General features: G+C 29.5%; 2 protein-coding genes and 1 long non-coding RNA gene across 5 annotated transcripts; 2 read left to right on the top strand and 1 right to left on the bottom strand.

Annotated features, from left to right (window-relative positions):
- Nucleotides 1-58,669: 58,669 nt before the first annotated feature.
- LOC142328603 (uncharacterized) lies at nucleotides 58,670-200,908 on the bottom strand. 2 transcript variants are annotated; one of them, XR_012757314.1, is made up of 6 exons: nucleotides 200,681-200,908; nucleotides 195,886-195,953; nucleotides 164,216-164,304; nucleotides 159,134-159,218; nucleotides 61,318-61,383; nucleotides 58,670-58,885 (listed from the first exon to the last, which is right to left on the bottom strand). It is a non-coding gene; the product is annotated as an uncharacterized LOC142328603 (long non-coding RNA). The 2 variants fall into 2 exon arrangements; XR_012757315.1 differs by lacking the exons at nucleotides 58,670-58,885; nucleotides 61,318-61,383 and adding an exon at nucleotides 154,067-154,176.
- On the top strand, nucleotides 76,582-175,333 carry LOC142328600 (LON peptidase N-terminal domain and RING finger protein 1). Its single transcript, XM_075372400.1, has 10 exons — nucleotides 76,582-77,174; nucleotides 154,603-154,721; nucleotides 157,059-157,181; nucleotides 162,526-162,645; nucleotides 165,842-165,923; nucleotides 169,218-169,414; nucleotides 170,000-170,289; nucleotides 171,350-171,534; nucleotides 173,197-173,393; nucleotides 174,818-175,333. The coding sequence occupies exons 1-10, from the start codon at nucleotides 76,676-76,678 to the stop codon at nucleotides 174,971-174,973; spliced, it is 1,968 nt and encodes a 655-aa protein (XP_075228515.1). The 5' UTR covers nucleotides 76,582-76,675; the 3' UTR covers nucleotides 174,974-175,333.
- A 481-nt stretch (nucleotides 200,909-201,389) lies between the features above and the next one.
- On the top strand, nucleotides 201,390-249,145 carry LOC142328601 (juvenile hormone epoxide hydrolase 1-like). Of its 2 annotated transcripts, none has more exons than XM_075372401.1 (7): nucleotides 201,390-201,493; nucleotides 218,428-218,614; nucleotides 229,249-229,485; nucleotides 232,231-232,532; nucleotides 234,741-234,940; nucleotides 238,894-239,128; nucleotides 247,942-249,145. In XM_075372401.1, the coding sequence occupies exons 2-7, from the start codon at nucleotides 218,438-218,440 to the stop codon at nucleotides 248,153-248,155; spliced, it is 1,365 nt and encodes a 454-aa protein (XP_075228516.1). In that variant the 5' UTR covers nucleotides 201,390-201,493; nucleotides 218,428-218,437; the 3' UTR covers nucleotides 248,156-249,145. The 2 variants fall into 2 exon arrangements, with proteins under 2 accessions (XP_075228516.1, XP_075228517.1); XM_075372402.1 differs by lacking the exon at nucleotides 201,390-201,493 and adding an exon at nucleotides 207,491-207,626.
- The last annotated feature ends 39,213 nt before the right edge of the window (nucleotides 249,146-288,358 follow it).

The following is a 288,358-nucleotide window of genomic DNA, read 5'->3' as shown; positions in this document are numbered from 1 at the left end:
TAAGGTTTTGTCAGTAAAGCTTTTCAACGATATATAATGAGTAGTACTTATTTTCATTGGTTCCAGAGTTATAGCCAAATAAAACTTTAATTAATGAAATATTTCGATCTTACAAGGGAAGGCACATCGGTTCGAATTAGACTTCATCTCCTTTTTCTTTTTTTTAATGGTTTCTTAATTCATTTTTTTAAATTTTTGTTTATTTAAATATATTTTAATGAATAATAATTATTAACCCGTGGTTGTAAAAAAATATTTACAATAAATAATAAATATTCAATAATAATAAATTGAAAAAAATCAGGAGTTATTGGCGAAATAAAATTTTATGTTCTTTAAAAATGTGTATATGTAATTTAATAGATATTATTACATATGTGTATATGTAATAGATTTGATGAAACATCTGATATTTAATATTAATTAAAAATTAGAATTTAGTATCATATTATTTTGGGATTTTCTAGTTTAATTTGTTTAATTTTATTTAATTATTCAAAAATTTTTGTTTAATTTTATTTACATTAAAATTATCTACAGAGTGACTGAAAACTAGACCCTCACAAGAATAACATATACACTGAGGTATAGATGCCCTATCTTTAATAAATTGTAAAAAATTCTTATCGTTTAGTTCATTATTCCTCTGAGATTATCGGAAAATATTCTCCCTACGTCGGAGTTGATCATCATTTCATTTATTTGTTTTTTGTTGGCAATCATTTAATCGCTCTTTGGTTTGATGTAATTCTTCTGATCTTAATTTGTATACAAGTCTCTTACTTCTCTTAATATTTTTATCCTTTCTTTGGTTTTAACATTTTCTTCCTGTTTGCAATATTTGTTTCCTTTTCATTCTTTCTTCGGTTTTAACATTTTCTGATCTAGTAATACGATTAATAAAGGGGGTTTCTCTCTACTCTAATATTTCATGTAAGATTGTTGAATTAATAATTGTATAAATATTTAATGTTGATAAAAACTAATCTTTCAGCAACTGTGTAACTATCCACTTTATTAAAGAACTGGAAGAACGTATTTTACTTTCAGACGAAATAAGTTTAAATGAAGTGCAGCAAAAAATGTGTATGTGTAATTCAATAGGCGTACAAGGAAGTCACGTGGTGTCCACATCAATTTTTTTTTTATATATATAAATAAATAAGTTTTAAATTGAGAAATTTCCAGGAGGGTTTTTAAAGGGTTTCCAGGGTTTAAAAAAGAAAAATACCAACAACAGCATGTTAGAAGAAATAAAGAAACAGTTTAATGAAAGAATACTGGAGGCATTAAAAAGAAAGGAAATCGCAAAGTTATTTAACAAAATTCTAAGGTGGTCGAAATCGGGAATAGAAGAACAAAATAAAAATAATTTCATTTAATTATTTTTTTGCTATACTGTTTTATTTACAATCAGCTTCCCAAATAACGAAACTGTAATTAAATCGTATAAAGAAATAATGACGTGAAACAGAGGTATCCAATAATATTTCTGAAGACAGTACAATAAAATGAACAAAAAATCTTTTTTTAATTAAGTAATTTACTTATTCTTTTTATTTTCATTTATCCTTTTATTTTACAAATTAAGCCTTTTTATCTTAAAACATTCAATACTATAGACCGGCAGACCTGTAGTATGAAATTCAATTTTAGTGCGGTATAGCTCCTGTTACGACAGCAGTTGCATTAGGATTTATATGAAAGGATTTTTCATATAAGACATCAAAGCAATCGGAAAAAATAAGGAATCTTCTTGTTTTAAATATTTTTTATGAACAGCACTAGTTCTGTTTCATTCTAAATAATAGTAAAGAAACGATGCCAAATTCAATGCATTGTGTTAAAATGGTATTCCTTAAAATATAGTATTTTTTTTTTACTCAGATTCGTCATGAAAATCTTAGTTTTAAAATGTGTTTGAAAACTTTAATAGACAATAAAACTTTATTTAATCAATAAATATTTTCATTTGCCAACCATAAGTACAGAGAACAACTTTTTATAAACTTTTTAATGCTACTACTCCTTCAGTAATTAAATGTTTTTTTTAAATTATAAAAAAATGGTTACAGAAGCTAATAATTGTTAAAGAAAGGCTATTTCTTAATATTATTAACCTAGGAATATCACTAAAATAAAAAAATGTATTTAAAAAAAATATTTTTTTTAGTACAATATTCTTAGCTTCCTTTATTTATCTTTCTTAGCTTCGTCATAATTAAATGACTTGTTGCTTTTCGGATATATTCCATTTTCAAAACTCGCTGTATTTCAAACAAAACTCGTTGGTACAGCAAGTTTTGAAAATGAAATGTATCCAAAATACATATGATTTTATTGTGAGGAAGCTAAGAAAGTTAGATAAATGTACTCAATATAAACATTATGATGATCTTAGCAGAGAAAAATATATATATATTTTAATAGTAATTTTATTTTTAAAAAGTAAAATTTTCCATTTCTTGGTTGATATAAGATCGAATTATTTCCTTGCTGGTAGTGAATTAATCATAAAATATTTCAAAATTGAACTATTATTTAAATTGTAATAAATTTCTTTAGACATTTTATAATCACAGAATTGTATGTAAATGAATCAAATCCTTGAAAAATACAGAAAACAATTATTAGACTAATCTCATGTTCTACAATAGTAAATTGAGGAAGCATTAAAAAAAAAAATAATAATATAAAAAAATAATAAAATGAATTAAACATTTATTAAAGTTTAAAGAATTGAAAAGAAGGTGAAATTGGATGATAGAAAATAGAGTATTATGCAGGTCCAGGTTTATCTGTTCCATATTTATGAATATGAATTTTTGGAAATAATTAAAAACAAGAGATAAATATTAAAAATTAAAAAAAAAGGCTGCCAAAAAAAAAACTTTGCTCAAGAGCGTGCGGGTGACAGTTTTGTATACACTATTTTTATGTAGTATAAGTTTTTTAAATTTATTTTAACAAATATATATATATATATATATTGTAAAAAGACCGGTATAACGGACCTGAGTAACGGATTCCTGCCAATTAAGAAGAAAGTAGTACAAAATATAACAATGGGAGGAATCCAGAAAGGGGCTAAAAGGAACCCTTTTAGTAAAGGTAACAGGTCTTTTTAACAATCGTCTTTTGTAATATAGCTCAATAACACACCTAAACAGATGTTCGTTCCGAGAGAAGAATTACTGGATTAAGGTTAGGAATGAATGGAAACGAAAGGGCTCGGTCTACTAGGAATCTGGTCCGGCAGGTTAAGAAAATATTCTGACCAGTTAAAAATGAGTGCTGCGAAATAATTCTACGGGAAACGTTATGATGAGTTCCGCGAGGAGAGTCTGCGAGATGTGAGTCCGCGAGACGTCAGTCAGCGAGGAGGTCAGTGAAGAAGCGAATTTCTAGTGTGAATTAAGTTCGGCGCGTTTACGGTAACGTTACAAGTAATTCAAGTACATGAAAACAAGAAATGGTTCGGTGAGTTACTGTAAGACTATAAGTAAAAGAGATAATGTACTAAATTTCATTCACAAATTGTTAGGATAGTTTTATTTGGGATAGCAAAGTAATTTTGGGGGCAGCAAAGGTATTTGAAGTGAAAGGACTTTATACTTGTCTTATCTACTGTAATATTGTTTTTAATACAAAACTAGTGGTTGAAAGAGTTAAAACTAGCGGTCATGTAATGTATTTTGTCAATGGGACTGAATTCTGATTTTCATTATTTAACTACCTGTGAATAAATTCTGACGATTACTTTAAATTCTGTTTTGTATGTAATCTCTGTTTATTATTATCATTGGCATTTATGAGATTGTTTGTAATTGAAATTTAATATTATTATGTTTACTATTGGCATTATTGCCATTATTCTAAATATTATTGTGAGTTTTTTTTTGTTGTTGTCTGTTATTATTATTATTATTCTGATTATTATTGTGGTTGTGATTACTATACTTTTTGTGTTATTTGTTACTATTGTCATTATTATTATTATTAATGATTTCCCTTGTTTTATTTATGTTTTTAAACCAATAAAATGTAATTATATAAACATTTTCATTTGTCAATCTCTCAATATCCTGATCGAGCCGCGAACATGCGACAATATATATAGCCTATGATAGTCATGAGTATTCCAATGTCAGTCACATATCTAAATCGGTTCAGACGTTGAGCTGCTACTGTGGAACAAATATACATACACCCTAAATACATTACACTCCTTGGGCAACGAATAAAATAAAAACACTAGTACTACAATAATTTCACAAGTATGAGATACGAGGTTTCCGAATCGTTCAGAATGAAGCGTTGAGGGGCGAGTTATCAAAAAATGACACTGATCTGCTAGATTTTTAAAAATCTATTTAAAAAAATATATATATATTGTTACCACATATATGCCTAATTTAATATCGGCGAGCGATAACGGTAGCAACGATGTGAACAATATACGGACACCCTATACAAGCTTCACTCCCACCCCGCAGTTCTCTCACCATAGCGGCGCTGCAGCCCCACCACTATCAGGCTTCAATAAAAGAGCATGCACAAGAGTAAATTGGAAATTCAACGTCACCCACCACCTGAAGAAGTTGGAAGAGGAAGAAGTCCCCTGGTTAGCTCAACGTGGGATGCTCCGACGGATGCCAACATCTCCGCCGGAGCAGCAGGCCTGGCCGGCCCGCCGAGGGAGCCGCTGGAGGCGGACGCTACATTCCCGCTCCAGCTCCAGCTCGCCGGGCTTCAATCGCCATGGCCGCGGCGGACTCGGCAACAGTAGCCGGGCCAGCGTGGAATCGCTCGGGGAGAACCGCCTCGGCCGCGCCGGCGAAGCATGACCGACGCCGAGCCGACACTGCGGGACTCTGGGGGCCGCCACTGCCACGCTGTAGTGGGGACCCAACTGCCGCTGAGGGAAAGTCCGGCCGGACTTCAATGGACGAGCCGCAACTCCCCGACTTCACTGGAGACCAGATTCCGGACCCAACAGCTCTTCTCAGAGCTAACGCAAAAAACGGCCCTTTTCAGGGCCACCACAAGGTTATGAAATAGGAATCATCGAAGCCATTCGGCAACAATATATATATATATATATATATATATATAGAGAGAGAGAGAGAGAGAGAGAGTCTATGACACTCCCGGTAACGAAAGGTAACACCTTTCCGGTAACACGAGGTCATACTCTAAATCGGTTCAGCCGTTGAGCTGCTACGGTGGAATATACACATAAATATACACATACCCTAAAAATATTACCCTCTTTTTTGGGAAGTCGTGTAATAAGCCGATATTGAGTAGCGAATAAAAATGAGGTGATAATTCTTTCAACATGAATATTAGATTTTTTTTTCTACATAAACGGAAATCTATTTAGACCGTTGGGTACACAATATAAAATCAAAATCAAAAATATTTCATTTACCTTACCAATAAAACGGTGTGATTTATACTAGTCTTTTTTGACAAAAATGGCTTAGGAATTTAACAAAAAGACATTTGTATGTATATGTTACTAAGAAACGTACTACTGAATTTAGATTTTTGTATAATTATACAATTTTTTTTTAAATTTTATTAAAATTAATCAGTTTAATTTATTTCCAATTATTTTAAATGGATTTAGCTTTAAATTATTGGGTTTTAAAATTTAAATTAGATTGATGCGAATTTTTAAAGTAGTTAAAAATTATGATTGTAAAAAAATAATAAATTTTAATTGTTATATTTTTCAGCACAATTTAAAGTAATATAGTATATAGTAATAAATAGTTTTAAACGTTATTATGAATGTAGAGTCCAATTTATTGATTATTCCGAGATTGTAGAACCCTAAAGGTAGAAATAAAAACAAGCAAGCGGGATCGCTATAAAAAATAATAATAACTTACTTTGTTCATAAAAGTACATACTTACTCCTGGCACACGGCCATTACGATTTTTGCAAACAGAACGAAAAATAAAAAAAATAAAATTGCAACAGCTTTTTTATCTGAGATACAGATTTTACTTTTTAATGAAGACCATTTAAAATGAGTTTACTGTACTGAGCAAGAAGTTTTGTGTATCTTAAAATAGGCCAACGGCTTGAAAATGCGATTTTAAATTAAGATAGGTATTATTACGGTAAATTTAATGAGACTAATAATAATATGCAGTTTTAATTCTCGAGGGCATTCATTTTCTGATTAAAATGGACTTTAAGCTTTGACAATTTCAAAGTAAAATAAACGAACGAAACCCTTAAGGAACAAATTAAAAGTAAAAAAAAGAAATCTCTTATGAATGAACTCTCTTTTAATGTTCTTATATTATTTTATTGTTATTATTTACAGTGAATATAAAGTGGATTAATCCCTTTAAGGAAAAAAAGAATTAATCTAAATCTAGTAATGTTTATTAGTTACCTTATAGATTTGAAATCATCTTGCGGGTGAAGGTCACGCCCTCTTTCCCATTCCACTGTCTAAGGTTTCTCCTAATTTCCCCTACACCGCGGTAATAACATAATACTGAATTGTTCCTTTTCTCTTTACAGACCAGCGGTTTGTTAACTAGAAAAAATATTTGTTACATTATTCTTGTGGTATAAGAAACTATCCCACATCTGAAATTTCATTTCCACAATTTTTCCACATGTTCAAAAATTTGTAAATGTTACGACTAAATTTAAATAATAATTGTAATAATTCCATGTGTCTTCACACCTGATAAAGTTGTATTTTCGTGACTCATCTTCTAGTAAGTTCTGTACAATGCGTTGTAAGTGATTGTCCCGCAATCCCCCTTTATGAAAATCTTCTACTTGAAGATTTTCAGCGGGTGTAACGCATTCTTTCCAATCATCTACTGTTAAGCGGTTTGTGGCAACTTCCAATACGTTTTTTATGTTGCTTTTACGTCCAATAATGTTTTTTTTTTTTTTTTGGTTTAGTTGCAATCTTACCTTTTATTTGCGCCCAAATTAGCCAAATTATTATGAGTTATACTGGTAGCGATACGGCAGTAGTCGAACGACTTCATGCCCCATTTCTTTTGCAATGTCGTCAAGCTCATACCGTCTGTATTTTTCTCTGTTTTCATTAACAATAGATAGTAATTCGGGGATTGTGTCGCAAGGATTGTGCAGTATTTTCTTCTCTTCTAACCGTGAAACAATATCCGCCTTTTTGTGTTTTTTTTTTTTTTTGGTTGTCTGTAGGCGTTTTTCGCCCACAGGTAAATTATTGATCGAGAATTATTTGGTCTAATTTCGTGCAGTTTCCTTAAACGTTTTACAATGTCAGACTTCTCTATCTAAAATTTTCTGCCATCATTATACTTACGAAAACGGAACCTAATTGTCTTACAATTTTCCACGTGGAATACGCACTACCGGAAAAAAGGGTTTTTCAAAATGTCTCGTAACTTTACTGCACGTCGGATATTCTCTTTTATCGCAAAAGTTTTGAATGGAACGACGAACAATATCTTTATTAAAATCTTCCAGATCGGTTACCCAGTTTGTATGAGAAATGTTTTTCCGAATCGACTCAAAAGAATTTTCGCATAATTCGTCTTGCGTTTATGCATTTTCATTACCTTCAAGACAAACATTTTTTACAGTACACACTGATACAGCACACATGGTTGCGATCACTTCCTGCATTACATTAAAAACCTCCTTAATATTAGCATTAAGTTGGTTATACATAAGTTCTTTTAAATAATTATATACCCGATAAATTCATCCAAAGATGAGGACTGTTTGCTTGCCGTTTTAACTTACACGATTAAAATAATATAACTTTCACAATTTTTTTTTTTTTTTTTATACCTTGTTAAACATCCCCGGCCTCCGCCGTTAGGCTATGCGCAGGAATGTTGGAGTGTCGTGGCAGTCGACTGCCCCCCTGTCTTGCCTTTTCTGTGGCGTCCCATCGGGGTCCTCTCAGTTTCATCAAGATGCAGTAACCCTCCCTTCTGGACGACCACTACATCCCTCCACTGAGAGGCTACCCTTCCCGTCCCTACACTAGGTTGCCGGCTACGCCTTGCGCGCCGCCGGCAAGCCGCCGCGTCCCCCCTCTCACACCTGAGGGTCCCGAATGCATCATCGGAGCACCCCGACTATCCTTCAATCTTGCATATGAAGGAGCCAAAGCGTCCTCTGCATCCAACATAAGTTCAGCCAAAGTTCTGCACAATTTAAGTTCAGCCAAAGAAACTGCACGTCCGATTGATGGGAAACCATAATCTGAACTGGTCGAAATTGTTTACAAAACAAAAGTTGAGTATGCGGTGATAAACGTGATGTTAGAACCTCTTGAAATTGTAAACATACTCGTAGACTATTTAAAATAACAAACTGAATAATATAAATGATAATTATACCAGTTCTTTATTTAACAAAAGATTTTCATCTATACGTGCTGTTACTCAATAACAATACGAAAAAGAACGAAGTAGTTCTATCGTGAAATATATGTGAAAATAGTTACAATTTTTTTTAAATGAGATAATCTTATTGTGTAGGTAAAATACCTTAAGTGGGGTAACTGAGAAATTTGATTTCAACTTTTATTATTTAGTTATCTTTTGAAAATATTTATACTATATTATTTGTGTGTGAGCTTATTAGATTTCTGATGAGTAGTTAATGATAATTGTGGTAAACTGGATGCATACGCTTCGCGTTACTGAAAAATACAACGATTGGTGGGTGTAGCAAGATGAGAAAGTTGCGCGACCTTCATCCGCAAGATCAGATCTATTATTGTGCATTATTCAAATTTTCAGGTTTTCTTTTTTTATAAATTACTTATTTTCCATTAAGTTGTAATAATTTATTATCAGAAATTTCTTAAGTATGTTACGTAAAGGTTTTTGTTTTTTCTAGTCTTGTTTTCAATGTTTTGTTTTGTAATGTTTTCATTGATAGATTGGGTTTCAATTTCAGCCTTAATCCTTAACTTATATTCTAATTGTACTTCCAATTATCTGATTAATATATTCCAATGTTTATCTTCCTTAATTATTTTTACAAACCTGAAAAAAACTTCTATTTTTGTACTTTTGCTTTTTTTATTCTCTATATTTTACCATTATAAAATACTGTACTCTCCATCTAAATATTTTCCCGAATTTGTTTTATAATTTCTATAACTAGGTTTCTTTCTGCCTTTATTTCGGCTTGTGCAAATCTACTTTTGATATCTCCTTTATCTTTTGTAATTTTGCTACCTAACAAATTTCTGATAAATTGTGTTCTCGTTTCTTGGTATTATCTCTTCATTATCCTACTTTCATGTTGCATTTCATTAAATTTCTTTTACTTTACTTTTCTTTACTTTAAAATTGAATTTTATTCCCAATATTAAAATCATGTTATTCATTACTTCTTCTAATTCATTCCTATTTTTTTATTTTGGAAAAATTGCAATTTTAACGGAAAATCTTAATTTTCTTCATCAAGTTCCAAGAATATAAATTAAAACTATTACTACAAGCTAATTAAAAAAAATTATATTACTTCCATTAAAAATTAAAGAGGAACAAATTTTAACAGATTTGTTCCTTATACAATCAGGGGCTCCTCAAGGAAGCGTTCTCGGACCCACTATGTTTATAGCCGACTTTCCAATTACGGCAGATACCACAGTTGCAACGTTTGCAACGATACTGCAGTTCTTGCTGTCCACAAAAATCCAACTACTGTATCTCATTACATTGACGATTATATCACTCTCCTCGAATCCTAGCTTACAAGTTGGAAAATAAAAATAAACGAAACAAAGTCGAAGCACGTCACGCTCACCTTTCAAAAGGAACAATGTAAAACTGTTTCTATCTTCAATACTCCAATTCCAAGTCCTCAAGATTGTAAATTTATAGGTTTTCATCTTGACCGACGACTTACCTGGGCAAAACATATCAAATCTAAGCGGATATAGTTGGACCTCAAGTTTAAAAACATGTACTAGCTAATAGGACATAGTTCTAGACTTTCAGTAGAAAATAAATTATTGATTTATAAATCCATTCTGAAGCCTATTTAGATTTACGGGCTTGAATTGTGGGGTACAGCAAGCAATTCCAATATTGACATACTTGAACGCTACCAGACAAAAACAATACGAAAAATGCTAAACATACCCTGGTACATAAGCAATAACCTCATATATAATGATTTTAAATTGCGAACCGTTCGACTGGAAATCTCTCTGGTCAGACTACAATATCAAAATCGTTTGGATCGGCATCCAAATTATATGGTAATCAATTTATTGGATAACACAATTTTTCAAGATTGATGAGGAAAAATATTCTTGACTTGGTTTATCGTTTCAATTAGGTGACTTTATAGTCCGGCCTTACAGAGTGCTCTTCTATTTCATTTCTTTTATTCCATTATTATTATTAAGTCACAAACCACTGGATCCGTGGCTACTTAATGTTGGTTCGAATAGATCTTATTTACTTACTGTTCAATTCTCTTACTGAACAGATTGTAAAGTTGTTTTGACGTTACAATAAAAAAAAATAATAAAAAAAAATTAAGGAGGGAAGATTACATCCTTGTTCTTCATTTTTTTTTAGTACAACTTGGAGATCCACTTCCTAGTTTTTTTTATAACTGAACGATATTTGTAAATATTATGTCTATTCTTTGTATAAATTTTTTCGATCTTTCTTTTTTTTCTTTTCTTTTTCCTGTTTAGCCTCCGATAAATACCTTTCAGATAATATTTCAGAGTATGAATGAGGATGATATGTATGAGTGTAAATGTAGTGTAGTCTTGTACATTCTCAGTTCGACCATTCCTGAGATGTGTGGTTAAGTGAAACCCAACCACCAAAGAACACCGGTATCCACGATCTAATATTCAAAACCGTGTAAAAATAACTGACTTTACTAGGACTTGAACGCTGGAACTCTCGACTTCCAAATTAGCTGATTTGGAAAGACGCGTCACCACTAGACCAACCCGGTGGGTGAATTTTTTTGATCTATTTTTCTTAAAATTCACGTTACTTTTTTAGATCTAAAGATAGCATTAGTGTAAAATGTCGTAGGATTGCTTTTCTTTAACAACCTCCGGAAAATTAAACTTAATTTTTTGTTGACACAAATATGCAATCTGTTCTCTGAAAAACAACGAGTAGAATATGTATAATCTAATAGAATATATGTAATATATCGATTATATTACAGCGGATGTCTATAACTGATTTTAAGGAAAGAAAGCCCAGCAGTGATTAACTCCTCTTTATTCTGTTTTATTCTGACTGGCACCTTGTATTCGATGAAAATAAAATAAATTCTTTGCTGCATCTGAAAAAATGCTATGCCTGATCGAAACTCGAACCCAGAATCTCTGGATAAAAGGCAGAGGTTACCACTCCGTCGCAGAAATATGCTTGGCTGAAAAAAAATTTTGTTCAAAACCATGACCGTACTTAAATTAATTCAAAGTATATGAAAAATATTCTTTCAGAGGGTGTTTCGAATATAGTTATGCAACTTAATTTTCAATAGAGTTTATTGTTTTTTAATAGCAATTATTATATAAAGATTAATTAGGTAACTTCCTTTGTGATTTTTGTACAATTTGCATATTATAATGAACATATTTTTATTTGTATCCTGTTTTTATGAAATTATTTATAATAACTTATTCTATTGTAGGGATTGAGAACTACGTGATAGTCTGGAAATCCTAAATTTGTTTTTAAATATTTTAAAAACATTAAGGTTAAAAATTTGTTTATCTTTCATTCATATTTAAATAAAAGAAAAAGAAAAAACAAAAATTTTAATACGGTAAGATTCAAAATCAAGATCTTTTATTAAATCAGATAACGGAAACGAGATACATTTGAAATTTGCAGAAACATAATATTAGTTTAAATAAATATTTCATAACTACCGGTAAAAAAATATATAAATATATATTTACAATAAGTTCTTTGTATGTTTTCAATTCGTATTTCGAAACTAAAAAAGTTTAAACATAAATAAATACGAATAATAAGTAATCGGATTATAGTGACAAAAGGTAGGTCACCTTTCAGTCAATGAATAAAATTACGCTCATATAGCGTGAAAAAAAGTATTTCACATAGTTCAAGTAAGCGTTTTCAAAATGTTTTATGATGTAATATAACAAAATATATTATATAAAATATAAATATCTGTGCGCTTTATCTTGTTTATGTGTAATAAATTATCAGAGTCCATTTGTCACTTTATTAAATATATAAAAATAAAACAAAAAAGTTTATACATACAATCTTCCATGATTTCATTTATTTAAATTTTGTTTTCCTGTTGTCGTTTGTGCCCTACGGTGTATCCGGCGATCTGCATCGTAACAAGGTCTTTTTTTGTATTATGTAATACATAATAAAATGCTGATTTTATCTATTCTTAAATTGATTTTAAAAATTTGCTTTTCCTCCTTTATCAACCTTCATAATCTTCAATGTATAAATATTTTAATTTTACAAAGAAAAAGTCATCATATTTCATTCGCGCTTGCATACAAATGCACACTCACAATTTAAATTACGTAACTGAATATTTTAATTTTTATTTAATACAATAAACAAATGGAAAATTAATTACAAGAACTGTTTTAAGAAACGTTACGTAAATAATATTTACAAACTGAACTATCCGGCGTCTCTCCGGGTATCCGGATACAAGAGACTAGATCTTTTTTTTATTCGAAAATTTAAAAAAAAATCCAATAAAGATTCTTTTAAATTTTATTTTATTTGATTTTTTTTCACCTGATATTTTTAATAAAATTCAGCCATCTTTTTTCTTTTTTTTTTGCTCAATAAGAATTATAATTATAATCGGTTCTCCTGCGGAGCCATAAGTAAGTTTCCTGACAAAAGCACGTGATAAGAAGGTCCTTAAGGAACCCCCAAAATAAATAATACACAATAAATAGTTGCAAGGAAACTTAAAGTCAAATATGAAATTTCAAGCTCAGTCATAAATCACAGAACATTAATTTCAGCTCCATATACTCCACAAAACAAACATTAATAACAAAAAAGAAAAAGAAAGAAAAGTAATAAGAAATTAAATACGACACCACTAAACTTGACGGTGTTAGGTTCCAAACTGTTTCGCAGATCCTAAGTAGAGTGCATGGCTCGTTTCGACCGTAGGACGTCTCTGCTGTTATCAAGTAGATTAATTGCAAAGTGGTTCACATGATTCTCAAGCCTCTTCAGGTATTTGACATTCCGCTGTTGTGCATCTCACGAACCGATGGGAGCTCCAGATAATTCAGCCATCTTGAGGAAAAAAAATTGTCTGCACTAGATGAAGAAAAATATTTGAAAAATTAAAAAATCGGATGTGGACATCACATAACTTCCTTGTACGCCTATTAAGCTACATATTCTCATATTTAACTGCACTTCGTTTAATCTTATTTTTATTGAAATAATATTAAACATTATTAAATATATATATATATAAATTTCACTTTCTTGTGGACACGATAACTGCCGTAATTTTGCACTAATCACTTTCAAATTAATACATAAAATATAACGACCCAAAATCTCAGTAGAGTTCGTTAATGGGCAAAATCGGGCCATGGGAGAGGAAATGGAGGGGGATTTTTCGAAAAAAAAAATATTGCTATAACTTTCTTATTAAATAAAATATCGAATTCGTTTAAAGTTCCTACTCTTCTTTGAATAAGGGATTAAAATTTCAGTAAAATTTTTTGATATCACCAACCACTGGCCCATGGGGTGGAAAAAATGGGGTTTCGAAGACAAAAGAAATCACACCTCCCTTAATAGGCACAGTATTGAATCGGTTTAAAGTGGTCGTTAGTCCTCTAAACATTACCTAAAAAATTGTCAAAAATAGATTTTTATATGACCAACCCTTACGGCAAGGGATAACCAAAATGTTGCTGGAATTGTAAGATGGGGCTTATCGTATGCTAAACATGTGAAATTTTTTCACATGCAATCATTGTCGTATTGAGTAAATTTGAAGTTTTTCTTAATTTTGAGGTGAAAATCTTTTTTATCCCCTACTTATCACCGATGAAATCTGCCTCCGCCTTCCGGCGTGCCGAAGGGATTTTTTAATTATCCTATACTAGTAATTATCCTGTATTAAAGAGCAATATTTTTTTTAACACGGCAGTCGTGTTTTTTAATTTTTAAGATTTATCTCGTGTTTCTAAAATTAGTTCTGGATATATAGATTAAAAAAATGTTTTACCAACAAAAAAAAAGTTTATTTTGTTCTATTACTATTTTTTATTAAGTGGATCGTGAACACTTTATAAAAAATTATAATTTTACAATCCTTATACGAAAAAAGCAGGGCCAAAAATATATTACATCCATAGTAAATATACTGTCTGATAAATATTTCAAAATAAAAAATTGCTGACATAATTAAGGTAGAAATAATTATTGTTAAAATTTTCTTAAAACATAGTTATATCGTTCGTAGGTAATTCCAAATTAAAATAAAAATCAAGATATCGGGCACAAAAAACTGAAATAATTTTAGGATACAGCGAATATGTGTATTGCAGTCAGGAAATAAAATAAAATTGGTACGGATTAAAAGACTTTTTACGTGAAAAAAGGACTGAAATCGGGAAAAAATCTAAGATAACGTTGACCAAATATTTTATATTGAACGTGTATAAAACACAAATATGAAGATTGTAAGTAAAAAAGATGAAAAAAGAATAGAATAGTTTGAAATGTGAACATACTGAAAATAATGGAGAGGATGAATCGGACAGATTAATTGAGAACCGAAGAGATTTGAATGGAGTTGGAGAACAGAGTAAAATAATTATAAATAATAAAGAACAGAAAAAGAATTCGGGTTGGCTATTTGAGTGACTCGAGAAGGCACGGTAAAAGAAAAGAAATCAAAAACTATTGATACTGTTGAAGAAGGGGGAGGTTTCAACTATTTGATATCAAAATGAAAGGGAAGTGAGTACAAATCATCATAAATTAAAAGTACTTATTCTTTAATTTTGTATAAAACGCAAAGATTATAAAAAGAAAACAACGCATCGTAGCAACTACTTTCAGACATACCTTTAATTATGTAATTCCTGTAATAATTTTTAATATTTATTGCATTTATTCACCTTAACATTACTTAATGTATTTGTATTTAAATAATTCATATGGACTTCAAACTCGTCTACAACTCATTACTCATGCGTCTTGTAATTTGTTTTATTATTGTAATTTGTCTTACATTGACACGATCTATATCATAATATATATTTTTATGTAACGATAACAACAAGATTTATTTATTAGTTATACACTATATAGATAAAGTACTTTATAAAAATTACTACATTCTTATCTACTTTCAAAAGCCATAGAACAATAACATTTTCTAAATCCTTGATATTTCTAGAACAATTTTCCTATTTAAAAAAAAAATAATAATAATAATAATATTCGCTTTATTTTCTAAACTTTATTCGCGGGAACGTCTAATCGTGATCTTTTCATATCAGATCTTTAATCGAGATCACGGGATGTAATATCTTCAGCGACGCAAATACTATTTACTATACCTCAGTAAAATACAAAAGCTACAAATGATTAACCTAATCTGTTCACCGTGACGCGAGTGGTAGCGTCTCGGCCTTTCACCCAGAGATCCCGGATTCGAATCCCGATCAGGCATGGTATTTTAACACACGCTACAAGTCATTCACCTCATCCACTGAAGCAATACTTAACTGTGGACCCGGATATTAAAAAAAAAATCTGTTCAACTAAAAATATACAAAAATTTTCGTTTAAAAAAATTCGTTAAAATTCAATAAAATCTTTAGGAAAATAACATTCAGATGGGGGCCCAGCCTTTTCGGGGGGGGGGGGGGTTAAGTCAACACCTATTCAGAGATACATACGCATGTCTATTCTGATAGATTCTTATGTAGTAAAAAATACAGTTGTCTTTATATTTGATCTAAACTACAGTTTGAATTGGCCAAATCAACAGATCTGGATTTAATATTAAGGTTAATCAAGCGAAGTCGAATCATGTGACATTCGCAATGAGAAAAGGAAAATGCCCACGGGTCAACCTCGATGGTTTTTCATACCCATGCTGAAATTGTATGCTCGCTTGATCTTCATTTTAATCGTTGTCTGACGTTGAAGGCCCATATAAGAGAAAAAAGAAAACAATTGAATATTAAGTTTAAGGAAGGGAACTTATTTGCTGAGCAGGAGATTACAACTCTCACTATTTAACGAGCAGTTATTGTACTCGACTACTCTGAAATCGATTTGGACCTATGGAATCCAGCTTTCGGATACTATAAGCAGTAGCAACGTCGACAAAATACAGGGCGCCTTGGTTCGTAAGATACAGTGAAATCTACGAATATATGGGTTTACCGTATATTCGAGAATAAATAAAAAGATTCCGTACAAAATGCGGGTAAATAACCACTTGAATTATTTTACTATTAAACTTTCTAGACAACAGTGAAGACGTTAGAAGGCTAAGAGAACTCCACGTGTTGGACCTTGTTGGCTTTATATGATCTGAGGTAGAACTGAATCAATTTATGTTATCCATCGATTAATCATTTCGTTCAATTTTAGCTGTTATTCTTTCATTATTAACTATTACTTTTAATTTTTTTCTCTTAGAGTTTCATCGTTTCTTTTGTTTATTAATCCTTTGATTGTTTTTTTTTGAACCACCAATGGTGCTGTTCTCTGACTTAACTTTATATGTTTACTTACACTGTATGTTCTGTATAGAAATATTAGTGTGTAATTTTTGAGGGAGCTTCGATGGAAGCCTCTCTGTATGTGATTTCATATGATCATCTCTACTTTTGGTGTCATTTTGAAACCAATTGTAAATTTTATTTTGAGACAAAAAAATTATATTTGATCGCTGACTTATTAGTTCGATCGTTACTAATCGTATAAGATAAATAGATTAATCGTATAGTATAAACGTCAACAGTGTAAGTTTTTTACATACTAAAGAAGTAATAAACATTTTAGTTCATATTTTTGTAAAAAACAAATCCATTTACATCATTTGATAACGTCGTTTAATTTGAATTTTAAAATGCTGTAGTCAAATTTATATAACAGCGAAGAAGGAGGAGGAACCCCCTTGACGTGCACACGGCCCTCGAGGTCATCAGAGGCGTCGAAATGTGTTTTATTTTTGTAGTTGTTAATGTATTTTGTTAGATTAGGATTCATGACTATATTATGTGTCTTTGCCCATGTTGTTGTTGGAATATGCTATGCCGGATATACCAATGGACATGGAGTAGGGTAATATTGTGTGCGGTGCTCTACCGCCGACGCCGAGGGGGACATGGCGCAACAAGTAATGAGGGATCATGAGAAAGCGTGGGGGATCGAGGACAGGTACGAGTCTATCTTGATCCGTGAAGGGGCCAGGGAGGCAGCCTGTATGCCTAGGATATTCGGGCCTACTCACGCGCAAGAGTGGACCCATCCACTATTGCTCGGGGAGCTCCCCGATGATGGCGTGGAGGACCCTCGAGGTGTGCACGGGGATACGTAACTGTAAAGGACAAGCGAAATGCGTGTCTGGATCAGGTAAAACAGGGGCGGGAAGGGTAGCTCTCCTGCGGAAAAACATTCTGATCACCGGAAGAGGTGATTAGTATGTTTTCGATGAAGCATGGGAGATCCCGATGGGATGTCCGAGTTCGGACGGAGCTAGGGCGAGAAAACTGCGCTGCCATGACACCCTGAGGCGACTGTGTTAAGCTTTTTAGCGTGGGCTGATCGTCTTGGGGGAATTTTAAAAAAAAGTCAAATTTACATGTTTCTTTTTCTTTCTTTTTCCTGATTAGCCTCCGGGAATTACCGTTCAGATATTACTTCAGAGGATTAATGAGGATGATATGTATGAGTGTAAATGAAGTGTAGTCTTGTACAGTTTCAGTTCGACCATTTCTGAGATGTGTGGTTAATTAAAACCCAACCACCAAAGAACATCGGTATTCACGATCTAGTATTCAAATCCGTATAATCCGTTTAAATCCGTATCCGTATAACTGACTTTACTAGGACTTGAACGCTGGAACTCTCGACTTCCAAATCAGTTGATTTGGGAAGACGCGTTCACCACTAGACCAACCCGGTGGGTCAAATATAAATATTTAAAGGAATCCAAGGACACAAACAAAGAATAGTCTTTTATATTTTTTAAAAAAAAAAAAGAAAAAAGGTATAATAGATTAATTGATTTAAGATTATAAAAAATAATTAAATAAAAACACCAGCGTAATTTTTAATATCGCCCGATTTTCTTCTTGTATTCATTTACTTTTCCAAAAATCGGTAAAAAACTGTTTAATTTTTGTTTCCCGGTTATAGCTACTCCTTCTAAGTACCAGCTGTAGCTATAAAAGTAATATAGATCGGTCAAAAATTCAATGACGATTTTTTTTCTGAATGTTGACGTTTCACGATGCCTTGAGTACAAAAACGTATAAAAAAACCATAGAAATTTTCGGAAGTTTATTTTTAAATAACCATTTATAAATAAGTTCATGCATGTGTTGGCCTGTAATTTGATTAATACCTCAGGACTGGCTCAATATAGATTTTTCTAAAATTACTCAATATATATGGCATTAAAGTTTGGACAAAATTACAAGAAAAATTACTAGAAATGACAGCCCGTAAAATGGCCCGATAATAGACTTACACATGAGGACAGTAATGGCTTCCATTTAAACATTCTAGTGGCAGCCAGTAGCCAGTTTGTGTGGACATGGTGAGTGCAACATTATCAGAGGATGTGTGAGAATATGGAGGAGGTTGATGAAGAGTAAGAGGAAGTTGTTGATGAGGCTGTAAGAAGATACATGGTACATTGTTTAAGTGAAGAGTTTCAAGAAATATTAACCAAAAATAGGGCGTGCTGGATTAAAGACGAGTCTTTAACCCAGCATCCAGGTGTGACGTAGATATCAACCGGGAGCTTCGTGTACAATATTTCGGGAACTTACCGACGAGGATCCTTTAGTGGTGACAGTTACCAAACTCTAGCAATCATGTTTCGAACCCACCTAACACCATTTCTAGTTTTATGCCAGATGTACTTACAGCAATAACTACAGCATTACAAGAATATATGAAGGTAAGATCTCACAAGTTATCGCTTCCTAACTTGTTAATTTATAATGTAGGGTAGTAGAGAGATCAAGACTGAGCCTGTCTTTTGTATCGTTTAATAAACATTTGTAAAATAGTGGTAAATAAACAAAAAATTATCAATTTTCTTTGTTACAATCTATTATTAAATGTAATGTTAATTATAATGATCTGTAAAGTACACAAAACAAAATTTGTTTCTCAGGTAATGTCATTTCAATGTAAATTTCTGTAAACAAAATCTCCTTCAGCTATAAATTCATTTTTAATACTAACATTGTCATGAGAATCACCGGCGTAGGAAGAGGTTCGAAATAACATCTAAGAAGATGAAGATCGTGGGAATTCCAACAATTTCAATCTCTCTTTTGTTAGCGTAGATTGAATTTTGTCGTGGCAAGTAAATCGGTTCCTTATGGGAAGGTTCCTCAACTGAAATGAAACATATTTTTCCCAAATACGTCAATCTCGTCGCGCTGGACTTTTTTGAAGTTAACGGGTGACTCTCAGTTACTTTTTGTAATTTTTCTATCGCACCCTCAACTTTAGATAACTTGTTTACACAATATTTTTTAGGCAAATTTCATAAGAATTCTACCTATTGTAATGGGTACCATGATTTTACTTCCGGAAAATTTCGATATATCTTCGCGTTTCACATCCGCAAGACCCAAAATCCACTGGCAACTCAAAAGTTTATTTATACATTTATATATATTTCACATTTTTGGGTTCATTTCATATTGTTTGGCGAAGAAGAGGAACTAATGACTCTAAAATAAATTAACACTTGTTTTTGTATAGGATCATTCACACCTCATTTATACATGAACATGTAAAAGTGTCAATGAATTCCTTTGGATGTTCTAAGAAATTAATTAATATAATCGTATATTTTTTTTCATACTTCGATGCTTACAGAATTATTAAATTAATTATTATTATTATTATTATTATTACTGGCATGTTTATTCGTTGAATTCCATTAATAATATACGTTAAAGGAATTTACGGTTCGTTGATGAATTGTAACTGTAATAGTTAGGAAAGAATGTAAAACATCTTCCACTCTTTCTATAGTACCTTCGCATTAGTATGTTTCTAATTATTCGCATTGTGTACCTTAGTTGTTGGTTGACGCTCATTGAAAAATAATCGTACGTGATTACACATTAAAACCCGCTAATTCTAAAATAACATTTACCCTTTTTACGTGTAATAAAACTGATTTCCGTTCTATATAGAACATATAGATTTCAAAAGAAATTAGAACAACTTAAAAAGAACGACTTTCACACGCTACGAAATTTCCATTTCATGTCATCCTCTGAAACAATACCTAAATTTAAAAAAATAAATAAATAAAAGTAAAAATTATAAAACCATAACATTTTGGATAGAGGGGATAACCTGGGTAAGGTGGAGGGCCCTCATTTCAAAATTCACGGTTTTACTTTTGGATATTCGTTATTTAAAAGTTTATATAAAAAGTAAAATGAGCACATATTATTAATTATGTAAACCGATTTTACTATAAAAAATTATCAGTTTTTTAAAAAAATGTTCAAAATCTGTTTCTCATCTACTGAAGAATTTCAATGCTGTCAGTCCCACACAAAGTTTTGTCCAAGATATTGTTAAGTAAAATACAAGGTGGATTTAGATCTGGAATACAGAGCAATTATTTAATCTAAAACAAATTTTATTTTACCAAAAAATTAAAAACCCAAAGTTAAAATTTTTATAAATTTGAAGAAAGCCTACAATCCATCCACTGGGAATTTCTACTTAAAATCTCTGAAGAATTTAAAATAGATTCCAAGACAATAAACATTATAAAAGAAACATTAAAAAACACAAAATCAAAAGTGAAATTCTCAAGTTAACTTTCAGAACCGTTCGAAATTGAAACTGAAATAAGGCAAGGAGATGGACTCTCTCCAATCCTCTTTAATTGTGCCCCTGAAAAAGTTATGAAAGAGTAGGAAAAAGAACTTAAAAATTTAAACATACACGAAAACATAAAAACGGGTACTGAAACTAAATTCATAAATACAAAAATTCTGGCTTTCGCAGACAATATTGCAATTTTCGCAAATACAGACGAGGCTAAAAACATAGACAAACTATTGAACAGAGTACATACCAAGCTGTGCGGCTAAATATCCCCTGACCGCGATGGGAAAAGTAATCACGTAGCGCAGTTAAAGGCGCGACGGGGATGGTAGATTGGAGATCGTAATACATTTTTTCTTCATTTTTATTGGGCTTTTGCTTATCAGTTTATGATCTTTCCGGACATCGCTCGCCTTTCCGGTCTAGCTAGAGGATTATACCTCTTGGACCCCGCTGCGTTTATTAAACTCACGCTTGTGAGAATAGAAATGATAAATAAAAATGAATTTTAAATACTTTGTTCAATTTAAAAAAATATCAGTGTATTGTAATTTCTTAACAGTTGGGTCAGTACCGAACCCGACACTTTGAGTCGTCTAAGAATGTGGGTTTCAAAACATTTGGTCTTCAAATTAAAAATATTAGTTATAACTGGTTACCTGTACGAGTATGAGTTTAGTGTGTACTCCAAACTGTGACACTTAAGGGGGGGGGGGGTCTAAAGTTAGAATTTGTCAGCGTTTACTTAATGATCTACACCACTTTTCCACTTTTATTCCCACAAAATTCAAGGTGTTAATCTACTGCATGAACAATATATATATATATATAACCTTTCAAAACTACGCATCTATTGCCAGAGGTAATTAATATTACCAGAGTTGCGCGATCCTAAACCCAGCAATAAACAAACCATTATGTCTTTTTAGTAGTGTAAGTTGCATTATTCCTTGAAATAAAATATCAAAATGTATTGAATCTTTTTCTTTATTTTCAAGACGCAATAACTGTTACATAAAAACATAATAATCGTATACATATAACCAAAACCTTTCTATAAAAATATTATTCTATCAGAATTGAAAAATTTGATACTTAGTTTACCTTACATTTGATATTTTTTACTTTATTCTTTTGAATTGTAAATTTTATAGAAATACAATTCTTACACTTTCTGTTATATATATACGCTAGTATATATATATATATACTAGCGTACCCCGTCGCGACTTCGCACACAATATAGATTTAGCTCCACTCGCAATGCTTTTTTAATATCAAACTTATTTTTTTATAAATAAAAAATATTTAATCAACAATATTATATTTAGATTTTTATTAAATCCTCATAAAACCGTAAATAAAAAAATTATGAAAAATACTGAAGGAATATACGATAAACAATGAGTTGTTGCCCAAAACATAAATAAAGGAAAACAAAAAAAGGAAGATAAGAAATAGAACAATATTGAACTATTTTAATCATTCATAAAATGGATTAAATATAAAAGTCCGATAAAAATAAACAAAACATTTATTACAATCCCAAATCTAGCATCCCCATCGCGGCTTCGTCCGTGCTCTATGGTTACTTGCGCTTCCCGTCACGATCAGAGGGGTTATGATTCGCTTCGCTCTCCCTTCCCGTTTTCTCCCGTTTCCCTTTCCTTCTCCCATTTCTCTTTCCCTTACTTCCATTTCCCCTTACTTAAGAAAATAATAATAAAATTGCAATTACGAACGAGAATAAGCCCATAGCTTCCGTAAGTCCAGCTCCAGTGAATGCCATTCTTTGTAACTGAACTCTTCTTTTTTTCTCTTTTCCCTTTCCATTTTCTTTTCCCGTTTTCCCCTTCTTCCCTTTTTATCCTCTTTCCTTTTACCTTTTTCGATTTTTTCCCTAATTCCCTTTTCGATTTTTCCCTTTCACCCTTCTTCCCCGTACTAAAATCGTTCCAGTTGTTTTCTAGTCTATAGCGGACACACATATCGGAAATACTGCAATGGAATCGCAAAATATTTAGTATAGCGTATGTTACTTGTACGTCCAACAGATAGCGCTGTTAACACGAAATTTAGTTTATCGATTTGAACCCCTTAAAAGCAAAATTTCGCAAAAATCTTGTCTTAGTGCATGCCTACTTAAAAATACAAAGGTACCCTGAAAATTTCAAGTCTATATCTATAATAGTTTTGGTTGTACGTTGATTATGAGTCAGTGAATCAGGCAGAACATTCTCTTTTATATAAGATATATATATATATATAAAATAATTTTGATGTATATATATATAAATATTAACCATCGGATTTTTGAGGCATTTTCTTTTTGATATCCCAGCTGAAGAATTTCAAATAAATCCTGAAATTCCCCATTTGAAAAATTGTTTAGTTTACACATTTGTATAAATAATTATATAATCAGTTTTATTTGTACAGTTGTGGTAACCTTTTTTTTAATATCTATTTTATTAAAATTGTCCTACATTAAATTTCCTGCAATCTTCTACAGTTATAGGAAATTTACCTTCATGTTTTATTTACAAACACACCTACCACCCAAACACTACTTCTTGCGAACCCGATTAAAAATTAACAAATTTCTAATCTGGTAACCGGAATTTCTAGAAAAATCATAAAATATCACGTAGCTGTATATAATTTCCAATATTTTCATACTTACGTAATCAAATGTTAGAAGAGTGATTTGTAGAGTATACTCTATTATTTTATATTTTAGGGACGATTACCAAATCTACCCCATAAACATTTCAGCTATTACCGTAGTAATGCAGCATCTGGAAATAAAGTATAATCCCTAGGTCGATCTTCAGATAATGGCCATATCCAATATAGATACCCATTCGATAATGGATGCACTGATTCTTCAGGTTCCGGCATCCTCAGCATACATCTCAGTCGTGTCTGATACTACGATAGAATTCAAAATTAGAAAAAAGGGATTAAGAATGTATAATAAAAGAGGATGATGTATCAGAAAACAGTTCCGTGGTACTCGCTAAAAGAAAAGCTCCTTTTTCCCTTTAGACAGCTATCAATTATCCATCCCGTAATTCCTCAGGATACCAAAGTATTTTTATCTAGTATAGAATTATCGCATTACTGATCAATGATTTTTTTTTCTGTCCAGCTTAAATTACGCTAAAAGATTTTTTCCCCTCCAGAAATTAAACTGTAAACTGAGAAAAAATACAGGGTTCGTAAAGGATAAAACTTAACCATCCCAGGAATTGTGTGGACATTTGAAACTGATCTATAAAGTGTTTAAGTTTTGTTGAACGCAAAACTTTTCTATGGTATTTTCATAGATTTTTAGATTTTTTGTTATTAAGTTCATATGTTATAAGTTTATTGAATTTCTCAACCGTATGAATTCACATTTGTCAAAAATATCTTCTATTAAAACTACAATATTTTTTAAAATGATTTTTTATAAATGATTCGTTTAATGATTATTTTAGTACACTTTTTTATAATATAACTTACTGTTTATTAATTATTTATTTGTTTATTGGTTATTATTTGTTTGATTTTGTGGCCTATGAAGTGAGAGCAGATGTATTCTTTAGTAATGAACTTTAAGAATATTGCTTACGGATAACCTTTGTTACTATGAACTGGCTTATTTCGGGAGATCCATAAGTACTCCGTATCAAATGCTTATCATCAAACGAGTTGCTTACGGTTCCATTCAAGGAGCCAATTGTATGTATACTAGTTGCGGAACAAAAAATGAAATATATATATATATGTATTTAAAACATGTATGTTAATATGTATGTTAGCAATTACTGTGCATCCCTATTTGTATATTTAAATAACTGGAATCAGAAGATTCAAAAGGCCGTGAAAGCAACATAATATATCTCTTAATGACAAACAAAAAAGAATACTGAATGTACATAAACAGAAATATATATATATAAATTCTTACATTTGTGAAGCACTCTGTTAAGATTGAATTACGTTTTAAAATATTTTTTTATAGAATAATGTTGTTTTTTCCGGTTTCAATTAATTATTTTTAAGTGTTTTTTTTTGTTTTTTTAATAATTATTCTGCCTTTTCTTTCATTTTCAGGCCAAGTTACTGACAACTCGAATCCCGGTCAGGTCGATTTAACAAGGCCAAAGAGTCGTTTTAACAAATGGATAAACATATATAAAAATTATAACCTGAAAAAAAATTAAACTGCAATAACGGTATTACATTTATTACGTACGTAGTAATGGTAAAAAATAACTGTAGAGAGTTTATATACTAAACAGTGCAATAGAATATCTCTTTAATTTAAAAAAAGAAACATAACAAAATGTAGAAATATAGGTAATTATTTATTTATTTATTTATTTTTTTTTTAATTTTTCGTTAAAGATTCGTCTTGGTTTATTAGTATTTAAACAAATGAATACCAGATTTTTTTTTTTTAAATACTGATATTTGACAGATCATGACATGATAGCATGAGGCGATGAGGGGAACACCAGACGACGTTCCTTTAGGCGAGCTGTCTTGCAGCTGGTTAACATCACATAACTTCTTAGTACTTATTAGCTAGACAGATGTTACACAAGTTTTAAAAAGTTAAATACAGCTTGACAGTCGAATGATTAAGCCTGAAGGCTAAATATTCTTAATAACATATGTTTTGTTTGGTTATGATACATTGATAAAAAAAAAAGAAAAAGAAACAATGTTTAGTACAATAATTTCAATGGAGTTTTTTTGTAGATTTTTAAATTTGCGATTATTAAGTAAACGAAATCACATTTTTTCCAAAAATTTCTTCACCTATTTTATTCACATTTATACTTTCAACCTTTAACAATTCTTTTAAAAAAATGATATCCTCTTTTTAAAAAATAGAACTGAGGTTTAATCACTTACATGCAATATCATCAGCTTTTAAAACAAAGTACTTTTTGTATGTTTTGTGTTAATGTATATTTTAATATCACATCTTAGTATCCTATATCGGTAAATAATAAAAGCTGATAACACAATTGTTTCTGATGAACGGCTTACACACACAACTTAATTTAAAATATTTATCATTTTATTTAATATAATATTTTTCATTTGTTTAATTCAATGATTCTAACTAAAACGCGCTCGCATACCGTATTTAATTCGCACGGGTGTTGCGGTACAACCGGCGACGGTCGGAAGACTGGTGTAGCCGCGAGGCTTAACTCAACAGGTATCGAGTCAACCGGGCGATCGAGTTCGAGACCCGCCCAGACCGAGTTACTTTTTTATGCTTTAAATATTATTCATTTATCTAATTCTACCACTCATCTGTGACGTCACAACATAGCAGACGACTGCAACTGCATTTCTTGGTATGGGGATGCGTATTTGCAAAAATTGTTATTTTTTAATTTTTCACAAATGTGCCTAAGAAAAATATGACCTTAATTAGGGGAAATCTCGAGATACTGAGAGAGACGGTGCTCTACAGCCTCACTCCCTTGACCTTTTAAGTTGAATATTTATTGGCTTCAATACCCAATATATATTAATCTGATCAAGTTTGGTCAAAATAGGTCCAGTAGTTCTGGAGATATAAGATGATTTAGAGGCCAACACCGAACATACGTACATATGAATATTAACATCCAAAAAATCTTCATCCGGTTTTTTTATTTTTTGGGTTTCTTAGATGTCAAAACGTCAAGATCCGGTGAAAACCGCATATACCCAAATTGGACCGATTACAATACTTTTCCTTCTTGAGCTATAGCGCTTTGTAAACAGGAAAAGTAATATATCAAACACAGGACTATTTTGACCAAAGAACCAGTCATTTTTTATGTTCATTAAAAAAATTACACTCCGCTGATTTCTCCGTGGCGGAGTGGTAGCGTTTCGACCTACCATCCGGAGGTACCAGGTCGAATCCCGGTCAGGTACGATATTTTTCATACCCTATACATTTCAATTTGCATATTTCACCCGCAAGCTTCAAGCTTATGTGGCGATCATAAAAAAAAAAATTAAACATAATTTTATTAGTTCTGGTAAAAATTATCATCCCAGTTAAGATAATACTGTAGATAAATAAATATTTGATTCTAATCGGCACATAATAATACATTATATAAATCATTCAAGGTAAAAAATTGATTACAGAAATAAAATTCAAATGAATTACTTACTCTGAAAGAAATTCCATTTGAAAAGAAATAAAAATAAAACAAAACGAATTATAAATAGATATTAATTATTAATATATGTTAGCACAAAATAAAATAAACTGCAAAATTTTGTTGGTAATGTAGAAAATTACAAAAGAATGGCAAAGTAAAAAAATAACAAACCTTCAAAAGGAGAATATTTCAGACAAGGAAAGTTTTTAACCAAAAGGAAATATTGGTGTAAAATTTAGATCAAGGAATTCTTCACAAGTCTTATTTGTATTGTAGCATTTTAAAGGTTAAGAAAAAATAAAATAAAAATAAAAAATAAAAATAAAAGATTAGAAGGTTTAAAACATTAAAAATCAGGTTATTTAACAAAGTATTTAAGAAGCTTTAAAGAAAGAGAAAAGAAAAAAGTAGAGCTTAAGATAAAATAAATTATCCTGGTCGGTACATAAAAATAGATTACATAAAACACGTTACGAACAGTTACGTACGCTACTACACGGATGAAAAAAAAAACTGCCGTAGCATACGACATCGGATGTATCAATGGAAACAAAAGCAAATCTTGAACAGATTATTGTCTCAAAAAAGTACAACTAATCAATAAAACAAAAGTAAAAGTGGTTAAAATCCGTATAAATACATAAAATAATAATAAATCAAGTTTGAGATGTTTGAAAGTACATTTTTGAAAGTACATGTTTGAAGCGTAGCTTTATATGGAAGTGAAAATTAGACGATCGGTGAACCTGAGAAGAAAAGATTGGAAGCTTTTGAAATGCGTTGCTATAGCAGAATGTTAAAAATCAGATGGAAGGATAAAGTGACAAATGAAGAGTTGTTGCGGCAAATTGATAAAGAAAGAAGCATTTGGAAAAACATAGCTAAAAGAAGAGACAAGACGTATAAGGCCACATCTTAAGGCATCCTGGAATAGTCGCTTTGCTATTGAAGGGCAGTTAAGTGGGAAAAATTGTGCAGGCAGGCAACGTTTGGAATATGTAAAACAAATTGTTACGGATGTAGTATGTAGGGTGTGTAGTGAATGAAACGACTGGCACTTGATAGGGAATCTTGAAGAGCTGCATCAAATCAATCAAATGATTGAAGACAAAATAAAACTGTGAGTAATAAAAATGTAGAACTGGGTCGGTGGACCGTTAAATTATGTCGTTCCGGTCTTCTTTACTTGGTAATATAATTTTATGTATTAAAAAATTTAAAACGTAACGAGAGACGAAATATATATAATTACATTTAAATATCATTATAATTCGATTAAATATAATCGAATAAATTTACGACATATTTAAAGTTTTGAAACATAATGACTATAATCATTATGTTTCGTTATTTGATTATCCGTATAATCAAATAACGGATGATTAAGAAAAAGTATAAATAAAAAGAAGAAATAAAATAAAAAAAGAAGAGAAAATCAAAAACGGATTTTAATTTACATAAACGCAATACTATGTTAATTAATGTACACTTAACATACATACATCATATGATTGTCACGGTTAAATTTTCTAGGTTAACTAGAGGCGTAAGGAAGTAAAGCGAATGAACTCGATTAAATAAGCAAGTAGATTATTACGTTCAATTCTGTTAAACGGAGAAAAAAATCCTTCGTATAAAAGTACTATACGAAGATATAGTACTAAGATATACTATATATAGTACTAAGATATACTTATATATAAGATAAGAAAATTAAAAAATAAGAATTTAAAAAAGACCATAAAATGAATTTGCTTTTTCAGTTTAAATTTAATTACACGCTATTAAAACGAGAGAGAAAACTGCACACTTTATGCTATATATCGTATAATATTATCATCCATTATATCTAGTTTAAAGAAAGGTTCTTATTATGAAACACCTGATTTACAGGCTATTAGTTTTTTTTTCTTTTTCTTTTTTTCTATGTATCAAAAATAAAACTAATCAATGATGGGCAACAAATCTAAAGAAAATTGGGCTGTGTACAGGATAATATTTTTTAAATTTATTTATTCAAACTTTTTAAAATGATTATAGATAAACGTTTAGTTGTTTCTTTGTCTAAATGTCAAGTAACATCAATATTATACATGATAACAATAAAAAAAAAAAAAGAAAAGAAAATTTTGAAAAAACTCCGATGTAATGCTAGGGAAATAGTGAGCAACAGCGGAAACATGACTTTTTTATTCTATTCTAACAATCATAGTTTTTCAATCGGACGTTAAAATTTTTACGACTTACCATTATTCAAAAGCTACAAAAAAAAATTATTCGATACAAAACAATGAAAAAAGTGGTTGAAAAATAATTTACAGCTGCTACCAACAAAAACTTTTTCTCTGCTTCGACAGTTTCGAGTTAATAAAAAATTTTCCCTTAATAAAAAAAAAAAATAAATAAAAATAGGTGTATAGCTGTTTAACTAAGAAAAACGAATGTCTTTAAAAAAAATTCTTATTTAATTTGGTTTCCATTGGGAAAAAAAATAACTGCAATTAATAGTACTCAAGGACATAGAAACATAATGAATTCCAGACGGTCGAATTGAACTCGTCTGGTCAGTATATCGCTTAAATTAAAGAATTTTGTCTTTATGATTCTCTTATCGACTGAGGATTTCAATTATGTTTTAATTGAAAACCATTAACAGTCGTTTAAATAAAACACTTGTCAGCAATGAGCATTTTAACTGGAAAATCTTGTTCTAAATTCTAATCTATTATCTTAATTCAGTTTTAAATCACAAGCAGACGTCTAATTTTGTTAAAGTTAATAAAAAATAATTCACTTAGCCTTTTTTTTATCGTTTTATGACCTCCATTAAGCGGTTTTACTAAGGTTTAGAACGAATTATTAATAAAAACAAATTCGTTTTATTAAAGTAATTTCTATCATTAAAATAGAATTTTTATATCTGAAGGTATTTTTAATGACGAATTAATTAAAAAAAAAAAAAACATTATTTTAATGACAGGTGCAAACATCTAATCACTAAGATTTTTAAATTTTATTTTGTTTTTTGACTAATTTATTATTAAACCAAAGTCCTTTCTGAAGAAGCAGAAAGCTCTGCGAAAGCGCTAAATTGGGAAAACAAAAAAATAAAAAGCAGTAAATAAAATTAATTTGTAATTCATTTTAACGAAATTATTATTATATTATGCTGATAGACCCGATTTTTTAAATAATTTTGTTTAATTTGAATGGACGAATTCCTCACTCAACAGATGATAATCTCATTATTTTTGATCAAAAATAAAAAACAAAAACACAGGTCTTTCAATCCTAATAATATTTTAGATTACCATTAAAACTAATGTGTATATTTATATGTAGGGAGAAGTGTGTGTGTGTGTGCACGCACACACACACACACACAGGACGGGGTTAACTATTAAACAATATATAATTAAATTACAATTAAAGCAAATAAAAGGAAAATTGTAACGTTATTAAAACAAAACAAAAAGGATAATAAAAGTATCCCGCTGAGAATAAATCGAACAGAAAATTAGGAAGATTAAAATAATTTCACTACTTATCATACAACATTTTTGTCGATGAGTTTAAAATTTAATAACTTGATTCATAATAACAATAAAGAATCAATTATAGTCGTATTTATCATTAAGTCATTTTTCTGTTAAATTATCAAATTTCATTTTCTTTATGAAAAATTTTAAAAACTAAGGCATTCTTTTTTATTACTTTTAAAAATTTTGTAAAACGTTTATCTGACAATAAATATTTTCTTATTATCCTCGAAAAGTTTGGATGTTTTTTAACCTAACGAGGTTTGGAGTATGTAAAACAAATTTTTATGGATGTAGGATTTAGGGGTATACCGAAATGAAACGACTAGCACTAGATAGGGAATCTTGGAGAGCTGCATCAAACCAGTCAAATGACTGAAAACAAAAAAATGAACTTCTGATAATTGTTTCGTTTATGTAGTATCTTAGTCCATCGGGCCGGTCTAATAGTTAACTTGCCGTCGCAAATCAGTTGTTTAACAGTTAATTTTCTAAGTTCCGGAATCCGCTATAGACTAAAAAACTACTGGACCGATTTACGCGCGGAGAAAAAGGGAAGAAGAGGAAAAAGAAATAAAGAAAAAAGGGGAAACAGAGATGGAAAGGAGGAAAAGAAAAAGGGAAAGGGGGAAAGATAATGAGGGAAAAGGGAAATAAGGGAAAGATAAATGAGGGAGGGAACGGAGGAGGAAATTTAGGAAAGAGAATATGGTAAAAATGAAAATGGGAAAAAGGAAAATGAGGAAAGAGGGAAGAGGAAAAAAAGGAAAAGGGGAAAAAGGGAAAAAGGAAAGGTGAGAAAGGGAAAAGGATAAAAGGAAAAAAAGGAAAGGTTAAATTTTGTGAAGTTCCATAATGTTCATTTTGTTAATGTTTTATCAAATTTCCAATTATGTTCATTTAATCTATTACATATATATATACATATACTGAAATATACTCAGTAATACTGTAATATACATATATACTCAAATAAATATATATATATAATATATATATTCAAAGCTAGTATACAAAATAAGAGAAATATCTTGTTTTACCAAGTACCTTTATTTATATATCGTATTATCTTTTGTAAAAGTAGTTTCAAAACTCAATTGAGGCAAGTACGTCATTCCAGCCACTTCCATTTGAGTCAATACGGTTAATCAAACCCCTAATGAACAAATTACAAGTTAACTTAGGCATTTAAAAATGCATACGTAATTTTAAATCAATCCGTTCGTCTAGTTTTACAACTACGCATAATACTCAGTTTAGTATAGAGCAAATATAGCATATTATTGATCTAGCATAGATGTTATACAACACGCTAATCTGAATCAATCAAGTTGCCGGATAAGCTTTTATATCCAATGAATGTAATGTTCAGAAAAAATACATAAATAAAAAATACGAAGGATTTATTCTTATAACATAAATGATAATTACTTCAGGGGATTTCCCAATTCTTCATCACATGTTTTACGTAATAAGACTAATTCCGCTTAATGGCGTAGAGCTGAATTCAAAACAAGGAATAATTTCTCTTAAATAATAATAAAAACCAGAAAGAAAAATAGAAATATATCAACAGATTACTTATACGGTATGTCAATACATTATAGAAAAATAATTAAAAAATCCATTGAAGTCCTTTAATTAATTAATTAATTAATCTGTGCTTATATAAAAATATATGGAATATACAGACCGCCTGATTTAGTGTTACGTTACTTACATTGTTTAATGGGTTTTAAATTAGATTAGTTATGTAAAATTGATTTAAATTAATGCATATTTGCACTTGTAATGGAATAATTTTTGTATTTAATCAAAAGGTCATTCAAATTTTCGGATAGAAAGCCGTGGTGGGTCAAGAATGAAAAACCTCCGTGACCTTGGCGTATTTTCAGTTCCTCCTTTCTACTACTATAGTATATCTGAACATCCCATTTAATTTTATCTCTACACGGTAGGCGTTTATAAATCACACTAACGGTCAGTGCAAATTATAACTATATCAACTGCAATAACGTAATCTTATATATTTTCGGTTCAGATCGCATTAATTGCAAATCGCATTAATCGCAAATCGCTTATAGGAACTGATAAAATTTTATTATCACGATAAAATTAAAACAAAATCTCATAAGTAAAAGAAACTTATGTCCTTGATATAACTGCTCCATTAGTAACTCATCGCAACTGAATTAATTTATTTAACTTTAAATGAAATAGATAAATTATTCATTTGCATTCGAGCTCATGCCGTTGCAACCTAAAAATCAGAATGTGGAAAAACTTTCATCAAATTTATTTGAAAAGTTTATAGACGAAAACAGTATTTTATTTCCAAATATATGAGTTGTTCTGATAAAAGATATTGACGTACGATGAACGGTCGCACGTTTTGTGTTTTCCTTAATGCGTCCTTTAACTCGATTTATTCTTCTCTGTAATTTTTTTTACAGCAGTTTAAATTCTATTTATAACATCACTGATCTCCAGGACAAAATAGTAACGTCCTTACCTCTCATCTGGAAGACTCTGGTTTCGAACCCTAGTCAAGTTTCACACGCCACAAATTTCATTTTTCATCATCGGTTAGCCTGTACTCATTTTGAAATGGAAATAAATAAATAACGAAGATTATAAGAAATTAAATAAAATAGTTAAAAACATAACTTTAAAAGGAAAAATTGTTATTCTTAAAATCAGTTAAATTCAAAAAAAAAATCTCTGCTTGTAAGTAAAAAAACATATATTCTTGACAATCGTCAACAATATTTAAAGTTATTCAAAATATTAAAACAAACGTTAAAGTTTTTATATTTTATTAAATTATAGTTTCATGTGATTTTTATGTATATTCATTGACAAAACGTATTTGTGTTAATGGAGCGGATGATCAATATGCGTTTAACATAATGTATAAGGTGAGCTATCTCTATTTTTTATATTCTTTCAGTTCAGTTTACAATTTTCCAGTGCAATTTGCTACGCTAAAATGCAGCCAAAGGAATCCGAAACGAAATTCAACTCAATTACTGTACAAAGGGCGCTAAGAAAGTTTTGCAACACGACTTTGTTTTTTATCATTTTTCAAAATAACCATTGTACACCATACATTATAACTACATCATACATTTATACATCCTTCGAAGCCTTCAAAAAAATTCCTGCTACGTTTAGTCAGAAATCTGAGTACACTCATCACCCCAAGCCATTAGAAGGTCATCATCGCTTGTAAACTACCTCCCTTTTAGTCTGTTCTTTCCCTGAGGAAACAGCGCAAACTGAGTGAGTTTAGAACTTACGGAGGGCGCTTTAACAGTTTTATACCAGGGAATGGTACACTGGAACGTTATCTTGGCGAAGAAACAATGTGTTTATCCTTGAGTTTGGGCGCAGTCTCTTGAGGGCTTCGACAACTTTAGGCAGGCATTCCTCGGTATACCATTTCCCTGTAACTGTCCTCTACTGAGTTTCCGATGCAACTCGCCCTAAAACTCCTCTCATTCTAAAAAATACGGCCACCATTTTTTTCTTTACTGATTTTCTTCATAGTCACGGAGCTCTCCTCATCTTTGTTCTGAGCCTTAGTCGGGACGGCATAATATACAGTCATGTTTTGTCAATTGTCAAAATACTGTCCACATAAGAGAATTTCCCATTTTAAAAATGTTTCAACATTACACATCATGAATCATGACGTGTCATCTGATCGTCAGAAAAGTTAGTTGGCACCCCAAAGGTTACAAAGCTTTCTAACTTGAAGGTGATCTCGCAGAGGAGCACAAACTGCTGGTGCATTAATGCCCAAGGACTTTTCTATTTGGTGATAGGCACACGCCTGTCTAAATCATTTTTTACATTGCAGTAATTTTTCCCTCAGTCATAGATAAAAAACGATTAACCTGACCTTGGAGCGTCCTCAAGGCCAAAGATTCCTCTTTTAAACTCCCTAAATACTGATGTACGACGAGGACCATTCTCTCCAATCGCAGGAGTAATTTCCACTAAACGCTGATCAACATTTAACCCGCGTGCAAAATTGTAGCGCAAAATTGTCCGTAATCAGTTCTTAAGCACGACAGAACTACCTCTTTTCAGTAACAGCTAAAAAACCGTATGTGACACTGACAGTGACTAGAAGGGCTACAGTGCAATTTGAGACCTGTCTAAATACGAGTTAACTTGTAATCGCCTGTGATGATCCGTTTTGTCTTACTGGAAAACTTTCCTAGTGCCCTTTGAATACGATGGTATAACTTAAAAACAATGGCTTCTTTGTAGTTGTATAGCTTTAAGAAAAACCGGCCATAATATTGAGAGAGTTATAATTAACATCTAAATACAAATAAAGCTCGCCTCCGTGGCGCAAGTGGTAGTGTCCCAGCCTTTCATCTGGAGGTCCCGGGTTCAAATCCCGGGCAGGCATGGCATTTTCATACGGTACAAAATTGCCATCTCATCTCAAACTCTGAAGCAATACCTAACGGTGGTCCCAAGGTAAAAAAAAGAAAAAAAGAGCTATGCTAAATGAATTTTGCAGTAAATTTGAAAACTATATTACATTCAAAATCCGCTAACAATAATGTTATTTAAAATCTAAAACAAGATGGCTGATCAAATTTCAGTAGTGATCATTCTGATCAATATTAATTAGAATAAAAGTAATTTTTTAATTTAAATTTATTTTATTCATTAATTTCAAGTAACAACTTTTAGGGTTTCCTAACTAGATATTTTGACCGCTCTACAACATGTCATGGCCTAATTGCATATGCAAATTATCATGACCAGAACCCAAAAGGAGATGTTAATTGAAAAAAAAAAATTATTATAATTATGTTTGAAGAAAATAAATGTTTTTATATTTCATGTTTTATAATTTTTTCTTTATATTTAATTACTTTAATCATCATTATTATTATTATTATTATTTTTTTACATGTTTTATTACCATAATTCTACCGTGATTATTTTACGATCATATTATTATTATTGTTGTTATACATTTGAGCTGGATAATACTTGAGAGATTCATTAGCTTTAATATATATATAAACTGTTTGCTTCTACAGACTAAACTTATAATCTACAAGCTTTTTACGCTATAGAGTTTGCAAAACTTAGAAAAAATCATTGATTTTAACGAACGACGATATGATCAGATATATTTTTGTAATGTTCAATTACGTGCGTAAGTGATCGCTTTTCCTGTAAATATGTACACTTACACACATTATTATACCCCAACGGTAGCTACACATTCATATATGTATACATCTTCGGATAAATTTTGTAAAAATAATTCATTAGATAACTAACCCCTGAACCACGGAATCAGTAAGAGAAAAGAGAGGAGAAATATTGTGAGGTAAAAAAGGGACGTTAACTTTGGCAAAAGCAGCAGTCTGTGTTGGTCTAGTGGTGAACGCGTCCTCCCAAATCAGCTGATTTGGAAGTCGAGAGTTCCAGCGTTCAATTTCTGGTAAAGCCAGTTATTTTTACACGGATTTCAATACTAAATCGAGGATATCGGTGTTATTTGGTGGTTGAGTTTTTTTAATTAATCACACATCTCAGGAATGGTCGACCTGAGACTGTATAAGACTACACTTCATTTACACTCATAGATATCATCCTATGAAGTATTATCTGAACGGTTATTACTGGAGGCTAAACAGGAAAAAGAAAAAAGCAGTCTAGTTATAGCATTATCATATCACGTACATAATATTAACTAAGTTTTTCACAGAATATAAAACGATTTTCCGCTCGGTCTACGTGTGCTTCGATCAAGTAACCGTATTTCCTGAAAAAAAAAAAAAACGCTGATAAATTAAAATGAAATATTCATTCCATTGTTGGTTTTTTATTATTATTTACACAAAATGTTTAAAATATAACCGTGAAAAATGTCAAGTTTATTATTCGTTCAAATTTAAACCAAATTTTTAAATCATGAAATCTGATGAAGACTTTTTAAGTAATTATCTTTTCAGTAAAAGAACACTTTGTTATGAAATTTGAAGGCTTAAAAAATCATTACTTGTTTAGAAAGAGCAACTTCACTTTACGTTTACGTAAAGCTTTTCACGTTTACGTAAGCCGAAAGACTAAAACAGTACTTTTTCTATCATGTTTAATTTTTTCTCGAAGCTTGGAGGATTGTTGTGGATGATCGAAGAAAAGTGATAGTAATGGAATTAAGATTTTAAACCTTAACGTAGAATTTTTTTGCGTAGAAATACTATAAATAATTGAATGTGTTATTTTATTTAAATTAGTATAATTACTGTAACTGCAAGAGGAGCGGCGGTTGAATCGATGTAGGGAGCTAGAAGCCGAGGTTATTGCAGTTAGTTTTAAATGTTAGAATGGGTTGAGAAATGTATATTAGATAGTTATGTACATCAGATCTCGTAACCTGTAATATGAATTGACCCAAAAATACCTATATTTTATGCCAGACTTATAAAAGTTTTCTTTTATTCTTCACTCAACTGAATATACTATAAGAAATATATTAATACCAAACTTGCCGTATATAGAAACCATTACTTTTAGAGAAAGTAACTCGTGATTTGTGCCTTTAATATTTCATGTGTGCGTTACAGCCGTTTGAAAGGCTAAATAGGATAGTATGAAGGAATAAATTAATGAAGATCAATGTAGTGTTTATACTTATGGGAAGCGTCCAGAAATTGAATATTTAAAAAAATTGGAAATTTAAAAAAAAAGTTTATTTTAAGCATATTTTGTTAAGTACCCGTCAATCGAATTATAATTTGTAGACAAACCTGAAGTTATGTATTTTTTTTAACAACGTTAAAAAACGTGTTCTGCTTATCTTCAAACATAATACAATAAAATTGAAAAAAATAAAGAAATAAATAATACAAATCTATATAAAAGTCTTATGTAATTTAGTTGGAGTACGGTAACTAATATTGATGCTTACATAAATGCATAGGGGTGAATCTAAAATTAACAAAATTTAACTTACGTAATATATTACATGAGTACAAATTTCGACAAATTATAGAACAGAAATTCAGCACATCGTTCTAGTACACGTAACAATATAATATAATATAATATAACAGTAATATGCAAACTGTATTTTACAACGTCATAAAGAGCAAACGTTAACGTTAATAAATAGGTCTGCTTTTAATAAGAACGCTATAAAAATTTTATAATTTAATTTTCGAAATTTAAGAATTACATTAATTTTTGTCTGTTTTGTCAGTCGATTGTCTTATATAATAATATTAAACTTTGTGTGGAAATTTTGGGAAAATAAATTTTGCTTTAATATCTCTTTATTTGTTATGGTATATTTGACTAGTTATCTAGGTTACATTAAATAAACAAGACTAGAAATTTAGGGCAAATAATAAAAAAAAAAAACAAGGCACATTGCGTGAAATTAAATTACTCGTACATTTATATAACTAACAAAAATTATTAATATTTTGAGTATATTTTATTTTAATCTAGGTCGAACTTGCAAAATAATGAGAATTAGGTTAATTCTACAAGATTTTACGAACATTTTTAGAGTAATATTATAATCTACTAATTTAAGTCATCAACCGAAACGTTTCGCGTAATAATACGATGTTTAATAAATAAAAAATTTGGCGAATTGAGATACTGTTTGCGTTCTCGTAAGGCTTGATGAGGCATAAGTTACGTAAGCTCCGTTATTGGCGAAAGAATTGAGATGACGTCAGCTCTTTAGATAGATCGGAGCGTTTTAAAAAAGGGTGGAAGAGTAGGGGAAACAGGTCACTGGTCTTGTGGCGTCAAGGTCCGCCCCCCTTTCCCCACCACAGCGACTCTGTTTTACTATAATATACTAGACATCTAATCCACGGTTCTGTTTTCTTCTAAATCGAACTGTTTACATAATATCGTGCTGCTAGCTAGCTAGCTACCTTGCATAAGCTCGATTGCTGCTTATATACGTAGTTCTTGTTTTAATTTTATGAGTACAACCTATTCCAATTCGTATAAAAACTTACTGATATTTTCTGTGTTGAAAACAAAAACTGCTCTATATATTTTTTTATCGTAAACTTAATGTAGTTATAAGTCCGTGTAAAACCGATATCTCTGATAAAATATTAATAAAACAGAAGCTACAAACTACGTAAAGATTTTATCGTAAAAACACTTAACCAGAAAATGTAAAATTTATATTATTTATTTACGGAAATAGAGCTGCAAGTAAGAATAGCCAGTTTTAAATTAATTACAACTGCGATTTAAATTATTACAACGCAGCAACTGTTGTTTTAACTGTCTTACAATTATAAGAAATCTGTGGAAAACAGACTATTGCATAGTAAAACTCAAGTAAAAAGCAGTTATTAAGTACAATTAAGAAATGAATAAGGGAAGTATTTTCTCTAAGAATTCAAAATTAGTCTGAGCATGGAAGTTAGATCAATTTAACTGTTCACAACTTCAGTCTATATCACATCCAAAATAACATTCTACAGCTGGTCAAATTAATAAGATTGCCTCAATTAAGAATCGATATTAAACTTCACAGCTCTTTGTATCAAACAATTTTGAGTGATATTTTAACATATTATCGATCATTTTGTATAGAATCTTTACTAATATTGTTCTTTACTATGGAACGAAGAGAAAATAGAATTAAATACAAAGAATAATATCTTGGAAAGTAATTGATTGTAGAAGGTTTAACCAAAAATGTACTTACTATATCATCTTTCTTTTTCCTGTTTAGCCTCCGGTAATTACCTTTCAGATAATACTTTTTATAACATTGTTAGAAATCACGTTTTATCATGTATTACTTTCAGAAAACTGGTTAACCCTGATAATATAAACGAACTAGTTAGCAGTTCTTTTAGATTAAAAGAGGCTTTTGCAGAAGGAGAATTTCTATTTTTTCTATTTTTTTAACTGTTACATTATTATCTTTTTAAACCGGTTTTCATTAAAACAAATTCAGAAGCGAAATTTACTGATGGCACAAAAGAATACATCCGAAAATATAGTTTGGTAAACAGTTTTTTCCTGTTTAGCCTCCGGGAATCACCGTCAGGTATTACTTCAGAGGATGATATGTATGAGTGTAAATGAAGTGTAGTCTTGTACAGTCTCAGTTCGACCATTCCAGATATGTGTGGTTAATTGAAACCCAACCACCAAAAGAACACCGGTATCCACGATCTAGTATTCAAATCCGTGTAAAAATAACTGACTTTATTACGACTTGAACGCTGGAACTCTCGGCTTCCAAATTAGCTGATTTGGGAGGACGCATTCATTACTAGACCAACCCGATGGGTTCGTACTTACTATATCTTATGCACTGCTGCAAGGGATACAGACATCCCTTGTCTGATGATCCCATGACTGATGATTATTACAGGTGATAGTACTTTGCATTTATTAATTTTTTCAGTAAACAAGAAAAACTAGGAGGAAAAGAGAAAAAATAAATTAATCTAATACTAACATAAGATGAAGTATTAACAACTTCCCGAAACAAGCTTGAAACTCTACTGTGGCAGAAGAAATGTCTCGGAGATAAATGTAAATCTTAAAAAAATCCCTTTCGGCACGCCGGAAGGCGGAGGTAGGTTACACCGGTGCTAAGTAGGGGATAAAAAAGATTTCCACTTTAAACTTAAGAAAAACTTCAAATTTACTCAATACAACAACGGTTGCATGTGAAAAAAGTTTCACATATTTAGCATACGACAAGCCCCATCTTCTTATAATTCTAGCAATATTTTGGTCATCCCTTGCCGTAAGGGTGTCATATCAAAAATTGGTTAAGACAAAAATTTTAGGTAATGTTTAGAGGACTAACGATCACTTTAAAACGATTCGATATTGCACCTGTTAAGGGAAGTATGATATTTTTGTCTTCGGACCCCATTTTTCCATCCGCTGGGCCAATGGTTGGTGATATCAAAATACTTTTCTTAGATAGGTTTTATACCCTCATCCAAAAAAATAGTAGGAACTTTAAACGAATTCGATATTTTACTTAATAAGAAAGTTATAGCGATATTTTGTTTTTTCAAAAAAACTGTAAATTTATCGTTTTTATTAAATTATATATTTGCCTTCCTTCTGGTGGAGATCTGACTGAACGGTTCATTGGCCTGTAGTTCAGTTGGAAACTGATGAACTAGTGGTGAACGCGTCTTCGCTGATCAGTTGATTTCGAAGTCAAGAGTTCCAACGTTCAAATCCTAGTAAAGGCAATTACTTTTATACGGATTTGAATACTAGATCCTGGTTGGGTATCAATTAACCACATATCTCAGAGATGGTCGACCTGAGGCTGTACAAGACTACACTTCACTTACACTCATACATATCATCCTATGAAGTAATACCTGACGATGATTCCCGGAGACTAAACAGGAAAAAAAAACTGTTTACAAAACTATATTTTCGGATACATTCTTTTGTGCCATCAGTAAATTTCGCTTCGGAATTTGTTTTAATGAAAACCGGTTTATAAAGATAATAATGTAACAGTTTAGAAAAATAGAAATCCTCCTTCCGCAAAAGCCTCTTTTAATCTAAAAAAAACTGCTAACTAGTTCGTTTATATTATCAGGGTTAACCAGTTTTCTGAAAGTAATACATGATAAAACGTGATTTCTAACAATGTTAGAAAAATTAATCATACATTATAAATTAAAACAACGTATTAATCGGGATTAGTTATTCATTTGCCCGATCTGATGACTTCATTTGCAATAATTAATCTTATAATCTAACAATCATTACGATAGTGCATCATTCAAGTCCTTCAGTAAAATGGAATGTGGAAAAATTATACAAAGCACATCTGCTCAATTTCCATTCCAAATAGGTTTAGAAAATGAATTTTTATATATTTGAAATTTTTAAATTTGAGAGTCTTATTTTTTAAAAGTGTCAAATCTGTTTTTATACATTTGTAATTAATTTAATAATCCAAAAATTTCAGGTACCTTTCTCCAGCCGATCAAAAGAGTAATTTTTTGAATTTGTATTTTTTTGTTAAAAAAACTGTAATATAATGACTGAAAAAATTTGTATTATTTTTAATAAAACATTGTTTTTTTTTATAGATATATGTTGCATTAAATGCTAAAATTTAGTCTATAATAATAATAAACTACCATATCATACAAAAACAAAACTTCATACCTTCATAAAGAAAATAATTATTTAACAATATAAGTAATAAAACAATCATTATTCAGTTTTCTAAACTATTAAAAAAAAAAAAAATCAAATTTTTCAAAGATTATTTGCCTCATAACAATTCGTTATCAGAACAGTAATTAGTAAAATCTTTTTGTGTAGTCTTATATCGACTTTCCCTGAGAAGAATCACCGCTAACTGAATTCCAACGACGATATTTTACCAGTTGGTAAAGAAATATCTTCTTACAATTTCAGCAACATTTTGGTCATTCCTTGCCGTAGGGGTTGGTCATATCAAAAATTGTTTCAGATAAAAATTTTAGGTAATGTTTAATGACCACTTTAAACCGATTCGATACTGTTATATAAGCATAACTCTTAGGATCTGTTGAAGTAAATTCAGTTACATAATCGTCACCTCCTAATTTATCTGTCCATTCGTCAAACATATACCCGGTTTCTATTGTATTTTCACCATCATCAGTATATACCACTGAATCCGTATAGTACACTATCTTCTCACCAATCTATCAAATATTTAATCCATCCAACATTCATCTATCCTACATACAATTCCGTGCTATATATCTGACTTTATCACACGGGTCCTTCAACAGAAGGATAGGGCTGCTAGAGCGAGGGGATGAGGGACAGCTCCCTGCTGAGCTTCTATTCGTTTGTGCATACGGTAGCAGTGATGAGGCACGAAGACTCTCTCGTCCTCTTGTAGAAAAAACCGTAGTCCCGGCGAGAATACTCCTTTGGGTGTTCTCATTTGAGGCAAAAGGCAAAAAAACCGAGTCCCGGCTCCTAGGATGGGGAAACAGGAACGACATAGTCAGGCCTGGTAATCCTACTTTGAGAGTTAGAGGGAGGCATTAATAGATCTAGCCGGCTTATAAAAGGACACTTCCCCGGATTGTGTTATGCTTCACTGTGGAATCCGATTCGGGATAAAAATCTTTCTAACGTATCGTACAATATCAACCTTACATTAGCTGTAGTGAAAGCAGCTACAAACACATTAGTAGTTTTCGGATCTTCTATAAAGTGATCTTTCTAATTGTATGTTATCAGTACTATATTATCAATTAGTCAAGTTCGTTTGGTCTAGTTTATCGTATTGTGCATTACATACATATATGGTTTGTTTGATTCATATTTAATTTTTGTCCAAACTTACCCCATTACCTGTTCAAACAGATCTTTGACACACCGGATTAGGTTCTATTTTATCAATATCTATTTCTCCTCCCAGTTTCGCTTTATATCTGCATCATACTCTTCTTTTGTCTTGTGGTCTTCCTCCAAAGATGAGGTTTCAAGTTTGATCTTCATAAAATCTCTTACGTATCCTTTGAACAACACCTTTGATTTGTTTTTAAATAACACTATCTTGTAATTTTTCTCTAAAGCCTTGTTAATCTCTACAGTCATCCATGTTCATGTGACAACTTTACTGCTACCTGGATGAAAACAACTTGTACTATTATTTTTTATCGTACATTTTCTACATAAAGGAAACAACAATTCTTCTTTAACCGGAAGTACCAGGTGATATAATTTTTTCGGAGGAAGTATTTTACATTTAACAACACCGAAACATTCAGTATCGTAACTCTTAGGATTATAATTCTTCTCTGCATAACCGACCGGATAATAATAATAATAATATTGAACCGTAGGATATAAACTGCATGCCTCTATGTATCTCAATTTTTTACCTATTACTTTCAATTTATTTGCGTTAGTTCTTCCACTGAAGAAATCATCTCTAGGGTCAAGTGATTCTACAATCTTAACATTATCTGTCTGTTTTATTTTCTAGTACTGGAATCCATTAAGGTAAGTAAAAAATCAGCCTGACCTTTGAATTGAACTACCAGTTTTCAACTATTTGAATACACGAACTCTAATTATATTAACAACAGAAATAAAATAAAAATAAGAAGTAGTTAAAATATAAAGTAAGGGTAAAGTTAAGAGAAAGTAGTTGAAAAATAAAAAAGGTAATTGGAAAATGGATAGGGGATGTTATAGAAATGTTTTGTTGTAATAAAGAAACAAGAATAAATAAAAACATTATTTATTGTATAAAATTCCACTTACCAACAACTTTCAAATATATTTCCAAGTACTTTCGAAGTCGCTACTCCATTATCAGGGATTTCTTATAAGATGTTAATTCAAATTCATATCTCATATGTATAATTATTTTTAAATTAACATTGTTACGTTCATAATAGTCGGTGGTCAAAAAATAAAAAAATAATTTATAAGTCAATAAGACTGTAACGTTATGTCCGTAAGATATTTACGACTATTATTTATAATAATTTTGGATTAACATCTTATAAGAAATGCTTGTTGATGAAGTAGCGACTCCGAAAGTGGAACTTTAATTTATACAATTGTATTAATACCAACAGTGCCAAATGCTTAGAAAATTAAATCTAAAAAAAACACATTTATAAAAAAAACGTTCCAACTACTATAGAAAGAATAGTAAAATATTTATTTTGAATTGATTTAAAAAGAGTAACTAATGCTGGAATAATTAACAGACTTTTACAGAAAGTATGGGGCATCTTGTTACAAATATAGCGGATAAAAACTGCTAATTTCCATAAATAGAAAGGATTATAAATATTTATAAAAAAAAGCTCCTTATAATTTATTCCCTACCTCTAAAAAACGCATATTTTATTTGTTTTTGGCTCTACTCTTTTAATTTGTATTATTAAAAAGATTTTTATCATATTCACTTAAAGGGTTATTAAAATTAAAGTAATTTTGGCTCCTGTATTATATTCCGGACCCAAAATGAGAAGTAATTTTTTTTTCATTACTTTCATAAAAGTACATTTACATTGATAAATTATACATGAAATGAAAGAATAACTCAAATAGTTTTTCCTAGAAGTGTTCAATGTGAACAATCGTCACATGGCACACATCCAGCCAGTAGGAGAGCTCATCCAATACTTTAATTAACAAATCTGGAGTAACTGATGCGAAGTAGCTTAAAACCTGTGTCTCAAGTCAGGTTGATCTGCCAGTAATAGTGGCACATACACTTGATCCTTTATAAACCCTCAAAGAAAAAAAAATCGCACGGGGTTAGATCAGGCGAACGCGGAGGCTAAGGGAAACAAGCCCTGTCATCTGGTTTCTGGCGACCGATCCAGCGGTCGGGGAGAATTTCATTCAACCGATCACGTATAGCGTTATGCCAGCGAGGAGGCGCACCATCTTGTTGCCAAAATAAAGTTCTGTGATTCATATTGCAGTTGAGGAAAGAGACGTATTATAGCAGAGTATATCATGATAGTTCAATCCAGGCACACTTGCTTCCGCGTAAAAGAACGGCCCGTAAACTTCCCGTCGAAATATGGGACATAAAACATTCAGTTTTGGGGAGTCTCGTTCACGCTGCAATATTTCGTGAGGATTTTCTGATTCTCAGATACCCACATTATGAGTGTTTTTTTTTTTTTCATTAACGTGAAATGTTGATTCGCCACTGAATACGACACGATAAAGAAAGTCTTCATCGTCACGGTGCATCATTTTATTTTGGGTTGCCATCTTTGCTGCTAGTGCTTTGAAGTGTAAAGTACAGGAAACAATTTATAAGTTTGCATACAGCTAAAACTGTTTGTTGCTCTTTAATTTCATGTATAATTAATCAATGTAAGTGAAACGAGAAATATTACAAAAGTTTAAAACTCCGATAATCATTTTGAAACATACGTTATTTCTTGTCCACATTGTCCCTGGTATTGGACTTTTATAATGTAATAATACTATACGTAGTTTGACTAATCGAAACATATTACACAAAAATTAAACACACAATTGATTGGAACAATTTAAGATAAAAAAAATTAGACATATACCTACATAAGCTCTACCATTTCTCTATATTTCTTCTCATTTTTTATGAGGTCAGTGTTTGTTTCTCAACTTTTAGAATTCTTGCGAACATCTGATTTTTTTCTTATGGACAGCAATTTTGTAATTCTATCCGGACAAAAAAATAATATTCTTTCATTATTGTTTGAATTTTCTTTTGTTTAAATTCTCATCGCCAAATTAAAATAACTATAAAACTAGAAATTAAAAGAATAATTGAGAAGTATTTATTACTCACTGTGCTCTGGCAAATTACCAGCACCGCCTCATGAAAGATAATACTACAGCCTCCCGTCACTGTTAACAACAACAAGCGCTGGGCCCTCAACAATATATCCCTATAGGTTTCTAAATTTCATTCTATCCGTTCAAACAAGTGCGGTATATAGCATAATTTTCTAACGCCCACCCTTATGTAAGATACTCATGGTCCTGAAATTCAGACTCCAATCCGGATTAACCACACGTCAAATACCTAAGAAGGAACTACAGGCCCTCTTCATGACGTACCATAGATGTTCCTTGGATCGAAAATTCTCATTATGGATCACTCAAAGGTACTTTGAATCAGAACACATCGAACTCTACGGTCTGACATCGACACACGGGCCTGCCGCGTCATAGCCCTTCAGTAGCATAATCGTGGTTTTATCCGGGCTGATCGCCATCATATGCTGACGTTCCCACAGCTCGAAGTACCCTATAGGCACAGAACGCTCTCAGCATGACCACATTCTGCGAAAGACCAAGTACCATCACAACTATCTAATAGTAGTATCTTAGATCCCAAGGGGTATTCGATTTATTTACCCTATGAGTAAAATTTTGAGATACTGGAGCCATAAGATTTGTATCCCCTGCCTTATCTGATTATTATTATCTGCCTTATCTGCCTTATTTGTATCCTGCCTTATCTGATTATGACCAAAATTAAACGGCATCAATGCCCCACATACAAAATATACAAAGACTGGAGATCAAACAAAACAGCCCAACATACGTACGTACATTCAATCTTCCGAAAATTTTTCAAAACTAAAAATTGTATTTTTTGGTTATAGAGGATCATGAAAATACCATGGATCTACAAAAACCCCAACATGCAAAATTTGATGTGATTAGCATACTTTCCCTTATATAATAAAATGTTTAGTTATACAGTGTACAATGTAAACAAAAATGGCTACTACATAATTTTTTAAATCATTAACACTTCAGTAATATTAATAATTTTGTAGGTACATTCTGAATAGGATTAGATAAATATTTTCTTTATAACTAAAGTGTAAATAGTACTTTTCGTGTTATGGTTAAAAAATACTGCAGTTCAAGCAAGCTGCTTCATTAGTTTTTGTTTTTTCTAACCTCCGAGACCACCGTTAGGTATTGCTTCAGAGGATGAGATGAATGATTTGTAGCGTGTGTGAAAATGTCATGCCTGACCGGAATTCGAACCCGGGACCTTCAGATGAAAGTCCGAGGTTTAATAGTTATTATTCAAGTGACACATACAGCGTCACACACTGTACTCGTTTATTATTTTATTATTTAAATATCCATAGACTCATTTTTTTTTACAGAACAGGTTTTCACTAACACCTTTTTATAGGCACAAAATATTTTGACGCTTGGGAGTTCTAATGTAAATAATGGCCTAAACTATTACATAACACATCGATTGACCATCCCAGTCAACACTACAACGCAACAAAACGACTATTCCCTCGACCGTTCTTCCCCCTACGGCTTATAATTGTGTTACATACATTATTTTTAAATAACATTTAAAAAAAAAATGTTGCATGTAACTCAATTAATATATTATTAGAATTTTTTTTTAAACACAACAGTACAATTTTTTTTAAAATGAATATGTTAATTAGCGACATAGAATATTCTGTTTCATTACAATTCATTCCACTTAATATATTTACCTATATTTTATTAATAAATCAATGGTATATTATTAATAGCAGTTTTTTAAAGTTTTTTTTTTAATTTAAATCCGTCTCGCAAGTTACTAATAACACTTAAGACACAAAAATCTTAATTTTTTGTATTCCTTACTCTTTAGTATTTCATGAAAACCGAAATTAGCCAAAAATGTTCACCTCTTCTTAGAAAATTACAACTTTATTGCTTGTATATTTTTAACAGTTTTAAAAATTTATTTTTTTAAATCACCACTTAGAGATTATTTTCTCAAACATTAATTTACCCTAATGGTTTTCCATGAGTATGGAAGCTCCCCAAATTAAAAAAAAAAACTTTTTCAAATATTAATTGGATAACTAGACCGGCGTAACCGAGAAAGTCATTATCGGCTTTCATTACAAATATGTCCTTGAAATGATATCCTTTTAAAACTTGATCGATTTAATGATTCTTTTAGCAACGGAATCATTGAAATTATAAGTTAAATATGATTTTATATGTAAATTTATCCAGACAACTACATAATTAAGAAACAATAAAGCTTAAACAGGGAGTGAGTCATACTTCCTCTTAGTAATTTTTTGTGTGGTAATATTTTGAGTTGCCGAAAAAATAACGTTCTGTGATAGATAGCTACAGAGCAAAATATTAAATAAAAATAGGACTAAATTAACATGATTTTAATAATTAATCTATTAAAATATATTAAACTTTCTCGACATATCAACTGTTTAATACAAAATTATGATTCTCGTAAGCAGAAGAGTGATGTATTTTATTTTTAGCCAACGTGTGCACTTGTATACACAGTATCATTAAAACAGAAAACCTTTTTTTATTATATTATTAATTCAACACTGAGTTCAAGGTCGGGATTTGAACCCAGAACCTTAAGAATAGAATACAAATACGCTAACACGCCGGAAAAAAATTACATCTATAAAAAAATTGCTAAGATAGTTTTATTTTCATTTTAGTGTTATTTTAAAAAAGAAATTTAGCTTCAAAGGGTTTTATATTTCAATTTGCTTTGATTTCGATTTCCTGCTTTTAAATTGTTTTACGAGATAATTCATAGAATTATACAACCTATTTTTTGAAGTTTGATGAATGAATTTATTCTACCCAGATATAGTAATTTATACGGTTGAAGTCTTACCGATGTTTATTATTTCTCAATTTGAATTATTTATCCCTCTTGATACAAAATATATTTTTTGTATTTACTTCTTCAAGATGTACATAAAACAAATAAATGAATTATTGCTCAAAAAATGAAACCCGTTCCCTATCTGGTTCTAAAAGATAAAAATGAATGCTAATATATATATAACTTCCACATAAAACTATTAATGATAATAATATTTGTAATTTCAAACAATGATTCTCTTACCATTTTTCAGGCAGTTTTTTTTTATTTGCATGATGTGATTTAATTTCAGTAAAATATTTTAGGGAGACAATTATTTTAATTATTTAAACATTTATTTCCTTTCAATTCAAGCAAAATCATTTTAAAATAATTCTCTTGTTGATTACTTTGTTGCAATTGGATTGAAGTTTTCTCCCGGTAATAATATTCGTGATATGGACGAGAAATATTCGTAATTCAACTTATCATTAAATAAAATAATTAAGAGAAATCTCAAAAATCATTAATATATATAATTCCTAAGTATTGAATTATATGAGGTGTGGCTATTAAATAACGAGACTAATGCTGCTACAGAAAAACTACGCATGCGCCAAATTCGTACGACGTCAGCTGTGTATCGTGAAGCCTTCACTTCGACTGTTGCCACTCCAGTTTTTGTAGACATATTAAATTGGCCGTGGCCTTCGTTTGGATAACATCTGTTTTTTTTTTGTTTTGCCGAAAAAATGATAAGTGTTTCATTAGAGCAAAGAATTGTCGTGAAATTTCATATGAAACTTGGAAAAACCGCTACTGAAACACGTATATGGCAATAAATGTTTATCACCTGCGCTGGTTTTTGAATGGTTTAAGTATTTCCAAAATGGCCGAGAAGACGTTGAAGACGATGATTAAAATCCAAAGCGATCATGATGGTTTTTTCGATATTCATGGGATTGTGTACCTCCACTGGGTTTCTGAAGGTAAAACTATTAATCAACATTACTACATTGATGTCCCTGCTCAACTCCGTGAAAAAATAAGAAAAAACGACCCGAATTTTGGAAGAAAAAGTTATGGGTTCTTCAACAGGACAACGCACCGTCTCACACTGCATTGTCTGTCAAGACGTTTCTAGCCAAGTATAAAATCCCAGTGTTAGACCATCCGCCTTGTTCGTCTGACCTGGCACCATCTGACTTTTATCTCTTCCCCAAGGTCGAATCTGCATTAAAAGGAACAAAATTTCAGACCCAGTTGAAGCTGTGAAAGAAAAAGCGGCAAGCGCCATGAAAGAACTGAAGAAGACTTCCAGCAATGTTTCAAATATAAAATTCGCATAGAGCGTTGTAGGGATAGAGAAGAGGTGTATATTGAAGGGGATAATAGCTAAATATGTATACATTTTAAAATAAAATATTTTCCAGTATTAGACTCATTATTTAACAGCCACACCTCTTGCGTGTGTGTATATATATATATATATATATATATATATATGGTATATGTGATAAAATATTGCATAACTTTCCAGCTATTAATAATAAAAATTAAAAGAGAGTTGGGGCCAAAAAAAAAATTCAGGAAATATAATTTTTAGAGGTTGAGGAATAAATTTTAAGAAAAAACCTTATAAAAATATTTAAATATAGGTTAAACTTAACATATTTGTAAGTAAAGTTTGATTTAAATCTAACAATCTCCCCTTCAATAAATGCTAAAATAAGAAAAAGGAAATTTTCAAAGATCTTTTCTGAATTTTAGGTCCAGGTACTATAATTTAAAAAAAGTTGAACACATTTCTGATAGATCTGTATATGAAGCTTAATAAAAAAAATTAAAAAAAATCAATACAAAAAAAAAAACCGAAATTACTTTCTTGCCGACCCCAATATTTACTGGTAGACATCTGTTTGTATAAAATCTCTCCTTGGTTATGCCAAACTGTTTTTATCTCTACCTTACTTTTACTATATTTTCTAATTTTCCTACTTAAATGGCAATAACTGCCGGTAAATTACATTCATCTATATTAACTACCATTGTTTTACTCTTATTTAATCTCAAACTGAATTTCTGTCCTAGTACGGAATATATGTCATTGAGGAGATTTCTTCTAACTCAATTTTTGTTTCAAAAAATTGTCATAAGTGAATTATAAAAATGTTATTATTCTTATTGGATAGTTATTCCCCCCTAAAATCTTTCTTTCGTTTCCTGAATTGTTTCTTTTACATAAAAAAAAGAAAAATATAAAAAGGATAAATTGTATTTACTTCTTTCTTAATTAGACCAGCCTTTTTTCAGGGACATTTTTCTAAGCCAGGTGTCGCAAGTATCATTATATAACAAGTAATTGCTGTACTCGACGCTCCTGAAACCGATTTGGACCTACGGAATCAAACTTTGAGTTAGGACAAGCGAGAATAACATCGAATTGTACAGCGATTCCATAACAAACTATTGAGAAATATAACAGAAATGCTGTGGTTTGCGAAAAACACTGAAATACACAATTACCTGGGATTGCAACCGTTCGAGAGGAGATATGGTGATTGGGTACAAGATCCGAAATGAGACTGAATAAACATGTGAACTAGCTCGCGGTTAACCTTCTGAATAAAAAAGAGGACGTTAGGCGCCTAAAGCGACTACATGTATTAGATCGGTAAGTTCTCCGAGATTTGAAGTGAATCGGCTACGCTAGTGTGTTTTGCATCGTCAAAACTCTTCATTTTGTTTCTTTGATTACTCTACTTTTGTTGGTTCTTTGATTAGTTATTCTTTGTGTAATCGACAAGATTATTTTTTTGGTTTTTTGTTTGCTTTTTATGTTCTGAACTTGCTTAATGAACTTTGGACTCATATTTGTGTGTGATTATTTATGTTTATTACATTTATGTATGTTGTATAAGAATATAAATATACATAAATGTATTCATTTATGTATGCATATGTAGAGGGATTTTAATGGAAACCTTTCCTGCATATCATTTTTTTTTATTCGAATTTCCTTTATAGTTTTGGTAAGTTGAAACCGATTTTAAACTTAACACTGCGGCAAAATAAGACTTCTTGTAAAGCTTTTATATAAATTTTCTTTTAATAAATTCCAATCTTATTTTCCTTAAAATGTGAAACATTTTATTTTATTCAACATTATTTAACGCCTTTTCAGAATCTATAAGTGCCTATAGTATATAGTTTAGCTTTATTATTTTTGATTCTACCTTCTATTATTAGTCTAAATTTCGCTTATTCCTAATTTTCTTCATGATCGAAGTAAGTGCACTTGGAGAAAATCGTTCTTCATATAATAAACATTCCATTATACATCATATATCTCATTCGCCCGTAAATTATCCTAATTAAGATTTTCTATTCATGAAATATTTGACTGTTGCTTCTCATTTTTAATAATCCTGTTTTCTTATCTGTAATATAAAAAAAAATATGCATATGCTTACATGTATAAACTTTTTTTTGTAGCATTTTTGGACTCGGGTAATTTCAGAATATTGTAAAATACAAAAATCGGATGGGAAAGTATTTTTACCGGATTTTTTCTCTTTCTTTTATAAGCAATAAAAAAAATCTGATGTGGACATCACATGACTTCCTTGTACGCCTATTAAATTGCATATAAACATGTTTTTAAAATGAAAAAAAAAACAAAATTTTATTTCATTAATAACTTCTGATATTTTTTTATTGCTATTATTGAATTATTATTTATTGTAAAAAAATTTTACAATCAGAGGTTAATAATTATTAATAAATCAATATATTTAAATAAAAAAAAAAAGGAGATGAAGTCTGATTCGAACCGATGTGCCTCCCCTTGTAAGATCCAAATGTTTCATTAATTAAAATTTTATTTGGCTAAAACTCTTGAACCAATGAAAATACGTTCCACTAATGATATAAAGTTGAAAAGCTCTCAATGAGTGCTTATTACTGCAGTTAAGAAAAAGTCCAAAATCCATTTTTTTTTTTATTTTGGGCTTTTTTGGACACTTTTGGTTCAGTCGATTGTAATAAAAAGGGATGGTGCACAAGTAAATTTTAAAATCCAAAATTTCAATATTCTACGGTTAAACGTTTTTTAGTTATGCGAGATAACATACGTATGTACGTACACACATAAATACGTACAGACGTCACGCCGAAACTAATCAAAATGTATTCAGGGATGGTCAAAATGGATATTTCCGTTGAAGTCGGAAAACCGAAATTTTTCGCGATCACAAAACTTCCTTTATTCCGTACAAGAAGAAAAAAATGGGGAAAATAAAATAATTTTTCTTCAGAACTGAAAATAAGATAAAAATTTACATTAAATTAACATAGAATAATTTTATTTTATTTATGTATTATTAATAGACATGAACAATATAAAATAATTATTTTGTATTTCATTTTAACAATTTTTTCCATGAATTTCGACCGGGAATATTAGGAATTTTTTTTAATAAGTTATTACTATAGTTTTATTAAATCATAATATTATCTCTGAGTATTATAATTACGTAAGTTAGTTTTCCCGTCCATTCGTCTACAGTATGAATTTTTTCCTTTAAGTAGAATATTACCGTTTCGTTAATTATTTTATTGTGATTATTTTCTTTTAGTAGAATGATATTATTATATATAATTATAACCGGTTAAACTGGATTCTGAGTATTATGGGGTTTAAAATACCCCATTATAAAAATTATATATTTAACAATTTTTCAAAGAATAATATAAAATCCCAGGCCTTTCAAGTTTTTTTACAGGCTATATAAAGTGTTATATTCTTTTTACGACTACATGCCTTTACACTACTACACTACTAATAAATATATTTATTTATTCTGCACTTTATATACGTGTAATGAATAATGTATTATAAATTAATTAAACTGTATTACGGTTAAAATAAAAGTAATTATTCAAATTATGTATAATTTGTAATTTATAGTTGTTAATTACTTTATAATACGTCAATAACATAGGCTGAATATGGAAAAAAAGAATAACAATTAAGTATTTTTCCCTCGGATGTTTAAACGATTGTAATGCCTTTTACACTTGTTATATAACAGTATTAAATTTGATATCAGTTTACTTAGTACATTATCTTTGTTATATAAAACCATAGTTTTGTTTCATGTAATATACACTTTCTCACTCTCTCTCACTCTCTCTCTCTCTCTCTCTCTCTGTATGTGTGTGTATATATATGATTATACATTTTTTAAAATAATATCCTACGTTATGTAATGCGGTAATTCTATCCTTCGATTGAAATTTGTTGTTTTTTTTTTTAGTTATATGTAGATTTATTTTTTTATAGCTCAAATTAAATTAAATAACTGAATTTTATTTTACTTTGAAAAAGTTAACATTAAGTTTGTACTTATCGTTGAAAAATACTAATTTTATATTATCCGCGGCCATAAAATAAGCTAAATTTACAATAGCCAAGATAATAATAAACGATAATAAGAAGGTATGATGTAATATTCTAAAACTAAATACGCGCGCATTACAGCAATTAAGTAATAATAATAAAAATAATGATAATAATAATAATAATAATAATAATAATAATAATAAAGAATTATTATTCATTTAAAATATATTATTATAAATAGCCTACATCTTAATACAAAAATTTTGAATTAAAACTGTTTACTTCCTTGTATAAAGTAAAAAAGTATGATCGCGAAAAATTTCGGTTTTCAGATTTCAACGGAAATATCCATTTTGACCAAACCTGAATCCATTTTAACTAGTTTCGGAGTGACGTCTGTACGTATTTATGTGTGTACGTACGTACGTACGTATGTTATCTCGCATAACTCAAAAACGATTAACGATAAAATATTGAAATTTTGGATTTAGGACTGTTATAACATCTAGTTACAACAGATGTTACAATCTGTTTTTGATTGCAATCGACTGAATCAAAAGTGTCCAAAAAAATCCAATGAAATTTGGATTTTGGACATTTTCTTAACTGCAGTAATAAGCCCTCATTGAGAGCTTTTCAACGATATATCATAACTGGTACTTATTTTCATTGGTTCCAGAGTTATAGCCAAATAAAATTTTAATTAATGAAATATTTGGATATTTGGGAAGACACATCGGTGCGAATCGGAGTTCATCTCCTTTTTTTTAAATTTTTTAAAATTTAATTATATTGATTTATTAATAATTATTTACCTCTGATTGTAAAAATAATGTTACGATAAACAATAGTAACAATAAACGAAAGAAAAATATCAGAAATTAATATTAATGAAATAAAATTTTATATACTTTTCATTTTAAAAAAAATGTGTATATGTAATTTAATAGGCGTACAAGGAAGTCATGTGTTGTTCACATCAGATTTTTTTCTTACTAGGCAACCCTTACCAAAATGGGGTCCAAATAATGTTTTTACCGCTAGTTTAAAAATTCTCTATATTACCTCTTAAATAAAATTCTTACAATGAAACACCAAAAAAATAAAATTCAGATAATGTTTCTACCTCAAAACGATCTATTTTTCAGATACGATATCAGTACTTGGGATTTGTTGGAAGGTTTTGAACTAGCTATGAATTATACTATTAAATATCCGCCGTTTTGATTAAGGTTTTCGTTATCCGTTATGTTTTTTAACGTCAAGATGTTTGCTTCTCAATGTTCTCAAAAATGATCTATCATAATCCTACATTTTCCATTTAAAATGTTTGAGTTGCCCCCCTTTCCTTGGAGTCCCTTTTACTTTTGTAAAAGTTAACATTAAGTTTGAGTCATCCTTATATCTTGAAGTCCAAGGGATATATATTTGGTAGTGGTGGTCCCGTATAAAAAAAAATCATTTTTTTCAAGTTTGAGCATTTATTGAAATACCTTTTTCTCTGTTATCAATTGAAAAGTTTTATAAGGGTTTCTATACTTAACATAGTATATAAAAATAAAACAAATTTAAAAAATAATCTGACAACTCAGTTGTCTTTACGGTCACGCGGCTTTTTTTATGCACGGCTTACATACACATACACAAACAACTTAGTAAAATATTTATAATTATATTTAAATACTACTTTTATTTTTTATTTAGTTCAATAATTTTAACTAAAGCGCGCGCCCATGCCGTATTTCATTTGCGCGGGTGTGGCGGTACTAGCGGCCAATTTACGTACTTTTTTACACTTCAAATATTACTCATTTATTTAATTCTACCGCTCACCTGTGATGTCACAACATAGCAGACGAATACAGCAGTAGTCCGGCCGCTAAATGGGATGTAGAGCGTTTAAGAGATGAAGGCGGTTGGGTTAAGACTCCACTTTGATGAGGAACACATTTATGGATCCAACGGGATGCTAACAGAATAAACTGCAACGTAAAGGACCCACTGTACTGCCTTCTACTACGTTTCAAGATTAATACTATTTTTTGGAGTGGGGATGAACTTTGGCAAAAAAATGTTTACAAAAAAGATTTTTTTTTTTATAATTGTTCCCCCCCAAAAAATGAATTGAAATTCAACCCTTCTACTCTTCTATAACTCTTCGAAATTAAAACCATTTTTAGGGGTGGGGGTGAAAGTTAGTAAAACATCTTTTATACAGAAATTGTTTACTTTTTTTTATTAATATTCACAAAATTATTATTAAAAAATATATATATATTATTATTTTTATTATGCTTTTACGGCCAACATGGGACCACTTAAGTCAATTTTAGTTGGATCTTTTCTGAGAAAAGCGTGTTATTTTACTCTTCCGAGCTGCCCAGTATTTCTTCATCCGTTCAGATCTTGCTTTCTTTTCTTCATCCATAAACACCCTCTTCGTTGTATTTTGTCGTTTGTCTGTCTTTTGTTTAAATCTAATGCTTTTGTCTTTTAGCTTTGTAATTTTTCCAGTTTTATTCTGTAGGTCAGTCAGGGAAATTCCCAATTCTTTCATATCTTCTCTAATTTCTTTGATCCATCCTACTTCTAGCTTTTGGAACTAAACCTTTTCAATGATATTTCTTGACAGTCTTGTTTCCGGTGTCCTTATGAGATGACCAAAGAAAGAGATTCTTTTTTTCCGCATAGTATCAGTAACAGGCTCTATTTGTCGATACACCACCTCATATATATATATATATATATATATATATATATATAAAACCTTAATTATGCAAAATCTGGTGATGATTTCGTTTTCCCCCTCTACTACAAATTTTCCCCATCCTATGATCAATGGTCATATATAGAAGTAATCTGATTAAGTTTGATAAAAATCGGTCATGCAGTTCTGGAGATATAAGGTGATTTACAGGCCAACACCGAAAACCATTTTTAGGGGTGGGCGTGAAATTTAGCAAAAGTTTTTTTTACAAAAGTTAATTAATATTAACAAATTTATCAAGAAATATAATATTATTATAAATATTAATTAATAATATTTTAATTATGCAAAATGCTGTAGACGATTTCGATTTTCCCCTGTATCCCCACTCCCTGACCTTTTAAATTGAAAATTTAATAGCATCCATCCCCCTACTGTAGAAATATTATACCCAAGTTTGGTGAAAATTGGCCATGTAGTTCTGGAGATATAAGGTGATTTTCACGACAAAATACATACATACGTACACACATTTTGTCGGGGAAATATCGATGCTATTTTTCGGTTTTCAGGGGTCCTTAGAGGTCAATTCGTTATTATTCGGTGGAAACGAGATGTGCCCAATTTTGACCGATCACCATACTTTCCCTTCTATACAGCTACAACTGCTATATAAACGGGAAATTAAAAACCTTATATAGATTACTCTATCAGCAATAAAAAATATATAAATATTTATTTTATACACATAAGCAAAACGGAAATAAAAAATAACAAAAATTCCACAATGATCAGTCAAATCGAAAGCAAAAAGTTATAGATAAATATTCCAGCAAATATAGCAAGAATAGTTATATTAAAGGGTTGTTTAATAAAAACCACAGTTAAATAAAAACAAAATTAAGAAAATACAAACTCATTCGTATTATGTATAACCTACAATTTTGTTACTGGCTTGAAATTGTTTTTAAGAAACATAGCTCATCCAGAATTAAAAGTTTTATGTTCTAGTATCATTTAACAGTATTTTTGAATCAACAGATGTCTACAGTGCACAGCTAAAAAAGACTGTAACTCTTGACGCTCTTACCGATAATTTGACAACAGTCACCAAGTATGGTGATCCTGTCAAAAGTTTATTATATGTTTTTCCAAATTTTTACGTTTTAGGGTCCAACTAGTTCATCTAGACAAAAAACTTATGTATGTGAGTGCGTATGTGTGTCGCACTACTTTTGATCTTATATCTCAGGATTTATCAAACCGATATTCTTCAATATTTGTATATATGGGCCATTGATCATATTAATCTTTTCTGAAAATTCATCAAGGGAATGGCGGATATCGCGAAAAAATCAATTTCGACTTTCTTCAAAAGCATTTTAGAGAAAATTTTATGAAAGCAGATTTTTTACCTACATTGAATTTATAAATAATTCTAAAATTTAGAAAAAAATCAACCTGTACCTTTTAAAATTGAAATACATGTTTTTTGTTCCTCTATCTTCCTTTGGTGTAAATATTTTCGAAAACATTTTTGAAAAATTTATATATACAGCTAAAAATAAAATAAAATCACTCCTCCATTAAAATTTTATTTCCATAAATTTAATTAATTAGTAATTAACATTGATTTAATTTTTTACATTATTATTTTCGCTAAATAAGGTGATATCGCCGGCCTCCGTGGCGCGAGTGGTAGCGTCTCAGCCTTTCATTCGGAGGTCCCGGATTCGAATCCCGGTCAGGCATGGCATCTTCACACACGCTACAAATCATTCATCTCATCCTCTCAAGCAATACCTAACGGTAGTCCCGGAGGTTAAACAAAAAAAAAAAAAAAATAAGGTGATATTATGATGGAAACAGGTGCTTTCATTCAATATTAAATGATAAAGAAGCAATATCCCAGCAGCCTGAAGTTGCTATAAATAAAACATGTATTGACTTGATTTAAAAAAAAAAAACTTTTATATAAAGAGGCGTTATTAAGAAATAAGATTAATCGTAAGACGATGAACAAGGGAAATTCACTTAAAAATAGAAGTTCTACGAATTTGTCTAACCCACTAACCAACAGTTTTTTTATATGCGTTCAAACGCTTTCGGAATAAAATTTCATCATCAGGAACTTAAAAATGTATATTACATTCTTAATAAAACTAAAATTTCATTGTCATATGTAAAGTTGTTTATGTAAAGTATGTAAAATATAACAGTGGTCGTTATGTGTATAAAATTGTATCGACTTAACATCCTCTCATTATAGATAACGGTGGAGACATTCATAATGACAGGACGTTAAGTCGACATAATTTTAAACATATGACCACACTGTTATATTTTACGAACTTTACATATGGCAACGAAGTTATTAGTTTTATTAAGAATATAATATACATTTTTAAGTCCCTGATGATGGAATTCTATTCCGAAAGTGCTTAAACGCATATAAAAAAATTTTTTGTAAGAGGCTTTTTCAATTATTAATTATATATTCATACCAACGGGCCATGTTTGATAAAATTGTCTAACTTAGTTTCAAAATACGAAGTTGAAACTTTCTTCTGTCTAAACTATGCATTATCTAATTGAAATGGGTTTCAACTGCAGGATTAAACACAGGATAAAAGTTTTGCCAAAGATATTACATTTGTGAGGATTTTAATTGCTGTAAATTCTCACCATCCGAAGTAACGGAGCATATCGATTTTGGATAACGAATGCTAAGTAGTACTAAACAAAAAAAGGTTAATTTATTTTTTTTTTAAATTAACCTAAAAAAATACCTATGAATAATCAGACCATTCAGAAAATATTGCGCATAAAGGATTTTTACAAAACACACAAAAATTTTCTTTTTAACTTTTTGCAGTGCAAATGCAAAGGCGAATGTAATAAATAACCAAAGGCTATGTAATCACACAATATGTCACTTAGCAGCTGCTATCGTTTAATTAAAATGCATCAGATTAAAACAGTGATAGTTTCTCTGTGGGCTATTTTAATATACACTGTTCAAGTTTTTATTACTTTTAATCCTATCTGAAACCACTGAAATACCGACACCAAAATCTACAGCAACCTTGTGTATTATATTATCATCATCATTAACCTTCTTGCAGCCAACAATTTTTTTTTAGTTGTTAAAACAACTCTTTCAAGTTTAATTAAAATAATTCCAAATATAGTAGTATTCTGGTACAAAAAAAGTCTCTTTCGGCACACTGCAAGGCGGAGGTAGATTTCAATGGTGCTAGGGGATAAAAAATATCTCCACCTTAAAGTAAAGAAAAACTTCAAATCTACTCAATACGTCAATGGCTGCATGTGAAAAAAAGTTTCACATGTCTAGCATACGACAAGCCCCATCTTACAATTCCAGCAAAACTATGGTCATCCCTTGCCGTAAGGGTTGGTCATATCAAAAATTGTTTAACATAAAAGTTTTAGGTAATGTTTAGAGGACTAACGATCACTTTAAACCGATTCAAAACTGTGCCTATTAAGGGAAGTATGATTTTTTTGTCTTCGAAACCCCATTTTTTCCAGCCCCTAGGCCAATGGTTGGTAATATCAAAAAACTTACTTACATAAGATTTAGGCAAAGAATAGTAGGAATCTTAAACGAATTCGATATTTTACTTAATAAAAAGGTTATAGCGATATTTTGTTTTTTCGATAAAGCTCCCCCATTTCCACCCCTATTATCCGATTTTGCCCATTAACGAATTCGACCGAGATTTTGGGTCATTATATTTTATGTATTAATTTGAAAGTGATTGGCGGAAAATTACGGCAGTTATCGCGTTCACAAAAAAGTAAAATATATATACATGTCCATGACAACTAAATGGTAGGTTAGGTTAGAAAGGGCTGGCGCCACTTATCAAGTGGTACCAATCGCCCACGGCTACCAACACAACTTTCAAAATTTCCCGTTTCATTGAATCATTCTGTATATAAATGTATATACTCGTATAAACTTTTGAGCTGCCGGTGGTTTTGGGGTCTGGAGGATGTGAAATGCGAAGATATGTCTAAATTTTCGATATCGAATCCTGGTATGAATTACAATAGGTAGTTTTCTTATGAAATCTACCTAAAAATAAAGTCATAAAGCAAAGTACATATATAATGGATTAAAGAGCGACACAAAATCAATCCGAGTTAAATAGAAACCGATTAAAATATGTAATGTCAATCATTGAAAAAAAATCTATATGTGTACTCACTGTTCATTCTAAGAAGGAGATCGCATAAACACGCTGCAGACGACACAGAGCTGTGGAACAGTATTCCTAAAAATAATACATATTAAACTTAAAATTTTTGTAATTCCTCACAAAATTTTATACTCACTTTACACAATTTATTTAAATATTATTATTATAATTTATTTAATTATATATTTAATTTATACTTAATTTTATAGTAAACTTATAACTTTTTAATTCCTCACAAAATTTTTAATATAATAAAACCTACGAAAAAATAATATCCCAAACAATAACTATCACAATATTAAAAATAATTTAAATAGGTATAATATATAAGCTGAACAAAACTTTACCAGTTCGAAACGTTAAGAAAATTGCTTACTTTAATCTCTGTCAGTGTCCGACAAACTCTGGATTCCCTACGTTATATCCGATTTCATCACTCCCAGAAGTTGGCGTTGACGACGAATCATCTCTAACATTAATTATTAATTCATCAACTACAACATCGAGAAAACTATCAAAGGCCCAAATCTTCTTTTCTTCTTCTGTAACTTGCTTCACGCAGTTTCCACTTACAAGTTGATACCTCTTTCACGCCTTTTTCAAGCAGGATTTTAAGTTCTTTCATTTTATATGTATTATTATTTCGGGTAACAAAGTCTTTTACTTGGCTTCTCGCCTACACAATCGGATTAAGGTTTCAGTGATAAGTTTAACCTTAACACCGTATGACCTTTCGTTTCAGCCAAATTATCGATTAAAAATTTATTAAATTTGTCACGATTGTGTTTTACATGTTCAAGGAGTTCTGCTTTTAAAATGTTTTCTCCAAAATGGGTATTTTTTATTGCAGCCATAAAGAAAATTTCTTGTTTCCTCCATGAACTGTTTGGAATATTTTCCAGTTTTACACTATGAAACGGAGCATTTTCCATTACAACAATACTAATTTTAGGTCAATAACGACAATACTTTTACGAACCATTTCCTAAAAATATCTCTTTTCATGTCATCGTGGTAGTCTCCGAATTTTTTGGATTCAAAAATGGGTTATACCCCTTCTAAAAATCTATTTTCATTGCCAATATGTACCACAATTAATCGCTTTCCTTTATTTTTTGGAGGTTGCAGGCCCCTGCTTAATTATAACACCAGAAATGCTGTTTTTACCGATGTAACTTTCGTATCACACCCAATTCTTGAAGTGGTGTGGCCTTCATTTAACCACGTCTCACCCAGATAAAATATATTTCTATTCGTTTCTCTTTAATTAGCTATATTTTTTAAATAATTACGCCGCCAATTTATGATTCCTTATCGATCAACAATTACACTTTTTTTATTTCTTTTAATAAATTTAAAATCCATCGACAACAGTGTTTTATCTAAACTAGTGCATCCAATCTTTGGTAAACTGTTGTCATAGTTTATCACAGCCAGCAATTTTTTTAAGGTTAGTATTTCATTTTGAAAAAAGAAATTAGTACGTTCAATCTTATTACATTTTTGTCAAATTCATCCCATTTTCCTAGCACAGGTTTTCAACATTTTCTATTTTTAGAAGTTTCTTCTACCTTTCCTTTCCTATTTATTTAAGTCCGCAATCTATTAATACTACTAATTAACCTATACACCAGTTAATTCAGAAGTTTCAGTACTTCCTTTTTAAACAACTTAGGGATTTTTCTCCAGCAGTTGATTGAATACATCCAAAACTATTTTTTTTTTCACCACTTCGCAAATGTTTCACTTTTCTGTGCTTATTAAAATATGTTCCTGAATTATCAGCCATAAATTATTCGAATACACACAAGTACAGGCTAATCACACTATCAAATCTCACAATAATCAGTAATAATCGCACAGTAAATAAATCTCACTATAACCGAATTTACACATCCAGTCACGCGTACCAAAAAAGTAATGAAACAAAACTACAATTAAAAGAAAATTAAAACTATCCAGTATGGAATAAGAGAATTTATGCTGTTATTTTGAAGTCGGTGATAAACAACGATGTTCTGTTTTTAATCATCCGGTAGTTACAACAGCTCGGCGCGTACATAGTGTGCTGTATACACGCACTACCACACTCGCAGTTTGTTTATTTCACATCTAAGAATAATCAGATTATATATATATTCACAGCTGACTTTAATGACTAATTCATTTTGCTAATTAATTATATATATATATATATATATATATATATATATATATATATATATATATATATATATATATATATATATAATTAATATATGTAAGTAGACGGGCATGATACATTTATTTCAATAGCCTACATATAACCGGAACGGACTGAAAAATTAAAATTAGCAGAATGATTTATAATCACTTAACACAGCTGTCATTAAAAAATGAATCATCCCGTTCTCGACGATAATAATATATAATATTATCGGCGATAATATTCCTGTATTCTTTAATAGCAAAGAACATCCTGTTTGCATATATAACCTACAGCGCAGTAAAGTAGAACGTCCTGCAGTAAAAGCCTCTCCAATATCTACGAATTAATCTTTTTTTTTCATAAATTGGCTGTATTTAGTAAGAATATGAATTTGTATCATGCTAATCGTGTGAATTACGTTTATAAGTACGTTTTCTCCTATGTTTAAAGTTGTTAAACTACATTTTCAATAAACCGGGTTTCGTTTAAGCAGGGTTCGGATGATGAGACATCTATTATCCGTCCTTAAATTTTAAATGTTAGGATAGGCTATGATCTCTTCATTTTCCAAGTGGAAACTCAAGCAATTAATTAATTCAAATCGACACACTACCGTATCGTCAAATGAATTTTATTTATCTAACATTCGAAACTTATTCATTCGACGATTTAACATGTCGCCCCGAACGGATAAGTTAAATATTGCATCCAGTTTTTAATTTTTACTTTAATAAAGCTAAGATCGATATATTTCGTTTAACAAAATCCAGTAAAAAATGAGTTCGGAAACCCTTTCTTACGAGAATCATAACGTTCAAATTTTTAATATTTACATTGCAACCTCCAATTTGAAAAGACAAATATCGTGGGACAGGATAATTTCAACCTAATTAGATATTTTGTATTTATATATGTACTTATAAAACAAGTAGTGTCCTGACCGACTCAACGCCCAGCAAAAACTACAGAAGATAAAATTATGAAAATTTGTATAAACGTTCGTCTTACGGTGTAAGTGCACGCTAAGAAAGGATTTAATGAAATTCCGAGTTTAAAGGGTTAAGTGGCGTAATAATTAAATTTATTATTTTTTCCGGGTAACAAGATACTTGATTTTTTTGGCGCGCGCGCGTGTCTGTATGTAATAGTCATGTGAAAATCTAAAAATTAATTCCTAGATTTTCTGAAATTTGACCTTGATGGTAAAGAAAGGTAAAAACCTTTTTCCCCATTTCCGACTATAATAAAGGAGATAATTACTCGAATTGAGCTTGAAAATACTTATCAGATAAATATCTAAAAACCATTTTTAGATTTTTTAAGGGGTGCGACGGCGTACGGTGAGGCGGTTCAATTAACACAGCTACTGCCACTGTTACTGTATGTGCGACGCGACTTGCTGCACCTGCTTCCGGTTACTTGAGTAAAAGACATAGAATTAAAAAAAAAAAAAAATGCGAAACGAATTATGATTTCCTCCTAGTGGGTGTTTGTCGAATTGTAGCTCTGAAGAGATTACAATACGCTGATAGTTCTGAACAGGCTTTAATTAATATTTATCACCTTTATTCTCACAAGCATGAGTTTAATGAACCCAAGCGGGTTCAGGGAGAAGATCCCCACGGCTAGTTAAATATAAAATTCAAAATATACATTTAATGTCAAAACACAGCTAGAACGAGTTTTCAAATTACTATCAGATTATTGGTTGGCTTCCATTAAGTATGAATTATGTAAACTGATAAATTAAAGATTTTAATTTATTCATGCGTTCATATTTATGAATTGAAATCTTTCCTAAAAATAATAATCACCTATTCTCAAACAAGGTAATAATAACAGCATTAACTTCTTTTAAATCAGATAACAGAACTGTTTTCGTTTAACTCAATAAAATATTAGTCTTACGAGAAAGGGTCTTATCCGTTACTATTTTTTATGTATTACCCAACTATTTAAAAGATTTTCTCACCGAGTTATTTAAAAAAATAATAATTAAACGATATTTTCTACAGAAATACTACTACTTTGTCAATAAGTTTTTAAATAATACTAATTAAATATAATTAAACGAATAGAATGTTTTTCTACGTTTCCTTTTAATTTGAACGTAAATATTTACCGTTAATTTACAAATAATGCCTTACGAATGCTATTTATTTAAATAATCTTCACATATTTATTTTAATATTATTTCATGAAAATATAGTCCACAAAAATATAAGTCCACAAATTACGAGTATTTTTGTGGACTTTAATGACATCCATTTTTTATTTAATAATAACTATTTTATTTCGTGATGCTGCTCTGAGGGTTTTATCACTTTTTCCTTTGACAGATCCAGGACAATTTTGACCAGTTCCTTTTGTTATTATTCGTAGTGCGGCATACCTACCCATTTCTGAAATGATTATATAATGTATTGTTATATATATATATATATATATATGATTTATTATATATACCGATCAGAATAAAAAAATTATTTTTTTGTTTTATGTGTATCTCTATTTTTTTTTTGTCTATTATATATCTTGCAGATCAGTGGTTCCCAAATTTTTCCGAGTCACGGCGCCCTTTTTCAATTAAAATGTTTCCTTGGCAACCTACCTTAAGTAAAAGTATGACTACTCGTAAGTAAGAGAGAAAAAGAAATAAAACTCGTGTATCTTCATTATTATTAATTCTTTTTTTGTTTTGCTTTATTAACATTAAATTAATTATTATAAATGTCTTGGTTAAATTAATTATAAAGCTTTTACAATATTTCACGGCCCCTGTGAAGAGGCCGCGGAGCACAATTTGGCAATCACTGCTGTAGATAAATCCTGACGATTATTTTAAATTCTGTTTTGTTTGTAATCACTGATTATTATTATTGCGATTATTATGATTATTATTGTCGTTTATTATTCTTATTGTCATTGTTATTATTGATTTGCTTTATTTTATTTATGTTTTTAAATTAATAAAAAAAAACATTTTCAAACGTCAATCTCTCAATATCCTGATCGAGTCGCGAACACGCAACAATATAATAATCTAATAACATCTTTTTTTTTTACCTCCGGGACCACCGTTAGGTATTGCTTCAGAAGATGAGATGAATGATTTGTAGCGTGTGTGAAAATGCCATGCCTGACCGGGATTCGAACCCGGGACCTCCGGACGAAAGGCCGAGACGCTACCATTCGCGCCACGGAGGACGGCAATAACATAATATTTAATCACATAATAACGGAAGTTATTATGTGATTAACGGAAGTCGATATTGACATAGACAACGATCGACGTAAACGATATCTCTCGATATATACAACGACATTAAATTTAATAAAAGAGGTTTTAGATTAATTATTTATAGGTTTTTTTTGATGATTTATAGACTGGTGAGGTTTGAACTGTGACAAACATTCTGGTAATAGCGAAGAATGGCCAGGTCCGCTAGTTAATAATAAATAAATAAAAACAATGATAATATTATTAATGGAAAATATAAATTACTAGTCGATAATAATGTACATTAAATCTATGAATAAATGGATGTATGGTGCTAAAATATTTAAAAAGTAAGATTTCAAAATAAATTTAAAACTTAGTTTAAACATGTAAAATATTTACAAATCTAAATATTAAAAAATGTGGTAAACAAACTAAAAAAGAAAATCTAGTATTTCTACAATTACGCAATAACTAATTCAGTTACAGACTTCGTTGAGGTCTTAAAACACTCTATATCAGGCCAGATAACCAGTATGCACCGAATACGCTCCCTCAATTATCAGAGGAGTTTTAAGGAAATATAGCTTTTCTGTTGCTCAATGGCATTCAAATCGAGATATCTAGGCAACTAATTAAGATACAGAATTCGTTTGAGTGAAAATTAAGGGTTGACGCACATCTAATGTTGTTCGGAAAGAAATTTTATGGCCTACAAAGAATATTATCAATTAAAATTTAATTTATTTACTGATGCTGCGGAGTAGCAAAGGACCCATAATATAAATACGAGTAAATGCAAAAGAAATGAAGGTTAAAAATATATATTAAACCAAGTGTTTTAAAAATTCACTAATTATGAATTAATTAATTATTACAAAATCGGAATTAATAAGGGTTCTTTTTTCAACTTTAAATATTAAAAAAGACATTTATTTCTCCATGACATTTATTATCTAAGGAACAGTTATAATTTCGTGGAAATATCGTTCATGACCTAGATGAGTATGACAAAAATTTCTTGAGATTATTCACGTTGAGGCTCAAAAATGAACGTTTTTAAAAATGATTTTTTCTTTATAATGATGCTTATCTCATGTTCCAGGCGGATGATTCTATTTACGAATATATATTTATTTTATCATCAAATGACAAATAAGCAAAACATTACTGATGAAATATTTGGAAATTATGCATTAATGATGGGTTATTTATGTTTTCCTTGAAATATGTTTGGTCTCGTAAGTTATACATACAATCGAATTGTAATTTATTTTTACTTGTATTATAGGTTAATTGTCGGCGGCCAAAAACCAATTTGAACGATTATGAATAACAAAAGTATAACAGCCCTTTCAAAAAATTACACCAACTTATTCGTTGTGGAAATAATTGAAATTACGTTTTCAAATTGGAAAAATAATGCCGAATTTCCGGAACGATTAGTATTCGATGGAATCTGTAAATAGACAATAATCCTTGTAATGAAGTAATTCAACAATATTAATCACCATTTGTATCAATATTTAGCGAAGTATCAATGACGAGAGAATTTCACAGATGACCCTTTTTACTTCCTATGAAGTAAAGGAAGTATTATGATCGCAAAAAATTTCGTTTTTCATATCCATTTTGACCATCCCTGAATCCATTTTATCTATTTTCGGCGTGACATATGTACGTATCTCGCATAATTCAAAAACAATTAGCCGTAGGATATTGAAATTCTGGATTTAAGACTGTTGTCCTGTTGTAACTAGTTATGTTCTTGATTGCAATCGATTGATCCAAAAGTGTCCAAAAAAGCCCAAAATCCCCAAAAAAGTTGCATTTTGGAATTTTTTCTTAACTACAATAATAAGCCCTCATTGAGAGCTTTTCAACGATATATCACATAAGTGGTACTTATTTTCATTAGTACCAGAGTTATAGCCAAATAAAAATTTAATTAATGAAATATTTGGATCTTAGAAGGGAAGATACATCGGTTCGAATCGGACTTCATCTCCTTTTTCTTTTTTTTTTAATTTTAATATATCGATTTATTAATAATTATTAACCCGTGATTGTAAAAAATTACAATAAATAATAATTATTGAACAATAATAAAAAAACAAAAAAATATTTTTAAAAAATCAGAAGTTATTAGTGCAATAAAATTTTATGTACTTTTAAAAAATGTATATGTAATTTAATAAGCATTGGTACATATGCGTATATGTAACAGATTTGGTGAAACATCTGATTATTTAATATTAATTGAAAATTATAATTTAGAATCGATTATTTTTGGATTTTCAAGTTTAATTTTATTTAATTATTCTAGAATTTCTGTTTAATTTTATCTACATTAAAGCTAGCTACAGAGAGACTGAAAAATAGACCCTCACAAGAACATATACACTGAGGTATACATGCCCGTTCTTTAATAAATTGCAAAAAATTCCTATCTTTTAGTACATTACTCCTCTGATATTATCGGACAATTTCTCCGTAAATCGGAGTGGATAATTTTGATTATTTATTTTTTATTGCCAATCACTTAATCGCTCGTTGGTTTGATATAATTCTTCTGATCATAATTTGTATACAGGTTCTTTAGTTTTCAAATTTTCTCTCTCTCTCTTTATATTCATCCCTCTCTTCACCCTCTCTTAATCTTTTTATTATTTCCTTGGTCTTAACGTTTTCTTCCTCTTTGTATTTATAATCTTCTCTTAATTTTTTAGTTCTTCCCTTGTTCTTAACATTTTTTCTTCTTCATATTCATCTTCTTGTTTTTTAAATATATTTCTTCATGTTATCTTCTTTTTTCCTGTGTGATAGTTTCTTTTCCATTTTTAATTATTCACCAAATAATCCAATAATAAAAACTGGATATTTTAGACCGTAAGGTTGAAATTAACATTTGTAACTAGTGTACAGGAGTTCACTAATCGGAATATAATAACTATTATTAACTTTTATTTATACGACACTCAAGAAATCTGAAGCTGTTGTTAATCAGTAACACACGAAGATACGAATAGTACTGATCTAGTAATACGAGTAATAAAGGGACTTTTACTCTATCCTAATATTTCATGTAAGATTGTTGGATTAATAACTTTATAAATATTTATTGTTAAAAAAAAAATATATTTCAGCAATTGTGTAACCGTCCACTTTATTAAAGAATGGAGGATCGTATCTCACTTTCAGATAAAATAAGTTAAAATGAAGTGCAGCAAAAAACGTGTATATGTAATTTAATAGGCGTAAAAATAAGTCATGTGGTGTCCACATCAGATTTTTTAGACCTCCAACGTATTTTATTAATATCTTCTGGTCATAATAAATTTATGAATTACGTAAATAAATTTCATTGAATAATCCTGCAGTACATTTAAAGAAAAATTAATATGGGTTTCCGTTAATTTATACTTTCCAAATATAAATGGGTTTTAGAAAATACATAAACTGCTGAAAAAAAGTTAGTTATTTTAAATAAGGTATATTTTCCTAAAAATAATAATAATGATAATAGATAAAAGTATTCTAAAAAAATATGATGTGGACATCACATGACTTCCTTGTACGCCTATTAAATTACATATACACATTTAAAAAAATAAAAAGTATCTAAAATTTTATTTCATTAATAACTTTTGACATTTTTTCATATTTATTTTTTACTGTTATTATTGAATTATTATTTATTGTCAAACTTTTTTTTACAATCACAGGTTAATTAATAAATAAATATATCTAAATTAAAAAAAAAGTTAAAAAAAAGAAGATATAGTTAGATTAAAACCGATGTGCCCTCTCCTTGTAAGATCTAAATATTTCATTAATTAAAATTTTATTGGGCTATAACTCTGGAACCAATGAAAATAAGTAGCATTATGATATATTGTTGAAAAGTTCTCAATGAGGGCTTATTACAACAGTTAAGAAAAAGTCCAAAATGCAAATTTGTTTGGATTTGGGCTTTTTTGAACATTTTTGGTTCAATCGATTGCAATCAAAAGGGGAGGTGCACAACTGGATGTTACAACAGTCCTAAATCCAAACTTTCAACATCCTACAGCTAATTGTTTTTGAGTTATGCGAGATACTTAGGTACAGATGTCACGCCGAAACTAGTCGAAATGGATTCAGGAATGATTAAAATGGATATTTCCGTTGAAATCTGAAAACCGAAATTTTTCGCAATCACAATACAGTGTATTCCCGCTACAACGCGGTTATCGGGTGACTTACGTGACACCCGATTCATAGGTTAATCGCGTTATTTCGAGAAGTAAATTTTAAATCACAAAGGGGATTAATTAAAAATTAGGCAAAAAATCAATAATGGCTTAATAGAAAAAGCCAATACAATATAATGTGTATTTACTTCGAAACAAGTTAAGTGAGGAAAATAGGAGACCCTATCCTATATCAACATTTATTTTGATTCTTTGGACACCCAGAAGTATATATATTAATCCTGCAAGGATTCGGATTAATCTCACACGGATGTATTTATTTATTTTTTTACTGGATAAATCCAGTTTATTTTTTCTTCGAAAGTAAATTATTTTTTAAAATAAGAAATTGTTTTTCGTTTCGCGGTTGTATGTTTCTTCTTTATAATATATGACTTTACACTTTGTTAATGCAATAAATGACGATCATCACTATCACTTTGGAGCTCCATCCTGTTATTACACTATATATATTTTCCAGAACGTCTTTTAGTCAGGGTGTAGACCTCTCCGTAACAGCGACTTCTGCAACACCTTCCCTTTTCTTCCTCCCATAAATTATTGTTAGGTTGTAGAAGGGAATTTACAATTTCTTCGTCGGTCATGTAATGGGCCACGGGTGTGATTGTCTTCTTGAATCCCCTCACTCAGATCACCTACAGACAATTTTTGCCGGGTTGAATTTAACAATTCCAGTGCGTGTTCGTCAGTAAAAATATGAACATTTCCTGTTTCAATGACTTTTGTATTATTCTGTGACAATACCGACCAAAAATTTTTAATTTTAATAGAATTAACGTTACTCCATGGTGTTCCAGCACTGTATACAACACTTTTTAATGACACAGTTTTAAAAAATTCTGTTACTTGTAATTCTGAGTTAACGATAGCGGTCAGTAGCTCTCGTCGGTAATAAGCTTTAAATGCCAGAATAACTTCTCGGTCTAATGATTGGATCAAAGATTTGGTGTTCTTGGGTAAAAACATTGCGATTATTTTTCCATCTTTAGATTTCAGCAAGTCAGTAGGCAGATGAGCAGGACAATTGTCAAGAAGTAATAAAACATTTTCTTCCGATTTTCGAACTCGTAAATAATTTTTAACATAAGGGACAAATTCTTCGTTAAACCACGTCAAAATAATATACACGTCATCCAAGCATTTTTACTATTTTTAAAAATAACCGGTAATGAATTTATATTGACGTGTTTGAAGGCAATCATGCCTTCAAACATTACGTGGGTTGGCATACTTCCCAATGAACAACGGCTTCAATTTATGATTTCCTGACTTATTGGCACACAAAAGAAAAGTTACTCTTCCTTTGTTCATTTTCATACCAGACATATTTGGTGCCCGCTTCGCATCTAATGGTTTTTTTGGTAATAGTTTGTAATACAAAGCAGTTTCATCACAATTATACAACTGTTCGTCACTGAAGTTATTCATTTCTATAACTGACTGTAATATTATTTGTGAAAAATGTTCGGCTGCCGTCGCATCTGCTGAACGAGATTCTCCTTCGATATTTACTTGGTCTATGCCATGACGGATTTTTCATCTCGATAACAAACCGCTAGAAGCACTGAATTCTTCTCCATTGTTAATTTGTACATGAGAATTTAGTGCCCGAGCTTGAAGTATTGGCCCTGATAGTGGCACTCCTTCGCTCCGTTTTTGTAAAAACCAAAGGTACATACACTCACCTACAACAGTAACATCAACCTTTTTGCGATCAAGTCCGACTGTTTCATCATACCGAATCAATAAAAAAAATGCAATCTATCTTCTTCTTTCACCAAAACACGTATAGTAGTACCTTCAGTCACACCGAATTCCCGGGATAAACTTTCGAACAACCTGCCTTAACCTTTTCAATAATTTATCATTTTTCCGTTACAAAATACGTTTTTCGTTTAGACGACATGTTAGGCAAATACGAACGAAAAAATACTATAAAATCTAATAAATTAACCTTCTTTTTCCTGTTTAGCCTCCGGTAATTACCTTTCAGATAATACTTCAGGGGATATGTATGAGTGTAAATGAACTGTAGTATTGTACAGTCTCAGTTCAACCATTCCTGAGATTTGTGGTTAATTGAAACCCAACTACCAAAGAACAAACCGGTATCCACGATCTGGTATTCAAATTCGTGTTAAAAGGAACGCTGGAATTCTCGACTTCCAAATCAGCATCAACAATAATATCTTCACTTATGTACGCGGTACCTGTCTGGCATCAGGCGATAGACATTGGACGTAACAAGGAGAAACTTGTCAGAATACACAGGAGGATACTACTTGGTGTGGTGGCCGCTTATAGAACGGTATCCTACCAGGCACTTTGTGTGCTTGCAGGGGTGCCACCGATCGATCTTACCGCGAAATACAGGGTAAAGAGATCTAAAGGAAAAACAGAACAAGAGGCCAAAGAGGAAATCTATACTTTGTGGCAAGGAAAATGGAATAATGATGGTGTGGGTCGATGGACGAGGCGGCTCATCCCTGAAAAGTGGGTTAGAAGAGGATGCGGTGAGATGGATCATTACTTGACACAATTTTTCAGCGGATACGGAGTATTTAATTATTATTTAAATAAAATAGGCAGGAGGGATGAAGCAACCTGTATGTATTGTGACCAACTTGACGATGTGGAACACACTTTTTTCATGTGTAACAGGTGGAAGGTTTTGAGATATAACCAGAACATCAACGGATTAACACCTGATAATATAGTGCAATTTATGACTAGCAGTGAACATAACTGGAACACAGTAGCAGGATATGTTAGGCAGATTCTGGCACAGAAATATGTTGATGAGAGAAGTCAAGGATATTAGTATAGACAGCCCCAGCGAGGAGGGCCGGCATGGCGAGGTGTGTCGGTTCCAATGAGCCGCTGGGGACTCCGGGGGCTCTTAGATAGGAACACTGGAAAAGGATGATCAGTGAAAAGACCCGATACCACGTCACGGCTAATCAGGTATGGCGTGGTGTCAGAATTGGGCAACTAAAATAAGGACTTCTCAAAAAGAGCTGAACCGGTGGGCCGAACTGCCATGTCGGACGTACAGCCGGTAGGCGGGGAGGCCCATTAGAGTCTAAAGACACTCCCCTGGGCGGCGTTATACCAGCAAGTCGGTCCGGCCCAGGGGAGATGAGAGGGGGGAAAAAAGGCAACACATTGATAACTCACCGGGTTGGTCTAGTGTTGAACGCGTCTTCCCAAATCATCTGATTTGTAAGTCGAGAGTTCCAGCGTTCAAGTCCTAGTAAAGCGAGTTATTTTTACACGGATTTGAATACTAGATCGAGGATACCGGTGTGCTTTGGTGGATGGGTTTACAATTAACCACACATCTCAGGAATTGTTGAACTGAGAATGTACAAGACTACACTTCATCTACACTCCTATATATCATCCTCATTCATCCTGTGAAAAATTATCTTAACGGTAGTTACCGAAGGCTAAACAGGAAAAAGAAAAGAAAGAAGAAAGGGAACACATTGATGATCTTATCGCTGTTAGAGGAAATGAGTCATGTGCAGTATATCGTAAGAATTTCTCCTATTACTGTATTAGAATCATAGTTTAGTTTTATTGAATCATGTTTTTGGAAATTCCAAGTCTTTAAAATTGGTCGTGACTAATTGACAGATGTTATATTAGAAGCTTATTGTTAACAATTTCAAAGGATTTACGGTGGATTTTACACCGATATCGAACACAGTGGAAGGCTGACTAGCATTTCTTCATAATATTTTATTTTTTCAGATATTTTTTGGGAGATAGGTTATAATCCGCGTTATATCCGTATCCGTCGTATATCGAGCCGCGTTATAGCAAGGCTGTACTGTACTTCCTTTTCTTCGTACGAAGAAGTAATAAGACCAAATAATCGCGGTTCTTAATCGGGTTAAATTGATTTTAAAAATTTGCTTTAAGTATACCTGATTATTTCTTTAAAAACAAAGAAAAATATATTTAAAATTTTAAAAACTGATTGATTAGTTTCTTTTATATAAATGTATACAAACCATTTTTTTTTTATTCTTTATATATTTATAATTATTTATATGTTTTTATACGACTACCTAAAAATGGAGTGTAAGGTATTTAGGATGTATTTATGTACATTTGTTCCACCATAACAGCTCAATGGCTGATTTATATATATGACCTCGCATTGGAATCCTTGCGTTACTGGGAGTGTCATAGGCTATATAAATATTAGCTAATCATATAATATATTTTTTCAGCAACTCCACAAAGTACAGAATTAAAAAAGATTCTTACCTTTACTTTTTTTACTCATTATAGCGCTTTCAGGCATAAGCCTATTTTCAGTAATTTTTTCTTATTTTTACATTTACACATTAAAATAAAATATAATACGTTAAAATCTATAGAACAAATATTTGCTCAGTCAATAATTTTTTTTCTAATTTAAAACGTTGTTTATATATATATATATATGCCGGCCTCCGTGGCGCGAGTGGTTGCGTCTCGACCTTTCATCCAGAGGTCCCGGGTTCGAATCCCGGTCAGGCATGGCATTTTCACACACGCTACAAATCATTCATCTCATTCTCTGAAGCAATACCTAACAGTGGACCCGAAGGTTAAACAAACAAAAAAAGAAAAAAAAAACAGCAAATATATATATATATATATATATATATATATATATATATATATATATATACGAGATATGTATAAAAATTCGAATCTATAAAAACTAGTATATGTTTTAAAATTTGAAAACTGTACTATACCGTTATGTAAGTACTATATACAAAATTGTCAGATAATTACTAAAGATAAGATGAGTCATGTATGAGTAGTGGGAATCTATTACAACAAGGGTGGGGATAAAATATTGTTATCTAGGATGGATAGACCAGTTAATTTCTTAATATGTAAGAGAATTTTCTATGATGTGTGTATAAATGTGTATTGTCACCTGAGGAAATTATAATTCTATCCAATCAAGAGGAAAATAAACTTAAATAAATTACATTTAAGTTAATATTCATATATATATATATATATATATATATATATATATATAAATTTAATGTTGAGAAAATAAAATTGTAAACCGTTACTTCTTAATTACTTTTAAAAGAGAAATGTAAAATAACAAAATTAAATGATACTGTACAATCATTTAAATTATTATTTTTTAAATTGTCAGTAAAGTACGTAAATATTCTAACGATTAAAAAAAGGATAAAAAATAATAATGTTGAGGGTGGAACAATTTTAACGGTATACTTATCTATTAGTATTAATTACATGCATTTCAAGGTCAGAGGGAAGTCTCCCTAGCATTGTCTAGGGTTGCACATAACTTGTTGCGTGCAAAGACTCGTTTTGAATAAAGAATTAAGGATAATCAATCCCCTACAAGTAACACATACAAACACGGGAGTCGATCCGGTTGTAGCGTTATCTAACCGTAACTATTAGCTGCGATATCGTTTACGTATACGTACTAAGTTACCGCGTAAAATGCCACTTTGCGTTTCTATTTCTAGGTATTAGAGTACGAGTTGTAGTGGGGATAAAAGCAAGATCGGTGGTGGGGATATGAGCGCATGTGGAGCCGGTAGTTCTCCTACCAGGCAGCCGTAACGCGTGACCTTTATGTAAGCGTCGGCGCTGGTTCAGTCGAGATGTTGTTGTGCTCTTAGTTGGATGTACTTTATTATTAGTCGTTAAATGGAGACAGCAGAAGACAACAGGCCTCGTGGCGGCCGCGTATTTATGTGCGAGATGTGGACGTTTTGCGGTTCAGGAAGAACATCGTCTTTAGATGTTATCGGCGATCGATCGAGTTGTTTGAAAACACTGACCCGAGCTTTCTTGGATATCGTTCAAAATACCGGTGGGCCCATACTGGATACGGCTACACCCCATTTTCACGAATCAAACGATCTCAAATGTACTATTTGCTATTGTGTATTTTATCAACCCGTTACATTACCTTGTGGACATTCATTTTGTAGGAAATGTATAATTAGAGAATCTAACAGATTATGTAAAAAATGTGGATCTAAATTACCTTCACGTTTGGAAACTAATGTATTAATTAAGACACTGGTTGAAAAGTGGTGGCCAAATGAAGTGTACGCCGCTAGATTGTGCGATGAAGCGAATCAATTGTTACAGGATAATCCGGAATCGGCCTTAGAAAAATTCGATGCTGCTATTGTTGCCGGTAAGTTGACAAATTTTGTTAAAAGGAAAAACGTCTAAAATTATACAAACGCACAAACATGGCCAAAATTCACTTTAATCAAATTTTAAGCTTTTGTTAAACTTGATTATATATATATATATTTTAAATATTTAATTTGTCATGTTGCGTTAAAATTCATAAAATTACAAGAATGACAATATATATAAATAAAATAATATTTAAGTATGGAGTTATTAAAAATGTTCATAGATTTAAATGTTAAGATGCTAAAATTAATTAAAATTAAGGTACTTCACACCTAACTTCTCTGGGTATTGATATTTTTTTACCCCCACTATTTTTTAAATACTTATGATATATTACATTTTAAATGACATCTAAAACTACAAGAAGATTAAACTGGTATATTTTTAAAAAAACTAAGAGTTGTATTCAACTCAAAATCTATAGACGATACCAAAATCAAAATTTAAGAGACTATAAGAGAGATAAAAATTTTGTTCTAACTTAAATCGAATTATATGATTGAATAATAATTAACCGATTTAATTTTTTAAAACATGATTTTACTTTGACAGTTTGACCGCTTGTTTAATATGTTCTTTAAATTAAATTGTATTATTATGATTAAACATAGTCATGTTACGAATGACTAAAATTTTATTTCTAAATGTCAGATTTATTTGATTGTAATTATATAAGATATAATTTCTATGTTATTAGATCTATATTTCTTATATAAGAACTTTCTTAGAATATTATAATAGGAAACTTAAACTACTAAATAATTTTTTTCATAGTATTTAAATTTATTCTTTTGCCTATTTAAAAGGATACATTATTTAATATTTTAAATATAATTTGCTATCATTTTTAAATTTAGAAATTCATTATAAAATGAAGGGAGGGGGAATCAGCCTCATCCCTTTTTTTTAACTTAACAATAATCTTTTTATTTATTCAGTATTAACTGGTTTTAACCGATAATTTAATTTTTTAACAATTATAAATTCGTAATGGATATTTTAATAATTAGATTTATATGCTTGATACGCTTTCGTGGGAATGTTGCGACTGTTAAGAATAAAAAAATGAGCATCATTGTTACGTAATGCTGAGGGTCCTGGTTGAAAACCACGTTCAGAGAGTAATGACATTTATTGTAATAGTTTTAGTAAAATTACAAATAAATAGTAAATTTACTTCAATTTTTAAGAAATTACATAGATAGGCAGTGGAATTCAGTAGTTAGTGGTTTACTTTTTGTGATATTTTTGTTTTAATTAAAAAATTTTTTTTTGTATCATTATCCGTTATAGATAATTTATACAATTTTACCCCGAAAATAGTATAGATAAATAATAAAGTGAAATTTTCTTTTTGCTTTTATTTATGATAAAAATTATTTATGACTATTGGGAATTCTCAAAAAGACAATTATGTTGGTTTTTCCGTTATGTAAGCATTTAATTTATAAGGCCGATTTAAATAATATCATGTAATAGTTTTCCTTATTCTAGTAATAAGGCTTTGTTTTTTTTAATTACTAGACTTTCTTTTGTATTTCACCCAGTTATTAAGGAAGGTGTAAAAAATTGCAATTTCATTTTAATTGTAAATCGTTTGACCTAATCAGTACAATTTATAAATAAATATTACCTTGGGATTTTTAATGTCTTATCATAAAGCACAACAAAAAAGAGAAGGGTAACTGACAAAGAAAAGGTAATTTGACATAAGCCTATAATTATCATAAGGAAAATAAGTAAATAATTAAGAAAATAAAGAATTTGTCAATTCAAATAAGGAATTTTTTGTAATTTGTCAACATGGCATATATTTTAATATTGGTTACGTAATGAAAAATAAAATTTATCTATCCTTTGTTATCATATTATTAATTTTCTATAAAATTTAAGTAAATTATTTCGAGTGTAATCTACATCTCAATTTTTCTTTAACTGTCGATTATTTCCCTGGATTTGGTAATTAAATATTATTAATCTCGCATACAGTAATCAAAATCAAAACTATAATCTTTATCATTAATGGGTATAAAGCGTGGATAAACTTGGGATTACTATTTTGGTTTTGTTACATTTTAGAAGCTACGAAAAAAATTACGCTTATAGATTTAAAATTAATTACAACATAAAAAAAATGTAAAAAAGGGTCGAATAATCTAATTCATATAAAATAGTATATTTCATGTTACAGATAACGGAGAAATACAAAAATAATAATTTAGACAAAATAAAAACACAAAAAATGATGCTGTATTTAATAAACATTCATAAAATTCTGTATGCAATTATGTTGATTATAAATTGTTTATAAGTCTATTAATAATTTATTTATACGTGTTTGTTATTAACCTATTGTTGCAACTCATTTGAAGTAATAGAAATTCATTATAATTTTCATTTTTAAGATATAAAAAAAATATTTTACAACATTTAACAAAAAAATTTGAATTCAAAATTGGAAGTAAGGTACAGTTATTTTATGATTACCAGTATCGTTAAAGTACAGTACCTATCTATTATCATATTATTTAAAGAATTTATTTTATTGTTGTAATTAAATAGAATTTAAAAAAAAAAATTATTAAACTAATTTAATTTTATTACTTAAGTTTTTTTCTTTGTGTCTCCGTTCTTGGGTACTTTTCGCCGAGATCTCGGTTACTTTAAATTAGATTTTAAAAAACATATATATATATATAATATGGAGAGAGAGAGAGAGAGGAACGCCGGCTTGACCTTTCACAATCCAAATAATCAGAAATCCGGATAATTGAAAAATAAAAAAAATTTTAACATAGATACTGATCATATCATTCTAATGCTTAATGACTATCACACTTAATAAAAATACGAAAACATAATAGAATAAATTTATTTCAGTAAAATTAAAAAGATACTCAAAATATGTGAAGGAAAAATAACAGATACAGTAAGACGTCACAAAAAAATCGATGAGTAGAAATTTGCTAGTGAAAGAATAAGGATTTACAAAAATTTTTTGAAATAAATTAAAATTGGCTATTCTACTGTTGTATAAAAAATGTAATTTAAAAAACGTATTGAAGAGAAATTGAGTTATACTGTGTTAAAAAACTATTTCCTAAAAATTACAACAAAAGAAATTAAAAACAAATTACATTAAATTTAATAGAAAAAACTGTCAGTCAGTAATTAAAACATATCTTTAAATATAATATTTCTTTAAAAAAAACCTGTAATCCATACTTGCTTTAATGTTGATCTTCGTTTATGAACTGCAAGATCACGTAATCGTTTTAGACAAAGAACCTGTGTCGAATCGCATTCTTTCTGTCGCTTCAACCAGTTCACAGCGATAGACAAACATTCATGAGCTGTTACGTGTGACAACTCATGATGCAAGTCATAGTGTTCTTGCTTGACCGATTAATGTGTTTCCATCAATCTTTTCAAAACTTAATTTTATAATTAGTAACATAGGCTTAAATTTACCTATGTTTTGTGCTATACGAATTTGCTAAAAAAAGTCTAGTAATAACAATGCGATCGATAAAAATACATTTCCTGGTGAAGAAAAGCTGTAATTGAATATTATTTCAGATATTTTAAATAGTGTATTAATTTTCTTAAATTGCCTATTGCGTATATAAGCAGTTGGACATCCAAAAAGTTGGCGTTCCAACTATATATATATATAAAAGATTTAAAAAAAATTAAATCTAATTCTACAATTGTGAAATCTAATTATCCTTTTTATTTATTTGTTGTAAAACAAAAAAAAAATTCTTATGATTGAGAGATTATGGGCGCAAGCACTCATTCGAAACAACGAAGAAAATAAAAACATGATTTTTTAAAATAAATTTAAATAATTTAATATATATTCTGCTGCTAGGATGCAACTTGTTGAACTATTTATTAATTTGTATAAATTATTTTATTAAGGAATTTGAATTAAAATGATTGCATCCAATTCTTTTTCTTTTTTTTTTGTAATTAAAAGTAGACCGATATTAAATAATTATTGTTTAATAGGCGATTCACGTTCTGCCGAATTACAAATTCTAGTGAGGTTAAATTATTCAGAAGAAAAGAAAAAGGATAAAAAGAAAAGGATGAATTATTTAAAATTTATTTGGCCCTACCGCAGCTTCAAGATTTATTATTACTCATTTTTGCCCGAGTGTTTCTGTGAATGTCAGCTTATATTAGTTTATTTGTATTAATGAATTAATTAAACACAAGCGAAACGTCATATTTTGCATCATTTAATATTCAAGGCGGCGAAGATCGATAGATTATTCTTCGCCAATATGTTTCTTAAATTTTTTTTCATAATGTATTTATTTGTATATAATCAGTATAAATGTAAGTTCAACGATTTTTGGCCATCCTTTGATACAACTGTTTTACGTAGCAAAGAAGTGCTTTGAATCATTTTCTGTGAAAGAATAATTAATAAAAACCTATCAAAAATCTATATATTTTGTCTTTTTTTTTTTATGTAATTGTGAAGCCAGTAAACATACGCGATCTATTCTACGACAGAAAATGTCTTAAAAAATTTTGAATTATGTTTCCATAAATAACTTACTAATTTTTTAACGTATTTTATACATTGAATTCAATTAATGTAATAAATACAATAAGATATATTTTCTGAAGATCTTTTACAGATAGATTGTTGAGGAACTGTTTTATTTATTTTAATTTTTTTTATAAAATTAAAAAACTATGAAAAAAGATAACGAAAATAAATTTTTCCCCATCACATTTTTTCAACTTTTTGAGGTGAAATTAAAAATAAAAAACTTACTAACTTTTAAATCTTAGAATTTTATATTTATTGTCAAAAAAAAACCAGCTGTACCGTGTTTGAAATAAAATTCATAAGAAAGCCCACTGGACTGGTCTAGTGGTTAACTGGTCATCGCAAAACAGCTGATTTTTTAAGTCGGAGATTCTGAGGTTTAAATCTTAGTAAAAATTAGTTGCTTTATACGGTTTTGAATACTAGACAGCGAATACCGATATACTTCAGCGGTTGGAATTCAATTAACCACACGTCTCAGAAATAGTTGGCTCGAGTTTCATCATATTAAGTCGTGGGGTGGTTGCTTCTTGTTTACTAAACAGATTGCAACATACACATTAGGAAAATAGTTCATTAGAAACTTGATTCTTGATAAATATAAAAAAAATTAATGCGATACTAAAATCATGTAAAAAGTTTTTATTATTTAACATAACCTAAACAAAGCTGTTTCAAATGTGGAAATATGTTAAGTCTAATTTTTTTCTACACAGCTAACAGATTTAATTAAAATTATTTTGAGTACTTATAATTTTTTTTTTTTTTTTTAATTAAATTTCAAGTTAAAGAATTTAAAAAAAAATTATAACCAAATTTTTTTCATGTTTCACGTAAAATATATGATCAAGCCAACAGGATACTAAGTCGTTAAATAATAAAAATCTTTCATTATAAGCAATGATGGAGGGAAAAAATTTTTTAATCGTCTACCTTATTGTAATAGAGGTCTACCCGATTCAAATAATTTTTTTTTTAGGTTTCACAGAAATTAGATTTTATAATTTAAATAAATATGATATAAAAAAACATAAACCCTTTTCTTTCGAGGTAAAAAAAAATCTATCTAATGATCAAAGATGGATTTCTATACGTGTAGAATTAAAAAATATTACGAATTGTTTATTTAATAACATTATTTTTTTAAATAATTCAAAACTAGGATTTTTTTTCAAACTGCTTGATAAATATATCATTCAAATTCTTTAATGTAAAATACTGATAAAAGTGGTTACACTCATCATGCAGCTTTTGTTTTATTATTTAAGTAAATAATTAATTTTTTTAAATTTACATATTTTTTAAAATTTTAATATTACATTAGTAAAATCTAAACTCATAAATAATAAAAATTATGATTTTTTATCTTATTATATCATTTTGTTTAAATATAGGCCAATTTTTATCAAATAAATAATAATATTTTTCAACAAAAATAAATAATTGTCATAACAACAAAGAAAGTTAAAAAAAATTGGTTTTTTAACTGATTTTGTAATTTTTATTACAAAACCACTGTACTACAACGTAAAGTAGGCCTCACTTACAGCACTATGTAATGGCAACCGAGGGCGTTTCATAATCAGCAATGAATACAGCATAATACGTACAGTACATAACTACGTACAGTTTATTTATACAGTCAAGCAGCTTATTAGTCAGCGAACAGATGTAAATTTCTCGTTGTTATGCAAATATATTTTTAATATTATTAAAATGTTCATAAATTGTGTGACATATTATTAGTAGGCTTGTAATAAGAAACAGAACTTTTTATAATTATGTATTATTATATTTATACATTTACTTACACGAATAGATACGTGGGTTGCGCGCGCACAAGTCCATAAAAAATATTTATGTAACGAGAATAAATAATACAATGCCGTACATAAAGATAATAAAATTAAAAACAAAAAAAAAACATGCTTAAAAATAAAATACCGTCATTTTATATTAGAAAATTTCACCTCCTCTTTTAGGTGCGCAGTTGTAAATAAAAAGTAATAAATCATTTTTTACACACGCGCGCGTGTGCGTATTTAAAATAAGATAAATTGTTTAAGCTAGTTTCGTGCATTCATGTATGTGCATATATATTTAACGAATTCAAGATATGTAAATTCAGTATAGTTGTATACAAACGATGTTGAATAATTCCATTATGATATTGCATTAATCAAATTTCAGTTTCCTATTCGTAGATAGAAATGTACGTGAAGTATACATTTAATTATACATAAATTATACTCTAATGCTTACGACTATATGTTAACGTGTTTAAAATGCTACGTTACTATTAAAGAAAATGCAGTTTTAAATCTAACTTGCACCTACTCGTGATATAAATGATTAATTGTTTTCCGAATCGTTTAAAAATTCTTTATTTTATTAAATAAAAAGGTTCCAAAATTTTATTTTCATTGTCATATTTATACATAAAACTGTAAATTATTTGTTGCGAGATGAAAATAAATTTAATACAATCTACTACGTATAAAAGCGACAATATTTGAAGCCACTTCAAGAATTTTTAATTCTTGTAAAATATTTTCGATACAAGTAGTAGTAGTTACATAATTAAAAATCCTTGTATTGACTTCATATTTTATCGTATTAGCCTATTAGTGATTTTCAACAAAAAAAACTAATTTTCAGAAACGAGAAAACTTGCTTTAATTAAATTTGTCAAATCTACGACTAACGGGTTTATTTGTTAGTTAGCCGGGTTAATTGTCTGCAATAACTGGACGATTGTTTGTCGACGGGTTTTTACAAATGAGGTTTCATTTTGTTAAAAAAAAAATGCTTAATTAATTTTCTGAAAGTAAAGAGATTTGATAAAACAAATAATTACAAAGGTATTATAGATTAAAAAAATAAGATAGCCGCCATAAAAAAATTTTTGAGGGTGATGTTCTAAAATATTTTTATTCTCTGTACAAGAAACTAGGCTTAGATTTGACAAACTAGTATTTGATTAAAGTAGGTTTACCCGTTCCTGAGTAGTTTTTTTTGTTGAAAATTACAAAATGGCGTCCAGTAGGAAAACAAAGCAAAATAGGACTTATGTCGATATTAACATTTTTGCTCATTTTGGTGTCCTAAATCAATTCCTGAAGTTTGGATAATACGTCCCGAAACAGTTCGTATACGTGTATAATATAAATTTTTCAATTTTTATCTTCTATACATTGAAAATTTTCTTTGTTATCACATTTTCAATTAATAAATAAATAATATTATTTACATTTAAAATTAATTTCCAATACATAAAACGGTTATTTTCCTATTATAAACATTTTTTTATCCAGCTTATCAAAACGAATTTAGACAGTTTTAATTTTAACTTTTTTAAATATTTTCATTCCCGTTTTAAGTTATTTTTTCCTAGTAAATGAACTTCAAAGATAACTGTTGATCCAAAAACGTTCGAATTGTGCTAGGATAATAGGAAAATATTTGTTTTTTAACCAAATACATCAATTTTTAAAAAATGTGCATTTCACATGGATTTAAAGGTTAAAAATAATTTACTTTGTTTTGTTTTCCCTCAGTTAAGAAAATGATTCAGTAATTAAATAATAAAATTAGTCAATAAATTCACCCCCACTAAATTTTTTTTAATGTTATGAAACATTATGGTTTTTTTTATTGTTATGAAATTATTTTTTCTTTAGTGAATTCTTTGTTTACATTTATTTAATTAATTGATTATAAATCTTAAAACATAAAATTTATCGCAAATTATAAAAAAAAAATGCAAATAATATAAACTAATGGAATTCTATACGTAAGATTAATAATAATAAACAACCTAATGTTCTTCAATTAATAATTGCGTCATCACAATCGAGATTGGAATTTTTACGTAAAAATTGAAAATAAAAAAACACTAGTTACGTAATATATAACGCCGGATACATTCGCCTTATTAATTACTTTCAGTTGACCTGTTAAAAAGTCGAAACGTTATAATATGGTATGTTTGAAAGTCAAAGATATAGATTCTATTAGCGAATTATTTTCCAAAAAGAAGAAGGGATTACAGAGGATTAGTTAATTAAGTAGTCCCATTCCGCCCTTATACGATAGTTATGCAACACATATATTGGTTTTATTTATTTCAAGTAGTATCGTTATATAACTAAATAGGATGAATTATTAATTCTTTCAACGAAAAAAAAATACACCGTACTTTTAAATGTCAACAAGATAGAATTCTTATAAATATATTGTAAGGTAACAATAAAGAGTCATGAGAAAAATTTTAGTTATATAATTAATACAATTTTACACTCTTATAAAATTATTATTTAATGTCTATAATTAATTTGAAAACTGTAAACAGTATTATGTTTGTTTATTGTCAGCAATCTTAAGCATTTTAATTTGCCTTATGGACGCTCAAAAGAAAAACAGATTAGGATGATTATTTAACATTTTTTTAAATATAAAAGTATATTTCATTGCTGAAATTAGTTTTGAAATAATTTTGTTTAAAAACAAGAAATTTCTTAAAGATTAATGATACTGTATTTAATATACGGAAACAAAACAACGAGAAAAAAATACTCAAAGAAATTATTATTTTTTTTTTAAATCGGAAGATTCTATCTCTCCTTAATCATATTTTATGGGATACGAACAAAACAGAAATTCCTAACAGTTTAGAAATACTCTTAAAAAACTGGAATTTATAGGATTTCCATAACGTAATAAATAATGAAGTGCAAAATTAAAGCTGATTTATTAAGGTTCATTTATTTCTGATATCCTTTATTAAATTTATAATCTAGCTTAATTACAGTAAAACTGTTATTAAGATCACACGGCTGAAGTGAAAATTTATATGGCGATCATAATCGTTTTAAAGAAATATATATTATAGTAATGATTTTTATAACATACTTAATACTAGCATATTTTAATTCCGGCTATTATACTGTACCTTAAAATTTTCTGCTGAACGCAGGCAATGACTGGATAACTTTTCAATAATATTTTTCAATATTACAACGATGATGATGCAGTAACGTAAAATATTGAAAGATAGATGTACTAGTTACACGAATAATTACACGTATACCGAACAGCAATTATAAATGAACTCGATGTAAAACGAAACACAGCCGAGCATAGAAGCCTTGTACAACTGACTACCTCTCTCGCTCGAACAAACTCGGCTCTCCCGACTTTATCCGAACGATCGTTTCAACAGATAATACTCATTTAATACCCAGTTTACTGTTTCTCCTCGCTTGACTAAACTCGGCTCGCCCGAATTTACACAAATGAGCGTTTCGCTTAAGAGGTTGACGTATCAACTTTTTCAATGACCATCCAAAAATACGGGGCGTGCCTAAAAAAAATTTCAGTTCAAAAATAGACGTAAAAACTTAGAAGAAAAAAAAAGTTTAATTAGTTCATATAAAATTTAAATATTAAAACGGTGAACACAATTTATTATAGTTGCTAAATTTTATTATTTATAATTTTATCAAACATTGCCTGTTGGTATTTATACAATAAATAATTAAAATATAAAACCCACTTACCAACAATCTTGTAATGTGTCCTAACACTTTCGGAAATGAATTCAATCTTCAGGAACTTAAAAAAAATTTTATTAACTAAAACTTTGTCGCCATGAGTAAAATTGTTATTTAAACTGTGTAAAATGTAAAAAGGTGGTCCTCATGTGTTAAAATTGCGTCAACTTAACGTCCTGTCATAATGAAAATGTCTCCACCGTTATGTTTGATAACGGTAAAGATGTTCATTATGTTATATATATTAAGACAGACATCTTACTTTATTTATGAGAGAGATGTGAAGGTGGTAAAAACTATAAAAAAAAGACAACGATGGGAATCTATGAAATAAAAAATTGAGGATTTGGGATATAGTAATTATTCGGAGATTAAAAAAGCTAGTATGTAACAATAGAGTATGAAGAATAACATCAAACTCGTCAATTACTTAAAAAAGGAAAATATATGTATATTTTTTTCTATATATGAAATCGGATATCTAAATAAATTTTGTTACCAAATTAACAGTTTATTTATAATTATAAATATACTATTTTTCACTTTATCATCTAAGAACAAACATTCCGTTAATTCAATACAAAACAATGGTTCTTAATTAAACAAATAAAAAACCATTAAACACAATCGTTCGAGTATTACAATTTTTTTTATCATAATAAATTATTAAGGTTTCACCTTTTATTAGAAATATATAAAAAAAAAGTTGTATACGTTTTATTGTTCTCTTTTTTAACAGTAAAAATACTATTAAATCATTTAGAGTCACGGAGATACGGTTGTAAAACAAAAAATTAAAATAAAAAAAACAGAGAAAACAAAAACCGTCCACCATTTTTGTTTGCGTTGACCTTGGGTAGAAATTGAATTAAAGACGCAATTGGTCGGTCGTTAATCGAAGCTATAACCCTATCATTTTAGTCTTTGTTACATAAATATAGTATCAGTTATATAATTGCAAAAGTTATAAATACTATCATATTTTGCATTCGCATTGAAAGTACGGTTTTTCTCCGATTAATCATTCTTAAAACCTAACAATTACAAAGGATTCGTTTTAAAATTCAAAAATTTCTTTTTTAACCATTTTTTATTAGCGGTGTCTATTTTGTTCTGAATCTAATTTTGCAATTTGATTTAATTGGCAGATTTAATATGGCATGGTTGCAACGCAGTCTTTTTTTACAATATTTTATAGATCAAAAATTCCTTTTATATTGTAATAACAATTATACCAATGAGTACATATAATAGTATAAATGTATATATACTCTGTAGTTGACTTTTATAACAGATAAAAAATTAAAAAAAAACTTCTTTATTTATTTTTCTTTGCTTAGAAAGGAAACTATTACAAGAAAAAATGCTACAAAAAATAAATTAATAACTGATTTGATTGTTGTTTTCTGCCTTCCTAGCGTTATCACTCTAGCGTTTTTAACTAAACATTAACGCGTCTGGCGTAGTACTTCCATTCTCAAAACTACTTTTAACACTAATTTTTTTTATTTTGTCGCTGGTGTATTGTTTTCATTATAATTTCTGCTATTAATTGTTTTACGTTTTCTTGTTCTTCTTCAATAATGTAAGTGCCTTTTCGATATCTATTATATTTTGTTCTATATCCTTCCCAATTTTTCTATTCCGTATATTATGTTTTAATTTTGTACTTAATAACATTTGTTTCTTTTCTCCAATATACATTTTTGTTAAGTAGTTTTGAGAATGGAGGTACTCCGAAACGCGTCAACTACTAATATTAGAGTGATAATGCTAGGTAGGGTAGAAAATAACACTCAAATCAATTATGATAATCCTAGTAGAAATATGAAAATTATAAATTTTATAGTTTTGAAAGTTCTGATGGGAACAAAAGACGGAGGGAGATTTCACCGGTGCTAAGTAGGGGATAAAAATTCCAACTTAAAGTTAAGAAAAATTTCAGATTTATTCAATACGACAATGGTTGCATGTGAAAATAAGTTTCCCACGTTTTCCATACGACAAGCCCCATCTTTTTACAATTTCAGCAACATTTTGGTCATCCCTTGCCGTAGGGGTTGGTCATATCAAAAATTGTTTCAGACAACGGTTTTAGGTAATGTTTAGAGGACTAACGTCCCCTTTAAACCGATTCGATGCTGTGCCTATTAAGGAGGTATGATTTTTTTGTCTTCGAAACCCCATTTTTCCACTCCGTGGGTCAATGATTGTGATATCAAAAACGTTTACTGAAATAAGTTTTAGGCCCTTATCCAAAGAATAGTAAAAACTTTAAACAATTTCGATATTTTACTTAATAAGAAAGTTATAGTGATATTTTGTTTTTTCGAAAAAGCCCTCCCATTTCCACGCCCATGGTCCGATTTTTCCCATTAACAAACTCGACCGAGATCGATTTTGGGTCGTTATATTTTATGTATTAATTTGAAAGTGATTGGCAAAAAATTACGGCAGTTATCGTGTCCACAAATAAGTGAAATATATATATATATATATATATATTATTATTTATTATTATTATTATTATTATTATTATTATTATTATGCTTTTACGGCCAACATGGGACCACTTAAGTCGATCTTAGTTAGATTTTTCTGAGAAAAGCGTGTTATTTTACTCTTCCGAGCTGCCCAGTATTTCTTCATCCGTTCAGATCTTGCTTTCTTTTCTTCACCTGTAAACATCCTCTTCGTTATATTTTGTCTGTCTTTTGTTTAAATTTAAAGTTTTTGTCTTTTAGCTTTGTAATTTATCCAATTTTATTCTGTAGGTCTGTCAGGGAAATTCCCAATTCTTTCATATCTTCTCTAATTTCTTTGATCCATCCTACTTCTAGTTTTTGGAACCAGAGATTTTCAATGATATTTCTTGACAGTCTTGTTTCCGGTGTCCTTATCTCATAAGGACACCGGACCAAAGAAAGAGATTCTTTTTTTCGCATAGTATCAGTAACAGGCTCTATTTCCCGATACACCACCTCATTTGGTACAATCCACCATTGGCCTTCTTTTTGGTGTTATATATATATATATATTTTTTTTTTCAGTCGATAATGGAAAAATAATAATTACGTAAATTTTTTTATATGTGTATTTACGAATAAAGGCTCTGCATAAAAAATTAATTAAAAGGAATACTTTAAAAAACTTATGTCCTTGAGTTAAATGAATACTTTTAAGGTTTATCTATCTCGTAAGTCATTAAAATGATAGGTTACGTGAAAAATAATACGTAACATTGTTAAAAATATTTTTTAATAAATATTCTTTGTATATAGAAGTATAATCTAAATTAAATTGTTTGGTTATTAATTTAATTAATTACCTGCTTTAAAATACGATTAAAACAAAAAACAAAATAAATAAATAAAACAATTTTTTAATTTTAATTTTTATTAATATTCACAGATGTTTTGTTAAGTAACTATTGAATAAATTATATAATTTCTATTACTGCTGGTTGATAGTAATTTTATTACGTATGTATTTTTTACTTACATGATTACACTGAAATTGTTAAATAAAAAATTTATATAACAAATCGTTATTATTTTTTAATATCTTGTTTCTTATATAATTACATTGTAACGTAATAAAATTTTGTATAATATGTTCTACTAAGCAAATGACGGTAGAATGTTTACAATATATAATATGTCGTATGAAATAATATTAAAAAAAAAAAATCAAGTAATGTAACAACATTTTATATAACAATATAACAAGTTTTGCTTCTTGCATCTGCTCCTAACTATACTTCTTAAATAGAATTTATGTATAAAATCATGATTTTATATATTGTATATTAAAATACTTTTCCACATATTTTTACCTTTTTTTATTCCATTATATTTTATAGTTATTGAAAATAGATTTATAAAACCAAATACGGTCAAAGTCTAGCTTTTCTAATGTTGCTTGTTGTTATCTATTTATAAATTAACTATTATATTTGTATTTTATAAAACAGTCCTCTTATAATTTATCCAGCGCATAAAAATCTACTACACATAATTAAAAATAAATTACGTTTAACTATAAAAATAACGAGGTTAGTCAAATCTAGAATGGATATGATAACAATCTTTATAACTGTTAGTTTAGTTTATAACTGTTTAGTTTGCTTTTTAAGTTATTTCGAGTTAATACGTTTATTAATCGGCAACTTTTTTTCACGTTATTCTTAACGGATATACTTTTTGCCGTAAGGTGAAATAGCGAACCGTGCATATTATCAAGGTGTTTTACGACAGTTACGTGAAAAAATCCGCAAAAAGAGGCCAGAGTTGTGGCGAGACAACTCATGGTCAGTTTGCTTTGTCAAAGCTTGCGAGCTTTATCAATTCGTCAGTTTTGTATCAAAAATCAGATGACTGTCTTCCGTCAGCCTCCCTATTCGCCAGACCTGGCTCCTTGCTATTTTTTCTTATTTCCAAAATTAAAATCGGTGATGAAAGGACGCCGTTTTGAGACTGTTGATGACATTAAAGCAATTCGTCACGGATCTTAAAGGACATTTCAAATGAAGCTATCCAGGACTGCTTCGCGAGGTGGAAATGTCGCTGGGAAAAGTATGTAAATAGGGGAGGGAGGTACTTTGAAGGGGACAAGGACCAATAATCTGTAAAATTATTAATTAAGATTAAAAAAATAAAGTTCGGTTATTTTCTGAACAGACCTCGTAAGTAATAAAATTAAAGACTATTGAAGGTAATCTCTTCAATTGTATAAAAATTATTGTTTTTTTTGTTTCAATTTTTATTTTCAATCTGTTACATTTTTATAGGAACCTTAAGTAAATTATATCACATACATATACATACATTAAAAAGGAATCCTCACTGAAATTTCCCAAAATTATATATTTGTACTATATAGAACTTCTAAGGGTAGAATGTACAACTTACACGACGTAATTTTGAAGAACTGTACTATGGATAGTATAGGAGAAAACAATAACAAGAATCGGTAATCAATAACAAGAATTTATATGTAAATAGCAGATTGATGAAACATTTAGAAAAGAAAAAAATTAAAAATGTAAGTGAAAACAGAAACGGAGAAGAAAGGAATGAAGAATGATTTATGCACAACATTCAGCTGTTTTAATTACATTATAGAGTGCCTAAGGTCCAGCACGTACAGCCGCTTGTCTTCTAACATCCTCACTGTTATCTAGAAGGTTAACGTGGTCATTTAACCGAAGTTCATATTTCAAACACAAATACAAGAAAATTATAAAAAAAGAAAGCCCCAAAAAATATTTCAATATGACTGAAACAATGATGAAATAAGAATTGAAGAATAACAAAACAGATTTAAGTAAAATATATTCCTAAAAGAAAATGTAACGAAAAATAAAAATTATCGACATTTGTCTTAAAAAACATGGGTTTTCAGCTTTTATAGGACGTTACGAAAACGCTGCTTAATATAAAACATTTTACTATGTATTGACATACCTTTACGAATTTTAGAGATATTATAGACAGATAATATTAAGTAATCGGATGTTTCACCAAATCTAGTATTTTTATTTTATTTTACTTCTAATTTTATTTCACTAATAATTTTTTCATTTTTTTATCATTTACTGTAAAACGTTTTTTTACAATCACGGGTTAATAATTATTAAATCAATATAATTTAATTAAAAAAAAAAAACAAACAAACGGATATGAAGTCTGATTCGAATCGATGTGCCTTCCCTTTAAGATCCAAATATTTCATTAATTAAAATTTTAATTTCGATTGAAATCAAAAAAGGGGGTGCACAACTACATGTTACAACAGTGCCAAATCCAAATTCCAAAATCTTACGGATAATCATTTTTCAGTTATTCGAGATACACACGCACATACATACGTACAGGTGTCACGCCGAAACTAGTCAAAATGGATTCAGAGATGGTAAGAATGGATATATTGTTGTAATATGAAAGCCGAAATGTTTCGCGATCACAATACTTCCTTTACTTCTTACAATGAAGTAAAAAAACGTTTAAAAAAAGGCGTGAAATCTGAAAAACAAAATTTTTCGTGATCACAATACTTCCTTTACTTTGTACAAGGAAGTAAAAAATATGAAATCTATTGCTTGTATTTAATTTTTATGTTTTTTCCCAATAAATTTTCACTTTTTTCTTTAAATTATTGGATCTTTAAATTTAATAAAGAAATAATTTAACCTAAATTTTTGTTAAAAAAGAATACAAAATAAAATTTAAAACGGTTTCAAATGTAGCGTTAATCGTAATACTCCATTTAATCCCCAGTTTATTTGTATGACTTTTATTATAAAATAACCGGTCCACTCTTCGTTCATAAAATAAATTTAAAAAAAAAAAGATTTGAGGTATAATCTAATAACGGTCAATGAAAGTTGTTTTATTTTAAATTAAAATAAACATGTTGCGAATCTGAATACTTGTTTTAAAGTGGGAAATTAATTCATGAATGCTGAAAATCTCGTTTTTTTTTCTTTTTGCTTCGTTTAATTAGAAACAAAACTTCATTTTGCTCAAACATATAAACGATAAAAAAATATTGTTTTTTTTCTTACATGATTCCTAATAAAGTAATTTTTCAAGCTGTTAAAATTTAATATTCGCGCCATTGTTTCTTAATGTAAATCCTATTGGCTTTTTATTTAATATAACAATTATTTTTTTATATTCCTCACCAACCCAATTCCTGTATTAATCGCTATTATAATCAAAAGCGTGAATTTTTTAAATGAATACATTGAGTGTGTGGTTCTAAATTTTATATATTTCAATTTTTTTGGAAATTCTTAGGAAATCGAATCTCCACTATATAAGTGAAGAACTATATAAGTGACTCACGAGAAATCTCTCTTTTCCATAATTAAATATGTAAAATAAATTTTTCATTAATGCATAAAAATTAAAATCGTCATAACAAGCCATGATATGATTATAACATTTAAAAAAAACAAAAAAATTGAAATAAAAACTTTCTTGGCCACGCCGGTCAAGTCACACAATACATTTTTCTGCATTTTAGGTCCGGAATTTATCATTTAAAAAAATTGTAGGATGTTTTGAAAACAATTTCTTTTATTTATAAACGCATCGTAGGTGACAGATTTGCTTTAATGAATTTTTTTCTAAAGAAAATCAAAATTGGTTTTTTCGCAATATTTCCCCAGCCCTTACCGAATTTGAAAAAAAATTAATATGATCATTGCTCCACATATATAAATATTTTTAAAAAATCGGTTTGTTCAATCCTGAGATATAAGGCCAAAATCAGTGCGACACACCGACGTACATACATCTCTTTTTGGTTTAGACGAATTAGTTGGACCGTAAAACGTAAAGATTTACAAAAATCCCAATAACCCATTTTTGACACCATCATCATACTTTATCGTTTAATATTGCTATTCTAGCTATAATATTCCTCGAGAGTAAAAATATGTCGAATTTTTCTCATAAAAAAGGATAGTGCGTGAATTTGTTTCTTTATTGTATGTGCTCACATTTTTATTTTAGCTGCTATTGGCGCAGAGAGGACCAATGGTGTTGTACCAGGCGGCTGCACGCAGCGCACAAACGATTTATACTTCTTGATACGAAAGATTTATCTAAAATTATATTTGTGTCTTTGGAATAAAAAAGGAAAACATTGGGATTAGAGCTGTGTTAAAAAACACAACTCAAGAAACAGCTAAAATTTTCAAGATTTTGAAGCTTCTCGTTGTATACTAAATTCATGAACGTTATTTTGTAAAAATTTACAAAAACATTTAACAAAATCATATGTAATGAAACATAAACCGTGTAACATTTTTCTGGCGAGCCGTAGCCCCCTTTTTTCCTAGTTTAATATAAAGAAATAGGAAACTTCCTATCCGCAAAACAAGAAATAAAAATGAACTTAAAAATAAAACTAAATCACTACAAAAAACATCAAACCTCATAACATAAGAACAACAAAACCAAAACACAGGAAAGACCAGGCGGAACCCTCCTCGGCAATCCGTTCTCTTGCCAGGTAACCGATGAAATTTTCAACGATCACCCATTCGGCCTGGTGTCTACAATTCTCACGGAGATCTACTGTCGAGCCGACAAATAGTCTCCGTGCTCAAAAGTACGTATTTTGCGCATTCTTAAATTACATGGTATGTGTCATCTAATTGTTCACAATCTGGACACACACCTGAATCCACCAGGCCAAATCGCTGGAGTCTGTCTCGGAAGCGCCATGACCAGAAAGAAATTGCGTCACATACTTGTTAGGGTGAACCCAAGGGGCGCCCCGCAAACCAACATCTCAATTCCACCCCCAAGGTAGAAGAATACCTGCCTTGTGACATTGCCGGTTGCCACATAACCCCCTCCGTTCCTAGTCATCTTGGCTTAATCAGAGGACATCTTCTAGCCTTCGAACTGATAACATTCACAGTTATCAGCCGGCCTCGGTGAGATGCCATTGATGCGAATTCCTCGAAAGACATTCCCATCGGTAAATTCTGCCCTGTCTTAGTGTTCTCCGTAGGGATCGGACTACCACGTAGCCCTAAAGAACTACTTTACTCTACCAAACTCGCGGCAGCACGAAGACCCCGCGCTTAACTTTGCTAACACCTAAACTTGCTGCCACTTAAATATGCCACTACAGACCCAGTTATTCGGTAAACGCGAATTGTTACGATATCAATAATAAATTGTGAGATTGGAGTGCAAAAAAACCAAAACATAATCCCAGAGTTCCTCACGTCTGGTCCTTCTGGGAGCTGAGTATAACCTCTAGTCTCCTACTACAGCTCCAATTTTCAAATTTTTTCAGCCCGCTTGGATAAACTAAAAAGTTGATCGCAACTATGGTTCGTTAATTGCTCCTTAATATGAACTCCAATTCAACCAAAAACTGCTATGCTAAAATCAGTAAACCGTACCCGGGAGAGTGAAAACACTCCTGAGCACGACCCCCATTGAAACTTTATCTAACGAGGGTACGGTGCCAATCACGCCTACCACCGGCCAGTCAGCTACCCGGGCGGAACCCTAGCCACCCGGGATACTAACACTAAAATGAACCCTCAGTCATCACCCCCAAACCAACAGTACGTATAGTCTGTTACAAATCAGCCTTGTTTTTCAGTTATGCCTAAATAATTTGGTTTTGCCCTTATTGTATGAACAGAAATCGCCAAATCCGCATACGGAGGTCGGAGGAGTGGTAGCGTCTCTGACTTCAATCCTAAAGGTTCTGATTTGTATCCCGTTCAGTTTTGGCATTTTTAATACATGTTACAGAGGGACGGTGCCTTGGACACCCGCACAGTTCACTTATGTCGTCATTCCCGTCTTACCCACAGGGCTCCGCCCCTTGAACGCCCGCATGGTTCGTTATCTTCTTGATTATGAGAATAGTACTGATAAATAACAATTAAAGTATTTAGGCTTTATAGAAACCTGAAAAAGAAACTAGATTACAAATGCAGAATAACAGTAGCTATGGTAACTAAAGTACACACACCTTTGACGACGAAAAATTCATAAATTATTCTTTGTATAGAAGCAGAAGTATAATAATTAAATAAAGGATTAATCTTTTTTTTCTTAATGAATATTTTTAATTTACTTCTTCCTCCTTGGGAGTGAAGAAATAATGAATATTTTAAATATTTTAACCTTCAGTGGGAAGATACATGTCTGTAGCTTAAAAAAACTTTCCATGGTATATTATGAATGTATCCTGAAAATTTGAAACCAATCGATCGGTTGGTTCTTTGAGATTTTTCGAGATGCAATGTGTCTAAAAAAACCTTCTCAGTTATGCCAAGAAATATGGGTAAAGATTTGGTTTCGATTGATCGAGTAGTTATTTTGTTTATCCCGAACAAACAAAAACCCTCTTCTTTATATAGTAGTGTATATATATATATATATATATATATATATATGTATGTATGTATATTTGAGAAAATTAATTAGTATTAGAAGTAAATTTATGACGTAATTCTTGAAAATTAATTAATATAAGTTGGGCTAATACCTTATTTTGTACTTTCGTTGCGATTGTATAGTTTTTTTGGTTTTTTTTTAATATACTTCATTTGTAAAAGTATAGAAGTATTAAAGTTTCATTTTTATTTACGTGTTGACATTGACTTTGGTTTGAGACCAGTTCTTTTATGTTAATTGCCATTATAATTCTTTATTGTTAACAGCTGGGAGATTCGAATAGAACTAGTTATAAAATGATGACGTTATTTATTAAAAAAAAACAATAGTTTATCTACTTTTCTTCATACACATTTTCTCTTTTTCTTATCCGTTTAAATATACAATCTCTTATAATTATTATACATAGTTTTGTTTTAGGTATTAATTTAAATGAATTGTAATTTAAAAGTGTTATTATAAATTTAAAACAATATGTAACAAATTTAAATTATAGAGTTTAAAAAAAAAATATTGGTAACCTAAGGATTAAATAATTTTACAAATTATACATCGCATTTGATTTAAAATTAAAAAAAAAAAAAATCGAAAAAAATAAGCATATTAAAGCACGCAAACAAACAAAATGATCCCGCACAAATATTTTCTGCGTTCAATTGAAATACTTACTGCATGTTGTAAATACATAGTTGAGGTATAGTATATGACGCCATCTCGAATATTTTAGACCATTATCTGATAATGTTGAATAAGAAAATAAAATCATGTTAAAAATGAAAAATATAATTATATATATTGCTAAAGTAAACAATTTTTTTTAACAGAACGTAAAGTAATTGCGGTGAATCGTCCAATACTTTTTTATACGCGACTAAATTCTTACTTTTATCTTCATGTAAAAACTGTGTCGTCATGAAATGTGTTTTTTAATTTATTTATCGAACATTGGAAAATTAGTAAGAGCATGCGCATCGCGTACAGTGTCCTTAAGTTACCATTTCATTTTATAGTCAAATTCATTTTATATTGTTTATAGTATAAACAACTTGTAGTCGTTTATTTTGCGTTAATAGAAATTAATCGTTTTCAATATGATTAGGTTATACCTCCATAAGTTCAATTAGTTTGCACGAGGATGAAATTAAAAAAAAATAAAGTATATTATGACAATCCTCTTATTATTGCTCATTATTATAATAAAGGAAGCGTATTAAGCTGAATGTAATGTAAAAATTACATTACCATCTCGGTAACAATCCGTTATTTTATGTATTGCCTTGAAAACTTAATTTTGTAGAAGCCTAAAAATGATGATCTACTTTAAAACAGTAATTATGTATGTATAAGGTGTAGATACGGTTAATTTGATACCCCTCCTCCACCGACCGGTCGTTTGCGGGTCTATCAATTTTAAGTTGTAGAATTCGGATAAAATTATAATACAATGAATGATTAACCGAGTGAATTGATTTTAATGATTGTATTTAACCTGCCGGCGTTTCGGATCTACGTTTATCTCATGATTGTACGTATACGAAAAAAAAATGAAATTCAAATCCAGTATTTAAAATAACAACCGGTTATTTTATAAAAAATAGTTTTAAAAACAAATTAAAATCCTCTTTTGATTAGTTATGTTACTGTAAATTTGTGTATAGGAGCACAAACACGGATGTACGTGTAAAAAACAAATTATAATTGTTTGCCTAATTGTATAGGGCATGCTATTAATTCAATCTGAACTGGTCGGGCAGTTTAATTCATAATTATGTATAATTTTTGCTTATTTTTATAAATGCTACTAAGGACTTTTTTATGTAGTAAGATATTAACATTTTTTTATCACCTTCTACAAAAATTAAAGTATTTTTAAATTCTTGTTTATTAATTTTGAAAAAAAATCTTTAGACTTTTTGGCGTATTCAATATTTTTTTATGGTTTAAATATAGTTTATAGTTTAAAAAAATACTAATAAAGAACGTATTAATGTCAATTATAAGATAATACTTTATTCTTGTTTTGTGTAAATCAAATGGAAGAATTAGACCAAGGGCTAAAATATTCTCTCCTAATAACGTGGGAATTTACATAATTCGTTAAATTATACAACAGTAGAAAATTAGTTTTTTCTAGTTTCTCACACTTACTTTAATGGGTTATATAAAATCACTAGAGCTATTATGTAGACTGATATTTAAAATAATAAGGAGGGTATTAAATTTTAATTATTTATGGCCAGAAAAATTTAAGTTACCCTTCATTATCTTGCCAATTTTGATTTTATCCAACGTAATTATAATTTTTATTTTTCTGTTTAATTGAACGGTATTGTATAAAAACCCAGATATTTTAATTAATTTTAAATAATTTTATACGTTTTTAGTTTCTTTTTTTTATTTCAATAATCTAAAGTGGTAACTAGTCATCGAAAACCCAAACCAATTTGTGTGTCGATATTAAAATTATTAACCAGAATTGTACAAAATGATTGTTCTTGTAAAAATATTAAAAAAAAAAATAAAGTCCTTTAGATAAACATCCGATAACCTTCATTTCCATTTTAAGATTAATTCTGTAAGAAATAAATTAATATATCTGTAAATATTAATTATGTCAAATTATTAATTATTAGGTAAAAACCTTTAGGATTTTATTGTGAAAAAAAATGACCCCACATTTTTACAAATAGATTATCGAACTGATTTATAGTGAAAAAAACTACGGTTAAGCAGGATTATTAAATAATAAGGAAATAAAAAGTTGCTATCAGCGACCATGGTTTAAAAATTACACCTTCAATATCTTTTTAATTTTTAATAATATATCATTTTATTACTGTAATTTTTATTATTATTTAAGCTTCCAGCAGGAATATGTACAACGCTTGCCCCAAACATGTATTAAGACAACGTACCTACCAAAACATCTGATTTAACTTAATTCCTAAATTTCGAAAAATCCAATAATTTTGGAATATATACAATTCCACATCCGATATGGAATCAAATATTTCAACTGAATGCTATAGTAAAAAGCTGACAACACAGTTGTATAACTTTCCCGTCACGCGGCTTTTTTTGGAAGTTGGAAGCACGGCTTACACACACAGAACTTAATTTAAAATATTTATCATTTTTATAAATGTAAATATTTTTTATTTAATTCGATTCTAACTAAAGCGCACGCGCATACCGGATTTCCACGCATACGCGCATGTGTGGCGGTACTAGCGGCCCCTTTAAATACTTTTTTACACTTTAAATATTATTCATTTATTTAATTCTACCGCTCACCTCTGACGTTACAATATAGCTGATGCCGGAGAAACAGAAAAAGAAAGACGAATACAGCAGCTGTACGTCAGTGCTACACTAGCGCACCTTGTGGTCAGAGAAGGAACTAACAACACACTGCACCCACTTAGCCGCTAATTTATTTAGAGCATTTTATGGGGGTGGGGGTGCGATTTTGCAAAAAACGTTTTTGAAATATTTTTTAATTATTAACATGCGCCTAAGAAAAATAACTAGGCGAAAACTCGAGATACTGAGGGTGACCTTGCTGTACATCATCACCTCCTTGACTTTTTAAGTTGAAAATTTAATAGCTTCAATGTCCCATATGTAGAAGTAATCTGACCAAGTTTGGTCAAAATCGATGGAGTAGTTCTAGAGATAAGGTGATTTAGAGGTACGAAGATCCAGAAAATTTCCTATCCGGTTTTTTGGGTATCTTAGGTGTCAAAACGTAAAGATCGGGTGAAAACCGCATGAGCCCAAACTGGATCGATTACTATACTTTACCTTCTATAGCTACAGCAATAGGGCAGGAGTGTAAAAATATGTATATGTTGTGTACATTTCTTATTAACATAAAATTATTTCTTGAAATGTTTCCTATAAATTTAGTTATTTGAAGTCATATTAAAGCAAATATTTTTTGTTCAATAACCATTATATTTTCAATCGACTCTTTAAGAGGAACCATAAGTAAATCGTTTGATAAGAAGCACATGATAAGGGGTTCATAAGGAACTCCCATAATAAGTAATTCATAATAATAGTTATCAGTAATCTTAAAGTCCATTAGAAAAATATTTCTCCCAACACTTCAAATTCCATAAAAACAAAATATTAATAAAAAAATGCAATAAACAAATAGTCAAATCAAAGAAAAATAATAGTCAAACAACAATAATATCACTAGATTTGGCGTTGTCATTTATTCAACTGTCATGCAGTAGCCCCTAACTCAAACACATGGAGACATTTCAACCCTCGGACGTCCCTGCTGTTATTAAGCAGATTGATTGCTTAGTGGTTGACGTGATTTTCAAGTCGTTGCTGGTACTTAACACTGCGCTGTCTCACAACCTCACGAACCCCCGGAAGCTCTAGATATACTCGTGAATTTCATCATTCCGTGTGAATCATGGTGCCTCTGCAATTGTTCTCGTTACTTTGTTTTGGAAGTATTGTATGATATATATATATTACTATTACTTGTTCCCCACAACTCCACGCCATAAGTCCACGTTCTTCGTAAGTTAACCTTGTAAATCGAATTTGACAACGTGAGGAGTGAGTTCGTAGCAGCAATGCAGTTCCCTATACTTCGCGTTTAGTTTGTTTTCTTTTCATCGTTACGTGACACTTCCAGGTCAAACTTCAATCTAGGTGAAGTTCTAGATAGCGCACAATCACCGTTTGTGGAATCAAGACACTGTCCATGTACACACTGGGACAGTCACCTTTCGCATGGTAAAACAAACATGGTGTAATTTTTTACAGTAAAATTCATGAAAGGAAATAATTAAACGGCTGAAGATTAAACATTTTTAGATATAAATGCGTATTCGTAAATTATGACAGTAAAATATTTTGTATAAAATTTCATTACTTAATTAATCTTCTTTTGTAAATATTAATTGCTACGAAAATAAAATATTAATAAACACGCAGACAGAAACGTAAGGTATTTACGGCCATTTGTTATTTGAATCCTTTTTTTTGGTAGATTTCATAAGAAAGGTACCTATTGTAATGGGTACCATTATTCGACTTCCGTGAAATTTCGAGATATCTTCGCGTTTTACATCCCCCAGACCACAACCACCGTCAGCTCAAAAGTTTATTTATACATTTATATATATATATTTTTTTATTTTATTTATTTGTTTTCCACTTTCTTGTGATTACGATAACTGCCGTAATTTTGCGCCAATCACTTTCAAATTGTTCCTTAAAAATAACTCGTCCCAAAATCTCGGTCGAGTTCGTTAATAGCCAAAATCGGATCATGGGAGTGGAAATGGAGGGGCTTTTTCGAAAAAAAAAATGCTATAACTTTCTTATTAAGTAAAACATCGAATTCGTTTGAAGTTTCTACTATTCTTTGGATAAGGGCCTAAAACTTATTTCAGTAAATTTTTGATATCACCAACCATTGGCCCATGGGAGGTTGGAAAAATGGGGGTTTAGAAGACAAAAAGAATCATACCTCCCTTAATAGGCACTATATCGAATCGATTTAAAGTGGTCGTTAATCCTCTAAACATTACCTAAAATTTTTGTCTGAAAAAACGTTTGATATGACCAACCCTTAGGGCAAGGGATGACCAAAATATTATCGGAATTGTATGAAGATGGGGGTTGTATGCTAAACATGTGAAACTTTTTTCACATGCAACCATTGTCGTATTGAATAAATTTGAAGTTTTTCTTAACTTTAAGTTGGAAATATTTTTTATCCTTTACTTAGCACCAGTAAAATATACCTCCGCCTTCCGGCGTTCCGAAAGGGATTTTTTTATTTTTATATGGATAATCATTCTGTTGAATATCACTACAATGTTTTGTACATAAAGTTTATATATAACATCATCATTATTTTTATTAATATATGGTAACAAATTTATTAAATTGTTATTTTTCTTGTATTATTACCTGTATGTCGTATTAAAAAAAAAAAGAAAAATGTTATAAAAAGATTAATGTTTCTAAATTATTTCCTCGTATTTCTTATTTTTTTATTTACAGCATGTAACATACTAAGAAAAACAATCTTTTAACTTCTTATAGAAGTTATTAATTTTTTTCTTGCATAAAATTTAAACGTAATTTAAAGCAGAAAAAAACAAAAATCATTACACCATCAATATCTTAGTTAAAAGAAAAAAGTGTATATAACACTTTTATTTTATGCGCGCGCGCCCACACACACACACACACACACGCGCGCGCGCGCGCGCACACACACATACACATAGCATCAGGCATAGTCTACACGAACGTAACCCTGTATAATAATAATAATCATTATAAAAAATTACAATTTTCCAAGGTCATCATCATATTTGTAGACCTAGCAGAATTATTTAGTTCAACTCCCACTTGTTATTTAAGTCGTAATACATATTTAAATCGTAATAGACAAAAGAATTATAGAATAATATTATTAGTAAAATAATAATTATCTTAGGCGTTGTGGTTATAATGTTTTTTTTTTGTTTTTTTATAAAATCGCCATTATGAATGATCACTTACAGAAAGACCATAATTTATAGAACCGATCCATTTGATTATACTTCACATATTTATTTAATTTCATGGTTTTAAAGTAATTAATTTAATTTTAATAAGAAAAGTAAAATTAGATTAATAAAAACTGTTATTTTATTAATAGTTTTTTTTTCTTAATGTATATAGTACGTATTTAAATTCAATCATTTATCATTACAATAAAAATACAATTCAGTTTATATTTTTTTTATTGATAATTCTCGTTTTACATAAATTGAAAAAATGATTAGTTAAAGAATTATTAAATAATTTAAACATTAAATTGATTACTAGAAAATATATGAAACTTTAATTAATTTGTAAATTTCAGATAAATAATTTTAAAACAATATCACAGTGCATAATTTTTTCTTAAAATTTTAATTTTTCATACTTTTTATTTTAATATAATGCAACAGTTAAACATAATTTTTTATTCTAAATATAAGAAAAATAACTTAATATTGCATTAAATAAATAAATAACTGAAATATATTCAAAAGACGTATCAATCTTATTTATTATTCGATTAAACCATACTCATAAATAATGTAATAATAAAGTTTAAGAAGGGTATTTATGTTGGATTATCGAATTTTATATCGGTTTATCAATGTAATTAACAGATAAAATTTTTATTTTACATAGATAAAACCTTATTCTGATGTAATTAACGGTGAGATAGATGCGAACGGTTAATTAAAAAAAAAATTGGTTTTTTGATTACCCGAATTTATGAATGTTCATATTCGTTTTGTCTCATCAAGAGTTTGTTTTAGGAATTTTTAATTCACGAAATTTTATGTTGAAGTTGTAGTGAATCATAATTAGGGTGTATATAATTTGAGTTGAATCAATATACATTATATAATGCAAAATTTCACTATAGAAAATGGTAGATTTTCCGATTTACCCTGTATGAACCGGTTTTTCTTACTGATATAATACATATAAAGCACTAGAGTTACAAAATGCACCGAGTGAGAGTTCTATGAAAGATTTCACCATAGAGTCGAGCCCATTGGTAAAGAAGATGATATCACTTGTGACGATTAATATTTCCACGAGCTTTGTTTGTTAATACATTACCTTACGAGTATTTGACACATTGAAAAAGAAAAAAGGGAAACCGATTTACTTTTCTTTTTTTTTTATAAGCTTGATATGAGCTGTTTTTTATTCTTGAGAACAGCTAAATAAGACCACCGTCTTAGTGGTCTAGTGGTGAACTCGTCAAATTAGCTGATATTGAAGTCGAGAATTTTAAGGTTCAGATCCTAGTAAAAGCAGTTACTTTTATACGGATTTAAATACTAGATCGCGGATGCCGGTGTTCTTTGGTGCTTGGGTTTCAATTAACCACAGATGTCAGGAATGGTCGACTTGAGACTGTACAAGACTACACTTCATTTACATTCATACACATCATCCTCATTCATCATCTGAAATGATACCTTTCGGTGGTTTCGGAGGCTAAACAGAAAAAGAAAGAAGTACAACTGTATAATTTTTTTAGCAGAGTTCATATCAAACCGAGTCGCTTTTACAACCTACTGAAAAAAAAAATTGGATTTGGAAGTTGAAATATCTTAATATAATTTCCTAATCATATTTTAGGAGAGGTTTGAATTTTAAATATTTAATTTAAAATAAAACGATGTTATCGAAAATTAATTCCGTTGAAACGATTTAAAAAATATATATATTACAACTCCAAATAGCTGAATGAAATTTTTTAAAAACTTTTAAACTGTTAACATTTGACTTAAAAAATTTATTTTTATCTAAATTAAAGCGTTTTCAATTTGATAACTGTTTCTAACTCTACTAATGGATGAATCAAATATCTTTACAAAGTACCTTTTTTATTTCGAAACGGGCTACACCGATATTATTTCTTTTTTAATTTTGATCCTTCATTTTCTCAGAGTGTTTTTCTTCTTCTGTTCCATTTTCTACTGATGCTCATGCTTCCTCCATTCACAAAAACCTTTGAATTATAAATTATTTCTTTAAATTTCATTTAACCAAAAAAATACTACCCTTTTATTCTTTGATTTTTAAGTTCCTCTTTCATCTGGTTTATATATCCTATTTGGCTTTTTAATTTCCAAAGTTTTTTCGAAAATTTTTTTGGTTTCAGTGTGTAAAAACCATTGGTTTTTTGGGGGAGTATCATAAGTTCTTCTTAGGATTTTCCCTTCGATTTTTAGAAGATTTTTTAAGCCAGTCGTCACATTTGCTACTTCAGTTTCGTATAAGATTACTGGTTTCACAATAATATTGGAATATCTTAATTTAATACTTTATTGTTTAAATAACCGCAAATGTTGTTTATATTAGAAAAGCGGAATTAAATTTAAGCTAATTATAAAGTTAATTTTTTTAAAAATTACTAATCTAAAAGAAATTGCGGTTACATATTAAGAAAATTCGATCTACTTTGGGATGTTAAAAAAATATAAATATTACCATAAATGTATACAGTTGAAGTTAGGGATTTTGTTTCATCTTTATTTTATCTTATTTATAGATACATAAATTATCATAAAAATTATGAATAGCTTTTTTTTTTAAAAAAAATCATATACCTTCTTCCTTAATTCAACAAATCCTATTTAGTATCCTTTTAATATTAGAATAATTTTTTTATTTATTAAACGATATGTGAAGTATATTTCGATATTTACCATAAACAATCAGGATTAAACAATTATTAAATCATAATTTGTCTCCTATTATTATGACATTCCGGCCTTCATGGAGTTACTGCTTTCATTCGAAAGGTTCTGGGTTCTAATCCCGGTCAGGTTTGGCATTTTTTCATAGGTAATAAAAATCTGTTGAGACTAATTTCTTATTATATTTATAAATAAATAATTTACATAAATAAACAAATTATTTTATTTACATAAATATATTTAATAAATAATTTAGTTTGGGGTAGCTTCATCTATTTGCTTAGCGAGGAAATCCTTTAATAATAATTTGTAAATATAATTAGTAAATAAATAAAGTATATATTCTTTTCGTTTACGAAATTTTTCATTACATAAGTCTTCAGTTTTTTTTTTTTAGTACGAATTTTATTTCAATAAATTTACAATTAATTAATCTACATTTTATAACTTTTGATGTGTTCTTTTTTTAATCGAGTTAATATTATTTATTATTTTTTTTATCGCTATTTATTATTTTTTAATAACTATGTTTTTTTAATTTATTTTTAATGTAAAAAGTATTATACCTCTTATTTATATAAATTATTAAAAAATAATTATCTTACAGTTTTACATTTACCACTTTTTAATAGCCACATATATTTATTTTAATTTCTTTTTTTCTTTTTTTTTTTTTTTAATATTACTGCGGTCGTATTCTCTGTTATTAAGGCTACATCAGATTGCACTGCAATTCTTCATCTTTCGTGGTTGACTTAGCTTATTACTTTTAACCCTAATATCATTTTAATTGTAACGATATTCCTAACGTGTTATAATATTTTATTTCTTATAATAACACTATTTGTTAAATCTGTTGTTTATGACGTAATGATTAAAGAATTATCCAAACATTTTATTTTTATTTATTTAAAAAAAAAAATGACTGGTTTTAATCTGTATTGTATTGTATTGATATATTATACAGATATATTTATATGAATACGTAAAATCTTTTGCATTCTCATAAATTAAATCTCCTTCCATCATATTATACTCTTCCCTCCACGAATCATTAATATCGTAACTTATACCTTTTCTACTTCTTCTTATTATTATTTCTATTCCTTTTTCTTTAATGAATAGCCGTGTAATAATTAAACAAAGGAAATACCTCGTAGAACGAATAGAGGGGGAAACGTATTTGTCAACAAGAGTTCTGACTGTTAGACTAGTGGTTCACCTTGAGTAAGCAGGCATAACTACACACAGACGGATAAATTCCATCTTTATAATATTGACAAAATTCTGACCTCATATTGCTTTACTACCTACATACTTCTTGTTTATTTAAAAAAGAAAAAAAAACAGAGGAATTTTTTTTATTAATTTTAAAAATTACCATATTTAAAGATATGAAGTAAGCGTTTAATTAATATTTAGAAATGGATATTGTATACGTAATTAAAAAAAATAACAATGAAACTAGTATTTGCGCAAGACTTTTCCTTGTAGCCAAAAGTTGTCTGTAATAACTTCTTAAATACTTTTTGGGAACTTTAAATAAGAATCAATAGAATAAGAAAGAAAATTATTAAAAAACAAAAAAAAACAATTTTTATCATTTATTTTACCTGATTTGAAATAATATACCGGTACATGATGCATCTTTTTCACTATAAAATTATGTAAATTTACGCGATCTTTCCCATTAATTTTTACATACACTTTCCTTGAAAGTAATGTTGTTTACTATATTTAGTAAATAGATATATCTAGTAAATATTTGGGTTTTCATCTTGACCGACGACTTGGGCGAAACATATCAAATCTAAGTGGAACCAGTTGGATCTCAATTTTAAAAACATGTACTGGCTGATAGGACATAGATCTCGGCTTTCAGTAGAAGTAAATTATTAATTTATAAATTAGTTTTGAAGCCTGTTTGGATTTACGGGCTTGAATTGTGGCGTACAGCATGAATCTAGTATTGACATACTTGAACGCTACCAGACAAAAACATTGCAAAAAATGCTGAACATATCCTGGTACATAAGCAATAAATAGCCTTATATATAATGATCTTAAGTTGCAAACCGTTCGGCAGGAAATCTCTATGGTTAGTCTACGGTATCAAAATCGTTTGGATCGGCATCCGAATTATTTGGCGGTCAATTTATTGGATAACACGATCAATGAATTTTCAAGATTGCTAAGGAACAATATTCTCGATTTGCCTTATCGTTTCAGTTTGCTGACCTTTTGGTCTGGCTGTACGGAGTGCTCTTTTCATTTCATTTCGTTGTTACAAGCCGCTGTCTGTGACTACTTAATGTTAGTTCGTATATAGATATTTTTTTACCTATTGTTCAATTATCTTGTTGAATAGATTGTAAAGTTGTCGTTAAAAATAAAAAAAATACAAAACTATCTAGACTCTGTAATGATCTGCTGAAATCAGCTGATTTCGAAGTCAAGAGTTACGGATTTGAATGCTAGATCGTGGATACACACACGCTACAAATCATTCATCTCATCCTCTGAAGTAATGCTTAACTGTGGACTCGGAGGTTAAAAAGATCGTGGATACCGGTATTCTTTGGTGGTTGGGTTTCAATTAACCACACATCTCAGCAGTTATCGATCTGAGACTGTACAAGACTACACTTCATTTACATTCATACATATCATTCTCCGAAGTAATAACTTACGGTGGTACCGGAGGCTAAACAGATAAAGAAAGATTGACCATCGTAAAGATGTAACTTGTAAAATTGGATAAAAAAGATTTTAGCCGTAGTTGTGTCCGATACTTGGCGATTCCAATTCCTTGGAATTTTCCTGGCAGGTTTTACAGTTGGTTTGCCATTGCCTTCTCAATGTGGTGTTAATTGAAATCCAACTACCAAAGAACATCAGTTTTCATATTTTAGTATTCAAATTGGATATTACCTATATTTTTATGCCGATTTATAATACAGTATTCGAATCTGTGAAAAATATTCCTAGTTTTCCTTAATAAAATTGATACAGGTTATTTGTTTATCCTTGGAAACCGTTATTCCGTTTACGGATCTGACTTCTAAGGAATTATTGGGGCGCTTATACGACTGTAACAGTTGCGATTTGATTGTCCTTTTATATGCCGTTAATTTTAATATAAACCAAAAAAAGTACGGTTTATGAAAGCTTACTTCTCCGATTTAATGTTAAAGCGATTAAATTGCAGATTTACTTAAAGGGTTTACTTATCTATATTCTTCCATCCTCTTTGGAGATGAAAAAAAGTGTACTTTTCCTATGGTTTTTATTAAAAAAAAAAATACCAAAATAAGTTTTTTCTTTTGATTATTCTGCGAAAACAATGTTGATGACAACTTGCTTTGTAAAAGTCGTGAAGATTTTTAATTTATTATTCATAACACAGATTATATCACCTTCTTGAATTTCGTTTCTATTAATGAAGTATTAATCTGTTTACATCGATTATAACAATTATTTACCACTTAACAGTTTTAATCTTCTAACTTTGGAGACATTTATTTTTGAAATAAATTTGAAAATTGATTTGTGTTATTTTTAACATAATATTGATTGTTTTTTATATTAGAATTAGCATCTTTGGTTTTACAATTGTTCTATTCTTAAATTGTGCTGTTGGAAAAACAACAGTTTAATCGATTGTAATAATCGATACTTCGATCACTAAAAATTAAAAAAAATTAATATATTATTTAAAAAATTAAAATACAATTGTTCAAATAAACCTTTGCTTCAACAGAAAATTATCTTTAATGATCTTTGTTTTTACTGGGTTTTTAATTGACTTTTTTTGCAATTCGTATAGCATAAAACATATGTAAATTTAGGCCTTTATTAAACTAATTATAAAATAAAAACTATATTTATTTTACCTTATAGATAAAACAAAAAGAAAAACAAACTGCACTAATAGTGTAAAAAAATTATACGTTTGAATGAAAATATTCTTTTTCCGCTATTTCCATGTTTCAGTTAGAAAAACATTGGAATGGTTTAACTTAAATATATGTTAATAGATACAATTAAAGGAAGACTATTGCTTGTCCAGTTTATTAACATTACCATAATGAGTTTAGAAAAGCAATTATCTGTCTAACCTTGCTTCTAAAACAGCTATTGTTAAATAGAATAGATTAAAATGAAGCAATTGAAAAATTTGTTGAACTAATTGTTATGTTAAACAAGAACATGTAAAACATCTTAATATAAAAATACCTTAATATATATATATATCTCTAAATATACCTTAATACATAAATCTTCATTTTTTAAATTACAAAAAAAAAGTTGTTTACGCAACAAAAAGTTGTTTTCCTTTGTTACACATAAAATCGTTTTATTCTTACATTTCATTTCCTGGGTAATTTCACTTTTTTTTTAATTTTTACTATACAACCACATCATACATCTATTCCAAAGATATTACGAGAAATATAATTTTATGTTAAAAAATGTCAAAATTTTGCCCGGAGTAGTTTATTATTATAAATTTTATTACAGGCTATTAACATGTTTGCAATTAGGCTATTCCAGATTCAAATCTTATCATATTTATAAATATTGCCGTTATTTAAAAACAGACGAGACCATATTTTTATCTAGAACTGTGTATCTGTTCTAAAGCGTTAAACAACATTTTTTCTTCTTTTTTTTGGATAGATATCATAAGAGAGCAAATATCGTAATGAATACCATGATTCGACTTCCGGAAACTTTCGACATATCTTCACGTTTCACATCCCTTAGACCCCAAAACCACTGTCATTCCAAAAGTTTATATATATATTTCACTTTCTTGTGGACACGATAACTGCCGTAATTTTGCGCCAATCACTTAATAATTGTGATTCATAAAATATAACGACAAAAAATCTCGGTCGAGTTTGTTAATGGGCAAAATCGGACCATGGAAATGGGGGACTTTCTTGAAAAAAAACACAAAATATCGCTATAACTTTCTTATTAAGTAAAATATCGAATTGATTTAAGTTCCTACTATTCTTTGCATAAGGGCCTAAATCTTATTAAAGTAAAGTTTTTTGATATCACCACACCAACCATCGGCCCAGGGGGTAGAAAAAAATCGGCTTTCGAAGACAAAAATTTACCTTCCTTAATAGGCACATTATCGAATCGGTTTAAAGTGGTCGTTAGTCCTCTAAACATTACCTAAAACTTCTGTCTGAAATAATTTTTGATAGGACTAACCCTTACGGCATGGGATGACAAAAAAAATATTGTTATAACTTTCTTACGTAAAATATCGAATACGTTTGAAGTTCCTATTAGTCTTTGGATAAGGACTAAGGGGTGAAAAAAGTGGGGTTTCAAGGACAAAAAAAAATCATAGTTTCCTTAATAAGCACAAGAATCATAAGAAAGTCTTCATAAATTAATTAATAGCTTGTTGTCTCATGAGAAAACGTAGTGTCCGTAAAACATGGAAAGCAATATTTGATACTAGCTCGTATAATCCGAGTTCACCTACCCTTATTTTGCCCCGGTGAAACCTATCTCCGCCTTCTGGCATGCCAAAAGGAATATTTTTTAAATTTAGATATCTTTTTAGTCACCGATTTATGAATGAGAATTCTCTAAGAGAGAAATCAATAGTATCAATGGCAATCCTTTCGACTAGTAAGTAATCTTTTACATTTATCTGAAAACATAATATACAGTACTTAGTTTACCTAAATATTATTTTATTCATTTGATTTAATATAACATAAATGTTTATTTTTTATATTTGAGATCGCTGGTACACCTGTACTATCATATGAGACTCCCTAGAAATTAACATAAATTTTTGTTTTATAATTTGCACAATTTTTTTAATTTTGAGCAGATATGTTATTCTAATAAACTAATACCGTCGTATCTTAATGAAAAAGCTATTACTTTTACATGGATATAACGGCCATTATTTTGAATATTTTCAAATCTGAATTCCTCAAAAACCATTTGTACGATTAAAAAAATAATAATATTTTTTTTTATAGAATACTACATTATTGCCCTTATTTTAAGCATCTGTCGTAGGAAGTTTTCAATTAAAAAAATCTTTCACACATTAAAAAAAAGCAACAAAAACTTGAAAATTAATTTTTTTCTGCCACAAAATTATTAAAACAAGTTATTTGAGTTTAAAGTGCTTTATATTACTACCTACCATTTATAAAAAAAAAGGTTGGAGAGTTTTTTTTTTTAGTGTTTCTCCTTTTATGTACTTTTATCTTATAAATTCATTTAAAAACAAAACTTATTAAAATTGGTTTTTAAAGGATTGTTACTAGAATGGGATACAAGTTACAGTCAGCACTACTTCACACGGGACACTAGTGGGATTCAAATGACCGGAAACTGCTTCTTTTTTTAAAAATTAAAATTGAGATTTTGTAGACAGTTTTTTTGTTGAGCAAACTATAATACGACACTTTACTTACTTGCAGGCAATGGCTGTGTCTTAATTCGATTTTATTACACCATTGAATACCCGTAATTAAATTCCTGATTATAAACTACACATCCACATTAATACACCGGGTTCTATTTATTTAAACTCCCGTTAAACAACATCGTTAAAGTTAAATTAATTCACGGGTAACATTTCTTTTATGTAATACCTTTTACTATGTATACAGCTGTGTACACTTTTTCACTGGAAAAAAGAAAGGAACTGACCGTTAACCTATTAATATTTTATTCGCTTTAAATATTCATGTCTAAGCATCGTATAACAGATAAAGATAGCGTTGGGGAAGGTCAAATAATCCGTTTGGCTGATTAATTACATGTACATTATAATTGTGATTATTATTGTAACTGGAAGGAGGAAGTCTTAACCAAATTTTGTTAAATTATTTACTGTTATTACTTCCTGTCTTCTACATGTATTTTAAGACCTTATATATTATTTCAACCTTCAATTATAGAAAGTTTTTTCTCAAATCAAATAATTACAGCTATCGAAGGTAAAAGACATTAAATTAACCTCGATTTAAGGTTGTTAGTTTTACTGTAACTTATACAAATACTTGAATAATGTTGTTCATTAAATTAAAAAAAAAATGTATTACTAAAACAAATATATACCAGACGGGTTTATATTTCCGTCTTATGAAGGAAATGAAATTGATACAACAGAAAGCTTTTTCAATGATAAGGTCACTTGCACCTCATTAAAGGACATTTTAACGACTGTGAAGAAGAAAGGTAAAGGTTGTTCTAGTTGGCTAATATGATTCTGTCTCTGTTCCGATGGTTCGTTTGGAAACAAAGATGTAGAACCAATTTTTTTTTAACAAAGTTAATCACAAAGATCAGACCTGTTAGGTATTACAATTTTTCTCCTAAACATAATCATTTTACTTCCTTGTACGAAGTAAAGAAAGTATTGTGATCGTAAAAAATCTCGGTTCTCAGATTTCAACGAAAATATCCATTTTGACCATCCCTGAATCCATTTTGACTAGTTTCAGCGTGACGTCTGTACGTAAGTATATATGTGCGTATATATCTCGTATAACTCAAAAACGATTAGCCGTAGGATGTTGAAATTTTGGATTTAGGACTGTTGTAACAGCTAGTTGTGCACCTCCCCTATTAACTGCAATCTTCTTTACCAAAAATGACTTTTTCTTAACTGCAGTAATAAGCCCTCATTGAGAGCTTTTCAACGATATATCACATAAGTGGTACTTATTTTCATTGGTTCCAGAGTTATAGCCAAATAAAATTTTAATTAGTAAAATATTTTGATCTTACAAGCGGAAGGTACATCGGTGATTGTAAAAAAAATTTTACAATAAATAATTAAAAAAAAAAAAAAAAAATTAAAAAATCAGACGTTATTAGTGAAATAAAATTTTATGTACTTTTAAAAATGGGTATATGTAATTTAATAGCCGTAAAAGGAAGTCATGTGGTGTCCACATCAGATTTTTTCTAACAATTTAACAATCGTACTCCTTTAAAAAATATGTGTTAGGAGTAAGAAATTTATGAAATTTTATTTATTCTATGATTTAAATAAATAATTTTTTTTAACTGATTTTTAAAACACTTTTGTCACCAATTCTTAATTTTTTCAGCCTTCAAAACATTTCAACGTTTAGAAAGAATTTTAAAAAGTTTATTATTTTTTTCTGATTTATGTTATAATTTCCTCTGGGTTCGGCGATGATATTAATTTGAAATTAACATTTTTTTGTGATTTTTCACATTTACACTACAAATCTTTTTTGATAGCATTCTCTATTTATATCAAACCTAATAATCGCCAGCAGTATCATCAGTTAATCCACCGGGTTGGTCTGTTGATGAACTCGTCATCACAAATCAGCTGATTTCGAAGACTGTAGTTATCAGATTCAAATACCAGTAAAGTTACTACTATACGGATTTGTAAATTAGATCGTGGATACCGGTGTTCTTTGGTGGTTGGATTTCAATTAACCTCACACGTCAGGTATGGTCGACCTGAGACTGTACAATACCACTTCATTTACATTCATACACGTCATCATCATTCATCCTCTGAAGTAATAGTTTACCGTTGTTCCGGAGGCTAACAGATAAAAGAAATAAAAATAGGCATCATCAGTTGATAACTTGTGAGAAAAAAAAACAGTACCGACTGTACAGTTGCTAAGACGTTTGAAAACATTTTTAAGTAAGTTTTAATTTTTATTAAACAATCTTATCGACTGTATTCTTACAAAAGGTAAAATTTCAAATTTATTTCATTTTTTTAATATTAATTTTATTTAATATATGGATAAGTCTACAAGAAAGCACTATCAACTGGAAAAAATATCGTTCAGAAGAAATGCAAAGAGCAAGAAGCATTGCATTTACTCGTAGATAAAAAAACAAAATTAGGAAAGGAATGCTGAGAAACTACGTAAAGAGAATGTAAGAATCCTTGGAATGTAGAGTATTATTTTTACACTATGTTTTTGAACTAATTTTCATGAATTTACGAATGATGATTTCTTTAAATATCATCATAATTGCAGTACATGTTGCTAAACGTTTTCTTTTTCCTGTTTAGCCTCCGGTAATTACCTTTTAGATAATACTTCAGAGGATGAATGAAGATTATATGTATGAGTGCAAATGAAGTGTAGTCTTGTACAATTTCAGTTTGACCATTCCTGAGATCTGTGATTAATTGAAACCATGATCCATGATCTGGTATTCAAATCTGGGTAAAAATAACTGACTTTACTAGAACGCTGGAACTCTCGACTTCCAAATCAGCTGATTTGGGAAAACGCGTTCACCACTAGACCAACCCGGTGGGTAACATGTTGCTAAACTATAATAATTTATTACTAAGCAATCATGAAAAAAAACCTAATTTTCTTTGCGGACAGTGTAGCTTTTCGTTAATTAAATGAGGAAAACGCCCTCAACAGAATAAAAAATCATTAAAATCCATCGAATTGAAAAATAAACCTTAATATAACATTAGACAAAAAAAAAAAAAAAAAAATAGGTACGGGTTGATTTGAGGATCTCCCCTTTCTTGAAGTTGGAATAAAGAATTTTAGTTTAAAAAGAAAACGCAATATTCATTCTGCAGCTAATTTTTTCCTTTTATTAACATTTTTGAATAGTCTCTTTTGAATTGAGCTACTAAATCAAAAATTTTCGCTACACTCCCCTAAACTATGCATAATTATTTAATTACTTTTGAGATACCTATTTTAATTTTTTTTTTAATTAACTATTGTTTTTTTATATATTTTTTTCTTTTTAAAAATAAAAAAAAAATATTCACTTAAGCATTAAACAGACATTTTTTCCGGTAATAACATACAGGAGTTGCAACCATTAATTTATTTATATGAAGAGTTATCTTGAAAAATAATTTCATTAAAATTATTTTTTTTCTAAAATTCAAATAAACTTTTTAAAATTTGGCAAAGGCATTTTTATTCTTGTTTTACGGAATATAAAATTTTCCTTTGTTTAAAAACAAATAATATTTTTTTGTAATAAAATAAATAATTTTTATTTATAATAAATAATTTTTAGTGTAATCAAATACAACACATGTTAGTTACATATATAAATCTTACGCTTAAACCTTGTTCTATTTTTTATCTACTACTTAGTATGTACTTAAATAATCTACGTTTAAATTATTTATACATACACTGTACGTGTTAATTACTATTATGTAGTTGATTTATCATTTAAACTGACAATTTTGTTCTGTTACATAGAAGGAAAAAACAACAGGTTAGGTTTCTGACCTAAATAAAAACTATGTTATTTATATCCTAATCATTTAATACCTCATAAATATTTATGAAATTTATTTATAATTATAAATAAAAAAAATAATGAGTGAAAGGTAATTTGTTAAGTAAGAACTAATTTACTGTATTTAGCATTTTTATTTATCTAGATTCTGCCTGACAACAAGCCGTAATCTCAGATACATTTTGACAGTTTGCCTTGTTCAATATAGAATCGACAATTCCTTATTATCGAGCTTTATTAATTGATACATAACTACCAAAATATACCGGTTACTCGGACTTTTAAATTCAATTCAAGTTATTTAGAATGCATTTAAACTGGATTTAATCAGGGCTTTAGAACAGTAAAGAAAAACTGACCATCGACAATACAATTCTATTGCAGTATGTTAATATAATTAATTAGGTGAGACAATTTTATCGTGCGTCATGATAAATAAAGACCGGATTTGCAAATATGCATTTGCATATTTCCATATTAAGCCCATTCTCATCGGTTATTGCATATTTTCCTTAAAATCTAGTGACGATGCATATTTTTGCTATGTTTACAATATTTTTCGGTAGGGTACCTTGTTAATAAATGAAATCTTACGTTGTAGCCGGCCAAACCTTTCTTTCTTTTTCCTGTTTAGCTTACGGTAATTACTGTTCAGATAATACTTCAGAGGATGATATGTATGAGTTTAAATGAAGTGTAGTCTTGTATAGTCTAAGTTCGACCATTCCTGAGGTGTGTGGTTAATTGAAGCCCAACCAACAAAGAACACCGGTATCCACTATCTAGTATTCAAATCCGTGTAAAAATAACTGACTTTACTAGGACTTGAACGCTGGAACTCTCGACTTCCAAATTAAGTCAGTTATTTTTACATAGATTTGAATACTAGATCGTGGATACCGGGTTCTTTGGTGGTTGGGTTTCAATTAACCACACATCTCAGGAATGGTCGAACTGAGACTGTACAAGACTACACTTCATTTACACTCATACATATCCTCTGAAGTATTATCTGAACGGTAATTACCGGAGGCTAAACAGGAAAAAGAAATATGAATGATATAAAAGAAGAAGAATAATTATACATGAAATTGCAACACAATAACAATAAATGGAGATATAACCTAACAGTTTTGTAAATGTATCTCATATATTCAGTGATTTACTGGGTCACTCTGTTAGTATAAAATATCCATACTGCATTGACCCAAATATACACACACGTACATACACGAGATGAGATAAAGAATAATACGACTATGTCGCTGTTGAACCATGTGATCTTCATTGCGAATTACCTCCATTGGATTATAGCTAAATTGATCTATTTAAAAGTATTGAATTATTTATATTATTTAAATAAAATTTTATTCATCATTCCGATGTGTTATTCAAATATCTTTTAAACCGTAATAATGATTTGAGAGTTACTGTTCAAGATGTTAAGTGATTATTCGTCGCGTGGCGCGAGTGGTAGCGTCTTGGCCTTTCATTCGGAGATCTCGGGTTCGAATCCCGGTCAAGAAATCTCATTTTCACACGCTACTTGTCATTCATCTCATCCTCTAAAGTATTTTTACTGAATTTAATTACCTTTAGAAACAAGATTTACCGATTTTAAATATATTCTAACCTCGATTGAAATAATTCGTAAAACATAATTTTAATTATTTATTTATAAAAGGTTCATCCCTCACCCGCCGTATTTATGATTTTATGTTTAATAAATCGCTACAGATCACTTAATAAAATAATATTTTATATATACACATACATACATACATACATATATATATATATATATATATATAAAAATTTTTTAATTAATTATAAAATTTATTTTAGGTTTTATTTTTTGATGTAATATATGGAAGACTAGGAAAAGCCTTTCCCGTAAGAATAAGAATCCTTCTATTGTGCTTGGCAGAACGCCGAAGATTCTTCTTATGCACAGGTTGCTGTAGCTCCTGCCGCTTCCTTTAAATCAGAGGACGTGCTCTCAGAATTGGCACCAGCATCGGCTAAGATGGTCGCATGTAACATCAATGACAAATTGAAGATTGACCGTCCAGGAAAAGCAGCCCAGAACCGACACTGAAGTAACCAGTTATTTCTTAAGAAAAATGTTCTGAACAACCTAGCGATGAGCCTTCAACCAGTCGGAAAAGAACGAAAATGAGGTTGAAACATAAAGTCCAAACTGAAAGCAGCGCATGCTGAAGTGAAAATTAAGAAAATTCAGGGAACTGGGAAGCCATAAATTAAGTTACTATATAAAGGAAGACTTTAAATCGCAACAGTGCAGCCTCCGAACGCACGGAGGCCTTTAAATGAAAAGGTTTCATCCGTCCCACACGCTTTAACAGGGAGTTCATCGAGTCTCGAGTATGACGCAATGCTCACCGCACGCACCATCTGCACAGATACAGTCTGATAGCGGCAGCAAAATATCCTTCCGTAATTTACTGTGGAGGTTCAGAAGTTTACATTTCTGGGCCTCAGACACCTTGGAATTCGACATCGAGGCCTTCAGGAAGATGGAAAAAAGAAGAAAGGTGGATGACCTAAAGGTAAACCTTTTTTTTCAGTATATTTTCTAGAACCACTGTAAGGTATTACTTCAGAGGATGTTATATATGAATTAAGTGTACTCTTGTACAGTCTCAGGTCGACCATTCCTGAGATGTGTAGTTAATTGAAACCCAAACATTAAAGAACACCGGTATCCGCGATCTGTGTAAAAAAGCACCTATTCAAATCCGTGTAAAGGTTTTTAATTGGATTTGAACTTTACAACTCTCGACTTCGAAATCAACTGATTTGCGATGACGAGTTCATCACTAGACCAACCCAGTGTGTTTAAGGGTAAACCTAGGCGATAGGAAATAATAATGTATATAATGTTTTACTAGCTTTTGATGATTAAATTAAAGAATTAGTTTTTTAATAATTGTATGACTATACATATTTTGATAGATCTGACATCTTTTTAGAAATTGATTGTGTGTTTTTTAAGTAGCAAGGGTCTTTACATCTTGTGTTTTCTTTTATGGGCTTTTAATACCTTGAGAAGTTTATTACTGGATGATCTGCCTGACAAGTCTAATCTTCTATCTATGTCGCTAGTGTCTTCATCAAGGAGAGGAAAACATTTTTTTCTTTTTTTTTTGTGGAAATAGGCTAATGATAGAAGTAGTAGTTGATGCCCTTAACCTTCAATTAGAAAAAAAGACTCTCCTTCTTGATAAAAATGAGAAAAGGAATGCATTCAAACTTCGTGAAGACATAGTACTAAGCGTGAGCTAAGACTGGAATACTGCAATACGTATATTTTTAACCTTAGTTTTTTCAATTAATTTCTGTGCAAAAATATTTTAAAAGCTATGTCACAAATGAAAACGTTACACTATTTTAGTAGTAACATTTCAAAATAAATTAATTATAAAAAAATTTTCAATAACAATAAGTAAATCTGATATAGATATAACAGTGTAATAAGAATATATTTAATTTCTTGTTTTGTTTTTGTTTTTGCTAATATTTTATCTACTCGTACTACACGGTATAATTTTCAGTTCTCATGATTAATTTTTTACTTTTCAACTTGACCTAGTTTTTTTTAAATTTATTTATATAGCTTTGGTCCACTTAAATACTAGTAACTGCATTCATTTCCGTTTCTATATCATCCTTTTTGTTTGTTGTTGTTATTCTTTTACTTCTACTTATCTGTTCATTGACCGAGAGAAAGCGCAAATTTCACTAAAGAAAAAAAAAGATGTTGGAGAAAATGTTTTCTACTTAATCTCGTTTTCTAATTTATTTTCTAAAATAATAATTATTACTATTATTTCGTTTAATTTCTTAAATATTGTATTTTAAAATGTATATAATAAAAGTAAAAGTTTTTTAACGTAATTTTGTAATATTTACATTTTATTAGGTTGAAATGAATTATATCTTTAATTTAATACCTAAAATTGTTAAAAATATGTATATAGCCCTATATTAATATTAAATGTCAGGGTTATTGTACTTAATAATAACTATATTAAAAAGATATACTTCATTATTTAAAAAAAAAATTAATATTTAAGTTTATTGACCTTATAAAAAAATTTACGATTTTTATTATGCTTAATATTAAACCACAATTTTTTTTGTAAGAGATATATTATTTTATTGTTTTGCATCAAGTACAAATTAGAAAGTATGTCAATGACACTTTAACGTGTATCCTCGTAGTTTTACTATACATAGATTTCTATTGTATTCATTTTTGAAACGTCTAACTTATAAATTTATAATAAATATTTTTATGTTTATAATGAAGAATATTAATATTTTTTGACTGAATTAATGACATGAAATAGAAAAGTGAATAAAATATTTTAGATTATTATTATTTAAAAATATTATTTATATAATCTGTAAAATTATGATCTGGACACCATATGACTTCCTTTTACACCTATTAAATTACATATACAAATTTAAAAAAAAATGAAAAGTACATAAAATTTTATTTCATTAAGAACTTCTGATATTTATTCATAATTTTTTTTTGTATTATTATTATTATTGAATTATTATTTATCGTAAAAGATTTTTTACAATCGGAGGTTAATAATTATTAATAAATCAATGTATTTAAATAAAAATGAAAAAAACGTTAAAAAAGTAGACGAAGTCTGATTTGAGCCAATGTGCCTTCCTTCCCCTTATAAGATCCAAAGAATTCATTAATTAAAATTTCATTTTGCTCTAAATCTGGAACCAGTGAAAGTAAGTACCACTTATGATATATCGTTAAAAACTCTCAATGAAGGCTTATTACTGCAGTCCAAAATCTGATTCAAGTCAAGAAAAAGTTCAAAATCCAAATTTTTTAGATTTTGGACACTTTTGGTCCAGCGATTGCAATCAAAAGGGGAGGTACACAACTAGATGTTACAACAGTTGTAAATATAAAATTTCAACATCCTATGGTTTTTGGGTTATGCGAGATATATCCGTCACGCTGAAACTAGTCGAAATGGATTCAAGGATGGTCAAAATGGATATTTCCGTTGAAATCTGAAAACGGAAATTTTTCTCGATCACAATATTTCCTTTACTTCGTACGAGGAAGTAAAAACGAAAATGAGTCTTATCTGTTAAGAAATTACTCCTGAACGGCTCTTATCAAATTGAAAAACTGTCTAATTATTATTGAATCAAAAATAATAAAATTAATTCTATTTACTTTGTTATTTAATTTATTAAGGTTTCGTAGATTAGAAACCATAAATAAATTTCACCACAATAATCAAGTTATAAAGGAGTTTCCCTTTAAACACATTTAAACACCTTTAAATACATTCAAGAGATCCGCAGTAAATTAAAGAGATCCGCGATTAAAGGTAGCATAAGAATTGATAAAGTCCAGCCAGTAATGAACTAGAAATCATAATGTCCAGTACTACGAATAAAATTATAACGTAAAAAGAAAAGATAGGAACAAATAACATTAGAAGATAAATGATCATAAACATAGATACTTCGCTGATGCACAACTTAAGATGACTGACCCCGTCCTGAGTATCACTATTTGGCTCCTAGGTCCAATAGCCGCTTTAATCGCCTTATATCTTCCCCATTATCTAGGAGTTTAACAGCTAGTTTACTTGGTCGTTAAGTTTCATTTTGTACCTAGTTGCATGCACATCGATCGACTTCCTCTCGAACATACGGTAACCCTAAATACTCGTGAAATTCACTGTTCCGTACGATTAAAAAATCAAAAACTTTTTTCAGAATTTAAAAAAAGAATGAAACGACTATATATATATATTAAAATTAAACATTTTTTTTTGTGTTTTACATAAGGATACACACACGTGTCGCCGTTAAATTTCGGTTAAGTGGAGAGAGTATTTCTAAGATATCATTCGTTGTTGGTTAAACTATATTAAAAGTATAAGAAATAAAAATTTTTATTTTTTATTTTGTTATTAATTTATTTCATATTTATAAGAAAAAATTAGAGAAATTTTTTTACTGTCAGTCAATTAAAAAAAAAAATATAAAAAAATTTGATAATTTTAAAATTGTTACCTAATTTAACGTAATGTGAAGTTTATGGGGAAACACGAATGATTTAATAAATAATTGCAATTAAACAACATGAAATGTAACTAAGAAAAATAATAACGAGAAAATCTATCATGTGACGCAAACTATAATGACGATGATCTTAACTTTTTTTATCTTTAAAAAATATGCAAAATAGAAGGTGTATCCACTTTAATGAAGAAATACAAGTTAGTTGGATGGAATATTACGTAACTTGTGCTTCTTAAATAGCCGCAACCTTGTATGTATACAGCTTTTATTTACATGTATTAAAAAAAAAAAATTATCACGGATTATCTTAACATTGTTATTGAAAAAAAATTATTATTGTTTTATGATTTCTCTCACAGAATATTTTATTTATATAATACAGATATGTAGATTATTATTAAGTAACTTAATACTAATGTTATACATTTTACAATGAATTTTTTTTTTCTTATTGGTCGGTCGCTGTTATGTAACTGAAAAACTTATTCATTTTATTTTTTAATTACATTATTATTAATTTTTTATATATGTTAATTTTATACTTACGATTACATATATATATATATATATATGAGGCACATAAAAACTGCCCTTGATCAACTTTTTAACTTAATTGTGTTGGTTATATTGGGCGATTAAAAAATACATGACAATACTCCATGAGCTGATGTGGATCAGTAATATAAATAAAAACGTCCAAAATGAAGATTAAACTATATAAAGTCATTAAATTTGGATCTCAAGATTTAATATTTAAAATATTTCGTCCTAATTTCTGGTTCAAGGTTCAAAACGGAAAAAAGCTGACAGCACAGTTGTGAGACTTTCCCGTCCTGTCATCTTCTTAAGGCATAAACCTAAAACTATCTCGGGGTGAATTTACCGCATTTATCTCAGCGCGGCCTGAACTGAACGCTGTGGTATGTGATCGGTCTGAGGGCGAGAAGATGTCCTCCGTTAAAGCCACTACTGGCAAGGAACGGAGGAGGTGGTGTAGCGATCGGACACGCTACATTGGCGGGATCTTCTCCCCTCGGGGGGGGGGGGGGGAATCGAGATGTAACTAAAGCGCGCGCGCATACCGTATTTAATTCGCGTGAGTGTGGCGATACTAGCGGCGACGGTCGGCATTAACTAAACTAATGTAATTTCACAACTTACGTAGGACAAATTTTGTTTGTACGGTTGACAACTAGTGTAGCCTGAGGGCTTAACGAACCAGGTACCGAATCAAGCGGGGGATCGAGTTCGAGACCCAGCCAGACCGAGTTGGTTTCTTACACGTATAATATTATTCATTTATTTAATTATACCGCTCACCTATGACGTCACAACATAGATGATTACAGCAGCTGTACGTGCTACCAACCTTTGAAATATTAACTAAAATAAATAATTAATATGTAAAGCGTAAAAAATAATTTGATTGGCAACCCTGTGGAATTCAAATTTCCCGGTTCAAGAGGATGTGTGAAAAGGGAATTTTCCACAGGGGAAAAGGGAAATTCCATGATGGCGGACTGCGACACTAGCGTCCCTTGTGGCGAAAGGGGAATGTTATTGACACAGTCTGCTTACTTAGCCACTAGTTGAACATTTTTTTTTGCTGTGGGTTGTGATTTTGCAAAAATATTTTTTTTCAAATATTGTTATTTTTTAATTGTTAACAAATGTGCCTAAAAATATATGATCTTAATTAGGTGAAATCTTGAGATACTAAGGGTGATATTGCTCTAGAACCTCACCCCTTGATCTTTTAAGTTAAACATTTAATGCCCCAATATATAATATCAATATTTAATATCAATGCCCCATATATAGATGTAATCTGACCGACCAAGTTGATCAAAATCGGTCCAGTAGTTCTGGAGATATAAGGTGATTTAAAGGCCAACACCGAACACACACGTACATACGAACATTAAAATTTGAAGCTACGGTGATATGAAAGATTACCAGCAGTAATCTTTCATATCACCAGCAAAACATGTTGTAAAATCCATTCTGAGATACCGTCCTAAAATTATTTTTTACCTTTTCGTGTGTTGAATTTAAGAGTGATTTTTAAAAAAGTTTTACATATTTTTTATTATTAATGAAAACGTTACTATTACACATTATTTTTATCTTAATATCAGCTTTGTTTAATTTAAAATAAATCCAAGATTATTCTCTTTCATTCACAGTAAAAGTTATCTATTTCATTTATTAAAAAAAAAAATTATTATTATTATTATTATGCGTAGTTCAGATTTAACCCATAAAAAATTATATCGATAGTGTAATAATAATTTACACTAATGAATTTTAATATACAACAAGTTATGCTAATTATAAGTTACGTTAGTTTTATATATATATATATATATATATATATATATATATATATATATACATATACATATACATACATATGTCTGTAACAATTGATATTTAACACTCTATCATTAATATATAGCAGAATTAGGTATAAGTAGATTAGAGTTAATACAAATTTAATTTAATATGCGACCGTTCTAATGAATTTTAATATGTATAACCAACCAGTTATGTTAATATATATATATATACACACACACAACAATTATTATGTATTATTTTAATATAATTTTACCATGTATATATTTGTGTAAACAACATGTATATTTTAATATGTGAATTTATACGTGTATTAAAAACATGAATGGTTTTATAATACTAAAACATATTACATAAATGGAGTTTTATATACCATTGATTGATATACATTACCCTTCTTCATACATGTATATTTCATGGAAAAAGTTCATACGAGAAAATAATATTTTACGCGATTTGTTTTGCGCATGTTATATGAATGTATATATAAGAGAATAACTATTTAATTTACATTATTTTATGTTAGTTTTGAATGTACCGATTTATTACTTACATATATGCATGCATATATTTAAAGTGATTGAAATGTTGTAACTTGTTTCGTGAAGAAACGTGTAGCAGGTTCTCCGTTTTGATAAATTATATAATTAAAGTTCAAGGCTGTTAAATGAAAATTCACTTGAAAAAAAAAAGTGTATATATATATATATATATATATATATAATGAAAACACATAATTTCCTGGATTTAAACCTAAAACTTCTTAATGCAATTTGATTTTATAACGTATTTAAAGAACTACTGAACTGATATAAAAATTTTTGCGCTGTCTTTTGCTTGAAAACGGTGCAAGAATTTTCATATAGGTTATCAAATAGGAAACGCTGGTCTACTAGACGGATGAAACAGGTACAATCTTTTAGTGATGCAACTACAGTATCACTTTTGAATAAACATTTTTTTGTAGGTTATATTAATTTTTTTGGTTTGTATTGACATCCGATTGTAAATAAAGACATGAATGTCAATCGAAATAAAGCGACGTTTAACTTTTACAGCATCGTTTGCAAAAATGAGTTCTTAAACCTACGTTATTTTTAATTTCCAAATTAAAAGGGTAATTATTAGTATGTAATTTATGAACATTTGCCACAAACATTTTCGAATGCTGTTATCGATCGTAGTATAATCTTCTTAGCATTTATAACTTATTATAAAGTAACATAATTCACTCTATAATAAAAAACAAAAAAAAAAAAAACAGTGTTGTCAAATATAGAATAAGTAAGTAAATCATCAAAAAATTTCTAAATTTAATCGTTTGAGGACTAGACCTTTTTTTGGAGATGGTTAAAAAAAATCTCATGCTTATATTATTTGTAAAAATGTACAGTAACTTGTGGTAACTGTAAGGTTGTACCAAAAATTATAAAACTTTTTATTACCAATATTTTTTTGCTGTTTTTAAGGTGTAAGAAAACCAATCGACTAGAAATGATTTTTGTGGTCATGTCTTATTCGAAAGTCTTTCTAAAGATTAAAGAACCAAAAAAAGAAATAAAAAAACCCCAAAAAATGAGTTTAAAGTCACTTAACTGAAAATTAAGAAACAGTTTTACTTTGGGAATAATGATTTTTTTTTTAGCATTGTTGTCCTGTTTTGTGTAAAACATTAATATTTCACGATTTTTGGCAAGAAATTCATAAATTTAGTCAAATTTGTAAAATTAGTTTATTTGAACTATCCGTACACAAATCAGGTTGAACATTCCTAAATTGCCGATCAATTTTACTCGGTATTCGAAATACACCGCTCATTTTGCGTATTATAGAGACTCGCTAATAAATATTGCCAGAAAAACGAAAACAATACACTTCGATGAAATAAGAATGATATAACGATCTGAAGGTCACAAAACTAAAACCAATGATAAACGTACAATGTTCTCGGCTCATCTACGTACACACCAATAACTACAGAATTCTAAAAATAAATAAATTAAATAAAGCATTCCTTTTCTTTCTGAACGATGATTTCACGGCCATCTCGAAACAATAATAAACGAACGAGATTTAAGTATTAAATCGTAACGAATACGATTAAATGTTCACTAAAAATAAAAACATAAACAGTAGTCAAGTTAAAAAACATTCCCCGGGACTACGGTCTTATTTATTCCCCACTCGTGGCGGGATAAATAAGACCGTAGTTCCGCAGGGAGATCCCTTCGGGGATTCCCCATTAGTGGTAAGGCGGGGGGGGGGATGTAAGACCGTAGTCCCGGTGGGGGATCCTTCTGGGGTTTTCTCATTAAAGGCGAGGCGTAAAGACCGGAGTCCTGGTGGGGGGATCCCTTCGGGGTTCCCTCATTTGAGGCATGGCGAGTAATCGAAAGACCAGGTGGGACCTTGAGTTCTGCCGAGGTAGTTTGAGGTGATGGCACCTCCCGGAGCTGTATTTATACTCAATTGCGGGTTCGGCTCTGGGTGACGGAGTAAACAGAGTAAAAAAAAAAAGTTTAAAAAATAAATATTTTTGTTTACCAACCGAATATTAATTGCGATGAACGTGTCATGACAACCAAACGTGATCAGTACAAGTGTCATTTTGACACGGACGAAATTTCGCTAAATCGTCTTTCTCACATAAAATGAAATTTACGAAAAATCGCCAGTTGGTCTTTTTATCTTCAAAATGTACCTGAAGAAAAATCGTCAGGTGGTCTTCAAAGGGTTAAAACGTAGTGTTATTATTATTGCTTAGAAATACACGCAAAAGATTGTTTCGACCTTCGTAACGGAGTGGTTGGTAACATTTCTGCCTTTCATCCGGAAGATTCTGCGTTCGAATCCCGGTCAGGCTTGGCAATTATAGAATTCGTGTATTATTAAGCGTCTAATAATTAGGCGTAAACTTTATGTTGCTTTTAGGATAAATAAATAACAGCCACACAGTAATAATATATTAGATTTTTATTGCATGATGTATGCTAGAAATGTTTGTACGTTGTATTACTTGTACATTAATATATAGTTTTTATTATTTTTTAATATTTAGAACTTTTTTTATAGAACATAGTAGATCGGAAGGGTCATGCGGGTGTTTAGTAACAACTACGCCCGCTTTGACTTGCGTTCTTAGCAATTCAATCGACCTGAAATCAATCGTTTGTTTGTATGTATAGACGGTAGGGAAGGAATGACAAAAAAAAACAATTTTTTAGTTTTAAGTTTGCTGTACAATTTTGGTCAGAGATAATAAATAAATGTCAGTTTTAATTTTAAAGTCTTATACAACATTCAATCTAAGATTATCAGATTTTTACATTCCATTTTTGAAAGTAGTTTTATTAATTTAAAAAAAAACTTTTTAAAAAACTTCAAACCTTTTAAATTAAGTTCTGTTTTTGGTAATCATTCATTTCATTTTTGTTTTCTAACATTATATTATTAAAAAAATAAATAAATATAAACGGCATGACTGTTGCAAATATGATAATTAATTGACTTTTACCAAAAAAAAAAAAACAAAAAAACAAACGCAGTAGTACCTTATTTGTGAAGTTATTTATACACGTGATGTAATTATCTTGAATTAGTAAGAAGAAAAAAAGATCTTTTAACATAGCATAATTTAAGACAATCGTTATGTAAAATTTTATTTTTATTACCATTTTTTTATATACAGTAAAGCCTTGCACATAAATTCACTAATTACAAACAATAGAATGATATTAAAACAGTATTATACCACAATCTATAAATCAATCATTTATTGTTATTATTATTGTATTATATAATTTATTTTTTGGCATCCATAATATTTAAAAAATAAAAAGTGTTTCTTATTAATTAATTAATTAGTGTTTCATATGAAGATATGATAATAAAAATAAGTTAATTATGTAAACACGATGAGAGAATTTAATTTTTGATTTATTACATTTATACTATGACAGCTCGGATAATTAGTTTGATAGGATGGACTAAGTACGCTTATTACTAAAAAGAAATTAGTAATATAATTTTTTTTATAATGAATTTATCATATACATTGGAAGCTTGTGCTTAGGAATATGACACGGAAATTTTGAAGCGTATGAAAAATATCATGCCTACCGGGATTCGAACCCGGGACCTCAAGATGAAAGGCGAGAAGCTACCACTCTTAGTGGTTTTTATTATTTTATTGCAAATTATAATTAAAAAGAACTTTTAAAGTTTAAAATATGTTAAATAAGAAAACAATAAACATATGTATAATATATTTTAATTATAATAAAAATGAAACAAAATTGCTATTTTTTTTTTTTTTTACTTTTGAGGCCACATTAGACCACTTTAGTCATCCTTATTTCAGTTCCTCTTGAATTTCTATTTTAGTTTGGCCTTTTGATTTTCCAAGTATTTCTTCATTCTATCGGATCGTTGCTTCCTGACTTGACCCCCACTTTGTTATGCCTTTCTAATTTTTTAACGTTGAATCTATTGTTTTGAAGTGCTTAGATAATTTTCATTTTATCACAGGCGTCCTCAACCCTCAAACCAATTTCTCGAAGTTCTCTTTGGATTTCTCCAACATATTTTCAACAGGTTTTTATTTGTTAATATTCCTTGTGACCAGTTGTTTTAGAATTCGGTTCTCAGGCGTTCTTAATACGTGTAAAAAAAATGGGAAATCCTTCGTCTTTTTATTAAAGTGTGAATCTGGTCGACTTTTTTGTAGACTGTTTCATTTGTGGCAATTCTCCATACTCCATACTTTTTATAACTTTTATTTAAACAAGTTCTGTTAATTCGCCTTTCTGTTTAAAGTAATTGGTCCCTTTTACTTTCATTCTTAATCTGAAAGATAGTCTCTTTAAAATACTAATCTAAAAATAAATATATAAAAAAATCTATAACATCGTTAAAAAATTAATTTGAAAGGGTCATTCGATTTCCTGTATAAAAAAATATGATTTTCTTTTTTGACGAAAATTGAAAGGTAGGATATTTAATATTTTATGAAGAAGGAAATGTGATAGCATTTTAAAATGTTTTTGTTAGTTACAGTATATAATATTTGTAAAATATGCTTAAAATTACAATTATATACACTTTTTTTATATCTTCTTTGATATAAACCAGGAAAGGTCGACTAAAAATCCATAAATTATTATTATTATTTACGTTATATAACATATAAAAACAATAGAATTATGAGATAAATAAGTAAATTCAGTTCCAATAAGTTTGTAACTTAATTACTCGCTTCATAATAATAAAAAAATAAACATTGTTATTATTATATTTTATAATTATTTTTATATTAATCCAGGTAATTACGTTTAATACAAAAAAAAAAAATAATCTTAAAAAAACTAAAGAATAACTATTCAGAATTGCCATTTTTGAGCTTTATAAAAAATATTTTAGCGGTGGATAACTAAATAATCATTTTTTATTCTCATCGAAAAAAAAGATTTTTATCGGTTAGTTTTTTACTAAACTATTTCAGTCAAGAAAATTTATTAAAAAGTCGTTTTTCTAAGCCGAATGATAAAGTTCAGCTTTATTTTGGATACCTAGAAAGAACGAGGTATTTTACAAAGAAGAACTTAATAATGTTATGGTAGAACGGAAAATAATTTTATTTAAATTTTTAATTATTTTTCGAACTTTATAAGACTTTAAATATCAGATGATTTTTATTTTTTTTTGATTCTGCGATATTTCTTAAAGAAAGAGAAAAAGAGAGTATATTATTCATTTGCACTTTACCTATCTTAGAATTTCTTACGATTGGGATTATTTAAAATATTTGATATATAAGTGACATCACTAATTTTTTTTTTCTTTGGGAGATATGAACTTCATTGTACGACCAGTCCTTGTGAACAGAGAAAAATTGTCACTTTAAGAGTAAAACATCATTAGAAATTCGATGGATTGGCGTGTTAACATGCAACAATTATTTAGCTCAGGGAATAAAACAGAGAGGTATTCTTACTTTCCTTAGTAATCATGGCACGGTACGCTTATTCTTTAGAATGGTTATGCCATTTAAGAGAGTGATGATTTCGTATCAGATCGTTCATAATGTCTTGTTTGTTTCTTTATATTAATAATTAAACAATGCTTTGTTATAAAAATTAATTTAATTTTTACATCAAGCTTCAAGAAAATTTTATATAAAATTTAATATGAATGTAACATACAGAGTGTTTCTAAAATGGTGGGCTGGCTATACTTTTTCGGATTCTACTTGTAAAACTAAACAAAAAATATCTTTAAGAAAAATGGTAATTTCTCCTTCGTTCTCCAACTGTCCGCCATTTTGTTATTTTTATATAAAAATTTATATCTTAAGTTCGGATAGACGAATCACATTAATATGTGGTAAGCGTCTTGGTAATAAAGTTTTAAAATTAGCAAAAAACAGAGCTTAAATACCTTCGCAAATTACAAAATGGCAGCCATGTTTATTTTTCAATCCGTTATATTTCTATAAATATTAGTTTTATCAATTTTTTTTTATTTGCTAATATATTAAGCCTTTTATTTTGAACAAAATGACAATTTATTTTTGAAAATCGGTTTAACAAATAGCCGAGTTATGGCAGAAAATTGATGTTTTAATTGTGTCTGTTTTCACGTCCTCCACATTACGTTCAGTTCTATTAAATACTAATTGTTTTTATTTGTTTTTAATTCTATTATTGTAAATTAGTGTATCAGATTAAGTAATATTTTTCTAACAATAATAGACTTAATAATTATGACACAAAATTACAACATCGAGTTTCTCCCATAACTCGACTATTGTTAACCGATTTAAAAAAAATAAAATGTCATTTTGTTCAAAATAAAAGGCTTAATAATTTATCAAATAACATAAATTTTGATAAAACTAATGTTTATGGAGATATACAGGATTGAAAAATAAACATGGCCGCCATTTTGTAATTTGTGAGGTATTTAAGTTCTAATTTTTTGCTAATTTTAAAAATTTATTTTCAAGACGCTTACCACATATTAATGTGATTCGTATATCCGAACTTGAGATACAAATTATTATATAAAAATAACAAAATGCGGACAGAGGGAGACCGAAGGAGAAACGCCATTTTTCTTAAGGATATTTTTTGTTTAATTTTACAAGTATAATTCGAAAATTTATATCCAACCCACCATTTTAGAAATACCTGTATAAATGTTTTCAATAATAAACAGTACACTTGCTAACATGGAATTATCGCCCCCTCCTCCCGATCGTATAAATCTTTATATGAGATATGACCTCTCAAATAAAAGAAATTATATGCTCTCAACATTTCCTCTCCAGTAGGTATAATTCAGCTCATGTAGCGTTTAACTGCATATTCTTTACAGAACGCACAAGCACGTCTTTTAATAATTTGATAAAAAGGCTAGCTGAATACCTTCGGAATGTAATAAAGAACTTTACTAGGCTGTGGAATCTCGGTCGTGGAAGATTATTATGTTCGGGAACCTCCTTGATAAAGTCAATACAGTAATAAAATTAAAAAATGCACAATTGCAATAGTTGGTCAGAATTTTTATCGTATTTAATAGATTAATTAAAACTAAAAAAACTTCGGTATCTATTTCACACGAATCTCTGAACAGGTTACTTGATACGGAATAAATACGTGATGTACCGTATATCCGTGAACAATTAACGCATGAAAAGTTATTGTTGAGATAAAAGAAGTTGTAAAACAAATCCCATAGAAAAAAATGTTTATTTAAAAAAGGAATTAAGACACCGTTACATCCGTTAATATCAGTTGACATTATTATTATTATTTTTTTTTTTTTAATTAAATGAAAAAACGGTATTTTTATTGAATGTACAATTATAATTGAAATACTAAGAGATCATATATATATAAAACCATTCACAGGAAACAATGTGTCAGTTCACTAATGTTCTTTCAACCAGTAAGAAACCGGTTTGTTTAGAAAACAGTTCTTATTTTGCGTACAGCTACTTGTTTTAGTTCGTGTCTTGTTTTGTAATTACATAAATTTTGAAGCATATATTAATAACAAAATTGCACCTATAAAAAAAAAAATTATAATAAGTAAGAAAAAGTACAGGAACACCCGAATTAATCAATGTTGTACCCTAAACATCACATATTGTATGGAAAGTTAACTTTATTGTGGTCAAATTATTATTTAAAAAAAAAAAAAAAAAAAAAAAAAAAAAGGAAAAAACTACCTAGTAAGTGGCCTTCACAAATGTCAATATTAATTACTATTCATTATTTAAAATTATTATAAAATGTAGATATTGAAAATTAAATCTGATTACAAAATAGCAACAGCGTAGTATTATAATTTATATTTTATTTTCATAAAACGTTTCAATGGATTTCTAATTAATTAATCATGATTTTTGTTTGCAAAATTGTATTAAGTACGTATATAAAAAAAAAATTAATCAATACTTATCTATTAAAAAATTCATCTTTCACAATTAAATATTTATTTTATTTACATTATGATTAAATATCCTTACAATATTAACTTATATTAAGGATATTAAAAAAAAAAAAAATTCAGTAATTTGGTATACGAGTATGTTTCAGTTCGGTCAGGTTGCATACCCAACCCACCGGGTTAATCTAGTGGTGAACGCGTCTTCCCAAATCAGTGATTTGGAAGTCGAGAGTTCCAGCGTTCAAGTCCTAGTAAAGTCAGTTATTTTTACTCGGATTTGAATACTAGATCGTGGATACCGGTGTTCTTTGATGGATGGGTTTCAATTAACCACACATCTCAGGAATGGTCAAACTGAGACTGTACATGACTACACTTCACTTACATTCATACATATCAACCTCATTCATCCTCTGAAGTAATATTTAACGGTGATTCCCGGAGGTTAAACAGGAGAGAAAAAAAAGGTTGCATAACCAGACCGTAGAAATAATAGTTGGAAAAAACATGAAGCAAATTTGTTTCGAGTTCTTATGAAAATACATACTTCTATTGATTGTTTGATAATATGCCCCGGTTATATAAAGTTATATCACATTTAATACGGAGAATTCAAAAAATGTAAAAATGAAGGTCCTGCTTGCTATAATTTTTAGTATTTATTTTTATTTAAATTATACTAGAAATCCGTAATGAAATTTAAGTAAATTAATTTTTATAAAAGAAAAATTAATATTTATTTGAAAAAAAATATATTTATAGAACTTTCCTAAAAATTTCGATGTGCCAAAAACGTAATTTAATTTCACAATGCTATTAGCAAGTTGTAATTTGAAAACTATACAAATACATTGGATTTTTATAATATTATTTGGCCAGCAGTCTTAAGTTCTACTTTAGATCGACGGAATAATCTTATTTTTTTTTTTTTTTACTAAAGATAAAAATAGATATCTGTGTTGAAAATCTGTTTTTATCCGGCAACAATAAATGTAACGTAAGTTGACGTAAACGGTAATAATGTTGCCAAAAATAATACAGCATAAGTGATATCAGTTGCAAAAAACATACGAGAACACAAGAAAATTTAATGAATTATACTAATTTCATTATTCATCCGAAATTTTTTAATATTTTTAATAATCTAAATTTTAAATAAATTGAAAGAAGAAGCTGAAATGAATAAAAAAAAGCTGACAACACAGTTGTAGGATATTCCCGTCACGCGGCTTTTTTCTGATGTACGGCTTACACACACAACTTAATTTAAAATATTTATCATTTTATTTAAGTATAATATTTTTTGTTAATTTAAAGCGCGCGGGCATACCGAATCTCATGGACGCGGTGTGGCGGTACTAGCGGCCACTTTAAATATTATTTTACACTTTAAATATTATTCATTTATTTAATTCTACCGCTCACCTGTGATGTTACAACATAGCAGACGACTACAGTAACCACCGGGTCGGTCTAGTGGTGAACTCGTTATGGCAAATCAGCTAATTTCAAAGTCGAGAGTTCTAAAGTTCAAATCATAGTAAAGGCAGTTGCTTTTATTCGAATTTGAATACTAGTTCCTGGACACCGGTGTTCTTTGATGGTTTGGTTTTCCATTTAACACACATCTCAAGAACGGTCGACCTCAGACTGTACAAGACTATACTTCATTCATATATAGCATCCTCATTCATCCTCTCAAGTAATACCTTACGGTGATTCCGGAGGCTAAACAGAAAAAGAGAGAGATAGAATATTACAGCAGCTTTACATCAGTGCTACATTAGCGCTCCTTGTGGTGAGAAGGAGTAGTAATGACGCAGTATACCCACTTAGCCACTAGTTTTGAACTTTTTTGAAGTGGGGATGCGATTTTGCAAAACTTTTTTTGGGAATATTATTATTTTTAATCGTTAACAAATGTACCTAAGAAAAATATGATCTTAATTAGGGGAAATCTCGAGATACTTAGGGTAACCTTACTCTACAGCCTTACCCTTTGATCTTTTAAGTTGAAAATTTAATGGCATCAAAGTCGGTCGAGTAGTTCTGGAGATCAGCTGTGAAACAGAACACACACGTACATGCGAACATTTCCATCAGGTCTTTGTGTTTTTTGGGTTCCTTAGGTGTCAAAACATAAATATCAGGTGAAAAACGTATATGCCCAGATTGGACCGATTACAATACTTTCTTTTCTAAAGCTATAGCGTTAGGCGGGAAAGTAAAACTATCTTACGTAGATTATTAAATCCTTTATTACATAATGTTTGCAAAGATTTTCGTTTTTCTATATTTTCAGATTTGTAGTGATTACAAAATTAAAATATCTATTATTAAGTTAAAAGCTGACGATCTTTTAAAGTAAATTTCGAATTAGAAATCTAGGAAAATCGAAATCTAAGTAATTAATAATTTTTTATTATTGTATAGTAAATTTTACAATTTATTTCGGATTTGGTTTATATACTCTTACCTGTTTTAAAGAAAAACTCTGATTATACGAGAAACCAAATCTTTACTGCTTGAATTATTTAAAACTTATTTATTCAGAGTTGTGTAGCTGACCTCATTTTATCGTAGAATTTGATATTAATTAAATCGATTCGCTTATTATTGGTGGGATTTAATAAATTATTTACATAATAAATTCCCACACCCAGATTATATCCAATTAGTAATCTTAATAATCGATAGCATAATCATCAATGTTGTATAACCGGTTATATTTTATCACGTTATGCATTTTATAATTACGCAGATTGCAGTTATTTTATATGATAATGCGACCAGAAAAAAAAAAATTTATTCAAAACCTGAAATATTCATATTCATTCATTCATTCATTCATAAAAAAATATGAAATTTCGTTCAAAACTGTTTTTAGTGTTTCATTTAAATTAGTTTGATAATTTAAAAATTATTCGAAAAGGTCAGGAAAATACTAAAATAAAACTAGCTCTTTAAAATACGTAGAAACCTGTTGATTGTATTAACGTTTTTAATTAGTGACTCGACCGGTTTTTTTTTAGATTCACCATTATATGCGCGTGGGTATATGGAATTATTTTTTTTACTTAAGTTAATAATAAATTCGCCCAATAAATTCGACGCGTGGAAGTATATAAAATGGTAAAACTAGGATTCGGCCCCGGGAATTTGCGAATGTTACTAAATATTTTTATCTTAATTTTACCTATAATAGTATCTTTTGTGATTTATATTTTGTTTGATCAGGAAGATAAAATATTGTTTATACAGTATCAAACTTTTAAACATATTTTTTTTTATTCAAACGGGATAACAGGGTGGGGAAGACAATAAATATACGAAAAAATATCCAGACGGGAACATGAGGCCTCCCGCCCGAATAAGTTTTTAATAGTAGTCTAATCTAGAAACTTAAAACAAAAATTTTAGATAGATTGTAATTCAATCAAATTTTGAAAATTTTAATGTTTTTTTTTTTTTTTTAATTTGGGTTGGATACATAATATTATGAAATAATTTATTAGAAAAAAAAAAGTTTTGATAGATATGGTAGATAATTTCCAATTTTATTTATTATTTTAACAAAGGGGTTTCTTTGTTACTACAATTTTTATAGCGGATAAAATCAAGTTTATTCACTTTTTTGTTTATTATTTTAAAATATTTAAGATCTCAATGTATTAATAAAATATTTCATATGTAGGTACGTTGACATTATATGTCAAGTGTTTTATATATAAAATATACGTAGTTTTTGAGATCAGCGCTCTAAATGTTGCGTAACAGAACAGTGCGCATCCCAGGTTATGTAACAACGTCCGTTCTACTCCTCTACTTGCCTGCCTTCTACTTCAACTTCTATACGACCATACTAACATCCCATCCACCCTTCTTCGCCTCATCTATACGAGAACACGGCTTGCAGCTGTTGCCAGAAGCTCTCTGCATTTTCATCCCAAACTTGGCCTCTTGATTCCCTTTCCTTTTTATGTACGTACGGATATATCTCACTGTACGTTTGTTTACTAGGTTCATTATTAATTTATACATAGTTTGTAGGTAAATATATTATTTATTTTTATTTTTTTTTGTAAGTGAAACAAATAGTAAATTTCTTTTTTTACATAAAAATTTGTTAACCTATTTTATTATATATATATGTATTACATCCTAAAAATCGAAAGCGAGTAGTCGGAATCTATTTCTGTATACATATATTTGCCAGTATATCGATGCGTCTTGCAAGAACAACTATACTGAATTTATAAAACTTGTCACATAAATTTACTGTATGTAATCTTCACCACAATCTCATTTGTGTCTTAATTTAAATATTCTCAAATATTCTTTCTTGTTCTTTTTTTTTCTTAAAATAAACATAATCATCAAATAATTGTTATTATTACAGATAGTTGTATTTTTTTCGATAAAATAATTTAAATATGTTGAATTTTTCTATCATTTCTTTTGTAACTAATTTATTTGTAATATTAAAATAAAATTAAAATTAAAAATTATAATTTATATTATTGTGTAATTAACTTTTAATTATTCATTATAAGCATACGGATTGAACATCTTTATAGAAGTGAATAACTTAATTATAACAGACATTTTTAAGATAGGAAATTAACATATTTTTAAGAGAAATTTTAAAAGAGATAAATTTATGAGGTTAAATCCTTAAATAAGATTATTGGAAGATTTAGGAATCTAGGATTAATTTTTTTTTTTAGAAAATCAAATCTTATACGTAAAAACTTGTAAAAGATGACAAATATTGAAAACTGCAATGTATATTGACGAAAAAGTATAACAAATGAATATAAGCCGTTTTTTCATCGATTGCGGGAAAATCTTTTTTTATTAAGTTTTATGAAATTCTACTAGAAAAATACAGGAAAAACGAGTATTTGAATATTTTTTTTAGTGAAAAATTATTTATTTATTATATACAACATATTGTAAGCATATATGACTTGTTATGGCTACTTTTTAACATAGAAACAAAAACGACAGTAAAACATTGTTTTAAAAAACCCCGTTTTATTGTTATATATTATACTATTATTTAAATGTATAATAATAATGAGAAAATAAATTATAAAGAAAAATTTTATTTATTAAATTTACCGAGGTATAATTTACGATTATCTCAAAATGATATAATTTCCCCTTCACTGCTTTCAAACTGATTAACTGACAATGAATGAATCATCCCTATTTATTTATTTCTGTCGTATTTAATTATACAATTATACAATGTTTAGATGTTAGAGCATTTCTTTGAATATAAAACTGAACTGTGTTTGTTCTTTGTTTGTATAAATAAAAGATGTAAATAAAAAAATATTTTTTTAATAAATTCAGGTAAACAGGTGCAATGGACGTGCGTATATTGCATGTGCTTAATGTTTGCAGATTACACCTACAATAAATAATATATAAAGCTATTGAATGTACACCGCTATTGTGTGGATGGTAACACTAAAACTAACCGGTAGGAATGCGATGTAAAAGGTATGAAGGTTTAAAATGAATAAATAGTGACTGTACAGGATAATAGTCTAGATTTTGTTTTCGGTAACGCTAAAGTAGTATTTGCTATGCTATAGTGAACGAGGTTGAGGCTCACGTGGCCAGCTGGTTCAGGGTAACTGACCTTTACGTAATATCACCTTTTATGTTACTGACGTTAACATCTCGGAGTCTCAATTATTAGATGAGCGACGATCAGACCGACTCGTTTGCCAATAAGGAAAAATAAGAGAAAAGAAAATTTAACTAGCGTGACCGACCGTACCTTTTCTTTCTTAATATTTTTATTCACTTTTATGAAAACTCTCGTGACAGTCTCGTAAATAATATAGTTTTGACGTACTAATTCCTCAAATATTTATCACCGTCTAATACATTTTATTATTACGTCACGACGGACGAATTTATAAATATTCAAGGTTAAATTATATTTTCTTATTTTTTATAGATATTATTTTGGTAAAGTTAACTAGTTTCAATCAAGTAGAATTACGTTAACAGATTCTTAACTTCGTCATCATTAATTTTAACGTCATCGTCAGTACTTGCGTCAGCTAAATATCCAAAATATTTTTCTTGAGAAATCTCCGTATGTTTTCCTTAATAGTCTTTTTGTAATGCGTCTCTCTTATCCAAATCTCTTTTTTCAGTATGTTGCGAATACATTCGTTTATCTTTGATAAGATTTTCTTTAATTTTCTATCATCATTTTGTTTTGATCATTGTTCTTTACTCGCATTTCGTCTTAAATGTTTAACTTTTACGAAAGTTAAACTGTTACGAAAGTTAACTGTTTAACGAAATATTTTTACATAGCAGCTATCAAGCTGCTATGTAAAAATATTTCGTTCGTTCTATACCTTCGATGGAAATACAGGATGGGACAAGGAAACGGGAAATTTTGAAGTAATTCTCACAAAAGTAAAAAAAATGAATTTACAAGTTTTATTGTTGAAAACAAACAGTATATTTCATGCCATTAAGTATCCCAACACAAAAAAAATTTAATTTCTAAAAACAGTATTCGTAAGATGATTGTCATTTAATCGTATGCATTCCTGGAACCAAATGCTGATATTTTGCATGGCACTTTGAAACACTTCCATGGGAATTGCAACGATTTCTTCTCGAATCCTCGTTTTCAACTCGGCGATTGTCGTCGGGGAAACGGTCTATACTTTATTTTTGAGGTGGTCCTACAAGAAAAAAATCGTACACCGACAAATTTAGTCTTGGGGACAAATGAATGTCGCCCAACCGTGAAATTATGTGAAGAGCTGTCGAACGGGTGCATTGACGCAGTGTGGCAGTGTGGGCCGTGGCTTCATCTTATTGAAATCAAGGATTATGAAGATCAGAAAACTTTTGAAGTTGTTCTGCTACAGAATTTACGAGCACATCAACATATCGTTCAGACGTTACTGTCGTTGCATTCTCTCTCTCATCCACAAAGAATTAAGGCCCAATCACATCTCGCATTGATACGGTACAACAAATAACCTTTTGGCTGTGTAATGGTCGTTCGTGCAATCGATGAGGGTTTTCACCGGCCCAATATTTGCAATTCTGCGTGTTTGCTTACCCGCTGATATGGTAATGAGTCTCATCCAATGTGAAAAGATTGTCAACAAAATTGGGGGTCGTCCTTAATCTTTTCAATCATTTTATCACAGAATTGTCGCACCGTTAGACAATGGCATGGTTGATCTTGTCTAATGTGGGTGCTGTTAATTAAACCCTACAAACAAATTTATATAGAAAACGCGGAAATTCAGAACCAAAGAAAAATATTCAAAAGTTACTCGGATATGAACCTAATTAATAATAATAATTTCTTCTTATTATTATTTATATTTTAATTATATTTTCAGGAGCATTCTTATAGAAGATGAATTTTGGTTTTACGAATTTCTATTAGCATATTTTCATTGTATGGAAAAGTTCTGGTCGCATCCTAAACTCTCTACCATATTAAGCCTTCAGGTCGTAACTTGGAATACTTTATCCCATACATTTCCTAGGACTGTAAACAACGCTGAAATTTACTGCCGTAAGGTAGAAAGAACAGGAATGAATCCAGTATAAATTCAACGAAATTTCCAAGCGTGTACATGAATGAATACAAACTAAGACAGCCTATCGATTACTTCCGCATAATTATATTACCTCCAGGGTCCCATTTTAACCAGATATTCTACGTAAGCGAAAATAATTTTGCAAATGACAAATATTATGCTAGACTATTTAAAAATATATGCCGGTAGCTTCTACCAAATATACTGACATTAGTTATTATAACTGTAACTATTAGTTATTATAACTGACTAGATTAGTTATTATAACTGTACGGTATTAAGATTCCAGTCACGGATTTAGAAATAACATAACCGTTAAAAAAATAATAAGTTTCCTTCAAAAGGAAAACTTACGAAAGTGAAGAGTGAAATGTCAATTTTTTTTATGTATGTATCAAAGAAAGAAAACTTCTTTTATCTCAGATGCTTTCTTATATAAATTTTAGACTTAACAAATTCTGAGATAATGTAAAATAATACGTTAATATATAAATTTTCTATAAGAAATTAATATATTACGTAAAGATTGTCTCCGGTTAGTAGAAAAACGTATAATATTATCACCAAATTTATTATTCTGGGAAAAAGATTAGTGATTGAGTAATCAATTATAAAATAGTTTTGTTTATGAATAATATTATTAAAATGTATTTTTAATTTATTCTAAGAAAATAAAAATGAATAAAAACAAAATTGAAAAGAAAATTATAATATCTTTTAATTAATTTATAAAATTTACAAAGTAAGCTTTCATTAGATTTTTTATTCCATATGAAATAATTTTTAGCGATTTTTTTTTTTAGTATAGAATATATTACATTTATATTGTATGTGATAAGTAAATCGCATTACGTAATTTTTATTATTGACAGTTATAGATTATAAAAAGAAATTTAAAGAATAAAAATTTACTAATCGTATTTATTACAAATACAATAAATATATTCAAGAAAAAAATTGTAAATTTTTTTAATAACATAATTAAAATACATATAAAACGAATGAGAAAATACAGTAAGACCATTAAAAACGAAGAATTACGAAAGAGGATTTATTGTTACCCGAATTAAATTTTTAAAATTAATATTTTACGTAGTCAACGCCAAACATGCATAAGCGGTTGCAGCCGTAGACATTACCAGAATAATAATAACATGCTAAATATTCATTACGCAAACAAATACGATATTTAGAGTGTGTACTTGAAAGTTTAGTATCTTATTTCATTATATAACTAATTTTTTGCCTTCTTGTTATCATTAAAACCAGTTTTAATGATATAATAACGCTAGCATAAACAATGTGTATAATGATTTTTTTTTAGCGCATACGTAAGTGTGTTATGTATTAACTAGAGATAAAGAAAAAGAATTTAACAACAGCTAAAACAAAAAGTTATCGTAATAAGCTATATGGAAAATAAATATGTATATTTTTTTAATTTATAAAAAGGATGACGTAATTATTTAAATCAAAATATCTTAATATTTTGAATTTTATTTGTTTCTATTAGAAAAAAGAACTTTGTAATCTAATTTTTATTCTGAAGTGTGCTTTTTATTTGTTAAATTTATTGCGATGACGGAATAAAACTAATTTATATTAATAATCGCATTAATTGTAAAATATATTTTATTTACTTTTTGTTTTATTATAAATATTTTTGTATATTACTTGTACATATAAATCTATTATAAAAAAATGTTACGTGGACACCACATGACTTCCTTGTACACCTGTTACATATACACGTTTTTTTTTTAAATGAAAATACATAAAATTTTATTTCATTAAAAACTTCTGATATTTTTTTGTTGTTATAATTGAATTATTTATTGTAAAAGTTTTTTTTTTACAAGGTGAGGTTAATAATTATTAATAAATTAATATATTTAAATTAAAAAAAAGGAGATGAAGTCCAGTTCGAACCTATGTGTCTTCCCCTTCCGCTATCCCTTCTTTAAAATTTTATTTGGCTGTAACTCTGGAACCAGTGAAAATAAGTACCACTTATTATATATTGTTGAAAAGCTCTCAATGAGGGCTTATTACTACATTTAAGAAAAAGTCCAAAATCCAATTTTTTTGGATATTGGGCGTTTTTTTTTGGAGACTTTTGGTCCAGTCGATTGCAGTCAAAAGGGGAGGTGCACAACTACATATACAACAGTCGTAAATCCAAAATTGCAACATCCTACTGCTAATCCTTTTTGAGTTATGCGAGATACATACGTACGTACAGAAACTACTCACGCCGAAACTAGTCAAAATGGATTCAGGGATGGTCAAAATGAATGTATTTCAGTTGAAATCTAAAAACCGAAATTTTTCGCGATCACAATACTTCCTAAAAAGTAGGTAGTAAAAAGGACCGTGAAATAAAAACAAAAAATCATCTGGAGTATTTACTTCCAAGGCCCCTCCAAGTAACAGCTGTCCGTTTCGACCGCAATACTCGAGAAATCAAGGTACCTTTACCCAGGATGAATCAACATAAAATGATATGAAGTCATTCTGTGACTTATCTGTAATTATTGATCGACAATATTGTTTCGATCGGTTTAGTTACATATTGTAGAAAATTGATTTCTCTCAAAATACTAAAATATATTTAAGAATATGCCCAACCTTTTCTAAAGAAAACTTTCATTTGTCCTCATAATAATGACGATGGAAATATCCAACCGAACTGTAAATCGTTCCGCCAGATCGTGTATGTTCAGTGTATGATAAACTATGAACGATTTATTATAAAGGTTGGATGATGCCACTATTAGGGTTGTAGTTCCGGAAACAGATTCACTGGTGGCATTTCTTAGGTGTATTAAGCCTCTGTGCTGAATATAAATAATATATATTTTTGTTTTGTTTTTAGTACGCTTAAGTATACTAGTTATCAGTATTTATATATATAAATATACGTCTTTGAATAGAAAACGTTTGAAAAACTCGTGCGCATGGTGCGTACGGGAGACGAAAAATCACTGGATTTTTACCATCCTTCTTGAAATACTTTTTTTCATCCTTCTGCCCCCTAGGAAGGCTCCGCATCCAAGCAACTATTACTCAATCCCAGGGGGCTGTCCCTCCGATTTTACCGGATCTCCCCGCTTACCAGCATGACAGTCGGCCAGCCGGTTCCGGATCTTTTCTCCCGGTGATTGAACTGAACCCAGCTATGCTGTTCCTAGGAACCATCATCAGGAGCCAGGACTATCTTTTGGGGTTTTTTCCATATTTCTTTTTTATGGTATTTAACTTCCGCCGCTGTAATAGCTCCCTCTTATCTAGCCGTTGGTAGGGGGAGCCCGGCTCGGCTATGCCGTTCCTGGGATTCCTACTTCGGACCAGAGCGATTGTCACTTTCTATTCTACATTGCAGGCATCTGTATACATTTGGTCGTCGTGTCTTTCCGCTCCTCACGTTCTCAGTCAGGTATTCCCTAACGCCTCTGCGGACCAGAGCCTATAATCCTCCTCCTTTGTCGCAATGATGTGGATGACTAGGCCTTAAACTTGTCTCCACTGTTGGGGGTCAGCTACTTCCATATACGCGACTATATTCTCCGATGATGGGAATACTTACTCGCGCGTGGTTGAGCGTATTCGTAAACTTCCTACTTGTTCTTGCTGGCAATTTATGTTAATTAATTTTCTATTTTTTTAATTAGATAAAAATAATTTATCCCTTCGTTTTAAGAAAAAAGAAAGATCTAAGTTTTGTAGATTTTATTTATAAAAAGTCTTTTTTAAATTTACGTGCAATAAATTCTCAATTTATTTCGTACATCAGTAACTGATTTAAAATTTTTTCATTTTATTTTTGTATCGGTTAGATTAATTTATAATTTATTTTCATCTCATTTCATCTATCGTCTGATTTAATTACGATCTGAAAATTAGTTTTTACGTCAGTTCCTCTGAACATTTAAAAATAGATCTGACAAACAAGTAAAATAACTATATTATTTATGTTTTAAACACATAATAAAATAATAGATTGTATCATCCTGACCCCGAAGGGAAGACACTCTCCATGGTAAGGTCGTTGTACTCCACCCCCTCCGTACCTAGCCCTTAGGGGCTTTACTGGAGGTCATCTTCAGTACTTCAGCAATAAACATCTCCCTGTCTATTTTAACGTTTTTTTTGTTTTTTTTTTAAGAATAATAATAAAATTAAAAATATTTATGTAACGTCCATTTTATTATAAGTGATATAAATAATCGCCAAAAAAAGTATTAATTTAAAATGAAATTATAGTATCAATAATTATAAAATAGAACATAATTTCATAAATCAATGTTAACTGAAACACAAATAATTCTTGCAATAAATCTATCCTTTTTCAGATTTGTTGAAAGTTCACGCAAATTTAAAAATCCACCAAAAAAAGCCGATTCAATGTAATTACGAATGAACTGCATAGTAACAAAAAATAAATGTTTCTGTTGTGCTAACATACGATATTCAATAACAGTAAAATGCTGACCCCCACCAGTACAGATAGAAAAGGCGCTGTACAACTATGCGTATGTGCGTGATCAGCAGGTTGATTGAATGCATAGACCACGCGCCTGCATTTGCTCGGCCCTGAATCTGTTAATGCCAGTTTACTGCATTATTAATTTAAAACAAAAAAAGGTTTATTTTTTTTATTTTATATAATAGCCGTAAACAGAGATGTGTCTTTGCAACAGAGAAACGGTAATGAAGTTCAGAGAACTTGAAAGAAATTGTTGTGACACGAAGAGATACTATTCATAAAAAACATCTGGCGCAGAAATGATTAGATATTTATTTAATTCCGTTATTCATTTTATTTCTTGTTTTAAATTATTGGATGTTACATAAGGATTTTCTTTCAAGAAATATTGAAAATTATGAATTCATTTGGAGCGTAAATTAATTGAAAGATGCACAGCTTTAAAAAATTCGATGTAAATAGTTTACCTTTTGGTACACTTTTCTCAAAACGTTTCACATATTTAATGAGAATAAACTGCCTTTAAAATTTATACACAAAATATTACGCCGCCAAAGTAATAACAAAAAAAAAAAAAAAAATTAATTAAATTAGAATATTTTATTAACTTCCGGAGCCGCAAGGACAGTGACGTTAATACACGTAAAGTACGAGTAGCTTATCTCTCTATATCTATCTAAGCAACAATTTTTTTCGTTTTATGCGCAGAATATAAAAAAGTTCGAACATGAACACGAATGCATCTGTATAGCCTATCGTGAATACATAAACATCGGTTTGTTGTTCCTCATCTTTAGAATAAGCCGAATTTCGGCTTGGTGCCGGAAAAAGAAACCACTGCATTTTGTATATTTCATTGTGTTGCTTGATATAAATCTCTTATTTTTTTTTTTACTAGTTTACAATTATGGGAATATTAAAAGAACGATGCTAAGCTGTAGAATACAAAGTAGTTTTTACCTAATATTTTATCTGATTCAGCAACGTGTGAATCCCGTAAGTTTAACTTATCTCTGATAGTTGAATCGCCGCATAATGAATGATTAATGATGTTACGTTACTTGGATAACAATTTATAAGTAATTAATACGGTCCAGAATCTGATTAGTAACTTAAGCACGTACTTTTATCTTTTATTAAAATTGGCAGTATTGTAAGAGTGCATTTTGTACCTGTACATTTTGCGTAATAAATGTCATTTTAGTTTTAACAAAAAATGGTTTCGTTGCGTAATTTATAAATAATATTTTTTTAATATTATTTTCGTTCGTTGAATAACTTTCATGACTATTTATTCATAATTACAACAACGGGCTAATCGTCCAGTCGCAGTAGCTGTTTTTTTTTTGTGATGAGAAACCCTTTTTGTAGCGTATGAGAGAATGTCAAACCCAATCGGGATGCGAACTCAGAACCTTCCCGATGAAGAGATATTATAAAACAAATAATGCAATATGTAATAAAAACGTATGTTAAGTATACAATAAATTAATGAAATCATCAAGAAGTAATTCCTAATTAAAAATAAAAATTTCTATATTAAAACGTACTGAAATTATTTTTTATTATGAGCACGCAAACGAAAATATTGTTTTGTGTAACGTCACACAATAAAAATATATTAAGTTTTTTATTCTATAATTTATGTAAGTCGAGGTTTCTTTACGATACAGTGTTATAGTTTTTATATTTTAAAAGATTTAATAATATAAATTACATATATTTAATACAATTAATGTACTTGTTTCTAAAAATAACAATAAATATCATTAACAAATAATTAAACTAGATATAACTGAAAAACTACGGTATAAAAAAATTCCTATTAATGTCTATTTGACACGAGAAGATAACGTACTAGTAATATCAGATTCATACAAAAAAAAATTTTTCCAAACAATCGTTTTGTCAATTAGCTTTTTAAGTACTTTTATCTTTATACTACGAGTAACCATTATAACTTTTTTGTGAATATTTTTTCATAGTTTAAAACTATCATTTTATTTTATAATTATGCAACAATGCATTGATAAATTTATAGAGGGTGATTGTTGCTAGGCCTAGTAATATTATAAAGTGGCATATTTCTTCTCTATTCGTAATCTATAATGGTGAAATAATCCGGTGAAACGTGACGGTAAACACGTATTTATATATTTTATTGTTATAACTAAATTAAGAATATTTTAGTTCAGTGATTTTTGAACAATATATTATAAACTATTAAGTACGTTGAACTTTAGCCTTAAATATTTGTAATAGGATGGTTAATCGTAAAATATTGTTTGTTTAAATTTTTATCTATTACCTAACATAAATGATTTTATTTAAATACCTTTTTTTATACTGATAAATACAAAGTTGTTATATATTTCACGTTAATGTACGATAGCATAATTGTAATTAATTACGACAGAGCTTTGTATAAATGGTCATTTACAATTTTAACTAGACCATTACATTAACTTGCCTATAATCACCAGCGGGCGTTGCTCCGGCCGTCCCATGATAAATATTACGGGCGACGTGTGGCATAATAATAAATAATCTATTCTATCTGATTTTTACGATTAAATATAAATTGTATACGTGATTTAATTCCTATATATATATATATATATATATATATATATATATATATTTTTTTTTAATGTTATTCGTTAGTATTTTATTTATGTATGATGATTCGTAAGTGTTCATTGAATTCAAGAGACAAACAGTAATATATCTGTTTACGGTAAAATCCTGTTTTAACTCGACCTTTTTGTCTATTGTAACGCAGTTACAAGTGAAGGGAAAACATTTCTAATTGTATCAACAATACGATGTATTAGAATTACACTACAAAAAAATTAAATGTTTTCCGATTTTTACAAATCTTTTAGTAAGATATTTTATAATTAAGTGTAATGATAAACGTGTAGGATTTTTTTTTAATTTTCTATTTCGAAATAGCGGTTCAAGAAATAGAATGGAGGGAAAGTTTTCAATACGAACATTTTCACATGGATCGCCAATTCATTGATATGTGATCTTTCCGTTTCTAAAATCATCCATAATTTTCAAGTATGTTTTCAATGGTTACGCGTTAGATACTTAATTTTTCACATTTTAATCCATCTGAGATATATACATACGTAAAGACGTCACGCCGAAACTAGTCAAAATGGATTCAGGGATGGTCAAAATAGATATTTCCGTTGAAATCTGAAAACCGAAATTTTTGCGATTACAAGTACTTCCTTGTACTTTGTACAAAGAAGTAAAAATACTTTTCATTCAAAATCGTTTTAATATATGATCAGTAAATATAATTAATACACGTAAATTAACAGCAGTTTTAATTTTAATTTCATCTTAACTTATCGATTTAATTGTATATTTTATTTATTCAGTTAATCTGTTCATTCAAAAAATTAATAGTACCTTAGTTTCATTAGGTAATGTTCATTCAAAAAATTAATAGTACTTTAGATTCATCAGGTAAGTCCATTTCTACGGCCGTTGATATGATAGATTCCACAATAAACCTACCGATCAGCATTAATTTTTTTTTACATTTTTAAAAAAATTTTATTTTCATCGAATTCGAAGATTAACCGAATTTATATAGAACATAAATTTATATACTTTATTTCCCTGTAGCTTATTTTTACTTTATTTTCTCGATAATCCATACTTTTTTTTTATGTACTAATAATTCGAGACCGGTTTATGTGAGATCTTGTTTTCTTCACATTAAAATATTATTTATTTATGTTTTATAAACCTTGTAATTTTGTGTAATTAAAATATAATTATTTAACATTTTATCTCGACATTTATGATTAGATTATAAAATAGATATCAGTTTTTTTGGTTTTTTAAATGAATTATAACTCTGGGATATAAGTTGAGATTTTTAGGCGGAACCGGATTACAGAAATCGCATGTAGATACATTGTATCAAGTAAGTAGTAGAAAACTGATATTGCATAGTCTTTATTTTTACGAGTTACGCAAGATATTTTTTTTTTATTAATGCAAATATACTAACATATTTTTATACAGTAATTAATATGTTTATGTTTAACGATTATAAACGAAATAATATTAATAAGAAAACGTGATCTTAGAAATAGGTTATACATTTTTATATTGTTTTCGTAAGCAAAGCCGAATTAATTTATTATACGTAGTATTAAATCTTAATAGAAATGTTTGTGAAATTTTATTTTGCAATACAGTTTACATAACAATTACCGGCGTACTCCCTATTCATTTCACCATCGGTTTTTTTAAAAATAGTATATATTTGTGTTAGGCTACAAAACTTTACTTATCATAATTTTATTTTTAACACGTTCATCATATTTAGTTAATTGCAGAGCCATATATAAATATATATATCTGTTTGATATCATTAAAAAGAAATTATTATTATATAAAATTTTCTAATAACATTACGTGTGACCTTTTACTGTCCTTGAAAGTATTCAAGTTTATGTAATGCATACTGCTTATAAAATGTAATAATAATAAAATATATCGATTAGCCTACTCGATTCTGTGTTACCTATTAATGTTTATACACAGATCTATACAGTTTATATAATTGAGCCTGTGATTATTTCGCATCTCATCAACCAACGCACATCGTATAAGTTGTTCGACAGAGCATGAAGCCTTACTTTTATATTTTTTAAATAACATTGTCATATTATCTTAAATAACATATAACGAGTTTTCTAACCGTGTTTTTTTTATCCGTTAGTACGTAGAATGACCACCGGGTTGGTCTTTCTTTTTCCTGTTTAGCCTCCGGTAAAATTACCTTTCAAATAATACTTCAGAGGATGAATGAGGATGATATGTATGAGTGTAAGTGAAGTGTAATCTTGTACTGTCTCAATTCAACCATTCCTGAGATGTGTGGTTAATTGAAACCCAACCATCAAAGAACACCGGTATCCACGATCTAGTATTCAAATCCGAGTAAAAATAACTGACTTTACTAGGACTTGAACGCTGGAACTCTCGACTTCCAAATCAACGGATTTGGGAAGACGCGTTCATCACTAGATCAACCCGGTGGGTCATCCGACATATTATTGCATTAACACAATCGCACCACCGCAGTACATCAAACAATCGCCATGGCAGCACGCTGAACACAGTATAATCACGGATTTCCTTGATATGCTATCAAAAAGGTTATAACGTTTAGTTCAAATTAAAAAAAATTAAATGATTTTAAAATAATAGCAACAAACAGATGTTTTTCTAACATTATTAAATTATGATATGTTTTTCATATTACGTTACAAAAATATTGCATCCAGTGCAATAATGTATAAGCAGTAAATAAGTATTTTTTTTCTTCCTAATGTATACGCTGGAATCTGTTCAATTAGTGAACACTAAACAACCCCCTCTACGGCCCGATGAGATAAGGATGATATATGAGGCTCGGCTGATAAAATTTGGACACTAGCGTGCTACAGGGAGACAAAAGGTACTATTGAGTTGATTGTGGCAGCATACGATAGCTAAAATTCCCCTCTACAAACCTGCGATAATGGGTTGAAATCCGTTAACCGGTTTGTTTTCAGTAGCAGTTAAAATGGAATCGATTACGGCCAATATGTCAACACCGTTAAAACAACGCGCAGTGATAGAATTTTTAACAGCAGAAATTTTGAATCCTACGAATATTTTTCATCGTTTAAAAGCGATTTACGGTAGTGAAACTGTTGTACTCCTGTGAATAGGGTGAGCGTTGAAATTTCGCGAATGTGAAGTAGATAAAGCGACAATTGAGGACGCATCTCGCAGCGGGCGACCAGTTTCTGTGACTGACGAGAAACATTGAAAGGAGGTGGATGATTTGCTTCAAAGTGACCGGCGAATCAATCAGCAACGCATCGCTATTCAGTTAGGAATTTCTAAAGAACGAGTAGGATATATTATCAAGCAATTGGATTACTACAAAATCTGTGCACGATGGGTATCGCACAAACTCTTTGATGGCTGAAGTTTGAGCCTATTCCGCATACGCCATTCTTGCCGAATTTGGCTCCGTACGAATTCCACTTCTTCCCTTATCTCAAGAGGATCTCAAAGGTTACCATTACAACATCGACGATGAGGTGAAAGAAACTGTGGCTGCTTGGATCCGAGAAAGACCGCCCGAAGTTTTCAGTGACGGAATACAAAAACTTGTCACACGTTGGAAAAAGTGTATCAGTGTAAACGGGAATTACATTGAAAAATAAATACTGCATTTTGTAGCTAAGGTATTGATTTTTTATTTCATTCCAATATCTCTTTTCATTCCCATGCTACGCATATATGTGCAAAATTTATCAGCCGATCCTCGTGTGTGACATGTAAATCAGGTGTTATCTTGTACAAATTCAAGTTGTCTATTCCAGAGATGTGTGGTTAATTGAATCCCAATCACCAAAGTACACCGGTATCCACTGTCTAGTATTCAAATCCATATAAAAGCAACTAACTTTTACTAGGATTTGAACTACTAAGCTGATTTCGAAGTCAAGAGTTCTAAGGTTTAAATCCTAGTAAAGGCAGTTATTTTTATACGAATTTGAATAATAGATAGTGGATATCGATCTTCTTTGGTGGTTGGGTTTAAATTAACCACACATCTCTGGAATGGTCGACCTGAGACTGTACAAGTTTACACTTCATTTACATTCACTCATATATCATTCTCTGAAGTAATACCAGAGGCTAAATGGAAAAAGAAAGAAGTACAGCTATATAACTTTTTTAAGAGTGTGACATCGAGTTAACCATTTGACCAGCCCAGTGGGCTTAAAAAAAATTGTAATGAGGTAAAAGGTGGAAGAAGCTACTTCTATTTTAAAAAGAAATAATAAATAGTATAAAGTAAGGATAGAACATGTTTTAGGTGTGTTTGATTGAAATCAAATATTAAAAAAAAATTATTAACGAATTTTTAGAACTTTCTTTAACTTTTGTACATTAATTTTAAGTCTTTTATTAATGAATAAAACATATAGTTCCAAATAAAAAATAAATTGGTTGTTTTTTAAATGATTACTTTTGTAATTATAGATTTCATATGTTACTAAAAATGTTTAACAATATATTTAATGATACTCTTTTGTCATGTAATTAATGACATTATATAACATAACATGATAATTGCATAATTTTTTTTTAATAAGAAATTAAATCTTTGCACTACATTTATTATATTTATTTAGATAACATACTTTTATATCGAGTTACTTATGTAAGTAAACCGAAGCGATTCAGTAATTAGTCAGTTATAATTGTATTTGTTAATTGCAATGTTCACTGTTTTATCTTTAAAACTAGTATAGTTAATTAAATTTTGAAGATTATGTTTGTATATTTTTACTTCTAAAACTAGAAAATGGAGCTTTCAAAATAAGTTTTTTACTGACCAAACTAGTTTGTTATGTACACCATTATCAATTAATATATTTTATTTAGCATTTTGTATTTTGTATCAAGTTTTAGAGTTTCAATTTTAATCAAGTTTGTCATTTTTTTTCACAAGCTGTAAAATTAAGTTTTTATCACAAAAAAAATTGAGTAACTGTAATCGACATATAGGGCCTATAGTTATGTAGAAAAAAAATTGTATTATTATTTTGAGTTTAATAATACATTTTTTTATAAGTTATTTAGGATACATTAAAATACAGTAAAACCTTCAATATTAGTAACAAATGAACTTTGGAATTTCTCCTTAAAATTTTATTATATTTATATAAATTAGATTTAATCAGAAAATCAATGTCATTAAAAAACAAAAGAATATTAAAATGGTAAAACCAGTGGACTATATGTCAACCTAAACAATATTTTTTTACGAAATTAAATTATTAAAATAGTACACTCCCGCAATTTCATCTTCTTTATTTTAATTAATTTATTAATGCTTGCAAACATGCTGACATCCAATTGCACTTGTTCTTTTCTTTGATAAGAAATGAATTTTTATTGTGTAAAAACCTGACCAGGATTCAAATTCAGAACTTTCTGGATAAAATTCAGAAATTCTACTACTTTGCTACAGAGATCAGCAGAGTTGTCAACATTTCTCATTTTTCTTTTATTATTTTGCTGAATATTCACTTCTCAGATAATAATCTCTATGCAATAATTACATGTATATTTTGAGTAATTTTTCCTGAACTATAATCATAAAATTTGTTGATGTCTCATCTAAATTCATATATTTAAGTTCGGGAAATTTGTTTAGATTTTTTCAAATGATGAATATTTAAAATAAAAATTAAACCCTAACTAAAATTCCAGTATATCATGTTCACAATTTCTTTTTTTAAATAAATTTTAAAAAAGTCAGCATTAATTTTTATAACTCGTGATATACCTGTGAAATAAACAAAAAAATATATAAAATATGACCGTATCTAATTTGTAAGCTATGTGAACAAATTATGCTGCTTCTATATATATTTAGTGCTTTCTATTTAATTTTTTTAAATGTAAAATGAAGGCCATATTTTCAAGATTTAAACTTCATCTTATTTATTTATTACAGAACAACTCCCTTTTTTTAAGTTTTTTTGACAACTTATATCTGCATTAAAAAAAATAATAAATTGCATAAACTGGGTAGCTGTAACATTTTTTACTTATAAGGAAAGTTAAATTTTAAAATATTCAATATTTTTAAAATTAAATTTTATTTTTTTATAATGTATGAATATGTTTCTTTTGAAAATTGTAATATTTATTTTATATTATTTGTGTGTCAAACTGAAAATTATTGCTAAATTTTTTCTTTTTTTTACAGCACCCGACAATGCCAATCTTTTATGTAGTCGTTCACAAGCACTGTACCAACTGGACAGGTTGCAAGAGTCCTTAACAGATGCTGATAACGCTATACGACTTAGACCGCATTGGAGTAAAGTAAGTTTAAATTATTTACTATACAGATCATAATACTGAATATCTGTATTAATTTTGTGTCAGTATCGTCTTTCTTGTATGTTAAAGAAATATTTTTAATTAAAAGCAACTTATATAAAAGAAAACGGGATGTATTACAAGTTAAGAAACTTTATTTTTTTATAGTTAAAGGTGTGCAACCGCTTTCTTGATCTAATGATGATGAAAGGCTTCATTATTCTGTTAAATTTATGTGATGAAAACGAACATACATTCACGATTAAAACAGTTTAACATGAGCTTACATGTGTACTTTAAATATTATCAATTATTACTTTCCAAATTTTTATTTTATTGTTACCATTTTTTTTAAATTTATTATTAACATCTCTCTTTTATTCATTAATTTTATACTTGTATACCGGTCTGATCAAATCATCATCCTTCCAGGCAATTTGCTGGAGCAGGTTTTTTATTTTTATTATGAAATAGAATACATATAACGAATGTGTAATTATGTTCTGAATAAACATTTTATTTGGTAAAAATAATTGATCTAACAGGTGAAATAAAGTAGAGTTGCATATCTCATCCAGATGCGAAAGCAATACTAGTTTTAGTTATTTCTGTTATGTAGTCATAGCTTTTTAAAAAGTGGTACAGTGTTTTTTATTGTTATTTTTTGTAAGGTTATGTTTTAATCATTATGTACCACAAACTAATAACATGATGAAACATGGCTGCTGTAAATGAACTCTATTAGTCATGTGAAACTGATTTGTGTTATACTTTCCTGATGTATTACTTTTTATTTCATAATAATAACAGATAGTGCGTTATGTTATATAAATGTGTGATTTTAAAACAATAGAGTAATAAAAGTGTCAAATGTCTTTCAGAAATAGAAATCCAATTATATGATTATGTGTGTGGTATTTCTATAAAATAATAATAAATATTGCATAATATTATAATGCTTATTTATGCATAATATTTATTATTAATGAAATTATAAATTATGAATGGTATTGTTAGTTATCACATATAAAAAAATAGCATAGCAGTCTTTTTGTCAGTTAAAGATATGTGTCGTAACATTTTTATTAGCCAAAAACTTTTGTTGTTAATTTAGTTCACCAAACAGCTAGTTTGCTGATTGATCAATGCACTTACATCCAGTTAGGGTATCAGACATTATCTAAAAGTGTATGTTTCTAGAGGGGGTAAAAGAACATATACTGAGTTGGTTGTCACATCCCATAACTGTAGGTCTTGTACATCTTTCCTGTAACTTTTGATAGCATTGCGATATTAAGAATCAGACTGACCTTTAAATAGATAACTTGTACTCACTTTAACAATAGTATAATTTAATATAAAATAATTTCAAGATAAATTATAGCACATAACTTGCATAAATTATTTTAAATTTATTGTACACACACACACACACAATATTTTAATTTCTTCCTTTTAATTTTTCTATTGACTGGGTTTTAATTAACTAGAAGGTCAATTTCATTCATCGTAGTAGAATTTAATTACCAAGTCAATACTTACAAGTTCTTCTTATCTCTATTTGAAAATGTAGTCTACTTTATTTAATGTTTGTTTACTGGATACACAAAAGGGTTTTGTTCAGTTGCAAAGCTGAACATCAGTTGCTTATACTTTTTTTAATTATCATAAAGTATTCCATTAAAGATTTAAAAAAAAAAAAAAAAAAAAACAGAAGAAATTAAAGTATAAAAGTGCTTCATTTTAGTAATTGCTTGAGAATTGGAAGTACTAAATGAATCATTTAAAATTCTTCTGAAATTACAAATTAAGAATATGTGTTACGGTTAAAACTTTTTAAGAATTTTGACTTTCTACTGAATAACATGGCCTCAAAAATTTGAAGTTACATTTAAAATGGTGAATTGGTTTTACTTGTTAAACTAAAATTGAAAGATTTTTCTTCTAAATACTGTCGCATTGTTTTAATTTGGTCACATCAGTTTGTTTATCTAGCATGATTTACAATGAAATTTAGTTCAAAATTATGTTTTTGTTAGATACAAAGTTTCAAGATACTAGTCGAATGGAAATCAATATTTTCAATTTGGATCGTGCATCATATGCATATGATCATGCATATGCTTAGATCTTGCATTTGTTTGAGCAGGTTCGAGTAGGTTAGAATATCTTGAATGCTATTGTTACAAATATGAATAATAAAATAGGCTGGAATTCTTTGTAAAATGAAATAATTCCTATTGCTATTACAATAATATAACAATAATTTCACTTAATACTTTCTTATTTTTTTTTTTTTAATGTTTAAATATTAAAAGTAATTTTTATTTTTGTTTTTAGGGATATTATAGAAAAGCCTTAGTATTGTCAGCACTTAGTCATTATGAAGAGGCATTAATAGCATTTGGCATTTGCATTGCCTTGGATAAGAATATACAGCTTGTTAAACCTGAAGTTACTAGAGTGAGTATTTATTCTTTTTGAACATATATATGTATATATACTTTCTTTATGTCATTATTTATTGGTTCATAAAAAACATATTAACTAAAAATAAAATAATGTTCCTTATAACTTCACCTGGAACCTTTTTCTTAAATTTTTTTATTTGTAATAATTTTTACAAATTGTTAAACTATGATAAACAAAAATTGGAATAAACTGGAAAAGAATGAAATAATTGGGATAAACTGAAAAATACTTTAAAAAATATTTATGTATTGTCTAAAACTAGATTGCCATTTTGATTGTTAAACAGTTGTAATCTAACCTAAAATTCACCTCAAAATAGAATAAAAATATTTTTGATACAAAAAAAAAACAGAAAATATATTTTATTTAATTATTAAAATTATTAATTCTGTACTGATAATTATGAAATATTATGCTAACCTTAAATCTAAAAATTTAAGACATCACTAATTACAAGTGCATCACTATGCATTTGTAATGTTTGCATCAAGTTTTAAAGCATGAAATGAATAGAATTAACCACATTAAAATTGAAAAATGTTTCCTGTTGACTTCATGTTTTATTATATAATGATTACTAACGATACTAGGAAATAAACTGTATGAAAATACAATTAGTATGACTGTAGTTAACTAAGTATGACTATACTTAAATTCATGATATTTACGCTCTCATACGTCTTATTATTTTTAAATGTAATAAACAAATTTGAAAACTTTTTTTTAATGAAAAAACAGTGAGATAATCTAATATTGAACATTATCAGAGTTTACTAATGCTAACAGATTTTTATTTTGGTTAAAATATTCATGTAAAATAGTTAAGTTATTAATTGGTAGTGTGAAAGTTTTCAGTTTAAAATGAGATTGATTTTGTAATAGTGTTTTTGTTATGGAATTGATCACTGACATATATCATCTTAAGGGTTTAAATAAAAATACTTATAATAACTGTTGGACATTTTCGTACGCCAAACCAACTTATCATTCCTTACATGATTCTGAAATTTATTTTACTGACTTCAGATAAATTATTATTAAAATTTCTGTTATAGGCAATACAGTAAACTTCATCCTTTACTACCTAATGATTCTACAACTACCTTAATTATTTTAGGGAAAGGTATATTCGTTAAAGGATGTGAAGTAGTAAGGATAAAGTGAAAAATTTGATCAAACGTTTAATAAACTGGTTCCCACAGATTGCTAAATCACTGAGGATAGTTGTATGTAAGCAAAACGTAAATGCTTTGGCATTTAATACAACAAATTAATTCAAAAGGCTAGTTCAATCTAACAAAATGACTTGAGCTTTAAAAGAGCAATCTAGCATGGTGAAAAGAATCTCAGGGAATTGAATTTTTACCCTAGAATGTTTACAGTAAAGCCTAAATAAATAAATGATCATAATTCTGTACTGCAATAACTAATAAATATTTGTCTGTTTTAGTCACTACCAAAATAAAATGTATATTTTTTAAAATAATTTATAATTATTATAAATTAAAACAGCTGATAATGTAGGTCTTCATTTTATATTTAACATTATTATTTTTATACTAAATTTTTTAGAAGAGCTTACAAATAAAATAATCGTATAAGTATTTTTTCTTTTAAATTTAACTTTATTTATTATTATTCTGGAATACTGATAATTATTTAAAAAGCTGCCAATATTTCAAAATTTTAAAATATTGAAAAAATATTTCATGATTTTAGTTTATTTTATTGAGAACAAATTGATTTCTAGTCTTTTATAAATTTTACAGGATGTGAAGAATTTTATATATATGCAGGCTTTACAAAAGTTAATGCATTACAAACAAAATCCACTCAAACATTACAAATTTTTTTAATATTTACATAACTAGAATTCATACTGAGAAATATAAGTGCAAAAAGTTTAATAAAGAAAGTATAAATGTGTATTTGCTTATACATACCTGTTTTTTCCAGTTTCTGCAATTTTTTTTTTGTTGGTTAGGATATGAGATAACTAATTTTGTCAGAATAGTATTAAAATCATGTCTGTAATAAAAAAAAAAGAATAACAGTCACAAATAATTCGGCCAAACATATTAGAATCGACTGTGTTATATTTAATTATCTACTATCATACTTCAGATGTATTAATATTTCAGAAAGATATTTACAGTCGGATTGATGAGTAATTGCATAACTGCCTAGTCTTGCTGTAAATCAGTAAAATAATCTTTAAAGCTACTAAACAGTGTTTATAATAGCAGACCATGTTGTCAAGAAAATATGATTAAGAAAACTTGTGGAATGAGTTGCCATTAAATTAATAAATTGTTTACAAGATAATACATAAATTTTTTTCTTAATAATGTTGCTTTTTGATAACATTTAAAGAATATCCTTGAAATTTCTTCATATTTGTTTTGTTAATTCTCTTGTAATTACTAATCTTTTTTATTTGATGTAAGTAAACTTTTTTTTCTCAATAAAAATAATGATTGCAGAAGTTGTTTCCTACAGAACATTTCTTAGAAAAATCTTAATTATGTTACTGATACTACATTAATAAGTTATAATTGTTTATCAGATTTTAAAATATGTATTGTCATTTTGTAACACAGTTAAAGATATCCTGTTTTATTATTGTTGATATTTTAATAATTTGATGGGTTGTCATATTATTATTTATAATAATATAAAATATATTTTTAATAATATATGTATATATATTTTTAATGATACAAAATATTTGTATTATCTCAGATAAGGTTTTATCTCAATTTAAATCCAGAAATGTCCAGATATATTATTTCACCCACTGCCAACAGACTATTACTTCACCATAGAGTTGGTTCTATTTAACAAAAAAAAATTAATTAAAAAAAAATGCACTTTAACTTAATTACAACCATTAGTTATATATGTTCAGGTTCTTATAGATTTTCCAGAAAAGAAAAGGAATTGAACCCAGAGCATTCAATGTAAAGCAGGTAAATTAGGCTACCATCAAAGTGGTATTTTATTCTATTGCTTATCCTCATATAGATAAAGAAAATTCCTATTAATTGCAACTTTCATCAAAGTCCATTCTAGTAGAACATGAAAATTAAAAGTTATGTGTTACTAATAAAATACAGATTTTAGTGATTAGTTAAACAAATAATATCAAAACTTTTAATAAAATAAAAATAAAATATATTATTAAAAAATGTTAAAAGTAATAAAAATAGAACCATTAAAATACAATCGTTTTGCTCTGCTGTATTAAGCAAACACAATTCTGTTCATTATGTAACTTAATCAGTTTTTTCATGACTTAGTAGTAATCATCAGTTACATAACATAAAATTAAATTACTTATAACTAACACAATGATAAAATTACTGTTCTATTAATATTGAAGTATTATATCCCCACAATTTTTACCTTTTTAAATAATAAAATTAAGGCAACTATTCTATTTATTAGTTATTATAAATTATATAATATATTTATTTTTTATTATTTACTTTAAATATTATAAATTTTTAAATATTAATAATTATATTTAATTTAATTAATTCCAAATAATAATAAAGTGTAAATAATACATAATATTGTTACATTTTGTAACAAATGTTACATAAAATAAATGTTTTAAAGAGTATATATAATATTTAGCAATCATTTTTATATAACAGAAGTATGAAATTCTGTTTTATTCATATAATATATATATATATATATATATATATACACACAGTTATATAATAATAATTATAGTATATGGCATGTTACTGAATTAAAATAAACATGTTTTATATCTAATTTTATCTGATATAATATTGCATATGTACATATGTTTATATTAAAAATAATTTATTTATCATATTGTATAATATTTACTGTTTTATATAAATTTGCATTTTTCCTTTTTATTTATTACAAAATAACTTGTGTAAGCCAATTTTTTTTTTCTTTTCAAAACGATTATGATTCTTGAATTAGATATTTCTGCTAAGGTTTTATGTTTTTTTTCTTTCAAACTTCCTGTTATAATAATTATAGAGTACAGGTATAGACCGAGTCTAATGTCAAATCCTTAATGTTAATATTACGGTACGGTCAATGTTAAAGTGACTTTGGCTTGTGTATGCAATCAGCTGAGGGAATGTTCAGCCAATCCAGCTTAGAGTAGTTGCATCAGTGTTAAGAGTTTAACAGAATTTGTTCAGCGCCTTTGAATCGATGTTTATGTTCTTACTGCTCATTTTTGTATTGGTTACATTCCGATTTTATTGTTAAAAGTTAATAACATTTTTATTAACTGGAGGTTTTTGATTCTATACAATTAGATGCATATATTTATTGAAATACCTACTGTTAGAGGAAGTATAGTATATGCAAAACAATGATTGTAGGTAAAACAACCTACAGAAAAGAAACATTCAATTTTCACTGTAAATTATTTTCTCTGGTCATGGTCTAGCTACAGTGCATGCAAAGTACATGAGGTAAAAATAGTGTTAATTGAATTTTCTTTCTTTGAGAGTAATGATGTTCATTATACAGTCAGTTCCTGTGCTGATTAGAGTGAACAAGTTCCTTGTCGGACTGAATTTTGATGGGCTTAATATGCTCAGATGCAACATTATAATCGGTTCAATGAAGAAGAAGACAGTGGAAAACCATTTCATTCCTCAATTTCTGTAGTAAATCTGATATGTTATGTTGGTTATTTTTGAGAATGTTTTTTCATCATTTTTGAAAGTTTCTAATATCTCAGATTAGGCATGTAAAACTGTTACGCATTTTACAGACATATACAAATTGAAACTCCATTCCTTTCAGTAATGTTTATTGTTGAATTTATGTTATTTAGGTTGTGCAATATGTTAAGGAAGTTCTTGAGTATTTTGTAAAACTTTCCTAATGGTTACACTGCAGACTGCTGAATTCATATTAACATTGACCTGCTAGATTTGTTATTGATTTCTTCCAGTAACAGCCAGCCGATACCCAGTTAACAGTTTCTTATGATAAATGAATTTTGTACCATAAGGAAAAGTATGCCAAGCCTGACTATGATTCAATCCAGATCCTTTTAGATTATTGGCAGAAACACTTTCATTTCACAAGAGGGTGATGGAATGGCACTGAGGTCATTTTACACAAAAACAGGAACGTTAGCATCTTAATCTTGTCTTTCACTTACAGATCCTAAGTTTGAACCCCATTCAGGCAAAGAATTTTTCATACATTAAAAAATTTCAATTTTCATATTCCTACACACAAGCTTTGGGCTTTGGTGAATTAATTTAACAAGCTAAAAAAATTTTGAATTGTCTTTAAATCATCTTCATATCTTTTTTTACAGCTTTTGCAGAGATTGTTCCATCCTAGTTCAATTGGTAAAGGTCTTCGATGTAGTTTTTCTTACCTCTATAATACTAGCGATTGTGAAGAAAATTCAAGTGGTGAAGACGATTTTCTTCAGGTAAATAGAAAATATTTGTTTTTACCGTTTTTGTCTGTGATAATTAGCAGTAAAAACTATTTAATTTTTAAATGACAAACTATATCAATTTTTAATAAATGTATTGTTTTTGAGACCACACACAATATTGCAATCTCATCCTTATTGCAATCTCGGAGATGATCATCACAAGAGTAACTGAAAATGTTATAATATTACATTTTTTTTAAGCAAATTTATTAAATATGGTTTGGTTTGTCATTGAAAAAGTTGTTTATTCTAAATAAAATTTATTCCTCCTTTATATTAGATATATTTACAGTATCGTGGAAATTAATCCGAACACAGGGAAGTTTTTGTTTATTTATATGCTGTGGCTACATCACTTGATCACACCTATCCTTTAAGTTGTTTGTCTAATGTGAGGTTATTATTCTTTGGTTATTTAGCAATTTTCATGTTATTTATAGTATTTTATAAAAGTTTATTTCATTTTTTATTACAAAATCATATTTTCATATTTTTTGTTCTGTGTATCTTGAATATACAATAATGGACATAATTCCAAGTAAACTTTTGAAAATTATTCTTCTTTCTGAGTACACCAGTATGTCACAATGACAAATAGCTTCTGAGTGTGGTGTTGGACTAGGGACAGTGAATGCTATTTTAACACAATTTAAAGAAACTTTTCACCTTAAAGTAAAGGCAAATGTGGCTGTAAAAGAAAAACTACTCCAACACAGGGTTAGTTATTAATGAGAAAAAGTAAACCTGATCCAGAGTTATCTGCTGCAGACTTAAATCGAGAATTAACAGATTTACACAAGACAACAATTTCTTGCAGCTGCATAGAAAGCTCTTCGACCAGCTGCAAATGGCTTTTAAGACCAGTAATGTGCAAAAAAATACTCTTGTGGGCCAAAGTACATACTAACTGGATTAAAGAAGACTGGAAAATTCCTGTGTTTTCCAACAAGTCACATTTTTATGTTCTGGAACAAATAGTTCCATTTTTTAGAAAAGCATGAGATGAAAATACATTACCTTGAACATTTTTATACCATACCGGTCTCTTTTTTTTAAAGACTAATAAGACTGAATATAGGTAACCAAGAAATGGTACAATAGATTCATCAATACACACATCTTTCTCAGGAATGTACTATTTCTGGATGTTTTCAACAAATCTACAAGACCTTGTATTTTGTGTAACTTGCCTCCTTCCTGAATACTTTCATTATTACCGCAATGAAACGGGGACAGTATTTTTTCAAATCGATTTCGAGTTACTGTTGATGCAATTTTGGTTCTAATATATTTGTCTTTAAGCCAACAGTGGTCTTATTGTTGGCATCTGAAGAATTCCCATGAACAATAAAATTCCAAAAACAGATTTCATTTCATTATGATCATTATCAACCAAATTTTTTGATAGAAATTTACGCAACTCTTTTGAATGCTGTTTAGCTGCATATAAATTGGTTTGTTCTACTAAAAAATTTTAAATTTCATTATCACCCATAAAATTATAAAAATCATATCGTTCACAATTGGCTAAAAAATTAGATAAATATGGATTAATTCTTACTTGTAAGTTACCAGTATTATATATTGCATACGTCAACAACCATGTCATCATCGTTATCCGCAGATTTATTGTCTTGGGCTATTACTTTTCTGCAATGAAAACAAAAGCAAAAAACACCATCAGACTAATTATAATGTTAGCAGAACTAGCTTCAAGTATAGATTATGATACCCAACTTGTCAGTGGTTCATAACAGATCTGTACTTAAATGATCTGACAAAGTATTTTAAGACCCATACATGCAGAAATGTTCTACAAACTCTTCTCTATTGACTAATTATATGTATATAGAAACAGGGTACCAATGAGTGTCAAAGTAGTTTTTAAGGCAATTGCATGTGTGGTACCAATCACATTTTCCACCTGACTCGTTCTCATGTAACATTTATAAGTCCCTCATAGTCGTCAACCTGTTAAAGAAATAATATCAGTATGATTTCATGATGAAGAAAAAAAATGTGTATACACTTGTTGAACTGATGTCAAATCATGTACAAGAAGTGATTAAGAAAAAGGAGTACATTTTAATTACTAGATATTCACAAATTGTACAAGTATGTTATTTTTTTTATAAAGTTACTTTTTATTAAATAAAAAGTGTTCGGATTAATTTATATGCTACTGTAAATATATATTTTTTACATATGCTGTTGTATGATCTTTTACCTGGCTGCAACTACAAGGAGAATAGTGTTTTTGGATGATGTGTTCATTTAGGCCCTTGTAACTTCAGAATGGTTTTTCTTTACCTTATTGCATGTAGTAAACTACATTTTCTTTTTTCTCATGGTTCACGTTTCAGGAAAGTAAGTCCATATAAAAAATTTAAAAAGTAGTTTTCTCAATTCTACATTGATGTTCTTATATGTTAAAATTTTCCATTATTTTTAGAATGCTAATTTTCATGCAATTATAATTAATTTTCATTGCGTTATATCATGCTTTTTCTTTTATTTGTGTTATTGCTTTTTCCATAGTTTCAAAATTGTTAACATATTTAATCAATTTTATTTTCTCTCTTTCTATAGAAGTAAGTCTTTCTATAAAAATTATTAAAAAATACCATGAACAAAGACCTACTGTTTAACTCCTCCAGTAAATTTTTATAGTTTTTAGCTCTGATGACCAGCTTTATATAACTATTTGGCAATTTGCCTGAGGCTTTTTTCTTTGTCAAGTGTTTACTATAACAATCTAATTTATCAGTAAATCTTAATTGCATTGTATAACAAGAGACATTATTGTACCAGATTTATTATGTTAATAATAATTAATAATTCAAGTAATGCAGTTGAAATGTCTAAATGGTCACATCAGACAAAGATAAACTAATGAAAACCATTTAAGATCTTAGGCGGTGATGATCGTTTTGGAGAGTACGGTTTTTATCAGTCTTGATTGTAGAAATGAACTTGTCATATTAATAAAAATAATATAATCTTCAGTAATGTTGAATAACTATACTTAAAAATAAGCATCATTATGAATTACTTAAAGATTCCATTATATTGTAATATCATTGGTAGTTATGTAATGTTTGAATGACATAATTAAATTTAAACCATCATAAATTTAATTAACAGAGATACAACGTCAGTTAATTATGTTTTTTCTTTTTGTTATTAGAATTTAAAGCAGCCATCATTATCAAGTTTACCTATACGAATCTTACTAGAAAGGATATTTCATGAAGTTGAAAAAATAAAACGTAAGAATTATATTAATAAAAAAAATTGGATAAGAAAATTTATAACTATAATATGTTTTATTTAATAAATAAACTGATAAGTTGTATTATTATTTATCACAAAAAATGATAAGTAGTAATTAGTTTACCACTTTCTTTATCATAAAATAATAATATTATTTATTTACTAAGTAAATATATTTATTTACTAATATATATATACATGTATATATTTTTTTGTTCACCTTCATTTACCTTGCCCCTTGGAGCCGGAACAAGCATCTAAGTATAACTCAGATCTGGGGGATGCCTTCACCTCAAACTACCTTAGCAGAACACAAGGTCTTGCCCAGGTAGCTGGGACTCAGTCTTGCAGTATATGCCACGCCTCTAATGAGAGGACCCCACTCACCAGGACTCTGGTCTTAATGCTCTGCCTCTAATGGGAACTCCCAAGGGGATTCCTCACCAGGACTATAATCTTACATTCCCTCCCCCAGAGGTGCTGCGAAGAAGTCCCGTCCAATCACTGATGGTGGGATGCCAAAGCCTCCCACCGCTCCTGGATGGGGCTGTCCCCCACAAACACACATCAGCACTGAGCAGGTGCCATGACTTCATGTTGTAGGTGAAGCCTTGCATCCCCTACCGCCAGGTACATGTCCATGCAACCAACAGGAAGGACACTGAGCCTCTCGCCAACAGTCCTTCTGTAAATGACCAGCCTCACCACAGGTGAAACAGTGGCGACTACGGTCTGGCCCGGTACACGAATTGGCCCTGTGACCTTGCTTCCAGCAGCGAAAATAAAGGTTGTCAAATGAATGTATCATAACCGTATAACCCACCCAGCCAATATGGATATGTCCATCAGCCAATAATTTATCCGCAAGGATGGGCGGCACAGCCACAGGACCACCTGCACCATAGGCCGGTTGCATGGACATAACTTTGACACTGTCAATCCCGTGATTTTTCATAACTCCATAATGAACTCATCCTGAGTCGTGAGTACATCCAAATCCTTAATAAGCACGTGGACCCTCCTACCATCCCTCCTTGACAGAGCCGTAGTGGTGTCCTTGACCTTTGCAGAAATATCCTTGCTTATCCATTCAGCAGCACCACTATCAGCCCGCACCCAGATGTGGAGGTTCTAACCTGACCCTTATGCGTGGATAAATATATATATTTGTTTATTAATATAAATAATATTTATACTTGTTTACTAAATATGTTTATATAGTTTACAATCATAACTAGTTTCCATTAATTTTCTTTTTATTTAGGTAACTTAAATTAATAAATTTATTAATATTTTTAAAATTAAATATTTTAGGCAAATGAAAAAAAAAATGGGATATATTTTAGCTGTAAAATTGTATAAAGTTACATAATGAATTAGATAAGACACCTAAAATACATGAAATAGCTCTTGACTTTATATATGTATTTATATTAAGTTGCACGATTATGTAATTCATTTTGAATTATGTAAGATATATCAGAAGATCAAAGAAAAGTTTTTATTTATTTACTTATTTTTTGTGAAGATGGATTTTTTCATGTAATAAATATTAAAAGATGATAAATTTTATTTTATTATAATTATAGCCACATGTTGGTTTGAATAGTTTTTTTTATGCTGATCCAACATGATTGGAATTAGCAAAATTCTCAATTATTTATTACCAAAAAATATATTTAGGAAAAATAAATCAATTTTTTTTAAAAATATCATTTAAAATATTGCTATAAATGTTGGAGGTTACTGTCTATAAATCCTCAAATCAATTTAATATTTAACTGTTGAAATAAATCTTAGATTTAAATATTATTATATACTTGCTATGACTTGTTATTAGGTTTACAACCTATTTAATAATAAAGGATATAGATTGGGAGGGTTCCAAATTTAATTTGTTTATTCGCACTGACAACCGCATGGGCTGGTACAGTATGAGTTACTGTACCTTTTTATTGTTTACAAATAAATTTTGTAACGTGTAAAATACTACAGCTAATGGGAAATTGAACTTAAAAACCTTAGAAATCAATGGCAGACATCAAATTTCTACAACACAAAAATGGTGGAGTAGTAAATTTTACAGTAGTTTTACTATAACTACTGCAGTAAGTAAAACTTACTGTGTGTATTAATCAAATAAATTATTACAATATCTGATATTGTAATATTATTACAATATCAGATTTGATATTGTACATCAATTTTTATTTATTTATTGTTAATTCATCACCACACTAAGTGGATGTTAGCTCGATTTAATTAATTTAAATGTTAATAAGAATAAAATCTGTGTAAGAAATGAATATTTTTATAAATATCAGTTTTCATAATGGAAACTGAGGTACTGTTTTTGCAAATACAGATAACAACTACGAACAAGACTTTCTAACCACAGAATAAAATTTGAAGGACATAATGAATCAGTTTAATGTAAGATTACAATTTTTTAGACCTCTTCATTTTGAAGATGGAGGAGTTTTACCAGGGGGAGGGGAACAAGGCAGGCAGCTGCAAAATCTCATGAGTGGCAGCAGTGAAAGGATCAGTCAAAATAGGTATATGGATGTATAGACTGTTCCTGGACTTCCTCCAGAGTTGGCTGGACCACAAACATAGATAACTGAAGTATGAGTTGACCCAGTTCCTTATCAGTCATGGTTGTTTTAAAGCATTCCTATAGTGTCCTCATCCCCTGATGAGAACACTGTAAAACAGATGTTGTTCGGGTAAAATTAATCTTTTTCTATTGGAAAGTTTAGATTTTTCATTCTTTCTAATCAGTAAATTAAAGATTCAGTTTTATTTATTAATTAAGTATGTGTGTACATATGCAAGTGTAAGTTGTAGTAGCCACAGTATCACAATAAACTCGCCCAAACCTCATTTGAAGAAATGTTAGTGATATATCACTAGTGTCTGCGTAGCTGATCTATTTTTTCAAAATTGATCTTACTGTAAGGTTGAATTTAATATTAATACAACTTCAGAAAAATTTCTGTTTTCTGAACTTCATATGACATTTGCTGATTATCTAGACTAACATTCATCAGGACCATGTTTGGTCCCACCTCATCTAGATGAATGGATTACGCTGTAGTAAAAGTATGGACATTGAAGTTAATTACAAATAAATCAGTGGAACTAAAGCATTTATTAATCAAATAACTTTTATTTTTAGATAAAATTTTTATGTATTTCTTATCCCAATGTTGTACCATTTTTATTTTATTTTGTTTTAATAAACCGTTAATTAAAAATTAATTATATATGCATATATTTTTTTCCAGGAACTGAAATGAAATCATTACCGTTAACACTAGATTCGCATCGTGTAGAACCATCGGATTTTGATTGTATACTTTGTTGTCGAACACTATGGCGTCCAGTAACAACTCCATGTGGGCATACCTATTGTTCTATGTGCCTTGATCGCTGTCTAGATTATAGTTCAGCATGTCCTCTTTGTATGACTTCTCTTGCTGATGTAAGTGCAAATTTTTTTATAATTTAGATTGCTGTATACATTAAAACTATTTTGCATATCTTAAAATTTGAATATGTTAAGAAAATGTTTTAATTAAAAATAAATCATAATTTGCTACAAGCAACTAGATTACAGATATTAAACAAAATAAACAAATACTAAGCAATATGAAAAAGATTTTTAGAAGGGTTGTATTTAACTTAAATCTGAATTAATCTTCAAAGAATTAACTGCATGTAATTGTATACTAAACTGTATTTTATTACACATGCATCATTTTGTAAATACAAATTAAAGTAAATTTTATTTTTATTTTCCTGGCATCATAGCCCTAGAGCTATGATGCATTTAATTAAATGCATCTAATGCATTTAATGCATTAATTTATGATAATCTTATAATAAAATTTTATCATAAATTACTGCTACCATAAAAAAGAAAACTTGGGTAACTTTTTTTTGTATCTTTATCTTTCCACTATATGAAAATAAATAACCAATGCCAGGGGAACTTTGTTTTCAAAATTTTTATTTTCTGTATTGATTTGCAAAATATGTCTAATTTTGTTTTTTTCCTTTTTTACAGTATCTAGTAATAAATCAAAAACAAGTTACAGAATTTGTTGAAACAGCATTAATAAGAGCATTACCTGGTGTATATGCAGCACGTATGTTATTACATAGGCAAGAAGTAATAGCATTAGAAACTGCACCAGATATTCCTGTATTTGTTTGTACAACAGCATTTCCTACAATACCTTGCCCATTATTCGTATTTGAACCGAGGTATCGATTAATGGTTAGGAGATGTGTAGAAGGTGGAACTCGTCAATTTGCGATGGCTGCTTGTGTTAATCAGCCTGCAGGACTTAAACGGTAAGCTGAGTACATTAATAAATATTTTATAGACTTTAATAATTCTAGAAAGAACATGTGACTATAAACAACAGAGTATTAGCTATAATGGTGTATATGTACAGATAGTGACCATTAGAATCTACTGAAAAACTTAAGTACTTCAGTTGTTTTTTGTAAATGAAAATATAAACTGCATACTCCAAATTTGATTATAATAGAACCAAATAGAGCAGGATTTATAAAAATTAAAAGTGTTCTTTGACATTAGAGACTTTAATTTTAAGATTAAGAATGACATTAGTAAAAAAATACCTTTTTTTGTTGTATTTCTGTGTGGGATAGAAGGATGGTGGATGGTCTTTGAAGCACTGATGAGGCGATTTGAGATGTGGGTCTATAGAAAGTTGAGAATCAGCTGGGTAGATCATGTAAAGAATAAGTGTTGCCATCAGCATAAATGCTTATATTCATATTTTGAAAACATGTATTCATTTTAGGCTTTTTCTTTAAATTATTACAAGTTTATGAAATCAGAATGACTGGTACAGATGTTATTAATTTCTCAAGATGTAAATGCTATTTTTAATAAAAAATTACAGCTGTTTTTTTGAAGATATTGATAGAAACTGTCCATGGATTTCCATACATATTTCCATTATATTTGTTGACTGAATGATTAGTTTATTTTATAAATTAATATAAGCTTGTAAAAAACAATATTTATAACGTTTTAAGCATTTAACAAAAAAAAAAAAATAAATAAATAAATAAATAAATAAATAAAAGAAAAATATGATCTTGACAGAATAATTATACTTAATTAATTTTACAATATGAAAAATTGTAGTATTTAAAAATTAATGCAAAATAATAACAGAATGTAAAAGTTATCAAACAAATTATATTACAACAAATTTTTCAATTTTTTTTCTAAATTCAGTACTAATGATGAAAATTTATTTTTGGTTAATTTTTATACAAGTTAATAGAAGTATACCACTTGACATTTTATTATTATCAATACAATTTCTCATTATTTATGCCATAATTCTAACTTTTTCTTGTAATTTTGTTACAGTTATGCAGAGTTTGGTACAATGTTAGAAATTAAGGACTGGGTATTGTTAGGTGACGGTTGTAGTATTTTATCAACGGTCGGTGTTAGAAGATTTCAAGTGATCTCAAGAGCTGAGCGTGATGGTTATGATACAGCTCAAGTACAATTTCTCAAAGATACACCGATCTCTTCAGATAATCTTCAAGGTATGTACATTAATTAATGTATATGCTGACAACAGACAAATAACTTAATACTACCTCACATGTTCTTAACGAATATTTACTTATTTAATATTAAATAATCACTCATGATTTAAAGAATTTTGTCTTATAATTTAATTTAATACTTAAATCAATAGTTCCTGTTGAACTGTCCTGACAATTTGTGATATTACCTTTCTAGATGTGCATTAAACCTGTTATTGTATTATGCACCTTTAGTTGAACAAAAATTATATTCGAATAGAAATTTATTCATAAGGTGTTACAATTAAATAGTTATTTAATTAATTTACTTCTACTTTGCGTGTTTTTTCTCTTTGCAAATAAAAGTTTTACTAATAGGAACTTATTTATAATCAATATTTTAATTCTCTTCACAAAGTCATATTAAGAAATTCTGTTTCTTATTGTAAAATTTTCTTTCTTTATGTATGCCAGCATATTAATTTAAAATTGTTCAAATCAATGAATTTTGATAATGAAATTTCTGTATAATTTATTTTCAAGTTACCACAATTTCTTAAACAATATTTAATTAAAATCTCTTATAAACTGTATATTTCTAATGACAATTTATTTAATACTACTACCTTATTTCATATTTTGAATATAAAAATTTAAAAAGTAACCTTTTTTAAATTTTTTAAATTTTTTACAATGATAATTTTTATATAATTTATACAAAAGATTGCATTTTCAAGTAATACCAGCTGTCCTATTAATGTATCATCTTTAATCGACTGTGCTAAGAGAAGAATAAGTAAGACTGACATATTCATTGATACTTAATAACAGGAGTTATTGTAAAAGATTATAATACAACAATTAAAATCTGTCAAAATATAATTCATGAAAAATGGCTATGAAAATTTATAAAAATAAATATAACATGCAGTGTGTGAGAATAAGCATTAAAATATTATCAAAAATTGGATCATTTTACAAAGTAATTACAAAGTAACTTTCTTTAGAAACAGTTAAAACTGTTACTGAAAAAGTTTGAATTTTATAAATTAGATTCAATTTGATTTCAAACTTAAAAAACTTTGAATTATTATGAATAACATAGACTGTTGTTCATCAAACATTTTGTGTGAATGTCACACAAAAATACTACTGGTAAATACTAATTAAACTTCTTTTCACATTAAAAGAAATGTTTATATTAAACTAATATAGGGTATACAACTGTGCCTGTCAAAAATCATGTATCAATTTGATACATGATTTCCTTCCTTAACTTTAAAAATAAAAAAAATATTTAGAATAAAATTTTCTGATATATTCATATATTGATTTTTTTTTCATGAAAAAAACTACAAGTAATGTAAGTCCTTTTTTTTTGTTAATTTTAACTTCTAGTAAAAGTAACAAAAAGAAATCTCTTATTATCATAATAAACTACTAATTGTTATTTAGTTACTTGATCTATTAGTTATTTTTGGCAACTTGATTGTTGAATTTCTTGTGTCATCATTACTTTATCTACTGTTCAGATATTACATAAGGACTTGTCAACCTGAGACTGAACACGCTTGCTTGCAAACAAGAAATTAGGCTTATAAGCTTTTATGAGACACCATAATCCTAACATAAAAAAAAAGAAATACAAGTGTTTACTTATTTATCATTCTGTAATTTCAGAGGTGTGTGAACTTCATGACTGGGTTTTAAAAAAGGGTCAAAAATGGTTCAACGACTTATCTCTTCCATTAAGAACAGAAATTTTACGCACATTTGGAGATATGCCACCGCCAGAACCAGACTGGACTACATTAAATGATGGGCCATCTTGGACATGGTGGTTACTAGCAATCCTACCTCTTGGTCCTCAGCTTCAGGTAAAAAATAGATAATTTTTTAAAGTCGATTATATATTCCTGAATATCTAATCCGGAACATTTTTAAAATCATAGAATATTTTGGTTCAAGGCTTCTGCATTTAATAATTATACATTACAGTAAGCATTTCATAGCAGAGATTTAAAGATTAATGTACTAGGAATATTTTTATATGATCTTACATGGCTAGCAGTTCATTCTTTATGAGCAGTCAAAGAACATTAGTTAAAAAATGGGCTATTAAACTTCAACTAGTCAGTTTCAATAACTGAATTTCTAAAAATGTTATTTAAAACTATAAACAACAGACCAGACAAATTTCTATGAATAAAACATTTTAATAACTACTATAACTTAAAAATATTTTCAGTCTCTATTGCAACAATCTTTTGTGTTACGTTCTTACTTTGGCATCAGCTGATGTTTTTAAAACATTGGCATTAAGATTTTTTTAAATAGCTTAATTTTAGCGTTCTATCATATTGATTTTATAGAGTAATGAATTTATAGGAAAAAATCTATTAATATTGTACTACAAATATTTCTTGTACATAAATTTGTACAAAAAATGTACATAAATCTATGTTTCTGTACATAAATTCCAAAAAACAAGACGTAATATAAGCTTCGCAATCACTTTTATCATAAAATTCAAGGCCTTGTATATTTAATGTAGTCAAGAAATGTATCTTTAAACGTAAATAGATATTTGTGTAACCATTCTTCAATAGTAATAATTTCATTAAAAACATATCCTGAAACGTCTAGAAAAGCTACATGAAGTGAAATGCCAGTTTTCACGAGTGAGAACTGATTATTGATCCAATTTTGCTCAATAAGTAACCAATAACAAATTGGTATCCATATAACAGTTCACCATCACAAATGTTCTTCCAGGATTAGATAACTAATATCTTAGCAGAGATTTCTATGATTCACTGTACTTTAAGAAGTTATGAATGGATTTTGGCTGCGAGAATGGTTTTACTATTGGAAAAATTTATTACTGAATGCATCTCAGAATGTGAGAATAGCGATTGAAATGGACTTTATAAAAATCAACTGGTACACTTGATGATCTATTCGGCACTAGAAGTGTGCTTTATTATACAATCTTAAGCCAAGGTCGCATACCTTTATAGGACAATAAGATGTAAATGTAAATGTAAATCTTTCTTAAATAAACTTTCATAATTTTGCAAATACTAGTAGGTATTATATTTATTTTGAGAGGTTGTTGCTATTTGTCCATTTAATGGGATATCAAAAATATATACATTTTAGTCTTTATATGCAATTTTTAATTGTACTTATGTTTTCTACCACACATTTTAATACACTAATATAATTAAAAATTAACAATTTTATATCTTTTTTAATTGTTTACACCATGCAAAAAATTATTTATGTTTTTGTTTTACAGGTTAGCATATTACGAACTACATGTTTAGCCAAACGATTACGAGTAATATCAAAAACACTCGATCATATAGGGCAATATCAACAGTATCCAGGTCTTCCACGTCATTCGACTATTAAAAGAGGAGATGTACCTGTAGGTCATGAACGTTCTACATGATAAATGTTAATATTATTGTAATTATTATTATAATTAAAACTATTTAAATTATAAATTATTCTGACTGATTGTAATGAATGGATTACAAGTATACGTTCTAGTTTTTCCAAAGAAAATTAATCAATTTATATTATTATATTTTATTTTGTGTGGATCTGAATAGACAGTCATTATAAATTATTTAATTAATTTAATTTAAAAATATTATAATATCATGTAATTAATTTTTCATTCTTATTTAAATATTTGCCATATAATATAATTTAATTTAACATTTTATTTTGTAATTTAATATTATGTGTTACTGTCATTATTCTAATTATTATTCATTGTAATTATTTATAATACATTTCTATTTAATTATTATAATTTTTTTGTTTTATTCTTATCATTTGTTTATTATGTGATTGTCACAACTTTTCAACATGAGATCTGTTATGTTCCTTTCCTAATTGTTAGTGAATAATAATAGTGCTTCTTATTCAAAAACATTTAACAGATATACTTTAAATCACTAATAATATCACTGTTTAAACATAAATCGTTAGTTAGAAAAGCTGACATCACAGTTGTAGGACTTTTCTGTCATGTGGTTACACACACAATTTAGCACATCAATGCTACAATAGTGCTCCTTGTGGTTGACAGGGGGTACTATTGGCACAGTATACCCACTTAGTTTGACCCACTTAGTCAACATCTCAACTGGAATTTCCGCAATTGCTTCTCGGATCTTTGCCTTCAGTTCTTCCGTTGTAGCAGGTCTACTGTGGAACACTTTGCTTTTAAGGTGACCCCACAAAAAGTAATCGCAAGCTGAGAGATCAGGCGATCTGGGACGCCATCTAATGTCACCATTTCGTGAAATGACACGTTGTCCAAACTATCGGCGTACAGCTGCCATCGATATTCCTGCAGTATGTGACGTTGCTCCGTCTTGTTGAAACCAGGCTGTGTTAAGAATTGGTGGAAATCTCTTTTGTCGTTCCACAACAAAGGTTTCAAGCACGGCTACATAACGAGCCGACGTCAATATAATCGCAAGACTGTTGTCATCCTCAAAAAAATAAGAACCTATAACACCGTAAGATGACATAGCACACCACACGGTCACTTTCTGGCTGTGCAACGGATGCTGGTGTAGCTGCGTAGGATTTTCTTGTGTCCAGTATCTGAAATTTTGCTTTTTAACAAATCCACTGAGGTGGAAATGCGCTTCGTCTGACATCCACAGTTCGTGAACAAGCTCTTCATTATCATTTATCTTCTGAAGCATTACATTACAGAATTGTGCTCGCACAACTGCATCGTTTGGTTTCAGTTCCTGGACGATCTGCAACTTGTATGGATGGTATTGCAAGTCCTTCACTAACATTCTTCGAACACTTGAACTATGCAATTGTAAAGATGCTGAGAGACGACGGATTGACCGATGTGGACTTCGTGTCCACATCAACAAGCTTTACAAGATGCAGTAAAGCATCTTGTAAAGCTTGTCAAGCAAAGCTTGAACATTCTGTGGTGTACAGACGGTTCGCTCATGGCCTGGAGGTTTCTTTTTCATTGCCAAACCAGTTTCCTCAAAATCCATGTTTTAATTGCATGTGCTGATGGAACACGGTCATGCCATCCGAGATTAAAATGACGGAAAAATTCTCTACGCACTCCCTCCACACTGTCATTGTTTTTGTAAAACGCTTTTATAGCAAATGCACGTTGCGCACCACTCCGAGGATCCATGACAACTAAATGGCAGGTTAGGTTAGAGAGGATGGCGTCACTTATCAAGTGGTACCAATTGCCCACGGCTACCAACACAACTTTCAAAAATTCCCGTTTCTTTGAATGATTCTGTATATCTGACCAAGTTTGGTCAAAATCGGTTAAGTAGTTCTGAAGATATAATATGAGGGTGGGAAACCGAACACACACACACTCACACATATGATAGGGTTTCTTAGGTGTCAAAACATCAACGATTCAGTGAAAACCGCATATACCCAAATTGGACCGATTACAATGCTTTCCCTTATACAGCCATAGCGCTAGACAGGGAAGTAAATAAGTTGGTAAAGTGAATAGTAAATATGTGTTTGTATATCTATCCACATATTTTTAGATTTATGCTGGAAAAAACTGGTTACAACCATTTTTACTAATGTTACACAAAATCTATGTTTTCATTAATTAATAATTCCATTCATCAGATTACTTCTGAGAAAACTGTAATTGTGGTTACACATCCTACATTTGTAATGGTATACAAAGCTAGAAAACATTTAACAATTATCCTTAAGCCAAAAGTAATGGGGAAAAGGCCAGTTTCTTTGATCATCTTTCTATATTATTTGATGAAAATTACACACTGTTAAAGCTACATATACTTTGGCTGTATATGTTGGTTTATGTACTAACAGGAACAATCATGTTTGGTAGTTAACTGTCAATCTAGTTAACCTGTCAATCAACTAGTATAACAGAGAATTTAGAAATTATGTAGAGTATAACAGAGTGTAACAAAACTGCATGTATCTAAATTTTGCAAAACATGTATATTTGATTATTGTACAGTTAGTTGTAAATAAAAATTAATATAAACTTATGAACACAAGAAAATATACAACTTACCAGTTTTTATAAAAAAATATTTTTTGAATATACAATGGGGATTCATAATCAGTTATAAAATACAATCATGTCACATTACCATCATTATTTGTAAAATCTAATAATTATCATAACAAAATAAAATTATTAATTATTGCACTATTTAAGTAGTTTATAAAATTCAAAATTTATTATTTATTTATAACTATGTTAAATGTTTACATTTGTAACCGAATGTATTTTACAAATGAGTGCTTATTATAAACGTAAAAAATCATAATTAATTTTTCTTGACTAAATTTCACTTGAATATACACTAATTGTAATCAGTTAATTTTGTGAATGACCCTTCATATGTTTCTTAAATGAAATATATATTACGATATACATTATGATGCGACATAAATAACTCTCATTAACAATTTAACTAAAATTTATACTGATACAACATTCTCACTAACAAAAATTAATAAATGACATCCTACAGATATCTAAAAAACTGTAACAAAAAATCAGCTTTGTTATTGACTTCATCGATATATCAAAATGAAAAAGTAGAGTTTCAGTATTAAACTATCAAAAAACTATACTTATTAACACGAGTAAAATGAATAGTGTGCGATAGCTTTATTTTTTATAAGTTACAAAAAAAATTATGCAATTCAAAACTTCTTTCTTAAAAATTAGTTCAACCTAGACAATACTCTAAGGCAGAGTTTCTCAACTTTGGGGTCGTGATGATATGAAAGGGAAGTAGTCTACAACTTTACACATAAAATATAATGGAATCATTTTATGTGAAAAAAATTATTTATTATAAATAATTTACTTACATTTCTTTTCTATACACATGTAAATAAAAAAAATCTATGAGATGGTTACATTTGTTTTTTATTTAAAAGTTTCTCCATATGTGAATCTATGTTAGAGACACACAAAAGCAAATTGTTTTCAAGTGATAAAAAAAGATTCCTATATTTAGTTTTTTGTGCAACCAGAGACAACCCATTTCATAGAGGCAAGATGTGGTAATGGGGATTGATATTTTTAATGCTTCTGTGACTAAAGTTCCATATTCCCTTCAACGAGCAAGCCAAATTGTATCTAAATCTTCAGTTATGTATTGCAGTTGTAATGTTTTATGGCAGACATTTCGATGAGCTGGTCATGAATCTCAACAGGTAACTTACCAACTGCAAAAATATTTTTACTAAATGGATTCAGTGCCAATCTGTTCAAGAAATGATTTTTATCTTCCAGTTAATACTCCACCAACTGAATTTTTAGCTCATGCAAATGCATTTTCATGATATCCAAACTGTGTTGATTACTCTTATCTTCTCAATATAATTCTTCTTTTCTTTTTTATATAATCGAACGTGAGTGGAAACACATCAAAATTTTTACTTTGAAGGAGAATAAATCAGATATCAAAATTCTTAATGAAAGTATGAACTTTGTCCTTAATAAAATGTTTTTATCATGTCATATTAAATTTACATTCAAGTCTTTTAAATATGAAAATACATCATCTACGTAAGCTAACAGCAACATACACTCATTATTCTAGAAAAATATTGAGCATGGCATTTGTTTGTCCTGGAAAAATATTATTAATTCATCTCTCAATTTCAATAACCAGCTTAATACTTTCCCCCATGATAACGATAACCATCTGACTTATGTATGGAAATGAAGAAATGTTTTTCTTTCTGCCCATTTCATAGCAAGTAGCCTATTCTGTATTGGTCGAATTTTAATAAAATTAACCATTTTTACAGCTTTACAAAGAATCCGTTTGAGATTTTCCAGCATATTTTTTGTGGCAAGAGCATATCTGTGAAGGAAGCAGTGCATCCATTCCACCCTTTGTATAACAGAATCTTTTAATTTTTTCAGAAATCCCCTGATATTTCCTGTTATCACCTTTGCACCATCACTATAAACAGCAATATATTTTGTCCAATCAATGTTATAGTCTTTAGTAGCTTCATAAAAAAACATCAAAAAGACATTGTCCTGTTGCATGACCAGGTATTGATTTGTGAAAAAACATATTTTCTTTAACTGATCTGGCCCTACTGCATTCATATCTCACAAAACATAATAACTGAGAAATTTGTAGCACATTTGTTGATTCATCAGCTGAATACTAAAAAATTCACTTGCAGAATTATCTTATCACAAATATCGGCAGCCATGTCATCGATTCATTTTGATTACTGTGTTGTTAGAAAGCGGAATCTTTTTCAATTTTTTTGCTTCTTCTACACATATTAAAATACTGGCCATAGGCAGCCATGTCATCGATTCATTTTGATTACTGTGTTGTTAGAAAGCGGAATCTTTTTCAATTTTTTTGCTTCTTCTACACATATTAAAATACTGGCCATATAAATTGTAGCAGGCAATATGAGGTTTTCTGCAATTGTACGGGTTTGGACATCTTAGCTACTCTCAAAGCTGAGTTAAGATGTTTCAAATCTACTTCAATATGTATGGCTTGATTTGGAAATAGAAGCTTGTTGATTTTTCAAAGTATGTAATTTTTTTAAAAATTCCAATATTTTGCTTTTATTAAATGACTGTCCAAAAAGGACTAACGTATTTACGGTGTATGTATGTATGCATGTTTGTTCTACTGTAGCAGCTCAACGGCTGTACAGATTTAGATGTATGACGCCGTGTTGTATTCCTTATGTTACTGCCAGTGTCATAGGCTATAAAAATATGTGTATATATATATACACACTTTTTAAATGTATTAACAAAAATGTATATATATATATATATATATATATATATATATATATATATATATATATATATATATACAGTCATTCATGGGACCCGGATGTTTTTGAAGTGGGTTGTACTCGGGCGTTCGTGGTGGGAGGGGCACGTGGCTGGTGTCTGACGTTTCCTTTGTTCATAGCATTTACATTTTAGTCGTTGAGATGGAGCCGTGGACGCTAGACCAACGCCTGTATGCGTATGACAGTTTTGTGCGAAATGACATATCCGTAACTGCTGTTCAGCGAGATTTCCGCCGTCAGTTTAATATCCATCGTAATGCAAGTGTGCCTTCTCGTAACACAATATTGCGATGGGTAAATAATCTTAGAACAAGTGGTTCAATATTGAAAAAAAAACCACCGGGTCCCCGACGAACTGCTAGCACTCCGGAGAACATCGAACGAGTAAGGGAAGCCATTGTCAGAAGCCCACGCCGCTCTATTCAGAGGCATTTAGTAGCGCTTCAAATGAGCACTAGTACGGTAAGATGAATTCTGCATACAGACCTGCATTTCCATCCTTACAAGATAGCCGTCGTGCAGGAGTTAAACGAGCAAGATTTCACGCAGCGATTACAAACGCTTACCATTTTTGAAGAAAATTAAAATTTGTTATTGTTAATGAGTGATGAAGCCCATCTTCATCTGAATGGCTTCGTCAACAAACAGAATTGCCGGTATTGGGCAGAAAGAAACCCACATCAGCTTCACGAGACCACTTCATAGCCCAAAGGTGAGTGTCTGGTGTGCAATAGGAAAGGTCGGTGTTATTGACCATATTTTTTTAAAGAAAATGACGCTGCCGTAACTGTAACAGCTGATCGTTACATTGCGATGTTGAATACGTTTTTCATCCCTGAGTTACGAAACCGGGGAATCGATTTTCAAAATGTGTTATTCCAGCAGGATGGAGCTACAGCGCATACAGCGAGGGCAACGATGGCTGTTCTCCGTAACTTGTTTCCGGGACGGATCGTTTCCAGATTCGGCGACATTCCTTGGCCCCCTCGGTCCCCCGACTTGAGTAGTTGTGATTTTTTTCTGTGGGGGTTTCTGAAATCGCGTGTGTACGGCAATAAACCGCGTACATTGGAGGACCTAAAGATCGCAATTCGTCATCACGTCATCCAGATTGATGTAGACATGAATTGAGGCCAGTTACCGTGAAAGGCTACAAAAATGTATTGCCCAAAATGGACATCACTTGCCGGACTTAATTTTTCGTTCATGAGTAAGTAACAAATGCTTTGATTTAACAAGTGTTTCAGTACCAATAAAACTTTTTTAAAGTAAATATTCAATTTTTTATGATTATTTTAAAAGCATCCGGTTCCCGTGAATAACCCTGTATATATACTAGCATCCCCGTCGCGGCTTCGCTCGCTAAATATGTTTCCCTGCCTTTCCCGTCGGCAGTCAATTGTTTTTTTATTTTATGTTTTTTAGTTAAGTAACCCAGAGGTTGCTGCAGCCAGTCGTGTCACATATATAGTAATAATGGCAGGGACTGTGTTGGTAGAGTCATTGTCGCATTTCTTAAAAAATTAAAACCCAGTAAAACACGGTTTTTAGATAATTTGTCGCAGACTTTCATCATGCTGTTCTCAAAATTCTTGTCTACGAATTTCTGCTGTTCTGATTCGTTGAACTGGGTTTCTTGCTGCAATTTGTTCTTTCGATTTATGAGCTCTCTTAACACGCATGCGTCGTACATCTTTGCTACACGCATTGTTAAGGTTAGATTTTTCCGCGGCATTATACTGAACTTTAAAAAAAATTGATTATATTTATTATTTAAATAAATAAATTAGATCAAAATTAATGAATAAATGAATTAACAATTAACAGATTAAAAAATCAAAATAAAATACAAAAAATAAAAAGCAAGCAAGAAATACTTACACGTTTTTGAGGTGGTATGAAGATTAATAGACAAAAAAGTTATCTATAAGTTTTATGTTATTATTTTTCTGTTAAAAATTATAATAATATCCAAACGATACACTGGACAATTATAACACAATACAAAGTATAATTATAAAAGTCATTCGCAATAATCAAAATAGTACGGTTATGTCGTGAACATAAACAAATATGACGGAATAGAATGTATTAGCTAGAAATCGAAACAATGCCATCTACCTGATGTCTAGCAACCTAGATGTTAGAGAGTTATATCGATGAATTAACTTACACCGCCATCTATTAGGAATTCATAGAACTAACGAATAAATACACACTATAGTCGTATAATAAACATTTAATTTGCAATAACAAATACTGAGGTCAATAATTGAGGTAAAAACTCAACTACCTTTTAAGTTAGACCAAATTACAGATAGTTACAAAATTTGATCAAAATCGGTTCAGTAGTTTCGGAGTTTATTCCGAACATACATCGTGACACGAGATTTATATATATATAATGTTAATACATTTTAAAAAAAATTATATACAAAATTGTAACCCACATTTTCTTTAATTACTCTATATTAAAGAGCAATGTTTTTTTTAAATATTTATCTCTTGAGATCCAGATATCTAGTTTCCAAGCATCTAATTAAATTTGATGTCTTCATGCTTTCATCAAAGAGGGCTTGAGAGCAAACAATGCATTATGGCTTTCCGACCAATGAGGTAAAAGCAAAATTTAAATAGTTGTCATAGTAAATCATGTCTTTTTACCAATCGATTGATTCACGATGTAGATGGCTCACTTCATTTTGCACAAATTTATAAAAAAATACAGTTTGACCACACACTAAAAAATCAAAATCTCAATTTTTACACAACTACCCAAAAAAGAGTGTAATGAATTTAGGGTGTATGTATGTTTGTTCCACCGTAATAACTGAACTGATTTAGATGTATGACCCTGCATTGGAATCCTTACATTACCACAGACTTTAGTGAACTGTGAGCTTCTATCACTGTGTGAGCTGGGTTTGAAATAATGATTCAAATCAATCGAATAAATAATATTACAAAAATAATACAATTAAATTTATTTTAAGTAAAATAGTAGTAAATACATTTAAAAAATTTCCGTTTAATAATACTGAACCTTCTGTGTGGACTGCATATCACACTGGGGTGGTGAGGTGATGTGAGCACCTCGTGTAATGCTAGATCGATCACTATCAACTGGTAACAAATAAGATGCCCCTGGAGTGCTGTTTTGGGAAGTGCAAAGGGGCGCTCTTATATGTCTGCAAACAATCATCTGATTTTCAAAATTCAAACTGGGTATTTGTTAGTGGTAAGTTGAAGGCTAACTTTTGCATGCATCAGGTACACTATTGATCTAACAGATCACGGTTATTCAGAAATGTTATATCTTTGCAACCAATCTTCTGATTCTCAAAATTCAAACAATCGAACCAAACCAGAACAAAAGTTAACCGATATACTCAGAAATGGACCATATTTCATGACTGCCCAAAATGGAGTGTAATGTATTTAGTGTGTGTATGTATTTTCCACTGTAGCAGCTCAACAGCTGAACTGATTTATATGTATGACCCGACAGTGGAATCATTACGTTACTAGGAGTGTCACACATTATATATGTATATAAATAAATTTTAAAAAAATTACACTAATAAAAATACTATATACAAAATTGTCTCCCTCTTTAATTATCCTATATTAAAGGTCAATGCTTTTCTTTTTTGGCAGCCATGTTTTTCAATATTTATCTCTTATTATTTTCAATGAAATTACGCTTTTAAAGATTTAAACTAAGGCACCAGACACACGCTTTGCATCAACACTAAACTGACATTCTACAATCCCTTACTTTTACATTCTTTTATAATGTTGAGAATATGACATGTTCAAACATACCATATGCATGTTCGAACCAAGATGATCTCACAACGAATATTATGCAAGCAGACCAAATTACAAGGAGCACATCCATATCAAGTTGGAACCTGTAAATTGCTCAAGTTTATACTCTTCATACATGCATGTTCATACCTGTCATTATCAACACAGCTAAATAGTTTTAACTAGGTTTCATCGGGTTGTGGTTGGGGGATCGTGAAATATTCATTATTTTTTTTTTACTTTTTGGGGGTCATGGAGCTAAAAAGGTTGAGAATTACTGCTCTAAGTAAACATAATGTTAGACAAGTTATCCTGCCTTTCTGGTTAAAAAATACAGAAATTTGAAGGAAATGCGCACAAAAAATAAAAATATTATGAGGCCCACATCCAAAATAAATGTTACAGTACTCCACAAATCAGACAAAGTGTGATGGGAATATTTCACAATTTTTTATAAAAGGAAAAAATGAATAATAATTTAAATTAAAAAAAAAATATTACTTGTATCTATGGTGGAACTACATCCGAATTAAATTTGATGAAATAACAATATATATTAAAAAAAAAATATCTTAAATTATTTGGATTTTACACTGTGATGTCTATTACCAGTTTTAATAAATAAATATCCAATTTAAATAAATTGAATTTATAATTCATAATAAGGAAAATAAATTAATCGGGGACAAATCTTAAAAACAACTAGTATATTTAATTTACCCACCGGGTTGGTCTAGTGGTGAATGCGTCTTCCCAAATCAGCTGATTTGGAAGTCGAGAGTTCCAGCGTTCAAGTCCTAGTAAAAGCAAGTTATTTTTACACGGATTTGAATACTAGATCGTGGATACCAGTGTCTTTGGTGGTTGGGTTTCAATTAACCACACATCTCAGGAATGGTCGAACTGAAACTGTACAAGACTACACTTCATTTACACTCATACATATCATCCTCATTCATCCTCTGAAGTATTATCTAAACGGTAGTTACCAGAGGCTAAACAGGAAAAAGAAAGAAGTATATTTAACTTACAGGTAGAGATTATTTAAATGTGGCCTTGACCATTGGTGTATCTTTATTTCACATCATTCAATTTTCAGAATGCTACTTCCTGAAAGGCATCAGATTGTACAGGAAGCAATTTGCCAAAATATCCAGTGAAAGTGTAAATATACAATTATGATGATGCGCGTAATAATTCCACAGAGAAATATTTTAACGAAAATCCAATATGAAAGGTCCAAGTTAACATAAGCATCTCCTAAGTGAACATGGAATGCAAATATCCTTAAAAATGTGAAAAATAAATAATGTTAAAGCACTTTCTGGAAGGGATACAATGGTCTGAAAAAGACTTTATGGTATTGTCTCATAAAAAGAAAAATGTGACGTTTTTTAAATGAAATTAATATATTATTTACTAAATAAAACAGAACAGAGTAAAATATATAAAAACATATTAAATTCATTAGTGAATAGCATACAGTATGAAAAGCATACTTCCCTTTCAATGATTAGCAAGAATTATGCTAATAGTTAATCAATTAGTACCTATCACAGTCGCTCATCTACTAGAAATGTGAAAGTCCTACTAGACCATAGTAGAACTATGGTGGGGTCAATAACATCTGAAGTTTAGAGTAATGAGGGAGGAAACTAATTTATTGGCAAAATTATTAGTACACTATTTATTGGACAGTTTAAATTGTTGATAAAGTTTAGATAACACTAGCCAAAAACTAAATAGTTTTAAAGCAAGTAATTAAACAATGTAGCTTTTCACCCTTTCACCTAAACTATATATACAGTCATAATATTAAAAAGGTAATCACTCTCCTAAGTACAATATAAAAAAGTTTAAAAACAGATAATTTTTTAACAAAAATCCAGTATGAGCATTATGCTAACAATCTGATGAAAATGCTAAGCATTTACTTCTGCATTGCTCTAAAACTAAAGAAAAGTAACTTTCTTTTACCCTTTCTGTAAGTTCTGATTGTACACCGGGTCATACACGTTACAAGAACATGCAGTTAAAAATGGTATATCATCAGATCAGAAAATTTCAAAAAGACTTCCATGTCGAGATGTGCATGGTTCAACCAAATTCTCTAAAGAGCTAATCCACCTCTTAACTGTTTTAAATAAACTTGTTTAAATAGTAATCAACAGTACATAAAGTGACGGTTATTTCCATTCAGTGGTTAGCAAACTGCAATAGTTTTTCTAATAATCTGCAATAGGTTCACCATTACAATCATTTGGAGGAATTTAACTTGTGTATGACAAACACACCAACAGTGCAACTATATGGAAGTGCACAGTGACATCATATTTAACAAAATATAAATAATAATACAAGTTTCAAACTGAAAAGTTTAAACAGTGAAATGTTTATGGAAGGGTTACTTATGTGAAAATAGTGTAAAGGAAATAGGAATCTTATGATCCCTATTCCCATCAAGAAAATGTACAATTTAGAGAAAAATAATTTCAACTGCAAGAATATTATCTCCTTATCCAATTTTTTTAAAAAATTTAACAGAATTAATTCCTTAAATACAAGCTAACGTATGAAACTTCATAAGTAAAATTAAACTGTTCCTGAAATGTAACAAAGTATGTTATTGCTCACTTATGTTCTATCAGTAGGAGCAGTATTTACAATTATAGTAAGAATCATTCACTGATTTCCATTAATAACAAGAACAATAAACAAAAAATGACAAAACAGTTTTTTAACTTATATCTTTCTTTATATTTATTAGTCTATTTTATTTATAGGCCACAATATATAAATACATCAAATTTTTTTATTAAGTATAAATTTTATTAATTAATTTAATTTACTCTCATATTCAGTTATTATATATTCCTGTAAATCATTTGAAACAAAAACAGATAATAACTTCATTCTTTTTTTTTTTTTTAATAACAAACTGTTTTGTTTCACCTTGTCTTCGAATCACCTGAAAGTTACATCATACACCTTTTTTACACATCTCATTCTAGTAAAATAATTAATAATTTTATGAAATTTTTATTTGTGTCATTAGTACAAGATTTCTTTTTCTAAATTAAATTTACAGTCTACTCATCTTTGAGCTGAATCACCTAAATGGTGGTTCAAGTTCCATGACTGAATTGATGCTGGAAATTTTTTAATTATTCTTTTCACTGGAAGCTCAGCCCAATATAGCATATTTGTAAAAAAAAGGGGTAACTACCCATACCAATCTTTTTATTTATTTATTCTTTCAATATAAAATTATAAAAGTAAATATACTAATTTTTGAAGTTAAAAGTGTACAGCACTTGATTTCATTGGATTTTAAGTTCTTTAAAAATCTTATGGTATCTACGTACCTGATTTTACTTCCTTCACTAATTGAATTAAAAATAATTTTGATTATAAGTAATAATAGAACAGTAATAAAATTGTCAGACTGCATAGTTTTTACAATCCAGTTTAACAATTTCAAACACATTTCAACTGTTTAAAAATTGATTTGAACAAATGAGCTGCAATTTTGTTCATAATAAAACCCTTAAAATTTTATTTAATAAAAATAATTCTATTAAACTAATATTTAAGGAGCTTAAAACTTTAAATGGCTGCCATTTCATAACTTTCAAACTTATTTACTCAGGTAGATAGATGTACACCAAATTTCATTAAAACTTAATGATATAAATTTTTACTGAAAAAAAATGGTGGACAGAGATAAAATGAAGCAAGGTGGGTTATTTGTCCATTATGAACTTTTCTATTTATTTTGATGCCCTGAATCAGTCTAAGTTTTGCCAACACCCTATATATAAATACTCGTACATTTGCTCTTATAAAATGTTTTGCATTTTTTTTATGTTTCTGGATAAAAACAGCCAAGAAAATAAAACTATTTAAATGAAAACACTTTACAACTTAAAACATTCCAAAACTTTACTATATTTTAGCCTAATAAAGGTGTAAAAAGATAATGTTTAATACAAAATCATTCACTAAAAATAGCTCAGAATTCCTAATGCTTAAAGCTGAGGCTAATAAAAATGGATATTAACATCAAAGTCAAGGTTAACTAGTACAAAGACAACTGTATATGCATTATCTAATGTCGGTGAATACAATGGTGAATTATTAAATTCATTGAAGGCTATATTCTTTTCAAACTATATATACTCAGTTTGCTCTATCAGTGATTTAGTGAGTAGTTCAGTTTCATAATAATTTTAATTTACAGTTGAAGCTCACTGAAAGAGATTGTACTAGTTCTAATACGCACTTGTTTAGATTAACAAAATATTAAACATTTTTATTTTATTTATAAAAATAATAATTAAAAAAAAAATTATGTATAGGCAGAAACACAATGAGTGTGTATATATATATATATATATATATATATATATATATATACACACACACACACTCTATAGGTATATATATATTAATAATACTACATTTAATTAATCCCAGATTTTATACATAAGTTTAAACACTACATTTGCATTTAAATTTAAAGTAACTGCTTTTAACAAAAATGTTTAAACCAGGACTGTTTGGAATATGAGACAATTTTCCTAAAGCCAGCAGTAACATGGATGGTGGTCACTTCAGCCAGTAAAGCTTCACAGATAAAGCTAGTACATGCAACATCATTAACGAGCAAAATTATTTATTTTGAAACAAAATAAGTAATTTTGTTTTACTACAGAAGAATGTTTTTGTCTAGAATAAACAAAATACAAATTAATTACAGTTAAATTTATTATCAGATGTTACAAACACAATGCTGGGTGGTTTTAATATATATCTGGCGGTAATTAAAATACATTAGTGTAAAATTTCTGGGGATCTCATAATGTAAATCGTCTCTTGTAGGACAACCAAACTGATTTAATTTGCAACAAAATCAAACCATATTGTTGTGCAAGTGTAGCATGTGCCTATCTAAAATATAGTATTATCAATTGGAGTCTATTCAGAAAGTTAAAACAGCTTTTCAAGATATTATTACATTTATTTATAAATGGGCTGTCTTGACAAAAAAAAAGTCATTTCATCCTGAAAATTCATGTATTCATCTCTATCAAACTATGCAACAAAATTTTTTCACATAAATCAGCAAAATTCTTCAGCGTACAAGATAACTTCCCACCAAATTAAATGCAATAGAGTAATTAATGCAGAGAGTGAGAGAGAGTGAGGGGGGAAGGTGGGGGAGAGAGTGGAAGAGAGAGAGAGATTTAATATATTTTTAATAGATTTAATATATATTTGAAAGTATTTTATTAACATTCAACTTACTGCTTTTCTTATATGCTCATGAGCCTCATAACAACTGCTACTTCACCTAATGTGTATACATTTATTAAATTAAAATAAAATTAATCCAATACTTAATATCCAATAATTTAAATCAATTATATTTACTGCTAGTTAGTATTAAAGGATAATGAATTGTAAGGTTACAATTCAATATTAAATTAAACCAGTAACCAGTATAGAGCTGTTCAAAATACATTATAGTATCAGCATTGCATCTTCTCTTCTCTGCCGGATCACATTTTCAGTCGTGTAAGAAATTATACATTATCAACTAAACAGAAACTGTGCTTTGCATTGCAGGGTACATATTTTCTCCCTTAAAGGAAATTATACAATGTCCAGCTAATGACCAAAGCTCCATCCCACTTCAAAAAAAGGTTCAATAATTCACATTCTCATGAATCAAAAAATGTTCAAAATTTTACATTCTTCTATAATTTCAAATCCAAAAATTATTGCCTAGGCTTTCCTTTCGGCCATCCTTTCTTGCGTTTTTCCATTCTGCGAACGGCCTCAACTTCCGATGACAGTGTGTCTGAGGCCTCGAACATGGCATTGTCTTCTCTTTCTGATGCCAATGAAAGCTTCATTGGTGCTGTTAGCATCGTTGCTATGGAATCTAAACTAGCAAGCGATGCACTTTCGATGGCTGATGAGCTGGATTCAATCTCTAATGCAGTGCTGGGTCCAGCTGAAGTAGATGCTCTGGCTGAAGCTGTTCTTTGAGCTTTTGGAGACCCCATTGTTGCAGTTTGTATATCGTCTGCGTCTGGTGCTTTCTCAATAATGACTTGCACCTCCATTTCGGTAGACTCGGATTTTCTTATCATAATTTCCTTAGGCTTGTGACTAGACGACGGAGTGATCTTGTCCTCTTTTTCAGACAAATCAAGATTTTTATTTACTACTTCAAGTGATGGTGTTATGATTGCAGGTTTAGCTAGTTTTTTATGCTGCGCTGGTACGTTTCTTTTATCAACGCTGTCAATCCGGGATTGAGCCTTCTCATGTTTAGATGGTTCTGTGCGATGAGTCGACTCTATCTTTGCATCAATGATTTTTTCTATCATTGTTACAAGGCTTGGTGCCATCGTATTAAGCAACTGCTCCACGTTAATTTTTGATGAAGGAGGGGCAGCAGCTGCTTCAGCATAAGTGGTCGATTGTCGAGGTGTTCGCTGACTAACAATTTTCTTCGCTTCAGGATAACTAACCTTCTGAAGCATTTTAACTTCCTGAATGACAGTTTCAGATTTATAAACTGGGCAATTCCTGAATCGGCAGTTATGGTGCCCTTTACAATTAATACAGATTGGAGGGTCTTTACATGGTTCACCCTCATGTATCTTCATTCCACATATGCAGATTTCCTGCGCTTCACATCTAGCTGCAGTTTGCCTGAAACGGTGACACTTGAAACATCGCATAGGATGCAGAATAAACGCACATACATCAAGCCGATGTATGCCAGCACACACCTTTTTAGGAAGGGTAGGCCTGTTAAATGTCAATACATGGGAGGCCAAAGGAAGAACTTCACCATTTCTTCTCATTGTTAGTCTGCGACATTGAATCACTCCTTGACTCGACATTTCCTGTACTATTTCCTCTTCTGTACAGTTTAGAAGATCACGGCAAACAACAACTCTTCTGGATGTATTAAGGGTGCTATGCAGTTGCACTGATACTGCAAATTCACCGATCTTCTTCAATGCCTGGACTTATTGGCTTTGACTATCGTTGATAGTTTCAACGTGCAATCTGTTAAAAGTTTTACGAATTTCCTTAACAGGACCACCAGCACAATTACTTATCTCTCTTGCGATCAAGAATGGACTAACTTTTTGAAAATTTCCATTCTCCTTGGTAATAATTAAAAATCTTGATTTGGGAGCAATGTTTCCAAACAACGACTTTCTCAATTTCTTACTGATTTTGTCAGTAAGTATTTTCTCTCTTGATTTTATCTGACTCCTTGCTCTTTTTCCTCTTCGCTTGTGGCGAATCGGAGGTTTCCAAACGAGGGTGTTTACATGCACCCTCTGCCACGTTTGTTTGTTCAAGTATTTTCATTGTGTTAATACCTTCTGTAGCAAGGCTAGCTGCTGGGGTACACCCCCACTCCAGGGCTACTAACCTTGGAGGTCCGATCCGGTACTCCGGTGGTATCGGCATATGTCCTGGCAGAAAGCGGATGCGCAATCTCTGCACTGACTCCAGGCTGCTACTCACCGAAGCTTTCAGAGCTCCCATGCACCGACATACATGGGCACCATTGCTACATGCTTGCCATCGCAGGGGGCATGTGGACAATGGAAGGGTCTCTGTTACACCTGCAATAACATTGACCCTGGCCGCCACATCGCCAGCTCTAAAAGTGGTACGAGTCCATTTCCAAAATCGTTTATTATTCCATATCCTGCAGGTAGCCGAAAAATCCAGTCTGTTTAGTGACCTGAAGTGGGAAACAGGTCAGAAGTAAAAGAAAGCATAACCAAGAAATTTACTCGGAACCCCGTTAGCCAGCTATGTGTATTGTTAAGTACAGCTGTTGCCGCCCTGGACGTGGAACGTAGATGTTGTGTTCCTGACGTGGGAATTACCTACCTCAGGGCATTATTATTATTATTATATAATAGTCAGGATAATAGTAGTAAACGATAATTACATGACATAAAACAAACATAATCAAAACGGTAAGCACAACATAAAAACAGAGAAAAATACATAACATAATCAACAAAGAATAACAATCAAAATATTATACATCAAATAGTGATAGATAGTAAACAGTAGATAATAAATACAGATTACACATAAGAGTAAGTTCAAAATAAATAATCGTTCAGAATTTATTCCAAGTATATAAACAGAAAACTAGTATTCAGACCCATTAACAAATGAAACTGCTAGTCTTAACCTTTTTCAACCACTAGGTCTTCCAAATACCTTTGCTATCTATCCTAACAGTTTATTGGAATATTTCTTTCATTTATACACTTATACTTTTACTGTAACTCACCGATAGTATTTCTTGGTTACTGGAATTACTCATGGCATCATCTTAATCATATTGAACTGAATACTCTCCTTGCTGGATTGACGTCTTGCAGACACATCTGTGACTCTCCGCGCCGAACCCGTCATTGTATATCTTGCTAAACTGGTTCGCAGAACTCTGCTGAACTCCATCCTACTCGCAGCCTCTCCTCACTGAACTTCCCTTGTGGGACTGAAGCTGTAACGTCTCACAGACTGGTTTTAATAGAACTCTTTTTTAGCTGGTCTTACTGGGCTATTTAAACTGTTAGTCTCTTACCTATAGGATTGGACCCAAGTCAAAGGTGAGAACAGATGACCGAGGTTTTTGTTCTCATGAATTCCAAACCTGGTCTCTTCTCACCATACAACAGGTGTTCATTGTATGTTAGCAGACAGTACAACAAAAGACAATTGTAAAATGGATCTATTCTTTGTCCCTTTCTGGATTCTTCCAATTATTATATTAATTATTACTTTCATAATAATTGGCAGGAATCCATTACTCAGGCCCGCTATACCGGTCTTGTTACAATATCTTTAAAACTTTAAACAGGAAAAGGTATTGCAAAATTAAAATTTCTGTCTACTAATTGACATGACAATTCAAACCCATTTTTGAGAAAATTATTGTAAAAAAATGATTTTGTTTTCTATAAGCAAATCAGTGTATGTTTTGAAAATCCCTCTCCAGATTTGAATGCCATATTTCTGAGTCAAAGTTTCTTAAAAAATAAAACATTCTTATACTTCGAGATATTTTTTCCAATATAGATTTTGTCTAATGTTAAACCCAAACATTTGAAATTATTAACCTGTTCTATAGTTAAGCAGCTGCAGGTATTATAAATACACAAATTTTATTAAATATTAATGCGCTTTCAATTTGTGGCCATAAAGACCAAAGTTTACACATTTAGTTTTGCATATTACCACTTTGTTTGTCACATCATTTTTTAAAGATATTATATTCCATATTATTCCAAGTAACATTACTGTATAAAAAACAGATTTCACATGCAAAAGCTGTTACTCGACCGATATATACATAGCTTTTGTTTTTATATATCATTTATAAAAATAGTGAGAATTTATAGATAATATTGTAGAAATCCCTTTTGATTAACTATAGATAATATAAATGGTTTTTAATTATTATTACATATATTTTCTTAATAATTGATAATATTTTTAGGATAAGCTACAAAAACAAGAATGAGTACATAAACATCCTTCACAAGACATGTAAAGGTAAAAAGACACTAACATAAATCTATAGACAGTATTTAGTAACCAAGATTTTAACATTTTTATGCTCAGGGAATTATCACCTTCAAAATATCAAAAAACATAAAAATCCACAATGTCATTTTTTTACAGAGAGGATATTAGTTCAATCATTTCATGCAGATTTTACACAACTGAACTTATAAATAATAGTCATTTTTTCTAAAATAACAAAATTTACCAAAGTCAAACTAAACATAACTATTTTTGAAAAAAAAAAAAATTACTTTGATAAATCAGTTAGCTTTTATTGCGATATTTAATAAATATTCTCACAAAATTACGCAAAACAAAATAAACACTGATCTCAAGGTGAAGTGAAAAAAAGTCTCAGTCTTTCATCCTTAGGTCTTTGGTTCAAATCCTAATCAAGCATTTTTCATTAGCTCCAAAATTTCAATTTCATATTCCCGTGGCAAAAAAGGTTCTTCTAACTTACATGAAGAATTAATCATTAATTTTTTTTTCTGGACGAAAGGCGCTTCAAAACTAGATTATTAATTTCTTAAATAATTTATAGTATATTTTATGATGATATCCTTATTAATGTTGTAACATTTTGCTAATTTTTGGGATGTGTTAACATAAACTGTTGATAGTAACTTCTTTTAGTGAAATAATTTCTCTTATTAAAAGGCAAGCTCTACCACAAAGTCAGCTGAAATTCGAGGAGGCAAACAATTAAGATGTATTAAAGAAAAAAAAGAAAAAATACAGATTTAAAAGTAATTATAACATGAGATTATTGTTGAGATTATGTTTGAAATTTAATTATTGCTTTTTAGTTTTATTAATAAAAATAATATACTTTACAAACATACATTTTGGTTTATGAATTTGTAATTAAGCATTACAGTAGTAAAATAGCAAACTATTATCAACAATAATAAAAATTATAACATTAATGGCTTGTAATCTTTTTGTTTTTACAATAAATCAGGTGTAACAGATAAACTGTGATAGTGATAATTGTAAAATCTTTATACAAACAAGTATGACCAGCAGAGCATTTGAAAACACATTTAAAAAACATTTACAGACTTTTAAGTATGGTCATCAAAAAACTAATTATGCAGACCATATAAAAAATAATAAGCATAAATTCATTAACTTATAAGACATGGGAAAATATTAGAAATAAATATTAATAAACTTAAATGTTATTTCTTGAAAAAATCCACATAATGAAAAATAATAATAATATTATTATAAACAAATAATTAAATTCTGAAGATAATGAATGGTTTAAAGAAATGATAAAATTGATTTAATATAGATTATCTAATGATAATAATAGCAGTATGAAATTATTATTAATAATTTTTCATTATTTCATTTAAAATTACCATTCATTTATTGACGTAGAAGATGAAACATCTTTCTTTTCTATTTTAATATTTTAACATAAAAAGGTGTTTTGATAAATCTGATGAAGAAGTGATCACTAAGGCAGTGTTTACACAGACAAAAAAATTACAACTACTTTTATAATTTTTATTATTGTTGATAATATATTCTGGGTTTGATGTTGAAAACTCCCGTTGCTCTTCTATATTTATCTCTGGTTTAAGATGGGTAACATCAATTTTATTTTTTATAAAAATGGCCTTAACTTTTTTTACTTCACATGGAATATATATATTATAACTACCAGAATATTTGTGGGAAACAAATACAACAATGCTATAAGTACCTGTATCAAAGTTTATGATTTAATTTTTGCTGCTAATAAAACAATTGAAATAAATAAAACGAGCCAAAATTTGGTCCACGGATTAAATACTAAACTAAATTAAACAGCAAAACAAAGTCCAACTTATCATTCATTCCTGCTGTTTCTTTTAGCATCTGAAAAGGCAACTAGATTTGATAAAATCAATAAATATATATATATATATATACACAAATATTTTACAGAAATTAATCTTTCTAAGATTCATATTATTTCTTTGTATTGATAAATTACATTTAAATTCTATTAAATAAACCACCTAGTACAGAATATTGAGATACGACATATCTTACCTTAATTTTTCATGAAAGCACTTTTGCGGAATCCTGCATCCTCAGTCATGATTGAAATAATTCTGTTACTGCAAAATAAAAATTATGTGATTATAGTAAACTCTCCTTTCAGATAACAATAGTAAGTAAGTGATTTCACATCACTTACATACTTAAAAAATTTTAGTCTTTAATCACTATTAATCTGAATTTCACTTTACTGTAATTATGGCTTCAGCCAATATAAACAAGTGCTGTGAAACAGCAAAAAAGCAAACCCGTAGTGCATATAAAACGTTAACATATTCAGAGTTGACTTACGCAAAAATAATCCTTACCAATAATTAAAAATATAAAATAATTACACTTCAATATATAAATATACAATATGATAAAATAAAATCTACAATGTAGGCTGAATTTACCCTAAAAATATGTTAAAATTGTTGAATAATGTATTATATCTTTTTATAATATTATATGTAGATAAAACATTACACGTATTACACTTCCTTATATCTACCATATTAAATATAATGTATCTTGTATGGATAAACTAAATATCACATTTGGCTGATTCTATTTCAACTGACAAGATATTACAAAAAATGAATGGTGTCCTCAAGAGATAAGGGCTTTCAGAAGTTAAATTACCAAGTTGTTACATCATTTAAATAGTGAGTATCAAGATATTGGGTGAAGTGAATAAAATTCAGTAATAACTGAGAAATAATTACTGGTCTAGTATAATAATTAATGATTAAGTAAAAATGAATACTGACATTTGTGTTAATAACCTTTTACTATTACTGATCAGTAATAACTGAAAGGAATCAGTACTGACATGTAATGTACTAAAGTATGTATTTACTTATGAATAATTCACTCCCATGGACCTGTCTCAACACGTTTATCACTACGCTGCTCTGACATCACCCTAATCCCTAAAGTCATGCTCAGTCATCCCATTCTTTTAGTTGTACACCAACTAAAACACATTCATTTGTATATACTTTTTTATTCATTTCATATAGCAAAGAATGTCTAGTGATAGTGAAACACAATTTTATGTTTCATTAACAAAAAGCTGAATGCAATAGAGCAGCATTTGTTAATGCGCTTAAGAAGAATTCAATTGTTTTGTACAGATCATTAGCCTCTAAAATAGTTGCCCCAAAAGAAAAGGCTTGGAAAGATATAAAAAATAATTATGAGAAAAGTATTAGTGAAACCTTAGAAAAAATGAAGAGAGTCTTAAATAACGTAAAAACCGAAATGAAAAAATCGACAAAAAAGTTACTAGTAATAACAGTATAATTATTAAAGTGTGGGAGAAAGATTTTATTGACTTACTGGAAAAATATGATAACCCAACTATAAATGAAGTACTTGGCGCACTTAGTGTTAGGATTGTCAGTAAAGAAAAACGATGTGAATCAAGGATTGAACGTAAACAACGGTCACCATCAACAAGCGCATTGACTGAAAGTATGAGCCAACTTGCAGAAACCAGAAACACAATTTAGAAAAGACAAAAAATAGCTTCAAGACAGACAAATTGGTAGCTTTATCAACTACTGACTTGCAGACTTGTTCTTGTCGAATAATTGGAGTTGATAAGAACACAAAAGAAAGAAGCAGACTTAAAATTGCAAAAGTTACAAAATGGAGTTAAAAATCAGAAAGGACCTCAAGTCGAATATGAAGAGGGTAATTTTTCTTTATCAGATTATTTGGTGCTGCCTTAATTTAATACAAATTGATGTTTTCTGTTAATAATAAAATAAATAAAGAAAAACTTATATCCTACCTTACCTTTCCTTTAAAATAAAAAATTAAATAAAAAACATCTATTATACCAAAACGGGCTCATACACGTGAAGGCATCTGCTGAGAAGCATTTAATGAGGTACACAGAACTGCATTGCGTATACTTAAGTAACAAACACTTTTGCCTTCAGATTTACATAGTGCTTAATGTTTAACGCAGCATTAAATACATTAATAAGCGCTTGTGCAATTCTGTGTAAATCACTAGTGATGTGCATTAGCAAACACCCTGAAGTCCAGTGTTTACTGGCCTTTATAGCAACGTCTAGTTAAGAGACCAGTTGATTCAACTGCAGGTAATCCATAAGAGGATTAACAACAATTGGTCGACCGACTTAACCAGATTGTTATTCTCATCTCTACATCAGTTAAATATATTTTTTTTATTTATTTAACTTTTTTGTTTATTAGGTTTCGGCAAAACAAATTACAAAAAAAAAATTAACCAAAAAAATGAAAATAACAAATTAAAAATGAAATTAATTAAAGAAATTTTTATACATTTTTTGCAAAACAGTCATCATTTCATTTCGCTTTGCTTGACCTCTTTGCCAGAGTTCTGTAATTTCTATATCTACTTCCTGAACTTGAATTTCATCATCCTCTTCATACACATGTTCTGCATGGTCGTCCTCATCTGGATTATATTCATCATGAAGGATTTTCTCTACATTGTGCAACATGGTGCGAGCAACAACAATCTTAGGAACATTTTCCAATTTCACCCTTATTAGATTGCCTAATATGGGGAATCATCTTTTTATTTGACTGAACACTCTCTCTCCATGGTTACTCTTTCTTCAGCATGTAGTTTGTTAAAAATCCTTTGTTCTCTGGTCTCTATTGGACTAAATGGTGTCAGCAGCCAAGGGGCTATACCATAGTCACCATCTGCCAAATAGTGCCATTTAACGCTGATATTTTTTTATAAATATTGCTTTGCTCCAAATGTGGCTGTCATGGGTGCTGCCAGGTCATTCAGCTTCAATGCTTGTTATTTTTTCCTCGACATTGCATGTGACCTGAATGTTTAGGCTTGTGTAACCCTTCCTGTTGATATAGGAATCACCAAAAGCTTTTGGTTTTTGCAATTTCGACATTGAGTGCAGTCAACTCTTCCAATTACACTTGGCATTTTGAACTTATTACACCATTTTTCTTTAGCATCATTAACTTCATCTGCGATCTGAAAAAAATGAATCCAATTTTTAGCTTTAGAAGTAATTTTCCCCAGAACATGATTAAATATTTTATTAACTGTAGTTCTGTGCATACCGAAATCTTCAGCCACACCATTTTGAAACCCCGGATCAGATAAGTATCTCAGAAAAATAGAGGAATGTAAAGGGCTTATGGCACCACCTCTTGTTTCATTAGATTCTTGTAAAAACAAAGTACTTAAATATTCCATTGATCCTTTGTCAAAGGAACAAGTTCCTTGTATCTATCATTACTTATAAATTTATGTTCTTTATACTTTTTAGATTTCCATATTTTCTTGAAAACAGCCGTCTCTCCTTCAGTAGAAGCTTTCAGTGTGGGTCTTAGTATACTGAGAAAGTCTTCAGTAATCACTTATAACTTTAAGTAACTGGAACCTTTTAATCACATAGTTTTCCATATGTCCTGAAAGCAATTAGTAATTGCATGTAGTTTCAGTAAGTACTGATTAAGTACAAGAAATACTAATGGGAGTTAATAAGTTACATATTTACTACTCCTTATTCACTTATACTTCAGTATTTACTGAAAAAAGGTCAGTATAAGTAATTTTTATTCACTTCACTCACTGATAGCTCTCCAATTTTACCTAACCCTTACAGGTTCTACGATTTAACATTTCTTATCTGCATCAATCACCAAACATTATCCAGACATCTGTCAATGGGTCTACCTGATTACTTTGGTGTCCCACATCTATTTAAGAATTAAGGCATAAACTTGATTATTTTTCTTTTAACTGTCAAAGCCAGATAGATCTATTTTATCAATACTTTTTCCAAAAATCACTGGGTTATTCAAAACCCATTATTCTGTACCAAAAATCTCAATAAGGGTCATATAATTTACTGTCTCCATAAATCTTGTCAAATTCCCTCATTTATTCTATTTAATGAAATAAATTAAAGATGTTCTAGAGATCAACCTAATTTATCATACCCAAGCATGACAGAAATGATGCCTCCTTACAACATTCTTTCATCATTAGTACAACTGATCTCTGTCTGGTTATATGGCTGAACTGAATTGAAAACTCGTCCCATCATCAAAGTTAAAGTGGAGAGGTTAGGAGAACTCACTCAATAATTCCTTATATTAATGTTGATATTTTGAACCGAGTCATCTTCATCATGGATCATTTGCCAGAGCCAAATTTTCTTGACCAGGCTGGCAAATTAAAACTACACCAAAATTTCTATTGATTCGGTGGATTTTGAAAAAGATATACCAGTGATTAGAATTTAAATATCAACTTATATAGGCTACACAAAACAGTACATTGGAGATGAATTAAACAATAAAATTAATTTTACTTTCTAAAACAAAACAAAATTGTGTTGCTTTGGCATTTAAAGATTTTAACATATAAGAAATATCCTTACAACATTTTTATTTAATCAGTAAACACATTTACTGATAATTAACATTTTAATATAATTAATAACGTGGTCATAAAATTAACACATTAAAAACAATAGATAACAGATAGGTAATCTATTAATTTTTTACATCTCAATTCAAGACGTTTTTGTTTCATTATCTTAAATGGAAGTCTTAAAATTATGTTAATTTTTCCAAGTTTTAATTTTATCTCGAATAACAATAAGTTAGTTAAATATAATTCAGTATAAACTAATTCATTTTTAAAACTTAAACAACTCTCCACTTCAAAAAAGGTACTAAATCTAAGCTTTCATATTTAAATTTCAAGAACTGCTAAATCATGAGTTATATGATAGAGTTCTAAATGTAACTTTAACTTCACCTTAAAATACCTTTCACGTAACTACTATAAACTTGAAAGAGTAGAAATTTTAATTTGATGTGAACTTTTTTTTAATAAATACTTCTAAACAGCAGAATTTGGCTCAAAAACAAACAAAAAATTAATATTTTCTTTTCGTCTTTTATGATTTAACTGTAATATCAAATCTATTTTTAGTATTTTACACCTACCGCCGTAAGAATAAGGTTAGGAATTTAGGTTAAAACGATAAAAATTTGTTCACTAATACCAACCGCGCATGCGTAGTGACTAAACAATTATTTAATTAAAAGGTTAAATATTAACGGTAAACAAGCAGAACCACCAAAAGTTTGAATATTTTAATATGTAATTTGAAGAGTAAAATATCGATTCTCGTAATTAAGTAATGAATGTATGTTACAGATTGAAGCAGTTTTAAATAACTCTTCTAAAACCAAGAAAGGTTTAGGGGCTTGGCAATTTTTTCAAAGTTCTTCAAATATCAAATTGCATTAAAAAAAATGTCTAAATGGTTTTTATATTTAACGAAATATGCATTTAAACATTCTTATCTTTAATCTTCTTTTTATTTTAACAAGAATAGAAAATATATCACTAACAAACAGTAAATGCATTTCTTAAACTTCTATTTATTTTTTATTAAAAATGAACTTTGTAAACAATCACAGCAAACAAATAAATAATCATAATGCGACGTCTTACAACGTCCTCTATAAAAGTTGACCTTCAACTGATGAACCTAAACCAACGAGCGCATGGTGTTAGACAAACTAAACTTAAGCTATCAGTCACTACCCTGACAGCTGAATGGTAAGTCATTATAACCTGTAGTTATATGTACACATAAACAAGCACACCGTATTATTCATATTAAAGTATATTTTTCAGTTCTAAATTTAAACGCTACTCATTAATGAAACTATTGTTTATAGCTTTTCAAGCATAAAAACGAAATTGTTCAATTTAGTTAATAGTTTACAGTAATTTCGAATTTAATTTATGTATAATGCATTTGTAACACTTTTTCAACATTTGTAACAGAGAGTAAGTACTATCTATAAAAGATAGGTCACTATATATTTTTTTAATTCCCGAAGTTTTAAAGTTCCTGACACAAAAATACAATAATTTTTTATATACGTGCGAGTGTACGGCCCGAGTGGCTTTGTTCTCCAGAAAAAGTTAAATGTAGATCTTTGAATTTGGTGTGGTTACGTATTGATTAGAGATTATTTATTAACTTTTTTTAATTGCATGTGGGATTGGTACCTTAGGGTTGGATGAAAAGTTGTTTTAAGTAAAATATAAAAAATATGAATGATTAAATTTTTTTCAAAACAAAATTCAGAAAAGCATCCCCACGATTCAAAATTGATTAAAAAAATGTTTTTAACTTTTATTTAAACAAAGCATTATTATAAAATAGGATAATCAATTTTGGTCGATAATATACGCTGTGTGCATGTTGGTTCCTTATTCTAAGAATTGTTGGTGATCTGACCAGACAAAACTCAATCATAAAACCAGAACAACTATTTTCGAGAGTAACCAGGACTTATGCCAGGCTTCAAGTGCAAAGTGAAATGATTTTCCATTGCTATTTCACTAAACTAAATAAATATACGCGTTTCGTATTAGCATGTCAAGCCTCACTCTTAATGGTACTTGCACTGTTACAATTGTGAGAAAGACTAGACAGATATTGTAAACCAAAGAAATTAACTATTTCTTCTTTATGTGAGTAACCTGTATACATCTGGAGGGAAAATACCGTATAACTCCAGTATTAAAAAATATGTTTTTATTAAAAAAATTTTACAAGTATTTTTTTTTTATTACGTTTTTATTAAATTAACAAAAGACGAAAATAAATAAGTTAAGGAATATTTCTTTTCAACTTCTCCGCTGAGTGAAGGATTAATTTTATGCACCTACTTAATAAATAAATCTAAGTCACAAACTTTTTTAATATTATATTTTACGCAGTATTAAATGATATAGTCCACACATTAAATGTTACGCAATAAGTTTTCCTGAGTCGGACTTTCATATGAAGAGTCCTGGATTTTTAAACACTCTAGCTAAACTTTAGTATAAATAACGGCAGTTAAAAAGAAAAAAATGGGATCTCTGTCCCAGTAGGTGATAAAAAATATATTCTTCAGTCAAATTTAAACGAATGTGAAGAACATTTGCCCCTTTTATTAAATTAATTGAATCTTTGTTGTATAGATATCTCTGATAGCTTTAAAAATTTAAAGCTCTAATTTAATCTAGAATAGATTAAATTACTCGTAATTTAATCTATTCTTCAATTTTTCTTTATATTATTATGGATTAATAGTATGCGCGATAAGTTGCGTACGCATATCGACCCTTATATTGCCATTGATGATTGGTGAATAGTATTCGTAGAAGAAAAAGTATGCCAATCAACAACAATTTCCTTTATCTGACAGGTTTTGTTGAACTGATTACTATTCGTGCGTTTATTTTCACCGTATGCAAAAAAAAACCTCACAAAATTATAAACAAATCTACTTAGTACCGTTTTAGACAAAAAAAAAAAAATTTCCAAGATCTACAGATCCAACCCGTCATTTGTTTAATTGGATTGAATTTTATTATTATTGTGTTAAAACTTATTTAGTCTAAAAAGACTATTAACATTTTTTTTAACCAGGTACGAATTTGAAGGCATAAATGTAAAATAAAATAAACAATTTGTGTATCTTCAACTATTTTCTATAAACATTTTGTTTGAAATTACCTTTGTCTGAATGTTATTTCTTAATAATTTTATTTATTTTCAATTAGTGAATTAGACATCAACTAATAAGTTTTCTCGTTCAAGAAATTTAATTAAACTGAATTCTGAAATAGGGAAGAATACTTGTATATTTATTTACTTTAGCAAAGTAATATCTGATTATGGTCACATGAAAAATTTGTCAAGCATGACTTTGGATCAAACAAAATTCCACAGATTAAAACCAGGAACAATGGCGTAATCACAGTGACAAACAATGGCATCTCAGCCGTAATGTTTGAGTCATTCTCAACTGATGAGCACGGCTCTAACATTACAGCTGTTCTGGCTTGTAGATCCAAGGACTAGTACTGCACAGTACATTTTAATTGGATATGAATACCTGATCAGTTGTAACATGGGTTAGCTTTGGTTTTCTGAGATCAGTTCAAACTCTGTGTTGATCGCCTAAGTCTAGAAAAGATTGATTCAAAAATTATGATTAACCTTATAATCTTTATAAATATTAAATATATCTGTATCTTTATTAAATTATTGCAGTGTAAATTTAACTTGAAAAAAAAAACAAAACAAATCAAGTACATTGTATTTATATTTGTGTGAAAAGTAATTTATAGTAATCATTGTTTAAACCATTCTGGTGATGATGTAATGGGTATAACTTGCCTCCGGCAAATTATTCACTTTATGGAAAGTGAAGAGAGTTGATATTCAATACATAAATGTTTTATTGTAAGCTGGTTATACAACAATGAACATATGGGTTAGCTAATTTAAATATTTTATGCAGCAGTAGGCCAGTCTTAAAATTGATAAATCTATTAAACCTTTATAGCAAGATGCATTTTACTTCTCTATGAAAATCATATTTTATTTTATTAAAAAATAATTCTTCACGTACTGTTTTTTATTTGTTGCTTATATTAAGTGCTTTCACAGAGATCTTTACGTTAAAAGTTTTTTGTTAACGTATTTTAAACATTAAAATTATAATGTTACATTTTAACTGTTTCAGTTACTGAAGTAAAGAAATAGATGAAGTGCATTGGTTTTTCTGTGTTTTTTTTTTTAAATATATATTTTTAATCACTTTTGCTAAAAAAAAAACCTTCTGATAACATAAAATTTACAAATCTAATACAATATATTTTGTTTCAGTTACCTAGTTAATAAACATTTTTATTTATATTTCTTATGATTTTTCATTTAAAACAAGGGATACCTCTGCTTTTAAAATTTTTTCTTTGTAAAATAAGGTTCTCTGTAGATCTCTGAGAAACCATTCAAAGGTCTCTATGGCAGTTACTATTAATTGAGATAAAAAATAAAACGTATTAAGTAAAAAAAAAAATTAATTTATAATAGAATAATTAATATAAACAACTTTGTGATTATCAGAATGGATTTAGAAAAAGGAAGGTCCTGTTCAGAACAAATCTTCAATATAAAGTCCCTAATCAGGCACCAAAATATATTGGCAAAACATACTGTAGTATCATTTATTGATTTTAAGAAAGCATATGATTCTGTAGACAAAGAAACCCTAATAAATATATTGAAAAAATTTGAAATATACACAAAACTGAAAAACTTAAATAATCACAGATACATTTTGAAAGTTAAAATTTTTGGGTGTAATATTGGAACCTTTTGAAATCAAAACTGGACTCAGACAGGAGAATGACCTTTCACCAGTACTCTTTAATCGTATCTCAGAAAAAACAGTTAGAATGTGGAATATAGAACTAGAAAATCAGAATACAAACCAATAATCTTAGAAGGAAAAATGGAGTTAAAAATCAGTTATTTAGCTTTCATAGATAATCTTGTAAACCTCTTAGAAGATCTGGATATGGCAAGAGCAAAAATCAAAATTTTAGATACAGTAGCTAACAAAACAGGATTAGAAATATCAGTTGAAAAGACAAGAATAATGATAAACATTAAAAAACACAAAAATGTATACAAACTGGAACAGGAAAAATAGAAATAGTCAAAAATTCAGATATCTAGGCGAAATTAAACAGAAAAGTAAATTAGAAAAATTGGCAGCACAAGATAGAGTTTCAAAAGTAGAAAATCTTTTCTGTTTTAAGGATGAACTGCTTTATATCATGAAAACAAGACATATTCAGGACTGTTGTTCAGAGTGAGGCTCAACCATGTTATTTATCATACTATTCAACAAATTCCCTGAGAAAGCACTAATAAAATGTTTTGTTTACCGCAAGAGATGAAGGACATGAATAATAATAATAAAATATGTAAGAAAGTATTAAAAATGTACTATATCAGTCCTATTCTGTGAAGGAGTTTGTTGACCAAAGCTGTGATTCCTTTAAAATTAAGTCCTTGACCAATGGTATTACGTTATTCTTTCCTATAATAATTACTGTATTTAAAATTAAGTTTTATGTAATTTTTTTGTTAAATAATGACTGTTTTGTTTTTTATTCTGATTAATATACTGCATCTATCCTTTTTCTCTGTCTTTTTTATGTATATTAATGTAATATATATTTTTTGTTTTGGTTACATTTATTTTTGTTTTTAGTTTATTTTATACTAAAGTAAATCATTGATTTATACATTTTGTTTACATGAGTAAATCAGTGTTGTATTAAAAAAATAATTGCTTTATATACATATTTCAGTTTGAAATTAAATTAATAGTTTTATATAAATTTTATAAACCATTATGGACAAAAACATTACAAAAGCGAGTCATAGTTTTTTCAAGTTTAATCAGATTTCGTTATGCTGATCAATGGATTTATGTCTAGTGCAATGTAGGTAACTAAATTCAATATCTATAATGGAAGAAACTATGCACACTGTGCCCCCATAGTTTTACTACTATTCCATATTTATTTGACTTATTTTTTACTTGTACAAAGATCATTTCTCTGTTAAGTTAATGTCAGTTATAATATGTGAATTTCTTGAAACTAAATAAATCTTTCTATAGAAAAACTAAAAAACCCACAAAATATAAATTTATAAGAACTTATAGATAAATAATAAAAAAAGACTGATAAAAATAATACTGTTTACAATAAATTATCCTTGCTAGTTATATTCCTGAAACAGATATTTCTTAATGCAATTTATGTGGTACTGGGTTTGTACTCTATGAATTTTATTAATTAAATGTATTATTTCCTACACTGAATACCAAATGTACATAATTTACTATTTCTCAGAGAAAGAGGTACTTTATAAGAACTACATCTTTCAGTATTTCTTATGCCTTTGATGGATGTAAAATTCTGAGAAAAGTGGCATCAATCAAAGTTGCTTTCTATAAGATCAATATGAACAATATAAAGCCAGGTGTAAGGTGTTCCTTGTAGAACAGAGTAATATCATTTTGGAGGTCCTACTATACTTGTATGAAATTTGGCTTATTAAAAAAGATGATGGAGGAAACCATTTCCTCCTATCTACCTTCCACAAGTAAGCCTGGCATGGAGTAATTGTTATTTTTGGGAATGATATTCCATTTTTTGAGAGGTTTGTGTGTCTTTTTAACCTCAGCTGTAACCATTAGATTATCGATACCCAATGTGTAGATTCAACATTAAGTGAAATATTTCTTTAAGCAATATTTTACTAATTCTATTTAATAATAATGTAGTCATTCATAAACAATATTAAAAGTTCATCCTTTACTCCAAAAAAATAGTTCTGATGAAGACAATTTATAATCATCATCATTTAATTATTAAAGGCAGTTCAAGAAATGGAAAAGATTTATGAACAGTGATTACTCATTTATGCTGTATTTGTCAACTGTTATCAATAAAAATATAATAAAGTAAATAACCTTACTTAGTAATTCAAGTACTGATATAATTCTAGTAGCAACTCATTATCATTTTACCTTAAAATACACGCACATACACATGCATGCTTGCAAGCACATATATTATGTGAATATGTGTTCAAGTGTGACTAATTCACTTTTAAGTTGTCTTTGGTTTTAAAAAACTTATATCAGACAGATAGTTAAATTTACTAGAGTTCATTGATTTAATGTTCGGTGTAAAAATGGAACTATTTTTAACACTGCAATACTGTTATTGTTGGCAATAACACAAGAATTAATGTTCTATTGCCAATATTTGTTCTTTGTAGACAGCTCATGAAAAAATTCTTTTAATACAAATTAATGTGAGTAATTTATTTTAAAATCTTATTCACATACAAAATTCTCTAAACAAAATAAGTTTACAAACAATTCTAGTAATGTTTGCTGCAGTTAAATAAAATAGTACTTTTATTTTCAAGTAATTATTTTACTTAATTTTCTTTTTATAAGAAATGTAATATTGTTTTCTTTAATTAGTTTTATAACTTATTATTCTTTGTGCATGAAAAAACAGGATTTGCAGTGATATTAATTACTATTCTAGTTATTTTTTCTTTTTATTAGTCAACATTTTAACAATATTAATATTTTGTTGATGAGTTTTTCACCTATAATTTTTACCTTTTTACTTCTTAATTGCTGTTTATATTTAGTACTGATGAAGGATTTTTCTTGTGACAATATTTGTTGTTTTTATACTTTTATAAAATGTAGTAAATATTTATTAACAATAAATATTGTATAACTTTTATATTACATATTTAATAACAGTAAATATATGCTCTTACGTAAGACATCAAGGTCATAGAAAAGAGCTAGTAACGTTATTCTTGAAACTTCCTAAGATTTACAAAGGGATTAAGATTTAATCATTGCAATGATAAATTTTTTAATTATTATTTACTTTTGCCTCTTCCTTATTTTCTTATGATGTACTAACTTACTTAATTGATGAAAATTAATTTTATAAAACTAATTAATTTGTTGTAAGTACCGGTAGTTACAAACATTTTTTAAAATTATTCTTTCTCTTCCCAGTATAAAAGATTCTAAAGTAAATTGTAATAATGTACACTACTTTGTTCAGATTCTTTTATATTACAAAATAGCCTGCATATAATTTATATTCTAGTAAAAGTTTGGTCATCGATGCTAAAAACAGCTGTTACAAAAAACTCAGGGAAGTAGTGAGTAGAATAGTTACGTATCAAGTTATAAAATTGGAAAACCATTTTTTCTTCCTCAGGAATATGTACTACCAGATAATTGGTAACTATGGACTTATCAAAAAATATTGTTTTTATAATAAAATAAGTGTGCCTTCATGAATATCATTGTTTTTTTTTTTTTTTGTAATTTTAATGACATTATCTGCTGTGGTCATTAATAATAAATTCTAAAATCGTGTAAAAATCACATCTAGCATTGTTTAAATTCAGTGATCATCATGAATTGGTTTAAATTTTCATGGTATGTTCAAATGTTATTATTTTTCCATTCATTTCTTAAAATTCTACTTTGAGATTTCAGATATTACAGAATCATCAGGTGGTTAGAAATCCAGTTTACTATCTTATCCAGGATTTACCATTTTTTGTTATTATTATTGTTATAAATTATCAAACTGATTTTTGTATTTGCATGTTTTCTACAAGTAGATATTTACTTTTCATCATCAGCACTTTATGTATTAAGCCTCTGGGCTGTTATAATAACATTCATAATATCATGATATAATAAGTTTTAGTATAGAGCATCTATGGGATGTGGTGATATTAACAATCTTTAATAAATCATTTACAGTAATAATCTGAACTGCAGGCTTTTTTCAACTTGGACCTTCCCCTACTGTCTATGAATGACAATTCTGTGCAGCAGTTATCATATTTAGGTGCTCTTGATTATCTTAATTTTCCCTTCAACTGCGCTAGTAGTACTACAGACTGATTTTAAATAGTGCAACTTTGCACATTGAATTCGTTTCTTATCTTTCTTCTTCATCTTTAAAATTTCATTTCCATATGTCAAGGATGACATTACCATTGCATTATAAAATTTCATTATAGTACCATTTCTTACTGTGCTTATTATTAACCTTATTAGATACATCATTATTCCGAAGATAGCTTGCATTATATTTCGGTAGGTACACAAAACTTTACATTTTACATATACTGCTTAGGATGATTTTTAAGTGCACTTTTGTTTTATAGATTTTCTCAGACTAGTTTTCATATATCTTATTAAGTTTAAATATTGAATGCTATAAATTGTCTTCTGAATTATATACTTTATAACTTAATACTTTATAACTTTATACTTTATAACTTATACAAAAAAAATTATAATAAATAATAAAACTTAAAAGTTTAATATAATTTTAAAATTATGTTATACTTCATACACTTTTATATTATCTGCTTGTCACCAAATAAAAGTTTAATATCAGTCGAAAAAAGTCAGTTTTGCCAATAAATAAAATAATTTTTTTTATTTTTACACGTTAAATACACATCAGAGAAAGTGGTCCCAAATACACATCCCAGGGTGGTGCCAAAACAGCGAAGTTCTCTACCGAAGCTTCCTTGAGATGGGCGATCAAGAGATGGCAGACGAGCTTCTCCATAGCCTAGTTGCTGCAAGACAACAGAAATGGTGGGAAGGCTGAACTTTCAGACCTCAAGTCGTCATGCATGCACTCTGCTAAGAAAATTAGGAAGCAAAGCTCCCATTCAAAGACAAAAATCAAATGTCTCCCCACACCGTAGCGTTCCACATAGTGGTAATGTCCAGAGCACCAAGAGACAGGGTGCACACAATTGAGATAAAATGCGAACTAAGAAACTTGAGGAAACAGGCAGGAGTGGCTGAGTACGCTCACCATTTTACAATTGAAGAAATTGAGTCGGTGCTCAAAGATGTCGCCCTAGGAAAAGCACCAGGATTTGATGACATCAATCTGGTATTTTTATTAAACTGCGGAAGATATGCAAAACTTTGGCTTGCCAGATTCTTCATTGACATAATGCAGACTGGTACCGAACCCAGAGAGTTCAAGCAATCGAAGGTAGTAGCCATTTTAAAACCAGGGAAACCAGCAAACTTACCTAAGAGCTACATGCCTATAGCAATACCTAGGCTACAGGCCTATGTGTTATAGCCTATAGTATATACAATAATTAATTACTGAAGATGCAATCTTTAAGTTTTTACAAGTCCACAATATACTTCTTGTTGAATATAATGAACAAATAGTTACACTATGATACCATATTAAACTAATTTTTTTAATGTGATTAAAAAAATACAGCCTAAAATAGCATTCAACTGGTTTAGGTTATTTGAGAACTGTCAACATAACTGTTTTCTGTTTTAACAGTGTGGCTTTGTTTCCAACATCACTGAGCAGAACAGTTAACTATTTATTGTGGCTGTGGTAATTAACTCAGTATATCAGAAAAAATATCAAAGGTCTGGAATAATTTGAGATTATATAATCTCAAATCTCAGTAATTATAAATAATTATTGTATGTTTTTAAAATATTTCCTTGGGGAAAAAATAATAATGATGTATGAGTACCAACAATTAGTTAACATATAATTTGTAGGATACACGTCATGCAAGCCTTCTTCATAAGATATAGTTCTGGCCTTCTACTGGTGGCTATCATCAGTAGAGGTAAGCAAATGATTAGCCTTTTATAATTGTATGGTCAGTAAATTATACATGAGTGCAATTTTTATTTTTATTTTTTCTCTGATCAACATTATAAAAAAATATTAATATTATTTTTGTTTATGTTTCTTTTGTCTGTATAAAATAATCTGATGTAGACAACACATGACTTGTATTAAATTAAAAAAAAATGATAAGTACATAAAATTTTATTTCATTAAAAACTTCCGATATTTTTTCAAATTATTTTTTTGTTATTAAGTTATTATTCACGGTAAATTTTATTTTACAATGAGAGGTTAATAATTATTAATAAATCAATATATGTAAATTAAAAAAAAGGAGATGAAGTGTGATTCAAACAGATGTGCTTTCCCCTAAGATCCAAATATTTCATTAATTAAAATGTTATTTGGCTATAACTCTGGAACCAATAAAAGTAAGTACCACTTATGATATATCATTGAAAAGCTCTCAATGAGGGCATATTACTGCAGTTAAAAAAGTCCAAAATCCAAATTGCTTTTGGATTTTGGGCTTTTTTGGACACTTTTCGTTAAGTTGATTGCAATCAAAAGGGAAGGTGCACAACTAGATGTTACAGCAGTCCTAAATCCAACATTTCAACATCCTACGGCTAATCCTTTTTGAGTTATGTAAGATACATATGTACAGACGTTATGCCAAAACTAGTCAGAATGGATTCAGGGATGGTCAAAATGGGTATTTTTGTTGAAATTTGGAAACCAAAATTTTTTGTGATCACAATTCTTCCTGTACTTTGTACAAAGTAAAAATTATGCATAATATTTAATGTTTAAGATTATTCAAAAAAATAAATCTGTAAAGTTACCTTAATTATAAAAAAAATTAATTTATTAAATAAAGAATTTTATAAAAAAATATGATATTGCTATAGTTCACACATTTAAAAAAATCCTTTTTCTTACACTATTTCACAACAGTTGTTCAGAATATGGCCACCACTCATGGGACACTGACATCAATTGAACAGTAATGATCAATGTACACCAGTAGGGTAGAAAATTAAATTGTAAATATTTTACTGATTTTTAACAAAGGTCCTGCAGAATTATTCAACAATTTTAATAATATCTACAGTAATGCTATCCTCTCATGAAACTGATAACTTAATGGTGCAACATCAATACTGGTTAAAAACCAATTACAGATATGATGTAAATAGAGTTTTTATTATGATTTAAAATACGAGTATTAAAAGGGAACAATTCAGTTGAAGATATGTATGATTTTAATTAAATTTACAATAACTGTATGAAATTAAATTATTTTTTTGTAATTTTTGTCTGAGTTTATTCTTATCATACTATTTTAATTAATTATACTTATGTTTAAAAGATTTTTATTGAGAAAATATATTGCAATGAACTTCGAAAGATACTGAAATTTTCAATAACCAGTTAATCTAAAACACTCCATGATATGTAAGTTATCTTTATTTGACTGACCTTTTATTGGACCAGTTGTAGATAACTACAACATTATTAGAAATTAATAACTTATAAGCTTAAAGTAGTATATTTTTACAAGGTGGATAAAAACTTGTTATAATAAACAGTTGGGAACTGAATATGAGAGTGCAATAACGAAACACATGCTCTATCAAAGAAGATGATAAAACTAAATAATCATAATAAATAAATTACAAAATATATATCTTTTTATAAACTATTCCTGGCTCAAATCAATTACTAAACATGCACACACACACACACACACACACACACACAAACAATAAGTGTATCAATTGTTATATATACGAGATAAATTTTTATCTACTTATAGATAACAATTTTGATACTCTTATAAAACAGACATAATTACTTTAACTTATGACTTTAACATTACAAAATGACGATCAATTGTTATGTATTTAATTTTATTATTTGAATTTTACATTTTTTATATATTTTTATTATAAATTCCTCCTGAAGATAGCAGAATAGCCAAAAGTGCTTGTGGAAGTCAAATGGAATTTTGGTATGCTGTTCTGAAAATTGTGTATAATAGTTATTTTACCAACAGTATTATATTTGAAAAATAACAAAGTGCCCTATTGTATACTAAGGTGGGTTCCTAACCATTTTAAGGCAGGGACCTGTTAATTATGTAAAAAAGGTATTTTTTTATCCCTACTCGCCTGCGCTGGATCTGCATTTAAGCATGACTCAGCCCAGGTGAGTGTCCTTCTAACTAAAATGAGCCTTCCTACCACCGACATAATATCTAGTACGGCAGGTCGGTTTGCCAGTTGGATCTTTTACTTAATTTATTTCTGTTCCCCATTTGCCTGCCTCTAATCGCCAGAGGGGTTAGCCAGGCCTGACTATGTTGTTCCTGGGCCCCCTCCAGGGACCGGGACTCGGTCTGTCCATTCTGATTTAAAACCCCATTTTGCCTGCCCCAAATGGCCAGCGGAGGGTGAGCCGGATCTGACTATGTTGTTCCTGGGCCCTCCCCAGCTACCGGGACTCGGTCTTTTTTTTCTTCAAGACCCCATGTCGCTAGCCCACTCTTTTTCTTTTTCTGTTAGAATGCCCCTTGCCAGTTTTTCAATCGCCTTCCATTCCTCTGAGCCTCGGAACACGAACGATACAATAGTATCAGGGGTGACATCCCTCAGGCGTGTCCTCTCTCTGGTTTTCTACCATCTTGGACATTTTAAGAAAGTATGCTGAGCGGAGTTCAAAAGCCCACAATAACACACAGTTGGGTAACTGTTTTTTTCGTAATTTACTTAAATAGTCACCAAACCCTCCGTGACCAGAGAGGAGCTGGGAAGAATAATATTCCACATCCCCATGGCTCCAGTTTGGGTATCAAGTGGCACATCCAGGCGCCTGTCTGCGCAGTCCCATATTTCTTGTCATTCTCGTATTAAAAGTTTGGCAGTCCCTTCTTTGTCCATTCCTTCATAAATATGCTTTCGTTAGAGGGCCAGTAGCTGGTTTGGTGGGACCCCCGCTAGGACTCCCACCGCTGCGGTGGAGACCATCCGATATGCTGTAGTGATTTTCAGGTTGGATCTTCTTTGGAGTGCGTTTAACTTCCTCACATGTTTCTACTGAAAGCGGCAAACTAAGCGGAGACTGCATAAAGAACCACCCGAGGTCGCCGTAGACAACAAAACCCTCAGTTTCGCTGCCCGTTACCCCATGTGCTACCCATCAGCCGTCCCAGGGATTTCATTACTTTCTCTGCCTTATCCGAATTTTGCTGAGGGTGCTATTGGTATAATCCCGACTTCTGAAACCACACACTTAAGTATTTTACAAGTGGCATCATTTCTACTTGGTGACCGTCTACCAAAATGTTGATCCGTTGAATTCTGTGCCGTCCTACTACTGCGAGCACCTGGGTCTTTTTCGGCTCAAGGTACAGTCATCGTGACCTTAACCATATACTAAACGATTTATAGCTCTATTAGCCGACCTCTCCACATCATCTTCTGATCGTCCTGACTAACATCGCCAGATCGTCAGCATAGGCTATTAATTTAACTTCTTCAGCGAATTCCATCGAAGGTAAGGTTCCAAAGGAGAGGGCTAAGAACAGATCCTTGCAACATGCTCCCCTTCATCTAGAACCTGACTTCACCCTCCTCTGTCATCACGATTAGTTCTCTGTCAGAGAGGAAATCTCTTATAGTCGCTCTCAGATATGAACTGATGTTTCTGTTGTGCAATTCTTTCATCACCACCTCCCAAGCGATGCTATTAAAAGCATTGCAGACATCCAGGAGGACCATCAAGGGAATCTTTCTGGTCCTCCTGGGGCACGCCCTGCCTCTTCTCTATCCAGTTCATCACTATATGAAGGGCATCCACAGTAGATCTGCCCTTTATGAACCCATATTGGACTGGCGAAAGACCCCCTGTCTCATTTAATTCAGTCCAGATTCTCTCAGCCAATAACCTCTCGTATAGTTTGCCCAAAGTAGACAGAAGACAGATCACCCGATAAGTCAGTTTTGATTTAGGAATGAGCAGTAGTCTGCCCTCTTTTGCGTTCTGGTGAAAAATGTTATTTAAATTCCACTAATTTGAAAACAAGTCATTTATAATTTGTTGTTTACTTTAATAATTTTGAAGTAAAACCCTCTTTTTATATGATTTAAATAAATAAACATCATTAATCACATTATAAATTATTGAATAGAAATTTTGTAATTTGCTGTCTGAAATAAGATATTTTTGTTAATAATAATGAAGAAATCATTACAGAATTGATCCTATTAATTACAGACACACAAACAACAACATTTAGTTTAGTTTTGCGATGTAATTAATTTCATGAATATGTAAATGGTTGTTGAGATTACATAACATTAAACAATAAATTATACAACAATAATATGCTATGAAAATGAGTAATCCTAGATGATAACTAATAGTAATAATAATTAGTGATACTCAACTAATCATACTACTATTATATCCACTTAATTGCAGTATATTGTTTCCTGCATATATTATTGTCATTAGAAATGACATTATGACCTTGTTTGGTTTCTAATAACTTGTAAGATAAGATTACCAGGTTTAAATATACTAAAATATAGTTTTAAAATATAAATTACCTTTATTTGTTCATGAATAATTAATAATTGATTGCAATGTATTTATATAATTTTTGGCTTATACTTTCATTAATATTAAAATTATATAAAAAATGTCATCCCTAAAAACATTTGTTAAATATTGCAATATTATAACTATGTAATTCCTAAATAATAATTTGCTGAAAATATAAAACATTTATTATAATTTTGTGTACAATATCCTTAGGGTATCATTTACAATACCCTAAAAATATAAGAATTTTTAGAATGCAAAACAGTTAGTCAGATCAGTGTCTGGAATCAATATATATAAATCACATTTACTAATACTAAGTATTTGTGTTTATAAAAGTGCTACTAAATTTATAAAAAGAACTTCAGCTTTTTAAATAATGCAACAGAATTCTTTGGTGTTGTACATCATAATGCTTCAGTCTATAAGAAAAGATTTATTATGTTTCCACTAACATGTTTAATTAATTATGTAATCATCTGAAACCTTCTACCTAAAATCTATTTCAAATTAAATAAAAATATTTCCTATTAAAAAAACAATATAATTTTGTTTATGAGTTTTTAAGTAATATTAATTTAATAAACATGAATTTTCTGCATTTTAATTTATATTTCTAAAAATATTTTTTTACTTAATGCTTTCAAAATACCTTCAGAAGTACACTATGTATCGGTTGATTTTGTTGGAATTATAACCTTCTCTTTATCAGATAGGAATTACATCACTTTTCTTATAAATTTTCCCTTATTAGATTATAAATTATATTATTCTTTATAATTCAAGCAATTGAAATAGGATAAAATAAAAGCAATAATATGAAAAAAAATAGCTTGTAAAACAGATAATAAAGATTAAAAAACCTGTCATTACATATAAAGCAGATACATACAAAATAAAGATTAGGAAAGGATTGCAAAAATATTTTAACTGATATAACAGGCAAAAATTTTAAAATAAATTTGTATGAACCCATTACAAGCTTAAAATACAATGAACAAAAGTGTAACCATACGATTTATTTATTTATTTTTTAATAAACACATCCCTTTTCAAAAGAAGACACATAAATTTTACAAATTAATATCTCACACACATCCAAACAGTTAAATATATAATCTTCTATATAAATAAAAATGTAAATGTTCATTTGTTCAAAATCTTAAATCTCCAAAAGTTCTTCACTGATTGCTCTGAAAGTTTGACACAACATTACATTTGAATACACGTGTTTTTATGTACTTACTATTGATATACCTAAGATGTCACACCTGTGACAGGTAAAAACATTTTTTTTTTTAAAAACAGTGCTGTCTGTTGGACACAAAAATAGCAATATACGCTATACTAAATATAATATAATTCCATTTCATTGTTTGTGATATGTGTTCGCCGCTATAGATTAAAAAACTACTGGACCGATTTATGCGCGGGGAAAAAGGAAAAAGGGGGAAGTGGAATGGGAAAGGAGGAAAGGGACATAAGGGGAAAATAAAGTGGGAATGAGGAAAGGGAAAGAGAGAAATGGGAGAACATGAGAGGGAGTATGGTAAAAATTATATGGAGTAAAAGGGAAAGGTTAAATTTTATGAAGTTCCATAATGTTCATTTTGATAAAGTCTCATCAAACTTTCAATTTTGTTCATTTATATATATATATATATATATATTCAAATCTAGCAATAGTGAAGCATTGCTGGGTCTGCTAGTAAAAAATAATAATTAATTAATATACAATTAAAATTTGATTATGGTAATTCACTCAGAGAAATTAAACATTTAATTATCATAAATATTGGTTTGTATACATTAATTAAATGCACGGGTAGCAGATTAAGAAGTAAACAGAAAGCATTTCTTTTCTTTCTCCATCTTAATAAACCATTTACATTTTATAAAAATCATGTATTGTTATTGCTGATCAAGTAGTATACATTACTCAAATATTTTAAGAAAATATAATTAAAATTATAAGTCTGAGAATTATAAGATTAATTAAACAGTGTATTAAACAATATATTGATAGTTTAAAGAGTAAATCTCATTCCAATGTACTGAATTGAACAATATTTTATAACTAATGATAAAAACATGGATCCAAAAAAAATTTTTATATAAATTAATTTTATATTAAGCTTCCTTTTTTGGTCTTTCTTAGGAAGTAAATAACATTTTTTAAAGTAAATTCATTACAAGTAAAATCAGTCCTTTAGATTATAAATATAAAACCTGAATAAAATAACCCAGTGATTTGCATTCACATATGTTATACAAATAGGTGTGAATGATTTTTTATGTTTACTTCTACATGCAATTCTATAAAGGCTGGCAAATATTTTCCTCATACAAGTTTGATCTTACTCTCATATTTTTGTCTTTTTGTTTTTGGAAGGAAAGTAATATGTTGCAATGTTTATTGAATAGTTACCAGAAAAATTATTCGTGAATAACGTGCTATTTCTAACCTTCAATTGTTACCACAATCCCCATTTATGTTGAGGATTTTAATGAGATTACCCCTGCCATAAAGAATCTATAAAAGAGCTTGTGTTTAAGCAGCAGGTCATCTTTTATCATTTCTCTCTTTTCTCTTTTTTTTATGTTTACTTGCTCTCTCGCTACTCATTTTTTCTTATTCTGTATTTTCTTCTTTAGATGAGGAAAACTGTTTGTTCATCCACCTTGTGAGTAAATTTAAACAATCATTAGGTTTACTTCGTAGACTACATTGTATTTAAAATCAATATAATAGACTACAATTTATATTTAAAATTTAAGGTTATTTATTTATCTTTTTTTTCTTTTTACAGAACTGTCATCATGCTGATGCGAGCGATTGGAATTTTTGTGAGTGGTGTAGCATTATTGATAAGTTATCAAATATACAATTTAGCAGTGCCACCAACAATCCCACCAATTGATATGGTTTACCGAAAGGATATTATTAAAGAAAAGAAGGTGAATGTACAACCGTTCACCATAAATATATCAGATCAGGTAAGCACAAAATAGTGCAACTACATTTAAAAAATTATGGTAAAAATTCATGTCTGTAAATAAAAACATAAATAATTAACAAATCTCTTAATCTAGTAACGTGGGGGGGGAAAAGTAGATAAACATAATAATAATAATGCTTCAAACTACTCAATTTCCTTAAATAAGCACTCAGTTTAAAAATAAATAAATAAAAACCATAATAACATTAAATTCAAGGTATGGTGTACAGTTGTATAAAATGAATTCCAAATCATCTGGCCACATATTAATCAAGATCTAACTACATTTTGATTTTTGATCACCTTATTCATGATTATAGCATTTCAACTTGCTGTAGACCTAGTTGCAGTTTATTGTTAGTGGCAATCTATTTTAAAAAGTTTCAAGTCAACTCGCCCTGAAATGAAACTTTGCTATTCAGTATCAACCAAGAGTATTAAGATAAATTGGGGGAGGGGGTGAAGAATTTGAAAATAATATTGGTAGGTTTAAGATAAATTTAGGGATTGGTAAAAAATTAAAAATATGATTATAATTATTAATTTGTTAAATATATACAACAAAAACCTTTAATACCATTTTTTGTTTGTTAACCACTAACTAAAATTTTAAAGGCAAAAAATTTTTAATATTACTTATTTTAAAATATTACATATACAAATCATTATTTATAACTGAAATATGTTATTAATTTTCAGTAATTATTCAATATCATAATAATTAATGTTAATAAGTATTATTATTATTAAGTATAAATTCTTTTAAAAAAGCTTATGTAATTTTTATATCTCATTAATCAGCACCATATGAGTATATAGGATTGATAAATATTACATATGCATTTCTTGAAAATGTTCATAAATCAAAACTTTTATTACTCATTTTTAAAAAAAGATAATTTATTTTTTGAATAATTGATTAAAAATATTTATACTACAATAAATTTTATTAACATTGATGTAATAATAATAACAATTTGAAATTTCAAACTTTCAAACATATTGATCTAGATTATATAATAAAATGTTTTTTAAAAACTTTCCTCAAAATTTTCATTCATTCTTATAACCATCCTCAGTGACGGTGCTGCTTTTTTCATGTATAAACAGATGTACTATTGGCAGATTTTTTTCTTGATTTAAAAAACATTTTAAGAATGTGCTTGAAGAATACATCATGAATTATGGTTGCCCATTTAGTATATCTTTGTGTGTTTTTGTATGTTTATATATTTCTATCATTTTCAAGTGTGTTAAGGTGTAATCCTTTGTTTGTACAAGGGTAAGTCAATTATTATCCGCAATTTAGTTATATTTTTGTTTATTTTGGAAGTACTGTCGTGTTGCATAGATGACGCATGCGTGGTTTAATTGTAGTTATATCTGTGCAGCTTTGATGCTGCTAGGTTAGTTCCAGTATCGCTGCCCTGTCGTTAACCGTGGCTGCTCCACTTTCCGTTTGCACCAAAGAAGAGCAACATTCAGTGATCTGTTCTTTGTGGTAAGTAGGTGTATCAGAGGCCAAAATTCATCTAAGACTTTCGGTACAGCACGAGAACAATGTGTTGCTGCAACAGAGTGTCTACGAATGGATTGAAAAATTCAGAAATGGTCACACAAGTGTTACGCACAAGGAAGGAGCCGGACGACCATTTACCACCACAAATGAGGAAAACATTGAGCATGCACGTGGCATGGTTTTCTTAGACAGACGAATAACTATCGATGAAGTGGCACATCGTCTGCAAATTAGTCACGGTTCTACCTATGAAAACATCCACAACAGACTTTGATTTCATAAAGTCTGTGTAAGGTGGGTCCCAAAACAACTCACGCAGTTGCATAAACAAACACGCTTGGACATCTGCCAAAAACATTTGGATCGCTATTGTAACGAACGGAACATCTTAGACAGAATCTCACTGGTGAAGAAACATGGATCCATCATTAGGAGCCAGAGAGTAAATGGCAGAGTATGGAATGGATACATCCAAATTCATCCCGCAAAAAAAAGTTCAAGACCCAACCATCCGCAGAAAAACTGATGCTTATGGTTTTTTGGGACTCACAAGGCTAAGTACTGGAACATTATGAGGAAACGGCACTACAATAAACAGCGCGTTACAGTGAGATGCTTACTGCCAAGCTGAAGCCTGCAATTCGAAGCAAACTCCGAGGACTGCTGTCGAAAGGTGTTGTGTTGATGCACGACAATGCCCATCCACATACTGCTGCCCACACTGCTGAAACGCTCCAGAAACTCAACTTTGAAGTACTGGCTCATCCTCTGTGGTTGCATGACGGGCAACCGTCGTATGTACGTCGCATAACTCATAAATGATTAGCCATAGAATGTTGAAATTTTGGATTTAGGACTGCTGTAACATCTAGTTGTGCACCTCCCCTTTTGCAATTAGTAGTGCAATTGACTGAACCAGAAGTATCCAAAAAAGCATTCAAAAGTATCCAAAAAAGTATTCAAAAAAATTGAATTTTGGTTATTTTCTTAACTGCAGTAATAAGCCCTCATTGTGAGCTTTTAAATTATATATAAGAAGTATTATTAATTTCATTGTTTCCGGAGTTATAGCCAAATAAAATTTTAATTAATGAAATATTTGGATCTTAGGGGGAAGGCACATTGGTTCAAATCAGACTTCATCTCCTTATTTTTTAAAATTTAAATATATTTATTTATTAATAATAATTGACCTCTCACTGTAAAAAAAATTTGCGATGAATAATATAATTCAATAACAAAAAGAAAGTGAAAAATATTACAAGTTTTTAATGAAATAAAATTTTATGTACGTTTCATTTTTTTTTTTAAATGTGTAAATGTAATAATTTAATAGGTGTACAAGGAAGTCATGTGTTATTCATATCAGATTTTTTTTTTTTAATTACGCATTTCACTGTTTCTAAATTATATAATATTTACATCAATACATAAATATCGGTATTAAAATATACTGCAATAATAATTATTAATAATTGTAAATTAGCAATATATTATCAAGTACTTTTTTCTTCTTTTGACCAGCTAAAGTACAACTTTCATTTAGATATCTTTTTTCTCACGTTTTTTGTTCTTTTTGAATTTTTTCTTGTGCCCATATTACTCCTCTGTTTTGGGAGGGGATTTGATGTGGAATCATTTCAATTTTTTATCATTTTTCTAATTTAATATCATCTGTGGTTATTTGTTGTTGTTTTCAATTCTTTAAGTTTACTTCTTTGTCAATGGTAAATCTTCTACAATGTAATTAAAAATTGTGTAGTATTTGTAATAAATGAATCATTGTAAAATCTATAATAGAAATTCCATTTGAAATTTGATAGCAGTAATTAATTTTTTTTTTTTTGCTTATTCAGTTGAATATAAAAGTCTGTATGAACATTGATCATTTTATGATAAAATGCAACTGAATAAATATACGGTATACTTTATAATTATGCCCTATTCTTATTTATCTCACAGAAAAACTCTTAGTGAATAGAATTTATAAGACAAAAGATCAAATGGTTTTTAAAAATTCCGTAAATTCAAAACGAAAGCTATTCAGGTTTATCTATAAATAAAATAAAATCTGCTATTTTTTTTGGTAGCAGTTCTTTTTTGTATTGGAATGATAGAAAATATTATTTTTAAAAATTGGATAGGATTATTCAGCTATATAGCAAACATTCAATGAGTCGTCACATTTGCCAAAAGGGGTAATGAAATTGGAAAAAATGATGAACTATGGAATTCATAGATATTAGTTACAAAATGCTTGAAAATTCCCAGAAGTTAAATAATATTTCAAACATGAAGAGATGGAATATCCCATCATATTATATTCTTATTCAATAAAAAGTATTTATATGTATGAAACATTCCAAATATTTTTTGTCTCTGTTCATCAGGAAACTGGACAGTTATAATCGCTAGACAAGAGTATTGGAATAAAAGAGATTCACTTGCCACTCAAATGTAACATAAGGAAAGATTCCAGTTGGGTTTGGGAATAGCACTTCGTATTCGCTTTGTTATAATTGACTTTTTAAAGTGAAAATAGCATTAATATTAACATTTTTATGTAGTTTTATTTTTATTACTGTTTATTTAAGAATTTATATTTCCATGCATGATAATCTTTAACCAAATAATAGGTCAATAGTGTCCAGTCATATCATCTGCGTCTAAAATAGCTTGTGTAAGTTCTAATATAACTAATCAATGAATTAAATAATTCAATCAAGCCATTACTTTAAATTTGCATAATATTAGTTAATAAGATATAAAATTATATATAATTTACCATGCATATTTATGTACTACTTATAAAGTTCACTCTAGTTAAATTAAAATTTTTCTTATTAAATATTGGTGTAAGAAAAAGATTACTTAAAAAATTTAATTGAAAATTTGATTAAAAACCTAGGTATTGTTATGTTTATAGTTCTTATACAAATTTAAAATAAAATTAAATGATTATAAATCATTTAATTTTGATTTATTATGTATCTGTCTTGTATATGTCATGAGTTTCAGAAAGGAGAAACGGAAAATTATTGGGTTGAGTCCCCTCCTCCCAACCCACTTATCACCACTAATATTATCCTAAAGATTTGATTCTCTTCTCTCTTTTCTCTGATACAATTACTTTTCCTTTAACTTATCAGTACTTCTTTTTTATTATATTTTTGTCACGTTTTTAATTTGTGTTCTTTTTAAAAATTGTCTTTAAAGAAGTTGGTTTCTATTTTTATTGTAGCATGAAATTTAACTTTTAAATTTTCTTTGTTTTTCTTGATCCAAATTCTAGCACTTTAATGTTTTATACTGTGGTTTTCTGTATTTTTAGAATAGTATCCTTTTATTTGTTACTCTTTGTTTTTAAGGTTTCTTTGTGTCCATCTTTTACCTTTTATTGAATTTTGGTTTTAAATTTTCTCTTTCCAGGGGGTTTTAAATCTGTATTTTATTGAAAAATGCCTTTTCTTTGTTTTTGTTATTAATTAATCAGTTTTTAAAAATAATTTTCTTTTTACTTCCTTGTACGAAGTAAAGGAAGGATTGTGATCGTTAAAATTTTCAGATTTCATCAGAAATATCCATTTTGGCTATCCCTGAATTCATTTTGACTAGTTTGAGAGTGACATCTGTACATACGTATGTTACTCGCATAACAAAAAAACAATTATTTGTAGGATGTTGAAATTTTGGATTTGGACTGTTGTAACATCTAGTTGTGCCTCTCCTTTTGATTTTATCAACTGAACCAAAAAAGCCCAAAATCCTAAAAGATTTGAATTTTTGGCTTTTTCTTAGCTGCAGTAATAAGCCCTCATTGAGAGCTTTTCAATAATATTTCATAAGTGTTACTTATTTTCATTGATTCCAGAGTTATAGCCAAATATAATTTTAATTAATGGAATATCTTACAAGGATGAAAAAGTCATTTAAATAATTTTCTTTTTAATTTATTTTATTAAAAAAAGAAATATTATGCCTAGTTTTATATTATTTACAATTATAAGTTATTACTTTTTGTTGTTTATGAGATTTTTTTAATTTTGGTTATAAAATTATAAAAGTCTAACTCATTAGACTTGGGGGATAGATATTTTTAAAAGAATTAAATTTTGTTGTATTTTTTGTAGTCTCTTGAAATTAAACTATTATTTGTTTTGAACTTTTATTTACCTAATTTTTGTATATAACAAATTTTATGTTTGTTGGTCTTTTAATAAAATATTTTTTTTTGTTGGATCACAATAAATAGTATTCAATTTCCTCCTGCCTTTCCTGTTGGAATCATTAAGAAAGAATGATTAAATATTTTTAACCATTCTTTCTTCTTTCTAGTTTCCATGGTAGGCTTTTTTAATATGTTCTTTTTCTCTGGAAATTTATTAATGTTTATTTAATAATATTTATAGATTTTTGATCGAATTTGAATTCCTGGAGAACTTGGAAAAGTGATTCTCTGTGAATTGTATCATAGGTTTTTTGAAAATCAACAAAAATTGCTACTAAATTTTGGTTTTTAATTTTATGGTACTGCAGAATTGTTTTAAAACTGAAAATTTGTTCAGCTTTTTTTTTTTGTTCTTCTTCCTGGTCGAAAACTGTTCTGATACTTCCCTAATTAATTTTTAAGGAATGGTTGAATTCTATTTAATAGAACTTTGCTTAGAATTTTGTATGGTATTGACAGAAGGGAGATCCTTCTATAGTTATTAAAATCTGCCTTATTACCCTCTTTATGAAGTGGATGTATCACCACTTTCTTCCAGTTCTGGATTTATCGCTGCATTCATCTATTTTCTCTGTAACCCAGATTTCTTTAAATGCAGTTTCTAGTTTTCCATCTAAAGTATCAGGAGCAAATTTAAGAATTTCTGCAACAGTGTTATCTGCTTTGCTTGCTTTGTTGTTTTTGAGGATTTTTATTACTTCTTTTATTTCTTTTTTGTCAGGTGGTTTCAAAAAGTGTGCTTTGTTCTCATTTATTTTGAATTTAAATTTTTCTGATGGATCCAGACAGTTGAGTAGGTTTTCAAAGTATTTTGTTATAGCTTTAAGATTTAATTCTGGGTTCATTATTAGTTCAAATTTTTCATTTTTAAAATTGTTACAAAATAGTTGATATCTATTTATTTTAGATTTGAACATATAGTAGAAATCATGAGAGTTCTTTTGAAAATTTGCCTGTAATGTTTTTAATTGTTCATGATCATATTTTTTCTCATTTCGAATTATTTTAGAAATTCTTTTTTAATTTTGTTCCACCTTTCCATGTTAATTTTGTTAGCCTTCGAGTTGTATTCTTTCCATATTCTTTATCTTTCTTTTAACATTTCTTCACAGGTTTCATTTCATCAAGAAAATTTATTTCTTTCGCTTTAGAAAGTGTCTCTGCAGATACTCGTAAAATTTTGTTTTTTAAAATGTCCATTTGTTTTATTTTATAGAAGCAATTTTGTCCTGAAATTCATTTAGAATGTTTTAATTGATCTTCAGTTGTTCTATTTTATATTTTCTTATATATTATTTTACTGTTTTTTTGAGTTGAGGTTTTGGCTTCAATTTGAATTTAATTTTCATTAGATCTGAATCAAAATCCTAATTTTCTGACTTACATTGATAATTTTTCAGATGTTATATGAAATTGCCATATGGTCTACTTGAAACTTCCCTAACAAATTGTAGAGTGATCTCCATGCTTTTAATTTTCTTGGATGTTTTTGTAAACAAGTAGACATTAATTTTAATTAAAAAAATTTATCGAAATTTGTTAATCTTTTTCCATTTGTATTTGTCTTTTTATGAGCTGGATATTTCCTCTTAATTTTAACATCTTTTTCTTTTCCAGTTTGTGCATTAAAGACACCCAGGAGGATTTTAATATGTTTAGGATTTAATGTAGAGATTTCATCTTGTAACTGATGCCAAAACTTTTCCTTGTTTTTAATATTATCGTGTTTTATTGGTGCGTGGCAGTTAATAAAATCGTAGGATTTATTTTTGCATTTAATTATCAGGATTGAGATTCTATTCGTGGGAAATTTAAATCCTATAATGTTATTTCCGTAAGATTTTTCCTCTAGAAAAGCTGTGCCAAATACAAGAAGGTTAGTGATAGATTTAATTATTTCTGCAGATTTTCTTTTTAAGATTTTGAAATTTTCATAAACAGAATTATTTTCATCATTAAATCTAGTTTCCTGTATAGTGAAATTTATTTAGAAGTTTTATTAGCTCCATTTATTTTCCTGTTTTTAAAAGAGAATTAACATTTAGGGTGCGAAGAAAATATCTGTGTTTGAATTTGAGTTTTGAAGTTAAGCATCCAGAACACTCCTATTTGTTCTTCTCTTTCAAATCTTGCATCGCAAAATCTGAGATGACAGGTTGTACAGTTTTAGAGGGTCGGTGGATTTTTACTACTTGCGTATCTTTTCTTTGAAAAAGATTCTCCATTGTATATTATTGAAGTTAATTTGTGATGACTTCCATGTAAGAATTTATCATCATTAAAACTAGAATTATAGGTTCTAGAATTTTCAAATAGACGCTGATCAAAATGTTGCCCACTACAGGAACAGATGTCTTTGGGTTTTGACTTCTATTTTGATCTACGGGTGGTATTTTATTTCCCATCTACCCTACATATTTATAGAGCCTTTCCCAATCCGCCATCAGGGGATGCACCTGGTAGAGGAACAGAAAATCCCTCTCAGGCAATAAAATTTCTTTTGTTTATGAATTGAATATGTTTTAAGTAGTCTTAAGCTTTTTTTTTTATTATCAAGGTTTTTCTTAATTTATGCCTTTTAATTATTTCTTTTCTTGTCAATCAACGTTTTTCCCAATGTATTTACTAGTTAGTAAATTGGAAAAATTAATAAATAAATTAAATAGTAAATTTTACATTGGGAAAATTGTTAAACAGTTTCTACATTAAGTACTATTTACCTTTCCTAGCTTCATTCTTTTATCGCATGTTGACACATTTTGGAACCAGTACATTGTCAAAGCTTACTGCACTGGTACTTTTAAATTTCTGTTAATCTTTATATAGCATTTAGTCAACGCCCCTCCCTTTATCTAGTATCATGCCCTATCTGGTCTTTTTCTTGTTTATTTGTAATTAATGGTTATGCTTATCTTTTCGTTTTACTTATTTATCTACTGTTTCCAATTAATTGAGGTTCTTGAAAATCATATCTGCTTGATTGTTTATCTGTTCATTTATGATTGTTTTATTGTTACTTTTTAATTTAAAGATTTCTAGATTTTCTAAAATGTTCATTCTTCTTTCTTTAACACATTTGTGAATTCATTTCATTGACTCCTCTATTTTCATTGGGGTATGTCCTTTTATTAAATGCGTTGCATAATTAGAAGCTTGTTTTTGATTTTTATAAGATCTCATGTGTTTGTTATTTCTAATTTTAATTGTCTTCCCGTTTGCCCAATGTATGTTGTGTTACGTTGCATTTACAATTTATTTTGAACATACCATTATTGTTTTATATATCTTTTTCTTCTATGTTACTATTAAAGTCTTTTTTTAGTTTATTATTCGTACTTGTAGCCATTTCAAATTTGAGTAAATTTCTTTACCAGTAAATGTTAATTTACTCCATTTAAAAGTTTCTTTATCGTTGTTTTAACTTCATTTAATTTATTCCTATTTTTATTCATTGTTCTGATCATTTCTGTTTTATACCACTTATTTTTTGCTATTTGAAATAGTGTTTAACTCTTTTTTATATGCTGGTTTCTTAAATGGTAATTTATGTAGTCTTCTATCATATATCTAAAAGCCGCTAATTTATGCTCTATTACTAATAATCTATGATGTTATCTGTATAGGTTTCCTTTTTGTATAATTCAGAATCTAGATTATTATTTCTTTTTATTGTTAGGTCTAAAAATTTAATAGTTTCATCTTTGTCTTTTTCCATCGTATATTTAATGATGTGGTGGAATTTGTTCATTTCTTCCAGAATCTTTTCTTCATTATTATTTCTTTCTGTGTAAGAATACTTCACTTATGTATCACTAATTGTGAGTTACCCATTCTTAATCCATCCTTTGTTTTATATATTTTATTATTAAATTTAAATTTGTTTTGTTGAAGAATTGCTTCAAAAATTTTTATAATTTCTACTTTCAAGTTAATCTTTTTCTCATTTAGTTTCTTTTAATGGTATAGATGGATATAAATTTTCTATCTCAAATGATAGAATTCTGCAGTATTCTGTTATTCTTATATTTTTAATTTTTCTACTATTTCAATTGAATTTTTTTCTATGTTGGTTTTTCAATATTCCCATGTCTTAATATATTTGCTAAATATTTTGCTAATTTATATTCTGGTGTGTTTGTATAATTTATTATAGGTCTTATCGGTAAATTCTCTTTGTGGATTTTTACCTGTGTCCTCATAATTGGTGAACTTGGATCCATGTAAATAAACTTGTAATCATTTTCTTTAATTAGATTTTTTATAATTTTTTTTTTAATTTCTTTCTGATATATTTCAGTTTTGTATTTTATTTATAAAATTTTCTCTTTTCTTTATATAATATTTTTTAATAACTAATGCACTATAATTAGTGCTTTATTTTCATTTAGTTTATTTTTTATACTATTTTTTTTTTTTTTTGTCTTTTTTTACTTATTTTTTATTTTTGTTGGTTACTTTTTTAATTGATTTTTTAGTTAATTCTGCTGCTAAATGTCTTGCATACATTTTTTATATTATGTTTTAGTTCTGTATTTAGCAATTAATATTTATCTTAATTTAAATTTATACTAGCTATGTTAACAATTCTTTGGTGGAATTTAATTTTTGTATTTATTGCAGTTTCATTTCTTTCATTATGGTTGGTTGGCTAATCCAATTTTTTCTTGAACCATGTGTATTTTTCTTTGATTTCTTTCTTTATAATAATTTTTATCTCTTGTATTATATTATTTTAGCCAACACAGAAAATAATATAACAAAGTATGTAAAGGATCATATTGAAAAATATCATAATCATTTTGGTCATATTTATGCTACCTCTGTGTCAGGCTAAGAATTTTTCATACGACTCTAGCATAACTACTTATTCTTATTTTTCTTACAGGTTCTAGATGATCTCAGTAAAAGACTATCAATGGCAAGAGATTTTGTACCACCATTAAAAGATGTTGCATTTCAATATGGATTTAATACAGATTATTTGAAGAAAGTTATAAATTTTTGGCAAACAAAATATAAATGGCGTGCTCAAGAAAAATATTTAAATTCACTGCCTCAATTTAAAATAGAAATTGGTAATTTAAATATCCATTTTATACATGTTAAACCACCACAAACTAAGGTATATTTTACAAAAATTTTTATCGGTTAAAATCATTGTAATAATATAATCTCATAGACTAATGATTTAAGTAATCTTAGCACAGTTAAAATATTGTTAAAATTGATTGATTGTATTTCTGGCTATTATAAGAATATCCTAGATTTGATTGGTGGTATTGGTAAAATGTTTTCATAATAAAGAATCATGAATCATGATACAGTAGTGACTTTCTGAGTTTAAAGTCATAGCTTACAAGTACTTTATAAAACTATTTAAATTACAAAGAATAATAACTAGTTATGGGCAATCAATCAAATATCACTATTATGTTTAGAAAATAATACATTTTTAATGAGGAGAAAACAATGAATACTTTTATTTTCTTAAAAATTTAAATAGAATTTTTTTTTCTCTATCTTTCATTGTAATTTTTTTTATAATTGAATCTAATAAGTTGCTTTGCACAGAGTTTAACTTTGTTCAAACTTTTAGTAACTTCATTAAATAAATAAATTTGAGAGATTCATCATAATTCATTATGAATCTGATGGCCGATTTGAAGTTATAATTTGTACTGTTTATGAACACAGGAATACTGGGCAACGTATTCTTTGAAATTTGATTTACATTCGGGCATCTTTAGTTTCATTTATCAAAGTGAGCGATTAACTTTTTCAGTCTATAATGAAAAGAAGGCACAAAACTTATAAAATTATTAGGTTAATGTAATATTTACAGAAAAATAGAAACTTCTCATTGACAGATTGAACCACATTTTGTAATAAATTCTTTTAAAAACCTACTTCATAATGTCATTGAAGATGGTCTCAAGGATAATGGTATACATTCAATTTAAGTTTTTTAAATTTTTTTTATAAAACTTGGTTTGGTCATCGTAAAGTTTTATATTTTTTCAATTAATATCATCTCCAAACATTAGGATGAAAAAAAATTAAGTTATATTCTGTTATAGTTTTAAATGCCGTAGCTGACAGTAACAGAAAAATCCATATCCTTTGCTGGAACTGTAGTATAATTACAATACTCATTACCAATGAAGATTACTGCATGTTATTAAAAATATGCAAACCTTAACAAAGAATTCAGCTTAGAACTAGCAATATAATATCTGGCATCTTTAATACCGAGTTATAGATGCCAAATTGTAACAGACATTATTTGAATTTTCTGATAATAATAATTAAGTATGCTTTCTTACTTTGTTAATAATAAAGCTTTTTATTAAAAAGATATTCTAAAGGATATTATATGTATATATATATATATATATATATGTATATATAAAATATAGTTTTAATTGGTTCAGAAGTATACACAATTCATTCATCAATTCATCAGTGATCTCATGATATTAATAAATTTGTGGTTAATTTTGTAACTAAATAAATTTCTGTTACATTTGCATGCACTTCTATTATTATTTCATTCTCAATGAATTAATAAAGAACTTATCCTTAACTGCAGTTTGAGAAACAATCATAATTAAATTAATAAATTATTGAATAGAAGAAAAAGTCTCGCTTTATAAATATTTGTAAACTTGTTTTTGGAGCTTTTATGCAACATCTTCATTAGTGATATTGCAAATAATGTTTTTGAGTAATGGTTAGAAATAGTATATGATTGAACTGCATTTTGATATATGTTGTATTTCTTTTAACGTGTTGTTCGACAAATTTAGTAAACAATTTAATGAATTTCATGGTTTTTCAAGCTTGTTGAGTTTATGTTTTTTTTTTTAAATACACTCAAACTTAACAGCTAACTACTGAATTGAACAATGAACAAGTATTGCTTTCTTGAATAACATAGAAAGTAACTCTACTTCCTCGCCCTCACCCTATTCAGAGTAGATTACAAAAAGATTTTCAGATTGAATATTTAGAAAATCTATCTAGACACTCAACACTTTTATACACAAAACATAAAATTATTTACACAGCATAAACATACAGCTTTATTACACAACTGAAAAAATGTAACCTCTACCATTTTTTCCATACCATACAAAAAAAAACATATTAATCTTAGGTAATAATATATATGATTGCAAGTGATATGTTTTAGTTTCCAATAAAACATAAATTATTAATTTTGTGTTTTTATTAAAATATAGGATACTCTTTTCCTCCAAAATTCTGAAATCTAAAATAATGTCCACTATTAATTTTTTGTGATTTCTTTTTTGTATGTAGGAATATGGAAATGAAATTTTGTAGCATGAAAAATGCAATGTCTGACTGGGATTTGAATCTGGGACCCCCATATAAAGGCCAAGACGATAAAACTGTGGCATTTTATTTAAATTGATAAAAAATTAAATCAGATAGCCCATTAAAACATTACAGTGAAGAAAGCTATTAAGCATTTTTTAGGACAAACTATCTTTATATCTAGAATACTGATGTTTTATTAAGAAGTCAATCTAGATTAAGAAATTAATTCTTCATTGGCCTCTTAAATAAAATATATGTTTTTGTAAGACCATCTACAGCAATTTTTTTCATGATGTTCAATTTCCTGAATTAATTTTTATGAATCAGATGTATTGTTGCCACCTAATAAGAACACACTTGTGTTTAAAGAAACATTTGCATACATAGAGTTCTTCTGTACAAGAAAAACTGCAGTTTAACTATTAATCAGTTCAGCAAAAACTTCTGAGCTAAATACATAAATATGTTATGAATAAGACACCAGTAAGTAATATATCCGTTCTTTGTTGTTGTTTTTTTTTTTTAGTTGAAAGTAATACCAATACTACTGCTTCATGGATGGCCTGGTTCTGTTCGTGAATTTTATGAATTAATACCATTACTTACAACACCACGACCTAACAGTAATTTTGTCTTTGAGGTTGTTGCACCATCATTACCTGGTTATGGTTTTTCAGATATACCAAAGGAAAAAGGTTATAATACTGCTGTAATGGGTACAATGATGTTAGAATTAATGTCAAAATTAGGAATTCATAGATTTTATGTCCAAGGAGGAGATTGGGGTGCAGTAATTGGATCAGTTATGGCTACATTATATCCATCAGCGTAAGTTTATCCATTAGCGTTAGTAAAGTAGGATTTTAATACAACAGGAAATGTAAATCACTCAAAGGAAACAAATGTGGCATGAAAGTATATTTTGTTTGCTTTAAAAATTTATATTTAGTTTTCTACATAGTCACCATTACAGCTACACATTTCTCTCAATGGTGAAAATTAATAATTTTGACAGGGCTTTCCTTGATCCATGGCTTCATCCTTCAGTTCATCATCAGTGGTGAAATTAATATCGCTCTTTAATTGCGAAAAAAAAAATCATAGGGTGCCAAATTTGGTGATTGTGGAAAGTGTGGAGTAGATTCAAATCTTAATTTCACAAAAGCCTAAGTGGTTGCATTCAATATGTGTGGTTGAGCATTATCATGTTGTAGAATTACTTTAAATTGTCGAACAAGACACATACACATCTTCTAAGGTGTTTTAATGTCTCTATGTATTGCACAGAATTTAGGCAACCCAGCTTCTGGGTAGTTGGTCATGTACATGTGTTTCAGATCCCAAACATTGTCAAGGTAATTTTTTTATTATTTTTCCAATTAAATAATGCTCTGCCGGTTTTTTTTTGGGGGGTCATAATGTTGCACCCAATTTTCACTCCGATTACTGTATTAGTAAGAAAATCTCTTCCCAATCAAGATAAAAATTCAGTCATTGCATGTTGTTTTAGATTCGTTGATAGAGCAGGGGTAATGCACAACAATGGTGAGCGACAGAAAATGAGAGGGTTCAACAAGTTTTGGAATGTTAGTAGTAGGAGAATGAAGTTTCATTCTTGTAGCTACAAGGTGACACCACTTGTTCTTTGTGCGACATTTTTTCTTCTGTTATGTGCTAGTGTGCATTACATTACACTTGCGCTGCATATTTTTACATGAAAACCATTTTTACAAATTAACAAGTTCAGTTTTCATAACAATTTTATGGGTTTTAATTTCTATCATTTTTATTATGTTTAAAAGTTGTAAATGACTATAAATTGTATATTTTCATTCGTGTGTATTTAATTTTGTATCTAGTATACAGTTCATAGGATGCTTATTGGTATTTATTTTTAGTCCAGTTAATCGATCATTTTACTAGACTGACCTGGATAAGATGTTTTATAATATCCATCTGGTTTGTAAATTTCATCTGCTGCAATTTAAAAATATAAATAATTACAATCTTTCTTAAGACATCAGATATTGAGTGTCAGAATATAGTTAAGCTAAACATTAATATTTATATTAAATATTTAGATGTAGGCATATCTTTATACATCTCAACTATTTTATATATGTAGTAATTTAAGTTAGTTTCAGATGAAAAAACGGCCATCTGATAATTTTTTAATGCTAATAATTTAAGGATAAGAATGCTTATCACTAAAGCAATAAAATTTTGTAAACAAGCAATTTAATAACTCTTTATTTTTAAATTAATCTACCAAGTGTTTGAGCAAGTTGTACACAGTTAGTTAAAATGAAATAAATATGAAGACTTGTAATACTAGCCTTCATAGTCTTTTATAGTAATAATAGTAAGACTAGCAACAAGTTAATATAGCTTTTGTATGCATTTGTTTAAAATTAATCTATTACGAAACGGAAGTAGATTGTGCATTTAAGTGTAATTAGTTAAAGCTAACAAAAGAGGTTTGTTCCTGATGAAAGCAAATACTAGCAGTTAATGATGCTAAAAAACAATTTAGATTCGGAGTAACAGTACAAGGTGAAAAGATAAAGATGCTACGATTTGCTGACGATAAATATAGCTAAATGAAGAGACAGACTTATAGGCCACATATTAAGGCATCCTGGAATAGTCGTCTTAATATTGGAAGGACAGATACAAGGAAAAATTGTGTAGGCAGGCCATGTTTGGAATATGTAAAACAAATTGTTAGGGATGTAGGATGTAGGGGGTATACCGAAATGAAACGTTTAGCACTAGATAGGGAATCTTGGAGAGCTGCATCAAACCATCGTCCAAATTTCACTACACAATATTAATACAGCTTAAAACATTGTGGATACATCTTACCTAATTGAAATAATAGATTAAAAAAGATTCCAATACTTAAATTACGTAGAGACAAAGCATTCAAAAATTATAGTATTATTATTTAACGTATTTAGATATTTCATAATTACATCTCTCATTATGTCTAAATAAAAATATATAACTTATTTATTTTATTTTTTTTTTTTTTAGAATTTTAGGTTTACACTCAAATTTGTGTTTTGTTAATACTTTCAATTCAAATTTGAAATACATACTTGGAAGTTTTTGGCCTAGCCTAATAGCAAGTGAAAATGAGGTTAACAAAATGTACCCATTACAAAAACATTATGGTTTTCTTTTAGAAGAAAGTGGTTATTTTCACATACAAGCTACCAAACCAGACACAGTTGGTAAGAATATTATTTAATACTTTTAACTTACGTTATATATTTCAAAATTTTATTTTTGTAGTTATATTTTATATTAAATAATATTTAATTTAATAACAGTTTATTTTTTATAGCTTTTTCTCAGTAATTTTTTTTATTATACATGTACAATAGTTACGGGATCTCAGGAAAGAAATTAAATTGCAACTTTTTCTGACATGTTCCTCAATATGTTTACATGTGAATAATCTCATTAAGCATCATTTTGAAAATACAAAGGAAAGACAAAAAATAAAGAAAATTTTTCCTAGAAAATAGAAGACTGGCTCATACAGTATTTATATACTTAAAATAATAGTTCAGACTCTCTCTAAACAGCTAAACAGACTAACTCTCTGTTTAGCTTTCTGTTACTGCCATAAAATGTTAATTTGTAAGTGCTTTGCTATCTGTTTATTCCAAGGAAGAGATGTGAACAGTGATTCTTTAATCAGGGGTTGTAAAACTAGCAGAGATTATTCACTGGATGCAGCAGTTCTAATTTTAAATCAAAGCAAGATCTTTGAAAGGACATATCATTTTTAGCACAGTCAAATTTCTTTCTATAATGAACAACAGGTGGATCATAACTGATGACTAAATACATTGAATTTAAATCAAATCTCTGTAGTTTCAATCTCAAAGAGTGATTAAATATGTTTAAGTCTGTGCTTGATAGCTTGCACATGATCTGAAAAGCAGGCACCAGCAGAATTGTTTAAAAATTGCATAAAAGTATTTGAAATGTTATAAAAAAATCAAGATTATCCATTTCTTAGAAGAATAACTGTTTAAAAGACATGAATTTCTCTTTATTTAGAATAAATAAAGTAAAATATGAAAATACTCATTATATCTTATAAAAAAATCCTTATTACATTAAAGTTGATCATAGATGTACTCTAGAGTATGGAAAGCCTATTATTAGTTCATTTCATAGCTAAGGATGAAACAGTATACTGTTTTGAGAATAGAAGCCACATAATACAAGGCATGGTAAACTTTAAAAAACTGAAATTTTGCTTCAAGGCTGATTCATTAAAAAATATTCACATAGCTAACAGATAATCCTGTTGATGTCAAGATCTTGGTCTTAAACTGATCTTGATCTAAGCTATTTCACCGTTTTGTTATATCGAAAGAAGAGTTGGGCAAATGAATCCTTATGTTTGATGAAAGGATCACTGACGAAATAAAATAACAAGTTCACACTACATCAAAAATCTTTTTCCTGATTGGAATTCAAAAATATTAAGAAATGGAAAAAGTGGATCCAAGAAGAAGAGAATTAAGAAGAAAAACAGCCAACATTTTACTACTATAAATGTTTTATTTTATATGAAATATAGATATTTTAAATGTCTCTTTACTGTTTGACTTTCTTCTTTAAAAGGAAGTGAAGTGAAAAGGTAACATTCAAAGCCATGTTTAATCATTCATTTCTTGAATAATACGGTTCACCATACACAATGTATTTTCCTCTGAGTTAATGCTATCGATATATAAGGCTCATCATAATGCGGAAATATTTTTTACTCATTAATGTAACTATAATTATTCCAGCTGTATTGTTTAAGACTTCATGGAAAGGTTAAAAAAAGTAACAGTTATCCAGTTTCTGGATATGAATAATACAAAAATGTTCAGTTATCATTTGAAACAAATGCCCAATAAACAAAAGAGAAGCATGCTTTTAGAAAATGGAACCATTTGAAGCATATTAATGAAATCACACCTATATCCTAACAATATGGTAATTACTGTTTATAGTATAATTGATGCAACATAAAACAATTTATACAGACATATGTAGCATGGTGATAGCACATTTGCTTTTTATGTACAAGATTTTGGCTTTGAATTGTAGTCAGGTTTGTAAAGTTTTCATATTTTTAAAAATTTATTTCTCACTTTCAACATGAAAATAAGCAAAAAATTAATCTTGTAATACAGAGGTATGATTAGAAGACAGACTGATCTGCTTTGCTGGCTGGTATGGTATGTAACAGTCATTATTTCAATAAGTTAAAAGACTAACCCCCTGAAATACTTCAATATTTTATTAATATATTTTATTAAATTAAAACTTTATTAAAAAAGTTTGTAATTATGTATTTAGTCTGGTTCCCATTTTTCTTTACATCTCAGCTAAAGTTTAACCTAAAATCATGAAATTTGTTATGGAAGATAAGTTAGGAATTAGATTCTATTCTATTTTTAAAAAATCAGATGAAGGTTGAAAAGAAGTTGGGAGTGCATTACATCAAAAAGGGAGTGGACTTAATGATAATCTTCATTTTTTTTGTATAAAAAAATAATACTGAAACACATTAGATACATTTTTAAAAAAAAATTGTTATAATACATTCCTAATCCCAAAAATTTAAATATCATCACACACAAGATATCTATGATAAAAATAAATTCAGTCATAATCTAGCACAAAGAAAAATGACAAAAACAGGTAGGTAATAATGCTGACATATGGCACCGTATTTATGTGGTAAAACTCCATTTTTTTCTAAATTTCTACTGTTTTAACCCATTTACTTGAAATTGTTTTTATTTTTTATTTATTTATTTTAACAAGGTATTATCAGGATAAGATTATCTTTATCGCTGGAGGAAGGTGTAAATTTTTGTTGAAACACTTCAAAATATTACATTTCAGGTATCGTAACAACATTTTTTTCTCTACTGACTGGAGAAAATTTGTATAAAAGCCTGTTGCCTTGTACATAAACTAGGCAATTTTTATAAACTAGGCCTTTTATAAAAGAGGCAACAGTCTCTTATATAAACTGACTTCACTTATAAACAGCTTCCTCTTATATAAACCTCCATTTATGAATTGTCTTCTTATATATAAACAGCCTCTTACATAAATTGGGAACACAAATATTACATAAACTTTTTTTCTTTTTTGATGATTTTTAAATCCCTTCTTTTTCCTTGTAAGCAAACATAAGCAAATGCAAGATTTCCTTGCTTGTGTAAGATTACCTTTTCTTTATTTTTCCTGTTTAGTCTCTGGTAATTACCGTTCAGGTAATACTTCAGAGGATGAATGAGGATAATGTCTATAAGTATAAATGAAGTGCAGTCTCAGTTAAACCATTCCTGAGATGTATGATTAATTGAAACCCAGTCACCAAAGAACACTGGTATCCTCAATCTAGTATTCAAATCCATGTAAAAATAACTGACTTTACTAGGATTTGAATACTGGAACTCTCAACTTCCAAATCAGCTGATTTGGGAAGACGCATTCACCACTAGTCCAACCCGGTGGGTTATGTAAGATTACCTAGATTTAATTATTATTATTTATTTATTTTATATATCAGTTTGCTCTGCATTTGAAAACTCACTTTTTAATAGCAAATACAAATAAATATATTCTGATGTACAGTTAAGAATCTATCCTAGATTCCAGACTAGAAAAATATTTCTTACTTAAAAAAATATTGGACTGATTTGAATTTGAATAATTATTAAGTGAAATTTGAGTTCTGATTAAAATATAAAACAGTTCTTTATTTGTTTATAAATGGATACTTGTTTAATTGAATGCTGGAGTTTAAATTATGGTTCAGCAGAATATGGATCTAGACATCCATTTAATTCACCCAAATGAAAAACAAATGGTTAAATCTAATATCTATCAATCAGTCATTAGTACTGCCATCTGTTGCCATTCCAGATAATTATCAGATGCCCTTTGTACTCTAAAAATGAAATTTCAAGATTAGTATCCTAGTGAAGTATTAAAATTACACAAGAGCTGAATTATGCTTTAGGTCACCCCAACTATCATTACAGAGGATTAAGGGTACATTTTATTTTTCTTACAGTTATGTATATTTAAAGAATAAACTTAAGTTAAACAAATTTTTTACTTAATTATTAAAAAGAAATTTAATGACTTTTTGTAGGTGTTGCACTTAATGATTCACCAATCGGTCTAGCTGCATACATATTAGAAAAATTCTCTACATGGACAAACAGAAAAAACAGAGAACATTTTGAGGGAAATTTAGGAGAAAAATTTTCCCTTACTTCTCTGTTAGATAACATTATGATATATTGGGTAACAGGAACTATTACTTCATCTATGAGACTTTATTCTGAACACTTCTGTGCATCAAGTCCAAGTCATATAATAGAAAGGTGGGAAAATTTTACATTATTACGTAATTATTTATTATACATTAATTATTTTTAAATTTGCATTACATTACAACAGTAAAAAGAAACTTATAAGATTAAATTATCGCAATAAAAAGTTATAAATCTGAAGGTCTTTAAGAGTTGAAGACGTGTGTGATGCCAGTCATCCGTGACATAGCACTGAAGATTACACAAAACTATTATTATATTTATAGACAAGCTTAACAAATTTACTTTAAACTAGCACGTTTCAAATTCTGATCATAAAGCTTTCAACTTTCTTCAGTGAACTAGCTCTACCTAGTTAGCTTTTGGTATAGTTTCAGCTGATCTTGATCAACGTTTACTCTTTCATAATGAATGAGCAAACTAAGAGTAAACATTTATGTTAAACTAAATCCAAACTATCCCTACAAATCATGCCAATCTAGGCTTTTTTATAAAAACTAACCTATTAAATTTTATGAAATAATCTTTCAACCCAGACTGAGGGAAATTATTTAATATAATTGATACACAAATACATCATCCAAGACAAAAATAAAGCATAATGAAAACCACCTTCAGCTGGAAACAATAACAATTTTGATTTTATAATCTACTAATATAAAACTTAGAAGTTCATTAGTTAACATTAAAAAAAATTTATATCATTGTTTTATAATTTCATATATTTTAAAAATATAATTTGTACATAAATTATAAATAAAAAGAGTGGAGAAAACGATTATAACCATTAAAAAACTATTACATTATATTTCTCTTGAAATATATGGTAAAAGAAAAATTTATTAGCTTTTACAATATTTGATTTTTATGCTATTTATTGATGAGATATTTAGTTTAGAGTTGTTATTTTCAGTTAATTATGTTAATGTCATTAATGATGTTTTATCAGAATTAATTTAAATATATTTAAAATAGTACATGTTATTAATAATAAAATGTAACATTTTTAATACTATGTCTTTAAAAAAAGATAATTATAGGTAAAATATAATCATAGTATTGGCAATAAATATAAGAAAAATAAAAAACTTAACTGTTAATAGTATAATTGACTTTTTTTATAAACGATTTGAATATATATTAATACTATAAAAATTTATTTTTAATTAAGTTTGGTTAAAATTCTGCTACTGGCACGTATTTTGAAGTTGGTATGTTCAAATAACATTTGACATACTTTTCACCATAGTGACAGATATAACATTACGAATCACAAACTGTTTGTTATTCTTAAGTCCATTAAATGTTATATGGCTTATCTCAGGTAATGCTGTCATGAAGTTGATTATACCAATCTTAGACAATGCTATTAGGTGATCTTTCAACTAAGTTGAAATTAGCTCTTCCTGATTTGGCCATAAACTTGATACTGAGTATAGTAATGCATTTATAATTTTAATATAATTTATATAAGCATGTAAGTGATTTAAATAAACAGGGATTTCTTTTTATAAAATACTAGCATCCCTGTCACGGCTATCCCCACACTGGCAAAGTTTGTTGAAAATCTTTGGCAAATACAAAAGTTATACATCCCATCAACTCTCTGAGAGTACGGTCAATCGCTTCAACATGAGCATGATGAATCACGGTGCATTCATCCCATACAATAAGTTTTGCATCTTGAAAAATTTACCAAGAGGACCATTTTTACATATAGAGCAAACTGACTCTTGTCCACATGATATATTTGACAGCATTTTAAAAGCTGAATGAACAATTCAACCACCAACGGGGCAGCAGTGCAGCAATGCCTGACTATGCTACACTGAGAGCCAAGCTACCTTTCAATCAAACATATGCAAGAAGTAGATTAATAAAAAAGGTTTTCCCAGTATCTCCAGGAATATCCAAAAATATATATATATTTTTTTTCTGTCACTATGGATATTGTAAGTGATGGAATCATATGATTGGCACTGATCTGATACTAAGTTAGAAAGGTTTAATATTACTTGATATTAAAAGACATTGTATCATAGGGGTTTTCATTATTTTCATCACAAATTAGTGTTGATAAAACAAAATAACATAATTCTTTTCACCAAGCCTTACAACCTTGTCTTCAATTTTAATAAGACCTTTTATTTAAAAATATCTTGGGAGCAGCTTGCTGTAAGAAATGAGCATGAGAATTTAGCAACTCGCCAACTAGCGGCCCAAATGAAAGTGCAGCACCATAATGGATTATTTATTTACACACTTTAACATGTAATTTTTTATCTAAAAGTGTAGCCTGTGACACTCCGAATTACATAATGAAGCTGCTGTTAAAATTTGATAGCAATTAGTTTAGTGGTTCTTGAAATTTTTGCTAACATACAAATAAACGTTTCCTTTTTATCCATATAATAGAGAGATTATTAATTATTGTAACACTGAACTTTTAATTTAATACTAATTTATCTATGTATGTTATTCTTGTATAAAGTGGTTATTAAAAAATAGATTAGGTTTGGTAAATTTATTTTTTCTGATTTTTACTCGGTCCTGAAAAAAAAAGTAATAATTGACTGTTATACTTTTTAATTAAAAAATACCATATCTTACATTCTGACATGAATTATTATTAGGCATAAGTACAGTGAGTACAAACATCCACATGCATGATATAATACACATACACACAAACAGATATAACTGAAGCATGGAAGGCTTCCAAGTTTTATACGCGTTAACCTTTTATAGTTATAACTATTCATGAAATGCTTGTGTGAGAGTGTCAAATAACATAACATAATATAATAACATTAATAAGAACATCGGTTAAAGAATCAGTTTACTCAGTCTAGTGGTTCTTGTGTTTTAAGCAGATATCTTTCTGTACAGATGTACTTAACAGACTTACATCAGAAACTCAGAGAAATCTGAGTTAATATAATTAACACAGGCAGATAATATTGGTGATTAAAAAAAAAAATGTATTAAAATTATAAATAATTATAAAAAATTACATATTAAAATTATAAATTTTGTAATAATAAACTATTTTATTATCCAAGAACAGAAATGATTTAATAGTAACACACAAAAATGTACTGTCATATCTGGCTCAGTGTACTGTAGTTAAATTTTTTATCTTCAAGCATATTTTTTTGTAGCCTTTAATTTCCATTCAAAAATCAGCAAGTTTTAATCAATTTCAATATATAGTTAGCATGACCGATGCAAAGTTAAAAATTTTCCAATTACGTTAAATGTCATAACATTAATGTCTTCGACATTTTAGTAATTTCATAATTCAGCTTTGCAAAAACCATTGTAGTTTCAGTTATCTATTACAACCTGTAATATGTATGGAAATTTAGGAAGTATCAATTGTATTTTACACGTTTATTGTCCAAAAACTTTAGGCAATTTCGTTTTATGATCCTCAGAAACTTGTTGGTGTAAGGGCTTTTTTAAATTTTTGTCATTTCCCTGAAATAAAAGTTCATAGCTACAGGAGGTCAAGGATAAAGCAGGTTATCATTATCAAATGTTGTTGCACCTCTCCTTTTCAGCCTCTATGTTGCAGACATGCCAGAGACAAGATCTAATCTTATGTTTTTATGACAATTGTAATAAACAACTTGTCACCAAATAAAGAGAAAACTTGTTTAAATTACAATTTATTAAAAGTGTGTAATTATAGTATAATAAAAATTCATATGTTGTAAATAAAAAATGTCAAGTTGTCACTAGTGTCATTTTATTAGTGGTTATGTGTAAAGAGAAATCACTGACACGATTTTTACTGTAGCATCAGTATTTTAAATGTTTAATAGTGTTATTGATGTTTATTATTTATTGTTTCTTAACAGTAAAAACATTTTATGAATTTGCATAATTTTGGTAATCAGTAATCTGTTGATTATTGTCTTCACTGGTTCCTTCTTCCTTTTAACATATTAGGATTTCTTTTAATTATTGTTTAAAAGAAAAGGCGGCAATTTTTACATTTAAATCCAAAATTAAAACACGAGTATAAGTATTTTATTAGAGTATGTTGATTTTTTAATTTTTTTTTTTTTTTTTTGGTTGTTTGTGGGCGAAAAACGCTTGGGCGTTATCATCGCCCGGTAGTTTATTAAAAGTGCAATATAACTCCGAAACAATAAACTATACAAGGTGTAAATGTAATATTAATCATATAATAAAAATTTACTAAAACAAGAGAAGAAGGCAAAATAAAACCCAAAACTAATATCACAGATCACAGACAAAGTTGATAAAACATTAAAGATAAAATAATAGAATAAAGAAAGTATAAAAACTTACCTAACTCTGATGGGTTGTGCAAAACTCCCCACCCTGGATAGTAAAATTAAACTAAAAAATCAAATCGAAAATAAAGGTTAAAATTATTAAAAAACTCTCCTTACAGAAAAACATATATAAGTATATTAAATCCTTTGCAGTAACCCAGTACTATGAAAAAAAAAAAACATTCGCTCCAAAACCCTGCCATCATTGCCCAAGACATCACAAATGCTGCTGGGTATATTAAACTGACAATGCAATGCCGCATAACATACACAGTCCACGAGAATGTGGTGCACAGTCATGCGGCAGTTGCATCATGTGCACAGGGGTGGGTCTCCTCCTGACATTAGATATTCGTGTGTGATCCTCGCATGCCCCAACCGTAACCGGCAGAGGACCACTTCCTCACAACAAGAGGAGTCCCACGGCAACACTGAGTCTTTAATCCGTCGAAGTTTACTATCGACGACAGCCGTCCAGCCACTTTGCCACCTTGCTCACAGTGATTGTTTTATATGATTAATAAAATCAAAGGTAGTAACTTGGGTGGTGAAAGGAGGCTGAATACACGCATCTTTCGCAGCAGAATCCGCCCTCTCATTACCAAGAATCCCAATGTGGCTAGGGATCCAGCAAAAACCTACCCCCTTGTTTCGTTTTTCTAACTCAGTGATTTTATCATAAATGCCAACGACGACAGGATGTCCAGAATAAAGGTTTTCCAACGCCTGGAGAGCACTGTACGAGTCACTGCAAATAAGAATGTTCCTATACTTAGGGCCAACGATACAGAGCCCTATCCACAGCGAGTAGTTCCACGGTGAACACACTCGTAACACCGGGTAGTCCAAACATATAAGTCTGTTCATTGAAAACAAAAGCACAACCAACGTTACCGTCATGCTTCGACCCATCAGTCTATACCACCACGTCTGGGTTCGACTTGGTGAGGAGAAACTGGAACACCTGCTGGTAAACAATAGGTGGGATTGATTGTTTATCATACGTTGTAAGGTCAAACGTAAAACTTACATGGTGTGTTCTCCACGGGGGATTCGAGCACGGACATGATGGAAAGAACGAGGGAGTGCCAACATTCATACGCTGCAGCAGACGTTGTGTACGGACACCCACAGGCACAGTACAACATGGACGGTCCTCATACTTCCTCAAATTAGGATTCTTAAGAACTTGGTCATAAGCTGGGTGATTCGGCTGTCCGCTGAGACGGGCAAAATAAGATAACAAAAGCTGGTCTCGTCTATCCCAAAGTGATGGCTCACCACTGTCTACAAGTAAGCTTGCGATAGGGCTTGATCTAAACGCACCCGTGGCAAGCCGAAGAAAAGAATGATGCACACCACTTAGCATCTTAAGTACGGTTTGACGAGCTGAGGAATAGGCGACACAACCATAATCCAAACGGGATCGAACAAGGGAGTAGTAAAAACGTAACATACACGACCGATCGGCCCCCCAGTTTGTGTTACTTAGGACCCGCATCATATCCAAAAGTTTGGAACACTTTGTCCTCAAATCCCTCATATGTGTGACCCAAGTAAGACGGCTATCAAAAAGCAAACCCAGAAACCTGACGTAAGTAGAGACATAAGTAAGACACACGTAAGTAGAGATTTTTTAATGTACGTTGAAAGGTAATTAATATTAAATCTCATTTTGAAAACTGATCTTCAGATATGAGTACATTAGTTTATTTCTTATAGTATTTGACAAATTTTTTCTTATGGTTATGATCCTTGTAAATAATCTAAGATACAAAGTCAACGGGAGTTGCTTTCTTTGAGAGTAATTATTTAGCATTGTGCAATATGTACCAGTGAGAAACAGATTAAATTTTAATAATTATTCATTGTATTCAGATTGAAAAAAATTAATAAGTATTAAAAATTATAAGTTTAATATAATTTTAAAATTATGTTTTACTTTATATACTTTTATATTATCTGCTTATCACCAAATAAAAGTGTTAATATCAGTCGAACTAAAAGCCAGTTTTCCCAATAAATAAAATAAATTTTTTTTATGGCAGACGACCTTCTCCATAGCCTCGATGCTGCAAGACAATAGAAATGTTGGGAAACCTGAACTTTCAGATCTCAAGTCGTCATGCATGGACTGCTAAGAAAATTAGGAAGCAAAGCTCCTATTCAGAGTCAAAAAGCAAATGTCTCCCCAAACACTGTAGCGTTCCACATAGTGGCAATGTCCAGAGCACCAAGAGACAGGATGCACACAATTGACATAAAATGCGAACTAAGAAACTTGAGGAGAGAGGCGGAAGAGGCTGAATACACTCACCCTTTTACACCTGAAGAAATTGAGTCAGTGCTCAAAGATGTCGCTCTAGGAAAAGCACCAGGATTTGATGACATCAATCTGGAATTTTGATTAAACTTCGGAAGATACGCAAAACTTTGGCTGGCCAGATTCTTCATTGACATAATGCAGACCGGTAGCGTACCCAGAGAGTTCAAGCAATCAAAGGTAGTAGCCATTTTAAAAACAGGGAAACCAGCAAACTTACCTAAGAGCTACAGGCCTATAGCATTGCTATCAGTGACATATAAATTACTAGAAAGGCTTATTTACAACAGAATCTGCCAGAGAATATTTGATATTATATCGATTGAACAAGCAGGCTTTTGGCCAAAACGAAGTTGCACCGACCAAGTTCTCTCAATCTCAATGTACATTGAAGCAGGGTTCCAAAGAAATTTTAAAACCTCTACTGCATTCATTGATTTATCAGCTGCTTACGACACTGTCTGGAGAGAAGGCATGATTTGTAAGGTCCTCCGTGTAATCCCATGCAAACTAACAGCTTTATTACAATTTATTGCAAATTTATTACAATTTTGATTCTCTTTTACGTAAGTCTGACCCATCTGAGGCTATGTTTACAAACAAAATTCATTGTAACCTTCCATGAATGATTATCTGGTCAAGGTTTATACAATGAAGTGCCATGCTACATAAGGCTCTGTACTTACTGAATTTTTTTAACAAAGATTTTAACAAGGAATTTTATTAAGTCATATAATTTTTGGAAGTAATTCTTTATAACTAAAGAAGATCATTCAGAAGTAACTTAGTTGTATCTCTTACTCACTCACAAGACTAGTACTCTGCAATATTAAATAAATATAATGTTTTACTTCCAACTAGGATGTAAAAAACAGTTTTTATAATAAATGAAGTAAGAAGGTACCTTAACAAAAAATACATTTTGAAAATAAATCCTGGAATTCAGGTTTAGATTACCTACTACTACTAGGCGAGTGTAGTAGTAGCGAGTGTAATAGTAGCGAGTGTATTCATCGCCTCCATCACTCCAGACATCCACTACTCTGGAGGTTGTACATATTTCCTCCTCTCTCCTGGAGTCCATTCCAACAACCTCCTAGGCCGTCTATACTCTTCCATTCTCCGAACATACCGTAACTTTTTTAATTTGACCAGCTTTTTATAATTGGCTTATTCCATCCATTGTATCTAAAATTTTAGACAATAGTTTGAATTTTTGCAGTTTTGTCATATTACAAACAAACAATTAGATATTGGGAATACTAGGGAATTAATAGATGACATGAAAAATGTATCTGTTAAACTAGTCAGCCCCAGCACTGAAACAAAGAGTACATGTAGAGTAAATATAAGATGGCTGATGGTCAAACGAAACAAAACTTATGTGTCGCAAAAAAAAAAATTAAGTGAAGAGGATTCTGTAAAACAAGACTTGAAAAAGTTACATAAAAATGTGATGAAAAAGATTTGTAAAAATGTCTCCTTAATGCACAGATAGACCTTTTTTTTTTTTTTTTACCATTCTATATGCTTTCCTGTTATTGATGTATATATATATATATCACTATAGTTGTGAAAGTAAAAATACATGAACGGAAAACAATGAAGGAGTTCTTAATGTTAGCAAAGAAAATGAAAAGAGAATAATTCCATTAGAGGTTTGGTATAGTCTGTTGTCACATTTTTTAGTTTGGCACAGGCACATTTGTAGCTTACCATTCTCAAGTAACTCAAGTAATTTATATTCTTTTCATGACATACATCACTATCATGATTCAGACAATATTAAATATTCTTCAGAAAATAATATTTCAATGTACTCCCATACAGGTTTTTCTCAGCTAGTCTACTGGAAAAGTTATTCAGCATGATTTTTGTAAAGAATTTATTAGTTTCTACTCTATGTATTCAATTTAGATTGATTTTTTAATAGTTATCGGCAAACTTCTAGAAGAAACATACTCAGATAAAAAGTATAGGTTAAATGGTATGGTAATACCAATACCATTATATAATATGTTTTTTTATTGTTTTACTTGCAACAAATCATGAGATAATTTTTTTTATTTCCACCATCTCAATAATCTATCCTTTAAATCAACACAATACACAATAAAGTTTTTCTAGATCTATGAATTTCATATAATTTTAAGAAATAAATTTAACTAACTAGATGGTAAGTTTTACAAAAAAGTAATTTAAATTAAAATATATAAATCTATATTTTTTTCTAGACATCCAGTTACAGTACCATCAGCCTGTGCTCGATTTCCGGAAGAAATTGCGTATCAACCAGAAATACTATTACAAGAAAAATTCATTAACTTAACAAGAGTGTCAGATCCACCAAGAGGTGGTCATTTTGCTGCATTTGAAGTACCAGAATTAATGGCAGATGACATTTATGAATCTGTGAAGATTATTGAGCAACGTTATTATAGCAACTGAATTCAAAAAATATATATTAATTTGAATGAATGTGTTCATATATAAATAAATACATTAGTGTATGTATTTATGAATGTATGTTCTTAAGTGTGCGGTTTGCTCTTTCCAGTTTAGACCATTTGTAAATTCAATATTTTATTTTTTTTTTAATGTTAGCCTGTATATAGAAGAAATTTTCTAAGTGGAGACAATGTATATGATGCATTATTTCCCACCAAAAGGGAGTAGATTAATTGATTGTTTTATACTATCCATTTAAATTTTTCTTAAAGCTTTTGAGGTACAAGTGGTACTAGTCAAGTTTCTTTATCTGAAAGTAAATAGGAAACTACTCCACTTTCCTTAGAAAGCCTGACATGGAAATTATTCCTGTAAATGGTTATGCAAATCCACGTCAATGGCCTACAACTGTAGGCCATTACAGTTTGCCATAACTGTTTGGCCATAACTGTAGGCCATTACAGTTATTGTTATAACTGTAATGGCCTACAACCATTATAGTTATAACAATTAGCATAAATATTAAGGAAAAATATTAATTCATTAAAGATTAATGTAATGAGCATAATTTTTAAGTTTCACAAGCATATAACAATTAAAGTAATTGAGTATTAATCAGTTATATAAATAACTGTATTAAATGTTTATCAGTTCTTTAAGTAAAAAAATATAAACTGCTACCTGGTTCAGGAAATGTTATGCTTATTAATATTAATAAGAAATAAAAGCAGCAACAATATGTTATCATATAACTAAAATGTCAAATAAGATCTAAGCTATAAACTTATCTAGTTTAAATAAGATCTAGTAATAAACTGACGTTGTTTGAGTTTGCAATAATCAAATTTAAAAGTTTCAAGATGGTCTTAATTAGACAAAGTACTGTAAACTTAAGAGTGTTTTGTAAAATAAAAAAAAACGGGTTGGTAATAATATATATATATAATAGATTTTGTAATATATTTTTCTAAATAAATTATTTTTTCAAAATGTGTTATGCTTTCTAATATACCTATAATTACATCAGATTTCATTATTGCAATTTATGTTCATGAGTTCTTAAGAAAAAAAAAACACTAAATGAAAAGACAAAATTCGAATTCAAAATACCTTTCAACCACATTCTAATATGTTATGTCTACCTAATTAACAATAGCTGCCAGCAGTTGTACACTTCATTTACAATCATACATGCCATCCTCTGAAGTAATACCTTATGGTGGTTCCAGAGGCTAAACAGAAAAAAGAGAGAGTAACATCAGCTGACACCAATGTGATGACAGCAGGAACAGTCAGTGAAGATAGTTGCAAATGTGACTGAAAATGTTTTGAAGTAAGATTAAAAAAAATATATATATATATATATATATATATATATATATGATGTCTGTAAATATAAGACTAGTTTTATTGGCAGCCAAAGTGGCAACACTGTAAAGTTACTAGTAGATATATGGTTTCTGAAATCCACAAATTTCTTGAAGGTGGATTCCAAAATGGTGTCCTTTGAGGTGTTTTTTTAAAGTCGGGAACAGGAAAAAGTCGCAGGGACTCAAGTCAGGTGAATAAGGTGGTTGAGGAACTACAGGAATGTTTTTCTTTGCCAAAAACTCATTAATTGAGAATGCAGTGTGATAAGGTGCATTGTCATGATGCAGCACCCAGTTGTCTTTGATGGCTGGTCTCACGCGGGCAACTCTTTTCTACAGTCTTTCAAGAATTTCTCAGTAAATATATTGATTTGCAGTCTGTCCTGTAGGTAAAAGCTACTTATGGACAATGCCATTACTATCGAAGAAACAATTGGTTCTTCGAACATTTGGTTCGAAGAAACAAATTAGCATGGTTTTGATTTGCTCATTTTTGCTTTTTTGGGATGTGGTGAGTTTGAAGTGTGCCACTTTTTGCTCTGACATTTTGTTTCTGAAGTGTACTCAAATATCCAAGATTCATCACCAGTAATAACATTTTTTTAGAAAATCAGGATCAGTTTTAATTCTCCCTAGAAGATCGCGGCATACATCCACCCTGTTGTTTTTCTGTTCAAAAGTGAGGTTTTTGTGACCAATTTTGCACAAACTTTTTTAATGTCCAATTCGTTTGTCAAAATTTGGTGGACTGTGGTCTGGTTCAAATTCAATTGTTCTGCAATCATTCTGACAGTTAATCACCGGTTGTACCGAATCAAGTCTCTGATTCACTCAACATTGTCATCACTTTTTGATGTTAACAATTTTCCAAGGCGTGGATCGTCCACAACTGATTCCCGCCCATCTGAAAATGCTTTAAACCACCTAAAACCTTGGGCTTGTGATAGAGCGTCATCTTCATTTGCCCTTTTTAACACAAAACTTGATTGCACAACATTGCTTATAATTAGTATCACTCATTTTTGTAATGCACAACAGAAGCTCGTTTCATGAAAGTTTGTTTACATCTCACATGGTAACAATAGACTAAAAATATTAATACCTAATATAAATCAGCTGTTCATATAATCATATGTTTACTAGTAACATTACAATGTTGTCACTTTGGCTGCCAAAAAAACTAATCTCGTTACTTTATTTACAGAACTTGTATTCTAGGAAAAAATATGATCGTGCTATGGAATATGTTGTTGCTTTTAAGGCCATGCATCTGTATTCGATTATTTAAAAATTATTTAAATATGTTTTCTGTTTTAATGTATTATGTTTGTTCCATGCGATGATAATGTGAAAGCGTTTTTCCCACTCAAAAAAAAAAGATACACACAGCATAATTCTTTAGCATATGGAAAAGGAATTATACTTCAGCTTCTATTTTTAATAAATTACCAAAGGATTTAAAAGATATTTCAATCAATTTATTTTAAATAAAATTAAGAGATTTCCTTTTACAAAAATTATGTTACTTTTTTTGTTTTTATTTTATTTTGCTAATGTGTACATCGCAATCTGTTCAACTAGTGAACAATAAGCATCTCCCATGCCCCAATAAGATGAGGATAATATGTATAACATGTAAATGATGTGTAATCTTGTACAGACTCAGACCAATCATTCCTGAGATGTGTGGTTAATTAACCTCAGCCACGAAAGTACACTGGTATCCATTGTTTAGTATTCAAATCCATATAAAGAAAATTCATTTTTACTAGGATTGAACCTCAGAGCCTTTGAGTTTGAAAATCAGCTGTTAAACAACTGATTTGCAACAATGCATTAACCACTAGTGGGCTACTCTTTCATTACATTTTTAAATAATAGGTACTAATTAAATAATTTTTTTGCATACTTATTTTAACATAAACTGACATATCGAGCCGTATGACTGTAAAAATTATTTCATTGTATATAGATTATTAATTTATTATCGTTGCACAGATGTAACTCTGTTATTTCACAAAATAATTATTTTTAAGTATTAATATGAAATACAACCACTTCTTTTTTAATCTATTAATTTGTACTTAGTAATGTTCTGATCAATGCTTTCCAAAGATTTACCATAATAATTCCAAGGAAATTCTAAAAAGAAACAGTTCCTTTTTGTAATTCAGAAAATAATAGCAACCTACCATACTTGATGAGATCTATACAAAAATAATTTACAATGAGGAACAAAATTAAACTTTTTTTGGCACAAGGAACAAAATATGTGATCTTAATAGAACTTTTCACAATGAATTTAAATATGTAAATAAATTTTCTCCACTTGTCCTGTTTTTTCTGATATGTAGATAATGTTTGAAAGAAATCTAAGAATTTACATGCATGCAGTGCACTATTCAACTTTCCTAAAATGTGATAGTTGTTTTCTTTCTATGTTTGTCATTCTGGAGATCCCTCTTTAGCACCAAACAATAATCTCTGAGCATTATACTACTCCACTGTTGGTGGTACCTATTTTCCATGACTGAGACTGGCTGGTGAAACATTTTCCTTGGTTATCACTGAGCATCAAAATTGTCTGGAAAGAAATTCAGATTGAATTCGAGAAATGAATTTTTTGGGGCATATTACACCTCATACATTTTGTATGACTGGAATAATTCATCCATAATGTTATGGAAGTTGGGGATTAATGATTTTCTAAAAGGTTTTGCATAACACTTTTAAATGACCTCCAAACTGACTTTTTGACTTGGTTTAATAGTTCTTTGAATTGTCAGTTCTTATTTGGGAACTAACTAAAATTCCTTCCTTGATTTTAATAGGAAACTTTAAGGGGAAATTTTTATCATCACTTTAACAAAGTTTTTGAAAAGCCCTTATTTTATATAGAATGAGGTAGAAGAATCATTTCCATGTTAAGTGGAGGATACACAACATTTTTCTGTGTAGCCATTGGCATTTACAAACTCTTTGGCCATTTCTTCCTGCTATAATGTTTTGTCTTGTCCCTACTGTCCCATTTGCACAAAACGCTACCAAATTTCATTAGCTGAACTGGAAACCCATTAATGATGCAATAACTTTTAAATCACTACATACTGTCCAATGGTACTTGTACTGAATCTTGTCTGACAGAATTTTCATATTGTTATTTGTTTCTTTCATGTTAGTTGGTTAAGCTAATGGTACAGAAGGAAATTTGTTGCTATTAGTATTAACTACTTTTTATTGACAGTTTGACTTCAAGGAGCATAAACCTGATAATCAAAAAAAAGACTCGGCCTTCGTGTTGTGAAAATTCATCACTACAATGCTCCAGGCCATGCATCACAACTTATCCAGAGATTCTTATCAAAACATAGAACTGAATAACGTCAGCGGCTCCTTACTCACCAGCCATGGTTCCCTGTGATTTTTGGTTCTTCCCTAAGCTTAAAATTCTGCTTAAAGGAAAGAAATTTGAAGACAAAGAAGAATCAAAAGAAGTAGGATTTAATTAAGAAGTAGGAGATCAAGAAGAGGACTTGCGGTGCTAAATAAAAATGACTTAGAAAAATGCTTCTAACAATGGAAAAATCTCTAGGATAAGTGTGTTACACAGAAATGGCCTTCTTTGAAGCGGATAAGTCATTGAACTAAATAGGTTAGATATTTATGTTTTTATGAGCCAAGTCGAATACCTTTTGCTGATTTTCATGAGAGAAGTACAATTTTTTTTGTTATACTATCTACATGTGCAAACGTGTAGATAGTATAGTAGCTTCTTGTAGCTGGGATGTCAGCTTCTGAGGTACAAGAAACACAAAACAGAATTACTGCTCTGAGAGGCTGATGTTTATTATACCTATGGTGGAATATGTTGTCATTGTAAGGCCAAATTTTAGTGAGCATTGCATACTGATATGCAACAGTACATTAAGTGGTGTGAAGAATCACAGAATTATGAAAACTTTCACTCTTCATTTATCTATCTGCCTGGTGTAGAGGTTTTGTTGATTTAAGAATGACTATCATTGACAAATTTTCAGTTTCCTTGTTACCATTTTTTAAGGTACCTAAATGTATATTTGTTAGATGTCATAAACATAATAGTTGTAGATAAATTGATGCAAGTCAAATTCATTCCTAAAAATAGCATAGCCATCTCCAAAAATAACAAGCATCTCATGTAAAGCTTACTAAGAAGTTGAGGATTGGAATAGCTTTTCATTGCCTTCTATATCAAACCAAATATACTGTTGTACAACAGCATACTGAATATAACCGAAATACAGGTGATATTCAGCTGTTCAAGTGACTGATACCTTGCTACTCATCACAAATGAACATGAATGATTGAATAATAAGTGTTATTTCTCTTTGAGAATGTAATTCTGACTAGTGTCACTTGTACCTCATACCGTTCTAAATGTGTTACAGTCATAAAGAAGATTATGATAATAGTGAAGTTTTAAATATTTCCGTAGGAATTTTCTTTCATCAGAAAACGTGCATTTTACACACTCTCTTCATGTAGTAGAACAAAGTTTCTAAGTGAAAAGCCCCAAAAGTTGCTAGCTGATTTATCGAGAGGCCGATTTACTGAGTATGAATTGCAGTTGTTTTAACACGATGCTAATCTATCACTATATGAATCATACAAGATCACATAATTATGTTCAGGACGATGTAAATGTAAATTATGAGGGGTTGAAGGGAAAAGTGTGCTGGGCTGTAACAGATAGCAATGACTCATTCAGCCGTCCCCTAACTGTCGGAAATGAGAACGAAAAAGAATAATAATATTTATATCGTCATAGATACGGTGTCTGAAACAAAATTTGGCAACGGCAGATACCTCGTGAATGAAAGTTATCACCATGGCAGCGTATCAACAAAGTATCTCCGAATAATGTCAGTTTTTAATCGATAACAATGTGCTAGTATACTATAATACAACAAGTGACCCGTCGGCACCGGAAGGGGCGCGCTATGGTATAAAGGTGGTATAAGCTTTGAAATTAATCGATCGATATATATCGGTAGGTCGTAACTCGACTAGTTGTCTACTACTAATACGACTAACCTAACAAGAGAAACAACAAAATTCTCTTTAGTTGCGCGAGAAATCGCAGACTTATAACAGTGAGTTTTAGCGCGTTCGATGCCCTCCTTATTGTTAAAAGATCGTTTATTCACTCATACGTTCCTTGGTAAGCGGTATTTATAAATCTCTATTATTAAAAGAAGAAAAAACATTTATACATTAATTTAAAGAAAAAAAGGCATATTTAATTATATTTAAAAAATAATTTTTACATAATTAACTACTTCACAGTTAATCAATTAGAATTATTAAAACGGATATCGTGACAAAACAAAACTTCGTTATGTTGTACTAATAAACCATCGCCTGTTTAACTTATTTGTATTAAAAATATAAATGCTATTTTAAGTAATATACACCTCATTAAGATGATTAATACAAAAATGACAATTGTCATCATATATTAAATTTTATTAAGTGAAAAAAGTTTGGTGGACTTTTATTTTTAAATTTCTTAAAGTATTATCACATTTTAAAGTTATATAATAAAAAGTAAATAATTATAAAAATTATTTACACGTTATAAAATATAATGTAAATGTGATTTTACACCCTTTCTTCGTAAAATATTAATATTTAAATTTACATCATTAATGACTGTTATTTTCCCACGATAGAAGTAAAATACATCTAACATAAAATGTTTTATCAGCAGCGATTATTTCATTAGTAACTTCAGCAATGTGATTTATTTTATGGATGAAAAACCGGCATCTTGTTCCTACTTTTTTTTGATAATAACCGAATACTGTAAAAAGTATTGTGACGCAAAAGAACCCCTTTATATGAAAAGAATTTCATTTCGGTGATTATAAAAACAATAAGAATGTATAGTTTTTTTTTTAAGAAAAAAAAAGATATGACCAAAAAATATTAACAAAAATGCTTTTTAAACGGTCTCAGATCAAATTAAGTCAATAAATAAGTAAAAATATACAAAACATGAATTAATTTAAAATTTAAAAAAATAAAACTTCAAAAAAAATAAGAGTGATGTCCAAACTTTTTTTGACCGACAAAATAATTTACTGAATGCCCACAATATCGCGACACACTTATTTGCTTTCGGTTAATAATCATGTTGATAACCGGTAATAATAGTACATGTGATAATTTATTACCGTGCATAATTATTATACATGTATTTATTATTACCATGTAATCATAACAATAATAATATGTAGTATCTAATTCTAAGCATCAGACATTCATTGTACGTAGACCAATGATAATTCGCAAGCAGGCGCATTCTTCTACATACAACCAGCATGACCAGCATCAGAATAAAACAAAAATAAGTGCCTTCAATACCGACGTATCTATACCGAAAGTCCAGTTAAAAAAATATATATATATTTTTTTTTAAACTCAGCTCTAAAATTAATATGAAGCGTGCATCAGGGGTATTCCACAGAATTTGACAACATACGGCCTTATGGTTAACAGGCCAACATGCAAATCAGTTCAAGATATACCAGTCTATTCCTCTGTTTAAATTTCACTATTTTCATTTAGAGAATACTGATCGCATAAGTATCTAATTGAAAACGGTAGCAAAACTTTTATCTCAAAATAAATTTTACCGTATCAAAGGGTTCATGTAAGTTTAAATTACGTTGTATAGAGGCTTTCTGGACGGCATAAAGTTTACTTTAAAATTTTAAGATTTCGCGACACTCCACAGGACTGAGTGACACACCAGCGTGTCGCGACACATAGGTTGGAAACCACTAGTTAAAAGGATTCCACTATAGCAACTTTGTGGAGAAATAAAGAGGATTAAATTCCTGTCTTTTCTAGATAATTTTTCCGTACTATACATTCTGCCTGAAAAAATCCGTCGGGTAAAAATCACAAAAATTGGTTCCTCTTCCACAATGACAACCGCTTTTATTATAACCGATTGCAATACGTATTTTTTATCTTACAAGTTAAGTTTTTTGTTTTTATGTAGCATCATGCTTTAAAATATAATCTAATTCTGTTATTCCGATTAATTTTACATTTCCAGTTTTTAAATTACTAAAATGATATATCCAACTTTAAAACAAAAAATATTTCCAAAGAAAAAAAGATTTATTTTTTATGCATATATATTAGGTTTTATAAAACAGTAAATACAATCTTAATTTAATAAGAAACAAGTCGACAAGTCGAGTAAAATTAAAAAAAAAATTATTTTAATTATAAAAATATAAATTACTTAATTAAATTATTATTGCCGATCTCCGTGGCGGAGTTATAGCGTCTCGGCCTTTAATCCGGAGGTCTCGGATTCGAATCTCGGTCAGAGATAGCGTTTTTCATACGCTAAAAAATCCATTTCCATATTCCACGTATAAGCTTTAAGGTTAATGTGACGATTTCATTAAGCAAACAAACAAACAACGATCAAAGAAATTCCCTTTTATTAACAAAATTTAAGGGAGGGAATAATCGCTTAAATGATTTTACTATAGAAAGAATTCGTAAGAAAATGTTTGATAAATTAAAATTCTAAAAGGCTATTAAACATTGTTATAAGGATTTTTAATAATGAAGTTCAATAGTCTAAATGTAGTAATGTTTTTTTGTGGACGGTCATCAAGCAATTTGTTGTTTTCCATTTTATCTCGTAGCTTTTTCTTTGTTTCTTTTAAATAAAGGTGTTTTTTTTAGTTAGAAATTTAATTAATTTAAATTTTCTTTTTTTTGTAATAGAATTGTTTGGTCAGGATTTTAAATTTAAAGTTTATATTTAAAAAACAAATTTATTTTTCTTAGTTATACAATCAAGCAAACAAACTGAATATAAAATCAAAATATTGCGTGTCGTTTAGAAATATTTTACAAAATTTTATAGAGAAAAATGCATCAGCAGTCAAATATGTAAGCTACATGTCTTTTTCAAATAAAAATATCTGATGAATGATAGAATACTGTACGATAATATTTTATATCATTGTTTCAGTTCTTTATTTACTTAGCATAGTCTATGCATTTTCACTGTCTACAATACATGCACTTTTTACATAAATAATAATGAAAACTTGTATTTTAAAACAACGTAGAACAACTAAATATTAGAAAAGTTTCCATAAATCAGACACTGAAACTTTTTATATAACCTTACCTATTTTTTTTTTTTATAATTTAAACAATTATTTTCGTTTAATGCAGATATTCTTATTTTTCTCTCCTAATTTTATTAATAACAAAAATACACGATAAATAGTTAATTAACATCGTTAATTTATGTAAACCGAAAGGTCGACATAGAAATTGCCGTCGATTGCTGATCGACCGTACCTAAAATTAATAATGTATAATAATATTTTTACGTAAATTAATTTTTAAATATTTAAAAATTATAAATAATTAAAAAATTCTCTTAGCATAACTACTGATTAAAGTCAATTTTTGAACTATTTGGGCGCTCGAAAAAGATTGAATAATTTTTTTTGACATCAAAATGAGGAATATGCGATATTTTAAAAATAATTTTATTTAAAAGGAGTACAGGGATTAAAGATATATATATTATTTATCTGGAAGAATTAGATTAAAATATAAGAGAAGGAAAAAATGTAACACAGATAGGATAAATTAATCAATAGAATATAAAAAGGTAATCAGAGTCCAGGTAAACTTAAAGAAAACTCCAGAATTATCAAAATTACCGTATGCAAAATTCTGTACCAATGAAAATGCATGAACGAAAGAACGCTACCCATTCTTTTTTAATCCATAATATTCTGATTTATTTGAACAAGAATTGTCACTGGCGACTGACAAAAGGTACCTTAAATAATGATGATTGTAAAAAGCACTTTTTTAATTGGTCGATTACCAAGGAGGTCAGCAGTGACGGCTGAGAAGCTGATTTATTAAACTCTCCTTTTATAACCATCAATATTTAAAGTGTCTTGTCATCGTGGATGGCAATTTTCGTTCAAACAAATTCAAATATTATTAAACGAATCGTTTTAACTACGTTTTTGGACAGAATTATTTAATTTACGAGTAATCATTATAAATTTATTTGTTACGTATTCTAGTGTTCCTCTGGCTAAGCCAGATTTTCTCAACCTTTCAGTATTTACGACCAAATTTTCATCGCGCCCTCCTCTCGTACAATAATAATGCATACAATAATAATGTATTTTGAGTATTTTGACGCTAAAGCTACACTACAAACGTAATTACAAATCTTAAAAATTACCAAAAATAGGTAAATTTATTGATACTTGGCAACACCGATCTGCTGCATTGACAAAATCAGAATCAATGCCTCTTTATTGCTCTCTCCTTATCGGATATTCTCGCGGCTTTGCAAGAAGTTCCGATTTGTCTTGAACATGCTAGTCTTGAACGTCAGCGCAAACGCGTATAAACGCTGCACCTCGTTTAATTCCAGCCAGTCTCAGCCGAGTCGACCCTTCTACCGCTATAGAATTTATCGTGAATATGTATATTGTAATTTGTGTGTTAATTGCAACTCATGGTATTAAATATTCACAGCAGTAGATTTATACAGAATCACTGATAAATTTTTAAGTAGGCGTAAGCGAGCATTAAACGTTAGTGAAGCATCAACAAGTGCGCAGACGAGAGTGGTTCCGAAAATAAAATCAAGAAAATATTCTCAAGAATACTTAAATTTTGGGTTTACCAGTGCTGACGTAAATGAAGAAGAAAGGCCCCTGTGTTATTTGCTCAAAAACTTTGGCAGCAAACAGCATGAAACCTAATAAATTTAAACGAGATTTGGAAACGCTTCATAGTGAGTACGTTAGCAAATCTCGAGAATTCCTAGAATTAAAATTGAAATCATATGAAAAGCAAACATTACTTTTAAAAAACTTTTGTCTGTGAATGAAAAAGCTTTACTCGCCTCTTACAAAGTTTCATATAAAATAGCCAGGTGTAAAAAGCCGCACCTTCACCTTTGGTGAAGAGCTTATTTTGCCAATTGCAACTAAGATTGTAGAAACTATGTTTGGAAATAATTTTGCCAAACTGCAGTGCATACCTCTATCAAATGATACTGTTGCCCGAAGAATTGGTAATATAGCTGAAGATGTACAGCATTAGCTTTTCGGGAAGTTGCGTGACAAATTGTTTTCAATTCAGCTTGATGAGGCAACAGATAGCAATAAAGATGCTCATTTCATTGCCTAAGTTCGATTTTGTGATGGTACGTCAGCAGCAGAAGAACTACTTTTCTGCAAATCAACAGAACTCAAAGCAACAGCACTCGCATTATTTGCTAACTTAAAAGATTTTATAAACGAGGCAAACATAGAGCGGAAAAATTTCGTCGGAATGTGCACCAATGGTGCTTGCTCAACGTCTGGAAGATTCCAAAGTATAATTTAGTAAATACAAGCACTTGTGAAACAAAAACATCCACAGTGTGTTTGGACATATTGCGTGATTTACAGAGAAGTTCTGGCTTTCAAATAAATGAGTCCTGATCTGAATAATGTCTAACGACGGTTGTAAACGTAGTAAATTATATAAAAATGAAACTCCTAGAATCAAGAATCTTTTCTGCACTTTGTAAAGACATGTGTTCAGTACATTCAGCGTTACTATTTTATTGCGAGGCAAAATGGTTGTTAAGTGGTAATTTTTGCAACGTGTTTATAAATTAAGAGATGAAATCGCTATTTTTCAAGAAGAGGAAAACCGACCGGAAGCCGAAGGTTTAGAGATGGTTTATTTGTGATGGAATTGAGCTACTTGGTCGACATATTCGAGAAATTAAATACCTTGAATCTTCAAATCCAAGGAGCAAATACACATATATTGGATACGAGTGATAAAGTTTTTTATAGCTTAAAGCTTTAAGCTATAAGCTTTAAGCTATATCTTCTATAAAAGCTTAAAGCTTTTTATAGAAGATTGGAATTGTGGAACAGAAATTTAAAGCAAAAAATCCTAGAAATGTTTGCAAACGTGGATGAATGTGTTAAAACTTACAAGACTAAAGAACAACATGTGAAAATTGTTTTTGTAACCGCTGAAAATGATTTAGCAATGCTAGCAAAGAATTTTAAAAAGTATTTTCTTGCTGACGACAACTTGGTAGCAAGTTTATGAGTGGGTTAGGGATCCATTTCAAAATACTCCCGAAGGGCTCTCGACTGCCGAAGAAGAAATCTTCGTAGATTTCACAGCAAGCAGCGAAAACAAAGATAATTTGGTAATAAATCACTCTTTGAATTTTGGGCAGGGGTGGATGATGAGTTTTCTGTACTGAAAACAAGAATTTCGTATACTATTACCATTTCAACTTCCTGTCTTTGCGAAACCGGATTTTCTGCGGTGGCTGCTTTGAAGACAAAATATAGATCTCAGCTAAACATAGAAAAAGAACTTAGCATGTATATTTCTAATATTAAACATTCCTTCGAAAACCTTTACTCTGAAAGACAGGCTCAAGAGAGTGAGTCACTAATCATTATTAAACTTGTTTTTAATTTAGTATTGATAAGTTAATTATTATTATAATTGTTGTTATTGTGCAGTAGTGATACAATCCTTTTTATATGTGTATTATATCAGTGTAAATTTGTATTTTATTATTTATTATGTCAGAATGTATTTTGTTTTGCTTTACTTTCAATAAATTAATAATATTTTCTTTTCGATATGCTCGCGCTCCCCATTTAGTATTATTACGCCCCCCTAAGGGGGCGCATACCACAGGTTGAGAAACACTGAGTTAAGCAATTCTTTCCAGTTATAGAAAGGAATTCCCAGTTAAATTTTAAAAATAGTTTAGAAATAACACTTTTTCAAATTTTATTTTATTTATTTCTTGTACACTGAAATCTGTTATTAAAATATATCCCAGTGAAGAAAGTATCTGAAAAAATCTTTTTCCGAGAAATGACAGCTATATTGTAACAGCTACATTTTGTGTATCTGTTACAAATTTTATTTGCTTCAATTTTCATCCATTGAAATATTTTTTAGTAATATTCAACCATTAAATTATAAAAAAATAAAACGTTTTTCGAAAAGAAGGCTGCGATCCATTTCCCAATGGAAAAGAAAGAAATTTTTTTTTCATGAAAATTCTTTGTTAAAATGAATTGTTAGCGGTAAATTAAAAATTATCTTACCAAAAAGGGAATGGATTTAGTTTTGTGCCCTATTAACCTTTTTATACAGTGAATCCTGATCGAGTAACTGCAAACAATTTCGTTTTTGGTCTCATTTCGTTTTCAAGTGATAAATATCTGAAGTAAACAGACAGTTAAGACTTAAATCATGTAATTTGGGTCCTATTAAAATAAATATTTTTATATGAATCAGGTTTGTCGTTCACGCGTAATCCGTACAGACCCAAATCCAAATAATAATGTGTTAATATTAATTTTTTGTTCTGAGCGCACAACAAGATGTAATTAGCGACTGGACACAAAATTACTAAAGTAAATGATTAAAAATTAACAATTAAAATTTACTTAAAAATTAAAAAAAGGTCATAAAACGTATATGCGGTACGCTAAGCGCGAAATAAAACCAAAATAAAAACAATATTAAAAATCTAATATATAAAACAAAATTTCCGGGCGTCAAAATACAAAAACATATTACAGTTTTAATCAAATATTTAAATCCGGATGCACAGCCTTAAGAAATCGTAAGACATTAGAAAACATCGATCATTGCTGCCTAAGATATTTCGGATGTTATTCTCTAGTTTTTCCGACGCAATCCCTCATAATAAACAGAGTCCATAAGGATGTGGTGTACTACATCCTAGTCGCAGCGAACACAAACGGGTGCATTTGTCTGATTCTGAGTAATTTTAGTGTGCACTATTCGCAAACGGTAAATTATAGCTTCCTCTCGACGGTTATTCCTACATGAAGATTCCACGGTGACACAGTGTTCTTGACTGGACAAAGTCTACTGTTGATGGTAGCATTCCACTCATCACGCACCACTCCCTTCAGAAAACTAACAATATCGTTCGAAACTATGCGATTAGTGAAAGGAGACTGCAAACATTTTCGGATAACGAAGAAATCTGACTCCAACTTTAACTCTGTTTTGAACTCGAAAAGACTGACAATTGAGAAAACAATTGAGGAAATTTCGCTAGACACATCTTTGGCTAACAACGTCGATCGAAGTCTTTTAAAACTCCCCGGTTTGTTGGGTTTTTTAAGTGGACCAACAACCATCGAAAGATTTTTAATTGGGACTGCTATATGGTTCCCACGAGTACCGGCTATGTAACGAACCACTCCAGCAGAGCGCGCGCGTACTGGAGTTAGGCCTGCATACAACTGGATTCACTCTGGTGCCCAAAGGATATCGTTTGAGGCTCACTACGTAAAGTCATCCACCCATCGGCACGAAAGTTTCCACCTTGGGTCACGGTTGCGTATCGTAAGGTGTCACAACACCACCGAGTGTAAGTGTAATGTTGTTGTGTTGCTGTGTATGGTATAGGCTGTAATTTGCGTAGTTTTCTTGGTCTAGTAAATAGTATGTGTAAAGAGTTCAGGAGCTTGGTGTGTAGTAGGAAGTAAAGCTGCGTAGGCTAGGACCGTGGGAACGCAAACTGCCAACCCTACAAAGTCTTAAACAGTAAGACTTCCCGTCGGGGTGCTAATGTGAAAATGGGACAAATTAAAACAATAGGCTTTACCCCATTATCTTAATTTTCTTATGAAAGCAAAAGTTACATGAAATTAAAATTGATATTATATATATATATATATATAGAACATTACAAAAAATATGCTAATGCTAAAATATATATGATAATATAGTGTTTTAAGATAGTAACACACGAAAAATAAGATTGTAAAATATTTTAGCTAACTTTACTCTATTTTAGTCTTACTGGTCACCCAAAGTAATACAATTGTTTGGATAAATTTTGTTCCAAAACCATAATTAAATTTCACTTAAATCAATAGTAAAAGAACTATTCAGTCGGGGCCCAGTACAAGGTTTCCTGATATTTATGCGAACATCGTACGTACAAAAAAAAAATACACGCAATCGTTCTAATATATTTACAAAGATAACACAATCTTTAGCATTATTTTAAAAAAGAGATCACAAGTACGAAATTAATTTTTAATTTTATCACTATAAGTGATCTTTTTAGGCTATTTTCATACGTTAGAAAAGTTAAAAATAGTAAAATTATTATTTTTTTTTTTTACAATATGCTTGTTTAAGAAATGATTACTTAATATTTAAAGTAAAGGAAGGAAAAAATAGAAAAAACGAAACTTATTACTAAAATAAATAGAAGATGACAATCAGTTGTTCTCATACAGCCTTACATAAACACAAACTAAACACGCGGATACATAGACACAAAAAGAAGAACGCTGCCATCAACTACACCTTGATTTTCAGTTACTGACATGCATCGCTTGAAGACATGAAAAGTTTCTTGTAGCAATACGGTACTAACATTTCTCATGCACCTCAACAATGGTTATTCCCTATCCTAATGACAAAATAACGAAATAAATATTTATATATATTGTTTCATGTTGAAATTATTGTCACGAAGAAGAATCTGGGATAAGTTAAATATATTCCTGTATTTTGGTTTGTTTTGTAGGTAATTTAATGTATAAGCTATAGAGTATTTTAAAACCGTTTAAACCGATATTTTATTCATTTCATGACCCAATAATTCGAGATGGATAGTTTTAACTACAAAATGACTTGATAGTCCTCGCATTATATTCAGTATCATATAACATTTCTCGAACGGTTGTCTTTCACGATCACGTAGGGTACGATTTATTTAATATTGTTTTTTAATAAAACATAACTTTATTCTTTAACTCATTATTATCAATACTAGTCGCTTTTTATATTTTCCGATAAGTTAAAAATGTAATAACTCGCTTCATAACAACAGTAAAATATCTAGGGTTGTCTCATTCTGATCCCTGATCACTTTTTTATTAACCGATACGATTTCATTTCATTATTAAAACTTTTCTGAAAAAAACTGAAGAAAAAATATTGAAAATCGTATTTAACTTAAATCGTTTTTTTTTTTAACAGCAAATAAAATCAGTTGTTTTTACGATTACCGGTTGTAAATATGCATTTGAAAAAATAACATTTACAGAAACTTAAAGTAAAACTTTTTAATTTATGACGATACATTTAAAAAACTCTTGTAAAAATATTAAGAAAAAGGGCATGGATGTTTTGCTTTAAAAATGAAGCCTTCGTATTAAATGGCCTCCATTTTTATTCTATTATATTTTAAGAGTATTTTATTATTATATCTATGTGTGCGTTTTCTAGAAAGTGTTAAACGATATTTCATCTTGATCCCAAATTCAATCCTATGACTTATGTCATAGAGACTAAATGTCTTGGTTAAGTATAAAAAACAAACTGTTCCTGGTAATAAAGAGTTTTATTTAACCGAAATTAATAATAAATTCTTAACAAGTGAGAAATATCCAGAAGCATTTAACCGGATTCAAAATAATATAGGTATAATCTTTTGAAGATCATTTTTAGAATATTTATCCAAAACAGTTTTTCCTTTAAATTTATTATTATTTTTTAATGAAATGTAACTTTACCATTGCACCCGCAAATGTATAATCTTGAACAAACTCAGATCGACCATTCCTGAGGCGACGGGTAGTTAATTAAAACCCAACCACCACCTAAGAACACCGGTATCAACGATCTACGAGTAGTATTCAAATCTGAATAAAAGCAAATACCTTTATTAGGATTTGAAGCTGAGAACTTTAACTTCGAAATCAGCCGATTTACGACGACGAGTTTACCACTACATCCAATCCGGTAGGTTAGATTATATTTATAGTCGTAAAAAACGCTCATAAATCATAATGAACCTGCTGAATATTATTAACGACTAATATTTTGTTACTGTATTAATAAGGACATTTTTTAACCGTTAGTTTTCTCCAGTTGTCCACTACTCTTTAAATAGTTATTTTAATTGTAAGCGATTGATTTTAACAGAATTAAAAAATCTCTTTTGTCACGCCGGAAGGAGGTAGATTTTACCGGTGCTAAGTAGGGAATAAAAAAGATTTCCACCTTAAAGTTAAGAAAAACTTCAAATTTACTCAATACGACAATGGTTGCATGTGAAAAAAGTTTCACATGTTTGGTATACGACAAGCCTCCCATCTTCTTACAATTCCAGCAACATTTTGGTCATCCCTTGCCGTAAGGGTTGGTCATATCAAAAATTGTTTCAGACAAAAATTTTAGGCAATTTTTTTAGAGGAATAACGACCACTTTAAACCGATTCTATACTTGCCTGTTAAGGGAGGTATGATTCTTTTTTGTCTTCGAAACCCCATTTTTTCCACCCCCTGGGCCAATGGTTGTGATATAAAAAAAGTCCTTAGATAAGTTTTAAGCCCTTATTCAAACGAATAGTAGGAACTTTAAACGAATTCGATATTTTACTTAATAAGAAAGTTATAGCGATTTTGTTTTTCGAAAAAGCCCCCCTCCCATTTCCATCCCTATGGTCCGATTTTGGCCGTTAACGAACTCGATCGAGATTTTGGGACGAGTTATTTTTAAGGATCAATTGGAAAATGATTGGCGCAAAATTCCTGATTGAAGTAAGGAAGAAAAAATACAGATTCTGGTTATACAACTTTTGAACAAAGCAGTTCATCTGAGCCTCATTTACTGACTCAAGAAAATCTTAACGATCACATGCGAGATGTAAAGTTATCCAAAAAACAGTCTGAAATGCTTGCCTCTCGGCTAAAAGAATGGAATCTTCTTCAAAAGAATACAAAGATACGTACTTATCGTAATCGTCATTCTGAGTTTAAAGAATATTTTTCTGAAGAAAATGGCTTGGTGTTTTGTAATGACTTTCTTCTCTTATGGAGAAACTTTGTAATGAACATAACCCAACAGAATAGCGCTTGTTCATTGATTCCTTTAAAGTTAGTTTAAAAGCTGTGCTTCTGCATAATGGCAATAAATTCCCATCAGTATCTGTGGCTCACTCTACTAGTATGAAAGAAAAATATGAAAACTTTAAATTTACATTGGAAAAGCTTCAGTATGCAGTCTATGAATGGAATACTTGAGTTGATTTGAAAGAAATTGCACTTATTCCTGGTCTGCAGTTTGGTTACACAAAGTACAGTTGTTTTTTGTGTGAATGGGATAGTAGGGACAGAAAAAACCATTTCATTAGAAATGGAATGGCTTAAATGCGAATCACTCATTCCTGAACAGAAAAATGTGAAACATGACCCATGTGTAATCCTAAAAATGTGTATCTACCTCTGCTTCATACCAAACTAGGATTAATGAAGAATTTCGTCAAGGCCATGGACAATACTCCTGGTTTCATGTACTTAAAACAGAAGTTTCCTTAAATTAGTGATGCAAAAATGAAAGAAGGAATATTTGTGAGTCCACAAATACGATCACTAATGTATGATGAAAAGTTTGAGCAACTATTGAATCTACTGGAGAAAACAGCTTGGCAAGCATTCAAAAATGTTACTCAGAGTTTTTTGGGAAATCGAAAGGCGGAAAATTACCGTGATATTATTGTCAACAACGATCTTATAAAAATTTGGGTTGTTATATGTCCTTAAAAGTATACTTCCTGTACTCGCACCTAGATTTCTTCCCTGAAAATGTTGGCGCAGTGAGCGATGAGCCCGGGGAACACTTTCATGAGGAGATTTCAGCTATGGAAAAGAGGTATCAAGGCAAATGGAATCGTAATATGATGGCCGATTATAGTTAGACTATCAAGAGGGATGCTCCACAGGCGAAATATAGGAGAAAATCGTCATTTCTTGCTTTCTAGGTGAGCCAAATGTTTGAATATTGTGTAGTTAAGAATATAGAAAGTGTTAAAATGTTTGAAATTATAATTGCTTGTCTCTCAAAACCTTACATGATGGGGAAAAACCGATACCATATTTGAATTCATGAGAAAAGATACTATCAGGATCAAATATTTTTCTTCCCGAGACAAAAAAAAAAAAATTCTTTTTTTCTCAAATGATATTAAATATCAATGTTTGGTAATTTCTGATCTCGGAAAAACTTCAACTTTTGTCAGAAAATATTTTTTCTGGGTGCTCCAGTAAAAATTTGAAACTTTATTTCGGGTAAAACACCCCCACCCCTTTTTTCAATTTTTTGAAAAATTTTAATAAGTTCTTTTTCCGCCGAAAGTAATACTTGTCTACCAAGTTTGAAGAAGAACGGTGAACGGGGTCCAAAGTTATAAGATCAAATACGAGATATAAGGTATAACAGCATACGTCGCTACAGCCTTTTCTTTTTTTCCCCCCTGTTTAGCCTCCAGTAACTACCGTTTAGATAATACTTCAGAGGATGAATGAGGATGATATGTATGAGTGTAAATGAAGTGTAGTCTTGTACATTCTCAGTTCGACCATTCCTGAGATGTGTGGTTAATTGAAACCCAACCACCAAAGAACACCAGTATTCATGATCTAGTATTCAAATCCGTGTAAAAATAATTAGTTTTACTAGGACTTGAACGCTGGAACTCTCGGCTTCCAAATCAGCTGATTTGGGAAGACGCATTCACCACTAGACCAACCCGGTGGGTTGTCATTTAATTTATTAAAAATTTATTTTATTTAATTACAATTTATAAATCCTATTTATAAAAACTCCCCTGAAGAGTTGAAGAAGAATATATAATCGTAGTTTCACTACAGAAAGTGATAGACTATTGCTTTACACTAATTGTCCCAGTCAAAAGTCTGAAACACATAAATCACCTAAGGTTAAAGCGGTATCATAGTCCCTTTCTTTGAAAGGAATGATATTCATTCACCATATAGCCCTGTATACAGTTCTATGACAATCGTGTAATCTATGTGGAATTGTATAATCGGTGAGTGGGGGGAAAAGGGAAACAACTTCACTCCTCAATGTCTCCTGGTAAGCCTGGCATATTTATTATTCTTTGAAATTCTTACGTAATTTTTGTAAATGATTAGAGACTGATGAAAGTTCACGTATAAATAATAAAATTAAAATTTATCACTGTACATTTTAATAAAATTAAAATTTATGCCTGTACACTGAGTATTTTTAAAATTTGAATGATTTTTTTTTTTACTTTCTGATCACTAAAGATAAAAAATTCTATTATTAGAGTTTTTTGTCAATTTTTAAACTAATTTTTTCTCTCTATAACAAGCTTTCTTTTCTTTTTCCTGTTTAGCCTCCGGTAATTATCTTTCAGATAATACTTCAGAGAATGAATGAGAATGATATGTATGAGTGTAAATGAAGTGTAGTCTTGTACATTCTCAGTTCGACCATTCCTGAGATGTGCGGTTAATTGAAACCCAACCACCAAAGAACACCAGTATTCATGATCTAGTATTCAAATCTGTGTAAAAATAACTGACTTTACTAGGACTTGAACACTGGAACTCTCGGCTTCCAAATCAGCTGATTTGGGAAGACGCATTCACCACTAGACCAACCCGGTGGGTTACGTCGCTACAGCCTGGAAAGAAAAAACCTATTATCTAATTTTTTTTTTTAAATTGAGCTAAAAAATTATCAATATATATTTTTTAATTTCTTTTTTTATAATTTACCTTGTTATTGATTGTTTAAAATAAAAAAAGTTATTTAATAAATGTTCGTAATTATGAAAAAAAACCTGTTTACCATATTTTTCTGAATATTTCTAGAGAACGGGGAGACATATTAATGGGATTTATAACTAGAACTTTTGTTTTTAGTGATTTTTTTTTAATAAAAATTGGTCAAACAGTCTATAGAAAAAGTTTATAATTAGGCCAGTATGATTTATTTTGGATGATTCATAATTTGAAAGCAGAACCTCCGGACGAATATTTTTTTATAAACAGAAAATGTTAAGAGAAAGATTGTTAAAATTTCTCCTAAGGGGCGCTTATGGGTTACATTTAAAGCAGTACCTAATAATAAATGAAATATGGAAAGTAGGCTTTTTGTTGTTTTATTGTAACTATTATTATTATTATTGTTGATTTGCTAAATAAATAAAAAATACTGTAAGGCTTGCACATGATAGGTTTGATGAAACTGGTACAATCAACCGAAAGAAAGGAAATATAGATCTAGGGGTAATATGAATACTAGGTATATTCCACGATCAAATTGCTTAAAAGCAGTTTTTATTGAGGGGGTGTGAGGGAGGAGGAGTTCGGGAGATACCCAACAAATTGCCTGACTGACTGAAAACAATGGAATAGAAAACGACATCGCAAAAGTCATCGAACTATGCAGACTATACCATTTATCGTACTGTATTGCGCTGCAAATACTTTTCTCGTTAACTTTAGTCTAGCTTTCCTTCCTTCCTTCTGTTCATTGTTATTTCTTCTACTTTATACTCTTAATATTATTATCATTGTTTATGTATTATTAAAAATATTACTGCCTCTGTATAATTGACTTATTTGTCACAAATTTATCGTAGCATGTGCATGTCACAACGGTAAAAAATTTTATTTATTTGTTTGTTTAAAGTTTCTGAAGAACCGTTTTGAATTATTCCGTACAAATAAACATCAGTTACATTGCTCTTTTGGTAGTAAAACAGATACTCATCATTTTTTAAATATTTAAACCTTAGTTTATATATTTATGGATTTCTCTAAATTTTAAATTTTGTACGGGTGTATTTGTCATTTTAATTTAAAGAGAAGAATTTTTAAATATGGTGAATAAGTCAACTTTGATAAGAAAATATCTAATGTACTGATAAAAAAAATATTTAAAATAGAGAACATAGTTACACAAGAGATAAATAAAATAAAAAACACGACTGCCTCAAAAAAAAAAAAAACATTGTTCTTTAATATAGGATAATTAAAGAGAGTGCGGGCGACAATTTTGTATATAGTATAATTTTTTTTTTTCAAATATTCTAATTAATTTAAACATATATATGTAAATATATATTCTCAAATCTAGTAATAGCGAAGCATTGCCAGGTCTGCTAGTATATATATATATATATATATATAGATTAATTGAACACAATTGAAAGTTTGATAAAACATTAAGAAAATGAACATTACGGAACTTTATAAAATTTATCCTTTCCCTTTATCCTTTCTTCCTTATACCATTTTCCTTTTCCAATTTTCATTTTTACCATACTCCCTTTCCTTTTCACCCATTTACATTTCCCCCTTTCCACCCATTTATTCTTCCTTCCCCATTTCTCTTTCCCTTATTTACTTTTCTCCCTTCCTCTTTCCTCGTTTCCCTTTTTTTTCTTCTTTCCTCTTTCCCTTTCCCGTTTTTACTTTTCTCCTTTTTTCTTTTTCCTATTTTCCCCTTATTCCCTTTTTTCCGTTTTCGAGTTTTTCCTTTCCCTATTTCCCTTTCTCCCTTTTTCCCCAGTACGTAAATCGGTCCAGCAGTTTTTTGTCTATAGCGGAAACACATATCGGAAACATTGAAATGGAATCGTAAAATATTTAGTATACCGTGTGTTGCTTTTACGTCCAATACAGAGAGCTATTTTTCAAAAAAAGCATGTTTTTACCTGTCACAGATGTGACATCTTAGGTATATAAAAACACGCGCGTATTGGAATGCAACTTTCTGTCAAAATTTCAAAGCAATCGATGAAGAACTTTCGGAGGTTTAAGATTTTGAACAAACGAACATTTACATTTCTATTTATATAGATATATACATATTTATATAGCCTCTGATATTACCCGAAACTTAAGGATTCCAACGCGTAGTCATACCTCTAAATCGGTTCAGCCGTTGAGCTGCTGCGGGGGAAAAACATACATACACCCTAAATACATTAAGCTTCGTCTTGTGAAGTCGTGTTAAAACATTAGGAAGACAACAACTTCACATGTATGAGATACGAGGTTTCCGAAATGTCCAGAATGAAGCATTGAAATGCAAGTTATTCAAGAACGACTCATTCATCTGATTGATTTGTTAAAATTCTTTAAATTTAAATATATATATAGCCTATAACACTCCCAGTAACATAAGGATTCCAACGCGGGTCACACATCAAAATCGGTTCAGCAGTTGAGCTGCTACGATGGCACAAACAAACATACATACATACAACTTCCTAAATAATTAAACTCCTTTTTGGGCAGTCGTGTAAAAAACAATGTCCAAAAGTTATTGACCCAGAATTTTTAAATATATCTCTGGTGACAGAAAAATAATTATTACGATTTTGGTAACATTTTATTTTTTCTTAACTTGGCAAGCATTCCTTTCGATAAATAGTCAGACAATATTTATTTAGTGAACTGTTTAATGTAGAGATGTAAAATTAATTTTGTACTAGATCTATGGTAGCCTATGGTTTTTTTTTTTCAATTGAATTTTTACTTAAACGCAAGAATTACTTCATTTATATTTTTGTTGTTCTTGTGCCGAATAAATTTTTATCATCACTTGTTATTAGCGCCTACCAGGCTGATCTAGTGGTTAACTCGTCGTCGCAAATCGATTGACAAAGGTCTTTTTCGAAGACAAAGGTTCTGAAGTTCAAATTTTGGTAAACGTTAGTTGCTTTTATACGGATTTCAATACTGACAGTGGATACCGGTTTATTGTGATGGTTGGGGTTCAATTAACCAAACGTCTCAGGAATATCTGCTGTATTGATTATACAGCCAGTCCCTGAATTTATAAAGTAGAGTGAAAATGTTACTTATAGAGTTGAACATCATCAAAAATTAGTTTCTTTGGCGTACTAATTTCCAACAGTATAATAGGCAAATCCTTTCATTTCTTGTTAAGCCTTATTAGAAATGCTTTTTAATCTTAAAAAAAGCTATATGGTTTTCGGGGATGACTTATGATTCCTGTCAGGGCGCCTATAACAATTATGGTAGTTTCAGTGTTGAGAAAATAATGTAGATTCATAAAATAAGATAAAATATTTCAAAATAAAAAGAATTAAACTTTTACCTTTAGATTCTGTTAAGAGTCTACTAAATAGATTAATTAATAAAAGAAGTTTACGTATTTTCAAAACACAAAAAAACTTTTGAGTGGATTATAAGAAAAGTAAGTAAGGGAGAAAGTGAGTGATGTACACAACAGGTCGTTACTGTGTGTATGTGATGTGTGCGCTTGTGTTTGTATGCTATCTATTTGCCTACAAACCATCTATAGTATTGAGGAGGGTAGTATATCATGATAGACGAGACGTTTCTGGTGCTAGGCGCAGCTTGGGCGACCCGCTGCCCCCGATATTCCACAACCCTCGCTCCCACATGCCCTCGTACAATCGTAACCACGTGCTCCGTTTCGTATCCGATCACTCACTCCTAAAGCCAAACGCATCGTAGTGATGAATTAAACGATATTAGACGATCACGAATTATTAGTCACTTCCGTTATTTAAAAACCTTTTCACACATTAATTGCTAATTTCATCCCCCTCGTCTAATATCCTAAATTTTGATTTAAATTTTATTTCAATAACTATTATTATATTTTATAATCTTATAAAATTAAACACATTCATACAAATTAACAAATAAAATTAACATTCCTAAATTAACAAATAAAAATTAACCGATAATAAAATGCTTCATTATAATAATTAAATAATAGCACATTATGCAACGAGCCTATACTATAGCCGTTAATGTAATAATAGTACGAAATAAGTTACGACACGAGCCTTGGCGAACGTCGTAAACTTCGTAAGATGCATTAATTGCCTTTGTATTTTTGCTACGATTGAAAGAACACTATTTTGCCTTTTCTTTAACATCGATCGGTGTTAAAGACATTTCTTCGTCGGAATCCGGCATAATTAATAAAAGGATAAACAATGTAATATAGAAACTTAGTTACCTATCGGTATACTTTCAAATTAATCTTTGCTTGTTAATTACTAAGTCAGATTAAAATCAAATGTACAAAAAACAGTTGATATATTAAACCATACCCGCTTCTATTTGGTCAGTGATTGAAAATAACAGTAGTTTCATCGGTTGAACACCTGTATCATAATGAAAGTTTGTTTCATAATGACCCTCATTATGATACAGATTCTAGCCGCGTAATTCATACCTTATAATACAGCTGTAGAAAATATTTTAATTAATATTAAAATCATAAAACCTTAGATCTTATTATAAGTTACAAAATCTGAAATATTTTTATTACTACTGAAGAATTTAAAAAAATCGTTAAATATCGTTACTTGTAATTTTTAAGTGGTTTATTTAGGCTAAAAATCCATCGAATCTTGATTTAAAAAAAAACTATTTCTCACAATCGGTTTAATAATGTCATAAAAGGAGTTTTAAGATTTGAAGTAAAACGATTTACAAATATGGTGTGGAAAAAAATAAATTCGGGCTCAGATTAGAGTTTTTTTATTGAAATTATTATAAAACGGGAGAAGAATAAGTAATTAGTCTATACTATACCTAATAACTGGTTTTTAACTTAAAACATATAATAATTGGTTGTTCAATTAGTCAGTCGCTCAACAAAAATCAGTGACTAGAAAAACGTAAAAACAGCGTTATTTTGTTGAAGAGATTTTAAAACTCTTCTCTTTGTTAATCAATCCATCGGGAAAGTTTAATGACACGCTTCCCTTTCTGTTTTAAGTAAGTTTTCCATTCGAAGCCTATATAAATCAGATGATTAAAAAAATTGTATAACTTACAATAATGCGTAGAGAATTAAATGAAATTATTAATCCGTACAACTAAACATACAAATTTAAATACACAGATTGTTAACTTTTAGTTTTCTAGCTGTTCCAGATAAAATACTTTTTGTTTGTAACGTATAATTCACCGTGAGGATATGTTAGTTCGTAAGCAACGTTAACGGAGGAAAATTCAACTCCAAACCGGGAATCGAATCCGATACCTTTGATATACTATTCAGTTCTTCAACCAGATAAATTACTAATGCATTATAATTTATCAGATTGAATCATTTGTGAACGAAGAATAAATCAAATTTACAGATTATTTCCGAAGATATTGCTTAAACTAAACGCTTCATGTGGACAAATTCCTTATCTCCTTAATGAAATTAAAATATCTGGACTAAAATAATAAAATAAAACAAAAAAATGTTTAATTCTTTTTAAAATTAAAAAGTAATTAAAATACAAATTGAAATTATTAATTTAATCAGTGAGGGAAGTGAAAACAGATTCAAAGTTGTCAGACTGGTGATCTATTTAAAAATCTCAGCTATTTATCGACTGATTTGGTAACATTTTTTTTTTTTTAATTTTATTTATAGTCTCAAGAACAATTAAAGTCATTAGCGATTTATCAGTATAATGTAACTTTATCAGTAAGTGTGTAGTCTTGAATAAACTCAGGCCGACCATTCCTGAGAGGTGAAGTTAATTGAAACCCAACCACCAAAGAACACAGGTATCCACTATCTAGTATTCAAATCTAAATAAAAGCAACTACCTTTATTACGATTTGAACCTTAGAAGTCTCGACTTCGAAATCGTCTGATTTAGGACGACGAGTTTACCACGAGACCAACCCGGTGGGTTAAGATAACGTTTTATTCACTATAAAAGGCTTAACATTTATCTAATAATACATAATTCGATAACCCTAATATTTACGAAGCTATTAATGATAATTTAATAATAATAATTAATTTAAATTAAAAAATTTAAATGGCCTACATTTTGGCATTCTAAAATTTATTTATTTTTTGGAAGGTATTTTTGGTTACATGTACACCAAATCTCATTAAAATATCTCAATACGTTCTTAGAATATCAATTTTTATTAATAAAAAAAAAAAACAAAAGAGCAGAAAGGGAAAATAAAGCGAGATAGTGCTTTGCTTATATGAAATTTTTGTTTATTTTTGATGTTCTAAGTTAATCCCTTAAGTTTAATCAACTTCTCCCGGGACACCTGTATACTTTATCTAATTCGTGAAACGATGTTGCTTTACGAATTTTTATCAATACTTTTATATTTGTCACTTTTTATGACTTGCATAATACTTTTTCTAAGTAGATTATCACATCACTAATAAAATTTATAAAAGACTGTGAAGGTATCTAATGATACTTTATCGGTTGTATAATACCTTCTTAACAAAAAATCCAATTTTTTTAACTTTATTCTTCTTATAATGACCGAGATGGCTGTACCACAGGATGTTCAGTTTAAAAGAGGTCACTTAGTTTAGTCTATACATAGTAGTTTATTGGCAAACATTTACGTAATAATTGTCAGGTGTTGAAAATGATGTCCATTTACTTCTATGCACTTGTCAACTCGTTTGACCATGTTTCTGGCTACTCATGTTAATTGAACTGTGTATATCCTTGAAGTGAATCCTTGTTGGCATCGGTAATGTTTGTCTTCAATTCCTGCAGATTGTGTGGGTTGCTACTATAAACGATTTCTTTTAAGTAACCCCGCAGAAAAAAGTCTGAATAGTCAAATCAGGGAATCTTGGTGGCCTAAATCCTTTAGAAAGGATTCCTTCACCGAAAAGATCCGATACCATCTCCATAGCAGAACGACTTGTACGCCAAGTGACGCTTTCCTGTTCAAACCAGCAGTCATGTTCATCCTCTTGCAGTAAGGCTATGATCTGTTGGTTAATTTCATGGTAGACGGTTTTTTTCATTAAAAAATCCACAGATTTTTTAAAAAACAAGGGTTTTATCATTCATCGCCTTGAAACCGCACATCATACGTCTATCTTTTGTGGGTGATGGGGAGATCCAAAGAAAGTGTGCGAGTTTTTGGTACCCCAGGTCCAGTAATTCTGACTAATAATATACCGACCAAGGTAAAACCACCCTTCATTTGTGAAAATCACTTGATCTAAAATGCCAATATTAGCTCTAATGAAGTTCGTGAACCGTTGATAATAGTGAACACTTTTAATATAATCAGCATTAGTTAGCTCATGTAAAAGCTGCACTCGATACTGATAACATTTCAACATTCTTCTCATCACAGTGTGGGTTGAACCTAGTGAAATGGTATTTTTCTGGGCTTACTCTCCGCAAACTTTTATGATAAGATCTTTTAACTGCCGCTTTAATGTCCTATACAACTTGCCTTGTTAAAACTGACCTGTGTCGGGCACGTTTTGGTCTAACGTCAAACTTGTTTCACGAAAGTGTTTCTGAATAACACTTATCACTGGTGCTTCCTTTTTAAATTTCTCCCTGAACTTTCGCCGACACACAACATGAGATTTCGTCTCTAAATAAGTTTCCATCATGAATACACGTTCTTTAACAGTTACCTGCATTTTAACAAATAACAACACACTACTACACAACCTTGTTCGAAAACCAATGCTCTAAACAGACTCGCAATACTCAAATGTGTAGACAACTTTTCTCTCTACTCCAGCTCCAGTCGTTTTAACATCTTCCACATTATTTTATCCAGCTCACATCAATATATGTATTTTAACAAAAATATGCATTTAGTATAAACGGCTAGTGACGGGGTCTCTTTTTAAATTGAACAAACTATAGAAGAAGCCTTCCTTCCACTCTTGCTCTTCCTGAAATTGAAGAAGTCTTAATTTAGAAAACCTTCTCCTACACATTCTTGTAATAGGTATAATCATATATTTTTCTAAATCAGGGTCATCTAAATAAATTTAAAACATGATTTCTCATCAATATATCTAAATGATTCTATAGGTAACCAGTTCTATAGCTGAATTACATAAAAAGAAAACAGCCATAAGCTCAATTCCGAAGAAAAGATACAGTTGTAACTCTGTACCTATTCGTAAGGACTTTTAAATGTTTACAATTTCTCCTTTTCCCCCTTTACATTTGTATTATTATTATTATTATGCTTTTACGGCCAACATGGGACCACTTAAGTCAATTTTAGTTGGATCTTTTCTGAGAAAAGCGTGTTATTTTACTCTTTCGAGCTGCCCAGTATTTCTTCATCCGTTCAGATCTTGATTTCTTTTCTTCATCCGTAAACACCCTCTTCGTTGTATTTTGTCGTTTGTCTGTCTTTTGTTTAAATCTAATGCTTTTATCTTTTAGCTTTGTAATTTTTCCAGTTTTATTCTGTAGGTCAGTCAGGAAAATTCCCAATTCTTTCATATCTTCTCTAATTTCTTTGATCCATCCTACTTCTAGCTTTTGGAACCAGAGCTTTTCAATGATATTTCTTGACAGTCTTGTTTCCGGTGTCCTTATGAGATGACCGAAGAATGAGATTTTTTTTTCCGCACAGTATCAGTAACAGGCTCTATTTCTCGATACACCATCTCATTTGGCACAATCCACCATTGGCCTTCTTTTTGTTTTTTTTTATTGATACACGTTCTGACAATTCTCCTCTCTATTTTCAGAATTTTTTCAATTCGGTTTTTCTGAGTGATTTTGAAAAGGGTCTCGCTTCCGTAGGTGACTTCTGGCTGTACTACAGTTTTATAATGTTTAAGTTTTGTTTTAGCAGAAAGGCATTTTTTGTTATATGTTGACCAAGTTAATTTTTGGGATTTAATCATTTTATTTGTCCTGTTTTGCCATGTCACTTTTTCATTTAAATTATAAGTTATTATTTCCCCTAGATATTTAAATTGTTTTACTATTTTAATTTTCTGATTGTTTACCGTAATGTGCTCTATTACCAGAGGATCTATGGCCATTTGTTCAGTTTTTTCTAAAGAGATATGAAGCTCTATCTTTTGTGCTAGGTTTTGAAGGCTCATGATTTGTGTTTTGGCTTCTTGAATATTATTTGCTAAAAGAGCGAGGTCATCTGCAAATCCTAGGCAATTTAGTGTGATGGAGTTTTTCTTAGTACCCATTTTTATATTTTTGGGATTTATTTCATACCATTTTCTCATGACAAATTCGAGGGCGCAGTTAAAAAGGAGTGGTGAGAGGCCGTCTCCTTGCCGACTCCTTACATTTGTATGATATATCAGTTTTTGTAGAACATGGAAAGAATGCATGGAATCGAATTTATGATTATAAAATTTATCTTAATATCGTTAATTATAAAAAATTAATGAAATAATATTTTTAAGCGTTATTTATAAAAAGGAAACGGTTTTAAATGCCTGAAAAATTTCCAGTAAACAATAATTAAATTAGTTCACGCACGAATAAAGTAGAACATGCGTCACTCATATCAGAGTTATCTTTTAAACACGCAACTGAAATTTAAATTACAGATAAAAAGGTATTACAAAGGAACTTATAAACTTTATTTAACGTAATAACTTATGATAAAAATATGATACTTAAAATAACGAAACTATTTATACAGACATGTTATAGATAAAAATATGATACTTAAAATAACGAAACTATTTATACAGACATGTTATAAAATAAAAACGTAATTCCGCTTCGAGAGCTCTTCATAAAACTTCACTAATATTGTTTTTATAAACTGTCTATCATTTAATTTACCATTACTCACTATTAGTATTTAGAATGATTTTTTATATCCCATTACATTAAACAACAACACTGAGTAAACTCGATTAAAAATAAGCTATGATTTCCCTAAGAGCAATTTGAAAGAATAAAAATTACCAATAACAAGATTTCTGACATTCAATTTGTATATTTTTTTAAATTCCTAATATTAAATATATTTTGAAAATTTTTGCAACTTTCGTAAATACTCTCTAAAAAGTAATTTTAATTTACAATTCTCAACATTCTTTATCATCAAAAAAAGATTTATCCTACACAGTTACTGAAGTAAACTGTAAAATAAAGTTACACTAAAACAAAATTGACAAACATTTTACACAAAATTTACTACTACATGAGCATTTCATATTAGTCATTATCATTAGATAATGAGTGAAAGTATATTTAAGAAAATAAGTAAATAAATAATGTTAATAAAGAATATTATTTATTATAATACTAGCAGACCCGGTAATGCTTCGCTATTGCTAGATTTGAGTATATATATATATATATATATATATACTATATATATATATATATATATATATATATATATATAGATTAAATGAACATAACGGAAAATTTGATAACACATTAACAAAATGAACATAACGGAACTGCACAAAATTTAACCTTTCCCTCCGTTCCTTTTCTCTTTCCCATTTTCTTTTTCCCCTTTCCCATTTTCCTTTTCCATATTTTCCTCTTTACCTTTCTCCATTTTCCTCTCTCTTCCCCCGCTTTTCTTTCCCTTATTTGCCTTTCTTCAGTTCTTCATTCTTTCGTTTTGTTTCTGTCTTCTTTCTTCTGACCAGACTTGATGGTTTCTTTTTCTCTTTCTCTTGAAAATTCTTTAAATTTTTTACAAGATCAGTTTTCTTATTTTGTTGTATCTTATAATTTTGTAAACTAAGCATCTTAAGGAGAGGACTAACAACAAAAATATTAAGGCAGCTAGGGAAAACTCCGTTGTTGAAAGATTTAGTAATTAAATTTGTAAGGGGAATAACAGCATCTAAGATTTAAAAAAAAAATACTAGCAGGAATATTCAGTACTATAGAATATTTACTTTTTACATTTAAAATACAAATTTTTAACACTTCTTGGGCATCTTTTTTTAACTTCCGGGTCCACCGTGTTAGGTGGACCCTTCAGAGGATGAGCTGAATGATTTGTAGCGCGTGTGAAAATGCCATGCCTGACCGAGATTCGAATCCGAAACCTCCGGATGAAACGCCGAGAAGCTACCTTGAGTCTAACTTGTTGGGTATCTATGAAAAATAAAAATGTTGATTCAACAAAAAAAATATTCGAGGTGATGGCTTTGTTTGAAATTGATCAAAATTACTGTGTTTGAACTGGAAAAGAAATTATTAAATTCTTCTACTATCTGAATGTAGGATGAAATAAAGGAAGTTTTTTGTATTTTTGTGAAGTTATCTGACCTGTTTTATTTTCAAATTTGATTTCATTTTGATAACTAGCCATATGAGTTTAGACTTATCGTTTGAATTGATATTAAATTACGATAATATAATCTTTTAACAGAACGGAACGATAACTTTAGCGAAAAATCGTTTGTAATTTTTCAAATACTTTTGGAAGTTATCAAATTATATTTAGAAATTTCAAGGAAATTTCTTAGCATAGATCATGATTTTACAATCGCTTTAGTAAATCGTGCACTTTTATTTTTTTAAAACGGTTCATTTTTTACAAAAGGACGAGCTAGAAAGAAAGCCTTCTAAAACTCATTAAGAAAATTCTTAAATTTTTCATCAAAGTTAATTTTGTTATCACTTTCCCAATTTGTTTTTTACAAGCACGTTCACAAATTTTTAATTGGATCTTCACTAATCACTCCTTTAAAAGAATAAAAGTATAATTTTCTCGTCATTCGTTATCATTAATAAATGATTTTATGCTAATTTGAAAATTAAGATCTGAAAGACCGTAATCTACACAAAAGGGCTGAAAATTATCCTTCGATAAATTTATGAAAATATCGTCCATACAGATGGCCGAAGTCCTTATTGTAATTTTAGTTAAGAGATCGAAATATTTAGACCTTCTAACTCAAATTGAGTTAATAATCCATTCGTCATAAGACTAATTGTCTAGGAAGTTAACACACTGGCAATGAAATTATAAGGAATTTTAAAAAGAGTTTTTGATTATGTAAGTAAAAAGGTTTAAAAAAATAGATCTATATCTGTATAACTATCAATATCAACTTTAAACTAAGGCACTGAATTTCAATACGCAAAGAAAAATTACAATTCCTAAATTCAGTAAAAAAAAATCTAAACTGTTTTATTATTAAACAACTTTATAATTAGAAAAAAATATATAGGCTATTCGAACTAACATGTTCAATTCACATCAAAACTTTTACAATTACTCAGACTGTCATACGATATCCATCATTAAACAATAATAAACACTTCCTTTTTATTTTAATAAATTCAGTTTAAATCACGTGTAAAACTTTTTTTAATGTAACGAAACTGTTATAATTTTATTGAAAGTTTAACTTTAAGGATGATTCTCTAAAATATGACAAGCTATTACTTTTTGTTTTTCTACCCCCAACATGTTTCTTTTATTATAATCAGTTTGAACTACGTTGAAAAGTAGGGTAAACGTAAAACTGTTACGGTAAGTACGGAAATTCAACTAAAACTTTCTTCCGAATATTATTAATATCACAAATAAATATTTTTTAATCAATACCTACAGAAATTAAGAAATATAATGGGGCTATGTTACAAACATTTCAAATCGTCGTGCTATCAGTTAAAGTAAATTAAAAATGATTGATTTAATTACACTTAAATATAATCAATAAAAAAAATGATAAGAGATGGGTGAACACGACTCCTATCAGTCAAACAAAATCCCCTTTCAGTAAATAACATTTTTCAAGTCATCCTCGCTTAACCCTACTGAGATAGCGAGAAACCTGTGAGGATTAGATTTTTTAAATACTCTAAAGAGTAAAAGGTTACACAATGAAAGGTTCGTTATTTGTATGATATTTTAATTTCCAATTACTTCAATACAGAGGAAGTACCTACAGAAATAGAAAAAAATAAAACTGTATTGAGAGGTAAAAAACCAAGAAGGCGCCAAGTTTTTTCATTGAATTTTGCACCAAATAATGTTTTTAAATATTTGACGTGGTCGTTCAACAGATGTTTCGTCAGGATCAGTATGATTGGAATGGAAAGAGACTTGGATTGTATAAGAATTGGAATAGATTAGACCGTCTGAATTATTGAGGAATTAGTGTGTCGGATTCCGTAGGCTAACTGTATAATTTTATACAAATATTAAAAAAGGAAATAGTAGAAATAAAGATTCAAAGTAGTTTTTAGGAATGTCTTATGCCGATAATTTGTTCTGTAATTGTTTCTTTTTTTTATAGAGGGGAGGAATACCATTTACGTACAACATATCGGGCTCGATACAGGTTCCGCAAGATGTTATTGAGTCCGTATGTGTGCCTGCGCCCTACCCGACTAAACCTCCACCTCCGATAATCCTTCCCCTTTTTGGAAACTGCTGTATCGCATTACTTCAGAAAGGGGGAGCTTGCCTTCCTGCACCGGGAATCAGAGTGACCACAGGTTCACCGCATCCAGGCGACCCCCCACATGATCGGGAGGCCCCCTAGGCACTCGCCCGCGGCCCTGTCCTCCGCACCCGAGCTCTCGGGCATCTATCTGCTTTCCTTGCTTCTTCTGCAATCCGAAGCCTCTCTATTACTGCTCTGGAATACCTGCCCGCAGTAAGCCGGTGCTCTTCTTTGGCCAGCATGAAGTCCATAAGCCCTTCAGGGCTTATACTACTTATAGTACTATCGTACTAGGAGTACATACCGAGGAGTATTTATATCGTTTTGGAATAGACTGCGTGAAAACTTGCCCTGATTGCAGAACGGAAGAAACGACGTAGCATGTTTTCTTTGAGGGCTCTCATTTCGAGAGAAGCGAAATGCTTGCACTGCGCTCTGTAATTGACCCTGGATGAATAAAAATTTATAAAGAAACAGAAAGTTCATTTATATTTTTTTTGTTTTGATAAAGATGTATGACGGTGATCCAGTTAATATCAAACAAGTTATAAGCTCTAAGAAAAAAAGGAGTGAACATCATATTAACAAATGCAACCAAAACTTTGAAGATAACCGTAGCAGAATAACACTAGTATTAACGTGGTCGAATTAATTCTTCAAAAATGATTTGTGGAATGGGTATTAAATTTTTAGCACATTCTTTAAGTCCTTAAGAAGTTCTCTGAAGTCCTCTAGAATTGAACTCAAGTACCTGGAAGTTAAGACAGGTGAAAAATATACCGGTACTTCTTTATTTGCTGACAACAGCCAGCTTCTTCTAAACATTCAGATTCTTCGCCAGAGGACGAATATTATAAATCTATCAAAAGGAAGTGTTTATAGATGAATATAAAAATTAGTGTTTGTAGAACAGTGAAAAGAGTCCACATCGTAGAGATGATCCAGACACCTTTAGGAAAAATAATTTTGGAAAGGTGATTATCAGAAAATTAAACTCGCTGTTAGGTCCGATGTACTGAATGTTTCTGATGCACTGACAAAATAATTTACAAGACAATGGTAATGATATGAGTAATCAATGCGTAGTAATCAAGTTTGGTTCGTAAAAGAAAGAATGAAAGGTGAACTGTTTTGGTCGAGATGAATTATTGGAATGTTGAATATTTTGAAAAGATCTGATATTTTTTTTTAATAACGAAATAATTTCAGAACGATATTTACAAATTTTCTGAAGATTACAAGAAAAAATCAACATGTAGTAAACATTTTGTCGTTTTAACTTGGAATAAGAGCGAATAAATTGCACAGAAAATTCGAAATATATTTTCTATAAAAAAAAAAGAAATTGAAAAAACTGTTTCCGAATTAGAATTTTTATAACCAAATTATTTGTTCCCGTGAATAAATTCACCAACTGATAAAAGTTGGATTTTATAAAGGTCATATTTTTGGTTGACTGCGATGAAGTTATTCGTGATAAGCCAAGAAATTAAACTTTAATTTGCCGATTCCATAATTGAATGGTAACATCTATTCTCTCAATGTTCTCAATGTTTGGTGAATTTTAAATTAATAAAATGGCATCAGACCTGGAAATAATTTTAAACAATAATATTTAACATATTAAATATAACAGCTAAGAATAATTTTTCAAGAAAATAAATAAGGAAAATTTATAAAAGATTTATATAAGTAATTATTTACATTGATTTGGGAACCGCGAACATTTTACATTTGTGAAAGAATATTTGCATCTTCTAGGCAAAAATTTCCGTTCGAATGGTTTTAATGGAAGTTTTCACGATTACTGCCTGAATTTGAAAGTTTAAATTTCGGTAGATAAAAAGAAAGGTCACGAAGTTAGATAACTTTTTAAAATTCTTTACAGGAAAATTGTAAGCTAATTCATTATAACAGTTTCAGTTTTTCCGTACATTTTAGAGTAAGAATGGTTCATGAGAAATTGAAAACTAAACACTGTTAAATAAAAATACCTTTAGAATATTACCACATAACGTATAATGGAAATGTTAAAATGATATGAAATTATGATTACTTCTACCCGTTAAGTTATGCCTGTTTAATCCTGTGGAAAAAAGGTTGAAATATCATAAAACGAATAGTTGAAACGTTCTGTGTTCTTAGTAACACGTAAACTGACAGAAGTTGCGACGTTAATAACGCCTTTAAGAAACAAACGGTGACATCTTAAGTAGCAAAGATGATGTTTTCAACTTACATAAGCTACGTATGTAAATTATTTATAGTTCCCATGCGTGTATCATTCCCACGAAATACTTTCTCAACTTGTAATCGTGACGACATGCAAGTTGCCACTTTACTACCCCAATCCAAAACAATTTGTAAAAAAACTTAAAGGATTTTAAGTTGACTTTTGTTTTCTCCTTAAGTTTCTCTTCTATTCTAATCCTTTTCCTTTGTAATATACAATTCGTAAACTTAATGTTTTATTTCCTCTTTTTTTTTTTAATCATTAAACTTCTAATATACTATGAATTAAGAAACGTAGAAATATTTTTTCCGTATTTTCTATGGAACAGTTCACGATAAAAATAGTATGAAAGTGTAAATGAATGTAAAGTGTAATTTCATTCATTCATAAGTGTAATTTTAATTATGAAATGAACTTAAATGGAAGACACAGGTAAAAATTTTGTATCAATGAAGGCACTGAACCGTCATTTTCCATTTAAGGACTCGGTTTCTCCTTCATTAAATTATGTTTCAGTGTCTATGGATCAATCCTGCGTGATTTTTTTATTATAGATTTCATAGTAGGAATAATAATATTAAGATAAAAAAATAAATCATAAAAATTATTCATACAGATTTAACACAGAGATCTCTTTCGTTAACTTAATTAACAAATTGACATATATTGCGTATATTTTCAAAACTGCTTAGAATAAAGCTATTTTTTTCTTTTACATAATTAAAATATACGTAAGCTTGCATTACGAACGGTTTTTAAAAAACAATGTGCATGATCATTCCTCTTTTTTAAATGACTCCGCCATGAAAGTATTATCACATAGAAGTAGTAAAAACTCTCTAATACTTTAAAATCTTTAATTAAAACATGAGAGATACTCTTTAAAAACTGATAGACATTCTAAACACAACTTTTACAAAATATATTAATAAAAAATAAAAAAGTAAAAAATGCAAAGTAAAAGCACACTTCAAATATTTCGTTTGATTTCTTACCTGAAGTTTCCGGAGTTGGCTTCCGAGATCTCCAGAATATACATCTATATATTATTATTTATGAGGAGCAATGAGCAAGTACAGAGTGAGATTTTTTAGTCCTGTTACCCAGTTTTAAATGTAATTTAAGAAAGGGAAATTTAGGTGGAATAGAAAAATGTATTTGTTACTTACAAAAGGGATTTAATAAAAAGCTATTACTTACATAATTGTTAAAGAATATGCTCAAAATGTCCACCCTTTGCGGTTATACACGCATGGACTCTTTTCAGCATATTAGGAGAAACCTTTTTAAGAGTTGCATTGGAAATATTCGTGATTAAGTCTGTAATATTGACTTTAAGTTCATCAATAGTATGAAGATTGTATGAAGATAGCCCCACAAACAGGAGATGTGAGGTCTGGGGACCTTGGAGGCCATAAGCCCTGCTTATTATTCGATCATCAAAGAACTCTTGCAGAAAATCCATGGTTTCTCGAGACGTGTGGCATGTAGCGCCGTCTTGCTGAAACCAGCAATACCGTTCTTGAGGTTCCAGGAGGGACACAAATTGGCGCACAATATTCCTGTATACTTCACCATTTAATGTCTGTTCGAAGAATATGGGCGAGTTGGTCGACCACTACGTTTTCTGTCGCAAACACTATCTGTCTCTCGAAATCGGTTTGCTAGCCTAGAAATTGACATTTTTTCTGGCGGAGGAAAATCAACAAATTTAATTTGAAATTAAATTTGCTTACGATTTCGTACCAAAATATTGTTCAAGAATGAAAACTCGTTGTTCTATGGTAAAAGACATTCTGTTCGTAACACGACCGGAAACGGCACAAAAGTTTACACAGTTCAAGGAGAATGAACTCGCACTGCCGTATCTATAACGGTTGAGTAGCGCTACCAACTTTGTGTCACAAAACAAAATTTCCCTTTCTTAGAAAAAAATTACCAGACATTAACAATTGGGTAACAGGAGTAAAAATTCATTATGTACAATCCTCATACTCTAGATCAACTATAAAATAATATTTTATTACTATGAATTTATAAATCTAATCTTTGGTGCTTCAGCGTGCATTTTGAAACACGTTGAAACGTATTCATGCATGCCTGGAGGCAAATGGTAGCCATATTAAACATCTCCTTTTATAATTCTATATTATTCCTGTTTAATATAACAAATTATATTGATTTGAATGTTATTTTCTGCCCTTCCTAGCATTGTCACTCTAACATTCGTAGTTGACGCGTTTCGGAGTTCCTCCAATCTCAAAACTAATTCATTCATTGCATTCCTTGTGCTAAAAGTTTAGCACAGTATATATAGATTAAATAAACGCAAATTAAAGTTTGATAAAACATTAAAAAACTGAACAGTAAGGAATTTCATAAAATTTAATCTTTCGCTTTTCCGCTTCTTCCCATCTTTTTCGCATCTTCTCTATTTCCTTTCTTCCCTTTTTCCCTTCTTCACTTCCTTCTAGCGGGTTCATTTAAAAAAAAAAACAAAATATTTATATATAATATATATAAGTAATATTGCTTTAGAATTTAATTTGTTTTTATTTTAGTAGTAGTTCCGTAATAATACACTGATTTTTTTTTCAACGGTACTATTTAAGAAGAATATAAAAAAGAATTTGTACATTTAATTTTTTTAAATTTTAATATAAAAATTATTATTCTCTTTTTTATTAATTTTTACAAGTAATTAACTTTTCCAAAGATTTCTCAACTTTCCATCAAAAGTTTTATTTATTTTTTTAATTTGACTAAAAACGAATGTAGTATCGATAACTGTTTTTTTGAAAACCATTTCCTTTAGTTAAAAACAAAAGAAAATAAACAAAAAGTGCGCAAGAGTCCGATAACAATTCATTACAGATGTCACGTGCAATAACTCAAAGCGGGTCACGCTTTAACGGAAATTGGTAACTCTTTCGTATTTACTAGTCACGCGATACGCAAGCATGTCGATCATTCCGTCTCGACAAACGCCTGGATGCAGCTCAACTAAATTTAAATATTACTGGTATTGGGAAATAACAGTTACTGACGCTTTGTTAGATCTAAAGCACAAAAATGTGTATCTTTTTTTAATGTCATAATTATTTTAAAATAATGAATACATTATAATTGTCTAAGAATTATAAAAATTAAAAACCAGTAGAGATTTACTGACCGCAGTTACACAGACATCTATAAATGAACAAAATAGAAAAATTTCAATAAAATATAACTGAACTAAAATCTTCGTATTAAATTTTTGTATAAATAAAAAGTTACATTTCTAAATCTGTATCTTCTGTAATCTAATCTGTAATCTAATTCTAATTTTTCTCTCGAAAAATAACCTTCCTTACTACTGTTAGCTGCAGCTTCTAAATGCTACAGCAACAGAAAAAATGTATAGGTGTAGAGGTGTTGGGAAAATAGCTAGTTCATTTCCTCTTGAAAACCTTAAATTGTAAAAATAAAG

Source organism: Lycorma delicatula, chromosome 8 (genome assembly GCF_047948215.1).
Source record: "Lycorma delicatula isolate Av1 chromosome 8, ASM4794821v1, whole genome shotgun sequence".
Lineage (NCBI taxonomy): Eukaryota > Metazoa > Arthropoda > Insecta > Hemiptera > Fulgoridae > Lycorma > Lycorma delicatula.
This window is presented reverse-complemented; position numbering and strand designations above follow the sequence as displayed.

Bases quoted from the DNA above. Each gene is read 5' to 3' on its own strand.
- LOC142328601 (XM_075372401.1), top strand. From the start codon at position 218,438: ATGCTGATGCGAGCGATTGGAATTTTTGTGAGTGGTGTAGCATTATTG. The intron at 232,533-234,740 runs GTAAGTTTATCC...TTTTTTTTTTAG, and splicing joins GCTACATTATATCCATCAGC to AATTTTAGGTTTACACTCAA. The intron at 239,129-247,941 runs GTGGGAAAATTT...ATTTTTTTCTAG, and splicing joins CCAAGTCATATAATAGAAAG to ACATCCAGTTACAGTACCAT.
- LOC142328600 (XM_075372400.1), top strand. From the start codon at position 76,676: ATGGAGACAGCAGAAGACAACAGGCCTCGTGGCGGCCGCGTATTTATG. The intron at 170,290-171,349 runs GTAAGCTGAGTA...ATTTTGTTACAG, and splicing joins CAGCCTGCAGGACTTAAACG to TTATGCAGAGTTTGGTACAA. The intron at 173,394-174,817 runs GTAAAAAATAGA...TTTGTTTTACAG, and splicing joins CTCTTGGTCCTCAGCTTCAG to GTTAGCATATTACGAACTAC.